The sequence below is a fragment of the Heptranchias perlo genome, chromosome 10 (genome assembly GCF_035084215.1).
Source record: "Heptranchias perlo isolate sHepPer1 chromosome 10, sHepPer1.hap1, whole genome shotgun sequence".
Classification (NCBI taxonomy): Eukaryota; Metazoa; Chordata; class Chondrichthyes; order Hexanchiformes; family Hexanchidae; genus Heptranchias; species Heptranchias perlo.
This window is the reverse complement of record NC_090334.1, coordinates 43,850,701-44,121,865: the sequence shown is the minus strand read 5'-3', so window position 1 is coordinate 44,121,865 and position 271,165 is coordinate 43,850,701. Positions and strand designations below refer to the sequence as shown.

The following is a 271,165-nucleotide window of genomic DNA, read 5'->3' as shown; positions in this document are numbered from 1 at the left end:
AAGTAACTAACTCACCCACAAACATTTTGCGGGCTTCTGGGCACCAACTTGCTTCAATGGAGACCTGCAAGCAGTGCAGCGGTCATTCCCGAGCTTCTCTGAGCTGTGGGAATGGGGAAAGCATCTTTCCCCTCAATCAATCAGCTTGAAGCATCCTTGACCAGCCACACAGTGAGAACCAAGAAGTGTCAGGTAGATTAGTAAATTCTCTATAAAATTAGTTAGAGAAAGCAAAATAAAGATAGGGTAAGATTAAAAGGCAGAGGTAAAAGAGACAGAAAGAATAAGTAAAGAAATAATCATTTTAAATTTTAAAATTTTCTTTTAAATGTCCCAACAACAATTAATGGTGGGAGGAATAAGACTCCACATTTTTAAAAGTTAATTTTCAATACCAGAGAGGTTGTTTGGCAGTCATTAATACTTATCATGCTGCAAAAAGTTAGTTTAGACCTAAAAAACCCAGTATACATTTTTTATGGAGCGATTAGTTCGTTTCCAGCTGGGCAGTGCAATGAGTTCGCGCTGGTCCGTTCATTCTGCCAGCGAGATCTCTTTAACACAAAGCTTTCAAACGAGCATCGTGGAGCATTTTCCGCATTTCCGCATTTGACTGCGCATGTGTGCTCTCTGGAACTTGCTCTTCCATTTGTCCTGAAATAACGGTGAGCCCTGTTAGCCTTGTCGTTTTTTCATGAGCAATTTCTGGGCCATTGTGTTTGGGCTGGCTCTTGGTTCTTTGCTAGAGCATTCCAAAACTAATCCCACTGTCCTGCTCTGTCCCTACTCTGTATCTTTCTCTGATTCAAATGTTTATCTACTGTTCTCTTAAAAGAGGCATTGGCCTCTGCTTCAACTACTCCCTGTGGCAAAGCATTCCATGATCTAACAACTCTCTGCATAAAGATATTTCTTCTTACCCCTGTCTTTTATTGACCATTTTGAATTGATGACCCCTTATCAGTGACTCCCCAACCACTTTTAAAAGTCTTCATAATTTTAAAAACCTCTATTAAGTTTCTTCTTAGCCTTCTCTGCTCCAGTGGAAATAGTCCCACTATCTCAAGTCTTTCCTCATAACTTATCCCTAGTTGACTGCTTTTCAAACCCTACCCATGAGAAGTATTGTTGACTTGGATATTTCCTGATATTCTCCCATACAAGTTGTGAAAAAAATGTTTTAAAAAAAAATAAAACGAAATACTCAATAAGTAGCATTTCAACATTAAAAATAAGGGGATTGTCGCATTGATTGTCATTAATAATTAACCTATTACCCTTGGGAACTATAGACAAATGGTAAAAGTCATAAAATCAGTTCTCATTGTTAGGAAATATTTCGGCATATACAAACCATGTAGTGAATTATTTTGGCATTAAATACATTTAATGGTTTTATAGTAACAGGATTGAGGGAAAATGTTATGTGTCTTTGGAGTTTTTCATGAAATCTAGTTGTTAAATATACAGTGCTTGTGGTTTTGCATGCTTAATTTAGCAAAACTAATCAAAAATTAACCTTGTATGCACTTAAAACACAATATGTGGAAGCTGCAGTATTGGTGCTTTATTTTCTCATTTCTAATGTTGAATATATTTGTGTTGCAGCATTTACTGCACACTAGGGATTTCAGTAAGCTCACAGTAATCATTGCAGTGAAATGCCTATTTGTTACAGTGAAGCTGTGTTACAGCTGTTCCCTCACGAGTGTGAATGATCTGTACTGTAAAGGTTTGACTTTGTGCTGTGGCTTGGCTCGTCACTGGTCAGTGAAAATAACAGCAGCTGTAAATCAGATTGGAATACATCACTGCTGTCATTTTCCTTATTTCTGTATTGGTCACACTTGTTTATATTATAGCTCCTTTTATATACTTGGGAGTTTAATAAGATGCAATTTAGGGATGTCAGAATACACAAACAGGCTGCAAATAATACGTTGGCATAAGTAGACAGAAAAAAACATTTATAATGTAAATAAATTTATAAGGAGCTTTGACACTCTCTTTGGGAGTTGATGGTTTATGCTTTGTTCCAAACTGCGAGGTACGGTTCTTTTTACTTCTGAAAGGGAAATGCCTCATTGCTCCTCAAATCTTCTCCTTTCAGTGACTCTTTTTACCTGGCTCTGGCTCATGCATCAATAAGCAGATCGGTGAGCTGATCTCAATGCTGCTCTGAACTGGCCATTAGGAGGAGGATGTGTTGCTACCTCCAATATTTCCTTCCTCCGGGAAAGCATCTGCCTTCCATAGTGATAATACATATTGCTTCCAAATGTAGTAAATATAATAAACATGATTACAAATTCAATGGTATATGATAAAATAAAGTGTAAAGAAAAAAATCCACGGTGTGACCAAACACTGGAAGTCCTACAGTGCAGACTAGCTGTTGGAAAGTTATATTGTGTTTAATCTAAATCTGACTCTTCTACTAATCCTATTATTACTGCCTAAGATATGTGGAACTCTGCAGCATCACTGATGTGAAGACCTAGGTTCAAATTCATCTCATGGAAAGGAAATTAAATTTCTGCTTTTTATTGGGAATCCCACTTGAGCTGATTGTTGCTGGTTTTACTTGGGTCCATCTGACACTGTCATTCAGAACTTCCTGCATTTTACACCTAAGTCAACTACATTAGCTCCAGCAGAATAAAACGGGGATATTTCTGCAGCTGTTGTAAAGGGAAAAGCAAAGGATATCAAGTCCAGTGTTACCGTTGACTTGCACTGTACCTACTCTAGAAGGGCTCAAGACTTGCTGTCCTGATGTTCAAAGCAAGGAAAATATCTCCAGTGTTATGTTGGGTGCAATGCACACCATCAGCAATGCTGAATCTTTTCCTAACCCTCCATTATACTAACCAGATATCCTTATGGTTTACTGTACTGAGTTTTAATAGTTCTGCTTCATCTCATGGGTAGAACAAGCTTTATTATTGCTATTGGCAGTACTGTTAACAATTCTATTCATAATAGAAAAATACTGAAAAACATTTTATTCAGAAGTATGATGAAGAATTTTGCACTGCTAGATGAATATTAAATCTATTTTGCACATATAAAGTGTCTACACAGACTTTGATATAGATACAAAACAATCTTTTTTTGAAAAAAGAGCAAGAAAACCTGTCATTATTTTGGAACCTGAAATTTACTGACGGATAATTGACCAGATCGGTTTAAAAGAAGCTAGATTACCTGGATTCTCACAAGGAGTATATAAGTAGTGGCTTAACTGGGAGAGGCCAGGTTAGCAGCTGAGTATCACAACAGTGTCCTGGACTCCAGACTGACGGCTTGTGAGCCACATAACAGTTACGCTAATTTTACTTATTTTTCTTTCCCTCTTCAGGTCTGCTGTTGTCATATGTTATTTGTCTGACCAGGCTCCCTAACTTCCATCTATGCTGCTGTATAACTGAGCACAAAGAGAAGTACAAGGTTGATTTTTCCATTGATGTTCCTCACCTTGCACTGAAGAAGCTCTTTGCTCAGCGTTCCCATGACAGCCTGGTTAAAGCAGAAACTCAGTGGGGATCATTTTGACTCCGGGCGATAGTATAAAGTGGGTGATATCAAATCAGCCGCCCGTTATACATCTCTCCTGATTTTCATTTCCATTGACTTCAATTATTCTAGTGTGTCAGGAATCACAGAAAATTTATTACTTTTAATGACAGCAACAAGAATTTTGTGGGAACACATCCATAACATTTTCCATGCCCTCTCTTGCAGCTGCAGTCAATTGTTAAAGCTGCCTTGTTCTCAACAGCAGAACAGCCAGATTTATTTATGCTATGATCTGCTAAAATAAGCAGCCACATGTGATCTGAACTTTGTTTGGAGGAAAAGATCCTACATACCTAAATCAGATCTTAAATTTATATTTTAAAAGCTATTTTTGAAGAAGTTAGTATCTTATTCTAACGCTGCATAGCTTAAAATGGGTTAGATTTTATTTGTGGAAGCAATTTAGTTTGCAAATTAAATGCCCAAAGAGATTTTAAGGGAAGTGACAGTTAATAGTAGGTGAGGAACAATGTGGGTCGGCTGGGGGAAAAGTTAGAATAAAAAGCAATATAAAGGAAATAATACATTAATGAGATAAAAAATTGAAGAACTGCAGAATACTGAAAATAAAGCAGAAAGTGTTGAAAATACACAATAGATGCACCAATATCTGAAATAGGAAAAAACAGATTAATGATTCAGCTGGAGACCCTTCATCAGGACTAAGCTAAAGGTACCAAGAATTGAGTAAGCATAAGATTTGATGACTGGTAGAGATTGAAACACAATTCACAATGATCTTTTATATATGATCATTTAGCATATATATATATATATATATATATTACCCAATAAGGGTCTGCAGAGTTTCCCACACAATATATTTTCTTTGAATTTTAAGATAATATTGCCTGGTCTTTAACAACTGCCATTCTTGTTTCCTTCAAACTTTCAAACTCTATTCATGTTTCATTTTTTAAAATGCCACCTAATATCTAGGAGCACTTTTAGTCAGTAGCTGCTTGATTTGAAAATACAGATTTGTTTTGATTATTGTTATATTTCAGTTATATGTAGAAATACAGGGTGGGAAGAAAATATACAATGATAGCACATTTTAGATTAATTGGCCCAGAATACATTGTTCTGCATTAGCATATATCTTGATTACAAATAATCCAAAAAATACACAACCTGATATCACTTACTAAATATGTCCTGTCAGAATAATTGATCTGTTTGTTTTGCTCTAATAACTGAAGAGGAAAAAAAAACAATTGAAAAATGGAAAAAGAAAGTAGAAGAAAAAGAACAAGAATAACAAAGGCAGGCTGAGAATCCTCAGATGACAAATTCTTTGTTACCTAGATTCAGACTGTCAACCACTGGAACCCTGAACCAATCTATGGCAGAAAAGTACAGCCTGGTCAGTAAAGCAGAGGAAAATCCTTCTGTATTCTGGGAAGCTTGAAGAACGCTTATCGCAATCCAGATATTTTAAGAAGAAATTTTAGGAAAGGATCATTCGAGTGAGGAATATGCTTTTATTTGTTTCACTAATAACCTAGTCCTGTGTAGTGACTTCATCTAACCATTTCTGAATGCTTGGTAAAGCAGGGCAAGCTTGGCCGTGGACTTGGTGCACAGTGATCAGTGCTGCTCCAAGGCATCGTTGAAATGAAGCAAGCCAGACAATGTCAATTTTTCAGCTTCCTGGAGGTGTACCTCACTTCTGCCTGGTATTTTTGGGCTGATTGTATGGTTGGAAGCTTTGCCCACCAGCTGCACATATCAGAAAACCGTTGGCAGCACACCCATACTTTCCTGATTTGTGTGCCTGAGACTGTCTGTTGGTAGAATTCATTCATAAAATCAACTCTATATATCTTCATCTAAAAAGGTGACAAAATTCACCTAGTTGAAGCAAACTAAGAACTTTTAGAAAAAGAGGTAGTTATTTGAGGACAGTAGTATTGAGGTTGTTTAAATAGTTGAAAGTTTCTCACTGTGAGTATAACTCAAGAAATGTAAACATTTGACTTGTGTAACTTAGGGAGAAATTTGCAAAATAAAACTCTTCAATAGAGACTGCGATGGATATCTTATGTATAATATGTTCTAAAACATGCTCTAAACATGTTTATTATTTTACCAGAAGTAGCAAACATAGAAAATCTTCAAAAACACATTTCCAATGTTGTTAAACAGGGCAACAAGAGCAATTCTTACCATCTATTGGTTTAATTCTTCTATGTTCAGTAATCAGTGGGAAAGAGATCTTTGATCCACTAAGTACTTTGTGCTGACTCATGTAATTACTTTTTCATCTGTTTCAGGTTTCAGAATAGAATTTGTATTGTTATAGCCAGGTTTTGTGGGGAAAGCCTCAGGGTCTTGTTTCCTGGTGGGATTAAAAGAATACTTTAAATATTTTTTAATGAAATAATTCAAATTACTGGCAATGGAAATCAGATAGTTTCTCCTTTCCTTTCAATCAATGTCATCCATCATTTTTATTACCCATTTTAGATAAATGGAACATAGAGCATTATGTACATATAACAGACCAGTTAAAGAAAGTTGTTATATTTATAAAAGGTCTTCATGTGTAAGGTGCTTCATATTTAAAAACTTGTAAGTACTCCTCCTTGTTTTTGCAAATAAACTCAATGAATTGGATTCTCCTCCATGGCACTTCTGCTGTTGTACTGGCCTTCGTGTTGCAGCACCGCTGGGAATTTTTGCCCTTGCAGTGGTGGGCCCCCTCTTGTATATGATAATTGAGTTAATTGGGTACTTTACACAGCAATTAGAACAAGTTTTCTGAGAAGCTAGTAGAATTTAGAAATGGCACAAGAAAGGTGAGCAGGCAACCTGTGCCTGATCTTTGTGCAAGAAAAGGATCAGTTGAATGTTGCCTGCTCACCTTTCTGGCTGCAGCTCTTACAGTTGATGTAATGGGTTCTGGTCGCCCTGCCCTGAAAGTAACACAAACATTAATAGTGTGTCTTTCTGGTTCTGTTCATGTCTTTATAATTATAGTGCCTACAGGATGATAATACATAAAATATGGAGCAAGAAAAGGCTTTTGGCCTATCAAGCCAGTCCCCTCCACAGACCACGTACCATTTTGTCCTATCGAGGACTCTACCCAACTCACTCAATCTGCTGAAAGAGGTACATATGGGAGGGGGGTGGGGGGGAAGGAAACCAACCATATGAGCCCCTCCAAAAGCATAAAGCCCTGTGACATTTCTTCTTCTTCCTCCAGAGTGTGACTCTGTGGAGAGTTCCAGTGATGGGTCTCTATAAACAGTTCCTTATAAAATCTATATGTTGAACATATCTATATAATTTTAGAAAGAAAATTGTTTTTAAAATGTATTCAGATCTTTAGAAACACCCTTTATTGTTTAATTTCTTTACATATTTATACAATGATGATGGTTACAATTGTTTTGTTCCATTGAATTTATAAAAAAAAGTTACACCTCTGACATCTTGTATTCATTATAGTTTGAAAAGTAATATTGTGAAATTAATTAGTATTTTACTCGCAAAGTAGTTAGCTGTGAAATTTTGGGTTGTGACTAAACTGAAGAGCTCCTTTTATTGCTCCTTCGGGAAGTGCTTTTTTGTCCTCTGTTCTGAATGTTCATTAACATTTCATTTGCAAGGAAAAGATCAGCCATATGTTGCCTGCTCACCTTTCTTGTTAAGGCTCTTACAGTTCCTGGAATGTTCTGTCACGTGATGCTGTTTTTATCCTGCTTTCATTAATATATTCATCTGGAAGGTACATTGGCTAATGCCATCAGAAATAAATTTTCTCCAGAAATAACAATTCCAAATACTTTCTAAGTGTTCCTGCTGAACAATGTAATTCTGTAATGTAATGCCAATAGGTTTGTTACACAGCACTAACCTCATTTATATCTTAGAAGAGTTAATCACATCATTAAAATTTGTAAGTTTAAACCACGATTTTATACCACAAATTGTCAGAATCGTAATAAAATGTATATGACTTAAAACTGTGGGCAGTATTAAACCTGGTTAGAATGTAACTATAGCACTGGTGGTATAATGGGTTTCAAACACTGGAAAATGGAAGACTACGGTTAATGAGATCCAATCTCTAAATGAATGGTCTAATTGGTACTTTTTGTTCAGAGCAATCATTTACCACAATGTTAAGCCACATCAAAAAATATGGACTAACCATAGCATTAAAAAATAACCCAAGTATTATTTTCTGAAAGGTGTTAAGTGGGTCATAAAATGATCAACAACCTAAAAATCCCTCTTAGTGCTTTGAGTGAATTTATAAATTAGTTATAGTACATCGATCCTCCAACCCTTCTCCCGCCATGTATTATACATGTACAGTTAAAATCTAATGGTTTTTAGGACCACTTTTCAGGATGGAGTTTGATTGCTCTTGACTAACTTATTTGCAATCAGTGTCATCACTTTGTCACTCCATCATGATTATGGATCATTTATTTAAATTAAACAATGTAAATTTACTTCAAGTGTAACCCAAAGCATCCATTACAAAAAGCATTAAATCTTAATGATGGACAAAAATAAAACAGCTAGCAAACTCTTTAATAATGCACAACATCTCATTAGATTAAATAAGCAACCACAAAGGTTTAAAACAACATGCAGAATTGATAATCCTTGATAAACAACTTAAATAAGCAAAATGCTTGGCAGATGATCCTTTTTGAATCACCTCTAGAAAACTAAATCAAATCGGACTACATTTGACCAGTGATGGTTTGCAAAGCAACATGTGACCATTGAACATTACATTGGCCTAGAATTTCCTGGAATAGCACATTTGGCTCGGAACGCCATAACAAAAACTTACATTTATATAGCGCCTTTAACGTAATAAAATGTCCCAAGGTGCTCAGACAAAATTTGACACTGAGTCACATAAGGAGATAATAGGACAGGTGACCAAAAGCTTGGTCAAAGAGATAGGTTTTAAGGATTGTCTTAAAGGAGCAGAGAGAGTTAGAGAAGTGGAGAGGTTTAGGGAAGGAATTCCAGAGCTTAGGGCCTAGGCAGCTGAAGGCACGGCCGCCAATGGTAAAGCGATTAAAATCGGGGATGTGCAAGAGGCCAGAATTGGAGGAGCGCAGAGATCTCAGAGGATTGTAGGGCCGGAGGAGGTTACAGAGATAGGGAGGGGGCGAGACCTTGGAGGGATTTGAAAACAAGGATGAGAATTTTAAAATCAAGGTGTTCCTGGACTGTGAGTCAATGAAGGTCGGTGAGCACAGGGGTGATGGGTGAACGGGACTTGGTGCGAGTTAGGATACGGGTAGCAGAGTTTTAGATGAGCTCAAGTTTACGGAGGTTGTAAGGTGGGTAGCCGGCCAGGAGAGCATTGGAATAGTCGAGTCTAGAGGTAACAAAGGCATGGATGAGGGTTTCAGCAGCATTATTTAGACCATTGTGCTCCCCTATCCTCCAGTAACAAATTTATGCCAAAACTTGCTGGAGAGCTCATTAGAATATGCCGCAGCAACCGTCACGGTGAATCAGAAGTGGTGCAGTCAATGTCTAATACACATCCAAACTAGCATTTCACGTCAGTTTCACAAAATACACAATATTTCATGTTTAAAAACTCTTTACACCTTTACCTAAGTAGATTATAAAAAGAATTTGTTTTTTCTTACTTTGTAATTAATTCTCGTTGCTTATACTAATGCAGGGGCTCCAGTCTGCTAAATCAAGGGCCAATCGTTATTGTAGCAAATTCTGGTGTCTGGTCTGTTTCACTTTTGATGGTCTGTCTTGTCAGTAAGTGAGCCCGGCTGAGATCAATTTATTTTCTACGTTCAGAACCAATTCTGTGCAATTCTAATTCCAGTGAATGCGCTCAGCGAAATTGACGATCAGGCTTCCTTTTCCATGACCCATTTTTGATTAATTTTGATAATTACTGATGAAAGCTCATCAACCTGAAACATTAACTCTGTTTCTCTCTCCACAGATGCTGCCTAAACTGCGGAGTGTTTCCAACATTTTCTGTTTTTATTTCAGATTTCCAGCATCCGCAGTATTTTGCTTTTGTTTGATTAATTTTCCCTCAGTTTTCTTTTTAAAAACTATTATTGGCCTGTAGATTGTCAGTATGTAGAATGGGTTGAATGCCTTGAGCCGATGCACAGTTTGATTTCATTATTCTCACGGGGCTGACTCTGGATTTTGTGAAACTGACACGAAACGCTCATTTTAAAAGTGATGCCGCCAATTAAAAGTTTCTTAAATAATGAGACACATCAAATTGAACCACAGAGTTCGTAATTCAGAAAAATTCACTCTACAGAATTAAATCAGTACTTTTGAAAGTGGAAAAGTTGGAAATCACTGACTTTTGACCCAATAAATAATCATTAATCTGATCATTCCATTTTTTGAGCATTTTGCTGCAGTGTCTGGCTGTGCTCATTCCTCATCTATTTCTAAATCCTGCAGGATACTAACACATGCACCGCCCAATAGTATTCAGGCAACGCCACAAACCACGTTTGAGAAATTGAATTCTGAACCCACCATGGCCATTGTGTAACCCACCGTGACCATTGTGTAACCCACCGTGGCCATTGTGTAACCCACCGTGACCATTGTGTAACCCACCGTGGCCATTGTGTAACCCACCGTGGCCATTGTGTAACCCACCGTGACCATTGTGTAACCCACCGTGGCCATTGTGTAACCCACCGTGGCCATTGTGTAACCCACTGTAACCATTCTGTAACCCACATGTGGCCATTGTGTAACCCACCGTGGCCATTGTGTAACCCACCGTGACCATTGTGTAACCCACCGTGACCATTGTGTAACCCACCGTAGCCATTCTGTATCCCACCGTGACCGTTCTGTGACCCACCGTGGCCATTGTGTAACCCACCGTGACCATTGTGTAACCCACTGTGACCATTGTGTAACCCACCGTGACCATTGTGTAACCCACTGTGGCCATTCTGTAACCCACCGTGACCATTGTGTAACCCACCGTGGCCATTCTGTAACCCACCGTAGCCATTCTGTAACCCACCGTGGCCATTCTGTAACCCACCGTGGCCATTCTGTGACCCACCGTGACCATTGTGTAACCCACCGTGGCCATTGTGTAACCCACTGTAACCCACCGTGGCCATTCTGTAACCTACTATAGCCATTCTGTAACCCACCATGACCATTTTGTAACCCACCATGACCTTTGTGTAACCCACCGTGGCCATTCTGTAACCCACCGTAGCCATTCTGTAACCCACCGTGACCATTGTGTAACCCACCGTGGCCATTCTGTAACCCACCGTGGCCATTCTGTAACCCACCGTAGCCATTCTGTAACCCACCGTGACCATTCTGTGACCCACCGTGGCCATTGTGTAACCCACTGTGGCCATTGTGTAACCCACCGTGGCCATTGTGTAACCCACTGTAACCCACCGCGGCCATTCTGTAACCCACCATGACCATTTTGTAACCCACCGTGACCATTGTGTGACCCACCGTGGCCATTCTGTAACCCACCGTGGCCATTGTGTAACCCACCGTGGCCGTTCTGTGACCCACCGTGGCCATTCTGTGACCCACCGTGGCCATTGTGTGACCCACCGTGGCCATTCTGTGACCCACCGTGGCCATTGTGTGACCCACCGTGGCCATTGTGTAACCCACCGTGACCATTGTGTGACCCACCGTGGCCATTCTGTAATCCACCGTGGCCATTGTGTAACCCACTGTAACCCACCGCGGCCATTCTGTAACCCACCGTGGCCATTCTGTAACCCACCGTGGCCATTGTGTGACCCACCGTGGCCATTGTGTGACCCACCGTGGCCATTGTGTGACCCACCGTGGCCATTGTGTGACCCACCGTGGCCATTGTGTAACCCACTTTCGCCAATCTGTAACGGTCTAAGTGACAGCGGTTATCAAAGTAACATTATTTCAGTAAATTTGCGATCACCATGATTTTGATGGGGTAGGAGCTATTATAATTAACTTTTAACTGTTTCAGCGGAGCGACACAAAAGTCCTAGAAAATTATAGCATTGCGTCAGTAATAGATCAACTCACGCCATCATTTCCTGGAATTTATGCATGATGTACCCCATAGATGCGCCATTACTATGGTGCAAGTTTTCAGGAAATTCCGTGGGCCTATTAACTTGAATAATTACACTATTTAGTCCAGAATTTTCTCTCTTTCACTGGTAAATTACATGGGAGGGAAGCAGGTGGGAAGCTCACACAAGACATCTTCTGAAACCAATTATGACAAATGAAGCACTAATGAAAAGTAATCAGCTGCAATACTGAAGATATTATACAACCAGAAAATGAAAATATAGTAAAGAATAGTCAACACAGTTTTCAGAAGGCAAAGTCATGCCTGACCAACCTTATTGAATTCTTAGAAGAAATAACAGAAAGTGTAGACGAGGGTAATGCCGTAGATGTAATATATTTGGATTTTCAAAAGGCCTTTGATAAGGTACCACATAGTAGTCAGGGGACAGGTAGCAGAATGGATAGCAAGTTGGCTACAAAACAGATAAAAGGTAGGGGTTAAAGCTAAAGGTGGGAAGTGGTGTATCACAGGGATCGATACTGAGACCATTGTTGATCATAATTTACATTAACAATTTGGATTTGGGAATCGGAAGTACAATTTCAAAATTTGTGGACGAAATCAAATTGGGATTGTAGTTAATACAAAGGAAGAATACCTCAAAATGCAAGAGGACATTAATAAACTTGCAGAATGGGCGTGTAATTGGCAAATAAATTTAAATATAGATAAGTGTGAGGTGGTGCATTTTTGTAGGAAGAATAAGGAGGCCACATACTGCTTGGATAATAAGAGTTGGAATGAGATAGAGGAGCAAAGGGATCTGGGGGTACAGATACACAAATCACTAAAAGTAGCGACGCAGGTTAATAAGGCCATAAAAAAGGCAAACCAAGCATTAGGGTTCATTTCTAGAGGGACAGAATTGAAAAGCAGACTAGTTATGTTAAACTTGTACGGAACCTTGGTTAGACCACACTTGGAGCATATGCACAGTTCTAGTCTCCATACTATAGAAAAGATATAGATGCATTGAAGAGGGTGCAAAAAAGATTCACAAGGATGATACCAGAACTGAGAGGATAGACTTATCAGGAAAGGCTGAACAGGCTGGGTTTCTTTTCTCTAGGAAAGAGAAGGCTGAGGAGTGGCCTGATGGAGGTCTTTAAGATAATGAAAGGGTTAGATAGGGTAGACGTAGAGAAAATGTCGCCACTTGTGGGGGAATCCAAAACTAGAGGTCATTAATATAAAATAGTCACTAATAAATCCAATAGGGAATTCAAGATAAACTTCTTTACCCAAAAAGTGGAATGTGCTACCTCAAGGAGTAGTTGAAGCAAATAACATAGATACATTTAAGGGGAAGCTAGATAAACACATGAGGGAGAAAGGAATACAAAGGTATGCTGATAGGGTTAGATGAAGTAGAGGAGGCTTGTGTGAAGCATAAACGCGCGGTATAGACCAATTAGACCGAATGGCCTGTTCCTGTGCTGTAGTTTCGAAGTAACTGTTTATGAATGAGATAATGAAAAATAGAAGTGTTAAAGGGTTGATTTTGATGGCCCATCTAGAATTTACTGACAAGCTAAGAAAACTTTTTAAATTAATTTGACATTTTCATTAGGAAAAATGCGGTGCTATCTGGTGACATATATGCAGATAATACGAAAGGAGAGCTGGGGAGTACACTACTAGTATTGCTGATAATGTCCCCAAGCACAGCTTAAGAAATGCAAACTCTGGTGGAGAAGGGTGTAGGGATAGGGAGCGAGGGTCAGAAATACTTCCTTTACATTGAAAAATCAGAAGCTAGTTCTCTGGTTCCCAAGAATCCCTTCTGTTTCATAAAAATGGTAAAACCTTATTTCTTGTATGCATGTTTCTATCATTGATAATCTGTTAGTTGCAACTTTCACAGACTATATCATTGATATTTTCACACATGTAATATTTTTACTTTTACTGCTGTGAAGTTTCACTCTCTGTCCCTATCTTCCGTGTCGTATTTTGCAAATGCTGTTAAAGTGACCATGCAACAGCTTAAATATTCACAACTTGGTACAGGGATGAAGCCACCTTTACCTTAAAAACAATCCACAGCACAAATCACTAAACCTTTCAGAACCTCCAAAGAGCATGAACTTCCATTCTGTAGAATATTAAGAACTAGACTCAAAAGTGGAAAATAGGAAGGGGAAGGAGAACAATATTTTTTTAAATATAGGATATTGAGTTGGTATGGATATGTTACTGTGCTTATTTCACTCATAAGACCCTCATCTATCATTTAGTCTTTGTTTCACCCAGTGAAGATGGGGCTGATGGTATCAGAACTCAGTGCATGCACCCCTCCCCCTAGTTTATCCCTTCCTTGGTCCAAAAAACCCCAGCTTTTAACCAATCAGATCTTCATTTCAATTCACTAGGTTGGATACAAATTGTCATCTCTGGAGAGGAAGAATAAAAACTGAGGATGACGTCTTAGCCATCTGTGCTGTTCACACTCGCTTTGCTCTTCGATGCTGAATAGTATAAAAATGAATCATTGTGATGTGCATCGTATCTGACTTTTTAAATGTGGGCGATCTGAATAAATAATAACTATGACCTTGTCATACTGCAGTGTCAAAACTTTGAAGGCTGCCAAAGGGGATGATTTGTCCACATGCAATATGCATAATGACACACATGGTCACTAGCCAAGGTTAGATTAAAATAACAGACACGCCAGGAAATTGCAGTTGATTTCCCTTAACACTAAGTTTCAATCATAATGCAAGTGAGTTCAGTTCTGGTAAAAGACTGAAAAATGCTGCAAAAAAAATCTGACAAGTCTACAGTAAGAAAACAATCCATAAAAAATCTGTTGAATATATATTAATCTCTGCCTTATTCCAATCATTTGTAAAACTTAATCCCTCTTGACTTAACATACGTCCACATTGCATATACTTTCAATCTGTGTTTGTTTGTTTGGCTATTAAGCTAAATTGAAGAGATGCCCTGAAGCCACCACTCATTATGCTTCGGCATATGCCATCCTTTTGTTTGAGATTGCTTTCACCCAGCAACACAATCAATCTGCTGTTTTAATGTCATGGCCAGCAGGTTAAGATACTAAAGCCTACCTCAGTCCTTGACTTCACCGCAGATGGGAGGATAAGGGGCTCAAAATTATACTTCAAGACTATTTTCTATTCTGATGCTGTCAAATGTCATTGATTTTGGTGATGAATTATGTTTTGATAACCTGAAAATGTTTAAAATATTGTTTTCCTGTCTCTTAAGATTGCAAAAGATCTTGCTTCACTTCAATGGATCATAAACCATGAAAATTAGCAATGCTGCTCTTCCTATGTTACGTAATCCAGAATGAAATGAAAGTGCAGTCTTTGAAACAAACATGTGAATGACTTAAATTTCATTGCTTGTCTTCATCACAATGTGTTTCCTTTCCTCAGTACCACAGGGTAGATTTTAACGATCGGGCAATCGACTGGCAGAGCGTGTCACCCAGCCGCCCGATATTGCTGACGTGGGTCCCATATTGGGCTTCGTTTCCATTCGGTCAGTGAGCTGCAGGTGCCAAATGGGCACCCCGCTGCAGCTTGCCGGCTCCAGGCTGGCGCAGTGTCAGGCGGCCCAGAGGCTGACCTGGCAAGCATCAAGGTTGGTCCATGCCAGGGGGAGGGGTTGGAAGCGGGGGGAGGCGGAGGGAAGGGGGCTGTTCGCAAAAAGGGGGAACTGGGTGCAGCAGCCGGCCACATTGTATTTGTGGAGCCCCACGAAAATAATTAGAAATGTTCTTTTTTGACTTCCCTTTTGCTGGACTGCCAGTTGAAACTGGGCAGAATGTGGATCATAGGAACTTTGGAACAGGAGTAGGCCATTCAGCCTCACGAGCTTGTGTGCATAGAACATTTTATAAACCAAAAACAATTTTCATTTGTTTAAAAATGATCTGAATTTTTTCCTTCATTTTGATTGCCGCTGTTATTTTTCTGTGCAGTTATCTTGTTAAATATGAATTTGATTTCTCTACTCTGTGTCCAGTCTTGATTTTACAAGGTGATGCGTGTGCCTTGGCGTCGCTCAATCCCCTTTACGTAAAGTGATTATAGATGATGGTATTAGAAAGGTCCCTTATGGCCACATGATCTTGTTGCTGAGCACCCCCTCAGTTATCCATCTGCATTGTCCATCTGTCAACGTTGCCATCTGATAAATCGACAGTAACACCATGAAACATTGTCATGTGGCGCAGAATGAACAAGCAACAAAGTCTCTACAAACCTTCCTAAGGGCTGTATTATGGTCTATCCTGGCGAAATCTAAACATCTAAATTTTGTTTTCAAAATCCTAAACAGCAGAGTAGTGTGAGGCCGTTGTTCCTCTCTTGTATGGGGTTTTAAGTACCTAGTACCACTTTAGCTTATAGGCTCTATCACCAGGAAAAGAAAGAATAGCATTCATTAAATAGAGCAACATGGAACACAAACATTGCTGCTGCTCTTTAGTTCTAGCAGCAGCATTACAGTGCCAGCACCAGACTTGTGAAGCAGTGTTAAACAATACTGCCTCACTGGCACCTGCCAAGTTAGTACTTACCTGACACTCTGAGATCCTGACATTCTGAGGTTATGATAAAGTGAGAACGCTTATTGTGTGCAGCTCACGCACCCAATAGCATACATGATCAACTTAGTTACTGATGTAAATCTTCTGGCCCAAAGGGAGGTAGGTTGGATTTGTGCCGGTAGCTGGATTAACCTGAGTTTGTTCATTCATATTACGTCAAATCTAAGAGATATTCTGGAACCAACTCAAGATGTGTGCACAGATAGGCCCTGTTTTTTGAGTATCTGACAAGAAACTCAATATAGCTACTGGTTCATCTGAAAGTGGCACAATCTCATATTATATTGACAGTGTGGTGTTGCAGTTAAGCATAATAAGTCCAGCTCCAAATTGGTAGAATAACAACAGTTTTAGGAATTCCAATTAAAAAAGAACAGTATGAGAATTGTAGGTTGATTATTTACCCATTGGCTATGCATCACTCAATTTTCCTTCTTTAAATCTCTTGCCTAGCCTCAAATTGGCAAGTATTAAAGAACTGTGGGTATTGCAAGGGAAGCTGACACATACTTTTGTGATAATATTCTTGTCATCACCTGCAAATTGACAGAATGGAAACTTTTCTTGTTATGGCAGATATATGGGGATTCTCCAGAGGTGCTGGAGGGATACGTTGGTACAGTTCATGGGTACTAAACAGTGGGGATATCACAATAGCAAAGAATGTTTCCTTGGTTTTATGTTGCTATTGCAAGGCTGTTAAGAATCTAATATTCTGAGGTGCAGAGAAGAAGTGTTTGCTTAAGAAATAATGCGCTATTGGAAACTGACTGATGTCCGTGGTTGCTCTGGTAGTGGTCTGAAATGTGCCAACATGATAGTGGGTGACAAAAGTGGTACTGGTAGAGTTTGAGTGGTGTGAGCCTGACATTCAGATCCTCTTTTAACGCACTGTACAGTGCTCACTATTTATAGTGTTCACTATTTAAATCTCTAAAAACAATGGGCAAAAGGCCTATCAATAAAACAAATGCGATGCTTTCAAACCCTGAGGGGTGTTTCTCTTTCTGCACTTCCAGTATGAATGTCCTGCCAATAGCTATTAACTGTATTGAAACTAGCACAAAAAAAAAGTTAGCAATTGCAAAATGGAACCAATACTGATCCAGGATTTGGACATTTTTTTGTGGTTTGTCTTGTGCCAAAATGCTTGATTTCTGTTTGGATCATTAGATGTCCTGGATTGGCAGAACAATCACAAGTTTGATATATTGATTTCCTGACAAACTACTTTGGGCTGCCTAGTGTCCCGGTTGATAAAAAAGCGCGAGTATAATTATTTTCTTTTTACACCTTTTAAGCTTAAATCACCGAAATGGGCATGGGGCAATGAGTAATGAAGTTCTACGGGGTGTCGCTCTGAGATCCTTGCCGTTTACACTGTTATATAAACAATGTGGCAGAGAATACTTCCAGTAATATTGTGAAATCTAATGACACTAAACTCAGTTAATAAATGTGAGGGAAGTGTTTGCTAAAGTCCATGATAGTGCAAATTATACGTGGCCTGTTGAGAATAGCAGATGTGATGAATCGAATGGACTTTTCTCATTCAGTGCATTCTTTTGTCTTCCTTCAGGTATGTTTACCTGTTTCATCTGATTTTGTTTTGTTCTGGCAGGCTGTAGTATTCATTAACCAATTGTAAGTGTTTCCCAGTGACCTCTTTAACCACTTGCAAGCATATTGTGATTTTGCAGATTTCAAATCTGTTCACCTTAATTTACAACATGCACAAAAATGCTTAGAACCTCCAATGAAATACAGAGCATGGTGTACAACTGAAAATATAATGGCATCTGTTATTCACATCACATTTAATGCATTATTTACTACTTGGTGTCTCTATTTCTGCTCAAAACACAGTGGGGTCCATTTTAACTTGTCTTGTCTGCCGTTAACGTGGCACTTATGGCCTCAAAATGGGGTCAGTAGCCTTACCGCCTGTTTAACACCAACGATGCAACTAGCGACATTTTGAAATAGGCCTACCGTCGGGTGCCCAAAGTGCCCACCTGTCTCAGGTGGTAAGCCCCTTTTAATATGCAAATCGGCGACCTCGGACCCTGTTTGCCATTTTATATTGGAAGTGGTCGGAGCATGCGTTGTGCACGATCCGATCAGTTCCAAGGTCGATGGAACGGAAGAGACACAGTAAAGGTAAGTTTGAAAATATTTTTGTGGGGCCTGGAGAAATCGGAATGCTTCTCCGGGCCCCACAGAAATAATCTGGGTCACTGCCCCACCCCAGAGCATCCCCCTTTATGATCGCGTCCAACCCCACCCTCCCCCCCCCGCAGTTACTTTGCTAGGTTGTCCCAATGTTGGCCAGCCCTAATTCGCCCAGGTGCATTGGGATGCCCGTTTGGTGTCCTGAAGCTCACTAGCCCAATGTAAATGAGGCCGGGGCTTCAAAATCGTGGCTGCCCCATCACAACCGGCCAGTGGTCGTCCAAAAGTCAAAATCAACCCCTGTGACTCAGCACTGGTTCAAACCAGATAAGTAATTAAATAGTACATGGCTGACTTTTATTTTACAGTCAAACGACTTAGCTACAGCAGCTACTCAATATTATTTAATAGTTCCAGGTACGTGTCAGTCTATCTGTCTGTCAAATATAGCAACGTCATTATGTAAATATGTCCAAATACAATGCACAATGTAAACCCTGTTGAAGCACATAGCATAGTATTGAGCCTACAATATACATTATCTCTTTACAAGATATGTTTGCTGATGCTCATTTTCCAAGCCAAATCAAATATTTACTTGGCAAATGATTCTTCCTTTCCCCTCCCAGCCAGTTGATAAATACTAAGTCACATTCTATTTTTTGCTGGTTTTGTCTGTTCTCTGTGACCTTTAATTTTAGCCATTGTTTATCATTTTTCAGTGCTTTATGATCAGAAATAAATAAAGCTTTGTATGGTGTAAGTTACAAAGAAATTGTTAGCGCATACAGGGCCGTGCTTTCACGGTTAAAATTTTCCATTTCTTTATCTGTAATCTCTGAGTAACCCATGAATCAAATTCTATATAGTGCTGGAGTGAAACTACACACTGATCTCAGACACTGAGCCTAATGTGCAGTCTAACTGGAATGTGGCTTGGAAAATCATCTCAGCCAAAGTAAAGAAGGCAATGAAAGTACACTAATGCTCCAGTACTGATACCATGCACTCCTAAGATTATATGAGACATATTACAGGGACTTAGTCAAATAAATCAATGGGAAAATATAATTTTGCAGGTATTTCTTGGAAGACAATGCAACAAGCATGTTAGTTCTTTTTAAAGAAAGAGAGAGAGAGCCCTCCAGGATAAGAAGTTTGAACTCTGATGGTTAATCAGATATCAATTACAATAACTGCCAGTTACACTTCCTATTGGCTGAAAGCCTTAAAAAGGGTTAAGATATGCCTGAAAAGATTCCCTCTGTAAGTCTGGAATGTCCTCCCTGTTATAACCGCAGAATTTTACCTCTAAACATAGTCCAAAACTCAAAAATTAATCTTGTATTTGTGTATTAATGCACATGCTGCACACTTTAATCACTATAATTAATATTCACTACATACAGGTCTGTTATCCCTGTTGTAATTACTGTTGTATTGTGGGATTTGGTACTAATTTAATTAATTCTAGAGGGACCTCCTTTTAACATGTTGTGTATTAAAACAGCAGATACTTATCTCAATATATTTTGTGTGTAATGTCTAAATAGTTACACAGATATTTGAATTATTTTGTATTAAAACAACCTGTGCAGATAATGGCCACACTATTAGAAGCACTATCCTTTTAAATGATATGTTTGGTACTGATTCATTCCCCATATTTAATAGTGTTTGTTTAATGTAAGCAACTGGATAAAGCCATTTGATCATATCTCAAGTCATCCTATTAGGGGCCTGTATTGTACAGCTAAATGCAATATAATATACCCAAATTCCTGTTACATATTTTTAAACTAAATTCCAGCTTGCTCTTGACTTTTAGGGCTTTACTGATATTCCTGTTATAGCAAGCATTTTCTGCCCATCCCAGCCTATTACATAGATAAGGGGGAGGCACTGGATAATTATAGAATGTCTATTCCTTTCTGCTGCTGAAAATGATATCATAACTCATGGAATCTTTCATGTCCATCTCAGAGAGCCTCACTTTACCATTTCATCTGAAAGACAGTACCCCCCTCAGTACTGCACTGAAGTGTCGGCCTGGATTATGTGTTCAAGTCAGTGGAGCTGGGCTTGAACCCATGACCTGCTAACTCAGAGGTGAGGGTACCACCCACTGAGCCAAGGCTGACACATAGAAAGCAGGATGGAAGTTAGTTTAATACTTTCTTAAGTTTTGTTTTTTTGGGCTTGTACTATAAAAAACTTACTCTCTAGTCTGATGGAACTGTCTGTTTATTTAATAATTGTAGGTAAGACCCCTGGATAAATTTCTCTTTGAAATGTTTTATAAATTCTATTAATTTTGTTCAGAACATCATATTTTGTACCTCTAACCATGTAGCAATCATAGAAGAAATTGTACTGCAGATTTTTTAATAGCTGTGACTTTTAGTTTCCTGAGAAAATGACTATTTTTCTAACAGTCTGTTTATTCAATATTTGTAGTGTAATCTGACGTTGATGAACCTACTTTTGTGGCAAGTAAAAGTTGTTGTTTTCAAATGTTTCCAACTCTCATGCGTAATTGAGATTGTGAGAGAGAGAGAGACATTTTAACAATCAGTTATAGCAACAGAGCACCAATTATACATCCACAATAGCCCGCAGTGTTTGCCACAACCATCTGTATACAGCTGATGGAATACTAGGTACATCCACAGCTTAAGTTATGACAACCCTGTGCCCCACTGAATTTTCAGTGTAATGAATGTCTAAGACCTGTATTTAGGGCTATTTATGAACTGTCAGCTTTTTGCAGGCTGTGATTTTTTTTGAAGCTATTGGTCAGCTTTTGTTAGTTTTCCAGATTTACACGTATATACAGATACAGATGGGCGAGTATTTCTCTTCTCCTTTAAGCTGCTTTTGATTTGAGAAATTTGTTGTCACAACAGAGCAATTATTATGACTGTTACATTTTCAGGGCTTCACCAAATACTTTTCTTGTGCTCGGAATGAAAAGCCACTCCCATAAGCGAGCCTTCCTCCCTAATAACTGAAGTGTGGCTTTATCTGTACAATATTACTATTGTAACATTGCTCTGGGACAAACAGAAACCCAGTTACTGCAATTAGCTCATGGAATTGACATATTCTTTTAGTCCTTGGATAGTGGTAGGATAATCACACTATCAGACCATGCAGTTCAGGTTATAAAGCACTAAATAGGTTTATTAAAAATAAAAGTTAAACAGTAGTAGAAAATAATACAGCAAGTTTCATTTAATTATAAAACTTACAGATCTTTCCTGAATAAGAAAAAAATAAGTCACAACAACTCGCTAGCTCTCCTAATACCAAACCTGGACCAGTGTCCATACTACAAACTAATATGTGAGGTTTAATCCATCCCCATCTAGTCTCCAGGCATAGTCCTCTATCTCAATGTGCGGAGAATAATGGATGGGCTGGAAGGAGACTGTCACATTGATCCTCACAATAGGCAGCTCCTGGTTACCTGAGCTGTCTGTCAAGTAGACTTCAAATGGTCAGGGCCCTATCCCCTCAGCAACCTGCTTGCAGTCCTCCACCACCATTTACTGTGAAGATTGGACTGAGACAAAGGAAATAAAAATGTGTGTTACACAAATTAATACAGCTGTCACTCACAGTCGGTTCAAAGACATAGGGATGGTCTCCCAGAACATATCTCCAGCCAAACATGGTGCCATGTTGACAATCTGCCAGATTCAATGGATTGAAAACTATACAGATACTTATTGAGATAGACTTCTGGTGAGATTGATGCTAATGGCTTTATAATTTAAAAGTACTAACATATTAAGGTAATTTGGTATTATTGTAATAATCTAGTCACTTCACCTATGGAACCAGCTTTCCCCACATTGCAATTTCTAGTCACACATAAATAATGTTGATTCTACCCTAACCCAGTGACACCAAGCCTGCAGTAAAACAAATTTAAAATGACAAGTCATATCTCATACATAGATATTAAAAATCATGTACAACAACAACTTGCCTTTATATATCGCCTTTTATGTGGTAAAGCATTCCAAAGCTCTTCACAAAGGTGTAATCAGACAAAAATGTCGAGACAAAGAAGGAGCTATTAGGGAGGATGACCAAAAGCTTGAGGATAGTTTTATGGAGGGTCTAATAGGAGGAGAGAGAGGTAGAGAGATGGAGGGTTTTAGAGAGGTAATTCTAGAGCTTGGGGCCCAGACCACTGAAGGCACGGCCGCCAATGGTGGGGTGAAGGGAGGGGGCAATGCATAAAAGGCTGCAGGAAGTTGTAGAAATAGGGAAGTCAAAGCCACAAAGGGATTTAAACATAAGAATGAGTATTTTAAATTTGATGCATTGGGAGACCGGGAGCTAATGTAGGTCAGCAAGGACAGCAGTGATGGGTGAGCAGGACCTAGTGTGGGATAGGATACGGTCAGCAGAGTTTTGGATGAATTGAAGTTTATGGAGGGTGGTAAATGGGAAGCCGGCAAAGAGAGCAATGAAATTGTCGAGTCTGGAGGTGTGAGGGTTTCTGTGGCAGATGTGTTGAGGCTGGGGCAGAGGTGGGTGATGATACGAGGTTGGGTTAGGCAGTCTTTGTGATGGAGAGGATATGGGGTTGGAAGCTCAGCTCAGGGTCAAGTAGGATGCCAAGGTTACGAAGAGTCTGATTCAGCCTGAGGCAATGGCCAGGGATGGCAATGGAATCGGTGGCAAGGGTACGGAGTTTGCAATGGGAGCCGAAGTCGATGGCTTCAGTCTTCCCAATGTTTACCTGGAACAAATTGCTGCTTATCCAGGACTGGATATTAGACAAGCAGTCTGACAACACAGAGATAGTGGAGAGAGGTGGGGGAGAGGTAGAGCTGGGTGTCATCAGCATTCAGCCGGACCCAGATGCTGAACCCAGGGGGCCACCAGTGAAAAGGAGAGTCGTCGAGGGCCACCAGCTAATTGCTGAGGTACTGGCAGAGGTGCCGCGCGCATTGTTCAAGTCCTGGAGTGGGTTTCTATAGATGATGTCGCCAAGGGGCAGCATGTAGATAAGGAAGAGGAGATTTGAAATGCGACAGATCTCCCTGTCTGTTCACAGTAGTGTCATAGTATGGTACAGCACAAGAGGAGGCCATTTGGCCCAACTTGCCTGTGCTAGCTCTTTGAAAGAGCCATGCAATTAGTCCCAATCCCCATAGCCCTATAAATTTTTTCCCTTCAAGTATTCATTCAATTCCCTTTTGAAAGTTACTTTTGAATCTGCTTCCACCACCCTTTCAAGTAGTACATTCCAGATCATTACAACTCGTTGCGTAAAAAAATGTTTCCTCATGTCGCCTCTGGGTTCTTTTACCCACCACCTTAAAAGTGCCCTTTGGTTACCGACCCTTCTGTCACTGGAAACAGTTTCTCCTTATTTACTCTGCCAAAACCATTTTGAACACCTCTATCAAATCTCCCATTAACCTCTCTGCTCTAAGGAGAACAACCCTAGCTTCTCTAGTCTCTGCACATAACTGAAGTCCCTCATCCCTGGTACCATTCTAGTAAATCTCTTCTGCACCTTGTTATAGTGACATCGTAAAGAAAGCAATGTTTCATTTCACAGGTGAGGCTGATTGGAAAGCTCACAACCACAAAGCCAGTACTTAGCTCGTGAGTGAAGTGGACAGCCTTGCAAATGTAATAATAATATTCAATAATTTCTCATCAAAAATTAGATTGTGGCATATTTGAAATCAGGAAACACTATGTGGCCCAGCAAAGTCATTTGCCCAGATTTTGCTGAAAAAATAACGGCATCTGAACGACGCATGCCATTATTATGCAAATCGGCCAGCAACTTGTAGCGAGGAAGAAATACCCCGTGAATGGTGAATTGTCACAAGTTGTTGGCTGATTTGTGCCTCTCCGTTGTTTGCTTCACGAAAACAGCTTCTCGTGCTTAACCTCCACATGAAGTTGCTGCATTTGCACATTAATTACCCATTAAATTCGCCACAGAAATTTAAGTCTAGTAATTAATAGTGTGAGTACCCTTTTAACGACGTGATAATTGTTCATGACTGCCAATCAACTTCTCTTGCCCAGAAAGTAAACAATTATAAGTGTGGAGTCTCATTCCTTCAGGATGTGAATTGCTTTAGGAAATTTTAAAAATATCAAATTTTCAATTTAAAAAAATGTTTCTCTTACTTTTCCTTTCTGTCTCTTTTTTCTCTCTCTTTTAATCCAATCTTTCTTTCCCTCTGTTTATTTCTCTTTCTGTACCTGATTTGATCTTCAATTCACCCACTTTAATTCACCCTTCTCAGTCCTTCCTTGGTTTATTTCTCAATCCTTAAATCTCATTGAGTAAGGAGATACATTGCTTGTCCTGCTGTTCACCAAGGTCCCTGTTGCCCTGTTTCCATCACTGCGCTTTTATCAGCTCACACTTCCAGCAATTTTGTAGGCAAAAAATGTAAAAACCTAATGGTGCACGAATAAGTCTAACTCACGGGGCACGTTGTGAGATGCCCCACTCCAGCAAAATCTGGGCCGTTATATTCAGTGGACTGGTGCTACGGTCTTACCCCATCTTTGAATAAATGAACAAATAATTTATTCTGTTTATATAATAAAAAGTTTTGAGAATTTCTTAGAAGATTCTAAAATGTTTGAAAACAGGTGGTATTTTTTTCAAAGGTTTCAATAGCGACACGCTAACTTTTGCATCAGATGGGGGAAGATCCTAATTGTAATGGAGAGTCTCACCCCAGAATGCTGTGACACTGATATCTTCATTTGTGTTTTGGATATCCTCTGTGCAGATCATAGCACATGGTGGGAGCAGAGTGGAAACAGCACAGCAGAAGGGGGAGAGACCTTGCAGTGAAGAACATACGTCAGCAACTTCAGTAGAGCCAGATTCCCTTCAAGGACGCCAAATTAATTTGGCAGCACAGTAGGTAGAATTTAGGCAGTCCTTATAATGGCTTTTCCAAGTAGGCCGACAGAGCAATTTAATTATTTTTTGCTTGTTTTCTTCTTCTGTGGAAAAATACAGGGCCATGGGGAAAGAGCAGAGGAGTGGGACTAATTAGATAGCTCTTTCAAAGAGCTGGCACAGGCACGATGGGACGAAAGGCTGCCTCTGGTGCGGTACCATACTATGATACTAAAAAATTGAACATAGAAAGAAAAACAACATATTTGTAGAGTTTGAGGAATCTTTACATCTTTAAGTTTGATTCACCACTGTATTTCTCAATGATATTTTACTATGGGTAGTTAGTGTTGCCATTGCCACAATAACATTTCTTTATGTTCGATTTAGGATTTGTCATAGATTTTGTTCTTTAAGTTGCTTATGCAGCTCTTAATTTGTTTTTTTTAATTGTAGATTGGGGGAAGGGAGGGATATGAGTATCTAGACATTTTCTCTTGTCTGCATGGAGACAGTATGCTCCCAGGAGGCTCAGTAGTAGCCAAGCAGCTGATTTTAAATTGATTTGTCTGTTGCAGGTGCCACAAGGAAATATAGCCCCAGCTGAAGTGTTCGCTCATGTAAAAAGAATATATTTTATATTTCAATTCGAGGAGGTCGCTGCTATTCCACTAATGTAGTGGTCACATTTATGTAAAATAAGATTTGCTGATTTTAGACATGTTTGTTCCTCAATTAGTTTTATGTTGTGATTCTTTATTGATCTTAATAATCAATATCCTCCTGATGAGGAATAACTTTTATCAGTGCACACCATATTTTTATCTTTCCTTTTCCTCTTATTTTTCTTGCTTTTCTTCACAATGATGTTATTGGAGAGAGAGTGGGAGGATCCAGCTGTTGTGGTCCATGTTGGGACCAACAACATAGGAAAGAGTAGGCAAGAGGTCCTGTTCAGAGTGTAGCATGCTATACTCTTTTTGGGCTTGCAATTCATTCAGTTTGTTCCTTATACTCCGTGCGTTTGTATAAAGAACGCTTATTTGGGCCGTACACCTTAACCTGTCCTTCTGCTCTAATGTTGTTTTTCTCACGCATTTCTTATTTCTCTCTCCTGATTTAGTTACTTTACATCTTTTAGTTTTCCCTTTACCCGTAATGCCTAAAGCATAATTTCTGACCATCACTCTATTCTCTTCCTTTTCGTTTGTTTTAGAATTATTATTTATACTACCTTTTCCAACTGAACCCTCCCCCCATTTACTAGTTTAAAGTCCTTGTGACCGCCTTATTTATCCTTTCTGCTAGGACTCTGGTCCCAGCCTGGTTCAGGTCCCAATGGTACAGTTCCTTCCTGTCCCAGTACCAGTGCCAGTGTCCCATGAAATGGAACCCCTCTTTCCCACACCACTCCTTCAGCCACGTGTTCACCTCCCTAATCTGCTTATCCCTACGCCAATTTGCACACGGCTCGGGTAATAATCCAGAGGTTATAACCCTTGAGGTCTGGTTTTTTAAATTTAGTTCCTAGTTCCTGGCACACTCTAAATAGAAACGGTTTATATTCCAAAGGGGCAAGAGGACTACTTGCCAAAAAAAAAACAACTATGGGTGACAAAAGAGGGAAGGGACAACATAAAACGAAAAGAAAAAGTATACAAAAATGCAAAAAATAGCACAGATCCTAGTGACTGGGAGAGATACAAAGAACAGGAAAGGGTGACAAAACAGATTGTAAGAGCTATAAAAAGGGAGTATGAAAAGAAACTTGCAAGGGATATCAAAATCAACACAAAATTATTTTTACAATTATATTCGGAAAAAGAGGATGGCCAAGAGCAATGTGGGCCCCTTACAACTGATAATGGTGATATTGTAAATGAAAATTAGGAAATGGCAGACATGTTAAATAATTACTTAGTGTTAGTATTTACAGAAGAGGAACGCCCCAAGGAAACTAATTTTGAGTCAAGGACGGGGACTCACCATAATTAACGTAATGAAGAAAATAATGGCACTAAAGACCAGATGATTTCCATCCCAGGGGTTTATAGGAAATAGGTGAGAACATTGCAGATGCCCTAACTGTAATGTTCCAAAGTTCTCTTGATTCAGGAACCGTTCCTTTAGATTGGAAAATTCCACATGTCACTCTGTTATTTAAGAAAGGTGAGAGAGGGAAACCAGGGAACTATAGACCAGTTAGCCTAACATCTGTTATCAGGAAATTACTAGAGTCTACAATTAGGTATAGTGTGACTGAACACTTTGTAAATTTTCAGCTGATCAGAGAGAACCAGCGTGGATTTGTGAAGAGTAGGTTATGCCTGACGAACCTGATTGAAATTTTTTGACGAGGTGACTAAAGTAGTGAACAGGGGAATGTCCATGGATGTTGTTTATATGGACTTCCAGACGGCATTCGATAAAGTCTCTCATAAGAGATTGTTAGCTTAAGTTGAAGCTCATGGAATTGAGGACAAATTATTGACTTGGTTAGGAAATTGGCTGAGCGGCAGAAGACAGAGAGTAGGGGTAATGGGCAGGTACTCAAATTGGCAGGATGTGACTAATGGTGTCCCACAGGAATCTGTGTTGGGGCCTCAACTATTCACTGTATTTATTAACGACTTAGATGACGGGATAGAGAGCCACATATCCAAGTTTGCGGATGACACAAAGATAGGCAGCATTGTAAGCCGTGAAGATGGAAGCATAAAATTACAGAGAGATATTAATAGATTAAATGAATGGGCAAAACTGTGGCAAATGGATTTCAATGTAGGCAAGTGTGAGGTCATCCACTTTGGACCTAAAAAAGGATAGATTAGTGTACTTTCCAAAGGTGAATAGCTCAAAACAGTGGAGGTCCAAAGAGACTTAAGTGTCCATGTACACAAATCATTAAAATGTCATGGACAGCTCCAGAAACTAATCAAAAAGGCTAATGGAATGCTGGCCTTCATATCTAGGAAACATAGGAACATAGGAATAGGAGTAGGCCGTTCAGCCCCTTGTGCCTGCTCCGCCATTTGATAAGATCATGGCTGATCTGTGATCTAATTCCATATACCTGCCTTTGGCCCATATCCCTTAATATCTTTGGTTGCCAAAAAGCTATCTATCTCACATTTAAATTCAACAATTGAGCTAGTATCAATTGCCGTTTGCGGAAGAGAGTTCCAAACTTCTACCACCCTTTGTGTGGAGAAATGTTTTCTAATCTCATTCCTGAAAGGTCTGACTCTAATTTTTAGACTGTGCCCCCTACTCCTAGAGTCCCCAACCAGTGGAAATAGTTTCTCTCTATCCACCCTATCCATTCCCCTTAATATCTTATAAACTTCGATCAGATCACCCCTTAACCTTCTAAACTCTAGAGAATACAATCCCAATTTGTGTAATCTCTCCTCGTAACATAATCCTTGAAGTCCAGGTATCATTCTAGTAAACCTACGCTGCACTCCCTCCAAGGCCAATATGTCCTTCCGAAGGTGCGGTGCCCAGAACTGCTCACAGTACTCCAGGTGCGGTCTAATCAGGGTTTTGTATAGCTGCAGCATAACTTCTGCCCCCTTGCACTCCAATCCTCTAGATATAAAAGCCAGCATTCCATTAGCCTTATTGATTATTTTCTGCACCTGTTCATGACACTTCAATGATCTATGTACCTGAACCCCTAAGTCCCTTTGGACATCCACTGTTTTTAACTTTTTACCATTTAGAAAGTCCCCTGTTCTATCCTTTTTTGATCCAAAGTGGATGACCTCACATTTGTCTACATTGAATTCCATTTGCCACAGTTTTGCCCACTCACCTATTCTATCAATATCCCTTTGTAATTTTATGTTTCCATCTACACTGCTTACAATGCCACCAATCTTTGTGTCATCGGCAAACTTAGATATGAGACTTTCTATGCCTTCATCTAAGCCGTTAATAAATATTGTGAATAATTGAGGCCCCAAGACAGATCCCTGCGGGACTCCATTAGTCACATCCTGCCAATGTGAGTACTTACCCATTATCCCTACTTCTGTCGCCTTTCGCTCAGCCAATTTCCTAACCAAGTCTGTACTTTTCCCTCGATTCCATGGGCTTCTAACTTAGCTAACAGTCTCTTATGTGGGACCTTATCAAATGCCTTCTGGAAGTCCATATAAATAACATTCGCCTGACCACTACTTTAGTCACCTCCTCAAAAAATTCAATCAGGTTTGTCAGGCACGACCTACCTTTCACAAATCCATGCTGGCTCATCCTGATTAATTGAAAATTCTCGAGGTGTTCAGTCACCCTATCCTTAATTATAGACTCCAGCAATTTCCCCACAACAGATGTTAGGCTAACTGGTCTATAATTCCCCGGTTTCCCTCTCTCTCCTTTCTTAAAAAGTGGAGTGACATGTGCAATTTTCCAATCTAGAGGGACAGTTCCTGAATCTAGAGAACTTTGAAAGATTATCGTTAGGGCATCCGCAATGTGCTCACCTACTTCCTTTAAAACCCTGGGATGGAAACCATCTGGTCCTGGGGATTTGTCACTCTTTAGTGCTATTATTTTCTTCATTACTGTTGCTTTACTTATGTTAATTTTATCGAGTCCCTGTCCCCGATTCAATATTAGTTTTCTTGGGATTTCTGGCATGCTATCCTCTTTTTCTATTGTAAATACTGATGCAAAGTAATTGTTCAACATGTCCACCATTTCCCCATTGTCAATGACAATATCCCCACTTTTAGTTTTTAAGGGGCCAACACTGCTCCTGACCACCCTCTTTTTCCTAATATAACTATAAAAGTTCTTCGTATTGGTTTTGATATCCCTTGCAAGTTTCTTTTCATACTCTCTTTTTGTAGCTCTTGCTATCTGTTTTGTGACCCTTTGTTGATCTTTGTATCTTTTCCATTCGCCAGGATCTGTGCCATTTTTTGCCTTTTTGTATGCCCTTTCCTTATGTCTTATACTGTCCCTTCCCTCTTTAGTTGTCCATGGCTTTTTTTTTGGCAAGTAGAGTTCTTACCCCTCTGGGGTATAAACCGGTTCTGTATCTCGTTAAATGTTTCTTTAAACATTTCCCACTGATCATCAGTCGTTTTACCCATTAACAGATTTGCCCAGTTTACTGTGGACAGTCTCTGTCTCATCCCATTGAAGTCGGCCTTACCCAAGTCTAGAATCTTAGCAGCTGATTCACTTTTTTCCCTTTCAAACACTACCTTGAACTCGATCATGTTATGATCACTATTGGATAGAAGTTCACGCACAGTTAAGCTGTTAACTAAATCTGGTTCATTACTCATTACTAAATCTAGTATGGCTTGCCCCCTTGTTGCCTTTAGGACATACTGCTGTAGAAAACTATCCCGGACACACTCAAGAGGACTAGAATACAAGGAGGTAAATGTTATGCTACAGCTATACAAATCCCTGGTTAGACCACACCTGGAGTGCTATGTTTAGTTCTGGGCCTCGCACCTTAGGTAGGATATATTGGCCTTGGAGGGAGTGCAGCGTAGATTTACTAGAATGATATCTGGACTTCAAGGGTTAAATTATGAGGAGCGATTACACAAACTAGGGTTGTATTCCCTGGAATTTAAAAGATTAAAGGGTGATTTGATCGAAATTTTTAAGATATTAAGGGGAACTGATAGGGTAGATAGAGAGAAACTATTTCCGCTGGTTGGGGAGTCTAGGACTAGAGAACATAGCCTAAAAATTAGAGCCAGGACTTTCAGGAGTGAAGTTAGGAAACACTTCTACACGCAAAGGGTGGTAGATGTTTGGAACTCTCTTCCGCAAAAGGCAGTTGATGCCAGCTCAATTGTTAATTTTAAATCTGAGATTGATAGATTTTTGTTAACCAAAGGTATTAAGGGATATGGGGCTAAGGCAGGTAAATGGAGTTAGGTCACAAATCAGCCATGATCTTACTGAATGGCGGAATAGGTTCGAGGGGCTAAATGGCCTACTCCTGTTCCTATGTACTTTGATTAATACTCTAACCCGGGGTAGAGAAGGTCTGGGGATATTGCCCCTTTGGGGAAAAAAAATGCATTATCTGAGGAAATCTTATTTGAAGAAAGTTAGATAGGCAGCATAAGCAACAACTTTGTCAAATCCTCTGGGGGCACGAGGTTCTCTTTGCAAATTGTTCTAACCATAATTAGCATATTTATTTGCATGTTTTGAGAGTGTGGAAAGATCTATAAACACAGATACTTTCATGAAGCATGTATCAAAGCATCACTGTTACTTTTCCATGCTTTGTCGTTCTATAGAAAATATCAGCAGAACTTCACTTGACCACAGCAGACAGATTAGTTACTTCTCACTTGTGGTAACTGAGAATTGCTTATTTTTTTTAGACATGGTTCTTTTGAGTCTCAAGTTTCAGGTGTTAACATAGTTCTGCATATTCAGTATAATTGCTCTAAGCTTGCTCATGAAATCTATCTTCCGTTAATGATAACCCATGACATTTTGGAATGAAAGACACAAGACCATAGGTCCTGCTCCCTTTCTTATGTAATCTTATATATCGGAGACATTCACAGCATATCTACTAGTTAACAGAACTAGTGTTCAATAATGAAGTCTGCTTTACACACCCGCTCGTGTACTAGTGAAGACAGCTTTACACACCCTCTCATTTACCAGTGACGACAGCCCTATACACCTTCTAGCTCATGGATTTCTTCATAACAAAAATGAAGAGCCATCTGCCTCCATCGCTTCCTCCTTCCCCCACCAGCCTAACACAATGGGCTGAACGGCCTCCTTCTGTGCTGTAAATTGCTATACAATTATATGAAATAACAAATGGTCACATTATGAATTAGAGACAAATGAAAGATCTTTAATTAGATTTGAGTTTTGTGCTTGAATGGAAAATTGTTGCTATTTAAAAGGATTTGATCCTATTTGATCTTCGGTGAAGTTGACATCCTTCACATCAGAGTATAAACAGTGCGAGCTGGTGACACAGCTAAAGTCTGGTTCACACTAACAGTCCCATCAAACTGAAACTAACCTTTGGGGAATAAGAGAAGCATTAATATTAAGAACAGAAGTAATCACTGATAATGAACCTTCTGATATGCCTCCTGGTTATGAGTGTGTGAGAGGATAGGTGGCAGAGAAGCCCTTTTTGGCACTGTTTTGAAATAGTTCTCCAATAGTGCCTCCCTTTTGATCAAATAAATCGCAGTGTGAATACAGCCTCACATTGCAGAAAAAGCTGAAAACCCATAAAAGAGATGAGAATTACAATTAGATCAGAGAAATCAAAGTCACGACAATCCTCGACATGTCTGGTTTAACCAGTATCGATTAACCCGTACTTCAACAATGTGGTATTAAGTGGGAGACACGGCACAAAATGCTTCAATTGGTGATCAGAAAACGAAGCTGCCCCAATATCAAACCCGACCGATTCAAACATGGGCTGACCAATCAGTGCTGCACAGGCAGCCTGACGTGCTTGTGTTGGGTTGAGGGGCTCTTTCTCCAGCAGGATTTCCTGCTTTGTCACTGACATGTTGGTTTCAGGGCGACTCGCCTCAGCTGCTCCCGTTCTCTGATCGTCGTTTCCCAGAAGCTGCAAACTTTCACCACGGGCTCCAACTGAAAGTTACCCACGTCCTTTTGCAGCTGAACTCAACCTCGCAGAACTTTCCCCGAGTCAGACAGGCCTTACAGTAAGTACAGTTTCTATCAAGAAAATACTGGGGTAGAGCTCGATCAGATGTTTAGCAAAAAAAAATCCTTGGCGTAACAGTCGGCTCGATCTGTTTTACTTCCGTTGTTTGTTCAGTGTCACATCATTCCCTTCGTAATGCATCTTAATTTACAGAACGAACAATAATTTCAATCGGTTATCTTGGCTTATTTTTGTGTAAAATTATCAAAGAATGCAATCGCACTTTGATCATTTTAGTTGGGTATTTGCTATTACAATTACAGCGCGGATAGTTTCGAGTTTTTATCCGTGCATTTGGAAACTAAACCAACTGTAGCGCTGAGTAGTTACAGGATACAATGAAAAGGTCTATTAAATGTCGACATCTGTCAGTATATTATTATTAAATACACGTAAGATGGATCAAGTCAATAACTATTTTACGGAAGAGAATGAAGCACTTTTAAAAAAAAAGATACCTAATCGGGTTGACATGGATTCACTACAAAATATTACATTTCAGCATTTCACACATGACACAATAATTGGATTTGAACGATACGGGTAGTGTACAAACAGCTGAACATATCGGGAAACCCAACTCAGGGAACAGGGTAGAATCCGACATGTTACTCAATTTCCTCCACACTATTGAAAGGAAGCTGTGCATTTCCTTGGCTATTACCTTTTTTTTCACACAAATTTCCTTTCTCCCTTCCCTGAAGCCTCTGCCTCTTGTCCATAGGCACCGTGCAACGAAGGTTCACTAGATTGATTCCTGGGATGAGAGTGTTGTCCTATGAGGACAGATTGAGTGGAATGGACCTATATTCTCTGGAGTTTAGAAGACTGAGAAGTGATCTCATTGAAACAGGGTAGATGCTGAGAGGATGTTTCCTCTGGCTGGAGAGTCTAGAACTAGGGGACGTAGCCTCAGGATAAGGGGTCGGACATTTAGGACTGAGATGAGGAGGAATTTCTTCACTCAGTGGGTCATAAATATTTGAATTCTCTATCCCAGAGGACAGTGGATGCTCAGTTGTTGAGTATATTCAAGACTGAGATCAATAGATTTTTGGACTCTAAGGGAATCAAGGGATATGGGGATTGGGTGGGAAAGTGGAGTTGAGGTTGAAGATCAGCCATGATCTTAATGAATGGCGAAGCAGGTTCAAGGGGCTGTATGGCCTACTCCTGCTCCTATTATGTTTCTTATGTGAGCCTAGATGGAAAGTGTTCTCAAGCTACTCAACAATGGAGTGCACCGCAAAAGAGTTTCTCTGCAGCTCTCGCTCAATATTCACACATATATACTTTCCAGCAGGGGTCAATTAGTACTGGGAATCCTGACTGATTTTTCTGCTCCCTGGCCAAGGGGAGCTGAGGACAATTGTAGCACTCCAATTGCTGCTCTGTCTGAGATCTGTTAGTTCAGCACAGACTGACATTACGTGTATTCCTAAGTGATAATTTCAAAGTTTCTTGTAAATTCCACACCTGATCTTTGAGAATTGAGATGTGTATTTCCAGTTGCCTGTAGACAGTTACATTACACAACATATACACGTAATAATGCAAGGAGGAAGTGTGCAAAGTCCTCATCTCCCAGTCATGGCTCATCCTCATGACATTATTTCTAGAAGGATAAAAATATTCTGCTCTTACTCACCATCTGGTCTTGCAGAGGCACATTTGGACCAGTATCAACTTTTAGTTCAAGTGGCACATCTCACTGGCCACCAACCATCACTCTCATTGCCCACAGTCATCCGACAATATAGGTGTTTAGTATCAAACTCTTTTGACTATATAGGAGTGAAGTGATAGCATCTTAGATGAGGTTATCACTTTATGGGGGGTTCTGGGTAGCTTTGGCCTGCTCTGAAAATTCAGCTCCATTGCTGTCCATTGACTGAAGAGGGTTTGTGTTGCATTGTTAACTTTTGCAATATGTTTTTTGGGTAACTTTTGTTTAAGCAACAGATCCAGTTGATCATGTGGCTAACTGCCTTATGAGAAATTATTCTTAGTGGACAAATTATCGGATGACAATATCCCTTTTAAGAATGTTAAACAGATTGAGCATCTTTTGTGACCCTTTTCCCAAGTTTGCGAACATTGGATGCGTATGAGGACCCCATCCCATTACCCCATATTCATAGAAATATAGAAAATAGGGGCAAGAGTAGGCCATTCGGCCCTTCGGGCCTGCTCTGCCATTCAAAATGATCATGGCTGATCGTCTAACTCAGTACCCTGTTCCCGCTTTTTCCCCATATCCCTTGATCCCTTTAGCATTAAGAAATATATCTTTCTCCTTCTTGAATACATCTAATGACTTGGCCTCCACTGCCTTCTGTGGTAGAGAATTCCACAGGTTCACCACCCTTTGAGTGAAGAAATTTCTCCTCATCTCGGTTCTAAATGGCATACCCCATATCCTGAGACTGTGACCCCTCATTATGGACTCCCCAGCCTTCAGGAACATCCTCCCTGCATCTAGTCTGTCTAGTCCTGTTAGAATTTTATATGTTTCGATGAGATCACCTCTCATTCTTCTAAACTCTAGTAAATATAGGCCTAGTCGACCCAATCTCTCCTCATTCGTCAGTCCTGCCATCCCAGGAATCAGTCTGATAAACCTTCGTTGCACTCCCTCCATGGCAAGGACATCCTTCCTCAGATAAGGAGACCAAAACTGCACACAATACTCCAGATGTGGTTTCACCAAGGCCCTGTATAACTGCAGTAAGACATCCCTGCTCCTGTACTCAAATCCTCTTGCAATGAAGACTAACATACCATTCGCCTTCTTAACTGCTTGCTGCACCTGAATGCTCGCTTTCAGCGACTGGTGTACATGGACACCCAGATCTCATTGCACCTCCCTTTTTGCCAATCTATCACCATTCAGATAATAATCTGCCTTTCTGTTTTTACAATCAAAGTGGACAACCTCACATTTATCCACGTTATACTGCATCTGCCATGTTTTTGCCCACTCACCCAACTTGTCTAAATTATATTGGAGCCTCTTTGCATCCTCCTCACAGCTCACATTCCACCCCAGCTTTGTGTCATCTGCAAACTTGGAAATGTTACATTTAGTTCCCTCATCCAAATCATTGATATATCTTGTGAATAGCTGGGGCCCAAGCACTGATCCCTGCGGTACCCCACTAGTCACTGCCTGCCACCCGGAAAAAGACCCGTTTATTCCTACTCTCTGTTTCCTGCCTGTCAACCAATTCTCAATCCATGCCAGTATATTCCCCCCAATCCCATGTGCTTTAATTTTGCACACTAACCTCTTGTGTGGGACCTTATCAAAAGCCTTCTGAAAATCCAAATTCACCACATACACTGGTTCTCCCCTATCTATTCTACTAGTTACATCCTCAAAAAACTCCAGTAGATTTGTTAAGCATGATTTCCCTCTCATAAACCCATGCTGACTTTGTCCAATCCCGTTAATGCCCTCCAAGTGTTCTGTTATCACATCTTTTGTAATAGACTCTAGCATTTTCCCTACCACTCATGTTAGGCTAACTGGTCTGTAATTCCCTGTTTTTTCTCTCCCTCCTTTTTTAAATAGTGGGGTTACATTTGCCACCCTCCAATGTGTAGGAACTGTTCCAGAGTCTATAGAGTTTTGGAAGATGATCACCAATGCATCCACTATTTCCAGGGCCACTTCCTTCTTGAATACAGGAATTCTATCATGTTATGGTTGCTCTTCCCTAAGGGACCCCTTAACAACAAGATTGTTAATTAATCCTTTCTCATTGCGCAATACCCAGTCTAGGATCGCCTGTTCTCTAGTTGGTTCCTCAACGTATTGGTCTAGAAAACCATCACGTATGCACTCCAGGAATTCCTCCCCCACAGTATTATTGCTAATTTGGTTTGATCAATCTATGTGTAGATTAAGGTCACCCATGATTATAGTTGTACCCTTCTTGCATGCGTCTCTAATTTCCTGTTTAATCCCCTCCCCTACATCTCCACTACTGTTTGGGGGCCTATAGACAACCCCCACCAACGTTTTCTGCCCCTTGGTGTTTCTTAGCTCCACCCATACAGATTCTACATCGTGATTTTCCGAGCCAATATCCTTCCTCACTATTGCATTGATTTCCTCCTTTACTAACAATGCTACCCCATCTCCTTTCCCTTTTTGCCTGTCCTTCCTAAATATTGAATACCCCTGGGTGTTTAGTTCCCATCCTTGGTCACCCTGCAGCCATGTCTCCGTAATCGCAACGATATGATAGCCGTTAATATCTATCTGCACTGTTAATTCATCTAGCTTATTGCGAATGCTCCGCGCATTAAGACACAATGCCTTTAGACTTGTCTTTTTAAGATTGCTAGTCATCTTAGTTTTATTTTGCACGATGACCCTATTTGTTTTTTGACCTTGTTTTCTCTGCCTTCCACTATTGCTTCTTCCCTTTCTGTCTTTTGTTTCTATCCTTGTTTCCCCCTCCTCTGTCTCCCTGCTCAGGTTCCCATCCCCCTGCCATTCTAGTTTAGAATGTATCATGCTCTGATACATGAAATTAAATGAAATGAATGAAAATAATTCTTGGAATAGCACTTGAGAAGTTTGAACTGCTGATTCATTAATTTTTCCCAAATGGCTAAAGTGGTGGTGTTTCAGTGCACACTTTTCTTTGATTTAGTTTGACTGCAGAATTCCTGCATGATTGTGGGTTTAAGCTTGTGTGAAATTTCACCACACTTGCAAATTCCAAATACGGATTACTTTTGTGATCATCAGGACATTAAGTTATGGCAACACTGCTGAAGTAACATAAATTCCAGCTTCACAGGAACATTATAGATGTCATTGGGAAAAATCCAGCGTTTGACAAATATGTCACTGATATACCAGTTTGATACATTCATTTCTGGAAGTGTACCATCCACATTTTTAGTTTTAGTTCCTCCTTTCTTGTGCCACTCACCATTGGAGAATGGGCAGTCAGTCTGCACCAAGGCCTCTGCTAATGCCATTCTGTAACTCGCTGACAAGAATTGTGCAAAGGTGCACAGTGGGTTGGTTCTTTTACGCATTTTCCATTTTAAAGCATTCTTTAATTCTTGCATCCTGACAGACCAGATGGCATTGGAAATCTTCTGCATGGACAATGGTGGGCATGAGTCCATATTTTACGACTGACATAGCTGTTTAGTTCACCAATATCCTGTTCTCCAAGTACAACACTTCCATTCTGCAGTTCTTGATTTAGTGAACAATTACAGGCACAAGTTCTGTAGGAATCAATGGACTTTGTGGCTCCTGTTGATGAAAATTTTGTGCACCTCATTTGAGACAGTTTAAATGTATGATCACATCCTTCAGAGTACATAACCACGGCTAGAAATCATTTCTCTGCTGATCAATGATCTTTTACCCCTTCTCTTCTACTTTTCATTTACAAAAGGTTTCCAGTATAAGTTCTGACTGATGCTATGTTATCCGCAGGTATGTTTGGCCCTTAAGCTTAAGGAGTTGATCTCAATGCCATATGATGCTGATGAGCACCTACAGTGATAAATCTCACTTCATGAAAGAAAAGCCTTGTGGCAGTATTTTCTGTTGAAAGCACTCCATCTCTGAGAAACAAAATGTTAATAGAACAATATACACTTTGTACTACATATCTTGTTATTACATGCCATTCCTACCCTGCTTGAAGACAACCTTTCATGTATCCACTTCTCTGCAGAGCTGTTCCAGTGATGCACATTACAGTGGCTGTCCATCTATGTTTCAAAGTGGCTCCATTAACCTGAATGTGCTCAGTGCTGATCTGAGACCACACAGCTCCAGAAACCCCTGCAGTGGCTGAATATAAACCCCTCCAGTGGTTGACTATAAACCCCTCCAGTGGTTGACTATAAACCCCTCCAGTGGTTGACTATAAACCCCTCCAGTGGTTGACTATAAACCCCTCCAGTGGTTGACTATAAACCCCTCCAGTGGTTGAATATAAACCCCTCCAGTGGTTGAATATAAACCCCTCCAGTGGTTGAACATAAACCCCTCCAGTGGTTGAACATAAACCCCTCCAGTGGTTGAACATAAACCCCTCCAGTGGTTGAACATAAACCCCTCCAGTGGTTGAACATAAACCCCTCCAGTGGTTGAACATAAACCCCTCCAGTGGTTGAACATAAACCCCTCCAGTGGTTGAACATAAACCCCTCCAGTGATTTGAACATAAACCCCTCCAGTGATCGAACATAAACCCCTCCAGTGGTTGAACATAAACCCCTCCAGTGGTTGAACATAAACCCCTCCAGTGGTTGAATGTGCCAGAAACCAACCTGGAAGTGCTTTTTGCCTGTATTAGTATTTGCATTTTTGCCTTCAAAAGGCCGGATGTCCCAAAGGCAGCGAAGGTGCTGCAGGATGTGTGTGCACAGTCCCCATAGCCACCTTTACAGGAGAGACTCGGGAGTAAGCAGAGTCCCAGTGTTGCTCTCCATGAGCTAAACGTAAATAACATGAAGAAAAGTACTGTAGGGCATATTGAAATGCTGACATTTGTCTTGAGAAACAGAGGGGAGTATTTTGACCAGAAAGTACCCCCTAAGGCTTTCCTTCTGCTTTAATTCTAATTTGCTTATTTCATTACAGTTTATGTTTTAGAAATATGTAGAAAAATAATGGAATTATTATCAATCTTTCTGCTTTAGTTTCACAATGCTGATAACAAAGATGAGTCCATCTGGCCCTGTGATATAGAGTACTGACCTTGCAACCCAGTGAAAACGGCTCTTCACAGCTTTCAGTATTTTTATTTGGTTGCGTGCGTGTTGTCTCAATCTATAAAAATACAGAAAACGGGAAAGAGCAACATTAGTACATTGTTAAAACCATAATGAGGGGGTCATCAAATTAAAATTGCCACTGAGAGTGAGGAGAGAGGTTAGCAGTAACTTCTTCGCACAACGTTGCTAGAGTATGGAATGCTTTGGCACAGGGAGTTAAGGTGGAGCCAGTTGCATCTTTTAGAGGAAGAATAGATAAACATTTAAAGGAGAGGAAATTGCAGGAATCTGGGGAGAGAGCAGGGCAGTGGGATTAGTTTTGGATTGCACCAGCAAAGCACCAATGCAGATACAATGGCTGAATAGAACCCTTCTGTGCCATGAACTTCTATGGTTCTACATTGATGCTGATATTTGCTTTAAGGGTGTCATAAGAAAATAATAAAAACTTTACATTTGGTGCCCTTCTTGTCCGTCAGACTTGAGACATCTCACGTCCTCTGTAGTACCTCGGATATGTACACATGGAAGACGTCACACTTTGCAATTGATTGGCTCAAAGTTTGTGTTCATAAATCAGCAGCAAACCAAATTGAATAGGTCTGCACCAATCGAATGTAAAAAAATCTAAATGTCCATGAAAAACAGGACATTAAGGACTTTGAAAACAATCAATCTTCAATAACCAGTCAGGAGAATCTACCAATGAATGAAAGCAATTGAACCAATCAAATTCCTCAAACTGCCTTTTGAAATTTTTTTCCTGCAGCCAGTTACACATGGGTAAAAAATACAACTGTACAAAACCTCAAAAAAAATCAATTTACCCATGGAATTATCCAACTCCTGTCAGGAACAAATCTATTATGTTTTGTCTACCAAGGCCTAATCTGTGTTAGAGGCCAACATCTGTGCTTCTTGTGTGGCTGAGTCCTTCCTGGCCAGCCCATCCTCCTAAACTGATTTCATGACCCCGGCATACCCCTGACGTATTCTTTCCTGGTCACACCTGCCAACAACCCCCGGACTGTAACTTAGCTCTTACAGTATAAAGTGTTTTAGCACTAAAAATGGGCCTGAAAGATCAGGAAAATTCCAAGTTGGGTTTGACTGCTTTGGAGTCAGACTATAGTCCAGGGACAGGTTTGTGCCAGATTTCTCAGATCTCCCCCCCCCCACTCCCCTGCTCCCAAACACTAGCCCCTCTCCAGTGCTCCCAGACTCTGCAAAGCCTCTCCTGTGCTATGAGACAATGTAGCCATAACAAGGACTCTTGTCCCACGTTCCCAGACCCTGTGACCCCTCTTACATTGTTGCCATTATACATCCCCACTGATGACAAATGCTGGGAACCCCCAAATGCACCCAAAAGCTGAGACCACATCCCCCCTCCCGCCTCGTGCTCCTAGACCGGAGGAGTGTGCACTGCCAGTGCTTCCAGATCAAGGGAAACTCCTATTATAGTGTCCAGATGTGGAACCCATCCTATACTTTCTTATACCCAGGTACCACCATTCCTAGTGCTCCCAGATTCCTGTCCCCTTTGGTACTACCAATCCATGGGACTTCCCTCCCCAGGGCTACAAAACTCTTGGACACTCCATCCCAGTTTTGTTACACCCTAGGACCCAGCTCAGTATTCTAGACCTTAGTTTTGCCACATTCTGGGACCCTTGACTCCCACTGCTGAAAGATTCTGACACATTCCCAGCCCCTAGATGTTCCCAGATCCTGGAACCCACCCTCCTCTAATGTTACCAAACTTCTAGGCCCCCACCCCAACACTGACAAACTTTAAGACTGTCACCTTAGTGCTACCAAACTCCAGGACCAGCCCTAAACCTTGGGAACCTTCTGAATGTTGCTAGACTCAAGGAGCCTTCCCTTCCCTTCTCCCCCCTGTACTTCTAAACCCCAGACCCCCAATGCTGCAAAACATCAGAACTCTGACCATAGTTCTACCACACCTCAGGACCCTTTCCTCCTGTGCTGCTGAACCTCAGGTCCACCCTATTGGTACTATCTGTTATGTTTTAGGGTCTCTTATTATTTCAGCTCTCATATCTTAAATCACTTTCATTGGCACGTCTCAACTCCACAGGCCTTCAAGAATGTCCATCCCAATGTTGAGGTGTGGGTAAGCTTTCAGTAATGAGTCCAGGATAATTAACTGCAAATCCTGCCTGGAAATTATTTTTAAGTTATTGGAATTTATCCTATGCCTCCACAGAATCTCCTTTCAATCTCTAAAAACGTGAGCAGTAACTATAGGAAGAATATTGAGGCTTTAAGAGAGGGTACAATGCAGATTCATTAGAATGCTGCCTGGTATGAGGAAATACAAATATGAAGACTTAAAAAATTGGGGCTTTTTTCATTAGAATAACACAGATAATGGAGCGATGTGATAAAAGTGTTTAAAATTATGGAAGTATGGGACTGAGTAGATAGAAGCAAACTGTTTTCAATAGTTGAGGGTCTATAATGAGGGTCCATAGATAAAGATTGAATTTAAGAGATTTAGAACAGGGAGCAAGAGAAACTTCTTTACACAGAGTTGTGAGGCTATGGAATTTACTTCCAGGATTAGTGGTTGAGGCAGAAACTATGTAAACATGGGTAAGTAGATGAGGAAAAGGGGGGTAAAGGGATATGGGAACAGGGCTGGTAAATAGGATTAGAACTATTTTCTTTGTGGAGGGTAAGTGCCGACATCGACTGGTTGGGCCGAATGGGCTGCTTGTAATTTCTATGACCGAGGAATTGTGCTGGGATCCATTTTTAGTTGACACATGTAGACATTTCCAAGGCTTGTGAAAAGTAACTTGCAACAGAAAACACTCTTGTGTTTTCCAATGTTTTTCCAAACCGTATTATGGTTTTAAAAAAAGAAAGCCAAACACATCAGAGTTGCATGAAAATAGCTTGTTAGATGTGAGAACTTAGATTGTTTCAAGATTTGTATGACTGACCTTGGTTACTTTAGATTTCTCATTATTCAAACTTAGTAGTTTGAAAGCTGAACTAATTGAGAAAACCTTATTTGGATTTGGTTTACAGTTTGGCTTCTGATCTTCCAAAGCTGAATCTGAACTTTGCCCACACAACATATAAATGAGAAAAAAAATACAGGAGGTATCACTGAGGCCTTTATAATTTGATGTCTGTAGATGCCTGCACTTTTTAATGGAATGTGCATATCACATAGCTGAAATATGTATACTGTGTAGTGAATTAATACAAAATCATCATATAGCAAAAGACAAATGCCATTTCCTGAAAATGTATGGATATTACATAGTGACATTGCACGTGCATGAGAGTAGTTCTCCTGGTCTCAAAGCTGGTTGTGGGGAATTTAGCATGGTAAGAATTTTCTGAGTAGAATGTCTGTGAGCGACTGGTGCTCCTATAAATGTTCTTTCAATCCTAAAAGCCCAAAGTGTGCATGATTTAAATATGAAATACTGGCTTCCCAACACTGTGCTTTAGCATGATAGTTGCCAGGATATTGCAGTAGCTTTTTATGTTCCTGCAAACTGGGTTATGGATTCATTTTCTGCAAGCGTGTTAGCTGTGGCTCAGTTGGTAGCACCCTTGTCTCTAACTCAGAAAGTTCTGGGTTCAAATCCTCACTCCAGAGTCTTAAGCACAAAATCTAGGCTGACATTTTAGTGCACATCTGAGGGAGTGCTGCATTATCGGGATGAGGTGTTAAATCGAGGCCCTGTTTGCCCTCTCAGTTGGATGTTAAAGATCCCATGGTACTATTTCGAAGAAGAGCAGGGGAGTTCTTCCTGGTGTCCTGGCTAATATTTATCCCTCAACCAACATTACTAAAACAGATCATCTGGTCATTATCACATTGCTGTTTGTGGGAGTTTGCTATGTGCAAATTGGATGCCGTGTTTCCTACTTTATGACAGTGACTACACTTCAAAAGTACTTATTTAGCTGTAAAGGGCTTTGGGGTGTAAAAGGTGCTATATAAATGCAAGTCTTTTTTCTTTTGTGAAGCATACACTCCAAATTGGGCAATTTCCCGAGTTTAACAGGAAGCAGAGTATATCGGGAAATATCTGTCAATGGATGGATCATCATGGGCAGTGTGCCCATGATCTCCTGATATACGCTGCTGATGGGCATGGCTCCCTGCTGGCAGCGCAAACTCTGAAAATCTGCCCTTAAATCAGTTGTTTTCACTAAATAGAGAATGTACAAACAATTTTTTTATTATTATTTAAAGTGTGATTTGCTTTTTAAGATTTAAGCAGTTTCTGTGGCATTGCTCACAAGTCAGAGGATGTGTGGTTTTATAAGGAGAGGAACAATATATCCTGATTTATTGCTGCTAAATTGTAGCTGTTTGTATCTTTAAAGTCACAAAGTCAAATTGCTGATAAATAAACATTCAGTGGGTTCATATAGAGGTCACTTAAGAGGATGTTACACTTAAGCAAAGATTGGGTGAGTCAAAGCATTAAAAAAGCTGCAGACATCCAGGCTTTGACATTTTGTGTTCCTGGAAATATATTTTGTTTCTTTATACTTTTCTTTGAAATGTGACTTAGAATTTTGAATGTGATATTTAAAGAGTGACAGAGAAGTGGCACAGACAGGAAATGCGTGTTAAGTGTACCATTGTTACAATAAAGAACTAGCAAATATCCTCAGGATGTCCCAAAGCATTTGACAACCAATAAATTACTTTTTGAGTGCGGTCACTGTGTTTCCACAAACAACAAATCAATGATTGACCTGTTGATTTGTTTTTGGTGATATTGGTTGAAGAGGGAACACTCTGCTCTACTTCCAGTAGTTCCATGGGATCTTTTACATATACCTATGTGCTGGAAGAGGCTGATGAAGGTGCTGATTTAAGACCTCATTCCAATGATAACACCTCTGACAATGCAGCACTGCTTTAGTATTGGACTGAAATGTCAGCCAAGATTGTGTGCTTAAATCCTTGAGTGGGAGTTGAAGTCTCAACTTTCTGGCTCACAGATGAGAGTGGTATCAACTTAGCCAAGCTGACCCTCCAAGATATTCTCTCAAGAATAGGTACAGCAATAAATGTTGCAGTGGAGTGGTTTTTCTAACTGTGATTTGATAGCATGTGATGTATAGTTTAAAAATATGGGACATGGGATGAATAACTGTCATAAATATTAATATATTTTAAATAAAAAATGGAAAAAACTGCAAATGCACAGCGAATTAGTCAATAACTGAAAGAGAAGGATAGGTTATTGTTTTGGATGTGACCATTCACAGAACAATAGGAGTTCTCACGGTTCCCACCTGAAATGTTAGCCTGTCTTTCTTATCAGGCTAACCTGTTGTGCATTTTCTGTTTTATTTCAGTTTTTTAGCATTCATGGTTTTAATTTTTATTTCATAAGGGGTATTGTATTGTGTATGGATATATAGTAACACATTTTTGCCCGTCAAAATTGTTGCTAATACTACAGTTAAGGCCACTTCCACACAAACAATTCTCTAGAAATAATTCTTCCTTAAATTTTTTATGTAGGTGTGCTTTTCTTTTCATCTCCTGGCTCAAGTCCCATTCTTCCAGCTTCAGCTCTACATGATACTGTGATCAAAATGAAGATGTTGGCAGTACCCACGATTCTCGTTGCAGGTTCCATAGCGCTCTCAATGAGGAGCTTCGATCACCCTGGAGCACGTATCAGGAGCTCGAGCACCTGCTGCGTACAGTTTTCCAACAGTTATTTTAAATGGTTAGAAACTCATGAGCAGCGTGTACTGGAATTTCTGATATGTGCTCCCAGTGAGTGAGGCTCTCCGCCAAGAGCGCTAAGTTGGAAAATGACCTTTCGTTTAATTAACCTGGATGAGTACTGTCAACATTTTGGTTAATCAAATTGTTTTTCTGATCTCTGTCTCCCTTTGCCCAGCGCTTGGTTTTCTCCTTGCTATCCAATGAGGTAAGCTAGTCAAATTGGCTGCAGGGTTTACCCACCACCCTTAATATAAATAACACTTCTCTACACTAAGGATTATGGCAAGTGTCACCATCATTTTGGTTAGTTTTAGAATAGTACACAATTTGAGAATGAAGCTGCAAGTAAATTTCTAAGCCTGAAACAGATCCTATGTTGGTGTGTTTTGGGAAAGTAGCTCAAAATTGTGCTTTTGAATGGTGGTAAAGTCCAATGTTTAATGAATCTGACCTGGTTTATTTATACATTGAATGGTAAATTGTAAAATTTGTTTTACACAAAAGAAAGTTTATATATGAAAACCAAAATATAGGTTAATGCAATCCTACAGAACAAAAGCAAAATTCTGTGGATGCCGGAAATCTGCAATAAAAACAGAAAATGTCGGAAGCACTCAGCAGGTTAGGCAGCATCTGGGAAGGGAGAAACAGAGTTAACATTTCAAGTTGATAACCTTTCATCAGATCTGGAAGATGTTAAAGATGAACAGCTATTAAGCAATTGCAGAGCCAGGGGAAAGGGGGGTCAGGGAATGAACAAAAGGTCTGTGATAGGGTGGAGGGCAGGAGTAATTAAATGACTAAAGGGATGATGGTGCAAGGCAAAAGGCAGTGATAATGAGACATGTAAGGAAATAAAAGATTCATCCATGGGAGGTGTAAACGGTTACAGAAGGGGAGGGGAGTATGCAAAACAGAGAGGGAATGTTGCCTGGGAATGTGGTGGAAGATAGGCAGGTAGACCCCAGGGGTGCGGTCCACCCCGTTGGCCATGTACCGAGAGGGGGCCTTCACCCCGAGTACCAGCCCACACCTCCTCTGCTCCAAGTTACTCTGTACAGAAATTTAGTTCAAATCTTTTTACACAGGCATATTGCCAATGACGTGCTGACTAGTCATCAGTGATGATGTGGAGATGCCGGTGATGGACTGGGGTGGACAAATGTAAGGAGTCGTACAACACCAGGTTATAGTCCAACAGCTTTATTTGAAAGCACAAGCTTTCAGAGCTTTCCTCCTTCGTCAGGTGAGTCACTCACCTGACGAAGGAGGAAAGCTCCGAAAGCTTGTGATTTCAAATAAAGCTGTTGGACTATAACCTGGTGTTGTAAGACTCCTTACATTAGTCATCCGTGAGCAGGGATGTTTATCTTCTTTCATCTCCTTTATTTGGTGTGTTTCTCTCTCTGTGAGTGAACAGCAATGCTTCCATTAAGCATACTGCATTATCCAGTTTCCAATCTGCTGAATTTAACACTTTGCCTTTTAGGCATTAGTTGTCATCTTCCAAAATTCTATAGATTATGGAACAGTTCCTGCAGATTGGAGGGTGGCAAATGTAACCCCACTATTTAAAAAAGGAGGGAGAGAAAAAACAGGGAATTACAGACCGGTTAGCCTAACATCAGTAGTAGGGAAAATGTTAGCGTCTATTATAAAGAATGTGATAACAGGACTTTTAGAAAATATCAACGGGATTAGACAAAGTCAGCATAGATTTATGAATGGGAAATTATGTTTGACAAACCTACTGGAGTTTTTTGAGGATGTAATTGGTAGAATAGATAAGGGAGAACCAGTGGATGTGGTTTATTTGGACTTTCAGAAGGCCTTTGATAAAGTCCCGCATAAGAGGTTAGTGTGCAAAATTAAAGCTCATGGGATTGGGGGTAATATACTGGCATGGATTGAGAATTGGTTAACAGACAAGAAACAGAGAGTAGGAATAAATGGGTCTTTTTCGGGGTGGCAGGCGGTGACTAGTGGGTACAGCAGGGATCAGTGCTTGGGCCCCAGCTATTTACGATATATATCAATGATTTGGATGAGGGAACCAAATGTAATATTTCCAAGTTTGCTGATGACACAAAACTAGTTGAGATTGTGAGTTGTGAGGAGGATGCAAAGAGGCTTCAAGGCGATTTAGACAAGTTGAGTGAGTGGGCAAATACATGGCAGATGCAGTATAATGTGGATAAATGTGAAGTTATCCACTTCAGAAGGAAAAAAAGAAAGGCAGAGTATTATTTAAATGGTGATAGATTGAGGAATGTTGATGTACAAAGGGACCTGGGTGTCCTTGTACACCAGTCACTGATAGCAAATATGCAGGTGCAGCAAGCAGTTAGGAAGGCAAATGGTATGTTGGCCTTCATTGCAAGAGGATTTGAGTACAGGAGCAAGGATGTCTTACTGCAGTTATACAGGGCATTGGTGAGACCACACCTGGAGTATTGTGTGCAGTTTTGGTCTCCTTATCTAAGAAAGGATATACTTGCCATAGAGGGAGTCCAGTGAAGGTTCACCAGACTGATCCCTGGGATGGCAGGACTGTCGTATGAGGAGAGATGCAGGGAGGATGTTTCCCCTGGTTGGGGGGTCCCAGAACGAGGGGTCACAGTCTCAGGATATGGGGTAGGACATTTAGGACTGAGATGAGGAGAAATTTCTTCACTCAGAGGGTGGTGAACCTGTGGAATTCTCTACCACCGAAGGCTGTGGAGGCCAAGTCACTGAATATATTTAAGATGGAGCTAGATAGATTTCTAGACACAAAAGGCATCAAGGGGTATGGGGAGAGAGCGGGAATATGGTATTGAGATAGAGGATCAGCCATGATCATATTGAATGGCGGAGCAGGCTCGAAGGGCCAAATGGCCTACTCCTGCTCCTATTTTCTGTGTTTCTATGTTTCTATGCAGAGACAGAGCCGCGGGAACAGTTGGGAAATGCTCTTGCTTACAAACTTAAATTCCAGCTGTTGGAGATCTCGCAACCTGAAAATCTGCTTTTGCTTATGACAATATGAATAAGCAATAAAATGTATTTTTTCTTTTCCTGCTTTCAAGACTGCTGTATGTCAATGCAAATAATTTGTTTTGGTTTGTTGATGGTTATTGTGGTGAAGGATATTGGGGAATGGAACACTTTCCCCATTTTGAGTATGCAATGTTAGTATCAAACACCCACTGTTAGATACAGAGTAAGGCTTCCTTTCGTCCATAACAACAACATCCCTTGATCCCAACCTCAGAAGAGACCATCCTGCATCAGTGTGAGTTTTCCATTTCCTGCTCCAGCTATTCTCATGACCTGACTGAATGAGAATGCCTGTTCAATACCATGATGTGGAGATGCCGGTGATGGACTGGGGTTGACAATTGTAAACAATTTTACAACACCAAGTTATAGTCCAGCAATTTTATTTTAAATTCACAAGCTTTCGGAGATTTTCTCCTTCCTCAGGCAAATGTTTCAAGATCTCCTTGAAGCCTACGCATTTATACGCATGTATAAATGCGTAGGCTTCAAGGAGATCTTGAAACATTTGCCTGAGGAAGGAGAAAATCTCCGAAAGCTTGTGAATTTAAAATAAAATTGCTGGACTATAACTTGGTGTTGTAAAATTGTTTACAATTGTTCAATACCAATTTGAGGTAATTTGTAGGTAGTTTTGTCTTTAGGGCACGTGCCCTCTGGGAGTTTGACTGTGTCTGCCCAAATTCACTTCATGCAGCACCCTTACAGCCAACAGAGAACCAAGGCTCTGAGCCCATCAGTCTGGGTTAGAATCAAAGCAGGTCCTAGAGGTGAAAAGGCTGAGCCACTTAGCTACCCCTTATCCTAAGAATATTATTTAACAGCAAAAAAAAATGTTCACAGTAAAATCAGTATAGAAGAATGATAAATTTCTGCCGGGAATTCTTGACCCTTCTAATATATTAGTAGAGAAGAAAGACTGGGAATCTGGGATCACCTTGGGTGTGCTCAATAAAGCTAGAATTAAAAGTAAAAGACACCGTAATGCATTAAACATTAATTCTTAAATAGTGAACATGCTAACTAAGATAACAACACAATAGATGTTATTTCACACAGAAGTGATTTTTCGTCAGGTACTTTGTGTTGACAGGTCAATCAGTTGATATCATGTTACGCTATACTGACCTTTTTGTGTGGCAGCTGGGGACCACTGGGTAGTTGAAAGAACCACTTAAGTGGTGGTGATCTGTAAATGGAGAAAGCAAAGATTACCCTCTGTTCTCACTTTAGTCTGTGATTGATTCTGTATCTTACAAGGCAAAGGGGAATGACTCTAAATACAGACTAGCCTGATAAAGAGGTGCAGCTAAAAGGCAAAAAAAAACCTTTTCTCCTCCCCTTTAAATCATGGCTAATTCTATCTCTTGCCCTCATCAAATACACTCACACACACACTCATACTCAGATTATCTTAATCCTTGGGCTTATTGAAGAGGCACTGTCTTTATGTGGGGGGAGGGAAAAACATTGAACCATGATGGTGTCAGATTCAAATGATTTAGTGATGTTTTTCCAATTTTTGATGTGAATTGTGTCAGTACTTCCCAGTCCTCTGAACTCAAAATAAAATGGGTTTGACAAATACGTTTTGCTCAAACACTGTATCTGAGTCTCTTTTTATGAGCCTTCTAAAGTGTGTCTTTTTGCCTCCCCACCTCTCATTTGTAGAATCTTGGATTTGTTTCTATGTAGAAATAAATGTGAACAATTTATCAGTTGATGCCGCAAAGACAGTAATTTGGTGGGAAGGTTTAGTTGTTTGATTTGGCCAGCACTGTAATAGCACTGTTTAAATAGTTACATAGTTTAAGAAGGATTTACACAGTCAAAGAATGAAAGCATCAAGCACAAAGTAGTTTTGCCAAATGGTAAGTAAAATGTGCATTGTATTCCAACATGTTGAGACCATCATGGAATAATTTTTTTCTGCACATCGGGATGTAGATGATTCATTGCACCTATTATGGAGCCTAAAGCTCTATTATTCAGTCAGGCTCAGTGAAAGATCAAATCATTCCTTAATTATCTGAGCACGGCAGACGCCTTTTGCACTGTATAAATAAAACATAGATTAAAGGAGCTATAAACCATAATTAAAATCAGTATAGAGTCTCTGCATCAACAATTTGTGTCTTCGTTTTTTGAGAGTATATAACCATTATATCTTTTCCCTATTGTGGTCTTCACAGGTTGTACCTGACCACTCCCTTTAGCCGAAAGGGCAGGTTGATGACCTGCTCTCAGGCCTCTGTTACTGCTACTCTTCATATCATTGATGGGATGTCAACAGGAATGGCTCAGTGATGACTCTTGCAATTTATCTCTCCTTTGTAGCAAGGCACTTGTCATCAATCGACAGTGTGGAAAATCAAATTTACATCTCACTGCTTTGTGGCTTGTTGTGTTGGAGGTCCAATTCAATGTATCATAGAGTTCCATTTTACAGCTCTTCATTTTCAAAAATTTACCAACCAGAATGATTCTTAACATTGCCAGGACCATTTTAATTCTGGACTCCAATTAAGCTGCGCAATCCTATTATATGCTTTGTAAATTTCTGTAAAATGTTAAGAGTGAGCACTTCAGCAATTCCTTCAATTGATGCCATATGCTGCAATTTGTGGTACACAGCCCCTCTCAATTATAGATTTTTCTTAATCTACACTTTAAATGCAGAAGTCTATTCTGTGATATAAAATGTTGACGTACAAATACACTGCACCAACAATCTTTAGATCATATGTACTTCTCACTGGTCTAAAATGTTTCATGGATTTTTTTATCCAGTTCCACTCTTTACATGTCCCCACACCTTTTCTTTGCTGAAAAGGCTGGTAGCCAATGCTGTTCTTCCTCCAGCAGCAAGGGGGTTCACGAGAGCAGAATACGTTGACTATCTTTATGTTCTCTTTCCTCCTGCTTCCTCAATGGAACACAGCTAAAACCGAGTACACCTTGCAGGCAATTGTTTGGGTAGAACCTGCCTTGTACCAATCAGTCGACCTTTTGCCACAGAATATAACTAGTGAACAAAAATGGGGTTGAAATTGAGGATGTAGGACAGCTGGTAAGATGTAACCAAAGTCACTGGTTGAGACAGTGCTTGGCACAATAGGTTGGAGCCATACACAGAAGTGGACACAGGTTTGCATCTTCTGCTGAGTTCCTTATCTGAGCCTCAATGTTAAGAGAATCAGCGAACAGAAGCAGGCAGGAAGTCAAACAAAATTAGAGGATAAATCACTGTAAGCTGCTCTTGCACATTTAGTAGCAGCCACTTAGAGAACAGCATTGGCAGGGACATGGGAGCCAAAGAATAGCACATAAGCTGGGGAGAGGGAAAGGAAATAAAATAGGTTACAAAAATGGAGACAAAAAAGCTACATCCATAATAAAACAAACTGTTCCAGAGTCTCATAAGAAACAAAATATATATTTACCTCTTTATACAAAGGATGGTGGAGGATTGATGGCTGTCTGTGTGCAGTGAAGTCAATGTTTTGTCATCAGAACACCGAGGTCCTGTGAACCAGTTAGACTCCCACTGTCACTAACCATTGCTAAACATACAAGGCTTGGTCCACTGATCATTTCAAATGCTGCTAAAAAGGCACTTGAATATTGAAATAGTTATATTAAACATTTTTAACGTTAACTGTGATATGAATCAGTAGGTCTTGATGTATAAAATTTGAAATTCATTTTTAAAATACAGCTTGTGTGTGTAATTTGGTTCTTGTCCTTACGTTTTAAATTTGTTTAGGAATACTTTTCTAATGGAGTTGCTAAAATTGACCGAATTCCTAAAGATATCAGGATAGTTGTTTTTAAATCTGTAACACATTGACTAGGATGTTCACACTGACAAAATGATACTGCTCCTTTTAAAAGTAAAGGAATATCCCTAACCGATAATGATTTCAGTCCAGCTCTAAAGCTGTAGTTTGATGGTTATTTTAGTGCAGCTGGTATGAGGTAGATGGGTCGGGATTATTGTAAGTAGAAACTACATGCAAGTTTCCATGTCATTTTAAATTAGTTCAGCTGCATTAGTGCACCTGTAAACTGCTGGACACATTGCAGTACATGTTGAAACCTATATAATTAAATGGTTCCTTTATTGGAAAGATTTACAAGAAGACTAAATGAAACACGAGCTCAATTTTTTTCTAATGAACTTGAGCACATACATGTTCACTCATTTGATGGCGTGCTTCTCTGTTTTTAATTAGATTTTTTAATGTATTTGTGTGTTACATTGGTATGTTTTGGTAGATGCATAAAAGGGGTTTTTAGCTTTAAACTTCCAGTGCAGAGGTGTCAAGTTGTAGCAATTTCACTGTGGGAGTTGAGGGGTGGGTTTGAGAATGCAGAGAATTTGACAGGAATCCTAATAAAAATGGCCCTTTGATTAGATCAGAATGGCTTTTGTTTTGTCTCCCTGCTTGAGCTTTGGATCTGTCATACAAAAAGTCTGACATGGAGAAAGTTGCACACTTGGCAGTCCTCCATTTTATTGAACTGTATCCTGCTTTCATGTAGATAATAGGCAAGGACTATATGACTCTCAAATGCAGATTATTAAAATGTTGTAGGTGGATCATATCATGTATCACATTACTGACGTTCCACACTTGACACACTTTGGTCTCAAATTTGATTTTTTGATCGCTGTGTGGGGAATTGGGACAAAGGGTCATAGCAGTAGTACTGTGCCTTAAAGCATGGGCATCCAACTAAAGGAAAGCATTGCAAACCATCTAACTGGATATAGTTTCCTCACAGAGTTATGCATGATTCAACATATCACCTCAGGCACATATTGACATAAGATTAAAAATAAAAATTGCAGCAAAACCCACTGGGGAAAAGTTCTCACTACAGGCATTGGAGTGAATGTTGTGGTGACAAATGTTTTTGTAGCTGATTTGGGAACTGAGGTCATCTGCAAAATTCATCAGCTCATTGATCAGAAGCCTTTGACATTATCCAATATTTCAAAAATATTCATGTAGCTTCTATTAAAATATATTAACTGAAGTAGTGTTGCACTGTAAGTCTCAGCATGGCTTAGTTGGTAGCACTTTTGCCCCTAAATCAGAAAATGAAACCTCCACTTGAGGACTCGAGAACATAACCTAGACATGACATTCTAGTACAGTATTAAAGGAGTGCTGTATTATCGGCAGGCTGTCAATCAGACGAGATGTCCTGTTCAGTTGACTGTTATTTGAACTATTTCAAGAAGAGCTGTTTGCTGAACCTGGTTTGGGAAAAATGACTATTATGTTTGTCTATATAAGAATAGTCACAGAATTTATTTTATGTGAAGTGCTTTGGGATGTTTCTGATAGATATGGTAAGGTGCTATATAAATGCAATTTTGGAAAAAAAAAATTGCAAATGTGTGCCGTGAAGTAAATGTATCGCAAAATGTAGTAAATATATGACAAAATTACAAATAAGTATTGTTGCTTTGCTTCTTGTGTATTTTTCTTAAATTCCTTGGAGAATTTTGATGGGATTTTTATATCATGATAAAGTAAGATTAATTTTCATTTTTTGTCATCTCATTGGTTTAGGCCTGCAGAATTTTTTTGCGTGAAGTAGTAGACTCTTGAGATCTTTGCTACAACTGCTTTCTGCTTCTTTGTTAGCTATGGCTTCTTCTACTGCCAACTCTGGATCTAGTCACAGCCAACAGTGTGGTCTCAGTGTTCGGACGGTTTTAGAAAGTGAACTAAGAGAAACCGAATAACGTTGAAAACCAAAAAAGGCAGGAGGAATGGAAATCAAAATGAAATAGGGTATTCAGGATAGAAGGGGAATAAAGGAAAGTATTGCAATTCTTTTTTAGGTTTTGAAAAACTCAGAAGAATATTCAGGATTGGTAAAAGTAGTAGATACTCTGTTTTCCAATTAAAATACACAACAGCAATAGAATCTTGTCTTGACTTTTGTTGTGCATGGATCTCTAAATCTGTTATCACAGTACACATGCTCATTCTTTTTGGGAACACTGCGCTGTTTTAAAGAAAGCCTATAGGCAGTGCAAGAAGGCAAAAGACTTTACTATTCAGTGAAGTTTGAAGCAGGAGTTGGCTTATTAATTATACATGCACAATGGAGGTCTGACCTTTACGATTCACAGAATGTTTTATTCTTGCATATCTCCAGAGAAAGAAGTAAATGTTGTATCCTAGATGTAAGCTGTTTTGATATTTGCAGGAAGATGCAAACAGTATCTGTCCCATGCTATAGGTGACTAAAGAGTACTTGGTGATGAAATTGTTTGCAGATACTAAAATATTCCATTCACCTACATTTTAATGAGCAATGATTACTCAGGTGGGATTAGCATTTGAGTCGGTTCAGTTCATTAGACCCAATTCAGTGTCTCATTACTTCTCGGATGGGCAGCTAGACTAAGAGTTCGGCAAAGGCCAGCTATTCCATCTTGGGAGACCTGACTAGACACAGAACAACACTGACAGTGACAATGGAGATATCATACTAGTAAAGAAATTCCAAATGCAAAGAAGAAATGCTGGAGGCATAATTACATAAGGTAGAAATATGTAAGTGCCATATACAGGATCCACCCAGACCATTTTAATCTCCCTTCTATCTTGGTGCCAAACCCAGATTCCTCTCTTTCTGAATCAGGAATCTGTCCTCATTCATTGCTATGTGACAGTCTCTTCCACAAGTTAACTAAATCTGTGTGTGAGCTACTTGCTCATTCAGTTACATGTTGGCAGATAGTTTATAGTCCTCTAGATATTATAAAGTGTGCCTGTTGATGAAGATTTATTTAACAAATATAGCTGTTGCATTTGATCAAAATGGTATTGCCAGTAAATGTGGAAAATTCAGAAATTTTTATTCATCATTAAGAAGTTTTCTCCAGAGACATTTGCAAGTTAAGACTCACCCGTTTTCATTATTGCTTATTTGTGTTTACTGATCTTGTTAGCCCCAATAATTCTGGACGCTAAGCTAGTGGAAGTAATGTGTTTTTCTACGAATATGGTGAATCCTGCCTGAGTTGTGAAATATCTCATACAGCACACAACAAGAACTGTTCCCCTTATGCTGCATTTGTACCAGTTTGGGGCCAGTACTAGTCTGTGTATTGAATTGCATTGAAATGATAATATTGATTCTTTACAAAGGTCAGTAGCAAATTTGGTTGTGTATTTAATTTGTTAGAGGATTGATGGAGTTTAATAGAGTGGGGGTAATTTTGACTTTGAGCGATTAGTATAAAATGGGTGAAAGTGAGTCAGCAGCCCGGTTTACAATTCTCCTGATTTTTATTTCCATTTCCATTGACTTCAATTGAGAGTGACGTAAAACAGGCTGCCAACTCACAATCACGGGTTTTACATTATCGCACAAAGTCAAAATCTATCCCAGTATGTTTTGTTCTGGCTCTGTAGAATACCCAACTTATTTTAAATGGAATTGAAAGGAAATGAATAAAGTCAGTGTTGCACCATGTTTTTCATTGTGTATTTTTGACACCGTTCACTGTGTTGAAGGAAAGGTATCCTTATGAATCAGACCTGTGAATAGTAAATATTACCTATGCTAACTACCAGCTACTTTGAAGAAAATTCTTTATTTCTGCCTTTTATGTTTATTGGCATTCAATGAGAACACGACCTTCTTGTTGCCTTGCATGATGTTCAATTCAGCAGCTGAACATTGGAGTAGACAAATTTGAGTAATTTAAACCAAGGGAATGCCCTTTAGAGTGCATTTGCTTCTTAACACATGGTTATCATTATGATCAAAGGCTTCTTTTTGCAGTCTCTGGTGATTATTTCCTACATTGTCAATACTTGATGGTGACTGAAAAAACAATGGGCTGTGATCAGTCTGAAAATAGATCAATCACACTGACCCCTGTAGTACTTTCCCCTAGAGTTACCTTCCCCTTTAAAGAGCTCTATTTACTAAGTCATGTGAACTTTCGTTCACCCTGTGATTTCAATTTGGTGAACAGATTAGGTTTTGGTTTAGAGAAATGGGATTTCCCTTTAGAGATCCCATAGGTTTTCAGATTCTCGATTGAAGAAGCTGCTTCTTTTATTCTAAACTTTTGTTATATATTTATTTGTGAACAATGTTGTAGCTGTTTGGAAGCAGGCTCTGTGAACATAGGAAATGAATACAGTGCTGCCCTCACAATAATCAGGCGTTTTACAGTCTAACATGAACATGTCGTAAACCAATAGAATTTATGAGGAAGGATTCCTTCTCTGTGCTAGGTGTAATGAAATCATAAACCAGAATGGGTTTATGATTTGAAAAACTTAGGGATCTCAAAGATTTCGCCCCCCCACCGCAATGTTCTTCGGACTACAGATGTACTGCCACTTTTGTGTCGACATGAAATGGTTTTGGGTGCGCAGCAGCACAAAAGTTGGAGTATATCTCCAGGAGATTATGGAATGTTTTAAAATTGAGGTGTGAAACCCCCTTCAAGAAGTCATTTAAACCCGGTTTGAGTTCCCAAAACATACAGTATATCTCCAGCCTCAGACAATAGTAACATTAGATCTAATTGTGGCTTTTTTTTTTAAACCTCACTGTTTCCAAATTGGAGGATAATTTTAGATCTAATTTCAGTAGTTTTCTCGCCAGAAAGCAGAGTCAATTGAAAAATTTAAATTGCCAAAAACTAACCTGAATTTCTCAGAAAATTGATGGAAAAAAATGGTGTCTAAAATAAGTACTTGTGATCGGATTTGGGCTGATTTTAACTGCGCCGCCTTGCGTAAGTGGGGCGGTAGCGGCATGTAACTGGTTTCTGTTCACTTAATGCCTCATATGCACTGGCTCTCGAGCCACCGCCATCTTGGTAGCAGCCTGTTTTAGACGGTGGGGCATTTTTAACATGCAAATTGGGATCCTATGACTGAAAAAACAGCGGGCAACCTTTTATTATCATTTATTTTTGTGGGGCCAGGAGGAGCAGGAAGGCAACTCCCCGCCCCATAAAAATACTCTGCCCTACTGCTGGCCTTTGCATGCTCCCCCTCCCCCAGGGATCACTGCTTGTTCCCCCCCAGGCCTGGACTGCCGGCCTTCTCTGCGTTGAAGTTGGCCAATTTTTAAAAAAAATTTAGTATACTATATAATCCAACTAGCCCTTTAAAAATGTTTCACACTTTGTGACCACTTGTCAGAGCTCATATAATGGTACTGTTCATGGGCAACTTAAGCAGCATGTTTTATTAATGTGGGCTTTAGTCATTTCAAACTACATATGTCACTTCCTCATTTGAAACTTGAAGGATAGATTCTGACAAAAAATTGTTTTTGCAATAGATTGGTGTATTGCACAATCGGCCGTAAAATCATCAGTGTCTAATTTTGTTGTTCAGTTCTTCACATGTTTTTTTTGTCTCTATTCAAGAAAGGAATTTTCTGCAAAAGATATAATTTTGTTATAAGGTTGAAATAGTGTTTTTTAGCGGAGTGTTCCCCAATATGCAGATGTGAATAACCAGTTGTCATTAGATTAGACAGGGGGCTCTGCTATCAGAATACTTGGTTACTCAAATTATCTAATGATTTTATTACAACAAATACCCAATTGTTCTAAAAGAGAAATCCCATTTCTCCAAAGCAAAATCTAATAATGCACAGGAAATTCCTCTCTCCCCTTCCCCTCTATCAGCGTTCTTAAAGGTACAATTGAATTGTCACCTCTCTTCGATACGTGTAAACTCATCATAAAAATTGTACAGTTTTCATTTTAAACATTAATATAGTGCCTTTACACAGAACAGCTCTCTAGTTTGTTCAGGTAAGATTTTTTTAAACATGCATGTGAGTTTCCCAGATAGAAAAACATTGGCCAAAGCTTCACATAACTGTTCTTTGGTACAACAATGTGACCAGCGTTCCATAGAGAAGGATGTGAATGAACAAATCAAATTTGTGTACAGTCTGTACCATGCCCATTATGTAGGCTTTACGACCAGGCAATTTAATCAATGGCTTGCATTTTGGTTGATTTAAAGTGTGCAGTCAGTCAGAAGCAGGGCCCAAAAATTCCAGCTAAGTGCAGCTTTAAATTGTGTATGCTTTCGTGATAGGGGTTATTGGGTAGCATAACAGGATACAGCTGGAAGTAATCATGACTATTCCGTGAAATTACCCCATGATGGTTGGTGAGGGCAAAATATGGTGTTGGAGTGCCTTGATCTATCCTCCAGTAACTTTCGTCCACGTTGCTTTTGTGTGATGTTGCCATCGTTATTTTCTGGGCTTTTTCCTTTCCTCAAAATGAGCTTCTTTAACCTCCACCAACTCTTGAGATCAATTTTACAACACCAAGTTATAGTCCAGCAATTTTATTTTAAATTCACAAGCTTTCGGAGGCTTCCTCCTTCGTCAGGTGAACGATGTGATCTCACATCGTTCACCTGACGAAGGAGGAAGCCTCCGAAAGCTTGTGAATTTAAAATAAAATTGCTGGACTATAACTTGGTGTTGTAAAATTGTTTACAATTGTCAACCCCAGTCCATCACCGGCATCTCCACATCACAACTCTTGAGATTGTCAGGTTCTTGTAAAGAACTAATAGCCCAAACATACCTCTTCAATACTATAGTCAGGAATTTACCATAAATGGCCATTCACATGGTTACTGGTTTTGGATTGTATCCAAAAGTACATTTTACCAGCCTTGTGGGCTACATTCAACTGGCGGTGCATTTGAGAACTCTCAATATTCCTCGACAGTTCACTAATACACTAGGCTGTTGTCCTTAACCCTGGCAGTAATAATTGCAGCAATTAATTTTCTGCAGTCTGTTTTTCAATTTTTTCCACAGTTCAGGGTCCCCAACTCTTCCCCCTCACCAAGACTCCAGCTCTTAATGTTTCTCCCCACTCCTCCCCCCACCCCAGTGCTCTACCAAGGCTTCTCGCTGTATCCTGGCAGCCATCTGCAGGCTGGCTATGGTTTGACTGGCTGTGGGTGGTGAATGGGTTGCTTCCAGTGGCTGGTTGGTTTATGTTGTGTTAATTTAGACTAAAGTTTTGGCAACAGACTGCGGGTTTGGGGGCTGACTGCGGGGTGCCAGGTTGACCAATCTTCCGTGTCTGAATGGCTCAGCTACTTATTAGAGAAAAATCATTGAGTATTAATTGTATAGTGTGTCTTTATCCAGTACAAAATAGTACACACCTCAGAAAGTATTTACATATATATATATACATATATATATTATATGAAATGAAAAAGTGTACTTCAAAATTCAGGGAAAATGTTACCAAATGAGGTGTCAAAAATCCAAATGCTCTTAGATCAGGGGATACCTCCTCCACCCCCCCCACCCCCATCTAGAAAGAAATTAACATACAGGATACCCACTTCTAAAATTGCCACTATACCACTATACACAGACTAATAATTTTATGTTGTGAGAAATATAGTTTTCATCTTCATTGCATGCACTTAAGTACAGTGGAGTGACCAAACTAGTACAAATAGGGGAATGAATTTTAATCTGGATGATTAATCTGGAATAAGTATTTTTTAAATTCAGTCTCTCTCTTATCTGCATTTGTTGTAGTCTATTTTCCTGGTCCTCTATGTGAGATTTTGATCCGTTTGGTGGTTTTGATTCCTAGGAACCTTTTTCCTTTGTGCACTTTATTTCATGATTCACTTACTGGTGGTGGTTTTTCCCTTTAATTGTCTATGCCACCATTAAAAAAGTCTTCATCTCTGAAGAACATTGGGATATAGTGGATGGATTAATTGCTTTCTAACTAATGAAGTACTGAACTCATGTGACTCATTCAGATTGATTGAGAAATTAAGTAGAATTATCTGGATTAACTCTGGAGTGAGTCTGCATTCATCACTCCAGAACAAAATAGTCTCATCGAATAATTCCAGTGACTATTTATTCATAAATTGTTGAGAATTACTGTGTATATTTACAGAAAATCCCTGCAATGGCTTCTCTTCCCGCTCCCGCACTGTTACCTCTGGAGTTCCCCAAGGATCTATCCTCGGCCTGCTCCTATTTCTCATCCACATGCTACCCCTCGGAGACATCATCCGAAAACAGGTCAGGTTCCACCTGTATGCTTACGACACCCAGCTCTACCTCACCACCACCTCACTCGACCCCTCCACTGTCTCTGATTTGTCACACTGTTGTCTGACATCTAGTATGGGATGAGTAGAAATTTCCTCCAATTAAATATAGGGAGAACCGAAGCCATTGTCTTCGGTCCCCACCATAAACTTCGTTCCCTAGCCACCGACTCCATCCCTCTCCTTGGCCACTGACTGAGGCTGAACCAGACTGTTTGCAACCCTGGCATTCTATTTGACCCTGAGATGAGCTTCTGACTACTTATCCGCTCCATCACCAAAATCGCCTACTTCCAGCTCTACAACATCGCCCGTCTCCGCCCCTGCCTCAGCTCATCTGCTGCTGAAACCCTCATCCATGCCTTTGTTACCTCTAGACTTGAATATTCCAATGCTCTCCTCGCCGGCCTCCCATTTTCCACTCTCCATAAACTTCAGCATATCCAAAACCCTGCTGCCCGTATGATAACCCACCCCAAGTCCTGTTCACCCATCTCCCCTGTTCTCTCTGACCTACATTGGCTCCCGTTCTGGCAATGCCTCGATTTTAAAATTCTATACCTTGTTTTCAAATTCCTCCATGGCCTCACCCCTCTCTATCTCTGTAACCTCCTCCAGCTCTACAGCCCTCTGAGATCTCTACACTTCTCCATTTCTGGCCTCTTACACATCCTCGATTTTAATCGCTGCACCCTTGGCGGCTGTGCCTTCAGCTGCCTAGGCTCTAAGCTCTGGAATCCCCTCCCTAAATCTCTCTGCCTCTTCCTCCTCCTTTAAGATGCACTTTAAAACCTGAATCTTTGACTGAGCTTTTGGTCACTTGTCCTAATATTCCCATACGTAGCTTGGTGTCAAATTTTGTTTGATAACGCTCCTGTGATGTGCCTTGGGACGTTTTACTATGTTAAAGGCGCTATATAAATGCAAGTTATTATTGTTTACAAACACCAGGTACGTTAATATACAGAAACCACAGAGTTGAACTGATGCTTGAGGTCACTTTTTAAGGTCAGTAGTACAACAGATAAAACAGGCTATTATGTGCTTTTTGTCTTTGGTTTCCCATCCAATAGTTTAGCTGTGGGATTAATCTTTAATCACATTGAACACAGTTTTTGTTCAGAGAGAAAGCTGTTTTGGTTAGAGGGATCTGTTACATTTTAGGCTCAATATTAGAACTAGCATTTCTTATTTTGAGTATATTATGTGCTTGGGTTACAAGGAAACTGCTGAAAAGGAATACTGAATTAAAGCTTTTTAAATGATTTTTTAGGAGGGCTGCTGTTCAGTGGGTACAGGGTTGAAGCTAAGCAGTTCTTACATTGGTGGGGGATGGGGGAGAGGGGAGGAGGGAAGGGGAATATAAGTGCAAATCACCCTGGGATACTTGAACATTTCTAAAAATGGAATTCTCCCTGGATCAGTGTGTAGCATATGGGGGAGGTGAAAAATAAAAGCCAAGGTGAGAAATCTGATCACTGTTTTGAGAGCAAGTACAATCCATTGAAAGCTTTTTGGCAATTCCTGTTCTTTAGTAAAATGGAGCTGCAGATCAGATAAAGATTAGGGAATCTTTGTTTTTGATCCTGGAGGAGCAATTTGTGCAGGGCCGTTACAAGTTACATCAGTAAAATAAGCAAATCCGTCTTAAATTGTGATCCCTGCTGCTTTCTCCCCAGTTTAGATTGGTTAACGCATACAAGATGTGGATTTTTTTTTCCCCTGTAAAGTCTAATTATGTTTGTGGAGTATTGAGGTATCTGATTTCAATCACATAGTTCCATCTGTCAGGCATCAAAGTTCAGCTTGATGTACGGGAACCTTTAAAAATCTTCCAAAAAAAAATTCTCCAAACAAAATGGAAAAATTTAGTTGAATCTATTACCCACACGTTGGAATTCTCCCCCTAAACATCTCCGCATCTCCACCTCTGTCACCTTCTGTAAGAACCGCCTTAAAACCCAACTGTTTGACAAGCTTTCAGTCACCTCTCTTAATATCTCCTGCTTTGGCTCGCCGTCCATTTTTGTCTGATTACGCTTCTGTGAAGAGCCTTGGTATGTTTTTCTACATAGAAATGCAAGTTGTTGTAGTTGTTGATGATGATAATCAAGAAGAAGGGTCTTTCCAATTAAGTGTATCCTGCTGAAGTAATGGCCCGGAATTTCCTGAAAACCTCTGCTGAAACAATGGCGTAAAAGATCAAGAAAATTTGGGCGTAAGTGATTTATGCCCGTTTTTATGCTACGCACGAGTTTCCTCAGTCTTTTCTGTGAAACCTCCGCCAAAACCCTCTGCTGTAAATTAACGTGGCACCTCCCTCAATGAACAAATGAGCTCACCTGAATTTTCTAAATTTATACCAATTCTGAATGGGCTGTTAATTTACACCTAAAATTTTAGACACAGCAGGATCCAAAGTCATATTTCTGGTATTTTATGGTGCTTTCTTTTCAACAATTTGAAAAAACAATTCTCACACCGAGACCTATGGTATATTTTCTGAATCTTTGAATGTATCTTTATGACATCAGAATGATTTGCATTGAAAATCAAAAAACTTCCATTTTCTTAAACTTGCAGGGGGTAATTTTGACTTTGCGCGATAGTGATAGGGTGATAGCGAGTCGACAGCCTGTTTTACATCTCTCCTGATTTTTATTTCTTTTGACTTCAAAGACAAAATCTACATAAATTTGCATAAATGATGGTTTCATGGGTTGAAACTTTAATTTTCATGCATAAGGAGGGACATGAAGAAGGAAGTTCAGCACTTTGCTTGAGGGCCCAATTTTTTACACTGATTTCCACTTGTCTTAAGTTGGTTTTTACATTCCAGATTATGCTAGTGAGATTCTCAGGAAATTTCAATGGAACTCGTCGATGGGAAGATCGGTACAAATTTCAGTGTAACTTGCCATTCGTGCCATTTCAGGAGATTCCGGACTAATACTTTCTGATTACATTTTTGCAGATCGGTTAGTTCTGTTAAGTATTTCAAGTAAAAAGGAACAGCTGATCCCTGTTAACCCAAACTATGATATTGTCTAACATGTACAGGGCTATCCAATTTTGATAACGGACAAGAAATTCAGTTTCCAGAGATTGGTGTTATAATTCTGAAAAAATTACCTGTTCAGGAGTGGATACATGTACAAACTGTACCAGCCTGACAATCTTGTGTGATGACAGATTGGCAATTTAACTTTTACTTTCAATGAACTGTGATTCTCCTCATTGTTTCATTCAGTGGGAGAGCCTTCCCGCTGCACATTGGAAGATGACAATAGATGATGATAATTTCCACCCAAGTGTATCGGTGCTTTTTACCTTGGTAATCATGTTCCAGGAGAGTGATACTCTAAACAGAGACCTGTGACCTCTGTGTACTATACCCTCCAACGTATATTGTGATCTGCTGCCACTTCAGGGCAGATTCAGAGCACTGGCAATAGCAGTGGAATAAAAGTTGCATTCACAACTTTACATTTCTGGCCATTTTGAGGGCCATCTTTATGGAAACGACAGCCTGCCCATTGCTAGAACAGAATGGTGGCTCCAGCATCCAATGCTAATTCTACAGACTACCTTTGGGGGTAGCATTTTAATATCAATGGATTTGTCAGGGAGTGTCCTGAATGACTCTCCTTACCTTTGTATAAGTGCCTAGTCCCCAGTTAATGTCTCCTGCTGCTAACACGGTGGAGATAGAGATTGTTGTTCGGGGGAACTGTCTTGTTTCTATATTGTTCCCTGGTGAATTTAAATCTGCCTTAATGACAAACTAGTTGGTTTAAAATTATTACAAAACTTGTTATGAAAAGAAAGTTGAGTTGAATTTTTTTTCAAAGTAGATTATGCAAAAGCCCATTTCAATTATGGTAAGGCTGTAAAAATGTCCCGAGGGTTTTAATGGATGATAGTGAACTAAATATGTATTTATTATTTATAAACAATGTAATACAGCTTTTGTATCTCAGTAATGGAATGTTGTTCTCATTGATGGCTACAGACAATGGCCGGAATTTTCCGCTTCTGCATTTGCCATCCCACGATTTTCCTGTCCATGAAATGAATGGGGGGGAAAGTTGAGGGCTGGTGAGCACACATGCAGAAAATCCTGACCAGTGATGTTATGGGGGGACAGGGAAGAGATGAGGAGGAATCAGCCATCATGAAATGAACGTCACAGCACTATCACAGATCATTAATAAACTACTGAAGAGAATAATTTTCTACATATCAAGGTAATGCATATGTTTATTTTGATAAAAATCATTATTGCATTTGTCACTTTAAGGAAATTGATTTCTCATGGATTTGGCTGCTTTGATTCCAGCTCTGAATTAGACAACCTGAGATGCCATCACAATGTTGCCTCCGAACATCGGCAGTTTTCAATCAAGATTTTTTATTGTTGCCATTCTTTGGCTTGGTTTCTGGATCACAGCTTTGAGTTTCTGTGTGTCAGGCACGGGAAGGCAGTCCGCCCCAGAGTAACAGGGGCCTAATTTAAATGGCAAAGTTGTGTCCCAATGATATCAGGACATACACGCCATTTTAACTGCAGGGCTGACTAAGGGCCGCAGTCTCCAACCCACCAGCAAAAGCTGGCAGCAGGCAGCAGTTCCAGGTCAATTCATTCTTTTTTACTTTTTAAAGGTTCCCTGTAGGCCAGGAAGAGCAGGAGTGCTCCTACTAGCCCCACAAAGATACCCTGGACCTCCCCTCCCCTCCCCAGCCTGACTCCCATGAATTCTGCCTGCCACGCTGTCTTCAGTTGGGAGTCAGTATTGGAGCATGCTAATAAGGCCTGGGAATCAAAATCTCCCAGGTATCACATTCCGGGGTAGGGGAATTGCTTCTCGCTATGCCCTGCACCTCCGATTCCCGTCCTGAGCTTAAGTGTTTGTAGAAGCTAACAGAACATGACTTGCTTTCTGTTACCATCTGTATTATTGTCTGTGGGCTCACTGAATTAGACATTGCCAGATTCTATACATGATCTATTATGTATTTCATGTCACCTCCCTCACTTTGACTCATCTGAGTTAAATAACAGGAGAAATGGGCTGAAAATAGTTTGAAAATACATTTGAAGTTATGAGGGTCTTGGATTAATTGACAAGGAGGCAGTTTGAACATCTAAAATCGACAAGCACTTTGTAATTAATTTCAGATCAGTGATCTGGGTCACTTGTGTATTTGGTTGGAACTCGTGGTTTCAATGTGACTAGTAAAACACGTTGTCCATCTTACTTGATTAACACAACATTCAATGGGCAGTTTGGATAAAGAACTTTGTACACAACCATTATTAATTTACTTCCTTGGAAAAAAAAATTGGAAAACAATTGTGAAAGTTTATAAATCTCAATAAACGCATTGTTCTGTAAATAAAAATAGTGATTTGCAAACCTCTACTTTTGTATAAACTGTTAAGAAAAAATAATTTCTCAGATGTTGGTGCCTGTGAAACTGTTCAATTGAAACCAGTTCCAATTCTCTTAATTCAAAGATACTGAACTCAAATTATCTGTAATTCAAATAGAAATCATGCAAAATAACATCACTTATTAAAAATGTGAAAGTTTGTTGCCTAATCTGAATTTAATTTGAATTGGTTAATTTGTATTTGAATTCCTACTCTACCACTGACCAGTGAAATCTGCTGCTTTGAATTCAACCTGGTACAAACAGGCCAGAGCAGCTAGTCTAACTGGAAAAGGTGAATGAATTCATTAAAGAATTTTGGAACCAACCCCGTTTCTGTATTGTTGATCAGCTGCTTCAAAAACTGCCATGCAACCAAGTCCAGGTTCTTGTGCGATTGCCACAGAAAGCATTGAAAGCCAGGCGTGTGATTAAAAATCCAGAAATCTTTAATGCTGAAGAAGCTGGCCTTTTTTTTTACAAGCTGCACCCAAGCAGAAAAATGGCTTTCATCAATGAAAAAAGCTGAGGTGCAAAAAAAGCTAAGCAGTAAATCACCGTCCTGGTCAGTGCTAACATGTCTGGAGGGTGAGGGGAGGAATAGAAAGCTGCTGGTAATTGGGAATTCCAACCCCTTCCCCCGATGTTTTTATAGTGTTGCTCTGCTAGTGACTTACAGAACCATCAAAAAGACATGGATGACTGTTGCTCTTTTTGAGGAATGGCTGCAACACTTTGACCAAAGCATAGCGTTGAAAGGCAGACAAGTTGCCTTGATAGTTGGCAACTTTGTAGTTCATTTTACCTGCATCTAAAAGCAGATTCTGTTGCCAACTACTTTTGGCTCTCGAAGTTCATCCCACCAGCAGAGAGAGGAAGCAATTGCATCTGACATAGCTGAGGATCCCACATGGACACCAATGGCTGACTCTGAAGCAGCAATCTTTTTTGAACACATGATTTTTCTCTGTTGCGACTGTCAGCAGACACGAGGTTTAAACCCGTTGTCAGTGTACGTAAGGAAATCTTGGCATCCGGATTGCTGACCAACACAGGAAATTGTTGGTGCTGTGTGGGAGGATGCTCTGTGGGAGTGAAATTGTGATTGAACACCCAAGCGAATGATCCAGTGAGCAGTCAGAGGTAGAGGAATCACTCCCACTGCGGTATTCGCTTCCAGTTCTGTGCCATTCCTAAGGAAGTGGCTGACAACTATCCAAATGTCCCAATGAAACTTTTCTGTGCGTTAAATACTTTGTAGACAAATGTGCTGTCAGCAGGAAGCAGATTACAATCAATAAGTATTTTGTAAAATGACTGAACTTTGCATTGTGCAGCTTGTACAGTGCTCATGTTTTGATCACATGTATTTCAGTAGTTACTTTACTATCTTAGTATTTTTTGTGTTCTGTAGTGTTTTGCTGTGCTGTTTCATTAAAATTGCTTAACTTGGATAATTCAATGTTTTATTTGAGCAAGAAACAGCTTTGAATTAACAGAAGTAGATTGCAGTAGCCTTAAAATGTTCTTAAATTACTTACTAAGCTTGAGGTATTTTCATCAACTTTTAAATAGCAACTCCCTTTCATAAAATCAGAAAAATTCAGCATGCAAGACAACAATTTGGCTTACGTGCCTGTGTATGATGCTAGCTCCTCAACTGGAACTAAATGCTGGAATCCTCTTTTCCTGCCTTTCTCTGTATTCTTTTATATTCTTCCTTTTCAAATACTTATCCCATTCCCTTTTTAAATGATGTTAGATTCTCTGCCTCAATAACCATTTACGACAAAGCATTCCAGGTACCAATAACCTTTTTGTTTAGAAAGAAAATTCCTATCATCCTCCTTTGTTCTTCCAGTGATAATCCTGAGTCTATGTCCCTGTTTTACCGATTTTCAAATGACTAGAAACAATCTTTCACTATTTAACCTCTCAAAACCTTTACTAATTTTGAAAACCTCTATTAGATCCCCCATCTTAACCTTGTCTGCTCCTGTGAAAAAAGGCCCCAGTATTTTTTGTTGAGACTTTCTTCATACCTATAATCTCTCATTCCTGGTATTATTCTAGTGAATCTTTATTGTACCTTTTCCGTGACTAACATTCTTCCCACAGTGGAGTGCCCAGAAATGCATGCAATACACAGACTGTGGCCAGACCAATGTCTTGTATAAGTTCAACATCACTTACTTGTTTTTGGTGAACTCTTAAGGTCTGATTCTACCCACCCCCGCTCCACGGGAACAGTGGGTGTTGGGGGCTGGGGGGCTTGAGGCTTGAGGTGGCGGGGGGGGTGGTTTGTACCATGTTTTCAATGCAATCCTGCCCTGTCCTCTTAGCTTGCCTGAATTCAGGCACGGGAAGGCAGTCCGCCCCAGAGTAACAGGGGCCTAATTTAAATGGCAAAGTTGTGTCCCAATGATATCAGGACATACACGCCATTTTAACTGCAGAGCCGACTAAGGGCCGCAGTCTCCAACCCACCAGCAAAAGCTGGCAGCAGGCAGCAGTTCCAGGTCAATTCATTCTTTTTTACTTTTTAAAGGTTCCCTGTAGGCCAGGAAGAGCAGGAGTGCTCCTACTAGCCCCACAAAGATACCCTGGACCTCCCCTCCCCTCCCCAGCCTGACTCCCATGAATTCTGCCTGCCACGCTGTCTTCAGTTGGGAGTCAGTATTGGAGCATGCTAATAAGGCCTGGGAATCAAAATCTCCCAGGTATCACATTCCGGGGTAGGGGAATTGCTTCTCGCTATGCCCTGCACCTCCGATTCCCGTCCTGAGATAAAATCGGGGCTTAAGTGTTTGTAGAAGCCTTCAGAACATGACTTGCTTTCTGTTACCATCTGTATTATTGTCTGTGGGCTCACTGAATTAGACATTGCCAGATTCTATACATGATCTATTATGTATTTCATGTCCACAAATGATTTTCTGTAAATATTTAATGCTGAATGTTCTGAAGTCAAACTAAAGAAACTCTATCTTACAATAGTGAAAGTAAATTCTTGTTACCATTTGGATATTCTCCAGATACTTTTTCTTTTGTCTGGCACAAAACACCACTACTACAGGCAAGCACTTGAAACTTATGAACTGAAGCATGACTTTATGGAGCAAGAACTTACATTTATATAACACCTTTCACGACCTCAGGACATCCCAAAGTGCTTCACCGCCAATGAAGTACTTTTCTGAAGTGTAGTCACTGTTGTAATATGGGGAAATGCAGCTGCCTATTTGCAGACAGCAAGGTCCCACAAACAGCAATGAGATAAATGACCAGATGATCTACTTTAGTGCTGATAGTTGAAGCATAAATGTTGGCCAGGCCACCGGGAGAATGTCCTTGTTTTTCTTTAAGAATTGCCATTTTGGAATCTTTTCAGTCCACCTTGGAGGGCAGACGTCTTATCTGAAAGACTGCATCTCCAAAAATGCAGCACTCCCTCAGTACTGCACTGAAGCATTAGCTTAAATTGTATGCTCAAATCTTTGGAGTGGAGCTTGAATCCATGTCTTTTTGACTCAGGTGGGAGTGCTACCACTGAGACAAGACTGACACCTGTGCAAAATATCTGTGCAATATATTCCTGGGGTGAACATTGAACCCATTACGCTGCTGATAAGCTCACTGGAAATAGTGCAAAATACTTGGTCTCCCCAACTGGACAAATAACCTATAACCCAGGCATTAAACTATGAATCAGAAATTAAAGAGAAGCAAGACCAAACATGGCAGATTTCACCAGATTACAAATAACTTTACTTAAAGATCCCCCCGCCACAAACTTTGTACCCTCGCCACTGATTCCATCCTCCTCCCCAGCCACTGTCTCAAGTTGAACCAGACTGTTCACAACCTCAGTATCCTATTTAACCCAGAGCTGAGCTCTATTCATATCCTCTCCAACACAAAGACTGACTACTTCCACCTCTGTAATATTGCCCGCCTCTACCCCTGCATCAGCCCATCTGCTGAAATCCTCATTCATGCCTTTTGTCACCTCCAGACTTGCCTATTCCAATGCCTTCATGACCAGCCTCCCATCCTCCAAAAACTTCAGCTGATCCAAAACTCTTTTGCCCGTATCCTAACCTGCACCAAGTCCCACTTGCCTATTACTCCTGTGCTGGCTGACCTAGATTGGTTCTCGATCCCCCAATGCCTTAAATTTAAAATTCACATCCTTGTGTTTAAACCCCTTCATGACCTCATCCTTCCTATCTCTGTATCCTACAAACAGCTAAAAACACCCCAAAATTCAGCCTCAGTGTCCCCAGGCTAAGGAGAAGATTGGCCAGGATTCCTTCTCTTGACTGCTCTCCCGTGGTTGCTGCTGGAAATATGTGTGAGAATGTGGGGGTGAGGTCATATACAGACTGAAATGTTCTGGTCTCACGAGTCAAACAGCCTGCCAATATTGTCCTGGCTTGTGGAAAATGCTAAACACCAATGAAAACTCAAGAATTGATGATGCATAGTAGAACTTTCCATTTTTGTCCCTCTGCCCCTTGGTTTAAAAAAAAATGTATTTTTAAAAAAAAACTTTATTCATTTGGTTATTGTCAACTAAGACATTAAATATAGTTCTCTGTTAGAAGGAAAGAAAAATACTCATCTGTTCCTATGCTATTGATGTGGGTTTGTTAAAAATTTCTTTTTATAAAACTTAGCTGAATGATGTTTTGCTTAATTTTGATGAACTTCCTGATAAATCAAATGTTGAAAAACCATTGAGAAACATGACAACTGCATACAAAGCTTGATGCTTAATGGAATCAGTGCTGGTTGTAGAAATTAAAGGAGCACTGTCATCTGGTAAAGGGTTCCTAAACTGGACAATGCACAAATATGTGATGTCATCATTTTACTATTCATCATGACTGCTGCTAACATTTTCAACTTTAAATTAGTGGTAATAAAAATGATTTGCAAAATTTTTGTGCTGTGAGGTTATGGTGGCGGAGTGGGAGTTCAATATTGATAGCACCTGCACCAAATAGAAATAACAAGCAATTATTCCGACTTAGAGAAAGTCTATGAACGGAAGCAAAGATGTAGCAATCTGTTTGCATTGCCAGCTTACAAGGATGTGCACGCTTCGGTGTTTTCACAAAATAAAGCTGCTTTTCTCTGCCATTTTCTCCCTTCTATTTCTTGTTTTTTGGAGGCATTGACCTTTTCCTGGGGTATATCTCCATGGGTGATCTCTGGTACCTTATACAAATGGCCATTCTTTTTATGTGAACCCAAACACTGAGTGTCAGTGGGTTATTTAATTGTGGAGAACAATCACAGCCAAGACTGATTGGGGTTAGATCTTGACTTTTTGTGATAGGGAATTTTCATGGAAATTAAAATCGGATGAGATGTAAAACGGGATACCCTCTCGCTAGCACCTGTTTTACACTATCGCACAAAGTCAAGATCTACCTCATTATGCCCTCGTCCAGAGGCCATGCACATGCACTACAGCAGGGGTCACTGGATAGCATCTCAGAAGCAGGAACTATTGTCAATCTCTTTCCCCCGCCCAGCCCCAGCTCCCCCATCACCACCCTGCCACCTTAATCCAAGTTTATTGATACCAATTGTCGTACCACTACAACCTCCCTGGCTGACAACTGACTCAGGATCAAACTGGCATCATCCTGATTTGTTTGGCCACTGGGGAGCAGAGTCTTCACTAGCTAATTAAAATGTCAATTACATTACTGTTTACTTGCAAGAACATAATTTCCTACTAATGTTAATACATTTCTACTAGCAAGCCCTTCCATGCAATCTGCTCAGCACTCAACTAGTCAGGATAACGATTAGGGATGGGGACCTTGATGGATTTTCCTCTCTCCAAGCTATGCCCCTACAGCTCCCCTGCGGAGATGAACTAAGTCAGTGCAAAATGGGGATCAAACCGTGGACTCTACTAGTCTGTATAGAGTTACTGGTAATATAAGGTCACAGGAGAGTGGTGCTTAAATGGAGACCTGCAATGTCTATAATTGAAAACTAAAGTTAAAGTAATGAAAAAATGTTTGTCCTCATTTTTGTAATATACAGTTAATATTACATTAGTATTAACTGAATAGCCTTAACTGTATTTTAGGGTTTGTTTCAGTGTTGCAGTTTGCAAACTAAAATTTAAAAAAAATAGCTGCCCAGGAAGAATAGGATTTCCATGGTTGTACCTGTAGTTAAAACTACTGTACCACTTATTTTCTGACAAGGAATTTGCAAATAATTATTTTTTTGCAGTGACACAAAGTAAGGAGTGGGGTAAAACATGTTGGCACTTTTGGCTGATGCTTATACAGTATCCAAAAATGAATATGCTGCTAGCTACCTGAGTTGTGCCATATTAAAGGGAGTTTGTTAGTTTCTGTTGCATTGTAGCATTGAAATCCTAGATCACTGCTAATGATGGGATTGAAACATAGGGATTTGCTGATCACTGAGCAGCATTACCGCCACACATAACAATGCTAATCTTATTTAGAGTGTCACTGAATAAATACAATTCTGTCCCCCTGGAGTCAGGGGACATGTAACAGAATAGGTAGCAAGTTGGCTACAAAACAGAAAGTAGGGGTTAAGACTGGCAAAAGGTGGGAAGTGGTATTCCACAGGGATCAGTGCCGGGATCACTGTTGTTCACAATTTTCATTAACGATTTGGATTTGGGAATCTGAAGTACAATTTCAAAATTTGCAGACGCCACTAAATTGGGGAGTGTAGTTAATACAAATGAAGAATACCTGAAAATTCAAGAGGACATTAATAAACTTGCAGAATGGGTATGTAATTGGCAAATGAATTTCAATATAGATAAGTGTGAGGTGGTGCATTTTGGTCGGAAGAATAAGGGGGCCACATACTGCTTGAATAATAAGAGTCTAAATGGGATAGGGGAGCCAAGGGATCTCAGGGTACAGATACACAAATCACAAAGTAGCGACGCAGGTTAATAAGGCCATAAAAAAGGCAAATCATGCACTGAGGTTCATTTCTTGAGGGATAGAATTGAAAAGCAGAGCAGTTATGTTAAACTTGTATAGAACCTTGGTTAGGCCACACTTGGAGTACTGTTCACAGTTCTTGTCCCCATAATGTAGAAAGGATATCTGTGTTATAAGTTGGATAGCCTGGTCTTCAATTACTTCCAATATCCTAGAGAGCTCCACATTACACACACCTCATGCTGGATAAGCTCTCTTATATATAGATACAAGAGAGCTCCAATTGATGCACACACCTGAATACAATTAACACTAATTGATATAAATCACATGCATACAAATGACAGATTCCCTTCTCTCAATCAAAAAAATAAACTTTATGTATACAATCGGAGATTTTATAATTAATTCCAATTAATCATGAGGCATGAACCTTAAAGGTTTGATTGCCATGTTGGACAATTACTGTCTTACCATCACGACCTATTACCTTACCAGGGCCTTTCCATTCCTTATGACCTTCTCTTTTACAGTATGCCAAATCTCCTGAATTGAACTTTGTCTCAGATGGTCTAATACGATGCCTCAGTGCTCTACGAATTTTCTCTGATACCTCAGCCTTGATAAAAAGCCTGTCTCCCTGCATGCATAACATTTAAATACTCAGAAAAAAATGGCACTAATCGTAGTACCTTCTAGAGCAGGAGGATTATCACTAAGAACAGAAGGTAATTTGGGATTGCGCCCATAGACTAGTTGGTAAGGACTATATCCTCCAACCATCTGAAGAGAATTCTTTGCATGAACTGCCTATGCTAGGGCAGTTGACAATTTACACCCTGTTCGATCAGCCAAAATTTTATGCACCGTGCTATCAATCACAGCATGATTCATTTCACAAAGACCATTGCTCCATTGCTAAAAGGGCTCTCAGCTGCTGTATTCATGACAATTGTATTCACATTCTCACACATATCTCTGAACTCCACGTTAGTGAATTCACCTCCATTATCAGCCAAAAACTTTGCTGGTGTCCCAAGTCCATTCCCTATCCATTTTTCCATAATTGTATCTAGAATAACCACCTTCCCCTTACTATATAGAAGTGTAGAAATACTAAACCTTGTAGCCAGGTCAATAAAATATGAACGATGAAAACATTTCTGTCTTTGTCCCATACCTTTAGATCCATGGCAACTACCTCGTTAAAGTCACGTGCTAATGGAACACTTATAATAGGATGTGGGGGCGTCCGTCTATACATCTTACAGATTTCACAGTTCACACGAATCTCTTCTATGAGCTTTGTATATGCTAATCAACTACACCTGCATCTTTTAGCAGGACCTTTAAACGTTGACAAGGAGGGCGGGCAAATTGTCTACGTAACTTTAAGGCAATTTGTTTTTTTTTTCCTCTTATTCTTATCGCCTGATGCCATTAATACTTGCCTAACACACTGATGAAAAACATCAGGTTTAATTAAGGGGATACAATAATGCCCTGACTAGGTAAACTGTAAATCAACTGATTTTCCAAAAATGATTGCCTCATCATGTTCCACGTCAAGTTTTACTTTTGCCTTTTTCATGGAAGGTTCACCCAAAAGAATAGGTATCTCACTGGAGACTACATCCATACTTATAAAATGGCTTACTCCAGCTATCTTACATGGAATTACCAGTCTCTTGAGTGACCTCAAGGTGTTGTCATCTCCCAACCTAAAACATGTGGAACTTTTACATACCTTAACCTTGCATCGATCCTCACTACTTAGAGAATCAAGATAACATTTTAACCAATCTACCCCGCATACAGTTGAAGTACATGCACGATCTAACATTGCACAATTAAAAGAATCCGCAACTAATACATTCATCACAGGATTAAAACTCCTTGTGACCAGTACACCATTATCTTCATCCTCATTATCTTTATCCTCTTCCTCAACTACTTTTTTCATGAGTCATTTCAAAGACCCTGCAACTTCGCTCTGGGCAATTCACCTCATAATGATACATAGAGGCACATCTAAAGCATCTACTGATTTTTCCTTGGGCGTTCCTGGAATTCATTCACCTGTTATTACTGTCCCAATTTTGTCTTCTGTTGATATGACAGGATTTGCTGTACCTGCTTTCATTACCAATCTGGCTGTCTTTAATCCTTCCGTCATATCGGCGCCTATGTCCGGTCTCTTGAAAATTCTGAAACTTGGACTGGTGCCTGCATTTAGTATCTGGAACATTTCAAAACCTGGTAATCATAGAATCTTCAATTCTTTGTGTCACAGCGGAAGACCCCATTTGTTCCATGAAGGCTGAAGGGAATGATTGTTTCCTTAGGAATTTCTTTAAGGCAGCAGACATTTGATCCAAAGGAGTCTCCTTTCCAAGAACTGCCAGTTAGGACCAGTTGCCTATCAAATAATTTAAATGCTAGTACTGATCCAGGGATTCCCAATTGGAACTTTGTCAACCTTTTATACAATTTGTTAAAGTTCATGATGTACTCTTCCATTGAATGACCATCTGTTTTCCAAAATCTATCAAATGCTGACCAGGCCTCTTAGGCACTTAACATGTCATCTTTCTTGTAGATTTGATCCAGAAAGTTAAAACTTTAGAAAGTTAAAACCTTAATCATTATTCAAAAGATCTGCATCCATCTCAGAAAATATCTTACTTCTGATTTTACTTTGTTCAGGAAGTGACAACACCAAGGCTATGCCTTGTTTTCTCTTTGGAAGAGTAATAACCCATGTCCACATATCAACCTCACTCTTTCACTGGTCATATGGTTCAAACTCTGAGAACATGGGTAGGAATTCATACCTTGATGATTTAAACTTGCTTTCTGCCATTTTCCACAATGGCCACTAGGCTTTCAAGTTTTGTTTTAAGTCCAAAAAAACCCCATAGTTTCCATACTCTACCTTTAGGCAACCATTCTCTGCTACCATGTTATAAGTTGAATAGCCCAGTGGTGAAGGATAAAATAATAGAGCCTTGTCTTCAGTTGCTTCCAAGCCTTTATTCACAGAGCTCCACATTACACACACCACACCCTAGATACGCTCTCTTATATATGGATACAAGAGAGCCCCAATTAATACACACCACCTGAATACAATTAATATTAATTGATATAAATCACATGGGTACAATTAACAATAGAGGCATTGGAGAAGATGCAAAAATGATTCACAAGGTTGATACCAGAACAGAGAGGATATCCATATCAGGGAAGGCTGAACAGGCTGGGTCTCTCTTCACTATCAGTCTTTAAAATAATGAAAGAGTTTGATAGGATAGACGTAGAGAAAATGTTGTCACTTGTGGGGGAGTCTGAAACTAGGGGTCATAAATATAAAATAGTCGCTAATAAATCCAATAGGGATTTCAGGAGAAACTTCTCTACCCAAAGAGTGGTAAGAATGTGGAACGTGCTACTACAAGGAGTAGTTGAAGTAAATAGCATAGATACATTTATAGGGAAGCTAGATAATCACATGAGGGAGAAAGGAATAGAAGGATATGCTGATAGTGATAGATGAAGTAGGGAGGGAGGAAGCTTGTGTGTAGCATAAACCCCAGAATAGACCAGTTGGACCGAATGGCCTGTTTCTGTGCTGTAGTTTTGGTGTGACCCGATGTAAAAGTGCAATTACAAAACAAAAACTAGTTTGCATTTAATATTTTTCATTCCATCTTTTAAATCAAAGAATCCAAATCTTATTGATCATGAAAGTAAGATAATATTGCAGTTTTAAAAAATACTTTATCTATAATCTGAGTTAATTAACAAGTTATAAAGAGCAGAGAGGAAATGTCAGATGTGTCATACAGGCTGGCTTCAGTCCAGCACCAGTCTACAATCTAAATACTATTTCATAGAATATATGTGACAAAGCTTTGCTACCCCATTTGCATAGCAGAATCAGAAAAAGCTTTGTATATTCAAACATGCACGATAGTGAACTAACGGGGCTTTTGCTTAGTCCTCAAACTTGGTGGCTAGCTGTGCTTGACACCAGCTGTATTCATTTTCAGTGTTAATAATTGTTCAGCCTGGAATGAATGGTACATCATTGAACAGAGAGACACAAAAGATCCAAAACCGTAATGTATTCCCATAATGGTGGGTTTTGAGAAACTATAGTATGGTTGGTTTGAAATCAAAAGATCACATTGTGAAAATGGAAATGATAGAAACCCCCCTCTGTACATCTTACACATGTTTAGTGAAAAAGCCCTGTTTAAGTGGATGGCTTTCAATATGTAGCATTGTGTTTCAAGAGGTACTGGGCCACTCATGGCAGTTGTTCAACCCTGGTGAGTGGAGAAATCTCCTCTTCCTATTAGATTCAAGGGGCATGATTTTTATCTAGAGTCGGAAAGGGGGTGGGTGGGTATAGATTTTCACCTGGGAAAGCCGGAAGTGAAGTGAACATGTTGGAATCTGTGATTACGACCCAATTGAAGGCAATTACTTTTGCTTCTGGGTTTCACGTCTCCAAGCTGCGCAGCGGGTGTAGTGCGCACCCGCATGATATGACCTAATCTCCACTATTTAAAGGGCCAATGCAAAAATGGATTTTGGAGGAGAAAAGAGGAAGTGAAGCTATAGACTCAATAGATTAAAGGCAGCACCCAGGTTCTCGGATGTTTCACTTGAAGTACTGCTGGGTGCAGCGAGAATCAGGAGGGAGGTAATTTACCCAAGTGTTGGGAGGAAGAAACCTGGTTCTGCCACCAAGAAGGCATGACTGGAGGTGGCAGAAGAGATGAGAAGAAGGAGCACGGTGCCCAGGTCTTGGCTGCAGTCCAAGAAGCGGTTTAATGACCTAAGCAGGTCAGGAAAAGTGAGTATAGTTGCTGATTCATCCACATCCTGTGGTGTACAACATTCCCTCCCCCCCCCACCTCACTCTGTCTTGGCAAGCTTACTCCCTCACATCACTCCTCACACTCACTGAAGTTTCAGCAGCAACCATCCTACACTTTCTATGCACTTGCTCACCTCCCCATTTATGCACCCACCACTGCCACTCACTCAGTGATGCATCTGTCTGATAGCCACCTTCACCCAATGCACTGCATCCATCGGGTGAATAGGTGAACTTCACTCACTCACAGCTCTGTTTTTTTAACCCCTTGTAGCAGAAGAGAGTGCAAAACGCAAGGGAGAGGGTTTGGACTGGAGATGGCCCTCCACAAATAGTCCAGCTGACAAATGCAGAGGAGGAGGCCATGGAGATAAGTGGGATAGTTGCATCCCTGTCCACCGGAGATGGAGAGACTGGGAATCCGCAGATGTCTGGGTGACAGAACTTAAACATCTTTCACACACATGATGACTTTATTTCATCAATGACTGAACTATGAGAAACCTGAGTATGGTGATTGGCAAGATTATTACTTTGCCATGACTAATTCATATCGCTTTCTGTTGTCTTCCCAGGGTTTTCATGCATAGAAGAAGAATGTGGCAAGATGGATGACATTGATTCCTCAGAGGATTTCATTCCTTCTGAGGGTGCACCGTCACAGGACATATGCACCAGCTCAGATACTCGCACTTCAGTTGGTCCAGGTAGACAGTTAGTTGGGTTTTCACCTGATGATTCACAACTCACATGCGAGCACGAGCAGACACTGTGGAGAGTCCGCGCGGAGGGCGCACTCCTCTCCAAGCTTTGCTCAAGTGGACACAGATGCTGAATCCTGGGGGCCATCGTTGAGAATGAGAATGATTGAGGTACTGCTACACCTTTGTGAGGTTCTGGAAAATGTGCCATGCACACTCTCCACAATAGTGGAGAGGATGGAGGAGTCTAACTCCAGCATTAGTGGAGTGCTGTCTCAGGTAATTGCGAGAATTTCTGCCATGGGGAGAGTGGCCGCCTCCATGGAGCTTCAAACACGGCTCTCAAATAGTCTATGCAGGCCATGACCATAGCCTTGCATACTTTGGAAGCCAGTGTGTCTGTCGCCTTAAACAGGATGACAGATACCTTATCCATGCCTTGCAACGTGGCACATATGTTGACCAAGCTGCTGTCCAGCAGAGCGGCCCGGGAGAGGGACGATGGTGAAAGGGGACATGGAAGTGGGAACTCCATGCAAAGTGCTCCCATGTTTCACCCATTGCCCACCCCTCAACCAGTACCCGAAATGTTGCCTGCTCTAACAATGATTGAGATTGCCCCTGCACAGGTGCAGGTGGAGCATTCTTTGGCGGAGCCCTCATGGGCTTCAAAACCCAGAGGCTGTGGGCTAAAAGCATCTCAGCAGTCAGGGCAGGGATCTGAGCAGCCTGCCTTTACTTCTGCTGAAGCCACAGGAAATACACCATGTAGAAGCGGTAGGGAGCATAAATTCAAGCAATTGTAGTTCACCAAGGGAATGCACAAGGGTGTTTGAAGAAATGTTATGTTGTTAAGTTTCCTTTTTTTTATATTGGTACATTAAATGTATTGATTAGCACCACTTCCACATCTTGGCATCTCGAGTGTTAAGTCATCCTTTCATTTGCTTCATGATGAATGTCAATATATGACAGTACCCATTGGGCGGATGTGAAATGGGTGTATGTGTGATTGAAGGACTGTTTTGTGCAAGGTGGGGTCGGGGGGTGGGGGTTGATGGTGGTTGTGCCAGCCGGCTTGAGTATCTCAATGTCTCTCTTTTGCCACTGTTATTAAGAGAACCTGTGAGAGATGAAGGCATCCTGGGCAGCAATGTGCGTGACTGGTCTGGCGATGGATGCACCATCATCATATTCCTCCTCCTCCTCCTCCTCATCCTCCTCTTCTTCAGTGTTGTCACCAACAGATGATGATGGATGAGCGCCTTCATCCTCCTCCATCTGTAAACCTCTTTGCTGCACTATGTTGTGTAGGACGCAACACATCATGGTTATTCTGGACACCCTTGCTGGCGATTACTGAAGGGTGCTTGCAGATTTATCCAGGCACCTAAAGTGCATCTTCAACATGACTTGTTCACTGACACACCTGGTGGTCATGTGGCTCTGGTTGTAACGCTCTTGTGCCTCATTGATGGGGTTCCTCCCAGGTGCCGTGAGTCACGTTTGCAGGGGGTATCCCTTGTCTCCAACGAGCCAGCCCATAAGTCTGTCTCCTGTTTGGAAGAGGTCTGGAATGTTGGACTGGCGCAAAATGAATGAATCATGACAGGGAATCTGGCACACACCTGCATGTTCCTCTTCTTGTGGTTGCACACCAGCTGAGCATTGATGGAGTATAACCCCTTTCGGTTTATGAAAACCCCTGGTTCATGTGGTGGTCCTCGGATTGCCACGTGTGCGCAATCGATTGCGCCCTGCACCTGTGGGAAGCCAGCCAGAGGGGGCGAAACCCACTAGCCGCTCATTCAGGCTGTTATTGTCGTGGGGGAAATACACGTAATTGGACGCCTGGCAAACAGCCCATCCATCATCAGTCATACACTTATGTGCAGATGAGACTGACACACCCTTGAGCTGACACCAGTGGCACCTTGGAAGGACCTAGAGGCAAAGAAATTGCGGGCAATGGTGCTTTTAACTGCGACGGGCATTGCATGGCCACCAGGTCCAGTAGGGAGCAGTTCTTCTTGAAGGAGGCTGCAGATGTCTGCGACCACCTGCCAAGTCAATCTGAGCCTTTGTAGGCACTGCTTCTCAGATAGGCCCAGGAGGCTCAGCCTCTGCCTTTGTACCCTCTCACGTGGGTAGTGCGTCCTGCAACCTTGGCCCCACTGTTGCTTCCCTCTCTGCTGTTCTCCAGATCTTTGTTGTGCACCTCTCTCTTGTGCACCTGCAGATCCCAACTGAGCACGACGTGGCTGCTGTGGATGGTCATTTTCCTCCTTCTCTGACGTCCTCTGGAATACATCCATTGCGCCCCCATCCTGATCTTGTCAGTTTGAGAGGCTCCAAAGTTTTGTTAAAGATGTCTCAACACAAGAACTCTCAGTCTCAATACAAGAACCCTCAGCCAAACGTTTGCCTGAAAGAACTGAGAGACCAGCTGAGATGTGTCAATCACAGATTTAAAAGCCCATATTAACTTTGGCTGAATCTCGCCTCTGTTTCACTGGTGAGATTCAGAAGCCCCAGGAAACCCATGCAGGAGAAGTTAAATTTGTTTCTGTTTAAGAATCAATTAAAAAATACCTACCTGAACTACCTCAACGATCATAATTGAAGTGCTAAGTACCTGCCTGCCAACAGTAATTGGGGCTTCAACTTCCAAGTTTCAGCTGCGCGCATTCAAATGCGCCCATGTTAAACCCGGAAATTGGAGCCGGGTTGCAGTCACGTTACAAAAACCAATGATTTTCACTACCCACCTGCCCCAAACACACCTATTTTTTAAGGTTAAAATTACCCCCAAGATATCTAATTGTACAATTGGATTTTTTTTTGCTGACAGTTGGGGCTGTGAGTCCCGGTGGCTGACCAGGAACCCAACTATTATGGGCCCTATCATTTAGTTTTTTGCACTTGGGTTTATTTTTTAAATTTGAAAATATAAACTTTATGAAGAAACCGCAAACAAGATAAAAATGAAGATCTCTAATTAAAGTGGAACCCTATCATAGTACATTTTTCTAACTGTATTGAGTTCCTGGTTCTTAGGGACTGAGAAGCAAGGGTTAAACCATGACGTGTTAGTCACATTTATTGTGGTGAATATAGAATTCCTGCTTTCTTCAGCAACAAAGGAGTAAAAGTGGAAAGACCAATTAATTTTATACTTTTAGCATACTATGAGTTTGTACTGAATTCACGCTGATGTTGATGTTTATTTAGTGCAAATTCTCTGTACATCATTGAATTGCAGATTGATATTCCTAGACAGTTGCCAACCACCCCTGGAAATAGTGGTCTGACCGCAGATTTACACTGTACCAGTTTCAGTGTAACAGCTGGAGCTCCAAGAATGAGGGTGAATTTCTGCGGGGGTTCTCTTGGTCGTCTGCCAGAACTTCGACACGAGCCATGGAAACTGCGGAAAAATGCAGTAAATGGTGTTTATGCCATTTTGCCGGGGTTTCCACGGCTTTCCCCCAAAGTTACAGCGGACGAGCGTGAGAACCTCTGTGGAAATTCACACTCACGCACGGCCACACTCACACGCCCGCACTCACACTCTCACATACACACTCTCACACAAACTCTCATGTACAGTCACTCACACACTCTCTCACACACACACACACACACACACACACACACAGTCAAATACACACACACTCACACACACTCACGCTCACACACACAATCACACTCACACTCTCAAACACACACACAGCCTGCAGTAATTTCTCTGAAACTCACTACACATGTGTGTGCTTTGCCTGTGTATGCAATCTGGCACATATCCAGGCCCATGTTCTACTCTGGATTCGTGCAGCTTTTAGTTTAATTAGAATTCTTTCATTATGGGGGTTTGTCAAAAGCTTTCCAAAAGCCCAAATAAACAGAGAATTATGTTATCTACTTTATCTTTGATGGCCTCAAAAATATTATAGAATCATAGAATGGTTATAGCACAGAAGAAGGCCATTCAGCCCATTGAGCCTGTGCCGACTCTTTGTAAGAGCAATCCAGTTAGTCCCATTGCCCTGCTCTTTCCTCATAGCCTTGCAAATTTTTTGCCTTCAAGTATTTATCCAATTCCTTTTTGAAAGCAATGATTGAATCTGCATCCACCACCATTTCAGGCAGTGCATTCCAGATCATAAGTACTCACTGCGTAAAAAGGTTTTTCCTCACGTCGCCTTTGGTTCTTTTGCCAATCAACTTAAATCTGTGTCCTCTGGTTCTCGACCCTTCCGCCAATGGGAACAGTTTCTTTTTATTTACTTTATCTAAACCCTTCATGATTTTGAATGCTGCTATCAAGTCTCCTCTCAACCTTCCCTGCTCTAAGGAGAAAAACCCCAGCTTCTCCAGTCAATCCACATAATTGAAGTCCCTCATCCCTGGAATCATTCTAATCTTTTCTGCACCCTCTGTAAGGCCTTCACATCCTTCCTAACATGCGGTGCCCGGAATTGGACACAATACTCCAGTTGTGGCTGAACCAATGTTTTATAAAGGTTCAATATAACTTCCTTGCTCTTGTACTCTATGCCTCTACTTATAAAGCCCAGGATCCCGTATGTTTTTTTAACCGCTTTCTCAACCTGTCCTGCCACCTTCAGCGATTTCTGCACGTATACCTCCAGATCTCTCTGTTCCTGTTACCCTTTTAGAATTGTACCATTTTGTTTATATTGCCTTTCCTCATTCTTCCTGCCAAAATATATCACTTCACACTTCTCTGCATTAAATTTAATCTGCCATGTGTCCACCCATTCACCAGCCCGTCTTTGTCCTCTTGATGTCCATTACTATCCTCCTCACTACACTTTCAAATTTTGTGTCATCTGCAAATGTTGAAATTGTGCCCTGTACACCCAAGTCCAAGTCCAAGTCATTAATATATATTAAAAAAAGCAGTGGTCCTAGTACTGACCCCTGGGGAACACCACTGCATACCTTCCTCCAGTCCGAAAAACAACTGTTTACCACTATTCTCTGTTTCCTGTCATTTAGCCAATATCGTTACCAAGCTGCCACTGCCCTTTTTATTCCATGGGCTCCAATTTTGCTGACAAGCCTATAACGTGGCACTTTATCAAATGCCTTTTGAAAGTCCATATACACAACATCAACCGCATTGCTCTCATCCACCCTCTGTTACCTCATCAAAAAACTCAATCAAGTTAGTTAAACATGATTTGCTTTTAACAAATCAGTGCTGGCTTTCCTTAATTAATCCACACTTGTCCAAGTGACTATTAATTTTGTCCCGGATTATCATTTCTAAAAGCTTTCCCACCACCAAGCTTAAACTGACTGGCCTGTAGTTGCTGGGTTTATCCTTGCACCTTTTTTTGAACAGGAGTCTAACATTTGCAATTCTCCAGTCCTCTGACACCACCCTCATATCTAAGGAGGATTGGAAGATAATGGCCGGCAGCTCTACAATTTCCACCCTTACTTCCCTCAGCAACCTATGGTGCATCCCATCCCTACTGGGTGACTTATTTACTTTAAGTACAGTCAGCCTTTCTAGTACCTCTATCAATTTTCAGCCCGTCCAGTATCTCAACTACCTTCTCTTTTACTGTGACTTCTTCCTTGGTAAAGACAGATCCAAGTACTCATTTAGTACCTCAGCCATGTCCTCTGCCTCCAAGCGTAGATCTCCTTTTTGGACCCTAATCGGCCCCACCCCTCCTCTTACCACCCGTTTACTATTTATATGCCTATAGAAGACTTTTGGATTCCCTTTTATGTTAGCCCTGCCAGTCTATTCTCATACTATCTCGTTGCCGCTCATTTCCTTTTTCATTTCTCCGCTGTACTTTCCATATTCAGCCTGGTTCTCACTAGTATTATCAACTTGACATCTGTCATACGCCCCCTTTTTCTGCTTCATCTTACTCTCTCTCTCTTTTGTCATCCAGGGAGCTCTAGCTTTGGTTGCCCTACCTTTCCCCCTGTGGGAATGTACCCAGACTGTACTTGAACCATCTCCTCTTTAAAGGCCGCCCATTGTTCGAGTATAGTTTTGCCTGCCAATTTTTGATTCCAATTTACCCGGGCCAGATCCGTTCTCATCTCACTGAAATTGGCTGTCCTCCAATTAAGTATTTTTGCTCTAGATTGCCCCTTGTCCTTTTCCATAACTAATCTAAAGCTTCTAATACTATGATCACTGTTCCCTAAATCTTCCTCCACTGACACTTGCTCCACTTGACCCATCTCATTCCCCAAAACCAGATCCAGTAATGCCTCCTTCCTCGTTGGGGCGGAAACATACTGATGAAGAAAGTTCTCCTGAAAACACAGCAGAAATTCTTCCCTCCCTTTGTCCTTTACACTATTACTATCCCAGTCTATATTAGGATATTTGAAGTCCCCCATTATTGCTACTCTATAGTTCTTGCACCACTCATAATTTCCCTGCAAATTTGCTCCTCTATATCCTTTCCACTAGTTGGTGGCCTTTAGAATACACCCAGTAGTTTTATGGCACCTCTATTGTTTCTTAACTCTAACCAAATAGATTCTGTCCTTGACCCCTCCAGGACACCCTCTCTGTCCAGCACTGCAATATTCTCCTTAATCAATACTGCCACTGCACCCCCCCCCCCACCCCCGCTCTATTTCCTTCCCAATCTTTCCTGAACACCTTGTATCCACGAATATTTAGTACCCAATCCTGCCCTTTTTTGAGCCAGGCTCAGTTATCACCACTACATCGTATTTCCATGTGGCTATTTACGGCTGCAGCTCACCAACCTTATTTACCACGCTTCGTGTGTTTACACACATGCACTCTAAACCAATCTTAGACCTTCTCGTATTCTCTCTTAGTCTGATCCCACCTAATACTGTACTATTTCTTACTCTAATGCTATCTGTCCCAATCCTTTGTGCACCTTGTTTCTCCTTTCTAATGCTACATCCTGGTGCCCATCCCCCGGCCAAATTAGTTTAAACCCTCCCCACAGCACTAGCGAACCTTCCCGCGAGGACATATAATAGGGCTGACTTTGTGATCCTAGCTAGGAATGCAGGAGCAGCTGTAATATGTTGTCATTACCTTTATCCTACACAGGGAATCTGTAGCGGGTGATGTTTTATGCATTACAGAAATCTGGCTCACTTCAGAAGATGGGAGTGTATTCAGTAACAATGATATACATTGATCACAATGGACGGACAAGTATAAGTACTGCACATAAAGAAACATGCAACTTATGTACTTCATGAATGCTGCTGGAACAAATCAAGTGGACTTAGTAGACTTGAAGTTCAACATGTCCCACCATTGGAAAGTAGCAACCAACAATCAGCAGAATGATACTGGGGCTAAAAGGGTTAAATCATGAGGACAGGTTGCACAGACTAGGCTTGTATTCTCTGAGTATAGAAGATTAAGGGGTGATCTAATTGAGGTGTTTAAGATGATTAAAGGATTTGAAAAGGTAGATAAGGAGAAACTATTGCCCCTGGTGGAAGTCCAGAACAAAGGGGCAAAGGGATTGTGAATCTTTGGAATTCTCTACCCCAGAGGGCTGTGGATGCTCAGTCATTGAGTATATTCAAGACTGAGATCGATGGATGTTCTCCTTATTTACTCTATCAAACCGTTCATGATTTTGAACACCTCTATCGAAACTCCCCTTAACCTTCTATGTTCTAAGGAGAACAACCCCAGCTTCTCCAATCTCTCATAACTGAAGTCCCTCATCCCTGGTACCATTCTAGTAAATCTCTTCTGCACCTTCTCGAAGGCCTTAACATCCTTCCTAAAGTGTGATGCCGAGAATTGAACACAATACTCCAGCTGAGGCCTAACCAGTGTTTTATAAAGGTTTAGCATTTGTACTCTATGCCTCTATTAATAAAGCCCAGGATCACATATGCTTTTTTAACATCCTTCTCAACTTGTCCTGCCACCTTCAAAGATTTGTGTATGTGGACCCCCAGATCTCTCTGTTCCTGCACCCCCTTTAAAACTTTCTCATTTAGTTTATATTGCCTCTCCTCATTCTTCCTACCAAAATATATCAGTTCACACTTCTCTGCGTTAAATTTCATTCCTCCTGAAGTCTGTTGCTATCCTCCACTTGGTTTACTACATTTCTGAGTTTCATGTCATCTGCAAACTTTGAAATTATACCCTCTATACCCAACTCCAGGTTATTAATATATATCAAAAAGAGCAGTGGTCCTAATACCAATCCCTGGGGAACACCACTGTATACTTCCCTCCAGAAAAACAACCATTCACCACTACTCTCTGCTTTCTGTCCCTTGTCAATTTTGTATCTACGCTGTCACTGTCCCTTTAATCCCATGGGCTTTAATTTTGCCAACAAGTCTATTATGTGGTACTTTATCAAATGCCTTTTGAAAGTCGATATACACATCAACCGCACAGCCCTTACCAACCCTCTCTGTTACTTCATCAAAGAACTCAACCAAGTTAGTCAAACACGATTTGCCTTTAACAGATCTGTGCTGACTTTCATTTATTAGCCCATACTTTTCCAAGTGCCAATTAATTTTGTCCCAGATTATTGTTTCTAAAAGTTTCCCCATCACCGACTTTAGGCAGACAGGCCTGTAATTGCTGGGTTTATCCCTCTCTCCTTTTTTGAACAGGGTTGTGACAGTTGCTATCCTCCAGTCCGCCGGCACCATCCCCATATCTAAGGAGGATTGGGAGATGTCAGAAAGCATTTCTTCACACAAAGGATAGTGGAAGTTTGGAACTCACTTCCCCCAAAAAGCTGTTCAGGCTGGGTCAATTGAAAATTTCAAAACTGAGATTGATAGATTTTTGTTAGGTAAGGGTATTAAAGGCTATGGAACTGAGGCAGGTAAATGGAGTTGCGATACAGATCAGCCATGATCTAATTGAATGGCGGAACAGGCTCAAGGGGCTGAATGGCCTAGTCCTTTTCCTAACCACAGAGATAGGGAATCAAATGTGGGGGAACTGAAAGGGAGATTGGGAGCAGGAGGGGATAGTGCAGAGTCAGCTCCGTGGATGACCTTCTTCTTAGAGACAAATAAATCCATAAGCTGTTTGCACTTGGTTACGGTGGCAGGGCAAAGGGATTTGATTGACGTTCTGTCGTGGAGAAAAGGAGCCGTGGCTTGTTTTTGCCCGACAGGATGATCTTGGAGTGGTAGGAGGAGTTGACTAACGAGTATGAGACATGCTAGTGTTTAAGCTGGTCCAGCCAGGTGTGCAAATGAAGGCCTGGACGAAAATCCAGAGTCATGAGTTCAAATCCCGCCACGGCAGCTGGCGAATTTAAATTCAATTAATTAATTAAATTCAATTAATTAATTAAATAAAAATCTGGAATTAAAATACTAGTATCAGTAATGATGGCCATGAAACGACCGGATTGTCGTAAAAACCCATCTGGTTCACTAATGTCCTTTAGGGAAGGAAACCTGCCGTCCTTACCCGGTCTGGCCTATATGTGACTCCAGACCCACAGCAATGTGGTTGATTCTGAATTGGCCTCTGAAATGGCCTAGCAAGCCACTCAGTTGTAAAATCTCGCTACGAAAAGTCACAATAAGAATAAAACTGGACGGACCACCCGGCATCGGACCACTAGGCACCGGACACGACAACGGCAAAACACCAAGCCCAGTCGACCATGCAAGGTCCTCCTTACTAACATCTGGGGACTTGTGCCAAAATTGGGAGAGCTGTCCCACAGACTAGTCAAGCAACAGCCTGACATAGCCATACTCACAGAATCATATCTTTCAGCCAACGTCCCAGACTCTTCCATCACCATCCCTGGGTATGTCCTGTCCCACCGGCAGGACAGACCCACCAGAGGTGGCGGTACAGTGATATACAGTCAGGAGGGAGTGGCCCTGGGAGTCCTCAACATTGACTCTGGACCCCATGAAATCTCATGGCATCAGGTCAAACATGGGCAAGGAAACCTCCTGCTGATTACCACCTACAGTCCTCCCTCAGCTGATGAATCAGTCCTCCTCCATGTTGAGCACCACTTGGAGGAAGCACTGAGGGTAGCAAGGGCACAAAATGTACTCTGGGTGGGGGACTTCAATGTCCATCACCAAGAGTGGCTCGGCAGCACCACTACTGACCGAGCTGGCCGAGTCCTGAAGGACATAGCTACTAGACTGGGCCTGCGGCAGGTGGTGAGCGAACCAACACGAGGGAAAAACTTACTCAACCTCATCCTCACCAATCTACCTGTCGCAAATGCATCTGTCCATGACAGTATTGGTAGGAGTGACCACCGCACAGTCCTCGTGGAGATGAAGTCCCGTCTTCGCACTGAGGACACCATCCAACGTGTTGTGTGGCACTACCACCGTGCTAAATGGGATAGATTCAGAATGGATCTAGCAGCTCAAAACTGGGCATCCATGAGGCGCTGTGGGCCATCAGCAGCAGCAGAATTGTATTCCAGCACAATCTGTAACCTCATGGCCCGGCATATTCCTCACTCTACCATTACCAACAAGCCAGGGGATCAACCCTGGTTCAATGAGGAGTGTAGAAGAGCATGCCAGGAGCAGCACCAGGTGTACCTAAAAATGAGGTGCCAACCTGGTGAAGCTACAACTCAGGACTACATGCATGCTAAACAGCGGAAGCAACATGCTATAGACAGAGCTAAGCGATTCCACAACCAACGGATCAGATCAAAGCTCTGCAGTTCTGCCACATCCAGTCGTGAATGGTGGTGGACAATTAAACAACTAACGGGAGGAGGAGGCTCTGCAAACATCCCCATCCTCAATGATGGCGGAGTCCAGCACGTGAGTGCAAAAGACAAGGCTGAAGCGTTTGCAACCATCTTCAGCCAGAAGTGCCGAGTGGATGATCCATCTCAGCCTCCTCCCGATATCCCCACCACCACGGAAGCCAGTCTTCGGCCAATTCGATTCACTCCACGTGATATCAAGAAACGGCTGAGTGCACTGGATACAGCAAAGGCTATGGGCCCCGACAACATCCCAGCTGTAGTGCTGAAGACTTGTGCTCCAGAACTAGCTGCGCCTCTAGCCAAGCTGTTCCAGTATAGCTACAATTCTACCCGACAATGTGGAAAATTGCCCAGGTATGTCCTGTCCACAAAAAGCAGGACAAATCCAATCCGGCCAACTACCGCCCCATCAGTCTACTCTCAATCATCAGCAAAGTGATGGAAGGTGTCGTCGACAGTGCTATCAAGCGGCACTTACTCACCAATAACCTGCTCACCGATGCTCAGTTTGGGTTCCGCCAGGACCACTCAGCTCCAGACCTCATTGCAGCCTTGGTCCAAACATGGACAAAAGAGCTGAATTCCAGAGGTGAGGTGAGAGTGACTGCCCTTGACATCAAGGCAGCATTTGACCGAGTGTGGCACCAAGGAGCCCTAGTAAAATTGAAGTCAATGGGAATCAGGGGAAAAACTCTCCAGTGGCTGGAGTCATACCTAGCACAAAGGAAGATGGTAGTGGTTGTTGGAGGCCAATCATCTCAGCCCCAGGACATTGCTGCAGGGGTTCCTCAGGGCAGTGTCCTAGGCCCAACCATCTTCAGCTGCTTCATCAATGACCTTCCCTCCATCATAAGGTCAGAAATGGGGATGTTCGCTGATGACTGCACAGTGTTCAGTTCCATTCGCAACCCCTAAAATAATGAAGCAGTCCGAGCCCGCATGCAGCAAGACCTGGACAACATCCAGGCTTGGGCTCACAAGTGGCAAGTAACATTCGTGCCAGATAAGTGCCAGGCAATGACCATCTCCAACAAGAGAGAGTCTAACCACCTCCCCCTGACATTCAACGGCATTACCATCGCCGAATCCCCCACCATCAACATCCTGGGGGTCACCATTGACCAGAAACTTAACTGGACCAGCCATATAAATACTGTGGCTACGAGAGCAGGTCAGAGGCTGGGTATTCTGCGGCGAGTGACTCACCTCCTGACTCCCCAAAGCCTTTCCACCATCTACAAGGCACAAGTCAGGAGTGTGATGGAATACTCTCCACTTGCCTGGATGAGTGCAGCTCCAACAACACTCAAGAAGCTCGACACCATCCAAGATAAAGCAGCCCGCTTGATTGGCACCCCATCCACCACCCTGAACATTCACCCCCTTCACCACCGGCGCACCGTGGCTGCAGTGTGCACTATCCACAGGATGCACTGCAGCAACTCGCCAAGGCTTCTTCGACAGCACCTCCCAAACCCGCGACCTCTACCACCTAGAAGGACAAGGGCAGCAGGCACATGGGAACAACACCACCTGCACGTTCCCCTTCAAGTCACACACCATCCCGACTTGGAAATATATTGCCGTTCCTTCATTGTCGCTGGGTCAAAATCCTGGAACTCCCTTCCTAACAGCACTGTGGGAGAACCTTCACCACACGGACTGCAGCGGTTCAAGAAGGCGGCTCACCACTACCTTCTCAAGGGCAATTAGGGATGGGCAATAAATGCTGGCCTTGCCAGCGACGCCCACATCCCGTGAACGAATAAAAAAAAAGTTGTATGCTAGATGTTAGGTTCACAGCCCTCGGACTTAAAGGAGTGAATGTGGGGACTTTATTGGGGGAAACAGCAGGCGTGGGAGACGGTGAATCATTTGATGACAACAGGCGTATTGAAAGTAGAAGTGAGGGAGCATTTGAGCAGTTTGACAACAGCAGAGGTATTGTGGCCAGAAGAAAGAGTTGGGAATTTGAGAGTGAATTCGTGAGGGAGCTGGGGAGAGTTTTTTTCCAGATTTACCATCAAAACAGCCTGAAGTATTTATTGAACCAACACCCTTTGACGGGTACAGTCCAGCTAGCTACTCATTTACTTCTATTTGCTGGCTGGATATTGGGAAGACTTAGTAGAAAATGGGTCTTTCCGGCCACTTGTCTTAACAAATCGAGTAAATTTACTTTGGGTTGTCGTCGGGTGTATGGGCTCTGTGCAATGAGGCCCAGTGGCTAAAGTAACCCTTTAGGGCCTATATAAAAGCAGTTGAAGGAAAAGTGTGGATTTCTCAGATTGTCCTGGCCAACATTCCTCCCTCAATCAACAAAACAGACCAGCTGGATCTTCATCTCATTGCTATTTCTAGGACTTTGATGTGCAATAAATGGCTACCTGCATAACACTATAAAGTAATTCACTGTCTGTGAAGCACTTTGGAACATTTCTGAGAAATATGATAAAGCACTGTGAAGATGCAAATCTTCTTTTCTTTTACTTAAGTTAAAATGATCTTTTCTTGCTTGGTTCTCTCCTGTATCCAGTCCTCTTCAGTTCTGGCCTAGCTTCATTCCCAAACTATTCTTGCTCAAACAAATTCCCCCCTCCCCCATTTCTGCCAATGAACTGCCACCTTTAAATTGAGGCTCAGCTCATGAACTCTCAAGTAATGATTGTGATTTTTAATGTATTCACTTTTGTTTTACCGCAGAAATCTATGCTTGTATTCAGAGGGTGTACAAAAATGTCTTTGTATAACTTCTTTGTCACATGAATTTATAAAAAGACCTTTGTAAATTCAGTAGCTTCTGAATACTGACACTGATTTAATAAATAATGAGCGGGGGGGGGAATTCTTTGCAAGATGTTTGCATTAATAATCTCATAGCTGCTTAACTGCTCAATGCAGATTAAGGCACTATAAAATGTAGCCTAATGCTTGCTGAGACTGAAGCAGAAGAAATTCTCCTAAATCTGGTTACCATTCTTAATCTATTGCCAATAACTATGCAGCATCCCAGCACATTGATCAGGCACTGTGCAAGAGGAACGTGCATCAATCTACCTGTCTGTAGAACTTCAATAAGTGGCAATGGCACAGCCAAAATGATCAAGTGGACGTTAACATCACTGCAACTAGCAGTTATGGTAATAAAAAACAATACCTCTCGCCAGAACCACCTCTTGCCATAACCATTCCTCGGGTCATCCATAAGCTGCTCTCCCATTATTAATTTATTACAGGGCAGAATTGCTCACGAAATAACAGAGAGCTCAACAGCCCTCACCATTGTTAGTGGCGAAATGGAGGTGCAAGTTCTGGCGTTCGCACATGTGTAGTGAAATGCAGAAATCTGGAACTTGCTCCTACTGGTTCGCTGGCGATATAACAGCTTTGAATTAAAGGTATATCGCACGCTGCAATCAGAGAAACCATTGAAAAAGTGCAAATTTGCTTTTCTGCCCATCTAGAAAGTAATTAATTACGCCATAAAACAGGTACGCTTAAAAATACCAGGTCTAAACTAAGTTTTAACAGGGCTGTAAGTCTTAATGACTGCCAAAAAACTAAAAATTAACTTTTAAAAATGAGGATTCTCATTACTCTTTTTATTTTAATAGTTTTTGGTCATTAAAAACATTTTTTTTAAATTAAGAAATTAATCTTTTTTTACTTTTCCCTTCTGTCTTTTTTATTTAATTCAATTATTTCTTACCCTCTTTTTCGCTATCTATCACTGTTTTCACAAAGATTTCAATGTTGTACCTTTCACTTCCTTGAGCGTTGCAAGCCTGCAGAGAGAGTTACGCAGCTTGTCAAAAATGCAGTGATCTGATTGGTCAAGGGAAGAGATCGATCCTTTCACTTCTCCCAATGTCCTAGCTTTGCTCTTCTCCGCTTCCTATTCGAGGAAGTGCCTGAAGAAAAGACCGCGGTAAGTTAGTGGGTTAGTATAAATCTATGGAGTGACTAAGAGTGCTGGTTCGCCGCGCTGAGCAATTTCTACCCCATTATATACGCTGTATCATGCATACTGTACATTCAGTTTTATATCTGAGAACAATACCATTTTTTAAAAATCTGAGCTTGAAAACTAACCAGCTTGACTGTAATTATTTACCAAGTTGTTTTAACCGCTAACAGCTTTGCTGCCAATCCTTTTAAGCTACAGTCTTTTTTCTCCTGGTTAATGTACCATCCTGAAATAGCATGCACTCTTTACTCTTCGCCCCCTCCATTCCATTGTAGATCCCCTGTACCACACACCTCTCGCAGCCAAAGGGACAGGATAGGTTACTGTTGGCTAACTGCCAGAAGACAAGTACATGAGAGACACCCCATCTGATTTTCCTCCTTTCTTGGCATTTCTCTTGAAGATTGGCTGAGAAATGGAACTCAGGAAGTAAAATTATTCTGTGGCACCAGACACTGGTGATCCTATCTACAGCACCATATTGTTGCTCAAAAGCTGCATGGTTATCTCCATTTTTATATACACTGCTGGTAATGTTTTTTCTTGGTAACATGGGAACAGGAATAGGCCACTGAGGTCCCTCAAGCCTGCTCAGTCATTCAGTAGATCATGGCTGATCTGTACCTCAACTCAATTTACCTGCCTTTGTTCCATATCCCTCAATATCCTTGCCCAACAAGGGTCAGGTGGCTCTGAGTCATCTCTCAAGATCATTCAAATTTGTGGCCCCCATTCCAATCAGTGAAACCCCTCCAGGACACAGTTCTTGTCAGTAACAACACCAGAGCAACCTAGGGAAAGGAGATGCATCGTTGTGGGTCTCCATTAAGGTAATAAACGTCAAATGTCATTTTTATCGTTGTGGTCTATTTTTTAATATACGGGGGTGTAATTGAACAACTTGCCTTCCCCATTAAGAATTGAGAGAAACAACTTGCACTTTTTCTCTTGCTCTCTCTATATTGAATTAAAAAAGCTAACATAGAGGCTCATTTTGGGAGATACACCAGTAGAATGGAAAAACAGCAACCTCTCTGGTGATTTAAAAGATAATAAAGAGAAAGCTAAGATAAAGTCGGCCTACTCCACAGTTAAACAGAGATGGAAAAGGAGGAGCAAAGTAATAACGATTGTCAGGCATGAGGCCAGCTGGGAAGAAGAGTGTGTAAGTGAACATCTGGTCACCCGGGGGAGATGGAAGTCAGTTTCTATTAGCAGAGCTGCATAAAAATATCCACCCTATTTGGCAGCACTGTTACCTTTTTAAAAAAAATATTTCCCAATACCTTCATTTTAGTAATATGTACTTTTTTAGGTGCTCCCACACATTTCCCTGACAGAGGATGCGGACACCATCTTCTCTCAGAACTCTATCAATCCTGCTCTGGAACTGCCTACCAGGAAGAATGTCAGAGCAGTGTAGGCTGATGCTCTCCAATTTATTTATTTTCTTTCTTTTCTCTTTCTGAATAAGTGTCTTACCCCTGCTCGGCACCTCACCAATGATCCTGCTTAGATGGTGAACGTAACATATGTAGAATCACTGGATTGAAATTTGACTAGTCAGTGCTGCAGCATGTCAGAACAACATTGCACTGTGCTACTTGACCACATCACATCACCTAACTTATAAAAAACAATCTAACAGCCTTATTTTGAAGTGTGGAATGTAAAACATCATGCATGAGAATAATAGGGAATGAATGAAACTACAGGTCTCAGATCAAATTTATGAGCCGGAAATGCAAAGACCAATTAAGAAAGCAGTGTAAGTAAAAGTAACAGCAAGCAAAAGGACTGCTGTCTTGTGAAGACAGCAGTACACTAATGTAATTTATTTTTACAATCTAAAAATGTATGTAAATTTATTAAAGAAAGACTTACATTTATTTATATAGGGCTTTTCACAACCTCAGGATGTCCCAAAGCGCTTTACAACCAATGAAGTACTTTTGAAGTGTCACTGTTGTAATGTAGGAAATGCAGCAGGCAAAACCAAAGTAGAAAACTCCTCTCATGTGAAAAAATTTGTGCATTTTCAGATTGTGAACATTAAAGAAAATTCCATTTTGCATGGGATGTTAAAATCCAGCCCTTGTTGAATGGCAAAGTTGAGAAGGGCATGGCAGGCTACAACTATTCATGATACATGATCTGGAGCCTACTGCAGAATCGCACCCGACTTGTGCAGACAGCAAAAGCGTGCCATTAAGACCCCAATGGTCCTCTTGATGACCAATCTAGTAGAGGTTTATGCCTTGTTGTAATGTGCTCCTCCTTGGACCACTCTTAGTGGAGCCATTATCAATGGAAGCAGGAGGTAGAATTTGTCACCCAGAAGTCATCAGTTAACCTAATTTTATTCACTGAGAATTTCAAAGGATTAATGCATCATGACAACTTCCAGCATATCTTGTGATGACATGTGGGATCCTCTTCATGTTGTCACACGCCATCTGTACATTGAGGGAATGGACGCCCTTCTTATTGATGTAGTTGAGGGATTGTTCTGTAGGAACTCGCAAAACAACATGGGGGAAAAGATTGCATCTTGGATCGTTGGGAAGCCAGCAACCCTGTAAAAGTGGACAGTCCTATCTACCGGCTGCCTTGCTGTGATGTCAAAGGTGATGGATTTGCCAGCTTTTAAAAAATTTGTTCATGGGATGTGGGCGTCGCTGGCGAGGCCAGAATATATTGCCCATCCCTAAGTGCTCTTGAGAAGGTGGTGGTGAGCCGTCTTCTTGAACCGCTGCAGTCCGTGTGGTGAAGGTTCTTCCACAGTGCTGTTAGGAAGGGAGTTCCAGGATTTTGGCCCAGCGACGATGAAGGAACGGCGATATATTTCCAATTCGGGATGGTGTGTGACTTGGAGGGGAACATGCAGGTGGTGTTGTTCCCATGTACCTGCTCCTCTTGTCCTTCTAGGTGGTAGAGGTCGCGGGTTTGGGAGGTGCTGTCGAAGAAGCCTTGGCGAGTTGCTGCAGTGCATCCTGTGGATGGTACACACTGCAGCCACTGTGCACCGGTGGTGAAGGGAGTGAATGTTTAGGGAGGTGGATGGGGTGCCAATCAAGCGGGCTGCTTTGTCCTGGATGGTGTCGAGCTTCTTGAGTGTTGTTGGAGCTGCACTCATCCAGGCAAGTGGAGAATATTCCATCACACTCCTGACTTGTGCCTTGTAGATGGTGGAAAGGCTTCGGGGAGTCAGGAGGTGAGTCACTCGCCGCAGGGTACCCAGCCTCTGACCTGCTCTTGTAGCCACAGTATTTATATGGCTGGTCCAGTTAAGTTTCTAGTCAATGGTGACCCCCAGGATGTTGATGGTGGGGGATTTGGCGATAGTAATGCCGTTGAATGTCAAGGGAAGGTGGTTAGACTCTCTCTTGTTGGAGATGGTTATTGTCTGGCACTTTTCTGGCGCGAATGTTACTTGCCACTTATGAGCCTGAGTCTGGATGTTGTCTAGGTCTTGCTGCATGCGGGCTCGGACTGCTTCATTATTTGAGGGAGCTTTCCTGTAAATTGTACCAATGACCTGACGAATGTACACTGGAGTCTGGCTGATATTAGAGATTATCCACTGCTACCTGATATAACCCAGTGCCATAGAATTTGAGAGCGATGGTCACCTTCAAAGTCACAGAGAGAGCAGCGCAGGCAGATGCGCGTGGCTGCTGGTCATCGTGCAGTAGGTGACAAGGCTGTCCTATTGCCTCTTAGGTGAAGTGCACACTTCTTATACACATCTCCTCAGTAAGGTTCTCATATGACCTGTGCTGCTTGTATATTCTGTGTGTGTGTGTGTGTGTGTGTGTGTGTGGTGGTGGGGGGGGTGGTGGTTGCGGAATATCTAATAGGCTCCATCCTCAAATGCTGCCTGACTCTCCTTTGCTCCAACTGAGCTGCTCGTCCTCCATTATAATAATAATGATGGCATTCATGGGTATGTCTATAGGGAATGTCATACCTGTTGCTTAGAATAAGGAGTAGCTGAATATTTGCCAGCAGTGAGATCTTGTCAGAAGCAGTCAAAGCAAGTCCAGGGCAGAATGGCAAAACAATTGCTGTAAAAAGTATTTACCCAACTGCAGATATTGCTAATGAAACTCTTTACATTCTTTAGGTTTAGAAACTCCTCACTTCCGCCTGTCTTAGCTGATCTTGTAACCCTGAGTGCTTTGCAAGTGTAAAAGCAGGAAACACGGAGCATCAGCACTATTGGTCCTCATTATATATTTAAATACGGGCATTTGGGACTTGGTGGGCAGTTTGCAAGAAGGGCCAAAAAGCACGAGGGAATGTACGAGAGCGATTTAAGGGTGGAAAACTGGCAGAAAGGGCTTCTGCCTGATTTTCCTGCTACGAAAATGTACTTGTGCAGATTTTGTACTGGAAATACATCAAAAATGATGAAGGAATTCATCCCCAAAAAGTGCATGATTACCTGGTACTGAAGTTATCAAAAATAGTGCAAACAAACTTTGTGAAGTTACTACCTGTGGGCCTAGAAATTGGCGCAAACTGGATGCAGGGAACAATTGCTGCATCGGAACAGATAGGCCCAACGCCCACCCGATATTGGGCTTGGGGCCTCATCTGCAGCAGACCGGTGACCTGTAGATGCCTGCTGGGTATTCCCAAGCAGCTCGCCAGTGAAGACAACTTGAATTTCGGGCAGCTTTGTCGTCAGCAGCGGTCTTCGGGTCGGTCTTGGGAGAAGGGGGGCATCAAACGGGAGGGGGGAGGTAGCGACCGGCAAGGTGGGGGGGGTGTGGCAGGCAGTGATTGGGGGAAGGGACGAGCGTTGCCTGGCAACAGCCCATGATTTTAAAGTGGAGCCGGGAGAAGCACTCCTGCACCTCCCGTCTCCACATTCAGGTAAGCATTTTTTAAAAACATACCTTTTTGGTAGCGGCCTGCAGCGGTCCCTTTAAGCGCCACTGGTTAGGCTGCATGTAGACCTAGTTTTCCTGAATGTAGTGCTGGCTGCATTCAGGGCAGCCCAATTTTACAAAACCATCTTCAAACAGACACTGGGCCCTTATTTGCATATGCAAAGGGCCTAACGCCTGTTACAGGCTCGGGCCGCGATGACTCTTTTGACGACTACACCAATATGACGAGCAGCGCACTTCAGGCACAGAATGTGCGTGTGTACGCCTGACATACTGGATGCTTTGGGGCCGTTTTTACACCTGTAAAATGGGTGCAGTGCCATTCCATTTCTATGCCATGAACTTTTAAAATGTCACTTTTAACTCTTTCAATGTTAGCTCAGAAATGATGAGTAGAGCTTGATTTTCCATGGCTGGAAAATGTTGCGAAGCTCATAGTGTGACTTGAGTGTGTTGGCCCAAGTTGCTCTTAGCAGGTATGTGTAGCGGAAGAGTGCTCTTAGCAAGGCAATGTAGCAATTGTGCATTATTGTTACATTGACCTATCATTTGGGATGTATATTGCTTCAATCTTACATTTTCTTGTTTTTGTTAAGATGAAGGGTGATAGCAAAATTTTTCATCCAGTTGAAGTATTAGTGCTCTTCTAGGTGAAGTGTGGCTTGTCATCACCTTACATTGTCATCAGTACACTCAGAGGCCTGACCTTGCTGCATTGGTGTTTGCATTCTTCACACTTCAAACCTGTGATCTCTGAAGTTTCTGTACTACGTGTGTCCTTTATAGTCTATATGAACATCTATCACATCTTCTGATGTTTTAGAATATGTTTTATACAGTAGATTCCATATCTTTACCATGGCAGAAAGGTTAAAAACACCAAGAAATGTATAATAATAAAATGGCATTAATTCTGTCCAGTACATTTCCATCTGCCAAGGACCAGACTGACTGTCAGAATTGCATTTGATTATGACCTTTAAAACCTGCCAAAGAACTCCAAAATAAAATCTCTCCTATCAAAATCTTGCAAACATTGCTCTTCCTAATGTTTGCCTAGTAGCAAAGCATATTAAAGCTAATGGAGTGTAGTGAAAAATTATCACTTTTGTGAAATGCTGAACCAGCAGTTAAGGAGCATACTGTGCTTTTCTTTTGAAGAGAGGTCATTCATTTCTGCATGTTATCTTTAGTGCAAATTGAATGCAACTTAGCAAGGTTTGGTTTTGTCAGTACAGCTGATTGTAATTACATGATTATCACTTTTTGGCAAGGATAGTATTAACTGTATTAAGTAAATTTAAGGTAAGGAATGGTGCTGTGATGGGAAATGTTTTGTTGTGTTGTTTGCATTTGCCTAATAGATATTGTGCCGTTATATTATTAAGACTTATTGAAATGTTTGTTCCCCATGCGCATCCCCGATTTTAATCGCTCCACCATTGGCAGCCATGCCTTTAGCTGCCCACGCCCAAAGCTCTGGAATTCCCTCCCTAAACCTCTCTGCCACTCTCTCCTCCTTTAAGACGCTCTTTAAAACCTACCTCTTTGACCAAGCTTTTGGTCACCTGTCTTAATATCTTATGTGGCTCGATGTCAAATTTTGTTTGATAACACTCCTATGAAGTGCCTTGGGACATTTTACTACATTAAAGGCGCTATATAAGTGCAAGTTGTTGTTTTTCTACTTATAAGTTTTAAGGATTTTGTCCATCATCTGACTAGATACATGATACCGTTCAATAAAAGTAGCCTTAGACAAGTCAAACTATGGGTCTTTCAAGCAGGACAAAAATATTAATGCAAGCTGTTTTTTTTGTGACTGCATGTCTTCTCTTCCAAGTTTTATTGAGAGAATGACTTCCAATAAACCCTATTGTTTATTATAGTGTAACATCTCTTTAAAATGATCTGTCTGTGACCATTGATAGTTGACTTTTTTTAGACATTATAACCCAATAAATCGTGATGGGATCTAATAGCAAAGATGCTCACAAAAGTAGTCTATTTACCTGATTCATTGACAAATAGTATTACTTAAAAATACTCAGTTGTTTTTTTACCTGTTTAGTTAAATATATGACAACATCTGTACATGCATGGTTAAAACAAAAGCAGCTTAAGAGTGTAAACTTTCCCTTTTGAATGATAGCATTGGGTGAAGATGAACTGGTTGGTATACTGAGTTAGCATGCTGACCTTTCACCCCAGAGTTTAGTTCAAATCCAGTTTAGAGAGGTAACACGACTCTAAAGATCGTTAAAGGTCACAAATCAAATTTAATTTGTTTCATCTCAGTCCACCTCCCAGCAGACATAGATACAAGACATAAACAGCTGAAAACGGTTGTTTTCCCTGAAACTGGGGTCCCGCCTCTCACCTGCTGGAGTTATGGTGGGAGACCAGTAGAACCCCTGCAGGATATTTTATCTCTATCTGCAGATGTGGGTGTGTGGGTATGGGCAGGTGGACAGATCTAGTGTAGCCTGACCTGTCTGGCATCCATCCATAGGTTGTCCTTTGCCAGACATGTCTGATAGGAGGATTCCGATTGGGAAAATTACTGATGCCAGTCATGGTAAAAAGAAAGAACTTGCATTTATATAGCACCTTTCGTGATCTCAGGATGTCCAAAAGCACTTTACAGCCAATTAAGTACTTTTGAAGTGTAGTCCCTGTTGTAACGTAGGAAATGATACTGGGGGATAAGTAATGTGTATGAATTGTACAAAAGGATGTGAGAACCTAAGTGCCAACATGAAAAAACAAAAAAAGAAAATTGGTGAAGAAATTCTAAAATGCACTAACCTTTATATTACTGTGAACTTTCCACGACCGCTAGAATATATCCTGTCACCTAGCAACCTTGGATACCTTTTCAAAATAAATGTAATTAATATCTGAAGTTGTGCACGTTAGAACTGCAGGAAATGGCGTGCAAGACTGAAATTACCCCAGCTTCATATTAAATTGAAGCGCCCACCATTTGAAGGGAGTGCTCCTACTGCCATCAGTTCTGTGGTTGGGAAGCAAACATGGTGCTTTTCCAGTGGGGTGAGAGTTTACCAATTTTACTCATCCAGCTGTCATGATAATGCATGAGAAAAATTCAGGCTTTAATGTCCTGGAAAGAATACATTAGAGTTGAAAACTGTAATGATTTCCATACTGTTGGGATTGCAGGGAAGAGCATGTAGGATGGACTATTTAGAGCTTAGAAAGAGCAAAGAGGCACTGATCATAGTTGTATCAAATAGAGGAAGTAAAGGTAGGTTGCACCAAAAACAGAGATTGAAAGCTATAGGTGAGAAAGAGATCACCCATCAAGGGATAAGCTTTTTTCTTGTATCATGTCCTTGAGTCCAAAAGAAGTGAAGGAATAGCCTACCCAGATTTGGGAACAAATGAGTTTGGGATTTAAGAGAGTTAAGAGTTGTTTATGGGAAAATAGTGTTTGGCATGAAAGAGGAAACTAAGGTTCTTGGAGGAGATGTTGGAGTTCAACTTGAGGTAAAAGACGATAGTGAGGCCAAGAAATTGAATAGATGAATGACTAAAGGAGACAACTACGTTATAGCAGAGACTTTGAGCCACTTACTTTAAACATGATGTGGAGATGCCGGTGATGGACTGGGGTTGACAATTGTAAACAATTTTACAACACCAAGTTATAGTCCAGCAATTTTATTTTAAATTCACAAGCTTTCGGAGGCTTCCTCCTTCGTCAGGTGAACGATGTGAAAGATCGTTCACCTGACGAAGGAGGAAGCCTCCGAAAGCTTGTGAATTTAAAATAAAATTGCTGGACTATAACTTGGTGTTGTAAAATTGTTTACAATTACTTTAAACAGGTTAACTGTTTGGCTGAAATAGTAAAGAGAAATTTCAGTCATGTATTAAGCATTCAAGCATTAGTATCCCACATGTAATTTTGAATCTCATAACATTAGAAAGTCCTGTTGCAAGAACAGTGGGGTCACCACTTTTTTTAAGTGACATTTGTGCAATTGAATAAGTCTATATAGTCTTTCCTCCAAATATAATCCAAATGTCATTTCAGTTTATCTTGCAAAATTATCACATGATTGTGAAGGAAAACTACTGGACTTTACAATAAGAAGATTGGTTTGAAAAGGCTGAGCTTCTGATATTCTGTAAATAATTCTGCATTAATAACTTTTGCCATGAACAAGATATACAAAAACAAAGTTTTGTCTTCGTATCATAAAGATGACAGGGTCAATTTTCGGATGGCCGAGCGGGTGCATTCGTGGCGAGGGGGCTCCTAAAATTGGGGATTCCCAGGGCGGGTTCAGAGCCCGGCTCCAACCCGCCCAGTTCCGGGTTCCCCAATGACGCGCATCGGCGCGTTCGCAGCCCCTGCATGTAGGACTCCCACTGGCAATCAAAGTCGGCGGGATCCCACTTAAGATCATTATCTGGGTACTTGAGGTCATTGACAGACCTCATTAGTTGGAGATTTTAGGAGGATTCGGATTTTGGACTACCCAGAGCGTGTTTCCCATGCTGGGGTAAACACTCCCTGTTTAAACAGACGTGTTGCAGCCTGCAGCCAGCAGCCAGTGGCAGCTGCAAAGGTCCATTTAACAGGTGCGGGGTAAACCCTCATTCATTGCATAGGACACTCTGTCACCTCAGACAAAGTTTTACCTGCCACACCGTTGTCTCCACACTCCAAATTATTAAATCATACCCTAAACTCTGCTGTCCAAACACATTTACCTACTTTGTGGACCCCCTCACACTCACACCGTCAGGATGTGGGGGGAGGGGGGGTCCATTGCTGCATTCATCACTCCATTGGAGGACGAGCAACATCACCAGCCTCGCCAGGCACGCCGTCCACCTCCACCATGTGGAGCTACACAACACAATGTTGCGCAACAGGCACCTGCACAAAGTAGTCGTGCAACTACACATACACCCACTGTAGGGTGACCCAATGGGTGGCATCAAGGGTGTTCGTGGAGAACCTCATGAAAGGGCATTATTGCACAAGCCAGTCAAGAATGGCCAAGACGTGACAGTAGTGGTGACGATATACTATGTAATGTGACTTGATCAGAAATCAAATATAAGTAAAAACCTTGACAAACCCTCAAACACCCTTGTGCATCCCCTTCATGCTCACAACATGTTTGCCTTATGCTTCCTACTACACATACGTGATGCATGCCCTGTGGCTGCAGCACAGGTAGTGGCAGGTGGGCTGAGGCTGACTGTGAAAGAGTTGCTTGAGAGGGTGAGTATGAGACAGAGCCATGAGATTGTATGAGGATTGGGTTGAGTGGTAGTGGTGGAATGAGTACTGGCGAGGTGAGTAAGTGCAGGTAAGATGAGGATGAGCTTTGAGTGGGTGTGAGGAGTGATGTGATAAAGTAGTGTTGGCAGTGCAGAAGGAGATGTGGGGTGGGGGCGGTGATGTGGCAGACGGAGTGTAGGGGAATGAGTAAGTGTACTCACTTCGGCTGACCTACTTAGGTCATTGAAGCGCCTCCTGCACTGTGTGCAGGTGCGTGATATGTTGGTGGTGCTGGTGGCCTCCTCTGTCACCTCAAGCCAGGCCTTCGTGGTGGCAGAGGCAGGCCACTTCCTCCCGTCCGCCAGGGAGAAGATCTCTGTCCTCCCCCTCCTCCTCACCCCATCCAGTAGGACCTAGAGTGAGGCATCATTAAACCTGGGAGCAGCCTTCCTCCTGGGTTGCTCCATGCTGTAATTTTGGCTCCTTTCTGCAGCACCAATCAGTGGAGGACTGCCCCTTTAAATAGGGCTCCTCCAGCTGACAGCCTATGATGCGGATGCGCAGTCAGCCTGCTGCGCAGCTTTCCAGCGCGAAACCCAGAAGCCAAGGTAAGTGGCTTCAATTTACTTACGATCGCGTGCGGAACCCATCGATTTTACTGGGTGGGTTAGCCACAGTCGACCCCCCCCGCTGGCAACTGGCCTCCCTCCTAATATCAGGCCCAATGTAAATACTATCATTTGTGCAGTTAAAATGAAAACACGGTGAAATTTTAGAATAATTGCAACACCAGGATAATTGCCTTTTCTCAGTCCCACCTTTTACCTGATGTTTCTTCAGTTTCCTGCAAAAATGGTCCAAAGTTAAGCAGATGTGCCCATTCCTCTTTGTGGCTAGGTACAGCATTCAGCAGTCCCAAGTCAGATGCACCAATGGACTGCTTTTATGTACCCAAACATTATACCTTCACCACAAGTTTATAAGACTGTACTCCTGCTGTACTTGAGTGACAGTTCAATGTTCTACTTTAATAGAGAAAGAAATTCCTTGGAAGCACCCCAATTACAACATGTTACTCTTTCAATGGCATTGCATGAAAGAAGGCATGGCAAGATGATCAAGAGACAACGTTTCCTGATTGACTGCATCTGCCAAGATGTCACCATTCTTCAGGTCCAGGCACATCTATCTGGCAATGACCATGGGAAACGCTTCTTGAGTTCTGGCTCAGGAAAGAGGCAAATTCAGAGGTGTACTGTCTGCTACAAATATACCTGCAGCTAGCATGCAACGTAGGACTTTCATATGCAATGACAATAACAGTCAACTGTGCCTCCTTGCACCTCCTAATGTTGAACTATGGGGATAGTACTATGGAATGGCACAGAAAACCACCTTCCTTGCACCCACCTCTTCATGCAGCATCACCACCTCCACTTCAACAACCATGAAACAGCAGATTGTGTGCTGGGCTGCTTTGCCATTTGGGCTTTTGAATTTTTTTCTTCCTATTCTGATGCTCTCCAATAATTTGATTTAAATGTAATTTTCCTCACACCACTTGGATCCTCTTCAGATCCATCCAAATTAACACCCGAAGTTATGCTAATAACCCAACCCGAGAAATCTGGGTGCAAACAGCCATTTGAGTCTGTGTAAAACTCACCAATAGTCATTTGGCAATAATCATGCCATAAAAGAAAATTTTAGGCTAGGAACTTTGGAACTCCCTACTTCCCACAGTCTTTCTTTCCTCCGACAACATTTTATAACCCAGTAGGTGGATGTCACTTAATCACTACTTCCTAATTTATCTTGTCTTCCCTTTTAATATTACATTGTTGCATAATTTGGTAATTTTTTCTGAAATTCACCCATAAAATGCTTTACATTAAAAAGACCATTTAGTATACTTGATGGGTATTAGAGGATTTACAGTTCCAGTGTCAGGCTCATATGACTGACGAATTGAGCGTATTTCTTGTAGCTTGGCAACAGCCGAACCTCATGCTTCCGTTTAGAATACAAAATTTGTACATTACATAATATTAATAGTTTCTTTCATCGCTCGTATTTTTGAATGTATGGTTTAAAATGTAGTTTTGCAATTCCTTTTGTAAAGATAATGCCATGACGTTTTTTAATGTGGACTGTTATATCACATACAATCATGCTAAACCTATTAATCGGTATTGTGTATGGAGGATGTGTTTAACAAGTGCTAAATAACCCTAATATAAAAGTTAAATAACGATGAATAGAGTTTCATGTGCCACAGCTGTTACATTGTGCTTTCTGTGGCTTTACTGACGTGCCCTTTTGGGGGGAGGAGGGGAGAGAGACACTTTGAAACAGCGAGGTCATTGTTTGCGCTGATCTGGCAGTGCCAGCCTAGCTCCGGGACGGGGGATTAATAGAGTCGAGAGCCCTCAATCGTTTCCGTTAACATATAAAACTATGCTTCCTTTGACCATCAGTAACAGCAGCAGGCGACAGTCAGTGGTAGGGTAGGGCGCCGACATCTGCCACGGCAATCGGCCACCAACGAGTTAGCAGGGGCTGCATGAAAAGGAGCCTTTCTCAACAGCTCGGAACGGATGGAGTCGACAGCTGCAGCCGCGCCCCTTGGAAGGCTCTTCCTAATGACCTGGGGGAGACTTTCGCTGATGCCGAGCACTGACCACATTAACACTTGGGCCGTTACTGCTGTTCGTTATTTTAATTGTCTGGTTCTGCCGCTCGCGCTCCAATCCCGGCCCCGTCCAGGCGCTCGCGCTTCACGCAGCGGCTCCGTCTGTTCTGTTTACATAACACCCTCAGACTGGGAAGCCAGCAAAAATAAAAGGGGAAGGGGGTGGGCATTGACATATTGAATGACCTGCTTTTCAAATTTTACATCTCCAAACAATGCATTTCTGAAGGGAAAAATCTCAATATACTGTGGTATTGAACATTACGTGCATGTAATTGACCTGAATGGTGATGTGAAAGCTCTTTGTGTCGTGCTAGTGGTCGTGGGATGCCCCCGCCGGGTGTGCAGTTGTTGGTAGACTCCTCCTCCCCCTCCAACCCAGCTGACTAATCTGATTGTTGACGTTTTTGTTTCTTGGTTCTTTCTCGATGCAGGAAACACTCGGCCGGTCGGCAGTGACGGGGTCTGTGGATCGGAACCTGGGGGAGACGTAGGAAGAGAAGGGGGGGAAAAAACCCCCAGAACCAAAGCAATACAAATAAAACAGCGAAACTCATGGTCTGCTTGTGGATACAGTCAACCAGTGCTGAACGGTGAACGTCGGCGAGGAGACGGAAATCGAGCGCCACTCATGTTTTCATCAAGTCAAGAAGATCACAGCGCGCCCACCAAGGATCCCGTGAAGTACGGAGAACTCATCGTCCTGGGGTGAGTGAGGGGGCTCGGGAGCAGAGCGTCAGCTGGAGGCGGTGTTTTCCTATGCAGATCACTGTATCTTGCTCGGTCTCTGCGTCTTTCTGTCTGCGCTCTCTCTGCGCCGCTCTCGCGCTGCCTTTGCTTTCTGCACCCCTCTACTTTTGTGAATGTGGATATTCTTGCTCCTCTTTGATTGCAGGTATCCTCTTAACATTCTGTATGTACACCCCCCCCCCCATTTTATCTGCTTGTGTGCCCCTCTCACTCCATGCAAGTGTTCACTCGCCATGTCTGTCTATGCTCTTGTGTCCACTGTGTGCCCTTACTGTCTGCGTGTGTGAGTGCTCTTTCTCTCTCTCTCTCTCTCTGTGTGCCCTCTTTTTCTGTTCGTGCCCTTTCTTGGTCTCTTTAATTTTCTCTATATGTCTGTGAGTGTTCTCTCTTTTCTGTCTCTAGGTGTGTGTTGTGTCTCTCCCTCACACTCTCTGCACGTGCCCTCTTTCACTACGTGAGTATTCTCCCCATTCGTGTGCCCTCTTCTCTCAACCCCCCCCCCCCAACTCTGCGTGAGTGTCCTTTTTCTTTGTGCGAATTGCCTGTCTCTCCAAATGACTGACCTCTCCGTCTGGGCAAGGGACCCCATTCTTTTTTTCTCTGTGCAGGTGGACTCTTTTTGTGATGCTGCTTGTGACTGCCTGCCTTTCTTTCTATCTACCTGACTACTGCTTTTTCTCTTGTGCTCTGTGAGACAGTCTGTTTCTCTTTCCTCTGTCTCTTGCTCTTTCCCTCTCTTCCGACCCCCCCCCCCCCCCGTTCCCTCTCCACTCCTCTCTTTTCCCTTCTTCACTCCTCTCCCTTCTTTCTCTTCCCCCCCCCTTCTTTCTCTTCCCCCCCCTTCTTTCTCTTCCCCCCCCTTCTTTCTCTTCCCCCCCCCTTCTTTCTCTTCCCCCCCCCTTCTTTCTCTTTCCCCCCCCCCCTTCTTTCTCTTCCCCCCCCCCCCTTCTTTCTCTTCCCCCCCCCCCCCTTCTTTCTCTTCCCCCCCCCCTTCTTTCTCTTCCCCCCCCCCTTCTTTCTCTTCCCCCCCCCCCTTCTTTCTCTTCCCCCCCCCCTCTTTCTCTTCCCCCCCCCCTCTTTCTCTTCCCCCCCCCTTCTTTCTCTTCCCCCCCCCCTTCTTTCTCTTCCCCCCCCCCTTCTTTCTCTTCCCCCCCCCCTTCTTTCTCTTCCCCCCCCCCCTTCTTTCTCTTCCCCCCCCCCCTTCTTTCTCTTCCCCCCCCCCCTTCTTTCTCTTCCCCCCCCCCTTCTTTCTCTTCCCCCCCCCCTTCTTTCTCTTCCCCCCCCCCTTCTTTCTCTTCCCCCCCCCCCCTTCTTTCTCTTCCCCCCCCCCCCTTCTTTCTCTTCCCCCCCCCCCTTCTTTCTCTTCCCCCCCCCCCTTCTTTCTCTTCCCCCCCCCCTCTTTCTCTTCCCCCCCCCCCCCCCTTTCTCTTTCCCCCCCCCCCCAGCCGTTTCCAGTTAACAGACCGTCATATTTCTGCAGTATTCTTTTATGCACAACTGCAGAAGAGTTACCACTGGCTGTTTGCACTGATGGAAGAAGGTTAGTTACAAGTAGATTAAGCAGTAATTTGCTTTGATGCCCTTTAATCATTTTGAGCAAGGCCACAGTTGAAATTGGATCCACTGAATATGATTTAGATTTGTAAATTAATATAGTACAATTTCTGAAAAAGTATCTTTGAATAAAAGTTATCTGCAGCTATATTGTGACAGTATCTACATATTTTGTGAAACAAAACTCTTTGAAAGGACACCTTTTAATAGACTTTAATATTTATTTTAAATATTGAAACTCTAGTGATAAGGGCCCCATGAATTGCAGAGATTATTCATCACTTTTGAAAAATGTGCTGTGGGTTGCATAGATTACATTTGAACTTGTTTTAACCTTTTGTTTGTAGTAGACAATAGTAATGAATTATCACATTAGCGCAGAGATCTATTTGAATATATTGCAAGCCCATGGGTTTTGTCATTAACATTTTCAACGACATTCTGTGCTCAGGAACAAAGACATTTGTTTCCTGATATTGTAGTTAATCAAATTATAATCTTGCAACACGGTATTTACTATAAATACTTGGTGCAGAAATGAAATAAAGGGTAATTGCATCAATAACTGACAAAACTTCTGAATTTGTTAATATTGTTGGCATAGCTTATTTGGAACAAAGTTGGAAAGCTGGTATTGATCAATTATGTATTTATAGGTAAATGGGAGGTCAGTTTTAATGGTGAACACATTCATCCTCTCCAACTACCATTCTATCTCTAACCTCCTCTACCTCTCTAAGGTCCTTAAATGAGTTGTCATGACCAGGTTCTGTGCCCATCTTTACTAAAACTCCCAGTTCAAATCCCATCAGTCTGGCTTTTGCCTTGCTTATAACATTGAGACTATTTTGGCAAAGTCATGAATGGCATCCTATGCTCCTGTAACCATGGTGCATTACAATTCCTTGACCTCTCTGCTGTGTTTAATATTGTTGACCAAGTCATCCTCCTCCAATGTTGCTCCTATACTGTCCAGCTCTGTGGAATGGCCTTTGCATGGTTCCATTCCTACTTGTCTGAATGCAGCCAGCACATTTCCAGCAAAGGTTTCTGATCTGCCCTCTTGTGTGCCTCAAGGATTCACCCTTGGCCCCTTCCATTCCTTCATCTTCATACTGTCCCTTGGCTACATCTTCCAAGGCAGCTTCCATTATTTATGATGACAATACCCTCCATCAATTCCCTTGATCCAGTGGCCACCTCTGTGATGTCAGATTGCCTGTCGATAGCAAGTCTTAGATGAGTTAAAATGTTGTCCGATTAAATGTTGGGAAGAGCAAAGTCATGATTTTCAGTCCTGCCATAAACTCTGCTTCCTTGGCACTGACTGTATCTCCCTCTCTGGTCTTCACTTAGGCTGAACAAGAATATGTGTCCTTTTTCATCTAGTGTTGAGTTCAAACCTCGCATATATCGATCATCAAGACCGCTTCTACTTTTGCAGTATTGCTTGTATTTACCCCTATCTGAGCCCCATCGTCACTGAAACCCTTATCTAACTTTTGTCACCTTTATTTCTCTAATGCCTTCCTTACTTGCCACCCATCCTCCATAAACTCCAGTTTATCCAGCTCAGTTGCCTATATTCTATGCTGTACCAAGTCCTGCTCACCTATTCCCTCCATCATTGCTGACCTACATTGGCTCCCTGTCCCCCAGTGCATTGAATTTAAAATTCTCATCCTGGTCTTCAAATCACTCCATAGCATTGCTCACTGCACCCCACGTCTAACCTTCTCTGCCATGTATTTCCCACCACCATACCTTTAGTCTCTGACTGTTTCTTTTATGCATCTGACCCTCCCTTCACCCACCATTGGTGGCAGAGTCTTCAGCCGTATCAGCCGTGTTCTCTGGAACCTCCTCTCTCCAACTTTACAAACTTTCTCAAACTCCCATCTTTTTGACCAAATGTTAAGTTATGTGACTCACTTCTCCCAATATGGCTCAGCATCCATTCTTTTATTTGTTTCCTTGAAAACCACCCGCCAACCTAAAGCATCATGGGACTTTTTGTATGCTAAATGCAAGTTGTTTTAATATTTTGATTTTCATAAAAGCCTTTGAAGAGGTGCTGCACAAAAAAGCTACTAAATGAGGTCAAGTTGTGTGGGATTAGTTGGCATATTTTGGGTTGAATAAGGAACTGGTTGTGTTCTTATAGACAGAAAGTAGTTATTACTGGTGATGGTTCTGCATGGCCACTAGTGGAATCCTGCAGGGATTGGTGTGAGGATTGTTGCTCGCCACCATCTTTGTCAATGATCTGGATGAAGGCGCAGTGTAAGTGTCTGCAAGTTTGTGGATGTTACAAAGATGTGTAAGGACCTTCTTAGATGAAAATAATAGATTGAATGTAAATCTAGATGAGATGGGGGAATAGGTTCGTTTCTGGTAGATGTCTTTTAACATAGATAAATGTGGCATAATGCACTTGTGTAACGGTAGCTCCAAGCAAGTGTACACTATGCAGGATTATGTGCTTAAGGCTACTGAGTAGCAGAAGGACCTGAGTGTTATAGTGAGTGAGATGGTCGAAGGTCCATGACCAGTGTCTCAAGGCTATTGGAAAAGCGAATAGGGTATCTCCAGAACAATTAACTATAAAACAAGAAACACTACTCTGTCTCTGTACAAGGCCTTGGTCAAGCTTAATTAAAATACATGCCTAGTTTTGACCCCCTCGCATGGTGGGTGGTACAGAATTTGGACAAAGCTCAGAGGAGGGCCTCTAGAGTCATACCTAGTTTAAGGGTCCACGGTTACCATGGCAGACTTAGTCGGCTGGGGCTTTTTACTCTACAAATGCATAGACTTTGTGAAGATTTGATTGAGATCTTCAAGATAATAAGAGAATTAGGTTAGGGAGGATCAGGGACATGACAATCAGTTACGCAAGCATAGAACTAGGTTAGATGCTGGGAGGTACTGTTCACAGAGTCATTGGAACAAGTTACTGGTATGTGCAGAGAGTGCCAATTTGCTGTGCGCATTGAAAAGGGAGTTAGATGAGTTTCTGAAAGTTGCCAACATATCTGAATATAGAAGATAGGTGGGTCATTGGAAGATGTGTTGCAGTCACTGTCGTCTTCTGGAGCTTGAGTGTTTGCTTTGCGAAACAGAGAGGAATTTCCCAGTGTTTTTTCCTAAACTGGTTTACATTTTTTTTCTGTTTTGCCTCTCCCAGCAGATTACAGCGCTGCATGGGTGGGACAGAGAAATGGGGGTGATGGTGTGCAGCAGTTACATTATGTTAGTGTAGGATAGGCTTGATGGACCAGCTGGCGTTTACCTGCTCCCTTTGTATATTTGTATGTTGAAGTTGTAGTACAGTATGAGTGCGCAAAGCACAGCCTGTGTGGCCCATGTTGTGCTAATCTGCCTCATTAGCCTAGACAATTTTATTTCTGTTGTGCTTATATTTCTTAATATTTATTAATTGCTTGAATTTTTAAGGCCTGGAGGCCTGTTACAGATGAAAGTGTGAAACCACCTTAGCAACTGGTATGTCCGAGGGCACTTCCTGTAATTAATGGGAAGGCAGATGTCCTGGTTGACCAGTTAAGAGGTTTAAAAAGGGCTTTTTTTTTTACTACTGTTGCCACATTGGTGGATAAATTTTATGTCTATTAGTATCTGCAGCCTGAGATAATGTGAATTAATGGAAACATATTCCAGTGCTCCCCTGGCCAGCCTCCCACCTTGCACCCTCTGTAAACTTAAGCACATCCAAAACTCTGCTGCCGGTTTCCTAACTCACACCAAGTCCTGTTCAATCATCACCTTTGTGCTTGCTGACCTACATTGGCTCCCGATTCCCGAAGGCCTTGATTTTAAAATTCTCATCCTTGTGTTCAAATCCCTTCATGGTCTCACCTCTCCCTATCTCTGTTGCCTCCTCCAGCCCTACAACCCCCCAAGAACTCTGTGTTCCTCCAATTCTGGCCCTTCGTCCATCCCCCACTTCCTTCGCCATGCTTTCCGCTGTCTAGGCCCTAAGCTCTGGAATTCCCCCTAAACCTCTCTGCCTTTCTACCTCTCTCTATCCTTCTTTAATATGCTCCATAAAAGCTACCTCTTTGACCAAAATTTTGGTCCCCTGTCCTCAGGTCTCCTCCTTTAGCTCGGTGTAAATTTTTGTCTGATAACGCTCCTTTGAAGTGCCTTGGGATGTTTTACTACGTTAAAGGCGATATATAAATTCAAGTTGTTGTTCAATGCGGCCCTCAAGATGTACTGTATGCACCTAAGCAGCCCACTAAGGCAAAATGTTTTAACACTCCAGTCCTAAAGGAACATTGTGCATGAATATACTCTGATTCTCAAAGGTACTGAAGCAAATTTCCAGAATATTCACTTATCCTTTTACAACTCCCTATATTTATTGCCCTGCAAGCCTTCACAGACCTCTTCCCTCTCCGCCCCAAGTGTCATGTCCAAAGGTCTATGTGAACATCTCAGTCTATACCTATCTCAATTACCTCCAGCCCCATTCCCAATCAGCTATTTATCCAGCAACATTTGGAATCTGTTGACACAGAACTATCTGCTTTCATTGGGACAAAAAAATAAACTACTGCAGATGCTGGAAAGCTGAAACAAAAACAGAAAACTGCTGGAAACATTCAGCAGGTCAGGCAGCATCTGTGGAAAAAGGAAAATAGTTAATGCTTCAAGTATTATAACCCTTTGTCAGAAGGTTACTGACGAAGGGTTATATACCTGAAGTATTAGTTTTTTTTTCCACAGGTACTGCTGAGAGTCCGGTCCACGTAGCCAGTACTTGTGGGGTGGGGGCTGCGGGGAAGGAGATTTCTTCAGATTGTGTGAGGCTTTACATTTTAAACCAGCGTTCTCTAATTCTGCACTCACAGTGCAATGCAAATAGTTTTCTTTCATCTGTATCATCTATGTCTTTCAGCATTTAGCTCGTACCTTCTCCCGCACTCTTGTCAAATTAAAAACAAGCTCAAATTTGCAAATCTTACCCTGTAACTTAGAGATCTGAATCTCTGAGCCATTCCTTTTGGCTTTGAGTCCTCTTCAACGCATCAATGTACTTTTGAAGGTAGGGTGCTCTAAATGGCACACACTATAACATGTTTTGAATTGTAGTCAATTGCTCCTGAAATGTCTCCCAATATTTGATTAGTTTTATTGTTAACAGTTTCACACAGACTTTGTGAACAATTAATAATTATATTGAAATTATTTTCCTTTTCTAAATTTGCTTATGGACATCCCTTCATGATATATGTGTTTATTATTTCTACTATTGATGAATTATTTTATCCTTGAGACTAAGTGTAGACAAAAGTAGATTGATAAAGTCACTATCACTTTTCAAAGTCACGTCAGTATTGCATTGGGACTTCACTGATATTAAGTTAATATAGTTTCATAAGGGATCCACTCTGGGGTGAACTTTTTTTAAATTCTTACCATTAAGATAAAATTAAATAAGGAAAGTGGTTATTGATTTATCAATATGATCACTTTATGATCAGTTAAAATTCTCAAATTGTGTTACAAATTTTGGGCCTGCTCTAGATATGCTCTTGAGTTCAGCATTACTGGTCACTTGTGAGCAGATCCTGTGTCCCTTAAGTTCAGTTTAACTTTACTGCCCAATATCTAATATTAAAATTGTATGACCTGGTGCTGTATTTTCTTGTATAATGCTTCGTGTAATATATGAAGCAACAAAGCACCTCCCATTATCCCTGTTAGTGGGCTAACTTAACTTTTCCTGGTCAGCGTTATTGCTAAATCAGACCACCTCTCTTAATGGAGGCTTGCCCACCACCTGTCCCTCAGCAGCATTTCTGGGTCAGACCCAGAACACGTATTTACCTGTCCCCTTTGTCCTCTCCCTGGACTGGAGATTTGACCTTAGCAGTCCTTGGACAGGAAAGGATTCAAAGAAAAAGAAAAAGTCTCACATTGGCCCAAAGCACTTTACAGCCAATCAAGTACTTCTGAAGTATAGTCGCTGTTGTAGGAAAAGCGGAAGCCGATTTGCGCACAGCAAGGTTCCACAACAGCAAAGTGATAATGACCAGATAATTTTTTTTTAGTTGTTGGTTGAGGGATAAATTTGGCCAGGACACTGCTGTGCTTCTTTGAAATAGTGCCATGGGATGTTTTACGTCCACCTGAGAGCGCAGACGGGGCTTCGGTTTAACGTCTCACCTGAAAGACGGCACCTCTGACAGTGCAGCACTTCTTCAGTACTGCACTGCAGTCTAGATCGAGTCTCTAGAATGGGACAAACCCATAACTTTCTAACTCCAAGGCGAGAGTGCTACCACTTAGCCATGGAAGAGTTGCCAGTTATACCCCTATTGCCTCCCTGAGTATCCCCCTTGAAACTATCTCCTACTGTTTTCAAAATGAATAGGGCTATTCCAGCACAATGGTTCACAGGAAAGATTCTGTGACCTTTTGTTTCAAACTAGAGCGATATGTGAGAAACAACATTCTACAAGCCAGCCTGTTTGACTTTAATATACATATCCCCCCCCCCCCACACCATCCTAATCCCCAGACTCCACAGGGAAATTTGAGATAATTTAAGTCCTGTTGTGTTCGACTAAGGGATATACTGCCGTTTGCATCGATAGTGATGTTGTGATTATGTACTCCTGTGACAGCTCTCCATTGTTACAATATACCAACTAATTGCTGCATTAATTAGGTTGATATATTGTTCATTTTAGTTAGATTACCTGAGGTGGAGGGAAAACTGAGGAGCAATTCTATTTCTCACTCCTTGAAAAAAAGGAAGAACTTGCATTTATATAGCGCCTTTCTCATCCTCAGGATGTCCCAAGTACTTTACAGCCAATGAATTACTTTCTTGTGGTGTAGTCACTGTTGTAATGTAGGCAATTGAGAGAGCCTCCTGGTGGATACCAATTTTTCTGATTTTTTTTATATCTATATGTGGGCTGAACTTGACTGAGGAGGAATGTGTGGAGTGGGTAGAATGTGATCATCTAGAATTACAAAGTTGTCTCTTTGTGATTTTTTTTTTGTTTGTTTCCGCCCCCCCCCCTCAATATTGCCCTAAAAAGACTCAAAGTTGAAGTACAGCAATTTCTATATATACTAACATTTATTTTGGGTATGGAATGCAAAACAATAGTTCTTTACTGAGGAGTGTGCTTGGTTCTAAAACGTTGGCAGTGTTTAAACTTACAATGGAGTTAAAGTATCTTTCCATCATGTGTCTGTGGGAGGGAGAGAGAAGACCCCTCCCTTCAACCTTTTTGTGGAATTGGGCTGAACGTATTGAATGAAGTACTACCTGGCTGTTTAGATGTGGTAGAGAAACCATTTGATCACAATGGCATGAAATGTTTAAGTTTATACATGACAACCCTTATTGTCTTATAATTAATATTCTAGATTAATATGCAATGAGTCTGGAATCCATGTCTGGATTCCATGTCTGCCTTAAGTGTTGTCAAAAAATGCTGCATTTATCTGGGAGTTATTAAACTGAATTTAACATTATAGCAATATAACATAAATCAGTTTTTAAAAAAAATGGTATACAGGCTATACAGATAAATACAAAATGCTGCAGCATCCTACAATCTTGCTGGAGCTGTGCTGCATTTCAGATACTTCAGGCATGCTGTAAATGGAAATAAGTGGTGGTGGGAGGGATAGAGAATGAGCTAATGGGGGGTGGAGAAGAACGCTAGGATAAAAAAACATATTTCTTTCCATTCTGTAACTGATTAACATAAAATAGAATGAACAAACTTAATATTTAAAATCTAATATAGAAGAAAATAATGGAGAGATATATTCTCACCATTCCCAAGAAATGGCTGTTGCAGGATTGTCTGGAGCAGAGGCAAACCTGCATTATAAATGAGCAAAGGTGGTGGTGACAAAGTTAAATAGCTCCCATTGACAGCGTTTGTGTTAGGTCAGTCATCTTGGATCTAGCTGTGGCTGTGCTTTTGCTATTGGTGATCTAAATCAACCGTTACTCTGACATTGGGGATAAGCTCTGCCAGAGCAAGTCAAAGCACCGTGGGACATTAAAGATGTTTTATAAATGCAAGTTTCTGTTGTATCGAGGCTTGTGTGTAGAATTTATTTTTTGCTAGCATTTGGATGTGGTGGTGAGTGGGGAGCTGAAATGGTAAACACAAAGGTTGCTTTACAGGTTGAGTTCTGTTGGCGCTTATCTGTGTCTAAATTTGCTCTGATGCAAGACTGTACCTGAAACTGATTTGTAGTATTCTTACCTCCTTAGAAGATTTTGGGTTTGAGCATCATACCAGGAATGTGAGCTGAAAACTTAACACATCACTCCAGTGCAGTAATAGGGAGTGATGCAGTGTTTGAAGTGTTGATTTTTAGTTCAGACATCAAACCAAAGCTCTTTCTGCATGTTTCAGTGGTTCAGGTGTATCTTAAAAATCCCATGGCATGATTTGGACAGCAGAAATTCTCCCAGTATTCTGCCCATCGTTCCTCTCTTAACCTGTTTTTTTGGTGGTACGAGTTAACTTTTTTTCATCTTGTTGCCGTTTGGCTGTGTACAGAATGTCTGCTGCCCTTTTACTTTCATAACTGTCACTGTACTTCTAAGTAATTCATTCTTTGAGATGTTTGGAGAGAGGTAATGAGGTGTTATATAAATACAAGACTGTCTTTTGAAACCATATGCAGTTAATTTTCCTAATTGTGAGGGCTGATAAGTGCCAACTGTGGTCCAAATTTAGTTTGAAATTGACTTCTGGCACCATAAATGTGCCAAAATTTGCAATGAGCCACAGCAGTGTAACTGGTCTTTGCATAAAACCTTCATGTTTTTCAGATCTTGGTATGAATGCTAATTGCAGTGCTGCTATTCAGTATAATTTTGATTTTCTTCTCTTACTAGCTGTCCAACTTTTAATTTAGGATTTGTATTTTCTTCTATCATGGTTATCTACTAAAAGGCAAAGTGTAACAGCATCTGTTAGATCTTGATAATGGAGTTTTGTATGCATGGGAGTTTGTTTTTGTCTGTGGAGTGTAGATTATTGAGCTGGTACATCCATTCTCTTACCAAGATTACTTTCTACCTCCAGTGTTGCCCACCTCAAGCCATACTGCTCTATTGCTCTTATAGCTGTCCTCCATCCTCCACAAATCATAACTCATTCAGAATGCTGTGGCCCATATCCTGCTTTGTACTTCTGTCACACATGCACCACATGTTCTTCTAAAACTGGGATACTCCAGATTCTGTGCAACTGCCACTTCTCCATTCATAGTAGGTACAGCACAGGAGGAGGCTATTCAGCCCATTGTGCCTGTGCCAGCTCTTTGAAAGAGCTATCCAATTAGTCTCATTCTACTGCTCTTTCCGCATAGCCCTGTAAATTTTTTCTCTTCAAGTATTTATCTAATTCCCTTTTGAAAGTTACTATTGAATCTGCTTCCTCCACCCTTTCAGGTAGTTCATTCCAACTTGCTGCATTAAAAAAAAAGCTTCCTCATGCCGCCTCTGGTTCTTTTGCCGATCACCTTAAATCTGTCTCCTCTGGTTACTGACCATCTGCCACTAGAAACTGTTTCTCCTTATTTACTGTGTCAAAACCGTTCATGGTTTTGAATACCTATCAAATCTCCCCTTAACCTTCCCTGTTCTAAAGGAGAACAGCCCCAGCTTCTCCAGTCTCTCCACATAACTGAAGTCCCTCATCCCAGGCACCATTTTAGTAAATCTCTTCTGCACCCTCTCTTAGGCCTTGACATCCTTCCTAAAGTGTGGTGCCCAGAATTGAACACAATACTCCAGCTGAGGCCTAACCAATGTTTTATAAAGGTTTAGCATAACTTCCTTGCTTTTGTACTCTATGCCTCTATTAATAAAGCCCAGGATCTCATGTGCTTTTTTAACAGCCTTCTCAACTTGTCCTGCCACCTTCAAAGATTTATGTATGTGCACCCCCAGGTTTCTCTGTTTCTGCATCCCTTTTAAAATTATTATTTTTTTTATTCGTTCATGGGATGTGGGCGTCGCTAGTGAGGCCAGCATTTATTGCCCATCCCTAATTGCCCTTGAGAAGGTGGTGGTGAGCCGCCTTCTTGAACCGCTGCAGTCCGTCTGGTGAAGGTTCTTCCACAGTGCTGTTAGGAAGGGAGTTCCAGGATTTTGACCCAGCGACGATGAAGGAACGGCGATATATTTCCAAGTCGGGATGGTGTGTGACTTGGAGGGGAACGTGCAGGTGGTGTTGTTCCCATGTACCTGCTGCTCTTGTCCTTCTAGGTGGTAGAGGTCGCGGGTTTGGGAGGTGCTGTCAAAGAAGCCGTGGCTAGTTGCTGCAGTGCATCCTGTGGATGGTATACACTGCAGCCACAGTGAAGGGAGTGAATGTTTAGGGTGGTGGATGGTGTGCCAATCAAGCGGGCTGCTTTGTGCTGGATGGTGTCGAGCTTCTTGAGTGTTGTTGGAGCTGCACTCATCCAGACAGGTGGAGAGTATTCCATCACACTCCTGACTTGTGCCTTGTAGATGGTGGAAAGGCTTTGGGGAGTCAGGAAGTGAGTCACTCGCCACAGAATCCCCAGCCTCTGACCTGCTCTTGTAGCCACAGTTTTTATATGGCTGGTCCAGTTAAGTTTCTGGTCAATGGTGACCCCCAGGATGTTGATGGTGGGGGATTCGGCGATGGTAATGCCGTTGAATGTCAGGGGGAGCTGGTTAGACACTCTCTTGTTGGAGATGGTCATTGCCTGGCACTTGTCTGGCACGAATGTTACTTGCCACTTATGAGCCCAAGCCTGGATGCTGTTTCTCCTCATTCTTCCTACCAAAATGTATCACTTCACACTTCTGTGTTAATTTTCATCTGGCAATTTCACCAGTTTGTCTATGTCCTCCTGAAGTCTGATATTATCCTCCACATTGTTTACTACATTTTCGAGTTTCATGTTGTCTGCAAACTTTAAAATTATACCAACTCCAGATCATTAATATATATCAACAAGAGTAGTGGTCCTAATTCTGACCCCTGGGGAACATCACTGTATACTTCCCTTCAGTCTGAAAAACAACCGTTCACCGCTACGCTCTGCTTTCTGTTCCCTAGCCAATTCTGTATCCACGCATGCATTGACCTTCTAATCCCATGGGCTTTACTTTTGCTAACAAGTCTATTATGTGGTACTTTATCAAATGCCTTTTGAAAGTCCATATATACAACATCAACTGCACTACCCTCATCAACCCTCTCTGTTACTTAATCAAAGAACTCAATCAAGTTAGTCAAACGCAAGTTTTCTTTAACAAATCCGTGCTGACATTTCATTTATTAGCCCATACTTTTCCAAGTGCTAATTTATTTTAAAAGCAAATACTGCAGATGCTGGAAATCTGAAATAAAAACAAAAAATGCTGGAAATGGTCAGCAAGTCAGGCAGCATCTGTGGAGAAAGAAACAGAGTTAAAGTTTCAAGTCGATGATCTTTTCTCAGAACTGAAAGAAGTTGAAGATTTAACAGATTTTAAACAGTTACAGAGCCAGACAAGGGGGGAGGAAAGAACAAAAGGGAAGGTTGCTGATTTATTTTGTCTCGGATTATTGTGTCTCAAAGTTTCCCACCACTGACGTTGAGCTGACTGGCCTATAATTGCTCGGTTTATCCTTCTCCCCTTTTTTGAACAGGGGTGTAATGTTTGCAGTCCTCTGCACCATTGGTGACTACTCTTTCAGCCTCTGTCCTCCAACTCCCTTCATAAATTTTTTTACCTTGCTACATCCCTGTTCTCAAAAGCCTTCTAAAAATTCTGTTATGGACTTGTCTTTGCATCCTCAACTTTTCCATTAAACCTTTTTTCTCTTTTTGGTGTTTTGAGAAGTATTCCAGGATGCTCCTCGATATGCAATGAACTCTTGAGACATGTAAGTCATAGTTGGACATGTGGTGACAGTTTGAGAAAACAGGATGGAGAAAGGGACAAATAATTTTAAGACTGTTAAGAGAATTTACAAATTATGTTTTACTATAAAGAAAGTTGACATTTAATAGGTGAAGCAGAATTTTGAAGGGGTAAAAAAAAAATTAGTTCTGTAAGTAGAATTCATAGGGAAACCACTCATTCTCCCATTTGAGTACGAGTACATTGAGTTTTGGACTTCTACGATGGTTTATGGAGAGAAGGATGTTTAGTGGAAGCTATTGGCACAGCATTGTAGATATATTTAATTAAATATATCATTTGTGCACGGGGATTGCACTTTCAAACAAAAGAATAACATACCTCTCATTCAGTTGAAAAAATCTTTACATTACGATTGGGAGTATCATGTACTAATTCAGTTCACAAATCTGTGTACAGTACATTACATTTCAAAGGCTGCTTTCCTCACCAAAATAATTAATGTTAAGATGACAACATCATTGTTTGGTAATGTTCAAAATATAATTTTATTCTTCAAAAAATTCTGTTTCATCTCTTGGGGAATGCATCACTCCTACACTGCTTTTTCACAACAATTGAAAACTTACTAAATAGAAGTCAAAATATCTAGAATTATGAATCAGAATATTTGCTTTGTGTTGCTGTGCAGGAGTGGTAGATATTGAAGTTGCAACAAAGCCTGCCATGGAGTGGAAGGGCATGGTTTCATGCTCTCACAGTATCTGCTGAATATATAAGATCCATGTATAGTTAGCACAACAAATTTTGTGATGAGTGCTTTAAAGATTGAAGTGCCTATCATCAGAGGGTGAAGAAAATGCATTGTAACACTAAAGAAGCTGCAGTTTGTTTTGCCACGTAATTGCTACAGTCCAACTAGAACAATTGAAGGTCATAATTGCAGCTAGAGGAGCAGCGAAATGCAGCAAAAATGACCTGTCAGTATACTGTCCCTGAAGTCCACTGCAATCGAGTTATAAAGCTGATTCCATAATTTCCTAATTCCTCTGGATCTGTTTTGCAAATTCATTCTGGGCTGTGAATCTGCTTTTGGGGTTTGTCCTTAGCCTGCTCTGGGCTTCCTTTCCCAGTGTTCTGTGTATTGCATTTATTTCTCTTAGCTTCTTATCCAGGGATCAAATTGAATAATTCAGATTGGGATGCATGAACTATGTATTGTGCATACTGGCAATGAAATAGTTTGAAGTAAAAGCAGAAATTCCTGGAAACACTCAGCAGGCCAGACAGTATCTGTGAAGAAACAGAGTTAACATTTTAGGTCACTGACCTTTCTTACATTAACGCTGTTTCTCTCTCCAGAGAGTTGTTGAGTGTTTCCAGAATTTTATGTTTCTCTTTCAGATTTCTAGTTTCTGCAGTATTTTGCTTTTGAAGTACTTTGAAGTGTAGTCACTGTTGTAATGTAGGCAATCAGAGCAGCCAATTTGTGCACAGCAAGGGCCCACAAACAGCATGAGGTAAATGACTAATTTAGTGTTGGTTGAGGGATAAATGTTGGCCAGGACATCATGAGCTCCCCTGTTCCTCTTTGAATAGCGTTGTGGGATCTTTTACAGTACTGTGCATATATAGTTAAATAAATTTAAATAAAAATGACATCCATTTTTCCTCACGTTTATCTTAATTTAACTTTTTTAAAAAGTATTTTCTTTTTTTCAAAATTATTTTAATTACTTTTCCATAACTTTGTTTTTCCAAGGTCTGCCATGAAGGTAGCACCCAAATTAAAAATATTTGCATTTGGCTGACACTCAGTTATAGCAATGCCAATATACAGGATTTACTCGCTTCCACAATTCGTAGAAATCTTTTTGAATGCTTGCGATTCATGCTGAAAAATTAAATTTCTCATGTGAATCATGAATTAATTTTTTTTCTCACAAATTGCTGGGTGAATTATTGAAATGCTGCAGCTCCAAAGGCTGTTTCTTCCCCCCCCCCCCCCCCCACCCCCGTAGCCATTTGAGGTGAAGTTTGACATAGTTACGTAACAGGCACGACCATCTAAATCTGAGATGTATTTTAAAATGTCTAACTGACACTTGTTAAAACTTTATTCTTAAAAGAAAATTCTTATTTTAGCCCTTCCAATGTTGAATTTTTCTGTTGTACATCACCATTTGTCTTTCTGATAAACTGATTTATTCAAAAACTTTTCCCATCATTCTGTGGTATGCAATATCATTTTGAATTCAATCCTTTTGACAGTTGACATAATCTTGAATGGTACTCAGAGTACCTTACTTAACTGCCACAAACCACAACCTCCATGTTTTTCCTCTGTTTTTCACAGCAGAAAATAGACCTCAATACATTAACTCTGAAATTCAGCAAATAAGTTATTATAATTTGTAATTGCAGATCTGCATAAAACTGCTCACTGCACTCTTAGCATTTATTTGGTCTTAAATGACACATACACTTGGGCATTTTAATATGTGTCATTGGTGCCTCTTATTTCAATTTAAATGACAAGTTCTTTTTGAAGCATTGTTTAGGTTTTGAGGGATGTGGCATGAGAGAGAGAAACCTCAACTTCTGAGTTTATTGTCAGTGTTCAAAAGATGACTTTGTTAGACCTTGTTCACCACTCGCCCACTAAGCAGTACACTGTTAAGTTAATTACAAAAGTAAGGATAACTGTTAGACAAAAGCAAAAGACTTTTAAAGTGGTACTTGAATCCTCTTCAAAGCAATCAAGAGCTGCTGGAAAGGTGGTTATTGTGCGATAAAGGGCAGTGAGAGATCAGGAGCGTGATTAGGGAGATGCAACAGGACCAGTGGCTTGTGCTCATCCACGAGGGCATGCAATTACAAAAATATTCCTACGTTTGTTAGTCATTGGCTAAAGTTTATTATTTGTGATCAGAAGAGTTCCTCCACGTTATGTGCTAATAACTAGCAAGTTGTTGTTTGACCCAATAGGCTGTAACAAGGACCCCATCTACACGAGATCAAAAAAATTGATGGAATGTGCTGCACGGATAGAAAGCATAGTGAACCAATTTGATGGGATAGGAAAGAGAGTGGATGTGGCACCTTGTTACTTAGTTAATGGTAGGGGAGCATGCATGACTCTTCATGGTGTCGAAACTTAATACCATACCAATGCATTAACACCCAAACCAGTAGTACAAAGAGAAACTTTATTGAACCCAACTTGTATACAAGTGGAAGAGCACCTCAAACAAAGGTTGAGGGTACAACTTCTCCGAGTCAATGAAACAGCTCATGTTTATACAATTCAGTAAACAACGCCCATCTGTTACAGAATATGGGCGTACACATACATTCTTTATTGGCTCAGGTAGTTGGTCAATCAAGTAGTGAGCCTGCCCCCCCGAACACCCATAGCCATCTTATTACTTTGCACATAGGCCTGAGCAGATGTTTGTCATCCCCTTCCTCCCTACATTTCTGTCTCTTGTTATCAGTAGGGCTGGAGCCAGTTTCAAGGCTATATGGCATTCACTAACTCTATTCTTCTTATATTCTGTAGTCAGCTACACCCTTATCTTAAGGGAGGCCAGGCTGTACTAAGCACCTGCTCAACTAACTTAATTATCAACATACCAAGGCTTAAACATAATTACACAATTGTGCTTCTATGTGTGCTGTAGCTAAACCTATTATGTGAGTTAAGTGAGTTAATAAAGAGTTAATATGGTCAAGCATCCCTTCATGCACTTCCACAATGGTGAATTCTTAAAAGTTGCTCTAAAAATTCTGAGGGACAGTATTAATCGTCATTTAGAAAGGCACGGGTTAATCAAGGACATTTAGCATGGATTTGTTAAGGGAAGGTCATGTCTGACTAACTTGATTGAATTTTTTGAGGAGGCAACAAGGAGGGTCGATGAGGGTAGCATGTTTAATGTAGTGTTCATGGATTTTAGCAAGGCTTTTGACAAGGTCCCACATGGCATTCTGGTCAGAAAAGTAAAAGCCCATGGGATCTCAGGGAAAGTGGCAAGTTGGATCCAAAATTGGCTCAGTGGCAGGAAGCAAAGGGTAATGGTTGACGGGTGTTTTTGCGACTGGAAGGCTGTTTCTAGTGGGGTTCCGCAGGGCTCAGTACTAGGTCCCTTATTAAGAAGTTTGCAGATGATACAAAAATTGGCCATGTGGTTGATGGTGAGGAAGAAAGCTGTAGACCGTAGGAAGATATCAATGGACTGGTCAGTAGGGTAGAAAAGTGGCAAATAGAATTCAATCCGGAGAAGTGTGATGTAATGCTTTTGGGACGGGCAAACAAGGCAAGGGAATACACAATATAGGGTAGGATACTGGGAAGTGTAGAGGAACAGGGGGACCTTGGACTGCATGTCCACAGATCCCTGAATGTAGCAGGACAGGTAGATAAGGTGTTTAAGAAAGCATATGGGATACTTTCCTTTATTAGCTGAGGCATAGAATATAAGAGCAGGGAATTTATGCTAGAGCTGTATAAAACACCAGTTAGGCCCCAGCTAGAGTACTGCGTATATTTCTGGTCACCACATTACAGGAAAGATGTGATCGCACTGGAACGGGTACAGAGGAGATTTGAGGATGTTGCCAGAACTGGAGAATTTTAGCTATGAGGAGAGATTGGATAGGCCTGGGTTGTTTTCTTTGGAACAGAGGAGACTGAGGGGAGATTTAATTGAGGTGTGTAAAATTATGAGGGGCCTAGATAGAGTGGATAGGAAGGACCTATTTCTCCTAGCAGAGAGGTCAATATCCAGGGGGCATAGATTTAAAGTAATTGGTAGAAGGATTAGAGGGGAGTTGAGGAGAATTTTTTCATGCAGAGGGTGGTGGAGATCTGGAACTCATTGCCTGAAAGGGTGGTATAGGCAGAAACCCTCATTGCATTTAAAAAGTACTTAGATATGGACTTGAAGTGCCGTAACCTACAAGGCTACGGACCAAGAGCTGGAAAGTGGGATTAGGCTGGATAGCTCTTTTTCGGCCCGCACAGACATGATTGGCTGAATGGCCTCCTGTGCCCTACATTTCTATGATTCGATGATCCTAACCGGGGGTGAGGGGTGGTTCAGAGACCAGCAGTGCAAGGAACCACAACCTGTCTTGGTACTGCCCTTCTGAGACTTTGAATAGAATTCTGTTTGAAGCATGTATACCCCTGGTGTTCAAAGCACAATTATTGGCTCTATCCACAAGAAAAAGGTTCATAGTTAGCCCAAAAGTTAGAGGAACTGCACTGATAACATAGGTTCTACAGGTTGTCGTAGCATATACACCGCATGCTGTGGAGGCATGCAGAGGAAAAGGAACAGGCTGCATTTTATTTTTGTGAGTCATGTGGAGGACGGTTTGTGGCTTTACTTGAGCTTGCGGAGTGCTTAAGGGCTTGGGAGAAACTCACTTTTAGTGCTTTCATTGATTTTTGATAGGCTTTCGACCTGGTGCCTCATACAGCGCTATAAAGAAGCTGGAACCTATGGGTGTACATGGCCAAATTTTGACTTTTTAATCAGGGAAATATACTCTGGCTTCAAGATCTGTGTAACGGTGGAAAGGAATGCAACCCATTGCCCCCGCTTGATCTCTTAATCATCCATCTGGCCCAATGATGCATAGCCTCATGATCTATCTTTGCAGTAGATCTTGATTGTTCCAAAGAGATTTAAAGTACTGCCGTAAAAGTCCTTTGCTTTCATCTAATTTTAACAGCTCCCCTTCCCTTTGCAGTTAAAAGATCACTGATTAGTGAATAGGTTGCTTCTAGGCTTTAGCTTCATTTTGTTTATGACTTCAGCTACATATATGCTTCTTGTGGCTGAACTCCTTGGCCTGATCACCCATAATGTAGGCCATTAGCCATTCTGGCTTGTACAAAGTCAACATCTTGCTCAAGATCATGATGAGCTGTCTTTTTGATGGAGGTAACTGGCCATGTCCAAAATTTCCCAGTGAGTGACATTGAACAATGCAATTGGAAAGCAAAGGACATGTCAAGCTATTCACATTTACATGATCAATTATTGTGCCACTCTGAACCCCATGTCAACGCCATAAAATTTTATACTATGGATAGGAAGTAGAATGCACTACCAGAAATATTTGCATCACCATTGAACCTCCAGGCTTGATATGATCTAATCGTTTAAGAAGCAATGGCAATCAAGAAACAGTTCTGCAAGATCTTCTAGATATGTACCTGCAGTCACAAAAGGTTCATCTGACATTCAGCACTATGCAGCTTCTGAGGAATATTCATTGATCCCACAAAATAAGGTCTCAAAGACTACTTTTGCCCAGATTAGGCTAGTTGAGCACTGCAGGTAGGTCCTAGTCAAAGATCAGAGCCATGCTCTGGTCCTGTTCATGAGTCTATAGAGCCTTCAGCTTCTTAGCACATCTGGATTCTTAGATATTTATTGACCATTCCATTCCACATATTTCTGTGGGGCAAGATCATAAATCTGTGACTGGAAAAGAAAACTCCAATCCTGGACTCATTACCACCCATGGTTTTAGTATTCTAAATGACGAGAGGCCAGACCCCTCAGAGGAATTCTTACCCCTCCACAGTAGAATGAACTCTGAGGCAGATCAAGGATATTGAATTGATAGTGCTCAGATGATGCCGATGACGACATAGAAAAATATCCCAGAGAGCTTCACAGATACATAATCAGACAAAAGTGGATGTCAAATCAAAGATAAGAGGTGTGACCAAAACCTTAGAGGGAGGTGGCAAGATAGGGGTTTAGGGGGCAAATTCCAGGGGCCTATCTGGATGAAGGTACGGCCGGCAATTGTGGTGCGAAGGGAGGGGGATGCACAAGAGTCCAGAGTTGGCGGAATGGAGAGTTCTGAAGGGCGGGGTTGTAAGGCTGGGGGAGATTAGCGATAGGGATGGGCAAGGAAGGGATTTAAGCAAAAAGATAAAAAATTTGGAGGCGTTAGGGGATGGGGAGCAAATGTGGGACAGTGAGAACAGTAGTGATGAGTGAGTAGGACTTGGTGTGGGATAGGATAGAGGCAGCAGAGTTTTGGATGAACTGGTTTATGGAGGATGGGAGGCTGGCCAGGAGAGCATTTTAGTAGTTGAGTCTGGAGGGGATAAAGGCATAGATCATATTGCCACCTGCACTTGTGACTAACAGCCTTAAGTACTAATGCCCTAAATTTCCGTTGCCTCTTCAACCCAGATGTCAAACTGAATCCTTTTGAGGTCTTGGTGTTATAGAATTTTTAATGTTGTTTTCTGAGATCAGATCAAAAAATCAGATTTTGAGGAGCCTGTAATATATCTGAATTTTATGACTGAATACCATTATAAGGGGAAAAACTGAGTTCTTCATCAGGGCGCTTCTCATCCACATTTAGTTCCTTCACCATTGAACTAGTTGCAGGCATGTGCCACTCAGAAGATTAGAACTGCTATTGAACTCAGCTGCTTGCCAAGAGGCTTGCCCTGTCTGGAAAAAAAAGTGCAGCTTATCCAAATTGGTGCATTCATCAGTGGAGTGACTGATGAGGATAGGGCCAGCTTATTTTCCCCAGGCTGGGGGTGCACCTTTTGTTAGGCGAGGCTGCCTGTGACCAGTTTACTCCCGGCATATGGCTGGTTGTTAGAGATCAGGCTATTTTAGCAGCAGCCTTGCTTTAACTCCTGAACCCCACCTTTTGTGGGATTGATGCATTAATTGTTTTTTCTTTAAAAAATTAAAACAACAGTATTTTCCTACATTTTAAATCTACATTAGTATTAACATCACAGCCTAAAACTTTTGGAAGGAAAAATGATACTAAATTTTAACTCCTGTATTTGGCTGCTTATCCTGGCTAAATGAATACGAGTCTGATTGCCATAATGTTTTGATGCCTGCTGTACTGAATCCTTTATCTGTTGGTTGGAGGCATGTGTGAAAGTGAGTGGGGTTGTTCTCCTTTCCTCAAAGTATTCTAAATTTTATTGCTTGACTAAGATCTAACTTAAACCCACTGAATCATTTGGACATGAACTGGTTTTCTTGTTACAAATAGGACACAGAGGTGAGCACACCAAATAATGCTCAGTATCAATAGAACATGAAATAATTTAAATTTGTTAATACTTTAGCCCTGATTTCGTCCTCCTGCTCCCAACAAGAATGGGGTGTGCGGGGGCTTAAATTGGAGGCAGAAAACTTACCTCTCCATTCATACTGCACTCCTGTCAGCTGATATTTTAACTCCTGGATTTTGGGAGCTTTGAGGCCCTTACTGCAGGTAGGTGAGCGTCCCGTAAATATTTGAAAGTTTGGGTTCTATTGGCATCATTCAGACCCTGATGCGAAGTTAATCTCTGGCCAAGCGAGTTGCACACATTGCTGACCATGCTCGGGAAAGCTCGCATTAGATGCATCCAGAGCCTGAAGGGGCCCAGGAAGGCAAGTATTTTTAAAGTTTTAGTGGTTTCCTTGTGCACCAGGAGGAGCAGAAGTTCTCCTCTTTGCCCCAGAAGGGAACCTTGGTCCTCCCTTGCCCCAGGCTCCGCTAACGTCCCCTTCCCCCCCCTCTCCGACCACAATCGGCTCCCGACCCCCCAACCTTGGCCGACTTACCTAAGTGTCCAGGACTGTTCCCTTAGATACCCAGCAATGGCTTTCTGCCTCCCTCAATCCCAATGCTGGCCTCCTTGTCGTTCCCACTGGGTTTGAGCGGGATTCCTTCTTGGGATATGTTAATGCGGCCTGTGGGTTAAATTGATCCAGGCCTCTTGAGAGCCTGGCAGTGTGAATTTGTCAAGAGTTGTGTTTTAAAGGGGGTGGCGAGGCAAGGGGGTTTATGGAAGGAATTGGAGGGTGGGTTCTAGGCAGCTGAAGCCATAGCCACCTGTGGTGGGGTGATGGGGATGCACAAAAGGCTGGAGCATGGAGAGTTTGGGGGAGGGCTGTGGGTCAGTGGTTGTTGCACTGGGGAGGTTAGAGAATAGGAGAGGTAAGGCCATGGAGCGATTTAAACACAAGAATGAAGTGTTGGGAGACTCTGAGCCAATTTAGACCAGTGAGGACAGGAGTGGTTGGGTGAGCAGGACATGATGCAGGATAGGATACAGGAAGCTGAGTTTTGATGAGCTGAAGTTTACAATGAGTGGAGAATGGAAGACCAGCCAGGAGACCTTGGGAGTAGTTGATGAGACAATGGCATGGGTGATGTTTTCAGCAGCAGGTGGGTATAGTTGGGCAATGTTAAGGAAGTGGAAGTAGGTAGTCTTTGTGATGGAGAGGATATAGGGTTGGAATCTCAGGTCAGGTTTGAAAAGGACGGCAAGGTTGCTAATAGTCAGCTTGAGACAGTGGCTGGGGAGAAGGATGGAGTCAGTGATGAAGTTAGAGTTTGGGGTGGGCAAAGATGATATTGTAATGTATGCTTAATCCATTCCACAATAAAGAAACCTGTTGTGTCAAAATTCTACATCAGACATTACCTTTTAAATGCTAGGGAGGCAGAATAAAACTCTCCTCTACCTCAAAAGTGTTCCTCCATTCCAATCTCAAAGAGCACCTGCTCCTGTGCCAGCATAATATTTTCCACTTGTACTGATCTTTCTAAGTGAGATTGTCAATTTTGTGCTCATGTCCATCAGGAACTAGGATTGCGATTGCCCATGTTCATTTAACATAGAAAGAAGTCAGTAAGGAGATTGCAGAGGCTCTAGCCACAATTTTTCAATCCTCAAATATGCAAATTGTGTCCTGGAACTGGAGAGTAGCCAATGTAACACTGTTGTTCAGGAAGGGAGTGCAGGATAAACCGGGTAACCATAGACCCATCAGTTGAGATTTTTTTTAGAATTGATAATCTGAGGTCAAATTAATAAGCATTTAGAAATCTGTGGTTTAATCAAGGTCAACTAGCATGGATTTATTAAATGAGAATTTTGTTTTACAAATTTAATAGATTTTTTTTGATTGTGATTAATTGGATAGATAAAGGAAATGCAGTCGATGTTGTCTATTTGGATTTTCAGAAAACATTTGATAAAGTAGCTCACAAGTGGCTTGTTTGAAAAATTCAGTCATATGGCCACAGTTGAGTAGCTTGATTAGAAGGTTGGTTGATGGGCAGGAAACAGGGTTAGAGTTAATGGTTGTTGCTCAGACTGGAGAGGGTTGGAAGTGGTGTACCCATGATCTCACAGTTCTTGACACAAAAGTAAGAGTTTTGGCAAACCATGAGAAAACATAGGCAGGTTATTGGAATGTGCAGACAGGTGTCAGATGCAATGTAACATGGTAAATATGAGTTTTTTTATTTGTTCATGGGATGTGGGCGTCGCTGGCAAGGCCAGCATTTATTGCCCATCCCTAATTGCCCTTGAGAACCGCTGCAGTCCATGTGGTGAAGGTTCTCCCACAGTGCTGTTAGGGAGTTCCATGATTTTGACCCAATGACAATGAAAGAACGGCAATATATTTCAAAGTCGGAATGGTGTGTGGCTTGGAGGGGAACATGCAGGTGGTGTTGTTCCCATGTGCCTGCTGCCTTGTCCTTCTAGGTGGTAGAGGTCGTGGGTTTGGGAGGTGCTGTCAAAGAAGCCTTGGCGAGTTGCTGCAGTGCATCCTGTGGATGGTACACACTGCAGCCACTGTGCGCCGGTGGTGGAGGGAGTGAATGTTTAGGGTGGTGGATGGGGTGCCAATCAAGTGGGCTGCTTTGTCCTGGATGGTGTTGAGCTTCTTGAGTGTTGTTGGAGCTGCACTCATCCAGACAAGTGGAGAGTATTCCATCACATTCCTGACTTGTGCCTTGTAGATGGTGGAATGGCTTTGGGGAGTCAGGAGGTGAGACACCCTCTGCAGAATACTCAGCCTCTGACCCGCCCTTGTAGCCACCGTATTTATGTGGCTGTTAAGTTTCTAGTCAATGGTGACTCCCAGGATGTTGATGGTGGGGGATTTGGCGATGGTAATGCCGTTGAATGTCAAGGGGAGGTGGTTAGACTCTCTCTTGTTGGCGATGGTCATTGCCTGGCACTTGTCTGGCACGAATGTTACTTGCCACTTATCGGCTCAAACTTGGTTGTTGTCCAGGTCTTGCTGCATGTGGGCACGGACTGCTTCATTATTTGAGGGGTTGCGAATGGAACTGAACACTGTGCAATCATCAGCGAACATCCCCATTTCTGGCCCTGTGATGGAGGGAAGGTCATTGATGAAGCAGCTGAAGATGGTTGGGCCTAGGACACTGCCCTGAGGAAAAAACGAATGGGACTGTACTTAATGGAAAGACAGCGAAGGGCGTGAATGAATGGAGATATCTAGGGGTTCAAATATGTACATTCCTTAAGGTGAGTGCAGGTAGATTAAGCCATAAAAAGGTCAACAGCATTTTGGTTTTATAAATAGTGGCATAGAGTACAAGAGTAAAGAAGTAATGATAAATTTGTGCAAAACATTGGTTAGGTCACAGTTTTGGGCATCCTGTTATGGAAAGGACATTAAGGCCATAAGACAGTGCACAACATAGATTTACCAGGATGATACCAGGGAAGGGACAGATTAGTTACGAGGAAAGACTTTAGATACTGGGACTACTTCCACTGCGGCAGAGAAGTCGCGGAGATTTAAGAGAGGTTTTTTAAAATTGATGACTTTTAATAGTGATTAGGGAAAGACTATTACTTCTGGTTGGGAAGTTAGTGACATGGGGTCATCAATTGAAGATTATTACTGTGAATGAGGCTAGGAGAAATTTCTTTACATGCATGGTTGTTGGAGCATGCAGTGCAATTTTCCACAGAGTGGTTGAAGCAGAGATCATTACATCTTTCAAAGGGAAAATAAGATAAATATTTGAAGCAGGGGAAGATATAAGGCTACAAGGGAGAGAGGTGGCAGTGGGATTGGTTTTGGATTGCACTTGCAAAGAACTGGCACAGAAACAATGGACTGCATAGCTTCCTTCTGTGCTGTAAATGTCAATGGTTCTATGGACCAGCAGACAGGGGACTTTCATCCATCAGTCTGGGCTGAATTTGAACCAGAGTCACAAAAGTGAGATGATAACATGTATCCCACTGCATCATCCAGCCTTACAGATTACTTTACTTTTCTTATAAACAGTATTACTTAAAATTCCCTTTGTGGCCATCATTTCAATTTGTTCTGGTGGATTAACTTAAGGATGTTAGAGATTGCCGTTTTACGTTGTACATCTAATGTCCCCTTTTATTGAAACAAAACCTAAATAGTTTGTATTACTGGAAAAAAATCTAAGGATTCTTTGGTTCCATAAACATTTAGTGTACTCTGAATTCACAATAAATATTTTAGCTTTAACATCAGACCATACAAATTGATGTGTGCAAGCCAATCTCTTTGAATGTGCTTTTTGCCACCATGCAATTTAGATGCAGGACTACACAGAAATGTCCTTCTTATTTTGTGATTGCTGTGTTATTGGTACTGTTTGTTTGTAGTTTTATAGATTTTGCAGGATTTGCTTAGCAGATGAAAAGGAGCTTATTTGAAGCAGTCTGTTGCTACATTTAAAATGCAACCATTTTACTTTTCAATAAATATTTGGGTAATTCAGCTTTAGATATTATAGCATGTCAGTGTGAAGAAATTATTCTTTAGAGACGTCCCATGTGCATTTCAGTGCCAGAAATTGCTCCTGGCCCTTTGAAGCCAGCTTATTGAATAGAAAACTTTAAACTGATTGTAATTGATAAAACATTAGAAATTTAGATTACGTTACTTGATGCCTGTAGAAATGGACAAATAGTTGCATAATTTGATAATGGAAATTTATATGCAACTTCTGTTTCATTCACAGATACAACGGTTCTCTTCCAAATGGAGACAGAGGGCGCAGGAAAAGCAGATTTGCTCTTTACAAACGACTCAAACCTAATGGAGTCAAGCCCAGTACAGTGCATGTTATTTCCACTCCCCAAGCTTCCAAGGTATGTAGTTAGGTGGATTGGTTGGAACGTGATGATTTATAATCATGGTAGAGTTTGTGCCGCTTGAGTGGTGCATTTTCCTTGTTGACCTAATATCTTCCTCAATTATATTCCCTTTCAGCTGACATAAGCATTTCAGGGACATTTTAAAATGATATTGTCTTGTGCTTGGTACTGCATAAGTGAAATAAAAATGTAATGGTTTACCATATTGTGATAAGTTGGTATGTTTGCTAGACTCAGAGCAAAGATTAGTGCTTTAATTTGGTTTACTGGCATGGTCATAAGGATTTTGAATATAAAATTCTATTGTTATGTTTTTAGAAAGGGCCATTAACCTCAATTATGTTCTCATGCATCGTCCATAGCTGAGAGTGCATGTGGGTGGCCAACTTGTTCCAGACCTTTACCTATCCTGCACCGATTCAGGCCCCAGGATAGGTGAAGGTCTGGAACCTTTAGTGAAGCCTAGGAGCAGCTTTTCCACTATCTTTCTGTTCATTCTTGTGGGGAGGTGCCGAGCCTTTGCTCAGTGCCTTGCTACATGCGTGGCTGAGATTGCAAGCTAATGTGTCAGCTCTACTGCAGGTTCTGTCTGATGTAATGTAATTTTTGCATCACTAAGTTCAATATATCTGTAGTTTGAAGTTGTCAGTCTGAGTGATTTGAATTTTGGCAGATAATCTCTAACTATTTGATCTTCACACTAGCTGCCTATAACTGCACCAATGTGAAGCAATCTTTTTAAACTTTATGAAAATATTTTTTTAAAGTTCCCAAGAGACTGCCTTTATGCTTTTGATGTTAAAGAACTGACAGGACATTGGGCTGTTTCTTAACATCAAACACCATAGATAGAGCTCAGCTTTGCCCGAGTGCAACAAGTTGATGCTGCACTCTGCCTCAGTATGACTTCAAGAATTAGTTTCACCTTTATAGTAGTTTTCTTGCAGCAAGCAGCTTTACAGTGCTTACATTGTTTTTTAAAATTAATATGCAGGGATGTCTGTTTGTGAACTTCTTTTGTACTTCAGCATCCAACACCCTAGATCAAGTATAGCGCACAATAGATGCAGAGTAAAGTTTCTTATACACTGAGTAGAAAGAGTTCCACTGGTCATCATGTGATAGCGATATCGTAAATGCAGCAGGAATATTTTCTCTAATCACTATTCATAGCAAAATTGTAAACTTATTCTTTTAGAATGTGTTTTGGATTTTGCTAGAAATACAGGACATGCTTTGCGTTAATTGGAATTTGTGAAAGGTGGAGGCGGAGAGACCAATGAGGAGGAGGGCATTAGAGAAGTTGATCCTTGGTGTAATGATGGCATGAGTTTGGGTTTTGGCAGTGAGGAAGAGATGGAGGCATAAATGGGCAATATATTTCAGGTGTCAAAATGCAGTCTTAGCAATTGACAAGATATGAAATATGAAGTCTGTTTTAGCATGAGCTCAACACTGGATGAGGACCATTGTCATCCTGTCTGAGTGAGCAGCTTGAGACATTGATAGAAGTGGTGCAAGAGACCCACAGGTACATAATGACCGGAGGACATCTTCCTGCACCGCCCCCCCCCCCCCCCCAGCACAATTTGTATCACCCCATCTCACAGGATTATTCCTCCCTCCCCCACATGGTTTTTTTTAAATTAACGCAAGGTACATGATGAAAACAAACTTTTTAGATAGAAGAATGTGTTGATTTCTGAAATTTTTTAAATTGGAATGTTGTTGCATGTAATGATTTTGCTTCACGTGCATGTTGAAAAGTTAATCTGAAACGAAGCCTGAAAACGTAAATTGAGTATAATATTTTTCCGATTGACTGTGAACATTCACTCTAAACCTGTTTGATGTTATGTTTGAAAGTGATTAAATCACGATCAGTGCCACTAGGATTTCGGCATTTTTAGCTAAAACATTATGGCGAAGTTCTGGTGGTTATTATTGATCTGTCACTCTTTATGGTAATTGAGGGAGCAATTTTGGGGTAATGAATGGGGCATGAACCAAGATGAATATTGTACATTGTTAAAGCAGATTGGCTCAAGTGTCTAAATTTCTTGCCGTCTATTAGTACCAATTGAATAACTAAGCCTAATGACAGCACTGTTACGTTGCGTACTGTACACGCTTTTCCTATATTTGATCTGTGGTCAGCAAAACTTGCAACTACAATTAAGGTCAAACACACAGGTTTTTCAAACTCATCATCTGTATGTAAGTTTGTCATTACTAAAGCCATTACTTGTGTCTGCAATCAAACAACAAATAGAGTACTTTAAAAAAAATTTAACGATTTTAGTTTTGAAATGTTGGGCAAAAAGATAAGGATCCCGTTCATTTTTCTGAATGTTGACAATTTCTAACTTCTGGGTATGAGTGCATTGCAGTTTTGCCAGTTTATTTTGTACTTCCTCTGTAAAGCAGCAGTTTCCTCAAACTAATCCTTGAAATTAACCAAAGTATTAGATTACTGAGATTGCTGGATTGAGGCACAAGGTTCCTTTCTATTTATATGTAAGAAAAAATGAATAACCTATCGATTCAAACACTCAAATACTTTTCCTAACTGTCAAACATTTTACCAATTTGTATGACACAAAATCACTGTACAGTACATTGTTACTTATGCTACACTTTTTTAAATGATTGGTCCTAGTATCTATCTAACTAGCTAAGGAGAGGAGCTCAAGTTCAACATAGGCAAGATTTCCAGCAGTGACTAGTATTTCCAAAGCACGACAAATGCCTTTTTGTTTCTGGCAGTGACTGTTGTGTTTAAATCCTTCCACTACCCACTAACTGCTGTTGTTAAAACCATAGCTTTGTACTATTTCAGTGAGAAAGCATGATATCTTCTGGGAAAGCTCTTGCTCATGCAGTCCTTCCTTTTAATGAAAGACATTGGTCCAGAATTTGCTGGAGCGGGGTATCTCACGACGTTCCCTGTTCGTTAAATTTTTTTTGTCATCACCCTTCAGCTCAAAATTATTTTGCGTGGCAATTGGCTGGAATTATCAACAATTGACTTGTCAATGGGGCCTCTGGGACCTCCTGAACGTCTGGTCCAATGGTCTATCTCCTCAACCAATGAGTTTTAAGGATAGAGAAAGAAACAGGAATGACGGAGAAGGAAATAGGGTGAACTAGAGTCAAATTAGATACAGAAAGAGAAATGGAGAGGGTAAGAAAGAATGGATTAAAAGAGACAAAGGAAAAGTAAGAAAAAAAGTAAAAAATTTTAAAGTTTAAAAACCCTAGGGACAATTCCCTGCAGGAATGAGACTCCACAGTTTCAATTGTTCCCTTTCTGGGCCGGAGAGGTTGAGTCGCATTGCAGGAACGTAAATCTCATCATTAAAAGTATCCTCTTATGTCTTAAAATATTAGCCTTATCTCTTCGCAGCAAGTTTAATTTGTTTTAACAATGCAAATGCAGCAATTTCTTGAAACTTGTGGGAAGTTGACAGCGAGCTCTCGTTTTCGTGAGGCTAACAGTGGAGCGGCGCAATTCGTCCAGCAGTTTGTGGCAATTCGTAACTCACTGCATATCTCTTCCTTACCACAAATTGCTGGGTTATTTACATACTAATAACAGCGTGAGCGTTAAACTTGCTGTTATTTCCCAGCACCTGCTGGTAGTGAAACTACACTGTGCCACTTGATTGCATTTTTAAAAAATATCTGCATAAATTGTGACTTGAGTCCTGTTTCTTTTGAGATAAGAAAGGATTTAATTTATTTATTTTGTAGATTAGGGCAGTCCTTATTCAGTTTTTTTTAACAAGACAGTACTAAATATATTTTTAATTCCAGACCTCCTTTCTTGTGAGTCTGCAGTAAGCAAACTGATTTCCACTTGCATGTTGATTGCTCATCATGGTAGAATTGTATAGAAGAACAAATTTTCTATCGTGGGTGGGACTATTGGAATCAAGGCAGAAACCGTCCAATTATTGAAGTAAAAGACAACTGTATCCATTTCTTTCTGACATATTCAACTACCAAAGCAGTTGACTAAAAAGCAACCAAATAAAGCAATACTTTGTATTATAAAATGCATAATAGAGATGGAAAGTACCCTGATTATCATTCAATAACATTATGGAGCTTACAAATATTTTATCATGACACTTAAATATTGCAATTCAAGATCATTACTACTTAAATTGAATGTACAGTAGTATCTATATGCACAGTAATTAAAACTAAAAGCACAAGAGTAGAATGCTTTCCATTTCAAAATTTTTCCCAAGAGTGTTTTTTAAGGTAGGTTCTGTGCAATAAAAATGCAGGTTTCAGTGTGTGTTACCTAGGCCCACTATTCGATATTTTTCTTTTCAAAGTGGGTGGCATATGCAAATCTGCACGTTCAAGAGTACAGTATTTATAAAAAAAATTTTAATGTAAAAATATCTTTCAAAAAAGAATGAAATAATTATTTGCATATAGAAATGAACAGATTTACAGCTGATGTCAACTGCAAGGTCATTCATTTCAGCGTGGATGTTTTATGTATATCCTTATTGTTTAAAAGTAACAGATTACAGTCCTTTATTATGTTAAGTACATGAGTTCATATTAACATTGCTATAACTACATATTGTTTTACTTCTCTAGAAGTACTTTTAATTTTAGTTTTAGTCTCATTTCTGGAGTTTTAGTTTGTAAGTTTCATAAGAAATCAATTACTGGTTTTATGTTCCTAAAATATAGTCGTATCTTAGGTTGCCTTGGAAGAACTTTTTAGCCAAAAATGTAATTATTGCTTTCCATATTTCAGCATTTGGTTCCCAAATTTGCATTTTACATTTCATATGACTGTGTTAATATTGAGAAACTGGTGCTTCAACACTAACTCAAACATTATTTAACTGTTTTAATTTCTAATTGTAAATGTTCCAAAGGTGGTGCATTTTCAAAAAAAATACAAAAATGTTGCATTTACTTAAGAAAGCTCTATTTCAAAAGTTGTGAACTGACTGACAGTTTGACAGTGACATAGGAAGAAAAAGCTTTCACAAAAGCTTTGCACTTAGTTTCAAGAAAGTCCTAAGTTCCAAGGACCTCTTCATGTGATTTCATTTGCTTATAGAAAAGTCCCCAAAACATTGACTCTTCTTTCAGCACTTGTGATGCAGAGCCAAGAGAGAGAAATTGGGAAACTTCATGAAGCCTTCTTCACACAGATAGCAGTGCAGAGCCTCATATGTTTTCCACTGCAAACAATTTTCCCATCTGTTAAGCCACTTATGTAACCCTAAGTTTCATTTAGTACATTGTATGAAATAAATTGACCTGGAACTGGCTGAATTGCTGTAACATTCTCAATACTCTTAACCAGGAACTTTAATTTATTGAAGATCTGATTTTGATGAACAGTTCACACCATCTTCATTCTCTTCAGAAGCTTTGGTGATAGTGCACTCAGGTGTTCCTCCTGATGACTGCTGCCTCTGGGCACTACATAATGCAGTTAAATTTAAAATACTTCTGCACCTGTGAATCTATCAGTCCACCAGCCATCTGTCTCCTTCACATTTTGTTGCTCCTTATCAGACACCAGCTGTAGTGTAGCCTTTGCTCGTCCTTCACAGCAACATTACTGTAAGTTTTCCCCTTCTTGCTCCTTACATGCTCTTTCACATTAACTCTTCCCTTCCCCCAAAGAATGCTCGTCGTACTATACTCTTGTGCTCCTCTTTCATATCAACACTCGCTTCTTCAGACCAAATTATTCTTCCTTGATCCGCCAAAGTATACATTAAGTATGTCATCAGTGCTACTTTCTTGTCACTGCCCTCGCTCCCTTTTAATTCCTTCTGGTCTCTTTCAGCCTTGCTGTGTACAGTGCTCCTTGAGACCAAGTCTGTTGCTCAAAGCTGGTGCTATGCAAAGAATTTACATTAGACCAGATTATCATGTGACAATTACAAAGTTGTGATCAGTAATGCAAACACATGCTTGTGTTTAAATTTTGTTGAGAAATAAATAGTTTTGATCAAACTTCATACATAACTCTAATAATTTTTTTCTACTTTGTTTTGAGAAATTTTTCTTTTCATGAAATATAATAAATACTATTTTAGGCCTCATTTCAGTTGCTGGAAACATGCTGAAGTATGTAACATTTATTTGAATCTGATGGCTGTCATAATGGGTTGGCTAACGTTTGGTGAAGAATATTTTATTAAATTTCTGCCACTTTTTTTCTTCTGCCTCCTCCCCAACCCAGCCCCTGGTTGCTGCGCTGTACTGCACTAAGGAGTTTGCTGGTGGCAAAATACCCTAAAATCCGTCACTTTTTTCCCCCCTCTTCCTCCCACCCCCCCAAAAGGGTAAAGCTTGGAAAACTGATTTTGACTAAGACAGTACCAAAAAATTACACACATTCATATTACATCATTGGCTCAGGGTGCTTTGGTTCATTTTTTTCAACTATACATGTCCAGCTTTCTATTATCTCCATCTGGACCATTCTTCTTCCTGCCTTCCTTAATGACATAAGCAGTCACTGTTTCTTTTTAACCGTTTAGTTTGAAACATACTTTTTGAAGAAAGATCAATAGCATTACTAGGCTTGTATATGAAAACACAAAAAATGATGGACATGAAAAGGCTTGCTGATCCATCCAGCTTGCCCATACAGTTGTGATGCCGTGTACCTGGAAGCCATGTAATCTCATGGGAGAGGCAAAAAACCCAGGTCAATTAGGGGAAATAAATCTGGAAAATTCCTCTCCAACCGGCTTCGGCGATGGAAAACTAGTCCAGGAGATCACTGGCCCTAGTTAACGTTACAACGTACCTACCTTTTGTATGGGGAGATCTTTGCCCCAGTCAGAAACTGGTCCAGCTCTCGCTTGAAAGCTCAGTTTAGTAAAATATATTTACTGGGCTACTGTTGAGGAAACCTTGGAGACCAGAATAGTATTTTACAAATGAATTACTGAAACATTACTGTGGTGATGCAGTTGCTAACCAATAACAAATTACTGTAAAGGATTAAGCAAACTATTGAGAATTGCATAATTTAGGACATCAAGTTAAATAAGGGCAAATAAAATAATGCATTTCATTATAATTTCAAAGTAAAACATTTGAATTTGAAGCTTTTTGGCCTGATAATATAATTTTCCTCACCCAACTGCACTTTAAATTCCATGCTGGTCATCATATTTAATAGGGTGTACTGATGTGTGCTGTCTAGGTACTATAGGTTTTTGCTGACATTTTTCATTATTTTTTGAAATTTCACAGGTTATTTTTCTAGTAGCTTCAAAAGAATTAGGATAGTTATAAGGCTTCAGTGCAGCAGATCCTAGGATGCTGAGGATATGAACAGTCTTGTTGAGCCTGAATCAGAGGTCTGGGAGGGAGATTGAATTGGTGGCAAGGGTATGGAATTTGTGGTGGGGTCAAATTGCAGCTCATCCAAGATTGGTGTCTGACAACACAGAGGCAGTGGAGGGATGGAGACAGGTGGTGGAGACAGGTGGTGGAGACAGGTGGTGGAGACAGGTGGTGGAGACAGGTGGTGGAGACAGGTGGTGGAGACAGGTGGTGGAGACAGGTGGTGGAGACAGGTGGTGGAGACAGGTGGTGGAGACAGGTGGTGGCTGGGTGTTGTCAGCATGCATATGGAAGCTGACGCCATGGCTGTGGATGGTGTCACCATGGGGCAGCATGTAGATGTGGAAGAGGAGGATGCCAAGGATAGAACCTTGGAAGACTCTGGAGGTAACAGAGTGGGAAGAGATGCTCTGGCTACTAAAACAAAAAAGCTGGTGGCTATTTTTGCTCTCCAGGATGATCCTGGAGTAGTGAGTGATTTTGGCAGTGGAACGTTTGACCTTCCTAAGTGCTTCATGGCCAATTAATTAGTCTTGAAGTATAGTCACTTATTATGTAGGCATTTAAACAGCCAATTTGCACTCTGCAAGGTCCCACAAACAGCAAAGAGATAAATGACTGGTTAATTTGTTGTTTTGGTGGTATTTGAGGGCTAAATATTGTTCGGGACATTGGGAGAACTGCTCCTTCTCTTTGAAAAGTGTCATGGAATCCTTTAGGTCCACCTGACAGGCAGATGTGGCCTTGGTTTAACATTACATCTGAAAGACGGCGCCTTTGACAATGCATCCGTGCTCTCCGTACTGTGCTGAAATGTCAGCCTAGATTATGTGCTCAAGTGCAGATGTGGGCTGTGAGCTCACAATCACCTGACTTGTATCATCGAGTTCCATTGAGTCTGTTGCACAGAAACAGGCCATTCATTTATGCTGGCGTTTATGCTCCACGTGAGCCTCCTTCCTCTCTACTTCATCTAATCATACCAGCATACCCTTGTATTCCTTTCTCCCTCATTTGCTTATATCTAGCATCCACTTAAATGCATCTATACTACTTGCCTCAACTAATCTTTGTGGCAGTGCGTTCCACATTCTTGCCACACTTTGGGTAAAGAAGTTTCTCCTGAATTCCCTATTGGATTTCTTATATGGCTATCTTATATTTATGACCTCTAGTTTTGGACTCTCCCACAAGTGGAAACATTTTCTCTACGTCTACCTTATTAAACCCTTTCATTATCTTAAAGACCTCTATCAGGTCACCTATGTGTTCTCTTACCTAGAGAAAAGAGCCCCAGCCTTATCAACCTTTCCTGATAAGTTTTTCCTCTCAGTTCTGGTATCATCCTTGTGAATCTTTTTTGCACCTTCTCAAATTACTCTGTCCTTTTCATAATATGGAGACCAGAACTGTGCACAATACTCCCAAGTGTGATCTAACCAAGATTCTATACAAGTTCAACCTAACTTCTCTGCTTTTCAATTCTATTCCTCTAGAAATGATCCCTAATGATTGGTTCGCCTTTTATATGCCTTATTAACCTACATTGCTACTTTTAGTGATTTGTATATCTGTACCTCTAGATCCCTTTTGCTACTCTACCCCATTTAGACTTATATTATCCAAGCAGTATGTGGCCTCCTTATTCTCCCTATCAAAATGCACCATCTCACACTTATCTATATTGAAATTCATTTGCCAATTACACACCCATTCTGCAAGTTTATTAATATCGTCTTGCATTTTGATGCCTTCTTCCATTGAATTAACTACACCCCCCAATTTGGTGTTGTTCGCAAGTTTTGAAATTGTATTTCCGATTCCCGAGTCCAAATCATTAATGTAAATTGTGAACAACAGTAACCCCAGCACTGATCCGTGTGGAACACACTTCCCACCTTTTGCCAGTCTGAGTAGCTACCCTTAACCCCTACTCTGTTTTCTGTTTTTTTTTTAGCCAGTTTGCTATCCAATCTGCTACCTGTCCCCTGACTCTACGTGCTCTGACTATAGCCATGAGTTTACAATGTGGTACCTTTTATTGAAGGCCTTTTGAAAAATCCAAATATATTACATCTACTGCATTACCCTTGTCTACTCTTTCTGTTACTTCAATAAGGTTGGTCAAGCATGACTTTCCCTTCTGAAATCCGTGCTGACTGCTCGTTATTATATTTTCGTTCGTTAGATGTTTTTCTGTTCCATCTTTGAGTAAAGATTCCATTATCTTTCCTACCACCGATGTTAAGCTAACTGGCCTATAGTTCCCTGGACTTCTTCTTTCTCCCTTTTTAAATGTAGCAGTCCATCAGTCCTCTTACACTATTCCCATTTCTAATGAATTTTTATATGTATGTAATAGTGCTTCTGCTATCTCTTCCCTAACTTTTTTTTAATATTCGTGGATGCAATCCATCTGGACCAGGGGTTTTATCCTTTAAGTTTGATTAGTTTATCAACTATCTTTCCCCCCTTCTATCTTAAATGTCTTTTATATCTTTTTTGATCTCCTCTTCTAATGTTTCCCTGGTAAATACTGAGGCAAAGTAACTATTCAATATTTCTGCCATTTCACTGTCATTACCCGTGAGTTGATCTCGTGCACCCCTTAGTGGCCCTATCCCTATTCTGATTTTTCTTTTGTTATTTATTTGTCTGGAGAATACTTTACTATTTTTATATTCCTTGATAATTTAATTTCATAATTGTTTTTTGGCTTCTTTCCTAACCTGCCTTTTTCTTTAGTTTCAATTTTTCCCTTATCTCTTTATTCATCCATGGTGTTTCATTATTGGCTAGTTTTTTTTCTTGCTTTTTAGTGGAATATATTTCTCCTGTACTCGATCACCGTTTTAAATATTTCTCTCTGCTGTTCTATCTCTTTGTCAATTTTTTTTCCATGATGTGGAGATGCCGGTGATGGACTGGGGTGTACAAATGTAAGGAATCTTACAACACCAGGTTATAGTCCAACAGTTTTATTTGAAAATCACAAGCTTTCGGAGGCTTTCTCCTTCGTCAGGTGAGTGTCGGATTCCTTGAAAATTACCACATATATAGTCAGAGAACAATGCCTGGTGATTACATATAATCTTTCCAACTGCCCGTTATCAAGGCAATCAAAGGAATTGAATAGTGTTCAGACAGAAAAACATTAGATACCAGATTACTGAATATACAAATGGCCAGAACCAAAGACAGGGAGGGAGAGAGAGAGAAACATCCGAAAGAAAGAGAAAGAGAGAGAATGACCAGTTGTATTAAAAACAGCTAACTTTTTTTTCGCTGGTGGGGTTACGTGTAGCGCGACATGAACCCAAGATCCCGGTTGAGGCTGTCCTAATGGGTGCGGAACTTGGCTATCAATTTCTGCTCGACGATTTTGCGTTGTCTTGTGACTCGAAGGCCGCCTTGGAGAATGCTTACCCGAAGATCAGTGGCTGAATGTCCTTGACTGCTGAAGTGTTCCCCGACTGGGAGGGAACCCTCCTGTCTGGCGATTGTTGCGCGGTGTCCGTTCATCCGTTGTCGCAGTGTCTGCATGGTCTCGCCAATGTACCATGCTCCGGGGCATCCTTTCCTGCAACGTATGAGGTAGACAACGTTGGCCGAGTCACAGGAGTATGAACCATGTACCTGGTGGGTGGTGTCCTCTCGTGTGATGGTGGTATTTGTGTTGATGATCTGGCATGTCTTGCAGAGGTTGCCGTTGCAGGGTTGTGTGGTGTCGTGGATGCTGTTCTCCTGAAAGCTGGATAATTTGCTGCGAACGATGGTCTGTTTGAGGTTGGGTGGCTGTTTGAAGGCGAGTAGTGGAGGCGTGGGGGTGGCCTTAGCGAGGTGTTCGACGTCATCGATGACATGTTGAAGGCTGCGGAGAACATGGCGTAGTTCCTCCGCTCTGGGGAAGTACTGGACGACGAAGGGTACTCTGTTGGTTGCGTCCCGTGTTTGTCTTCTGAGGAGGTCTATGCGATTTTTCGCTGTGGCCCATCGGAACTGTCGATCGACGAGTCGAGCGTCATATCCCGTTCTTACAAGGGAGTCTTTCAGCGTCTGTAGGTGTCCATCGCGTTCCTCCTCGTCTGAGCAGATCCTGTGTATTCGCAGGGCCTGTCCATAGGGGATGGCCTCTTTGGCGTGGTTAGGGTGAAGGAGAAAGCCTCCGAAAGCTTGTGATTTTCAAATAAAACTGTTGGACTATAACCTGGTGTTGTAAGATTCCTTAAATTTTTTTTCCAGTTTACCTTCCCTAGTTCCATTCGCATCCCCTCAAAATTAGTTTTTTTCCAATCTATTACTTTGGTCTTTGTCTTATTTATGCTTTTCTCAATCATTATTTTAAACCTTAATATGTTATCGCTATTGCCTAGATGTTCCTCTACCCTTCTCTTGACTTAGAGGCAAGAGTGCTACCATTAAGCCAAGTTGACACACAAAGATTTCCCTGCCTCCTCCTGACAGTTTTCTCAGTTTCTCTCCTTATCTGCTGACCACTATTCAAGCTAGGGAGAGAGAAGTTCCATAGGTACTGACAATCCCAAGGCACCTCACCCAAGCAGCCACTTTTCAAGTGCTTGTGTAGTTGGTAAGCATTTACATCCAAACCTAGTTCTGTCTGCATATATACACTTTCCAACATGGATCCTGGATAGTGATCGGGAATGGGAAGCTGGTTACTTTTTCTCTTTTTTTTTCCCCCCCTTTTTCCTTCTAACCTGGGGACACAGGCCAATTTGTAATATTTCCACTGTTACTGTTCCTACTCCATGTTCTTCAGGAGAGTTGAATCTGACCTTTTCACTTTTCCTCATGGCACATAAAATTTTGTTTAGTTTGGTGATGAAGTCTCATTTTTGCTGTATTTGTTCTAAAGACTGTAGTTTATTGTGCCTTGATTTTAAAGTTGTAAATTAATAGGATGGTTATACCTGCAAGTTTTCCATCACTGTGAAATGATTTTGGCTTTACAGGAATGCAAAATATGCAGAACAATTGGAGTATTCTGAGCACAGATTTAGTTTAACTGAAGCAGTGTGAGGTGTTTTTAGACTGTTTGATTTGCAGTGGGTGCATTATAGCAGCAATGATTACTGAATGGACTTTTTAAGCTTCGCTCTTAAACTTCTTATTGCTAACTGTCAGCTCTTTAACATTAAATTTAACCAGCATTTAGATAGTGCTGAGCAGAGCTCTGCACGTGCATGCAAGCATACATGACTGATCTCTGCTTTGCCTGACTAGAGAGCAGTGTTGAACTAGCACTATAACTGGTCACTTCTGGCTTTGCATCATTGTAATGCTAAATTAAGGATAATAGCTTACAACAGTGAGCTCAAAACTGCACCGAATTGGTTATGTTGCTCTAACTTGTCTACTTCCAGAGATAAAATTCTCCTCCACTTTATTGAAGGTGGCCATTATTTTCTGGACTTTATTATGATTTATGTGTAGTCTTTCTCTAATAATCATTCATCGTATTTTTTTAAATGAACTCATAGCTGGACACAATTTGACTCACCGAACAATGCCACAGAAGATCTGCTAATATTTTAAAAATGCGATTCGACTCATTGAGCATTCTCCAGCATTTTGTTAACCATAGCAGCTTTCACTTTTGTCCCAATTCCCTGCCTTTTCTGCAATTCTTGATACTCTTACTTCCCAAATAAGTATTTATCTCTGTTTTAAGTATATCAATTAAATTTACATTTATGGCCTTTTAGGGCAGTACTTCCACATTCTCATATCCTTTACATGAATTCTTTTTGGGTTTTCTTTTAACTCATTTAGTTTGAATCCTAAGTTATCTGGATTTCCCCTATTAGAGGGAATATTTACTTACAGGGTAAACTATCTACTGTCCATTTCCTTCATTATTTCAAATACCTCAATTAGATCACCCTTAAACTAATCTTCATTTTCAAAGAATATAATCAAGTTTACACAGCCTCTCATCATAACTCAGTATTTTAATCCAGTTATAATTGTGATGAATATTTGTTGTGAGTTTCTTCAAAGCCAGTGTACCCTTCCTATGATAGGACATCCAAAAGTTAATACACTCTTCCAATTGCAGTTTGACTAGCATTCTTTATAATTGCAGTAGTATATTCTTGTTTTTATATATTATGTCTATCAATCTATAATTTGACTTATTCAACCACATAGATAAGTGGCCATGATAATATGCATTACATACAAATAACATATCTTCCCACTCACCATGAATATTGCCATGGGAGATCAATTAGTAACATAATAAAAATGTTGTATTTGGAAGCACCCATCACACACTTCCTGTAACACTTTTAATGCTTCACTGTAATACATTTGTCAAATCAGTTAAGTTTCATTTTTAACTGGGCAAATTGATTTTACCGCACCTGATTGCATTATGACTGACTGGCAGCCCTGACTTCTACTCTCTCGACGTTTACAGCAGGCCATGGACAAGCAAGTTAAAGCAATTGAACATCTCCAAGCTAGGTGCAAGCGCAAGAAAGTTTCAATTTTTTAAGTAATGGTTTTTACATTTTTTACCTTCTGCACATGGCTGAGTGACACACTGGGGTTGATTTTTATCTCGCTGCTGGGCAGGAAACAACCGCTCATTTTACATCCCGCCCAATTTTCCTATCCTTTTGTGGACAGTAAAATCAACTGGGGTATAAAATGCACGTTCGATCTACTGCTGCCCATTTGACGCCCGGCAAGAACTGTTAAAATCGACTCTAGGATGTGTGTCGCTCTCGCTCTCGCTCCCGTGAAAAGCTTTGTGCTTCAGGTCCGTCTCTAAGAATATATTGGTTGCACAATGCACACACATTCTTAATCGACCTGTCAATCAAACAATTCAGAGTTCTGATTTGCAGTATGATTACAACTGACCTCAGCATTCATTTCAAGAATCTGAAGCAATTTTGCCTCCTTGCCTTAAAGGATGTATAGCTCGTGTGTGTGTGGGTAAAAGTGAGAACTTTGTATTCACATTTTAATCATGTGCAAAATTAATCACAGCTAGCTCATGTGGGTTGGTACCCCTTGCGATCTAAATGAGCTTAAATTCTTTAATATCTAATTGGAGATAATGCTCATAAGCAAGGGGACTTTGGTTTTATTCCAATTCATTTTATATCTTGTAAGCCAGTTTACCAAGGTGGATTGGGATCAAAAATTGGAAGGCAAAATAGTAATTGAACAATGGGAGGCCTTCAAGGAGGAGATTGTTCGGGTACAGAGCAGACACATTCCCACGAGGGGAAAAGAAGGGCAAAGCTATAGCTCCCTGAATGACTAAAGATATATAGATTAAAATGAAACAAAAAAGGAGGCTTATGACAAATGTAAGGTTCATAATACAGTAGAGAACCAAGCTCGATACAGAAAGTACAGAGGAGATCTAGAGGGGCAAAGAGAGAGTATGAGAATAGATTAGTGCCTTTTTTTAAAATTAGTTCATGGGATGTGGGCGTCACTGGCAAGGCCAGCATTTATTGCCCATCCCTAATTGCCCTTGAGAAGGTGATGGTGAGCCGCCTTCTTGAACCACTGCAGTCCGTGTGGTGAAGGTTCTCTCACAGTGCTGTTAGGAAGGGAGTTCCAGGATTTTGACCCAGCGACGATGAAGGAACAGTGATATATTTCCAAGTTGGGATGGTGTGTGACTTGGAAGGGAACATGCAGGTGGTGTTGTTCCCATGTGCCTGCTGCCCTTGTCCTTCTAGGTGGTCGAGGTCGTGGGTTGGGAGGTGCTGTCGAAGAAGCTTTGGCGAGTTGCTGCAGTGCATCCTGTGGATGATACACACTGCAGCCACAGTGCGCCGGTGGTGATGGGAGTGAATGTTTAGGGTGGTGGATGGTGTGCCAATCAAGCGGGCTGCTTTGTCCTGGATGGTGTTGAGCTTCTTGAGTGTTGTTGGAGCTGCAGTCATCCAGGCAAGTGGAGAGTATTCCATCACACTCCTGACTTGTGCCTTGTAGATGGTGGAAAGGCTTTGGGGAGTCAGGAGGTGAGACACTCTCTGCAGAATACCCAGCCTCTGACCTGCTCTTGTAGCCACAGCATTTATGTGGCTGGTCCAGTTAAGTTTCTGGTCAATGGTGGCCTCCAGGCTAACATAAAAAGGAACCCAAAAGTCTTTTATAAACATATAAATAGTAAAAGGATAGTCAAAGGAAGGGTGGGGCCAATTAGGGATAAAAAAGGCGATCTCCTTGTGGAGGCAGAAGGCATGGCTGAGGTACTAAATGAATACTTTGTATCGGCCTTCATTAGAGGAAAGGATGCTGCCATTGTAGCAGTAAAGGAGGAGGTAGTAGCGATATTGGATAGGATTAAAAATAAAGAGGAGGTACTTAAAAGATTAGCAGTAAAATAGAAAAGTCACCTGGTCCAGATGGGATGCATCCTCAGTTACTGAGGGAAGTAAGGGTGGAATTTGCGGAGGCTCTGGCCACAATCATCCAATCCTCTTTAAATATGGGGATGGTGCCAAAGGACTGGAGGATTGCAACTGTTACATCCCTGTTCAAAAAAGGGGAGAGTGATAAACCCGGCAATTACAGGCCAGTTAGTCTAACATCGGTGTTTGGGAAACTTTTAAAGACAATAATCTGGGACAAAATTAATTGGCATTTGGAAAAGTATGGGTTAATAAATGAAAGTCAGCACGGGTTTGTTAAAGGCAAATCGTGTTTGACTAACTTGATTGAGTTCTTTGATGAAGTAACGGAGAGGGTTGGTGAGGGTAGTGCGGTTGATGTGTATGTGGTCTTTCAAAAGGCATTTTGATAAAGTACCACATAATAGACTTGTTGGAAAAATTAAAGCCTACGGGATTAAAGGGACAGTGCATGCGAGGATACAAAATTGGCTAAGGGACAGAAAGCAGAGAGTAGTGGTGAATGGTTGTTTTTGAGTGGAGGGAAGTATGCAGTGGTGGTCCCCAGGGGTTAGTATTTGGACCACTGCTTTTTTTGATATATTAATGACCTGGACTTGGATATAGAGGATCTAACTTCAACGTTTGCAGATGACACGAAACTCGGAAATGTAGTAAACAATGTGGAGGATAGTAACAGACTTCAGGAGGTCATAGACTAGTAAAATGGGCAGATGAAATTTAATGCAGAGAAGTGTGAAGTGATACATTTTGGTAGAAAGAATGAGGAGAGGCAATATAAATTAAATGGTACAATTTTAAGGGAGTGCAGGAACAGAGACACCTGGGGGTGTATGTACACAAATCTTTGAATGTGGCAGATCAAGTTGAGAAGGCTATAAAAAACATATGGGATTCTGAGCTTTATTAATACAGGCATAGAGCACAAAAGCAAGGAAGTTATGCTAAACCTTCATAAAACACTGGTTAAGCTGCAGATGGAGCATTGTGTTCAATTCTGGGCATCACACTTTAGGAAGGATGTCAAGTCCTTAGAGAGAGTGCAGAAGAGATTTACTAGAATGGTACTAGGGATGAGGGACTTCAGTTATGTGGAGAGACTGGAGAAGCTAGGGTTGTTCTCCTTAGAACAGAGAAGGTTAGGGGGAGATTTGTTAGAGGTGTTCAAAATCATGACCAGTTTTGATAAAGCAAATAAGGAGAAACTGTTTCCACTGGCAGTAGGCGCTGGCCTCATGTTGGGACACGGTTCCACTGGTGCCTATCGCCCAAGCTATTATCAGCCATGGCTCAATGGGTAGCGCTGTCGCCTCTGAGGCTAAAAAGTTGTGGGGTCAAGTCCCACTCTGGTGACTGTGAGCACAAAATCCAAGCTGACACTTCAGTGTGGCGCTGGCGCAGCGCTGCACTGTCGGAGGTGGTATCTTTTGGATGAGACATTGGACCGAGGCCCCGTCTGCCCCCTCAGGTGGACGTTGGGGATCCCATGGCCACTATTTCGAGGACGAGCGGGGGCTTTCCCCGGTGTCCTGGCCAGCATCACTAAAGCAGATTGACTGGTCGTTTGTCTTACTGGTGTTTGTGGGATCTTGCTGTGCGTAGGTTGGTTGCTGCGATTCCTGCAGTGCAGCGGCGACTACACTTCAAAAGTGCTTGGTTGACTGTGGGGCACTTTGGGATGTCCTCTGGTTGTGAAAGGTGCTGTGGAAATGCAAGTTCTTTCTCTTTAGTGGCCATCCTTCATGTGATCACTTTTAAGGTGATTGGCAAAAGAACCAAAGGCGACATGAGAAAAAACTTTTTTACCCAGCGAGTGGTTGTGATCTGGAATGCACTGCCTGAGGGGGGTGGTGGAGGCAGATTCAATCTTTCATAAGGGAATTGGATAAGTACTTGAAGGGAGAAAATTTGCAGGGACACGGGGATAGGGCGGGGGAGTGGGACTAGCTGGATTGCTCTTGCAGAGAGCCGGCACAGACTCGATGGGCCGAATGGCCTCCTTCCATGCTGTAACCATTCTATGATCCTAAAGGTCAGTAACCCGAGGACACAAATTTAAGGTGAGGCGACATGAGGAAATATTTTTTTGCGCAGCGAGTTGTAATGATCTGGAATGCACTGCCTGAAAGGGTAGTGGAAGCAGATTCAACAATAGTAACTTTCAAAAGGGAATTGGATAAAGACATGAAGGGAACTAATTCACAGGGCTCTGGAGAAAGAGCAGGGGAGTGGGACTTATTGGATAGCTCTTTCAAAGAGCCGGCACAGGCACAATGGGCCAAATGGCTTCTTCTGTGCTGTATCTACTATGAAGTAGTAGCCACAGTAAAGGAGGGACTAATTTGTGGCTTTTGCAATATTAATAACTTTCTAGTTACCTGAGCATTGTTTGCTTTTCTTTTTGGATCCCAAACATCTTCGACTGATCAAAATTACAATTGTGTGAATGGTATATAGCACTAGATTCATTGTGATACCACCTTTTTTGTTTTTTACGACACTGAATCATATTTCCAAAATGCACTCACAACTTTTACCGACATACTGGATAGTCCGATTCTGTTGTTGTGAGAATGGGTCACCAAAGTGAAATCAGTACTGTTACATTGATTTGTAATTGAAATACCAGCTAAGTATACATTTAACAGATACGGTAAATTCTTGAGTAGTTAGGAAGTTCTTTACATATACAAGATTACTTTTGGTGCAATTTATTCTTGATGTATTTTGATTTGACTTTGTTTAGCTTTAAGTTTTTGCATCAATTTAGCTTAATGAGTCATTTGTGGAGGATTTAGAAAATTCTCAGTTTAGATTTGCACCACATGTTTGACAGTTGGCTCACAGCCAGGCAAATTCCTGTTCTTTTAAGAAATCACAACTGTCAAATATGGTACAGATCTTAAAGGAGGGGATTAAGTAGAGAAAGCAATTTACAGTTAAACTTAATTTAAAATATATAGTAAGGTTTTAAATGGAAATTTTTTATTAATGATTGGATTTCCTTTAGTAAAACTGAGTTTGAACAATTGATGCTGCATATTTTTTTTTAATTCTTGGGTGTTGCTAGCAAGGCTAGCATTTATTGCCCATCCCTAATCGCCCTTGAGAAGGTGGTGGTGGGCCGCTGTCTTGAACCGCTGCAGTCCGTGTGGTGAAGGTTCTCTGACAGTGCTGTTAGGTAGGGAGTTCCAGGATTTTGACCCAGCGACGATGAAGGAACAGCAATATATTTCCAAGTCGGGATGGCGTGTAACTTGGAGGGGAATGTGCAGGTGGTGGTGTTCCCACGTGCCTGCAGCTCTTGTCCTTCTAGGTGGTAGAGGTCGTGGGTTTGGGAGGTGCTGTCGAAGAAGTCTTGGCGAGTTGCTGCAGTGCAACCTGTAGATGGTACACACTGCAGCCACGGTGTGCCGGTGGTGAAGGGAGTGAATGTTTAGGGTGGTGGATGGGGTGCCAATCAAGTGGGCTGCTTTGTCCTGGATGGTGTTGAGCTTCTTGAGTGTTGTTGGAGCTGCACTCATCCAGGCAAGTGGAGGGTGTTCCATCACACTCCTGACTTGTGCCTTGTAGATGGTGGAAAGGCTTTGGGGAGTCAGGAGTGAGTCACTCGCCGCATAATACCCAGCCTCTGACCTGCTCTTGTAGCCACAGTATTTACGTGGCTGGTCCAGTTAAGTTTCTGGTCAATGGTGACCCCCAGGATGTTGATGGGAGTTTCATTGATGGTAATACAGTTGAATGTCAAGGGGAAGTGGTTAGACACTCTCTTGTTGGCGATGGTCATTGCTGGCACTTGTCAGGCACGAATGTTACTTGCCACTTATCAGCCCAAGCCTGGATGTTGTCCAGGTCTTGAAGCAGTCCATGCCCGCATGCAGCATTATCTGAGGAGTTGTGAATGCAACTGAACACTGTGCAATCATCAGTGAACATCCCCATTTCTGACCTCATGGAGGCAAGGTTCTTCTTGTGCCTCTAACAACTTGTGTATTTACAAAAAGGAGAACACTAATTATGACACGCTTTCCCCCAAGACTTTTCCCCTCCATTTCTCATCTTCCTTCCTCTCTGTAAGGCAGGACAAATGTTGAATTCTGGTTCCAGCCACTTTCTGGTATCTTGCCTAAATAGCGATTCTTCACATTTGAGACTCGATAGTGTGTGTCAGTGCACTTTTTTCAGCTGCAGAGAGCATCAGAGCCGAACCAAATACTGTCCTGATTCAACATCCATACATGTGTTTTCTAGTACAACTCACTGTACAGTGATCGGGAGCTGGAGCCTTGGCTTATTTGTACCCCCCCAATGTAGTGATACTAAGACCAATTGTCGTGCTTCCATTGTCCGTTTGACTACAGACCAGGGATCAAACCTGGGATTTCCTGATCTGTGTGGCTGTGTTGTGGCTTCAGTGCATTTACTGAGCTGTCAGAGACCCATTGATTTTTATTGAAGAACCCATTTTAAAAATGGCTAGGGTGGCTCCCCCTCAGCCAAGTCAGTCCATCTACATCTGTGTTGCCAGATACAATGACTGAGGCAGCAAGGAATTCTTACGTTTAGAATAGCAGCTGTGGTGAGCTGTGCTGTTTCCTCCACATACTTTTTTTAAAGCAAATTGATACTGATAGAATTGCATTATAGTGATTTCACTGCCAACAATGGCATGTTAAGACACGAATGAGACTCCTTAATTAATAGGTTCAAAGATCTGTGCTGGGAGCTTTCTGCTAGTTCACATGCGTTCTCTTGCATTGAATTCTAGCATGCTTCAGGGCAAGTATTTTTTCTCTGTTTATTCTGTTAGACTATGTAAAGGATAAAATCTTAAAACCCTGTACTTTTATCCACTGCATTTGGTTCCCCATACTATTATTGTTGGAAAATCTGGGGTTTAATGAAATTTATAAATTAGTCTGGCAATGTTAAGTAGCTAGCTATTTTGTGGTTTGGTTGAAATGGATTTAATATTTTTCTGTGCTGAAGGACAGCAATATAGCACTGAAAAAGCCATAAAGACATTCTGAAAAATAAATATATCAGAGGGTCTAGCAGTTATTTTGGAAGGAAATTAGACATCCAATATTTGAGTGCATGAATGCAATTTTTCAAGCAGAATTAATCTGGCCAGATAGTCATAAGGTCTTTATCCAAAGGGAGCCATCTGGATTAGTGTTATCTTGTTTTGCTTTCTTGTGTTTAGCAGCTGTGCAGAAGTCAACATGACTCCCTTGGGTATGGAGTGACCTGTTATTCAACCAGGGCCAGTGTATTGGTGCTAGCAGTTGCTGCTTCCCTTAGGGAAGATCAGCAGGCTTTGTTCTGAGGTGGGCACTGAAACACAAAATTAATGTGTTAGAATAAGGCACTTTCTTTGAATGCTTTTAAAAATAGGAACATGTGAGGTAGCTTGGAGGTTTTGCTTTGTACTAAATTGTAATCTTAGCAACAAATTGCAGGACTGCACAATAAATTACCTGGTCTGTTTGCAGGATTATGTACAATTATTTTAAATGATGTGTTGTAAAAAGCACTATTTAAAAAAAAAAGTATTACAGCAAATGGAATTTTTCTAAGGGGTCTAGTTATCTCAATTTTTGACCTTGCAATAAAATTCAGAATGGCTTAGTGGAAACAATAGGAGGTTTGTATTGTAGTTTTCCACCTCGTTGTTAAGATTTGTTGCAACCATTTCTTCCAAGTTTTATTTATACTTTTAAGTCAGATTTTCTTTACTCATTTAATCATGGCAATCCAACATTGCCAATGAGGTAACAGTTGTGCCACTGAAGGCAGTGTGCACCAGCAAAGAAAATGGTTTTGGCCTGTGCCTCTGAAGACCAAATAAATCAAAATCAGCTCGCTGCTGGCAGTGGCAATCTTTTTGGAAGCCAGAAAGCACAGTGCCTGAAGTGTTCTTGCAGGCTAATTAAGTCATTTTCTTACCGCTGCCTTGTGTAGATGCTCTCCAACTCTTGGAGAAGGTAGTGCAATTTTGGAAATAATCACAAATGGCAACTTTAAAACAAGATTAAAAACACAGTTCTTCTAATTTAGATCTGCCTGTTATAGAAACAGCCCTGAAAAATGAAGCAAAAACAGAAAATGCTAGGATGGGTGTAGGCCATGATAACAATTATGAAGCTCAACGCCATCTAGGACCGACCACATTATGGTGCCCCAGTACTGGACTCAATATCCATCCCTTCCATGACTGGCACACTGTGGCTGCAGTACATATACGATCTACAGGATGCACGGCAGCAACTCATCAAGGTTACCTTCCCTGTGACTTCTACCACTGGGAAGGACAAGAACAGAAATATCATGGGAACACTTAACTCCAAGTTCCCCACCATCCTTACTTGGGCATATGTCACCGTGCTTTCATTGTCATTCTGGGTCAAAAATCCTCAAAATTCCCTACCTAATACCATTATTGGAGTACCATCACTTCAAGGACTGCAGTGGTTGAAGGAGAAGTTTGACCAACACCTTCTCATGGCAAATACAGATGGGCAATAAATGCAGCCTGCCAGTGTTGCCCACATCCTGAGAATTTTTTTTTTAGAAAAAGAAACATCTGGTAGGTCAGTCAGTATCTGTGGAGAGAATAGACAAGTTAATATTTGGGGTGTAATCCTTCATCAGAACTGGAAAAATGAAAAATGAATAGCATTTAAACAGGATCAGAACAAATGGAAGGGGTTGGAAACACAGCCAAGAGAGAAAATATGGCTGAAATAACCTATAGTGTGCTTAAAAGAAAAACAAAAGTTGATCAGATTGCAGTCATGATATTTATCTCAAGTGATGGTGAGAATTAAAAACAACATTGACATGAGATGGAGACAAAGGACATATGAGTAGTTAATGCGATTGGGGGAACGGTCTAAGTCAGCAATAAAATGTAAATTAGAAGCTAGCAAAACAGGACGGGATCTAGCAGTCCAAGGAGAAGAAAATCAGGCTGAAAACGTTGGGCACAGATTCCACCACCAGTTTTTTTTTCTCCTTTTTTGCCATCGTACTCTCCTAAAGGCATCTGCTTCTACAAGGATATCATTCCATGGGTGCTGGGCATCTCTTGTATCATTCTACTTGTTTAATCCTGGACACCAATTGTTGGCAGATTGCTTGAGCGTGGGGGAAGAGGGGGTGGGTGTCACGCATGGTCCTGTCTTCACCTGACTCCCACCCATGATATGCACTTTTCACTGAATCACAAGTGAGAACCCTGGCCAATTTCCCCTTTCCCAGCTCAGAGACGCTTAGGCCAACTTTGTTGCCACTCCGGCTGACATTACCTAACTCAGCACACAGCAGGAATCAAACCTGGCATCTTCTAGCCTCTGTGGGTAAACTACATGGTGTCTTTACTAAACAAGCCATTGGGGAGCTCAGTGTTTGCTTCTAAAGGAATGCCCCTGCAAAATCCGGTGTTCTGTTTTCATCTATGTTTAAGTAGCAGCTTATGAAATGAACATTCCAAATGTCATATTGTACAGTGAAGACCAGAATGCACTGTATGTATGTGTATGAAAATATTTGTCTTTGAAGAGATTTTAACTGCAAACAGATTAAATTAATTGTCTTTTATAAGCCTTAACATGCCATATGATTTGTTGCTACTGAATTTAAAAAAAATAAGTGATGGTGTTAATGTTTTACTGTGAAGGTTGCCATTTTGCATTGCAATACCAATATAAGTCATTTTTCAAATATTTAACTTTTTTCCTAAATAGAATCTTTAATTGAGAAAATCCATACCTTATTTTATCTTTTGTAAACAATTTTACAACACCAAGTTATAGTCCAGCAATTTTATTTTAAATTCACAAGCTTTCGGAGGCTACCTCCTTCCTCAGGTTCACCTGAGGAAGGAGGTAGCCTCCGAAAGCTTGTGAATTTAAAATAAAATTGCTGGACTATAACTTGGTGTTGTAAAATTGTTTACAATTGTCAACCCCAGTTCATCACCGGCATCTCCACATCATTATTTTATCTTCTGCATGGTGTGATATATTTTGTTTAAAGAGATAATTATACCACAAAAGAGGGTGATGTACTACATGTATAAAATAATGTGACTGGCTCAAAAAGGTAAAGAAGCTATCAATCTCCAAAAGGTTGAACAGAATTGAACAGTACTGATTGGCATTTTGTGGCTGTGTGTTATAGAATATAGGATACTGTATTGTCAAACTATTGCACATATTTTGTTCTTTGGTTGCATTGGATGATGTGTCGTAGTTAAATTATTTGTACTTATTCTATAAATGTTGAAAGCAGGTGAGCTTGCAAGGTGAACAGCAAACAGCTGTTGCACTAATTATTAGTATCACGCTTAAAAAAAACCCTCAAAGTCTGCACAAATGTAATATCTGCTCAAAAATACATTTGCCAGTTCATTTTCTTGGCTTGTACGCTTTTAAGTTTGCATAGAAATGTTAACAAGATCTCTGTTTCATGTTCAGAAAAAGTCACTTTGAATTAGTAGTCATACAGTTTTATTTTTTTGGTCAGTCTGTTTAGTTAACTTGTTTCAGAATGTTGTCCATCTAATTCTCAACATGACACCAAGATGTTAAATGATATTTCTTCACGTGTAGTTTCCTATTTTCAGCTTATAGCAAATTATTAGCTCACTATTTCATATGGTCATCTTGTTTTGTCCTTGTTCCGTGACCCTTAGTTTTTTCTCACTCCATGCAGCTTTATGCTTCATACTGTGATTGGGAGTCATGTCCTTTGCTGCAATGGGCTTGTGGCTCTGGTAAATGAATATGTTGCAAGGCACACTTAATTGGTCCTGTAGTTATTCACCAGTTGAGTTAGTAGAGTGTTGTAAATAAATGCCATTTAACTTGAGGTTATAACATTGAGTTGCATCGAAACTACAGCACAGAGACCAGCCATTCGACCCAACTGGTCTATGCCGGTGTTTATGCTCCACACGAGCCTTTTCCCTCCCTACTTCATCTAACCCTATCAGCTTACCCTTCTAACCCTTTCTCCCTCCTGTGCTTATCTAGTATCCCCTTAAATGCTAGTCGCCTCAACTATTCCTCCTGGTAGTGTGTTCTACATTCCTACCACTCTTTGGGTAAAGAAGTTTCTCCTGAATTCCCTATTGGATTTATTAGTGACTATTTTATATTTATGACCTCTAGTTTTGGACTCCCCCACAAGTGGAAACATTTTCTCTACGTCTACCCTATCAAACCCTTTCATTATCTTAAAGACCTCTATCAGGTCATCCCCTCAGCCTTTTTTCTAGAGCGAAGAGCCCCAGCCTGTTCAGCCTTTCCTGATAAGTATATCCTCTCCGTTCTGGTGTCATTCTTGTGAATCTTTTTTGCACCGTCTCAAATGCATCTATATCCTTTCTATAAATTGGAGACCAGAACTGTGCACAATACTCCAAGTGGTCTAACCAAGGTTGTATACAAGTTTAACAGAACTACCCTGCTTTTCAATTCTATCCCTCTAGAAATGAACCCCAATGCTTGATCTGCCTTTTTATGGCCTTAATAACCTGTGTCGCTACTTCTAGTGATTTGTGTATCTGTACCCCTAGATCCATTTGCTCCTCTATCCCATTTAGACTCTTATTATCTAAGCAATATGTGGCCTCCTTATTCTTCCTACCAAATGCACTACCTCACACTTACCTATATTGAAATTTATTTGCCAATTACATGCCCATTTTGCAAGTTTATTAATGTCTTCTTGCATTTTGACGTATTCTTCCTTTGTATTAACTACACCCCCCAATTTGGTGTCGTTCGCAAATCTTGAAATTGTACTTCCAATTCCTGAATCCAAATTGTTAATGTAAATTGTGAACAGTAGTCCTAGCACCGATCCCTGTGGCTCTCACTTCCCTCCTTTTGCTAGCCTGAGTATGTACCCTTAACCCCTGCTCTCTATTTTCTGTTATGCAGCCAACTTGTTATCTGTTCTGCTACCTGTCCCCTGAATCCACATATTGTGACCTTAGTCATGAGTCTACAATGCTGTAACTTAACTTTGAAAATCCAAATATATTACATCTACTGCATCTTGTCTACTTTTTCTGTTACTTCTTCAAAGAATTCAGTAAGGTTGATCAAGCATGACTTTTCCTTCTGAAATCTGTGCTGACTATTCTTTATTATATTTTCATTCTCTAGATGTTTTTCTATTACATCTTTGAGTAAAGATTCCATTATATTTCCTATCACCGATGTTAAGCTAACTGGTCTATAGTTCCCTGGATGAATTGACTAGTGGTGGTTAGTAAAACTTTTTGTGATCAATAAGGTTGCAGGTTTATTATGCTTCAGAGAAGGTACATAAAACACCACAAAACATGAATTGGTAGCACCCTCACCTGAGTCAGAATACTCTGAACACGTGACACACCAGTGCAGGGAGTGCTGCATTGGTCAAGGTGCCATCCTTCAGATGAGATGTTAAACTGAGGCTGTACTTGCCTATTCAGGTGGACATTAACGATCCTGTGGCACTTCAAAGACGACCCCAATATCCTTGCCTGTCCGCCCCTTTATGTTTGTCTACTGTTTCCTGAAATGTGCTTGTTCGGAGCGCTGGATTATGCCTAGTGTCTCTACTAATCTGAACTGTGCTGTTACAGTAGTTTATAAACTCAAATAACACAAAGTAGCAAATGCTTTTTTAAATTGGGGCGAGCTCCCTTTGTGTTCAAAGTGCTGGCCTATCATTTTACTGCTTCCTATATCTCTCAATTCATTAATGTTTGGATTGGGAGTTGTTTTAGACTGCAACAATATAATTTTGGTTCTTCAGAACAGCAGTGAACCTGAGAGCAGTTTGCTATTGGTTCACTTTGAGCAGTGTAATTGAACTGTAACTATTATCAACTATTTTTGTGATGTATGTTTAGACAACCATTGTAATTTAATACTGCATTTACTGAGCTGCCACTGATGATAGCTCTGACTTCTTCACAGTAAAGCACACAGCATTGTGCTCTTGCCTCTGGGGGGATTCAAGATCCTCTAAAGGGTAGTTTCCACAGCAGCCTCCATCAATAGAGGCAGCCATATTTTCTGGCCACTGGATGGTCATGCAGTTCAGCTTGCCCATAAAGGCCAGCAAAGAGTTTTTGTGCTCTCTATCGTGCATGTGCCCTCTCTAACATAATGCAGCCAGAAAATAATTGTGAACTGTCTTAAAAATAACTTGTATGCAAACAGCTTCTTTTATCTGGTTGCTGTAGAAACTACCTTGCAATATAAACTGAACAGTTTCTAAAGCATGAGACTCTGAGGATTTATATCAATATGACATTAGTCTGGAAGCCCATGAGCCAGCCTCAGCTGTCTGTTTTATTTAATTGTAAACAATTTTACAACACCAAGTTATAGTCCAACGATTTTATTTTTAATCCCACAAGCTTTCGGGGGCTTTCCCCTTCCTCAGGCGGTGTGGAAGTGACAATTTGTTTACAATTGTTAACCCCAGTCCATCACCGGCATCTCCACATCATGTTTTATTTAACACATCAGACTCTGTTCCCATTACTTGCATTTCTGAAGTTAATACACTTCTGTTGCTTTTCTGACTATCATTTATAGCAATTATTGTTGCAGTCTTTGGGCTGCCTTGGTAATGCATGAGTGTTGCCTTGGTTCCCAATGTCCACGACTTATCAAGGGGTTGTACAGTACTTTATCATTACCTCTTCCTCAGTCTCCTAACACACAAAACAAACTCCTGTTTTCCCTTCCAATACATAACTGTATGTACATGAAACATTAATGGAATTTTGTCTGAAAATAGTTTTAATATTTTTAAAAATTCAAAATATTTTGAGCTGCATGGGAAAATCTATTCATTTTCTGAAAAGTACGTTGTCATTTAAATGTGCATTCTTCCACATTTGTGTGTCAACCACGTATATTAAGGTAAGTCCATCATCAAATTGGGAGGGGGGCAAAACACAAGATCAGCCAATTTAAGTGCCATATGCATGGTAGCTTCAGAAAACCCTTGTGAGCCCTTTCCCTTACCACAGAAGTAATGCAGCTGAAGACCGTTTCTCAGTTCTTTATATCTCATTGTAGGTAGATCATTCTTTTTGTGTTCAGTCTCTGGTTCTTAACTTAAGCAGTCAGCTATTGGGTCAGATTTTGCTGTAAAAATAACGGGGAGGCTAACAGCGCTGGCCGTTATTTATGTGCAAATCGGAAAGCAACTTCTGGTGACTGCACATGCGCAGTTAAACGCAGAAATCCGGAGGTTGCTCTCTCAGATGCTCCTCCAAAAACTACATGAAAACGGCATCTCGCTGACTGGCTCTCCATTCACATGTATTGAATGGCGTGAAGTTCCTGCACTGGTGTCGCAGATATGAACTAAACTCGCCAACAAAAGTTAAGTTAAATCATTTCAAGTCTAAGTACCATTTTAATAGCGTGGTAAGTCTTAATTGCTGCCAAACAACCTCTCTGGCACTGAAAATTATGTTTTACAAGTGTGGAGTCTCATTTCTTCAGATTTAAATAATTGTTGGACACTTTCTTTCTGTCTTTTATCTCTCTGCCTCTTAATTCAGTCTTTCTTACCCTCTCTTTATTTTGCTTTCTGCACCTGATTTGACATTGAATTCACTATTCTAACACTCCCTGGTTCTGACTCTGCTGTTATTAACGATGTTTCGATCTGATTGGTTAAGGAGGTACACAACTGCTTGCCCTATTCACACAGGTCTCCGATGCCCCGTAGAGGCCGCCATGCTTTTTGGATCTCTAATTTCCAGAAACCTGCTGTGCAAAAGCTCATAGACTTGCACTTGCCATAGACTTTCTAACAAATGGCGTTCGCTGCTCACAGCAAAATCCGGCCCATTATGTTTTATGTTGGAACTTGTCCAGATTGAAATTTTATATGTAATATATGTACTTACTGTTGGATGCATTAAAACATGGAGAATGTTGTACAATTGCGGTAGTCCTTCTGGGTTTGGACACATTTTTAAAATTTGATGAAATGCAACCATATCATCAGTATTAGGAATTTGGAATTTTGGCTGGGAAACCAGCCTTGAAATGTGGTTTTCAGCCAAGAAACATCTTTCAAGGTGGGGAGAAAACTTCCCCTTCCCACCTTCAAAATAGAATGTGGGAACAGGGAGGCAGAAGGATAAAGGTAGGTGAAAACTTTGACACTTAAAAATAGGGAAAAGATTATAGAATAGACATTGTTTAGAAAAAGGTGATAAAATTGAGAAAGGACTGGGAGAACAGGGATGAGAGATTTGGAGGAGAAAAGGATATGTTTTATGTAAAATTGTGTTCCAGATTTTAGTAGTTTGACATTTTACTGTAGTATTTTGATTGTCCCAAGACTAATTCAGATAGAGCGCTTTTAAGTCCCAGTCTTTCCTTCTAAGCAAGAACTCTGAATCATTAAACAGTCCATCTGCATGATATCATGTTTGTTTTCTTGCATGTATTGCAGTGTGCATGAGCTGTGGATGACATTTAGACCCACGGTATTGATACTGAAAATTTCCTGGCCTGTTCTAACGTTGCATGTCCACTTAAAACAGCTGGCACACTTATAGTCTTTCAAGTTTGATAATACTGTCGCACCTATTGCATCGCATTCTCTTTCCTCCAGCCTAACAATTGCTATGCCTACACTTAAAAGTAGAAGGGTACATTGGCTGCAACTGTTAGAGCTTATCATTTCATGTACATTTTAATTTAAACATAAACTAGGAAGGCCAAGAGTCATTAGTTTGAATCTTAACCTTAACTGTCTTTAATACTCATCAGTCCTCATTTGTGTTGTTATTTGGCAGGGTTGGAGGAAATTCCAAATTTTCATTTATAGTAGCTGAAAGTATATCAGATTTAATAATGTGTGGTCAAAGTATTCTAGAGAATTGAGTTTGGCACTTAATCATATCATTGGTAATTTATCACAAACACGTCTCTACAAATATACCCACTGTGTAAGTACGGTAAGATCTGGTGCATTTGTCTGACTTTTCTTTTCGTTCATGGGATGTGGATGTCACTGGCAAGGCCAACATTTATTGCCCATCTCTAATTGCCCTTGAGAAGATGGTGTTGAGTCACTTCTTGAACCGCTGCAGTCCATGTGGTGAAGGTTCTCCCATAGGTAGGGAGTTCCAGGATTTTGATCCAGCGACGATGAAGCAAGGGTGATATATTTCCAAGTCGGGATGTTGTGAGACTTGGAGGGGAACGTGCAGGTGTTGTTCCTATATGCCTGCTGCACTTATCCTTCTAGGTGGTAGAGGTTGCGGGTTTGGGAGGTGCTGTCGAAGAAGCCTTAGCGAGTTGCTGCAGTGCATTCTGCAGATTGTACACACTGCAGCCACTGTGCGCCGGTGGCGAAGGTGGTGGATGGGATGCCAATCGAGCGGGCTGCTTTGTCCTGGATGGTGTTGAGCTTCTTGAGTGTTGTTGGAGCTGCACTCATCCAGGCAAGTGGAGAGTATTCCATCGCACTTCTGACTTGTGCCTTGTAGATGGTGGAAAGGCTTTGGGGAGTCAGGAGGTGAGTCACTTGCCGCAGATGACCCAGCCTCTGACCTGCTCTTGTAGCCACAGTATTTATATGGCTGGTCCAGGTAAGTTTCTGGTCAATGGTGACCAGAAAAACATTGTGTATACATGTTTTTATGGCTTATATACATGAGGGATCTAAGTTATGCACCAACATAATTTAATTGTTAAAAAGACAATCATAAAAATGAGATGCAACTTATGCACTGGGTTTTAATTGTAAGTCTTGATGCATACTGTAAAATTTATTTTTTGTGTGTGAGGGACAGTTATTGCAACAAAACTATTATAGCAGTAATTGCAGCCAAGGTTCTTTTTATTTTGCAAGTACAGAGAAACCTACTTAGCTTTCAAAATGTTGGACTAGGCTGTAGAGCTTGCACTGATCAATTTTGTGCTGAAATCCCCATTGCCATCTTCGAATATTGTTTATAGCACCAGAGAGCTTTATTATTGAATAGTTAAGCAGCCCTAGTTAGTGCTCATTACCATTCAGTTATTTGAAGTGGCAAACAGTTGATTAATCAGATGCTCAACATCATTTATCTGCCTAGTTTTCCTTTCAGAGTCATTGTACTCATGTTTTTTAATGAACACTTGTATTACATACTAATGTTTTAATCTTTGTTATTTGTGAGTTTGCTGCACTTTGCATATTTAACATATCTCTGCTGACTGACACATCCTTAATCTATAAATTGACAAGCAATGATGTATATTTTAAGTGTCATATTTTCATTTCAGCAGCCCAAAGTAACTGATCAGCACTATCTAATGGGCACCAATGTCAATCAAATGTCCATTTTTTTAAATGAAGCCTCTTTTTTTTCCATCTCACTGACCGTAACACATTCATTGGGCCAGAAATCCCTCCTGAAATAATAGAGGAGCTCAACAGTGCTCTCAGTTTTTAGTGGTGAATTGAAGGAGCAAGTTCCTGTATTTGCACATGTGCAGTGAAATGTGGAAACCATGAACTTGCTCCTAGTGGTTTGCTGGCAATATGACAGCTTTGAATTACAGGGATATCGCACACTGCAATCAGAGAAATCATTGAAAAAGCACCAACTTGCTTATTTGTCCAGCTGGAAAGTAACTAATTACGCCATAGGCACTCTTTAAAAATACCAGGTCTAAACTATGTTTTAAAAGCATGGTTAGTCTTAATGATTGCCAAACAACTAAAAATTAACTTCTAAAAATGTGGAGTCTCATATTACTCCTTATTTTAATAGTTTTTGGTAATTTAAAAACATTTAAAAAAATTTTTTTTACTCTTCCCTTCTGTCTCTTTTAATTCAATTATTCCTTTGGCTTATATATAAAAAACTTATTTACAATGACATCCAGAATACGAACTTTAAATGAAAGAAGTCTGCTTGAGCAACGCAGCCTGAATCTGTGGCCCTGACCTCTTTTCCTGATAGATTTTATGGGCTTGCCTTCTCAGACGTTTTCAGCTGTGCAGCAACTCAGAGTTGCGCAGAGACAGGGTTGATAACGCACGTTTTGTTTAAAATTCAAATTCAAGCAATTTGATACCACAGAGCCCACAGTAAGTATTTTCCTTAATTACATTTGAAGGAACTGTGGTGAGCGTTGCCTCGCTGCTCTGCATAATTTCTGGCCCATTGTGTATAAATTGTTGAGTAATGATGTATCTACGCCCAAGATTATTAATACTTGATTGATTAGAAATCTTTAACATTAGTTGTGAATGCTTAATGCAGTGTCCGTCATAACTAAAATGTAGTTACTTACAGCCCAAGTGCTTGCCTGGCATTGAATATGTATATATGTATATATGTATGTATGTATGTATGTGAATATTTGTAGTTTTTCAAAATTTTTTTTTGCTTTGCTATCTGAATACAAAAAGTATATTCAACCATAAAAATGCTATGTAATGTAATTTTCATAGTCAAACTAACGTGTAATAATGGGTGCAAAGGCTACCAAATGGGTAGAAAAAACACAGATTTGCTACAAGACTAGAAAGTAGAATGTTAATTCAATCTAGGAGAGAGTAGCACTGTCTCTGTTCCAACTTTTTCTGGTGGCCCACTATGTCTTACCTTTTCAAATTTTTGTTGCTGTCCTTTTATAATCCATGCCAACTCTAAAATAAATATTTTTAAAATCCTGTCAGTTTACAGGATACTTCTAAAGTCTATTGTGCACTATAAATATTTGTGCTGTCTTGCGGAGTTTTAATTTTTTTCCAATGAATTTACCATTAGGATAAAACTGCTGGAGACTTAGGTTAATCTTCCATTCCAGGTGTGGGCTGGGAGAGAAGTGGGCGAGATAGGCTTCACAACTGCCGATTTAGTTGGAGGCAAGCGATATTCAGACTACCATGACCCACTTCGTTAACGTTAATCATTTGAGCTCCTGTAACATGTATTGGGAGTTCATGACTTTGTGGGCGGGAGGTCCCTCCACTCCAGGCTTTAAAAGCAGAGTCTTAAAAGGGGAAGAGTTTGTGGAGATGTAATTTATATTGGAATAATACAGGTGATTCAACAGACCTGAAGGAGCAACATTAAGCACACAACAGTTCCCATATGCCAGCATTGAGATGCTGTTGGAACTTGCACTTCAGGAAGACAGCTATCTTTGGTACTTAAAGACGTAAACCCCATAGAAGTGTGGTTCAAAGTACAAAGGAGGAGATGGCAACACACACAGTTAACACACAAAGGACATAGGTTCAAGTATGGAAGAAGTTTGGAGTCCTCAATCAGTTAACAAAGATTTCTCCAAGCATCACAGCATTCTGTTAAGTAGGACACCAAAGTATGCATGGCACATACTGTTAGCTACCTCGCATTATCTTTCACTTGTTTGAATGCTTACTATACATGACCGTTTTGCTATAGAACATTATTAACATCTCAGTAGCTATCGCCAATGCTGCCTTGCTAGGAAGCTGCACTCTACTTTCCGTCCTTACTAATGGATGGATGTCCTTCTAATCACATCTATTATTGCTTGCACAGTGGCCCTTACTTATTACTTTATATCCTCCTGACAATATGAACTTCTTACCTCTACTTGCGGGACAAGGTGGCATATATGGTAGTAATCTCAGGATTACTCCCAGTGCCACGTGCTAGCGAGAGCAGAAATAGGAGAATAGACCAGATGAATGAGAGATGGTGTAGGGGGGAGGGGTTTAAATTCCTGAGGTGGCGGGACCTGTACAAGCTGGACGGGTTGCACCCAAGCAGAACCGGGACCAATATCCTCGGGGGGGCATTTGCTGGTACTGTTGGGGAGGGTTTAAGCTAGTATGGCAGGGGGATGGGAACCAAACGGCAGGTACAGATAGGACAAATTCAGACCAGGAAATGGGATGTAGAAAAGCAGTTAGTGACGTAGTTAGCGACTCAAAGGTAAAAGAAGCAAAGGTTAAATAGTGTTCAGCACAGGAATTTGATGGGGTTAAAGGGTATATACTTAATTGCAAGAAGTATTACAAACAAAGCAGATGAGCGAAGGGCACAGATAGACACATGGCAGCATGATATCATTGCTATAGCAGAAACCTGGCTTAAAGATGGATAATTGGCAGCTCAATATCCCTGGATATAGTGTTTTCAGGCAGGATAGAGTGGGTGATAAAAAAGGAGGAGGGGGTAGCATTATTGTTTAAAGAATCAATGACAGTCGTGGGAAGGGATGATATCTAAATGGATCATCAATCGAGGCCATTTGGGTTGAGCTAAGAAATAAACAAAGGGGCAGTCACACTATAGGAGTGTACCATAGACCCCCGAATAGCAAAAGGGAGATAGAAGAACAAATATGTAGGCAAATTTCTGAGTGCACAAATAAGAGGGCAATAATAGTAGGGGACTTCAACTAGCCTAACATCAACTGGGATTCAAACAGTGTGAGGGGCACAGAGGGCTCAAAATTCTTGATCGGTGACCAGGAGAACTTTTTTAGCCAGTACGTGACGAGGCCAACAAGAGGGGATACAATTCTCGATTTCGTCCTGGGAAATGAAGATGGGCAAGTGACAATGGGTGACCATATTGGGGATAGTGACCACAATTCAGTTAGTTTTAGCATTATTATGGAAAAGGACAGAGTTAAATCAGGAGTAAATGTTTTAAATTGGGGGAAGGCAAATTTTACAGAACTAAAAGGTGATTTGGCAGAAGTGAACTGGACACAACTACTTGAGGAGAAATCAGTGGCAAGCCAGTGGGAGGCACTAAAAAGTGAAATTCTATGGGTACAATGCAGACACGTCCCCTCAAAGAAAAAGGGTGGCACTGTCGAATCTGGAGCCTCCTGGTCCTCTAGAAGTATACGGGGCAAGATAAAGCAGAAAAAGAAAGCTTATGACTGTCTCAGAAAACTAAATACTGCAGAAAGCCTAGAGAAGTATAGAAAGTACAGGGATGACGTAAAAAAGGAAATAAGGAGAGCAATGAGAGGGCATGAAAAAGTATTAGCTAGTAAGATTAAAGAAAACCCAAAGATGTTTTATCAGTACATTAAGAACACGAAGATAGCTAAGGAAAAGGTGGGACCTATCAGGGATGATGAGGGTAATTTGTGTGTAGATGCAGAGGATGTGGGTAGGGTTTTAAATGAATATTTTGCCTCCGTATTCACAAAGGAAAGGGATGATCTGGATGTAGTAGTTAAACAGGAGAGGTGTGAAATATTGGATAAGGTAAACATTACGAGAGAGAAAGTGCTAGAGGGACTGGAATCCTTGGAAGTTGATAAGCCACCAGGGCCGGATGGATTGTTTCCTAGGCTATTGAAGGAAGCCAGGGAGGAAATAGCGAATGCTCTGAGGATCATTTTCCAATCCTCACTAGATACAGGGGAGATATTGTCGAAACTTAATGCATTTGTATAGTAATAAGTAATATTAACACTCAAGTAGTACAAAGAGAAACTTTATTGAACCTTAACTTGTATACAAGTGGAAGTACACCTCAAACAATGGTTGAGGGTGTAGCTTCACCGAGTTACAGAAACAGCTCATGTTTATACAATTTAGTAAACAACGGCCACCTGTTACAGAATATGGGCGTACACATACATTCTTTATTGGCTCAGGTAGTTGGTCAATCAAAATAGGGAGCCCACCCTCGAGTTCCCACAGCCATCTTGATACCTTGCATGCAGGCCTGGGAAAGTGCTTTTCCCAACATTTCTGTCTTTCATTATCAGTAGAGCTGTAGCTAGTCTCAAGGCTATATGGCCATTTATTCCTGTAGTCAGCTACCTCCCTATCGAAAGGGAGGACAGCTATCAACGTGAGAAACTCAAAGTAATTACACAATTGTGCTTCTATATGTTCTTGTGAGAAACTTTATTATGTGAGTTAAGTGAATTAATAGAGAGTTAATATGGTCAAGTATCCCTTCATGCACTTCCACAATACCGGAGGACTGGAAGATCGCAAACGTAATACCATTGTTTAAAAAGGGTACGAGGGAAAGACCGAACAATTATAGGCCGATCAGTCTTACCTCGGTGGTGGGCAAATTATTAGAATCAATACTGAGAGATAGGATAAACTGTCACTTGGAAAGGCATGGTTTAATCAGGGATAATCAGTGTGGATTTGTTCAGGGAAGGTCATGCCTTACAAATCTGATTAAATTCTGTGAGGAAGTGACGAGGAGGATTGATGAGGGTGGTGCAGTGGATGTTGGCTACATGGATTTTAGTAAGGCATTTAACAAGGTCCCACATGGCAGACTGGTCAGAAAGGTAAAAGGCCATGGGATACAGGGAAATGTGGCGAATTGGATCCAAAATTGGCTCAGTAACGGGAAACAAAGGGTAAAAGTCGATGGATGTCTTTGCGAATGGAAATCCATTTCCTGTGGTTTGCCACAGGGCTCAGTGTTGGGTCCCTTGTTGTTTGCGGTATATATTAATGATTTGGACTGGAATGTAGGGGGCATGATTGGCAAATTTGCAGACAACACAAAAATTGGCTGTGTAGTTGATAGTGAAGAGGATAGCTGTAGACTCCAAGATGTCGTCACTGGGTTGGTGGAGTGGATGGAAAAGTGGCAAATGGCGTTCAACCCGGAGAAGTGTGAGGTAATGCACTTAGGGAGGGCAAACAGGAAAAGGGAATACACAGTAAACGGGAATATATTGAGAGGGGTAGAGGAAGTGAGAGACCTTGGAGTGCATGTGCACAGGTCCCTGAAGATGGCAGTACAGGTAGATAAGGTTGTGAAGGAAGCATGCAGAACGCTGTCCGTTATTAGCCGATGTATAGAATACAAAAGCAGGGATGTAATGATGGAACTGTATAAAACGCTGGTAAGGCCACAGCTGGAGTATTGTGCGATGTTCTGGTCATCACATTACAGGAAGGAGGTAATTGCTCTGGAGAGAGTGCAGAGAAGATTTACAAGAATGTTGCCAGGGCTTGAAAATTGCCGCTACAAGGAGAGATTGGATAGGCTGGGGTTGTTTTCCTTGGAGCAGAGGAGGCTGAGGGGTGACTTGATTGAGGTGTATAAAATTATGAGGGGCCCAGATGGAGTAGACAGGAAGTACCTGTTTCCCCTAGCGGAGAGTTCAAGAACTAGAGGACATAGATTTGAGCTGATTGGCGGAAGAGAGGACATGAGGAAAAACTTTTTTACCCAGAGGGTGGTGGGTGTACAGAATTCGCTGCCTGAATTGGTGGTAGAGGCAAGGACCCTCAACTCTTTTTAAAAAGTACCTGGACCTGCACCTAAAGTGCTGTAAGCTGCAGGGCTACGGACCGGGTGCTGGAAGGTGGGATTAGAATGGACACCTGGTTGTTCTTTGAGCCGGCGCGGACACGATGGGCCGAAGGGTACCCTTCTGTGCTGTATCTTTTCTATGGTTCTATAAATATTGAACAGATCCGTACAGGAGGAGCCACTCTGTTCTTTTGAAAGGTGGTACCCTGGTTGGAGAGGTTGGAAGCTCCCCCAAGCTGAGGACTAGTACCACTTTTATCATCCTCTTTATTCTCACTCTACCGACCCACTTACTTATTTACTGCTCCAATTCATGTGCTCAAACACAAGAACCTGAAACAAACTCTCGTGGAACTTATTTTGCCTGTGACTCGACCATATCAACATCTTATTTCCTTTTTCTAGGGGTAGAACAGGAGCAACTTCACTAGGCCACTACCCTGGACCTAATAAGGAATACACAGTATCCAGCTCCCACTCGTTCCTATCTAATCAAGCACCAGCACAGATACACCCAATGGGATTTTTATACTGATAGTGGCAAAAGTGTATTGAGTGACTCACAGCACATGTGAGCTGGAAGAGGTGGTAGTGGAGTCAGAGGAAAAGCAGGAACTTACTGTCTGAAGGTCAGCTTGTGCCCTCCCTCAGCTATAGACCATACACTACGGGCTTTGCTCTTAAAAGGTTTCTTTTAGAGCACTTAAGCATAATACAGCCAGTGGATGTTTGAAGTTCACTGTGGAGGAGTCTGCAGATTTCATCATCTGTACAGGGATGAAGAATACATTCAGTGCACTGCAGTTCACTATGTTGGGTGTGGCAACTCCAGGTACAGTGGCAGCACAACCTCCACATGCTCTGTTGCCTTGGGTTCCAATACAGAGAATGTGTTCTCTCCTTTGGTTTCCAGATGCTGGTAATCAAATAGAGTGAAGCATTATCAAGGACTTCACAGATTTCATTGGGTCATTTGACCCTGAATTCCAGGAAATCAAGAAATAGAAATTCACAGTGCAGTCATGCTGTTGCTGATTGCCATGGAGAAGGAAATCAATTGGCTGGCTCTAGCAAACAGAGCATCAGTCCCGTGGTGTATGCAGATGTGGGTTACATCCCCTGTGGTTGATCCCCTGAGAGGATGCTGATGTATATATATTGCTAAAGGCAGTGCTACATGTCTGTGGTGGAGCATGGCTTGAGGTTTGCTTTATGCATATGATACAACATGATCCCATCTGTCACAGGCTCAACATTGAAGTGCAGACTCCTGCACTTAAAACAAATTGAGGTACAATCACCTTAGTATTTGTGGGTTGGAAGGTAGTTGATGGTGAGACAGATGTGCCTGTGGTGTAATCTGACCTGCCAGGATCCCTCCTTTGATTACTTCCTCTTCCTCCAGGAAACAAATATAGTGCGATTCCTATGACAAACCCCATGCTGGCACATCAAAGGTAATTAAATAGGTCACAAGACATACAAGCCCCTAACAGTGTTTATTGGACAAACAAATGAAGAATAAACCTGTCCAAAAACCCTTTAAAAATTAGGGAGTTCAGATCTGTCATGGTTGGGATTGTAGCTTAAATGAAAATCCACACTCCATTTAAACTTTCTAGAATGTTAGATGCTTGTTGTCAATGGAGATTTCTTGCACTTAGTTTCACTTTCACTGCAAAATTGCAATTATGTTTGCTACCCTCAGGAGCTCATAATGCTGCTCATTATATTATAATGAGCATCTTGGTAGTTTTTGGTGAATGCTGATCACTGACTTTGTGCTTGACCGAAAGTGGATAGGCAGCGCAAAATGAGCAAATTGGCTTTGCTGATCTATGCCCATATTGCTGGTTCCCACTGCGGACTTTACTCCGCTAATGCCACTATAAAACAGTGGAAGATTTTTGCTGGATATAAACATCACCAAAAAAAAAGTAAAATCTGAAATGAAAAGAGATTAAAAATACTTAATTGTGAAAATGAAGAGAAACAGTTAATAAAACTTAGATTCAAAGAAGACTAAATTATAATAGAAAAAAAATCAAGGATGAATAAATGTTATGATGTCTATCGAACCTGCTTTCCAGTATTTCAACTCACCCAGTCTCGCATCCAATTATGCCTTGAATTCCTCTTTTTAACTTCATACTTTAACTGGTAGATTATTTTGAACATTTATCACCCTTTGAGTGAAGATATTTTTCTTCAGTTTTAAATTTATTTTTCACTAATTTATGTCCACCTGTCCTAGTAGTCTGACTAACCCTAAAGCCATACTCTAGGTTCAGCTTTGCTAGGCCATTTAAAACTTCATATACCTCCAATGAGATCCATACCTAAACAACTTTTCTCTAGACTATAGAGCTTAAACTTTTCTAATCTTTCCTTCCAGCTCATTCCCATTTCACTTAGGATCATTCTTGTTACTCTTTGTACCCTTTTCATTGCACGTGTCCCTTTTTGAAATATGACGACTCAAATTGTACATGGTATTCATCCTGTGTAGTCTGACCAGTGCATTATAAGGCTCAGCAAAAACAACCTGTGTAGATTTATACTACAGCATTCTGACCATGTGCTTTTTAAAAAAAATTATTTCTCCACATTATCTCAACTTTGAAAGTGTTGAGTCTTATGCCACTTCCAAATCACTTTTCAAGCTTCTCTGTGCTAATTGTGTCCCCTTCATCGTATACCTATACCTATATTGCTAATTTTTTCTTCCAATATGCAGTACTTTGTGTTTGCCCATATCAAATTTAACTTGACATTTGTTTGCCCAAACACTTAACAGATCTTGAACCTTCTGCAAAACCTTAACTGCAGTCTCCATCCCTACTACAACTCCCTGTTTTAGAATTGTCGGCAAACTTACAATTGGTTTCTGCATCCATGTCATTTATGCAGATAAGAAACATGAAGGGCCAAAGCATTGACCCCTGTGTAACATCACTGAGTTCCCCCACCCCCCCCCCCCATTGTGACACGCTTCTCACAAGCACTCTGTTTCCTAGTTTTTAACCAATTTGCTTCTAGTCCCACATTTAACCCTGGATTACCGTGGATTTTATTTCTATTGGTAGCCTTTCATTTGGGAATTTTTCAGTCTGGAAGTTAAAATAAAATATTTTACAGGATTTCCACTATTTTTTACTTGTAAAAACATCCACAAAGATCAAGGGTTCTTGAGCTGGGCTTTCACCCTCCCCCATAATCTGCAGGAATTGTAAAGAAAAAAGTGGAATTAATAGAAAAAGGGTAACAGTGTTGTGTTGGCTGTAATACCTTCATTTAAATAAATGTTAAACATTTTTTATAAATTGTACCAAATCTTAACAAAGGGAAAAGTAAAAATATTTTTATCCCCTATAGTTGACTTTATGTACGCTCTTATGAAGCGCCATGGGACAATTTGCTACGTTAAAGGTGCTATATAAATGTAAGTTATGTTTATCCAGCATTTCTGAATCAGTCGTCCTTTAATGTTGCTCTTCAAAACAGCATAGGCTGGATTTTTCTTGCAATCCTGCCTGAAATGTAAATTTCAGTGGGGAAGATGGTGTAATGGTGGTAAAGGCCTGAATTTGTAAATAGTGAGAGAACTGAGTATATTGCTCCTTTCCCTCCATCTTGGCCCAATCTCCTACCTGCCAAGTGCCTTGGTCTGGGCTGAGCCCTTCAGTAAAAATGTGGTTGACATCTTCGGGGCTCCTCTGCCACTTTAATCTGGCCTCCTGCCTCACTTGTTAGGAATCTTACTTGGGGCCCACCCTGCAAGGTGAATTAATCCTGATCCTGGAATTTATTTATTTATTTTATTATTCGTTCATGGGATGTGGCGTCGCTGGCAAGGCCAGCATTTATTGCCCATCCCTAATTGCCATTGAGAAGGTGGTGGTGAGCCGCCTTCTTGAACCGCTGCAGTCCGTTTGGTGAAGTTTCTTCCACAGTGCCGTTAGGTAGGGAGTTCCAGGATTTTGACCCAGCGACAATGAAGGAACGGTGATATATTTCCAAGTCGGGATGGTGTGTGATTTGGAGGGGAACGTGCAGGTGGTGGTGTTCCCATGTGCCTGCTGCCCTTGTCCTTCCAGGTGGTAGAGGTCGTGTGTTTGGGAGGTGCTGTCGAAGAAGCCTTGACGAATTGCTGCAGTGCATCCTGTGGATGGTACACACTGCAACCACGGTGCACCGATGGTGAAGCGAGTGAATGTTTAGGGTGGTGGATGGGGTGCCAATCAAGTGGGCTGCTTTGTCCTGGATGGTGTCGAGCTTCGACAGTGTTGTTGGAGATGCACTCACTCAACCAGGCAAGTGGAGGATATTCCATCATACTCCTGACTTGTGACTTGTAAATGGTGGAAAGGCTTTGGGGAGTCAGGAGGTGAGTCACTCACTGCAGTGTACCCAGCCTCTGACCTGCTCTTGTAGCCACTGTATTTATGTGGCTGGTCCAGTTAAGTTTCTGGTCAATGGTGACCCCCAGGATGTTGATGGTGGAGGATTTGGCGATGGTAATGCGTAGAATGTCAAGGGGAGGTGATTAGATACACTCTTGTTGGAGATGGTCATTGCCTGGCACAATCTGCGCGAATGTTACTTGCCACTTATCAGCCCAAGCCTGGATGTTGTCCAGGTCTTGCTGCATGCAGGCACGGACTGCTTCGTTATCTGTGGGATTGTGAATGGAACTGAACACTGTACAATTATCAGCGAACATACCCGTTTCTGACCTTATGATGGAGGGAAGGTCATTGATGAAGCAGCTGAAGATGGTTGGACCTCGGTTACTGCCCTGAGGAACTCCTGCAGCAATGTTCTGGGGCTGAGATAATTGGCCTCCAACAATCACTACCATCTTCCTTTGTACTTGGTATGACTCCAGCCACTGGAGAGTTTTCCCCGATTCCCGTTGACTTTAATTTTACTAGGGCTCCTTGGTGCCACATTCGGTCAAATGCTGCCTTGATGTCAAGGGCTGGCAGTCTCACCTCACCTCTGGAATTCAGCTCTTTTGTCCATGTTTGGACCAAGGCTGCAATGAAGTCTGGAGCTGAGTGGTCCTGGCGGAACCCAAACTGAGCATCGGTGAGCAGGTTATTGGTGAGTAAGTGCCACTTGATAGCACTGTCGATGACACCTTCCATCACTTTGCTGATGATTGAGAGTAGACTGATGGGATGGTGATTGTCCGGATTGGATTTGTCCTGCTTTTTGTGGACAGGACATACCTGGGCAATTTTCCACATTGTTGGGTAGATGCTAGTGTTGTAGTTGTACTGGAACAGTTTGGCTGGAGGCGCAGCTAGTTCTGGAGCACAAGCCTTCAGCACTACAGCCGGGTTAGTGTCTGGGCCCATAGCCTTTGTTGTATGCAGTGCACTCAGTCGTTTCTTGATATCACATGGAGTGAATTGAATTGGCTGAAGACTGGCTTCTGTGATGGTAGGGATATCGGGAGGAGGCAGAGATGGATCATCCACTCGGCACTTCTGGCTGAAGATGGTTGCAAACACTTTAACCTTGTCTTTTGCCCTACCATGCTGGACTCTGCTGTCATTGAGGATGGGGATGTTTACAGTGCCCCCTCCTCCCGTTAGTTGTTTAATTGTCCACCACCATTCACAACTGGATGTGGCAGGACTACAGAGCTTTGATCTGATCCGTTGGTTGTGGAATCTCTTAGCTCTGTCGATAGCATGTTGCTTCCACTGTTTAGCATACATGTAGTCCTGTGTTATAGCTTCACCAGGTTGGCACCTTATTTTTAGGTATGCCTGGTGCTGCTCTTGGCATGCTCTTCTACACTCCTCATTGAACCAGGGTTGATCCCGTGGCTTGTTGGTAATGGTAGAGTGAGGAATATGCCAGGCCATGAGGTTACAGATTGTGCTGGAATACAGTTCTGCTGATGGCCCACAGTGCCTCATGGATGCCCAGTTTTGAGCTGCTCGATCTGTTCTGAATCTTTCTCATTTAGCACAGTGGTAGTTGCACACAACACGTTGGATGGTGTCCTCAGTGTGAAGACATGATTTAGTCTCCACAAGGATGGTCACTCCTACCAATACTGTCATGGACAGATGCATCTGCGACAGGTAGATTGGTGAGGATGAGGTCAAGTAGGTTTTTCCCTCGTGTTGGTTCGCTCACCACCTGCCGAAGGCCCAGTCTGGCAGCTATGTCCTTCAGGACTCGGCCAGCTCTGTCAGTGGTGGTGCTACCGAGCCACTCTTGGTGATGGACATTGAAGTCCCCCATCCAGAGTACATTCTATGTCCTTGCTTGCCTCGGTGCTTCCTCCAAATGGTGCTCAGCATGGAGGAGGACTGATTCATCAGCTGAGGGAGGACGGTGGGTGGTAATCAGCAGGAGGTTTCCTTGCCCATGTTTGACCTAATGCCATGAGATTTCATGGGGTCTGGAGTCAATGTTGAGGACTCCCAGGGCCACTGCCTCCTGACTGTATAATCACTGTACCGCCACCTCTGGTGGGTCTGTCCTGCTCGTGGGACAGGATGTACCCAGGGATGGTGATGGAAGAGCCTGAGACGTTGGCTGAAAGGTATGATTTTGTGAGTATGGCTATGTCAGGGTGTTGCTTGACTAGTCTGCGGGACAGTACTCCTGATTTTGGCACAAGTCCCCAGAAGTTAGTGAGGAGGACTTTGCAGGGTCGACTGGGCTTGGTTTGCCTTTGTCTGGGCCTGTTAACATTTCTAAAGAAGACAGGCAAAGGACACTTGGGGTAAACCTGGTGTTTATAAATAGGATCAGAAATTGACATGCTAGAACAAAAAAATCAGTAAGTTATTGCACAGAGGAAGTTGGAAAGGGATCTGGAAGTGACAGTCGAAGCAACACTTTCAATGTTGAGAAACAATTAAATTGAATTTGAGATACAAGTGAAAATGTTTATAATTAATTTGCTTTTTTAATGCTATATACAACAATTTTGCACCTCTAACTGATAATCATTAGATATCGCAGTACTACATTTGACTATGTGACATAAGCTGTATCAAACACATTTTTACAATCATTCTTCAAAAGGCTTCATTATTTTTGGCAACATTACCTAAGACTAACATCCTGGTTACATTACTTCTTTGGAAATTTAATTTTCTTGTGGTTTACACCATTACGAAATAAGATTTTTCACAATATTAACTACTTAGTAGGTACCCTTGACAAAGCTTTTCTGTTGTTAACTTACTGTTTAGCCCCAAAGTTCCTCCCTGCCCTAGCCCTGAACTCACATTTTCTCTTGCGTCTCAACCATCTTCCCCTCATGCCCTCTCTGAACTCATCTTATTCATGAGACTCATCTCTTGCTTTCTCAACCCTATTCCCACTAAACTGCTGACCACCCAACTTCCCTTCCTGGCATCCATGATTGCTGATATTGTTAACGGTTCCCTCTCTTCTGGTACTGTTCTCCTCCCTTTCAATCTTCCCTCATCACCCTCCCTCCCCCTTCAAAAATCCCACCCTTACCCCTCTGTCCTTGCAAACTGCGGCCTCATCTCCAACCTTTTTTTTCTCTCAAGTCCTTGAACATATTGCTGCCTCCCAAATCGGTGCCTACCTTTCCCACAACTCCATGTTTGAACCTCTCCCATCAAGTTTCCTCTCCTGCCACAGCACTGAAACGGCCCTTATCAAAGTCACAAATAACATTCTGTATGACTTTGACCATGGTGCACTATTTCCATTCCTCCTTTCAACCTGACTGCAGCCTTTGACACGGTTGGCCACATCATCCATCTCCCAACATTTCTCCTTTTGTCCAGCTGAGTGGGACTGTCCTCACCTGGTTCTATTCTTATCTATCCAGCAATATCCAGAGAATCTCCTGCAGTGGCTTTCTATAGATTATGGAACAGTTCCTGCAGATTGGAGGGTGGCAAATGTAACCCCACTATTTAAAAAAGGAGGGAGAGAGAATACAAGGAACTACAGATTGGTTAGCCTAACATCAGTAGTAGGGAAAATGCTAGAATCTATTATAAAGGATGTGATGACAGGACATTTAGAAAATATCAACGGGATTAGATAAAGTCAACATGGATTTATGAAAGGGAAATCATGCTTGACAAACCTACTGGAGTTTATTGAGGATGCAACTGGTAGAATAGATGAGGGAGAACCCGTGGATGTGGTTTATTTGGATTTTCAGAAGGCCTTTGATAAAGTCCCACATAAGAGGTTAGTGTGCAAAATTAAAGCACATGGGATTGGGGGTAATATATGAGCATGGATTGAATAAATGGGTCTTTTTCGGGGTGGCAGGCAGTGACTAGTGGGGTACCGCAGGGATCAGTGTGGAGGCCAAGTCACTGAATATATTTAAGATGGAGCTAGATAGATTTCTAGACACAAAAGGCATCAAGGGGTATGGGGAGAGCGGGAATATGGTATTGAGATAGAGGATCAGCCATGATCATATTGAATGGCGGAGCAGGCTCAAAGGGCCGAATGGCCTACTCCTGCTCCTATTTTCTATGTTTCTTCCTGCTCCCACACCGTTATCTTTGGAGTCTCTCAAAAATCTATCCTTGGCCCCCTATTTCTCATATACATGCTGCCTCTTGGTGACATCATCTGAAAACACGACGTCAGATTTCACATGTACCCTGATAATACTCAGCTGTACTTCACCACCACCTCTGTCGGCCCCTCCACTGCATCTGATTTGTCACGCTGCTTGTCCGACATCTTGTATTGGATGAGCAGAAATTTACTCCACTTAAGTATTGGGAAGACAGTAGCTATTGTCTTCAGCCCCCACCATAAACTCCATCCCCCACCCTGGCCACGGTCTGATGCTGAACTCGACTGTTCGCACTCTTGGCATCCTATTTGGAGCTGAGCTTCCGACCCTACATCTTCTCAATCACTGAGACCGTCTACTTCTACCTCCATAATTATGCCCATCTCTGCCCCTGCCTCAGCCTATATGCTGCTGAAACCCTTAATCATGCTTTTGTTACCTCCAGACTTGACACTTCCAATGATCTCCTGGCTGGCCTCCCACCTTCCACCCTCTGTAAACATCAGCTGATCTGAAACTCTCCTCGTATCCTAACTTGCACCAAGTCCCGTTCACCTAACACCCCATCCGAGAACTCTTCACTCCTCCAATTCTGGCCTCTTGTACATCCCTGGTTTCCTTTGCCCCTCCATTGGCGGCCGTGTCCGGAGCTATCTAGACCATACACTTTGGAATTCCCCCCCACTTAACCTCTCTACCTCCCATGCAGAGTTTACCATTTAATGAGGATCCAATTGTCACACCTGTTTCCACACAGAGAACTGCCCAGCAAAACAGAACTTATTTTCTAACTTCTTTTGCAGTAATAGAATACAAGTTTCTGATACACCTCAATTTTTCTCTCCCCTCTAATTTTGATGTCATTGTTATGAAAAATAGGTCACATAGTGGCTTTTCCTGTCTCGCCAAGCACCTTTTTTCATGAAGAAAATTGTTTTATGAAAAGATTTGTTTTTGTTTTATAACCTGCCATGAAATATTCCCTCTCTTTATGTCTTTTCCTCCCAGCTTATTTTCTTCAGGACTTTGAAAACCCCCTTGAGCTACTTAAATCCTTGTGCTACTAGCTCGCCTTCTCCCTCTTTCCCCTATACGATAATTTGCACTGTTTCTTTTCTCTCTAAGTTGTTAACTTACAGTTTAGCCCCAAGGTTCCTCCCTGCCCTGAACTTACGTTTTCCCTCTTTTTTAAAAAAAAAATCCGGAGCCAAATGTTTGTAATCAGTACATTTTCAGTATTCTGTTGTAGATTTCAACTTAAACTTTGTCTCATTGTTCTGTATTTGATTATATCCACTCCCTTTTCCCCTTTAAAAAAAAACTTCTTGCATGCATAATCACTGTGTATGCTGCATGTATACTGGAATATAAAGCAAACAAATTGAGAACCAAATGACTATGTGGTTGAAATGCACAGTATTATATTACCATTATGAAACATTAAACATTTATAGCTAGAGGTATTCATTACCAATGTGTGATGGGAATTCTGCAGCTACTTTGAGAAAAATGATCATCTGTTAGGATGCATAGTACATGTGGACTTGTTAGAGATAAGACGTTTAAAAAAATGACAAGATGAAGGCAAACACAGTGTGTAAGCAGTGATAGCTATAAGCTCTAATAAGAAAATGTTTTAGTTCAGTTAAATAACACAGTTCCTTGAATTTATGTACAAAATTCAAGTAGGCAACTTTAAAAGCCCAGCAATAGCATTTCGTTAAACTTGGTACTAGTTGGGCAGCATTGTATATGCTTCTTCACTTTTACACAACAAGCCCAATACACTTCTGGCAGTTGAGAGTTTTACTGGACAGTTAGAATCAATGTGTTCATTTTTATACAAGAATGCTCCAAATAAACTTTTGTCCATCATTTTTTAAATAAAAACATATAAAATCTCCTCCAAAAGATCTGGTTAGTTCTGACAACCTCCAATTCTGCCTTTCAACCTATACGTGGACTTGTGTCAAGACTGCATTTTGAAACTGATTTTCAACAAAAAAAATCAATTGGGACTAAGTATGAATTTTTGAGGGTATTTATCCTCTAAATTGTCTTCTCGCCCCCCCAAACCTTTTCCTCTCCTCACGTCTCTTGGATCGTGCAACATATATAGGCAAGCAATCTATACCTAGGCCTCCAACAACGCAGCTCTAAATCAGCACCAGGAGCTACATAACGTTCCCCAATTTGCGCACTCTTCTGTTGAGAAGCACCTGGTCCTTCCCCATACCAAAACTGCTGAGATTGAGAACTCTACAAAGTGAGAAGAAATCAAGCCTGCATCGCATCACTTCCTGGCACTGCACATTGGAGTTCTGATGCCTCTTCATTACCAAAGTTTATAATCTCAAGTTTGGAATAGAACATAATGGGGGTGATTTTAAACCCCAAGAACGGGCGGGTTGGGGGCAAGTGGGAGTTGAAAATAGTTTTTTTTTTGGGTTGCAACCGCAAAATTTTTGGACTTTGCATGCCCGGTGGAAAGCTTGTACTTTTACGCGCCGACATTAAACCCGGAAATAAAGCCGGGTTGCAGTTGCAACCCAAGAAACAACTATTTTCAACTCCCATCCGCCCCCAACCCACTTGTTCTTGGGCTTTAAAATCACCCCCAATGTTCAAACAATTGCATTTTGAAATTTAGAAAGTAGCAGTTCTAAACAACTAGGTTTATTTTGTTTAGGTTTACCACTTTGTTACTTAATTTACACATTTAATCATTATCAACCCTAAACGTCTCCAATTATATTTTAAAGGATTAGCACTTCTGTCATGGTGTCTTATTTCAGAAAGTGACACCAATATTCTTTGAGGTGGAAAATTTTGTCAGAAGAGTAATCTGAAGAGTACTAGTGACAATCTAATGTTCCATCAAAGTTACTAAGAAAAATAAGAAATTTCTAAAGAATGCAATAATTATGTATTTTCAATTTCCACCTCTCCCAAAGTGTTAGAAAAAAATCTATAGGGTTTCATAACTGGCCACCTCACTTGTGGAAAGAAAGGTAATTTAGACTAGTTCCAATAGATTAGTTTGTACATTGTAATAAGTTGTGTGACCAAATGTAATTCCTGTTAGTTTCACCTTCAGTCTCTCTGGAGTTGCAGCTTGTACCTTTTTTTAAAATAAAATATCTTTTTCAAAGCTACCCGGGTTCCTGGTTAAAACGTTTGTAAGTGCAACTTTTGGTGACAGCTCCAATAATGTAACCACTCCGTTTCAAGTATTTGCATATAAGATGAGACATTTATGTCATTGAAGGCATTCAGCTCTTCGAGCCTTTTCCACTATTCAATTAAATCATCGCTGATCTGTACCCAAACACTGCCTTTGATTCATATGCTTTGATACCCTTACCTAACAAAAATCTGTTGATCTCAGTCTTAAAAATTTCAATTCACCCAGCATCTGCAGCCTTTTTTGGGGGAGGGGGGTGGGGGGAAAAAATCCACATTTCCACTACCCTTTGTGAAAACGTGCTTTCTGATTTCACCCCTGAATGGCCTACTTCTAATTTTAAGATTGTGGCTCCTTGTTTTGGATTCCCCCCACTAGAGGAAGTAGCTTACTCTATTGAATCCTTTTTATCATTTTAAACACCTCAATTAGTTCATCTCTCAACGTTTTAAACTTTAGGGCATACAACCCAAGTTTATGCAGCTGTCCTCATAATTTAACCCTCCAAGCCCCAGTATCGTTCTGGTGAATCTGCACTGCTCCCCCTCCAAGGCCAATATATGCACGTCCATGTCGTCTTTTTGGACTACAACCAGGGGAACCAGGTTTAGCGGCTGGGAATCCTGGAAATACGGGTTTCCCGGAGGTCCTGCAGACCTGATTTAAATTTTTTGAATCTGTTTCCCAGCCACAGCCAACCAGATTAAGAGGCTGGCTGGCTGTCAGGCGGGTCGGCCTGCGGCACACGGCCACAGCTGGAGAACGGAGGGAAGTGAGTTGGACATCGCGGGGGGGGGGAGGCAGTCCAATTGCAGGGTGGTTTACAGGTAAGCTTGGTGGGCTGGGGGTGGGTGGGGGGGGAGTACTCCTGCTTCTGATTCACAGGAGGACTGGATTGACACTTAAGGTTGTTTTCATTCTTTGAATAATACCTTCCACTCTGCCATATTCTCAGTCCTTTTTTTGGACATTTCTTATTTTTGTTTTTTTAATGTCATTGCTTCCATTAAGCAAAATTAACTATAAGTGCCACTTTTGGCAGGTGGACTCTTTATGGTGCATGAGGGGCATTGGGCATGTGGACAGCATTACAGATATCATAAAACCATGAAGAGATGTCATTACTTGTGATCCCCCTTCCTTATGACCTGTGTTCACTTCTGCATATATGGAGGGTACATGTTTTGAAGACAGAATGAAGATGACCCTACCTATCACACCAGGAAATTCTTACTTCCTTGGAAGATCTTTATTACACCAGCTTGGCTCAGTTGGTAGCACCCTTTGCCTCCGACTCGGAAGGTTGTGGGTTTGAGTTCCACAATGGGAATTGAGCACATAATCTAGGCTGATGCTTTGGTACAGTACTGAAAGAGTGCTGCTTTGTTGGAGTTGCTGTCCTGGGATGAAATGTTAAACCAAAATGCGATATTGTTGTCCAGGTGGATGTTTAAAAAAAATCCCATGGCACTATTTGAGGAAGAACAAGGACTGCTGTGTGTCCTCCTACAATTAATACCATCAAAAACATGTTAACTGATGATTAATATTGTGGCTATTTGCGGAATTTTGTTGTGCACAAAATAAGTCGCTCAACAGCAGGTCCTGTAGGTGAAATCCTTTGGGATGTTTGTGAGTGATGTGAAGAGGCACTATATAAATGCAAGTTCTTTCTTTCCAGGCATGTCTTTCTTACACATGATATTGCCTTTAAGTGAGCCTACTGAATGGTGGTCAGTTTTGTCTATGGCCTTGTGACAACAAGAACTAGATTGAGCCTGTCCAAACTAATTTCATATGGAATTCTTATAGTTGGCGGATGAGACAGTAACTTCATCAGTCTAGAATGATTCAAGCCTTAATCCCAGAAATGAAAAAACAGTGTGCTCACGCTAGTCTGGAGTTTCCTGTTTATCACCTGATTTTCAAGTAACATTCCAGTGAGTAGAGGTGGGAAATGGAGTGGGAGGTCTTTTATGCTGGAACTCCACCCATGTTTTTCACCTGCCTAATTTGCTGCCATTGTTTCTGGTTGAGCAGACGTGCGTAAATGACTTGGTAATGACATGGTGACATCGTGCTTCCAACTTTCTGTGATTAACACTGAGCACATGGCACAGCTATATAAAACATGCATCCAGTGTTGCTAAATAATGGATTTAAAGATTCATGAGATTATTACTCGACTGATCTTGATCCAGCTGCTGATAACTGCTTCACCATCCCATTGTAGGGGCCCTGTTTCTTTCCTTTTTGGAGGTTGGAGGAGGAACAACAGTGGAAGGGCAGAATGGTCAGGCACACAGCAAAATATACAGATCAAGGTGCTCTTACCTCAACTGACTTGTGCCAAGCAGTGTTGCAGACTGCATTTTATAAAGGAAGCTTTCAGTGAGTTATGGCATGTGTTTCAACCTGATCAAGGAAGTTGATTAGGCAAATGGAATGTTGTCATTTATTGCAAGGGGAATGGAATATAAAAGTAGAGATGTATTTCTACATTTGTACAGGGTATTGGTGAGACCACATCTAGAATACTGTGTGCAGTTTTGGTCGTCTTATTTAAGAAAGGACATAATTGCTTTGGAGGCGGTTCAGAGAAGGTTCACTTGACTGATTCCTGGGATGAGGGGGGTTATCTTATGAGGAAAGGTTGGACAAGTTGGGCCTGTATACATTGGAGTTTAGAAGAATGAGAGGTGATTTTATTGAAACATATAAGAACCTGAGGGGACTTGAAGGGGTAGATGCTGAGAGGATGTTTCCCCTTATGGGAAAGACTAGAACTAGGGGCCACAGTTTAAAAATAAGTGGTCTCCCATTTAACATGGACATGAGGAGAAATTCTTTTTCTGAGGGTCATGAGTCTGTGGATCTCCCTTCCCCAGAGAGCGGTGGAGGCAGGGTCATTGAATATTTTTAAAGCTGAGTTACATAGATTCCTGATTAACAAGGGAGTCAAAGGTTATAGTAGGTAGACTGGAAAGTTAGGGTTGAGGTCGCAATCAGATCAGCCATGATCTTATCAAATGGCAGAGCAGGCTCGAGGGGCCGAATGGCCACCTGCTGCTCTTAACTCGTATGTTCATATGCTTCAGCCTGAGACCTGCTCATGTCTCAGTGCACTCGAGACTTCACTCCCAACTGAATTGCCACTTCATTCTAGAGTAGTTAGGGATAAGAAATCTGGATGAGAACCGAGCCAACAGTCTTGAGGTGTGAATGTGTTGATCTGATATGATTGGTGCATTCTTATTGGTCAAAGAGGCTCCAACAGACTACTGTACATGCAAATATACTTCCTGTGGCAGTTCCTGGACTGCTGATTCTAGAATATGTGGTGAATACAATCACACTCAGTGGACTATTTTATTGCTTCATTTTAAAATTGATCTGTCAGATTAAATTAATAATTTCCAAAGACTGCAGACTGTTGTGTGAATTCCCATCTCATTAGAATGCTCATGTTACTTGCCAGTGGACACATTACATGACTGGAGTCTGTTGCTGATTTAAGAAAATGATTTGCTGCTCTATTACACATGCAGTTATTGTAACTTTTGAAATCTGATGGCATCTAAACAGATGTTTATCTCCCCTACCCCACAACCCTCTAGATGGGGAGGAAATATGTGGCTGATGTTTTTCATTGCTCTTTACTCTGCTTCTGAAACAAATCAAATAAAATGACTGAATAGTTTATTATAAACCATACTGTTGTGATAGACACATGGGGTTGCATCTGAATTTTACAGCTGTATATATACTAAAAGTTTTCAAGTGTAGTAACATTGTGCAAAAATAAAGTATTACATGCAAATCTCTAATCTTTTATCATCTTACTAGGAACATGCTCACTGAGCATGTTTGTAATAATGCTATCTGTATTTATGTTTGTGTGCAAACCTGTAATTGAGGGTGAAAAGATGTACCACTCATCAACATGAAATCTGGAGAAATTTTAGATTAATGGATATAATTGCATTTGAAATTCATAGAATCTTGTTCAGCGCCAGGCAGAAATTCCATGTCTCGGCCCTCCATTCCATTCCCTTTCGTAGTTGCGCACTCAGATTGCACCCATTGATATGAAGCCTTGGGGTCTTGCTTGATCCTGAGCTGAACATCAAACCACATTCCAGTCCCTCACCAAGACTGTGTATTTCCACCCACAATATATCAATTCCCCAGCTCCTGTTACTACTTCAGCCACAGTGCTGCTCAAACCCTCATTCATGCCATTCCGAAGCTCTCCAATGCTCTCTCCTCACCATCTTCCCAACACGTTCAGAACTCTATTGCCCAGGTCCTATACTCCACAAAGTCCCACTCACTGATCACACCTGTCCTTGCTGACCTTGACTTGCTCCTGACTCCCAGCTGTTTGATTTCAAAACCCACATCCTTCTATAGTTTCCTTACCTCTTCAGCCCTATGTCCCAGCTCTTCTGACTCTACTATCTATTCCCTCTCGCCTCTTCAGCAGTGATAGATCCTTTAGGCAGCATGCCTCCATACTCTAAAATTCTCTTCCTAAACCTTCATACATCTCTCATCACTTTCAAAAGCCTCAAAGCTTGATTTATTTGGAAATGGCTTCTGTTACTTTCCTTAACTGTTCTCCCAACTGCTGCTCAATGTAAATTCCTCTTTAAATGAATTGGCATGTTCTGCTGTGTTGAATGTGCTATACAAGTGCCAGCTGAATTGGTGGTATTTACAGGGAATTCTGTGCTGATTGTCTCCATGGGTCTAATAGCCAAGTAGGTTAAAAAAGAGACCTATATGACATTAATTTTACACCACGCATGCACTAATAGGATGTCAGCTTATCAACAGGCCTCACTTTAGAAAGGCAATACTGTTGATGACAAACTGTTGATGAAATCATTATTGGCCGACTATTGTTGGAGCTCATGTAACTATCCTCCAAACCTCTTTATTCTTCATGTATGATGGTAATTATTATATGGCAATTTCTGTATCCTGTACAAGTTGAGAATTGTACTAATTATAGACCGACTTCTCTTTGTTTCCATGTTTTGGTTCCCAGAATAATAGTTCTGAAATCGGTTCTTCTTTTGCCTGAAGGAATGGAACAATGAAAATGTGGCATAAAAATTGCAAAATGGCTGAATAGTACTCCAATTTGGCTTTGCCACTTCCACCGAGACCTGTTGGAGAAGGTAGATTGGCAGTGAACTAAATGTGTTGCTTCCAGTTTGACAATGCTTCAAAATCCAATATTTATCATTATAAAGAAATAAACTAACATTTATATAGTATCTTTTTGTGTCTTCGGAATGTCCTAGAGCGCTTTATAGTCGATGGATTACTTTGAAGTGCAGTCACTTTTGTTATATAGGCAAATGCAGCAGCCAGTTTGCACATAGCAAGTTCCCACAAATAGCAAATCAATAAATGACCAGAGAATCTGATTTTGATGGTGTTGGTTGAGGGAAGAACATGGCCAGGACACTTTGAACTCAAATAATGCCATGGGATCTTTTGCATTCATTGTTTAATATCTCATTCAAAACGTGGCTCTTCTGACAATGCTGCACTCCCTCAGTACAGCACTGAAGTGTCAGCCTTGATTATGTATTCAAGATCATAGTGGGGCTCAAACCCATAACCTTCTGACTCAGAGAAAAGAGAGCTGCCACTGAACCAAGCTGACACTTATGTCATAATACTGTCTTACACCTACTTGCATTATGGCTGTGATCCTATTCTCTAGGCTAGGAGATTCGAAGTGTGCAGTAGGATTATCCTTGCCACAGATGCTAGGACTGCTGCTTCCTCCAAAACTGGGAACGCCATAATGCATACACAAGCATGTAAATAATGTGCTTCACACGTGCATGCAGGTGTGCGGTACTACACTAAGTTTGTGATGAAACTGGAACACCCAACATGTATGTAATAATGTAGCTGATGTGAGTAAGGGAACATTATTTAGTATACTATATAGTGCCTATATGTGTCTTTTGACACAATGTAGTGCCCCTTAACACACTCTCAAGTGAAGAACAGTTAATCGATCCTTTTTTTGTTAAGACATTTAGTCAGAAAGAAATTCTCTCTACAAAGATATCAGACTTTGTGTCTATTTAATGATGTGGAGATGCCGGTGATGGACTGGGGTTGACAATTGTAAACAATTGTAAACTATTTAATGAGATTAAAAAGAATTGCTCCAAGGGCTTTATTCTCAAGTATTTGTCAAAGTATAAGCTGTGTATTTTTTTAATAACTTGCCATAAGCAGCAAAGGGTGCTGGAAGAAAAGGCAAAGGACAAAGACATCCTGTTTCAACAACTAGTGTGGGAAGTGTGGTGAAGGTGGCTTTCCTGACTGAGAGCCCAGCCAGCATATGGTGAGATTTTTCAAAAATAATTATTTTGGGGGTAGAATCATATTTTATATAAATACTTCGGGTGAGGTTAATGCACAAGCTCGTTTTGGAGTATTTAATTTTTTTCCACAAAATTTTGAGATACCAGTATCTGAATTGATGGGTCAGAATTTCACGTCAAAATAACAGTAAGGTTAATGGTGCTCGACATTATTTTCTTTATTCGTTCATGGGATGTGGGCGTCGCTGACAAGGCCAGCATTTACTGCCCATCCCTAATTGCCTTGAGAAGGTGGTGGTGAGCCGCCTTCTTGAACCGCTGCAGTTCGTGTGGCGAAGGTTCTCCCATTTATTATTCCTGCGCAAAAGCTACAGCAACTTTAGGCGAGGGGTAGATGCGTGATTAAATGCAGATATCCAAAAGTTACTGTCCGAGATGCAGCTGCTCCGCCATTAGCTTCATGAAAACCACATCTTGCTTTGAATGGCGTAAAGTTGCTGTATTTGCGCAGTAGATATGAACTAAACGCGCCATAGAAAGTTAAGTCTTGTCCATTTCAGTCTAAGTACTCTTTTACCGACGTGATAAGTGTTAATTACTGCCAGTCAACCTCCCTGGCACTGAGAATTAACTATTACAAGTGTGGAGTCTCATTCCTTCAGGTTTCAATTGTTGTTGGAGATTTTGAAAAATGTAAATTTTTAATTTTCAAAAAAAAATTTACTTTTTCTGTTTTTTTTCTCTCTCAATCTGTTGACCGGAGGTCACCGGTTACGGTTACTGGCTTAGTACACAGAGGAGAAGTGTCAATTCTCTCTTAACTCTCAATTCACGCCGTTAGATTATATACATATAGCTTATACGTCGTTCCTGCCTCTGTGTATCAGCAGCCGACGTCTCAGGTTACTGCAGCCCCTGGCCAACAAATCCAATCTTTCTTTCCCTCAGAAGCAAAATACTGTGGATGCTGGAAATTTGAAATAAAAGCAGAGAATGCTGGAAATACTCCAAGTCAGGCAGCACCTGTGGGGAAAGAAACAGTTAACGTATCAGGTCGAAGTCCTTTCGTCCGAACTGGAAGAAGTTAAAGTTAGCAGTTTTTAAGCAGGTACAGAGCCGGGGAGGAAAGAACAAAAGGGAGAGTCTGTGATAGGGTGGGGGGGCATGAGTGGTTAAATGACAAAAGGGATGATGGTGTAAGGCAAGGAGCGTGGTAATGGGACAAGTAAAGAAACAAAAGATGGATCTAGAGGAGCTGTAAATGGCAACAGCAGAACCATTACCAGCATCTGCAATCCCTCAAAAAAAAAATGCGAGCAGTGATTATGGTCTAAAGTTATTGAAATTGTTGTCGGGAAGGTTGTAAAGTGCCTAATTGGAAGATGAGGTGCTGTTCCTCGAGCCTTCGTTGAGCTTCATTGGAACAGTATGGGAGGCTGAGGATAGAGAAGTCAGAGTGGGAGCGGGATGGAGAATTAAAATGGCAAGTGACCGGAAGGTCAGGGTCACACTTGTGGACTGAGCGGAGGTGTTCAGCAAAGCGATCACCCAATCTGCGTTTGGTTTCCCCGATGTAGAGGAGACCATATCGTGAGCAGCAAATACAATAAATATACTAAATTGAAAGAAGTACAAGTAAATTGCTGATTCACTTGGAAGGATTGTTTGGGGCGCTGGAAGGTGGAAAGGGAGGAGGTGAAAGGGCAGGTGTTGCATCTTCTGCGCTCATACAGGATGGTGCGTGGAGAGGAGAGCGGGTGTTGGGGGTGATGGAAGAGTGGACCAAGATGTCATGGAGGGAATGGTCCCTGCGGAATTCTAAAAGGGGAGGGGAAGATGTGTTTGATGATGGCATTGCGTTGGAGATGGCGGAGGATGATACGTTGAATGTGGAGGCTGGTGGGGTGGAAGGTGAGGACAAACGCGACCCTATCTTGGTTCTGGGAAGGAGGGGAAGGGGTGAGGGCGGAGATGCGGGAAATGGGATGGACACGTTTGAGGGCCCTGTCAACTAGTGGAGGTGAATCCTTGGTTGAGGAAAAAGGAAGATATGTCTGAAGCACTGTTGTGGAAGGTGACGTCGTCAGAATAGATGCGATGGGAACGGAGAAACTGGGAGAATGGAATAGAGTTCTTACAGGAAGTGGGGTGGGAGGAAGCGTAATCAAGGTAGCTGTGGGAGTCAGTGGACTTATAGTAGATATTGGTTGACAGCCTAGCCCCAAAAATGAAGATAGAAAAGTCAAGGAAGGGAAGGGAAGAGTCGGAGATGGACCATGTGAAGGCGAGGGAAGGGTGGAAATTGGAAGCAGATTTGATAAAAAATTTCCAGTTCGGGGCGAGAGCAGGAAGCAGCACCAATACAATCATCAATGTACTGGAAGAAGAGGTGAGGGAGGGCACCTGAGTAGACTGGAACAAAGAATGTTCCATGTATCCCACAAAAAGGCAGGCATAGTTAGGACCCATACGGGTTCACGTAGTGACACCTTTCATTTGGAGGAAGTGAGTGGAGTCAAAGGAGAAATTCTTCAATGTAAGAACAAGCTCAGCCAGGCGGAGGAGGGTGGTGGAGGATTAGGACTGATCAGGCCTCCGTTCAAGGAAGAAGCGAAGGGCCCGCAGGCTGTCCTGGTGGGGGATGGAGGTGTAGAGGGACTGGATGTCCATGGTGAAAAGGAGATGGTTAGGGCTGGGAAACTGGAAACTGTTAAAGTGGCGGAGGGCATCGGAATAGTCACAGAGTTGGATCGGAAGAGTCTGGACAAGGGGAGAAAAAATAGTCGATATAGAGAGAAATAAGTTATGTGGGGCAAGAACAGGCCGAAACTATGTGGATCTTGGGAAGGAGGTAGAAGTGGGCAGTGTGGAACTGGTGGACTATGAGGTTGGAGGCCGTGGGAGGAGAATCTCCAGAGATGAGGTCAGTGACGGTATGGGAAACAATGGCTTGATGTTTGGCGGTGGGGTCATGGAGGTAGGAGGAGGTGTTGGTGAGTTGCCGTTTCACCTCCGCAAGACAGAGGTCTTTTAGCCAAACAACAACAGCTCCGCCCTTGTCAGCAGGTTTAATGACAATGTCAGGGTTGGATCTGAGAGAACGGAGTGCTGTAAATTCAGAAGGAGGTAGATTAGTGAGTGAGGGGAGTAGAGAAATTTAGACGGCCGATGTCATGCTGGCAGTTCAAAATGAAAAGATCGAGAGGGTAAGAGGGTATAGGGGAGGGGTCCACGTGGAAGAAGAGTTTTGAAGACAGGAGAAAGTATGTGCTGTGCGGGAAGGAGTGGTCCTTGTCCTTTTCCATAGCTATTCTAAACCTTATGATACTATGATCACCGTTCCCTAAATGTTCCCCCATTGTCATTTGCTCCACTCGGTCCACCTCATTGCCCAGAACCAGATATGTTGGGCTGGATACGTACTGATCAAGAAAGTTCTCCTGAACACACTTCAAAAATTCCTCCCCCCTCTTTGCCCCTTACACTATTACTATCCCAGTCTATATTAGGATAGTTGAAGTCCCCCATGATCACTATTCGATGGCTCTTGCACATCTCTGTAATTTCATAGAGGGGAAGGTCAGAGGGGTTAGTGAAAACATGACAAAGGGTGAGATTGGAAGGAGGGATTGGGTCAGAGGAAGGGGAAGAAGGATCAGGAGGGGCATTGGTATCTAAGAATTATTGAAGCTTGCGGTCCTTGACACCTGAAAGGAAGAAAAAAAGATTTTTGTTAAAGCGCAAGATGAAATGGAACTGAGGACCAGGACAACTCTGAAGTAGTGAGTGTCAATGATGCTGGAGAGAGAGGGCGAGAACGTGCATGTGACAGCGCATGGCATTGAGCGTAGATCTCGGGAAGCAGTAAGAGCAGTGGTTTGAGGAATGCTGAATATCATGGAGATATCTGTAATCACGGGTAGATCTGAAACACACAGGATGGAATTTAGGTTGGAATCCACATGGTATAAGTTGGAGCCGGAGACAGTTGCTGAGGAAAGAGATGTGGCTGTGAAAGTGAGTTTTAGTAGATACCCAATAAAACATGAGAAGGGAAACGAAAAGCAATGAAGGTGAACAAGATAAAAGGGACAAACGGAAATCCCGTCTGAGAGAAGAGCAGCATTTCTTCAAGGTGGGCATTCCAGGAAGAGAAGTGGCCGTGAATTGAACACTAAATCAGAAGCAAAATACTGCAGGTGCTGGAAATCTGAAATAAAAGCAGAAAATGCTGGAAATACTCAGCAAGTCAGGCAGCATCTGTGGGGAAAGAAACAGAGTTAACATTTCACATCGTAGACCTTTCTTCAGAATTCAACATCAGAACCTTCTCTTTCTTTCCCTTTCCTTATTTCTCTTTCTGATTTGACATTGAATTCACCCACTCGAATTTACACTTGCTTCTGTCATTGCGCTGTTAATTTCATAATCCTTCAATCTGATTACTTAAGGAGATACACAGTTGCTTGCGCTGTTCACTCAAGTCACAGGTGTCTTGTTTCCTCACTGTGATGTTATCAGCTCGCGTTTTCAGCAAATTGCCATGCAAAAAAATGTAAAAACCTAAACGGACAAGGGCAAGTTTAACTAACGGCAGATGCCCTTAGATGCCCTGCCATAGCAAATTATGATGTGGAGATGCCGGTGATGGACTGGGGTTGACAATTGTAAACAATTTTACAACACCAAGTTATAGTCCAGCAATTTTATTTTAAAGTCACAAGCTTTCGGAGACTTCCTCCTTCCTCAGGTAAATGTTTACCTGAGGAAGGAGGAAGTCTCCGAAAGCTTGTGAATTTAAAATAAAATTGCTGGACTATAACTTGGTGTTGTAAAATTGTTTACAATAGCAAATTATGGCTCGATTGTTTTTACTCTATTGATCAAAGCTGGTTAACACTATAAATGTCAAATGTATTAGAGTTTGGCCTGAACTGAATGCAATCAGTTGCTTCTTATTATTTCTAGTGGCACTGCTGGTCGCTCTAGCACTGTTGTATAATGCTGGACATTAGCTTGCAAACCGATAATTTTAGTATTTCAGAGACTATTCATGAAATCATGCTAGTTTTAAAAATACACTATTCAGGGAGTGTTTTTCTAAGTCTAAAATTTTATCAACAGTAGACCATTTGTGACCGAGCCAGAACATACATACATCTTTATATCATGCATGAAAACTATTTTATTTAAATCATCTTTGAGCTCAGAGTTTATTTTACTTAGTTGTGATTTGAAAAGTTGTTAAAACAGATATAAAGATGAAAATGTAGATTTTTTTTTTTGTGCTGTTTCCTTTTGGTCTCAAGATCTTTGGATGAATTCAAATGCCAAGAATGTTTTCAACATTCAGTAAGCAATACACCTGCCGCTGCAGTTTATTACTGAAGGTTTCTCTATTAGTAGCAAAGTCATTCTGTGCTCTGGTGCATAATTCTGTTCATTTCTGTCAAGGATCTACCATCAGTCAATCTCTTGTGGTCTGTGTCTAAAATATGACGACTAGGCACATCCTAGAAAGAAGTCTGATTTTCAACCTTTAGGATTACTTTTCGATCGTATGCATATCACTTTCTTAAGTATTTGATTTTCCAATTTCAATTTCCATTATGATATTTTATTAGCTGGCTTCCCATTTTTACTGATTTTAGGGCAACACAAATACAATTGGAGACTGAGGCTGTTTGTTTACTGACAGTGGGTCATCATGAAAGTGCGCAAGCGAAAGCTGTGATCTCTGAGTATCGTTCACCCCTTTTTACTTTACCAGTGTGTTTCTGTAGGTTGAAAGGAAAGGACCCCTGTGTTTGCATTTACCCCCCCACTCACCCCCATGATGTTCTTGACAATAAGAGTCAGGTCCCAGATGTCTGAAGATGTGGAATTGGTCTGCTGCTGACAGCACACTGTCAATATAAGAAGTGCCCAAGGACTTGTTTCTCAAATAGTCCATCAATTTTGTATTGGTTAGATCTGTGCTTGATACCTCTAGTTTGCAACCATCCCAATCCATTGATGATCTTTAACACTAAATAAATTAATGTAATATGGAAGCCTTTCAGTTCTCTGCTTTCTTGGGTGTATTACTTCTGACCATGCCTGCATTGCATATATCATCCATTCTATCAGCTGTGTTGATTTGAGTGTATCTGCTTGTTTTCTGCCTCATGTTAAAATGTGAACAAATATTTTCTTAAACTCATTTGTCTTTTTTAACCTCAAGATTAATAAAACATTTTCAACTTGTGTACATAGAATTATGCATGTTAAGATTTATGGGAAAATAAAACTGTCCAATGGCACTGGCTATGTAACACACAAACTGTGAAATTGTGTGTAAATTATGTCAGCTACAACACAAGTGGTATATTTTCCATAAATCAATCCGTGGTATTTGTTCGATATGTGAAGTGCATACAATGCACTGACCATCTCCAAACATTGCTGAATCCCCCACCATTAACATCCTGGGGGTCACCATTGACCAGAAACTTAACTGGACCAGCCATATAAATACTGTGGCTACAAGAGCAGGTCAGAGGCTGGGGATTCTGCGGCGAGTGACTCACCTCCTGACTTCCCCAAAGCCTTTCCACCATCTACAAGGCACAAGTCAGGAGTGTGATGGAATACTCTCCACTTGCCTGGATGAGTGCAGCTCCAACAACACTCGAGAAGCTCGACACTATCTAGGACAAAGCAGCCCACTTGATTGGCACCCCATCCACCACCCTAAACATTCACTTCCTTCACCAGTGGCTGCAGTGTGTACCATTCACAGGATGCACTGCAGCAACTCAAGGCTTCTTCGACAGCACCTCCCAAACCCGTGACCTCGACCACCTAGAAGGACAAGAGCAGCAGGTACATGGGAACAACACCACCTGCACGTTCCCCTCCAAGTCACACACCATCCTGACTTGGAAATATATAGCCGTTCCTTCATCGTCGCTGGGTCAAAATCCTGGAACTCCCTTCCTAATAGCACTGTGGGAGAACCTTCACCACACGGACTGCAGCGGCTCAAGAGGGTGGCTCACCACCACCTTCTCAAGGGCAATTAGGGATGGGCAGTAAATGCTGGCCTTGCCAGCGACACCTAAATCCCATGAACGAATTTTTAAAAATTGAAAAATTTTCACAGTGGTTTAGCACTTCTATTTGTATTACTTTTTTTGGAAGCACTTCTTTTGACTGTGGAGTAGTAATATGGTCCTGCGTATTTTTCCAAGTGACGGTTTGAGGTTGGTCAGTGAGATTACGAAATGTCTCTATCTGTTTATGGAGAGTTATTTGAATTTAAATATGTTCTCAATTAACCAGAGCTCTGGTGATAGGCCCTGCTTAAATGGGTGTCCCATTTAAAATTAAGTCTGGATGGAGGCAAAAGGGAATAACTTTTTTATTTCAAAGTTTCAAAATGATCTCCAGCACAATGACAACTTAACCGTTAATCCTTGCATTTCAAATATAGTTTTCACCTATTCATAATCTCCTTTCTTCTCCCTTCCTCCATTAGCAGCAGATTTAATTTTTTTTTTAAAAAAGCACTGGCTGCTGAACATCCATGGTTTTGAGTTTCAGTCTGTTCCTTTTTTAATTGTTGCTGAGAGAGGATTGAACCATCTGGAATTAACTAACCACAACAATGCTATAGAAATATAATTTAGGATGTATTCAAGAAAACAAAACAAAACACATTGTGAATACTTCCACAGACTTGGCAGCAATGCTGTACAAGATCTGGCTTTCTATCCAACCATGATCAGGGATCAGCTGATTTAATCTAATTTGATATTAGTGCTTCCCAGCAGGTCTGGATTAGAATTTCTGAACTGAAAATAGGATTTCAAAAACAATTAATTTAACTTTTTAAAAAAAAAAGTTAGATTGCACAGCTTTTCATACTCTTATTTGGGTGTAGTGATTTGGGCAAAGAAAAGCAGAGTGTGACAGGAAGGGACGGAGAGTTTAACAGTAATAGTGCATCAGTGAATAAAGTCAAATCAGGTAAAAATATTAAAAAGTTAGATTAAAGGTGCTTTATCTGAATGCACAAAGCATTCGTAACAAGATAGATGAATTAATGGCACAGGGATAAATGGGTTTGATCTAATAGCCATTACTGAGATGTGGTTGCAAAGTGACCAAAGTTGGAAACTAAATATTCCAGGGTACTTAACTTCTCAAAGACAGACAAATTAGAAAAGGGAGTAGCCCTGATAATAAAGGATGACATAAGGACAGTAGTGAGAAAGGATCTTGGCTCGGAAGATCAGGAAGTAGAATCAGTATGGGTAGAGATAAGAAATAACAAGGGGCAATAAACACAGGTGGGAGTAGTTTATAGGCCTCCTAACAATAGTTATGCTGTTGGACAGTGTATTAATCAAGAAATAAGAGGAGCTTGTAACAACGGTAGTGCAATAATCGTGTGGGACTTTAATCTTCATATAGCCTGGGCAAATCAAATTGGCAAAAGTAGTTTGGAGGATGAGTTCATGGAATGCATTCAAGACAGTTTTCTAGAACAGTGCGCTGTGGAACCAACTAGGGAACAGGTTATTTTAGATCTTGTGTAATGAGACAGGGTTAATTAGTAATCTCATGGTAAGGGATCTGGGAAAGAGTAATCATTATATGATAGAATTTCACATTGAGTTCGGGAGTGATGTACTTACGTCTGAAACTAGAGTCTTCTGTACCATGGTGGGAGTAGTATATAAACTACTCCTACATGGTACAGGAAGCCATTCAAGTGGGGGGAGTTAGTAGGAATGCAGTGGTAGTAGGGGACAGTATAGCCAGGGGATAGACACAGTTCTCTGCAGCCGAGAACGAGAGTCCAGAAGGCTGTGTTGCCTGCCTGTTGCAACGGTTCAGGACATCTGCTCTGGGCTGGAGAGGAACTTGCAGTGGGGAGGGGGAGAATCCAGTTGTTGCGGTCCACGTAGGTAGCAATGACATTGAAAGAATGAAGGAAGTGGTTCTTCTAAGGCAGTATGAGCAGCTAGGGGCTAAATTAAAAAGCACAACCTCAAAGGTAATAATTTCTGGATTATTACCTGAGCCACGAGCAAATTGGCATAGGGTAAATAAGATTAGAGAGTTAAATTTGTGGCTCAAAGACTGGTGTGGGAGAAATGGGTTTCAATTCATGGGGCACTGGCACCAGTACTGGGGAAAGTAGGAGCTGTACCGTTGGGACGGCCTTTATCTGAACCATGCTGGGGCCAGTGTTCTGGCGAATCGTATAACTAGGGTGGTAGAGAGGGCTTTAAGCTATATAGTGAGGGATCAAGTAAGGGAAGATGTGATAAATTTAAGAAGGAAGACAAGGCAAGAGAGCAAGGTAGCAAAAAGGGAAATGAAAATCAGAGAGTGGCAGGAAGGGACAGAGCATGCAAACTTAGTGCGCCAGCAGATAAGGCTAGAGGTTGCAAAAATAGTAAAAAGACAGCACTAAAGGCTTTGTATCTGAGTGTGCTTAGCATTCGTGACAAAATGGATGAATTGACAGCTCAAATAGAAATAAATATGTGCGATCTGATAGCTGCAAGATGACAAAGGCTGGAATCTGAATATTCAAGGGTACTTGACATTTTGGAAGGACAGGAAGCTAGGAGAAGGTAGAGGGGTAGCTCTGTTAATTAAGGATGACATGAGTTCTAAAGACCAAGATGTAGAATCAGTTTGGGTAAAGATAAGAAATAGTAAAGGCAGTAGTTTATAGGCCCCCGAATAGTAACCACACTGTAGGTTAGGGTATATAGGAAGAAATAATGGGGGCTTGTGAGAAAGGAACAGCGATAATCATGGGTGATGGTAAGAATTTCTACAGGTATTTAAAAAGGAAAAGAGTAAGCTCTGCAGTCCTGCCACATCCAGTCGTGAATGGTGGTGGACAATTAAACAACTAACTGGAGGAGGAGGCTCTGCAAACATCCCCATCCTCAATGATGGCGGAGACCAGCACGTTTAGTGCAAAAGACCAGGCTGAAGCATTTGCAACCATCTTCAGCCAAAAGTGCCGAGTGGACGATCCATCTCTGCCTCCTCCCGATATCCCCACCATCACAGAAGCCAGTCTTCAGCCAATTCGACTCACTCCACTTGATATCAAGAAACGGCTGAGTGCACTGGATACAGCAAAGGCTATGGGCCCCGACAACATCCCGGCTGTAGTGCTGAAGACTTGTGCTCCAGAACTAGCTGCGCCTCTAGCCAAGCTGTTCCAGTACAGCTACAACACTGGCATCCACCCGACAATGTGGAAAATTGCCCAGGTATGTCCTGTCCACAAAAAAAAGCAGGACAAATCCAATCCAGCCAATTACCGCCCCATCAGTCTACTCTCAATCATCAGCAAAGTGATGGAAAATGTTGTCGACAGTGCTATCAAGCGGCACTTACTCACCAATAACCTGCTCACCGATGCTCAGTTTGGGTTCCGGCAGGACCACTCGGCTCCAGACCTCATTACAGCCTTGGTCCAAACATGGACAAAAGAGCTGAATTCCAGAGGTAAGGTGAGAGTGACTGTGCTTGACATTAAGGCAGCATTTGACCGAGTGTGGCACCAAGGAGCCCTAGTAAAATTGAAGTCAATGGGAATCAGGGGGAAATCTCTCCAGTGGCTGGATTCATATCTAGCACAAATGAAGATGGTAGTGGTTGTTGGAGGCCAATCATCTCAGCCCCAGGACATTGCTGCAGGAGTTCCTCAGGGCAGTGTCTTAGGCCCAACCATCTTCAACTGCTTCATCAATGACCTTCCCTCCATCATAAGGTCAGAAATAGGGATGTTCGCTGATGATTGCACAGTGTTCGGTTCCATTCGCAACCCCTCAAATAACGAAGCAGTCCGAGCCCACATGCAGCAAGACCTGGACAACATCCAGGCTTGGGCTGATAAGTGGCAAGTAACATTCACGCCAGGCAATGACCATCTCCAACAAGAGAGAGTCTAACCACCTCCCCTTGACATTCAACGGCATTATCATCGCCGAATTCCCCACCATCAACATCCTGGGGGGTCACCATTGACCAGAAACTTAATTGGACCAGCCATATAAATACTGTGGCTACAAAAGCAGGTCAGAGGCTGGGTATTCTGCGGCGAGTGACTCACCTCCTGAATCCCCAAGGCCTTTCCACCATCTACAAGGCACAAGTCAGGAGTGTGATGGAATACTCTCCACTTGCCTGGATGAGTGCAGCTCCAACAACACTCAAGAAGCTCGACACCATCCAGGTCAAAGCAGCCCGCTTGATCGGCACCCCATCCACCACCCTAAACATTCACTCCCTTCATCACCGGCGCACAGTGGCTGCAGTGTGTGCCATCCACAGGATGCACTGCAGCAACTCGCCAAGGCTTCTTCGACAGCACCTCCCAAACCCGCAACCTCTACCACCTAGAAGGACAAGAGCAGCAGGTACATGGGAACAACACCACCTGCACGTTCCCCTCCAAGTCATACACTATCCAGACTTGGAAATATATCGCTGTTCCTTCATCGTCGCTGGTTCAAAATCCTGGAACTCCCTTCCTAACAGCACTGTGGGAGAACCTTCACCAGACGGACTGCAGCGGTTCAAGAAGGCGGCTCACCACCACCTTCTCAAGGGCAATTAGGGATGGGCAATAAATGCTGGCCTCGCCAGCGATGCCCACATCCCATAAACAAATAAAAAAAAAAGTAAAGTGAGCGTTTGTCCTCGAGAGAGTGAGTCTGGGGAATTAATAATGGAGAATAAGGAAATGGCGGATGAATTGAACAGATATTTTGCGTCCATCTTCACTGTAGAGGATACAAATAACAATATGCCAGAAATAATTGTGAATCAAGAGGTGAAAGGGAGGGAGGAACTTAAAATATTTACAATCACCATGGAAAAGGTTCTGAAAATAATATTAGAATTAAAAGCTGACAAGTCCCAAGGCCCTGACTGACTTCATCCTAGGGTCTTAAAAGAAGTGGCTGCAGAGATAATAGATGCGTTGGTATTAAATTTCCAAAATTCCCTAGATTCTGGAAGGGTCCCGTCAGATTGGAAAATAGCGAATGTAACTCCTCTCCAAGAAAGGAGGGAGACAGAAAGCAGGAAACCACAGGCCAGTTAGCTTAACATCTGTCATAGGGAAAATGTTAGGATCTATTATTAAGGAGGTTATAGCAGGGCACTTAGAAAATCTCCATGCAATCAGGCAGTGTCAACACGGCGTTGTGAAAAGGAAATCGTGTTTGACTAATTTATTAGAGTTCTTTGAAGAAGTAACAAGCAACGTGGATAAAGGGGATCCTGTGGATGTGGAGTACTTGGATTTCCAGAAGGCTTTTGACAAGGTGCCACATCAAAGGCTGCTACACAAAATAAGAGCTCATGGTGTAGGGGGTAACATATTAGCATGGATAAAGGACTGGTTAGCTAACAGGAAACAGAGAGTGGGCATAAATGGGTCATTTTCAGGTTGGTAAGATGTAACGAGTGGAGTGCCATAGGGATCAGTGCTGGGGCCTCAACTATTTACAATCTATATCAATGACTTGGATGAAGGGACCGAATGTATAGTTGCTAAATTTGCTGATGACACAAAGATAGGTAGGAAAGTAAGTTATGAAGAGGACATAAGGAGTCTGCAAAGGGATATAGATAGGTTTAGTGAGTGGGCAAAAATTTGACAGATGGAGTATAATGTGGGAAAATGTGAACTTATCCAGTATATTGTTTAAATGGAGAGAGATTGCAGAACTCTGAGGTACAGATGGATCTGGGTTTCCTAGTACATGAATTACAAAAAGTTAGTATGCAGCAAGTGATTAGGAAGGCAAATGGCATGTTGTCATTTATTGCAAGGGGAATGGAATATAAAAGTAGAGATGTTTTTCTGCGGTTGTACATGGAATTGGTAGACCACATCTAGAATACTGTGTGCAGTTTAGGTCTCCTTATTTAAGGAAGGACATAATTGCTTTAGAGGCGGTTCAGAGAAAGTTCACTTGACTGATTCCTGGGATGAGGGGGGTTATCTTATGAGGAAAGGTTGGACAAGTTGGGCCTGTATACGCTGGAGTTTAGAAGAATGAGAAGTGATCTTATTGAAACATATAAGAACTTGAAGGGGTAGATGCTGAGAGGATGTTTCCACTTGTGGGAGAGACTAGAACTAGGGGCCACAAGTTAAATATAAGGTGTTTCCCATTTAAGAAGGAGATGAGGGGAAATTTTATCTGAGGGTTGAGTCTGTGGAACTCCTTTCCCCAAGAGTGGTGGGGGCAGGGTTATTGAATATTTTTAAGGCTGAGTTAGATAAATTCCTGATTAACAAGGGAGTCAAAGGTTATAGTAGGTAGACTGGAAAGTAGGGTTGAGGTCACAATCAGATCAGCCATGATCTTATCAAATGGCAGAGCAGGCTCGACAGGCCGAATGGCCTACTCCTGCTCTTAATTTGTATGTTCGTAAACGTAAAGCCAATTACATAGGTCTGAGGGGCGAGTTGGCTGAGGCAGATTGGAATATTAGATTAAAAGATATGACGGTAGATAGTCAATGGTGAACATTTAAAGAAATATTTCATAATTCTCTACGAATATGCATTCCATTTGAGAAATAAAAACTCCACGCGAAAAGTGAACCATCTATGGCTAACTAAAGAAGTTAAGGATGGCATTAGATTAAAAGAAGAGGCTTATAAGAGCTGATAAATCCCCTGGACCTGACGACCTACATCCTAGGGTTCTAAAAGAGGTGGCTGCAGAGATAGTGGATGCATTCGTTGTGATCTTCCAAAATTCTACAATGGTACCAGTGGATTGGAAGGTAGCAAATGTAACACTGCTATTCAAGAAAGGAGGGAGAGAGAAAACGGGGAACTACAGGCCAGTTAGTCTGACAGCAGTTGTTGGGAAAAATGTTGGAATCCATTATTAAGGAAGTGGTAACAGGGCACTTCGAAAATCATAATATGATTAGGCAGAGTCAACATAGTTTGATGAAAGGGAAATCTTGTTTGACAAATCTCCTAGAGTTTTTTAAGGATGTAACTAGCAGGGTAGATAAAGGGGAATCAGTGGATGCAGTATATTTGGATTTTCAAAAGGCATTCGATAAGGTGCCACGTGAAAGGTTGTTATGCAAGATAAGGGCTCATGGGGTTAGAAGCATAGAAAGTTACGGCACAGAAGGAGGCCATGCAGCTCATCATGTCTGTGCTGTCCAAGAAAGAGCTATCCAGCTTAATCCCACTTTCCAGCACTTGGTCCGAAGCCCTGTAGGTTACGGCACTTCATGTGCACATCCAAGTACTTTTTAAATGAGTTGAGGGTTTCTGCCTCTACCACCCTTTCAGGCAGTGAGTTCCAGACCCCCACCACCCTCTGGGTGAAAAGATTTCTCCTCAGCTCCCCTCTAATCCTTATATCAATTACTTTAAATCTATGCCCCCTGGTCACTGACCCCACTGCTGAGGGAAATAGGTCCTTCCTATCCTCTCTAACTAGTCCAGTCATAATTTTATATACCTCAAAAAAATTTCCCCTCAGCCTCCTTTGTTCCAAACAAGACAACCCCAGCCTATCCAATCTTTTCTCATAGCTAAAATTCTCCAGCCCTGGCAACACCCTCGTAAATCTCCTTTGTACTCTCTCTAGCGAAATCACATCTTTCCTGTAATGTGGTGACCAGAACTGTACAAAGTACTCGAGTTGTGGCCTAACAAATGTTTTATACAGCTCTAGCATAACCTTCCTGCTCTTATATTCTATGCCTTGGGTTAGGGGTAATATATTGGCATGGATAGAGGATTGGTAAACTGACAGAAAACAAAGAGTAGGGATAAATGGGTAATTTTCAGGTTGGCAGGCTGTAACTAGTGGGGTGCCACAATGATCGGTGCTTGGGCCTCAGCTATTTACAATCTATATTAATGACTTAATGACTTTGATGAAGGGACCGAGTGTAATGTTTCCAAGTTTGTTCACTATACAAAGCTAGGTGGGAAAGTAATCTGTGAGGATGACAGAGTCTGCAAAGGGATATAGACAGGTTAAGTCAGTGGGCAAGAAGGTGATAGATAGAGTATGATGTGGGGAAATGTGAGGTTATTCACTTTGGTAGGAAGAATAGAAAAAAATAATTTTTAAACGGTGAGAAACTATTAAATGTTGGTGTTCAGAGTGATTTCAATGTCCTCGTATAAGAAACACAAAAAGTTAGCATGCAGGTACAGCAAGCAATTAGGAAGGCAAATGACATGTTTGCCTTCATTGCAAGCGAGTTAGGAGTGCAAGATAAGGAAGTCTTACTACAATTGTTCAGGGTTTTGGTGAGACCATACCTGGAGTACTGAGTACAATTTTGGTCTCCTTATCTAAGGAAGGATACACTTGCCTTAGAGGAGGTGCAAAGAAGGTTCACTAGATTGATTCCTGGGATGAGAGGGTTGTCCCATGAGGAGAGAATGTGTAGAATGGGCCTATATCCTCAAATTTAGAAGAATAAGTGGTGATCTCAATGAAACATAAGATTCTGAGAGGACTTGACAGGATAGCTTCTGAGAAATTGTTTCCCCTTGCTGTAGAGTCTAGAACTAGGAGGCATAGTTTCAGGATAAGGAATCGGCCATTTTAGACTGAGATGAGGAGGAATTTCTTCACTGAGGGTTGTGAATCTTTGGAATTCTCTACCCCAGAGGGTTATGGATGCTAAGTCATTGAGTATATTCAAGGCTGAGATAGATTTTTGGACGCTAGGGGAATCAACGGATATGGGAATCGGGTGGGAAAATGGAGTTGAGGTCTACAAACAGCCATGATTTTTATTGAATGGCGGAGCAAGCTCGAGGGGCCATATGGCCTACTCCTGCTCCTATTTCTTATGTTCTTAGCTTCTTATAATGTTGCCAAGAAGAGTAGTAAGCCTGAAGATTGGGAGAGTTTTGGAAACCAACAAAGAATGACCAAAAAATTGATAGAGGGAGAAAATAGAATGAGAGCAAACTAGCAAGAAATATTAAAACAGATTGTAAGAGCTTCTACAAATGTGTAAAAAGGAAGAGAGAAGCAAAAGTAAACGTGGGTCCCTTAGAGGCTGAGCCAGGAGAAATTTAAATGGGGAACAAGGAAGTGGCAGAGATGTTAAACAAATATTTCGTATCTATCTTCACAGGAGAAGTCACAAAAAACATACCAGAAATAGTGGGGAACCAAGGGTCTAATGAGAATGAGGAACTTAAAGTAATTAACATTAGTAAAGAAAAAGTACTGGAGAAATTAATGGGACTAAAAATCGACAAATCCCTTATGCCTTAGGGTTCTAAAAGAGGTGGCTGCACAGATAGTAGATGCATTGGTTGTGGTCTTCCAAAATTCCCTAGATTTTAGAACTGTCCCAGTGGATTGGAAGGTAGCAAATGTAACACCGCTATTGAAGAAAGGAAGGAGAGAGAAAACAGGGAACTTACAGGCCTGTTAGCCTGACATAAGTCGTCGGGAAAACGCTGGAATCAATTATTAAGGACGTGGTATCGGCACTTAGAAAATCGTAATATGATTAGGCAGAGTCAACATGGTTTTATGAAAGGGAAATCATGTTTGACAAATTTATTAGAGATTTTTGAGGATGCAGCTAGCAGCGTAGATAAAAGGGAACCAGTGGATATAGTGTATTTGGATTTTCAAAAGGCATTCGATAAAATGCCACATGAAAGGTTGTTACACAAGATAAGGGCTCATGGGATTGGGGGTAAAATAATAGCATGGATAGGGGATTGGTTAACGGACAGAAAACAGAGCAGGAATGAACAGGTCATTTTCAGGTTTGCGGGTTGTTACTAGTGGGGTGCGGCAAGGATCAGTACTTGGGCCTCAGCTATTTACAATCTAAATGACTTAGACGAAGGGACCAAGTGTAATGTATCCAAGTTTGCTGATGATACAAAACTAGGTGGGAAAGTAAGCTGTGAGCAGGACACAAAGGGCACGATTTTAAAATACCAGCGGGATGGCAGTGGAGGGGCTGTGGTCAATGGGCGTGTGGGTAACCCAAAAAATATCTTACCGTTCCCCACGCAATTACGTCTTAATTGATTGCCTTTAACGTTGGTTCCGGGTTTGCCATCCGAAAGCTGCGCAGCGGGCGGACTGCGCACCAGCGTGACCTGCTGTCAGCTGGAGTGTCTGGATTTAAAGGGCCATTGCACCAATGGCTTTTGCTGGAGTAAGGATCGAGCAGCAGAGGGGCAAGCCAGCTCCAAGATTCAGTGAAGCCACACTTGAGGTGCTGCTGGCCGGGGTGTGGAGGGGGAGGGAACTATTTTACCCGGCCAACAGGAGGAAGCGCCGTGCCTCTGCCACCAAGAAGGCCTGGCTCGAGGTGGCAGAGGAGGTCACTAGCAGGAGCAACATCTGCTGCACTTGGGTCCAGTACAGGAAGTGTTTCAATGACCTAACTAGGTCAGCAAAAGTGAGTACACTTATTAATTTTCCTGCATTCCGTGTTGCACATCACCACCGCCATCCCCCCACCCCTCCAAACATCATTCTGCACTATTCCATCACATCACTCCTCACACCCACTTAAGGCTCATCGTCAACTTACCTTCACTTCCTGAGCACTTCCTCACCTCCCCATTTGTGATCCCACCACTACCATTCACCTCAATCCTGATCCAATGTGATGTCTCTGCCTGATAGTCGTCCTCTGATGCACTAGCCTCGCTTTGCAGATGTCCTTATGAGAATCTTTCAAATATTAGTGACTCCCAGGCCTCACGAGCAGACTGGTGAGCTGCTGCTCTGATGGGTTCCTCCTCCTCGTCGTCTTCCTCAATGTTGATAGCAGATGTGGATGCTGGATGAGGGCATGGGGCCTCATCAACCGGTAACCCCCTCTGTTGCGCCATGTTGTGCGGGTCACAACAGACGACGATAATTCTACACTATCTTGCGTATTGAAGTGCTCCTCCAGACTGATCCAGGCACCGAAATCGCATCTTCAGCAGTCCTATCGCATGTTCAATGACAGACCTGGTAGCGATGTGACTGTTGTTGTATTGACACTGTGCCTCGTTGATGGGGTTTCTCACAGGTGTTATGAGCCACGTGTGTAGAGAGTATCCCTTGTCTCCGAGGAGCCATCCCTTAAGGCTGTTTAGTGTGTGGAAGTGGACTGGGATATTGGATTCCCTCAGCATGAATGACTCATGGCAGTTGCCAGGGAATCTGGCACACGTGAAGAAATCTTTTCCCATGTCTCAAATGAGCTGCACATTGATGGAGTAATACCCTTTTCTGTTGACTAATAGTCCTGGCTGGTGTGGAGGTGCTCGGATTGCTATGCGCGTGCAATCAATTGCACCCTGTACCCATGGGAAGCCAGACACAGAGTGGAAACCCACTGCCCTCTGTCTGGCTGAAGTCGTCCATGGGGAAGTTGACGTAGTGGGACGCCCTGCGAAACAAACCATCGGTGTGTGACCTGTCTTATGCAGTTTTGTGCAGATGACTGAGAGACCCCGGCGATGTCATCGGAGCGCCTGGAATGATCCGGAGGAGAAGTTGTTAAGGGCAGTGGTCACTTTAACTGCCACGGGCAATGCAATGCCACCAGGCTCGGCCAGGAGCAGCTCAGCATGAAGGAGGCTCACCATCAACATCCTGGGGGTCACCATTGACCAGAAACTTAACTGGACCAGCCATATAAATACTGTGGCTACGAGAGCAGGTCAGAGGCTGGGTATTCTGCGGCGAGTGACTCACCTCCTGACTCCCCAAAGCCTTTCCACCATCTACAAGACACTAGTCAGGAGTGTGATGGAATACTCTCCACTTGCCTGGATGAGTGCAGCTCCAACAACACTCAAGAAGCTCGACACCATCCAAGATAAAGCAGCCCGCTTGATTGGCACCCCATCCACCACCCTAAACATTCACTCCCTTCACCACCGGCGCACTGTGGCTGCAGTGTGCACCATCCACAGGATGCACTGCAGCAACTCGCCAAGGCTTCTTCGACAGCACCTCCCAAACCCGCGACCTCTACCACCTAGAAGGACAAGGGCAGCAGGCGCATGGGAACAACACCACCTGCACGTTCCCCTCCAAGTCACACACCATCCCGACTTGGAAATATATCGCCGTTCTTTTATTGTCGCTGGGTCAAAATCCTGGAACTCCCTTCCTAACAGCACTGTGGGAGAACCGTCACCACACGGACTGCAGCGGTTCAAGAAGGCGGCTCACCACCACCTTCTCAAGGGCAATTAGGGATGGGCAATAAATGCCGGCCTTGCCAGCGACGCCCACATCCCGTGAACGAATTTTAAAAAAGGCTGCCGATGTCTGTGACCACCTGGCGACTCACTCTGAGCCTTCGTAGGCACTGCTACTCAAAAAGATCCAGGAAGTTCAGCCTCGGTCTGTTGACCTTCTGATGAGGGTAGTGCCTCCTACGACGTCGGTCCCTCTGTTGTTCCCCTCCCTGCTCTTGTGCAGGTCCCTGTGGCGCACCTCTGTGTTGTGGAGCTGCAAGTGGCGGAAGTGCACGCTGTGTCTGGCGAGGATGGTGATGTTCATCCTCCTTGGATATACTGGTCAATGCAGCCATTGCGCCCCCCCCCCCACCCCACATCCATCCTGATGTCAGTTTGAGGGGGTCCAAAAACTAGGTAAATATGTGTAAACAGAATAATTCTGAGTGTGAACCAAGAATTTTCAGTCTAAACACAAAGAACTCTGCCAAAAGTTTGTCTGAGAGAACTGAGTGCCCTGCTGCAATTACTCACCTTTTATCCCCATCTGTCAAACAGGGATTTAAATGGCCAAATGGCTGCCAGCTGCAACCATGGCGTGCTTCACACAGCATGGGAAAGACATTGAGGCAGTGTTGAAATCACTTCCCAGCATGATTAACCACACAAATGAAGATTTCAAGTACTTGAAGTAGTTTAATTCCTGGTTTAAATATCATCCCGCCGGCCTTAATTGCCGGTGGGACTTCCAGGTTCGTGAACCGTGTGCAAACTCAGATGGGTCTGGACCGTGCGCGTTTTTCGGCGGGTTGGAGCCGGGATTCCTTCCCTTTCTAGAAATGCCTGATTTTGTTTGCCCCTTTGCACCCAGACTTAAAAGTTAAAATCGTGCCCAAAGAGTCTGCAAAGGGATATAGATAGGTTAAGTGAGTGGGCAAGAAGGTGGCAGATGGAGTATAATGTGGGGAAATGTGAGGTTATTCATTTGGTAGAAAGAATAGAAAAAGATAAGATTTTTTTAAATGGTGATAAACTATTAAATGTTGGTGTTCAGAAGGATTTGGGTGTCCTTGTACACAAATCACAAAGTTAATATGCAGATACAGCAAGCAATTAGGAAGGCAAATGGTACGTTGGCCTTTATTGCAAGGAGGTTAGAGTACAAGAGTAAGGAAGTCTTGCTGCAATTGTACAGGCCTTTGGTGAGACCACTGGAGTACTGTGTACAGTTTTGGTCTTCTCACCTAAGGAAGGATATACTTGCCTTAGGCGGTGCATCAAAGGTTCACTAGATTGTTTTAATTGTATGATTTATATCAATGAGTGTTAATTGTATTCAGGTGGTGGGTATCAATTGGGGACTCTCTTGTGTCCTTTATATGGGAGAGCTTATCTAGGGTGGTGTGTGTGTGTAAGGGGAATCTCTGTGATTAAAGACTTGGAAATAATGAAAGAACAGGCTCTTGTATTCTATCCTTTACCACATGACTATCCAATTTTAACAGATTGATTCCTGGGATGTGAGGGTTGTCCTATGAGGAAAGATTGAGTAGAATGGGCCTATACTCCCTGGAATTTAGAAGAATGAGCGGTGATTTCAATGAAACATATAAGATTCTAGGAAGGCTTGACAGGATAGATGCTGAGAGGCTGTTTCCCCTTGCTGGAGAGTCTAGAATTGGGGGCATAATCTCAGGATTAAGGGGTCGGCCATTTGGAACTGAGATGGAGAAATTTCTTCACTCAGAGGGTTGTGAATCTTTGAAATTCTCCACCCCACAGGGCTGTGGATGGATGCTCAGTCATTGAATATACTTAAGGCTCAGATCAATGAATTTTTGGACTCTAAGGGAATCAAGGGATATGGGGATTGGGCGGGAAAGTGGATTTGAGGTCGAAGATCAGCCATGATCTTATTGAATGGTGGAGCAGGCTTGAGGGGCCGTATAGCCTTCTACTGCTCCTATTTCTTATGTTCTTACATTCTTTTAAACTAAAGTTAGTTGAAGTTAGTGATTTAAATTTAACATTTTGAAAAAAATCATATTTTGACTTTTGTGACTTGGTTAACATTTGGTGGCCCCTGATTTACTAGTGTGGCACTAATATGTCAGCAAATTTCTGTGATCACTTGGCCAAAATCACAGCGTTACTCCCCACACATGATGGTACATGATACTAGCTCCACAATCAATTTCAGTATGAATTGGAATGTAGAGCATAACTGCCAAATGCCATTCTTATCCCTGTGTATTAGGGACAATTCTAATCAATCCACGTGATATCAAGAAACGGCTGAGTGCACTGGATGCAGCAAAGGCTATGGGCCCCGTCAACATCCCAGCTGTAGTGCTGAAGACTTGTGCTCCAGAACTAGCTGCGCTTCTAGCCAAACTGTTCCAGTACAGCTACAACATTGGCATCTATCCGACAATGTGGAAAATTGCCCAGGTATGTCCTGTCCACGAAAAGCAGGTCATGTTCAATCCGGCCAATTACGGCCCCATCAGTCTACTCTCAATCATCAGCAAAGTGATGGAAGGTGTCGTCGACAGTGCTATCAAGTGGCACTTACCAATAACCTGCTCACCGATGCTCAGTTTGGGTTCCGCCAGGACCACTCAGCTCCAGATCTCATTATAGCCTTGATCCAAACATGGACAAAAGAGCTGAATTCCAAAGATGAGGTGAGAGTGACTGCCCTTGACATCAAAGCAGCATTTGACTGAGTGTGGCACCAAGGAGCCCTAGTAAAGTTGAAGTCAATGGTAATCAGGGGGAAAACTCTCCAGTGGCTGGAGTCATACCTAGCACAAAGGAAGATGGTAGTGGTTGTTGGAGGCCAATCATCTCAGCCCCAGGACATTGCTGCTCATCGCTGAGTTCCACAGGGCAATGTCTTAGGCCCAACCATCTTCAGCTGCTTCATCAATTACCTTTCCTCCATCATAAGGTCAGAAATGGGGATGTTCGCTGATGATTGCACAGTGTTCAGTTCCATTCGCAACCCCCCTCAGATAATGAAGCAGGTCGTGCCCACATGCAGCAAGACCTGGACAACATCCAGGCTTGGGCTGATAAGTGGCAAGTAACATTCGCGCCAGACAAGTGCCAGGCAATGACCATCTCCAACAAGAGAGTCTAACCACCTCCCCTTGACATTCAACGCCATTACCATTGCCAAATCCTCCACCATCAACATCCTGGGGGTCACCATTGACCCGAAACTTAACTGGACCAGCCACATAAATACTGTGGCTACAAGAGCAGGTCAGAGGCTGGGTATTCTGCGGCGAGTGACTCCCCAAAACCTTTCCACCATCTACAAGGCACAAGTCAGTAGTGTGATGGAATACTTTCCACTTGCCTGGATGAATGCAGCTCCAACACACTGTAGAAGCTCGACACCATCCACGACAAAGCAGCCCACTTGATTGGCAGCCCATCCACCACCCTAAACATTCACTCCCTTCACCACCGGTGCACCGTGGCTGCAGTGTGTACCATCTACAGGATGCACTGCAGCAACTCGCCAAGGCTTCTTCGACAGCACCTCCCAAACCCACGACCTCTACCACTTAGAAGAACAAGGGCAGCAGGCACAACACCACCTGCACCTTCCCCGTAATGCTTGGCTCACTGGAAGTGGCCTAAAGGTGATACCGAGGGGTGAGGGGGGGGTGGAGTGTCAACCGATGAGGGGCCAATCGCAAGTGCTGTGGAGTCGGGAGTTTTCCTGCTCCTTCTGGCTCCATAGCAACGTTGATTGATAGATTAAAACATTTTTTTACTTACATTCCATTGGCGGTTGCAAAGGCCACTTAAGAATCCTAAGTGGAGCAGGCCCGACACCTGCTCTGCTGTTACCATCCAATTTTGGTGAGGGCGACCTGAAACAGGTATTAGGCCTCTCATTTACATATGTAAGGGGCGTAATGCCTGTTATTGGTTGTCACCTGGAACACCTGAAAGACCTCCTTTACCAATATGATTGCGCTCGTAACCCAGGAGCAGATCGGGAGCAGACATTGTGGCCCGAAATTGGTCGTCTTTGCCCTAGCTTTCCTCCCAGAAAACCGGCACAATGAGAACCAACTTCTACCTCAGTATCCTTCATTTGAAGAATCCTTGTTTTCTAAATAAAAATTCAGGGATTGATCAATTTTCTAACTTTTTTGTTTTGGCATTCTAGCCAATTAATACATTTAGTAGCAGTTTGCAGTATGTTGGTCAACACCAAACAGTCGTGAACGATAGTTCCTAAACCAATGTTCAGTGCTGTGCTCGTTCCAGAAGTGAGCAATACAATAATTTTGAATGAAACACGAATCGATTTAATTAATGGAATACTCTGCTTGGATTTTGGAGTCTGCTTTATAGATTTATATTTTGCTCTCCCCAGGCCTATATACAGTCTCAGTAGAAATATTTTTCATTAATGTACTTACATTATTTGGAGATATTCCAATTGGTAAGTTACAAATTTGTTGAAACAAAATGCTGCAAAATGGTTTGTTGTGTACCTCTGAATATTGCACAGGAAAAGACCTTGTGATTCTGGTACAGTAAGCTACTTGAGATTTTCCATGTAATGACCTCATGTCAACTGAGCTGTTTGGAAAGGCGCTGAGTGAAGACAAAGTACTTGTGTAAAAGAAGAGGGTGGTGGAAATTGAAAGTATTCGAAATGTTGTTATTCACCTTCTTGATTGATTTTGAGTAGCACTGGTGAGACCTGATAGTGAGTTGCTCACTTTTGGTCAGAGTAGGCATTTTCTGTGATTTTAAAAAGTGAAGGAAACAGTTTTTATTCCTTCATGTTCCAAAAGGGCAAAGTAGAATAATAAAACAGAAATTACCTCAGGCCAGCAAGTCATTTGGTCTGCAAATATGTTGAAAGTTTCAACCAGTAAAATCATAGAATCATAGAATCATAGAAGTTACAACATGGAAACAGGCCCTTCGGCCCAACATGTCCATGTCGCCCAGTTTATACCACTAAGCTAGTCCCAATTGCCTGCACTTGGACCATTTCCCTCTCTACCCATCTTACCCATGTAACTGTCCAAATGCTTTTTAAAAGACAAAATTGTACCCGCCTCTACTACTGCCTCTGGCAGCTCGTTCCAGACACTCACCACCCTTTGAGTGAAAAAATTGCCCCTCTGGACCCTTTTGTATCTCTCCCCTCTCACCTTAAATCTATGCCCCCTCGTTATAGACTCCCCTACCTTTGGGAAAAGATTTTGACTATCGACCTCATCTATGCCCCTCATTATTTTATAGACTTCTATAAGATCACCCCTTAACCTCCTACTCTCCAGGGAAAAAAGTCCCAGTCTGTCTAACCATCAAGTCCCGGTAGCATCCTAGTAAATCTTTTCTGCACTCTTTCTAGTTTAATAATATCCTTTCTATAATAGGGTGACCAGAACTGTACACAGTACTCCAAGTGTGGCCTCACCAATGCCCTGTACAACTTCAACAAGACATCCCAACTCCTGCATTCAATGTTCTGACCAATGAAACCAAGCATGCTGAATGCCTTCTTCACCACCCTATCCACCTGTGAGTCCACTTTCAAGGAGCTATGAATCTGTACTCCCAGATCTCTTTGTTCTATAACTCTCCCCAACGCCCTACCATTAACGGAGTAGGTCCTGGCCCGATTCGATCTACCAAAATGCATCACCTCACATTTATCTAAATTAAACTCCATCTGCCATTCATCGGCCCACTGGCCCAATTTATCAAGATCCCGTTGCAATCCTAGATAACCTTCTTCACTGTCCACAATGCCACCAATCTTGGTGTCATCTGCAAACTTACTAACCATGCCTCCTAAATTCTCATCCAAATCATTAATATAAATAACAAATAACAGCGGACCCAGCACCGATCCCTGAGGCACACCGCTGGACACAGGCATCCAGTTTGAAAAACAACCCTCTACAACCACCTTCTGTCGTCAAGCCAATTTTGTATCCAATTGGCTACCTCACCTTGGATCCCATGAGATTTAACCTTATGTAACAACCTACCATGCGGTACCTTGTCAAATGCTTTGCTGAAGTCCATGTAGACCACGTCTACTGCACAGCCCTCATCTATCTTCTTGGTTACCCCTTCAAAAAACTCAATCAAATTCGTGAGACATGATTTTCCTCTCACAAAACCATGCTGACTGTTCCTAATTAGTCCCTGCCACTCCAAATGCCTGTAGATCCTGTCCCTCAGAATACCCTCTAACAACTTACCCACTACAGATGTCAGGCTCACTGGTCTGTAGTTCCCAGGCTTTTCCCTGCCGCCCTTCTTAAACAAAGGCACAACATTTGCTACCCTCCAATCTTCAGGCACCTCACCTGTAGCGGTGGATGATTCAAATATCTCTGCTAGGGGACCCGCAATTTCCTCCCTAACCTCCCATAACGTCCTGGGATACATTTCATCAGGTCCCGGAGATTTATCTACCTTGATGCGCGTTAAGACTTCCAGCACCTCCCTCTCTGTAATATGTGCACTCCTCAAGACATCACTATTTATTTCCCCAAGTTCCCTAACATCCATGCCTTTCTCAACCGTAAATACCGATGTGAAATATTCATTCAGGATCTCACCCATCTCTTGTGGTTCCGCACATAGATGAGCTTGTTGATCCTTAAGAGGCCCTACTCTCTCCCTAGTTACCCTTTTGCCCTTTATGTATTTGTAGAAGCTCTTTGGATTCACCTTTGCCTGATCTGCCAAAGCAATCTCATATCCCCTTTTTGCCCTCCTGATTTCTCTCTTAACTCTACTCCGGCAATCTCTATACTCTTCAAGGGATCCACTTGATCCCAGCTGCCTATGCATGTCATATGCCTCCTTCTTCTTTTTGACTAGTGCCTCAATCTCCCGAGTCATCCAAGGTTCCCTACTTCTACCAGCCTTGCCCTTCACTTTATAAGGAATGTGCTTACCCTGAACCCTGGTTAACACACTTTTGAAAGCCTCCCACTTACCAGACGTCCCTTTGCCTGCCAACAGACTCTCCCAATCAACTTCTGAAAGTTCCTGTCTAATACCATCAAAATTGGCCTTTCCCCAATTTAGAATTTTAACTTTTGGGCCAGACCTATCCTTCTCCATAGCTATCTTAAAACTAATGGAATTATGATCACTGGTCCCAAAGTTATCCCTCACCAACACTTCTGTCACCTGCCCTTCCTTATTTCCCAAGAGGAGGTCAAGTTTTGCCCCCTCTCTAGTCGGGCCATCCACATACTGAATGAGAAATTCCTCCTGAATACACTCAACAAATTTCTCTCCATCCAAGCCCCTAATGCTATGGCTGTCCCCGTCAATGTTGGGAAAGTTAAAGTCCCCTACTATTACCACCCTATTTTTCTTGCAGCTGTCTGTAATCTCCTTACATATTTGCTTCTCAATTTCCCGTTGACTATTTGGGGGTCTGTAGTACAATCCTATCAAAGTGATCTCTCCCTTCTTATTTTTCAGTTCTACCCATATAGACTCAGTGGGCGAACCCTCGGATATATCCCCTCTCACTACTGCCGTGATGTTCTCCCTGTTCAAAGTTTTGCTTAATGGCAAATAACCCTCCTTGCTGCATTGATATTTGCTTGACTATTTAAAAAAACACTCAGCATGCTGACAAATATATACAGCATTAGTAAGCTAGCGACCTGCGGATTTCATAAGTAGTGCATAGTGCCCGAAGGCTGAGGCTGTTATTTCATGCTGAAGATCTCTTTAATCCCATAAGGTAATAATTTACCATAAAGCCTGAAAACTAAAGTCTAATAATTTTATTATACTATTTGACTTTAAATGTATTTATATTAAGGTAAAAACAACCTGGGGTGAAATTCCTATCTGCTAATTTTAACAAGAAGCGTACTTAAAATTCATGCTAGCCTCTTAAGCAAAATTAGTAAAGGCAGAAATTTTAACCATCTCGCTCTCCACATTTTGTCATTACACAGAGCTGGGATATTGGAAAATAGGTTGAATAATTCTGAGTTTGCAATATGCATCTGATGGCTGCTATAATCACATGCACAACCTAGAATTAAAAAGACTGTAATTAAATGCATTTTCCAGTACTTTCTTTGTTAATCATTCTGTTTTTCTATTATTCTCATTTTGTGTTAATATTTTCCCCAATGGGAAAACTGAGGCATCTTGGTTTGTGTGTGGGGGGGATGGGGTAGGTGGGGGGGGTGGTTGGGGAGGTGTAAAGATGGGTGTAGGGAAAAGACTGAATAAATGATTGAAAATAATGAATCTGAAAATCAGAGAACTCAACAGAGGTAATAACAAATAGAATAAAGAGAAACAGAAAATACGATTCCAAACAAAACAAAGGCAAAAAATGAACACAAACCACAGAATGAAGGATTAGCAAATATTAAAGAGTTAGAGATATGGTGACCATGTGTCACTTTGTGAATTTAATTAATGTGTAGCTGAGGCACACTGACCAGGAAGGTCGAAGGTTTCATCTCCAGTCCATGCTAAGTTAGCTGGTTTTAGCTATTGCAGTGATGGGGATTTAACAGTTGGCCTCACTGTCCCCATGTTAGGTGGGCTGGTTGGGGAGTTAGGCTTCCCACTCCTTCTACTATCCTGCAACTTCTGCTGGAAGTGTGCGTATGCACTTTGGATGAGAATACATTCAGTCTCTGCTGTGATCCCTTCCCTTTCCCCTTGATTGAATAGCCTGGCATTCTTTTTTGTCTAGGCTCAGACAGGATTAACTGTCACTTAGTGAGGTGCTGGAGATGCTTTTAGAACAGGAGAAAATTGGCATGAAGAAAAATATTTTTGACACAGCTACTTCTATGTGGAGCATAGATGTGATTGTTACTGATTCCAGGATTTATAACTGTGTAGTAAGGATCTTTTAAACTGTTTGGAATTGGTGTTTCTTTGCAAAATTTGTACATTGCCAGCACTCATTTTGTAATAAATTTTAAGCAATCTGCATTTACAGGCGATATTTAATTGCAGCCTAAAATTGCGAAAGATTTGGTACCTTCATGAACATATATTTTATTATAAAATACAGGTTCAAATATATATTTTTCATCAAACACGACACTTATCTGTGTATAATGTATTTATTATTTATCCTGCAAGTAACTTGTCCTGTTTGCTATAAGATGTTGACCTTGATATTGCAATCAGGTGATTCAGTACCTATTTTAGGGACTAAACGGATGCACTTGGATTAACTAAGAGTTCAAACTCCTTTGTGAATGATGAATCTTCTCATCAAGTTGAACATTTTTGGTTTAAGAACTTGATAAAACAAAAAAAAATTGCCAATTGGCATAAATTTTTTAATGTATCATTAAAAGATTTCAGAATACATTGTTTTTGTTTTCATAGTCAAGTCTGAGGTGCATAAGAGTGTAAGAAAATCCAGAGCCCAATCAGACCATCAATCCTGCGCCACCTCCGTAACATCACCTACCTTCGCTCCTGCCTCTGCACATCTGCCGAAACTCTCATCCATGCCTTTGTCACCTCTGGACTCGACTGCTCCATGGCTCTCCTGTCCAATCTCCCATTCTCCACCTCTGTAAACTCCAAGTTCTGCTTACCCATCACCTCTGTGCTCGCTGACCCAGATTGGCTCCTAGTCCCTCAAAGCGTTACATTTTAAATTCTCATCCTCGTGCTAAACTTCATTCATGGCCTCACCCTCCCTATCTCTAACATTCTCCAGCCCTACAACAATCTGTGAACTCTACGTTCCTCCAACTCTGGCCTCCTGTGCATCCCCCACCTTCTTCGTCCAACCATTGATGAGCATGTGTAACAGATTCGGATGTGACACAATTAGTAATCAATGTCTCATTTATTAATAATCAAATCAAACATGTAAAGATATCAAATATTTAGACAATAAAGATCAAAACAATATAACCCCGTTTGATCTCTGGGCAGAGGTCGCAATTAGGTTGGCGAAGTGGTCATTTCAAGTTTTCCGATGGTGAGGTGCTCTTCTGACACTGGTGACGTCTTCAGACAGTTAGGTATTCTTTCGACAGTTGGGTGGACTTCGCTGATTCCTCTGCCCTGAGTTCAAAAGACGTTGAGTTTTTATGTACCCCATTGCAGGAAACTCACACCTTATATGGAACAACACTCATAGATTAACCGTTGTTTTTCAAAGAATTCAAGATGGTCAGCTTGTTTTTAACATTACTCATCTAAACCACAAGACCCTTTTCAAGGTAGTTTTTCAAGGAGGCCAGTTTGAGTGACTGCATTGTCTAGCTATCTTGTCACGATCCTGGTCTTATTGCTATCTTTGGATTGTTGTTCCGCTTTATGGGTCATTGTTCCTCTTTTATCACTGAGCCGCCTTGTCTAGCAATGAGGGTGATAAGGGTCAGTCAATAGTCAAAGGTTAACAGTTTACAACTCGGCAAAATAAGCCACGCACTCCGCAAAATACGCAGCACAGCCTGCAGAGCATGTTGGTTTGTAGCATTTAAGAAAAATGTCACATTTTTCCCTATTTCCAATATTCTTACTGATTCCACACCTTGAGGGGAAGAAGACTAAGTCTTCGACCCTTCACTTATTTCATCAATCTAGTCCAATAGGGGAATGGTTTGGAATGATGCACATTCTGTTTTAACTTGGAGTCCCACCTGTGGATCCAGCAGGTCGACACTATTAGGGATATGATAACCAGGACTTGTGTGATCAAGAAAGCATATGACGCTAAACGTGCCCATGGGGATTCACCAGCATTATAGACATTCTCCTACTATGATTTAGCCCAAGGATTTGTCTACCTTTCTCTATTTCCTTGTTATACTGCTGCATTTTGACCATATGTTTGAGAGGTATCACTTCTATCCAAGATGCTTTTAAGACACAATGATAAAGGGATTTGGAGTGCCTGAATTGAATTACTGCCCGTAATGCTTCCTTAATCAAGTGCATTTTTGTATCATTGTGGCCATAACAGGCATCAATATCTTAGCCCCAGTTTAGTAATTCTGGTTGGTGTAAAGCAAGATGTTAATCACCAAACCGGACATATGGTGTTGCCTTATGTGTAGTGCTTCTTGTTAGTTGTAACGCAATACCTTCCTCTCTCCGAATAAACAACATTGGTCCTTCTCAAATTCAGTGGTACAATTAGGGGGATTCTTCATCCAGGGTGAAACCACAAGCTGGCAGTGCACTTTGTAAAACATCACATCTACACAGCCAGGAACAGCATGAAGTGTCTGGTGCAATCCAGAACCTTTCTTTTCCCCTTTACTGATATCGTCGATCTTCGGATAATTTACAACTTCGTCATGTATATCATCCTCCATCAAGCCCATCTATTCCACTTTAAATACTTTCATCAGTTTTACATCAGATTGCAATGGTATTGCCACTACCACAGGAATCAGCTGCGATCAATGTCACTTTGCTTGCAAGGCTTCCTAGCATAATACACCAATCCAAGTCTTCGCACCGTACACCAATCCATATTTCCATCTGATTTCCAGATTATCATTTGTTTGTCCAATATAAAATTTGGGATCCAATTGTTTTCTATAGCATTTAACCCTCTTTTGAATCTGAACATTGTAAAAACTCTCCATACAATATTGCCTTTAAGATCAGTTGTTCCTTAGTCGTTATTCTGAATGATTGCCAATATCCCTAATCTGTGTGTCTGCCAATCGTTTTATTAAAACCAGTGACACCCCTTGTTCTGATATAACATCCTCCATCTGCCTATTCATTCCTTTAAGTAATCACTCTATTTGCTTGTGCATTGTTTTATAGTGTTCCCATTGTCTCCATGTGAGTTCACCTAAATCTCTTCCCGATTGCGCTTAGTAAAACTGTGTACCATTTCTCTTAGCATGATTAAAAAATATACATATATTCAGTTACATAAATCAGAAGATAAAAGATGCAGAAGGATAAGTTTAACAGAGCAGGAATAATCTCTAACTGCAAATTATAATGAGCTTCTTGTGTTTGCATCACCACAAGTTTGTTCACGCATCTTTTCCTGTACCTCCTATTTTAAAGTTTTAGTCTCAATTTTAGATCACGTCTACATGGTCTCCACTCAGGCATACATGCAGTGAAACATCCACCTCGGCCTAGGTATCGGTTCCCCTGCTTGACACAACAATTGAAATTGGGCACCTTCTATGATGCAGTTTTCCTGTCATACACCGTTAACTTAGGCAAGTTTACTCTTTGCTTATACACTTCTCCCTCTAAATATCCCACAGAATGTGGTTCTGCCTATTCGCTAAATCTATGTCGTAATATCTATGTTAGAGAAGGATAGGGTAAAAATCGAGGTTTATTCTTATCCCTAACTTGGCACATTGGGTGAATAGGAACGTACCCTAGTTTGTGGATTGTTGATACAGGTGGAACTTTAACTCTCGCATTTGTTTCACTGTCTCCCTTAGAATACCAACGGACAAGGTCGTAGTTCCATAACATATCCCGGAATTCACCTCGCATCAAAAATCTGCGTTTGATCAATAAATGGAAGCACATATGCTCCACGTGCTGTACAAATGGTTGCCCGTCCTATTCCCTATGCTTGCTTGTTTCCCTTGTATATCATCTCATTTATTTTCCCCTGCACCTGAATGAAAAACTTGGCAATATCGTGCATGTTATAGATGGTATAATGTTCTTCCAATGTTAACTCATTGTGTTTTGGATTGGTGCATTGACCAGTTTGGCTTGTGCATGTTCATAATGACATGCATGCTTCTTTATAGTCTCAACATCTACCCGATTCCAAATTGACATCCCTGTTCCGAATATCCCCATTATCGCACCTACGTATTCCACAGCATCTGACTTGTCCTGTCTTGTCCTGAAGATGCCCTTCTCTGGCCTATTTTCTACCCCCGTTATGTTATTTATCACTCTCTACCTCTCATTCCCTTTTTATCTGCATGTCTCCTGTGGACATTTACCACTGTCGAAACTTAATGCATTTGTATAGTAATAAGTAATATTAACACCCAAACAAGTAGTACATAGAGAAACTTTATTGAACCTTAACTTGTATACAAGTGGACGAGCACCTCAAACAATGGTTGAGGGTACAACTTCGCCGAGTTAAAGAAACAGCTCACGTTTATACAATTCAGTAAACAACGCCCACCTGTTACAGAATATGGGCGTACACGTACATTCTTTATTGGCTCAGGTAGTTGGTCAATCAAATAGTGAGCCCGCCCTCGAACACCCATAGCCATCTTGTTACCTTGCACGTAGGCCTGAGAAAGTGTTAGTCATCTGCTTTCTCCCTACATTCCTGTCTCTCATTATCAGTAGGGCTGTAGCTAGTCTCAAGGCTATATGGCCATTTATTCCTGTAGTTAGCTACATCCCTATCTCGGGGGAGGACAGGCTGTGCTAGGCGACTTGCTCAACTAAATTAATTATCAACATGAGAAACTCAAAAGTAATTACACAATTGTGCTTCTATGTGTGCTTGTGGCTAAGTCTATTATGTGAGTTAAGTGAATTAATAAAGAGTTAATATGGTCAAGTATCCCTTCATGCACTTCCACATCACAATACCATAAATTAAACGTTATTCACTTATGGCATATTTTACAGTTTCTAAGTCCCTGTCACATTGTACTCCCCAATAATAAATGTAATTAATATCACTTTGTCCATTTCACTTCATCTGTGGAGAACGCATAAAGAATTATTTCTTCTGCCTCCAGTTTCTTCGGACACTTGGGGTAGAACACCCTACACAATCTTGACCTGATGTCTCAACTGTCCGTTGTCTTCGACGCTCTATACTTTGCTACCGACTAATTTCCTCCGTTGGACGGCTGTAGACCCACAGGGTCAAAGTCGTTCCAAATGTGGAACTAACTCTGTGTAAGGCAACATAATTTTAAAACTTCTTTGCAGTACTGACTGAAAAGAAGTCTGGGCCAGCTTCATCACAGCAGCTCCATAATCAGGCAGATTGCAACTAAATTTAAAGAAACTTTGCCGAATTGAAAAGAAAATAATCGATTTAGATCTCAAATCTCACAGACATAAAATAGGACATGGTCCCGTGACTGTATAATAATTTTCCAAACCCTTTTGACTTATTGTATATTTAACAATGGTACTATGCTTAGAAAATACAATGAATTGAAATGCTTATATTAAACAACCAGGACTACAAAGGGTGAACGCTGCTTCAGTTTTGTGAAAAAAGAGGAAATGGAGCCAGTTGCACCCTGCAGATTGCAACACTATTGAGGAGACAACACACTTAAACGAAGAAAAATCCAGTAGCTTGTATCCAGTAGGAGAGACGGAATCTTCCCTTTTCACCTTTTCCCCCTGTTTTAAATCACTAGCCTTTCTCCTCTGAATTTTCAAACTCTGATGTTTCCTACTTAACTCAATTTTGTTATGATTTAAAATCTCATGTAGAAAAGACCATTTATCATTTATGTATTGGCTCTCCTGTTTAAATGTTTTCTCCTTCATTGCTGGAAGGATGGGGTATATTGAATGGAAAGGGGATACTGGGAAACCAGCTTGGAGTTCTAGTCTCTTTCGTGGTTCACTTTCTGCCTCTCCCTTCTGGTCTTTTACTCTCTAACACGTTTTGAGTTTGATTAAATGATTCTTTGACTTCTGCGATTTCCATTTTGCAATCCTCATCTAAGCCTTCACAATCTAGTTTATTCTCATCACTGGCTCTTTGTGTCATTGTGTTGCCTGGGGAGCGATAGTTCGCAATCTCCTCTGGCAACCCTTCCCCATCTACCTAGTTTCCATCACCACCCACTTGGGTCATTGTACAAAAACTATCTCTCTTAACTCTCAACTGTTCTTGGAGCTGTTGTTGGGTAGTCAGGAGGGTTATTAATTTATCTAATTTTTGCTCCACCTCTCCCGGTTTTTGGGGAGTCATGGTATGATTTCCTTCATTGTTTCTCTGTCAGGAGGCGCTACATTACTACAGCAGTCTATGACGCGATGACCCATTTTCTGACATCGGAAACACTTGTTGTTACAACCTTCTGTACCTCCCATGATTCCTCACGTTACAGCAGCCACCACAGTCCCTTGTTGGCTCAATTTGCCCCATAACTCTTGAATCATTAACTTACATCATATGTGGTCTACCGAATTTATGGGTCAACACATAATCTCCCTTAAAGCCCCTCTACAGTTGATGAGTTCCTACAATAGTCTCCCAGTTTTCTCTAAGTCTATCTCTCTCTTGTAATATTTTCTAACTCTGTAGCCCCTGTGCTGTCGCAGTTTTAGCCACCAACTGCGAGCTCTCCAGCATAATCAAGACATCAGTCAGACATTCTTTCAACCTTTCATTTTCATCTGACCATCACTTAATTTCCCTGTCTCTTTCATCTGACTTTCTTAATTTCCCTGTTTCTTTCACCTGACTGTCTCTTAATTTCCTCTAACTGATTCCTATAATCCTCTTTTAATTGTTTAATATGTTCCCCACTCTTAAGTGCACACAAGTTTGCTGCCCTTTCGCCAACTCTCTCCTTCATCTTATTTTGAACTTGCTCCTCGACCCATTCGATGGCCATCTCGTAAGCCTCTCCTTCTCCACTATTTTGGAGATTAATTCTACAGGATGCTCGGACCCCTTTAGTTTATTTTTTAGTTTCTTTTCTAACATTTCATGGACATTTGCCATGATAATTTGTACTAAAACGAAACCTCACTTCCAGAATTTGAACAATTTGTGTCTTTTGTGATTTTTTTTTTTAAGAACAGTTTTTCCTTTTAGGTGTTTGATTTTATGTCAACATGAAACATTGATTTGTCACCTCCTGGCTGGCTCGCCAATTTATAACAGATTCGGACATGACATCAATTGGTAATTAATCATGTAAAGGTATCAAATATTTAGACAACACACATCAAACAGTGACCACTGGGCAGTTAAGTTGGCGATGTGGTCGTTTCAAGTTTTCCGACAGTGAGTTGTTCTTCTGAAAGTGGTGACATCTTCAGACAGCTAGGTGTTCTTTTGACAGTTGGATGATCTTCATTGATTCCTCTGCCCTGAGCTCAAAAGATGTTGGATTTTTATGTCCCCCATCGTAGGAAACTCACACCATATATGGAACAACACTCATAAGACCCTTACAGATTTAACAGTTGTTTTTCAAAGAATTCAAAATGGTCAGTTTGTTTTTAACATTACTCATTTAACCACAAGATCCTTTTCAAGGTAGTTTTTCAAGGAGGCCAGTTTGCGTGACTGCATTGTCTAGCTGTCTAGTCGTGATCCTGGGGCACGATTTTAAAAGTAAAAAATGAGTAGGTTGGGGTGGGGGAGGCATTGAAAATTGCCACCATTTCAGACCCGCCTCCAGCCCGCCCATTTCTGGTTTTCACTAGGGTGGGACGAGGGGCGGGCGACCAACCTGCTCCCAGGAGGCGGGCCGGGCCTTAAAACCTTTCAAGGAGGCTTCAGGCCTCCATTTTTTACTAATTGCCCATTTCAACTCCAGGGGGCCAGGATTCCTGGACCTTCTCTTTTATGCCTCGTGAAAGGGGGCAAGAAGGCCTGAGACTGCAGGTAAGTACCTAGAAAGGCACAGCTTGTGGGCCCGGAGGAGCAGGAATAAGGAGTGCTTCCCCCATGCCCAACAAGTCTACCTGCACCGAGCCCCCCTGACCCCGACCCCGATCCTCCGACCCTGATCCCTTGACCCCCGACCCTGATTCTCCGACACTCCCCCTCAATGATCGGTGACCCCTGATTCCGTCCCCCTGTGACTGACCCCCAATTCCATGCCCCATAACTTGCGACCCCCTTGCCCATCAATGCCCCCTGTCCCGTTTCTCCGCCCCCCACCCCCCCATGCAAACAAAAACTTACCTGGAGGTGTCATCTCCCTGGCTGGTCTCCCGTCGGACTGCGATCAGCCGGTCAGTCAGACAGGAAACCAACAAAAAAAAAGTCGTCCTTATGTCAAAATCGTAGGGACGTCCGGGAAACCTGTACTGATGGGTTATCTTTGGATTATTGTTCTGCTTTTTGAGTCATTGTTCCTGTTTTATCATGCAGCTGCCTTGTCTAGCAATGAGGGGATAAGGGTCAGTCACTCGTCAAAGGTTAACAGCTTACAGCTCAGCAAAATATGCAGCACAGCCTGCAGAGCATGATGACGAGTAGCATTTAAGAAAAAGGTGCCAAATTTTTCCCTATTTCCTATATTCTTTCACGTGCCTTCAGCCATCTAGGTCCTAAGCTCTAGGAATTCTTCCCTAAATCTCTGCACCTCCCATTCCTCCTTTAAGACCCTCCTTAAAACCCACCTCTTGACCAAACTTTTAGTCACCCCTCCTAATATCAATCTCTTTGTCTCAGTGTTTTTTGTCTGATTACGGTTCTGTGAAATGCCGTGGGACATTTTTCCTATATTAAAGGCACTGTATAAATGTAAGTTCTTGGAGGCCATGTTTGGTACGGTCAGAGGCTCTGCCTCCAACAGGCTAATCAGGAACTCAAATTTACGGTCAGGACCCCAATGCATCCAGGTCTTAACCAAATTTGGTGGGCTACAGGCATGGTGCTGGAGGACTGCTAACGTGGTTTTTTTTTACTCGTTCATGGGATGTGGGCGTCGCTGGCGAGGCCAGCATTTATTGCCCATCCCTAATTGCCCTCGAGAAGGTGGTGGTGAGCCGCCGCCTTGAACTGCTGCAGTCCGTGTGGTGACGGTTCTCCCACAGTGCTGTTAGGAAGGGAGTTCCAGAATTTTGACCCAGCGACAATGAAGGAACGGCGATATATTTCCAAGTCGGGATGGTGTGTGACTTGGAGGAGAACGTGCAGGTGGTGTTGTTCCTACGTGCCTGCTGCTCTTGTCCTTCTAGCAGGTAGAGGTCGCGGGTTTGGGAGGTGCTGTCGAAGCAGCCTTGGCGAGTTGCTGCAGTGCATCCTGTGGATGGTACACACTGCAGCCACAGTGCGCCGGTGGTGAAGGGAGTGAATGTTTAGGGTGGTGGATGGGGTGCCAATCAAGCGGGCTGCTTTATCTTGGATGGTGTCGAGCTTCTTGAGTGTTGTTGGAGCTGCACTCATCCAAGCAGGTGGAGAGTATTCCATCACACTCCTGACTTGTGCCTTGTAGATGGTGGAAAGGCTTTGTGGAGTCAGGAGGTGAGTCACTCGCCGCAGAATACCCAGCCTCTGACCTGCTCTCGTAGCCACAGTATTTATATGGCTGGTCCAGTTAAGTTTCTGGTCAATGGTGACCCCCAGGATGTTGATGGTGGGGGATTTGGCGATGGTAATGCCGTTGAATGTCAAGGGGAGGCGGTTAGACTCTCTCTTGTTGGAGATGGTCATTGCCTGGCACTTATCTGGCGCGAATGTTACTTGCCACTTATGAGCCCAAGCCTGGATGTTGTCCAGGTCTTGCTGCATGCGGGCTCGGACTGCTTCATTATTTGAGGGGTTGCGAATGGAACTGAACACTGTGCAGTCATCAGCAAACATCCCCATTTCTGACCTTATGATGGAGGGAAGGTCATTGATGAAGCAGCTGAAGATGGTTGGGCCTAAGACACTGCCCTGAGGAACTCCTGCAGCAATGTCCTGGGGCTGTGATGATTGGCCTCCATCAACCACTACCATCTTCCTTTGTGCTAGGTATGACTCCAGCCACTGGAGAGTTTTCCCCCTGATTCCCATTGACTTCAATTTTACTAGGGCTCCTTGGTGCCACACTCGGTCAAATGCTGCCTTGATGTCAAGGGCAATCACTCTCACCTCACCTCTGGAATTCAGCTCTTTTGTCCATGTTTGGACCAAGGCTGTAATGAGGTCTGGAGCAGAGTGGTCCTGGCGGAACCCAAACTGAGCATCGGTGAGCAGGTTATTGGTGAGTAAGTGCCGCTTGATAGCACTGTCGACGACACCTTCCATCACTTTGCTGATGATTGAGAGTAGACTGATGGGGCGGTAATTGGCCGGATTGGATTTGTCCTGCTTTTTGTGGACAGGACATACCTGGGCAATTTTCCACATTGTCGGGTAGATGCCAGTGTTGTAGCTGTACTGGAACAGCTTGGCTAGAGGCGCAGCTAGTTCTGGAGCACAAGTCTTCAGCACTACAGCTGGGATGTTGTCGGGGCCCATAGCCTTTGCTGTATCCAGTGCACTCAGCCGTTTCTTGATATCACGTGGAGTGAATCGAATTGGCCGAAGACCGGCTTCCGTGATGGTGGGGATATCGGGAGGAGGCAGAGATGGATCATCCACTCGGCACTTCGGGCTGAAGATGGTTGCAAATGCTTCAGCCTTGTCTTTTACACTCACGTGCTGGACTCCGCCATCATTGAGGATGGGGATGTTTGCAGAGTCTCCTCCTCCCGTTAGTTGTTTAATTATCCACCACCATTCACGACTGGATGTGGCAGGACTGCAGAGCTTTGATCTGATCCGTTGGTTGTGGAATCGCTTAGCTCCGTCTATAGCTTGTTGCTTCCGCTGTTTAGCATGCATGTAGTCCTGAGTTGTAGCTTCTCCAGGTTGGCACCTCATTTTTAGGTACACCTGGTGCTGCTCCTGGCATGCTCTTCTACACTCCTCATTGAACCAAGGTTGATCTCCTGGCTTGTTGGTAATGGTAGAGTGAGGAATATGCCGGGCCATGAGGTTACAGATTGTGCTGGAATACAATTCTGCTGCTGCTGATGGCCCACAGTGCCTCATGGATGCCCAGTTTTGAGCTGCTAGATCTGTTCTGAATCTATCCCATTTAGCACGGTGGTAGTGCCACACAACATGTTGGATGGTGTCCTCAGTGCGAAGACGGGACTTCATCTCCACGAGGACTGTGTGGTGGTCACTCCTACCAATACTGTCGTGGACAGATGCATTTGCGACAGGTAGATTGGTGAGGACGAGGTCAAGTAAGTTTTTCCCTCGTGTTGGTTCGCTCACCACCTGCCGCAGGCCCAGTCTAGCAGCTATGTCCTTCAGGACTCGGTCAGCAGTGGTGCTACCGAGCCACTCTTGGTGATGGATATTGAAGTCCCCCACCCAGAGTACATTTTGTGCCCTTGCTACCCTCAGTGCTTCCTCCAAGTGGTGCTCAACATGGAGGAGGACTGATTCATCAGCTGAGGGAGGACGGTAGGTGGTAATCAGCAGGAGGTTTCCTTGCCCATGTTTGACCTGATGCCATGAGATTTCATGGGGTCCAGAGTCAATGTTGAGGACTCCCAGAGCCACTCCTTCCTGACTGTATATCACTGTACCGCCACCTCTGGTGGGCCTGTCCTGCCGGTGGGACAGAACATACCCATGGATGGTGATGGAAGAGTCTGGGATGTTGGCTGAAAGGTATGATTCTGTGAGTATGGCTATGTCAGGCTGTTGCTTGACTAGTCTGTGGGACAGCTCTCCCAATTTTGGCACAAGTCCCCAGATGTTAGTAAGGAGGACCTTGTAGGGTCGACTGGGCTTGGTTTGCCGTTGCCGTTGTCGTGTCCGGTGCTTAGTGGTCCGATGCCGGGTGGTCCGTCCGGTTTTATTCTTATTATGACTTTTCGTAGCGAGATTTTACAACTGAGGGCAATTAAGAATCAACCACATTGCTGTGGGTCTGGAGTCACGTATAGGCCAGACCGGGTAAGGACGGCAGGTTTCCTTCCCTAAAGGACATTAGTGAACCATTGTTTAAAAAGGGAGAAAGGGATAGACTGAGTAATTACAGGCCAATCAGCTTAACCTCGGTGGTGTGCAAATTATTCAAAAAAATCCTGAAGGACAGTATTAATCATCATTTAGAAAGGCACGGATTAATCAAGGACAGTCAGTATGGATTTGTTATGGGAAGGTAGTGTCTGTCTAATCTGATTGAATTTTTGAGGCGGTAACAAGGAGGGTTGATGTCGTTTACATGGATTTTAGCAAGGCTTTTGACAAGGTTCCACATGGCAGACTGGTCAGAAAAGTAAAAGCCCATGGAATCCAAGGGAAAGTGGTCAGTTGGATTCAAAATTGGCTCAGTGGCAGGAACAAAGGGTAATGGTCGACGGTGGGGGGGGGGGGGGTGGGTTTTGTGACTGGAAGGCTGTTTCCAGTGGGATCCTGCGAGGCTCAGTACTAGGTCCCTTGCTTTTTGTGGTATATATATCAATGATTTAGACTTAAATGTAGGGGGCATGATTAAGAAGTTTGCAGATGATACAAAAATTGGCCGTAGGGCTGATGGTGAGGAAGAAAGCTGTAGACTGCAGGAAGATATCAATGGACTGGTCAGGTGGAAAGAAAAGTGGCAAATGGAATTCAATCCGGAGAAGTGTGAGGTAATGCATTTGGGGAGAGCCAACAAGGCAAGGGAATACACAATACAGGGTAGGATAGTGAGAAGCGTAGAGGAAAAGAGGGACCTTGGAGTGCATGTCCATAGATCCCTGAAGGTAGCGAGACAGGTAGATTAGGTGGTTAAGGAAGCATAGGGATACTTTTTTAGCTGAGGCATAGGATATAAGAGCAGGGAGTACTTTGTATCACAGTTGCTTTTTAAAAATATGATTACATATCAGACTGTAAGCTTTCTTTTATACGCCTGGACCGGATAAATATACTTTTTATAAGCAATTTCTTTTGCTGTATGACATGTCCCTCAACCAAAACAGTAAGAGGTCTCCAGCAGTGTTGTGCTCTTACTTGCTACTAGGATTTGCCTGGAAGACTAATTCCCATATTTCTCCTGTAATTTTTGTTCAGCATTGACGTTACTATGACAGTTGAAATTATGAACATGGGTTGTGTGGGATTGTGGATACAAAGCCATAGTCCACCACTCTGTGGCACAGATTATTGAAGCAATAAGCTTCACAACCACTATGAGAGAATGCTATAGAAATATTTTGCTGAGGATAAACCAGCAATATTAGAAGCACTGTGCACAATAAGAGTATGCTAAGTGACGAGCTGATTGTGAGAAAAAGGCCCAGTTTCAAATACCAGCTTGAATGAATATTCACACTGAATTACCTCCATGTTGAAGGCGTGCAAATGGGCAAGAGTCCATCTTGATTTGTGTAAAATGCATCACTTCCCACATGACTATATTGGCCCTATTAAAACCTGCAAAGATGTCCATGGACTTTTCCACACTCTCAACTGGAGGTTAATGGATGCAGTGGTAAAGTTGTTGAAACAGAATAGCAAAAAATGTACAAGAATACAATTTGGAACCTGTAGATCGACATAGGTTGAAAATTTTAGTCTTGCTTGGGCTGTTGTATTTCAACCCTGTAAATGGCTTTGAAACTTAATTATTTATGGGAGATTTTTATACATTAGTCTATTTTTGCAGCACATTTTATTTAACATGCTTTCTATGTTTTTAAAATTGCAACTTCTTGCGCAGTTGATTTAAAAAAGAAAAATTCTTACTGTTAGTGCCCACACTACTGCAAGCCAGTTGTAAATTCCAAGAAAAATATTAATGTCACTTTTTTTTACTACTTCATAGGCAGTTAATTGTAAAGGGCAACATAGCATCTCATATACGCTATCCAGGAACCAGACTGTGGTGGTAGAGTATACGCATGACAAGGACACAGATATGTTTCAGGTAAGACCTATCTACTTGCTGTATTTAAATAGTCTATATACTTGCTATATTCTTAAAAGATACTACATTTATGCAAAATGTTTTCTGCAGCCCAGCAGGAGGTAACTCCTGTTCAGTCCAGTTTGGTGAGTTTTATTTGGACTTGGGTTGACGTGTGTAAATTCTGACATGCAGTTAAAGGATTCCATTTCAGAAGCACATAAATTCATACACTTTCCAAATAGATTTAAGTAAATCAGTGTTTCAGCTCCTCTGTTCAAACAAAATATTATTTCAAATAGGAATTGTGAGTATTTGATGATGTAACTTCCCCACATGGTGTGGTACAAATCAGAAAGGCTCGAGATTAAAATTTTTTATTCGTTCATGGGATGTGGGTGTCGCTGGCGAGGCCAGCATTTATTGCCCATCCCTAATTGGCCTTGAGAAGGTGGTGGTGAGCCGCCTTCTTGAACCGCTGCAGTCCGTGTGGTGAAGGTTCTCCCACAGTGCTGTTAGGAAGGGAGTTCCAGGATTTTGACCCAGCGACGATGAAGGAACGGCGATATATTTCCAAGTCGGGATGGTGTGTGACTTGGAGGGGAACGTGCAGGTGGTGTTGTTCCCATGTGCCTGCTGCCCTTGTCCTTCTAGGTGATAGAGGTCGCGGGTTTGGGAGGCGCTGTCGAAGAAGCCTTGGCGAGTTGCTACAGTGCATCCTGTGGATGGTACACACTGCAGCCACAGTGCGCCGGTGGTGAAGGGAGTGAATGTTTAGGGTGGTGGATGGGATGCCAATCAAGCGGGCTGATTTGTCCTGGATGTTATTGGAGCTGCACTCATCCAGGCAAGTGGAGAGTACTCCATCACACTCCTGACTTGTGCCTTGTAGATGGTGGAAAGGCTTTGGGGAGTCAGGAAGTGAATCACTCGCCACAGAATCCCCAGCCTCTGACCTGCTCTCGTAGCCACAGTATTTATATGGCTGGTCCAGTTAAGTTCCTGGTCAATGGTGACCCCCAGGATGTTGATGGTGGGGGATTCGGCGATAGTAATGCCGTTGAATGTCAAGGGGAGGTGGTTAGACACTCTCTTGTTGGAGATGGTCATTGCCTGGAACTTGTCTGGCGTGAATGTTACTTGCCACTTATCAGCCCAAACCTGGATGTTGTCCAGGTCTTGCTGCATGCGGGCACGGACTGCTTCATTATTTGAGCGGTTGCGAATGCAACTGAACACTGTGCAATCATCAGCGAACATCCCCATTTCTGACCTTATGATGGAGGAAAGGTCATTGATGAAGCAGCTGAAGATGGTTGGGCCAAGGACACTGCCCTGAGGAACTCCTGCAGCAATGTCCTGGGGCTGAGGTGATTGGCCTCCAACACCCACTACCATCTTCCTTTGTGCTAGGTATGACTCCAGCCACTGGAGAGTTTTCCCCCTAATTCCCTTTGACTTCAATTTTACTAGGACTCCTTGGTGCCACACTCTGTCAAATGCTGCCTTGATGTCAAGGGCAGTCACTCTCACCTTACCTCTGGAATTCAGCTCTTTTGTCCATGTTTGGACCAAGGCTGTAATGAGGTCTGGAGCCGAATAGCCCTGGCGGAACCCAAACTGAGCATCGGTGAGCAGGTTATTGGTGAGTAAGTGCCGCTTGATAGCACTGTCGACGACACCTTCCATCACTTTGCTGATGATTGAGAGTATACTGATGGGTCGGTAATTGGCCGGATTGGAATTGTCCTGCTTTTTGTGGACAGGACTTACCTGGGCAATTTTCCACATTGTCGGGTAGATGCCAGTGTTGAGCTGTACTGTCACAGTTTGGCTAGCGGTGCAGCTAGTTCTGGAGCACGAGTCTTCGCACTACAGCCAGGATGCTGTTGGGGCCCATAGCCTTTGCTGTATCCAGTGCACTCGGACGTTCCTTGATATCACGTGGAGTGAATCGAATTGGCTGAAGACTGGCTTCTGTGATGGTGCGGATATCAGGTGGAGGCCGAGGTGGATCATCCACTCGGCACTTCTGGCTGAAGATAGTTGCAAACACTTCAGCCTTGTCTTTTGTGCTCACGTGCTGGACTCTGCCTTCATTGAGGATGGGGATGTTTACAGAGCCTCCTCCTCCCGTTAGTTGTTCAATTGTCCACCACCATTCACAACTGGATGTGGCAGGACTGCAGAGCTTTGATCTGATCCGTTGGTTGTGGAATCGCTTAGCTCTGTCTATAGCATGTTGCTTCCACTGTTTAGCATGCATGTAGTCCTGAGTTGTAGCTTCACCAGGTTGGCACCTCATTTTTAGGTACGCCTGGTGCTGCTCCTGGCATGCTCTTCTACACTCCTCATTGAACCAGGGTTGATCCCCTGGCTTGTTGGTAATGGTAGAGTAAGGAATATGCCGGGCATGAGGTTACAGATTGTGCTGGAATACAATTCTGCTGCTGCTGATGGCCCACAGCGCCTCAAGGATGCCCAGTCTTGAGCTGCGAGATCTGTTCTAAATCTATCCCATTTAGCACGGTGATAGTGCCACACAACACGTTGGATGGTGTCCTCAGTGCGAAGACGGGACTTCATCTCCACGAGGGCTGTGCGGTGGTCACTCCTACCAATACTGTCATGGACAGATGCATCTGCGACAGGTAGATTGGTGAGGACGAGGTCAAGTAGGTTTTTCCCTCGTGTTGGTTCACTCACCACCTGCTGCAGGCCCAGTCTGGCAGCTATGTCCTTCAGGACTTGGCCAGCTCGGTCAGTGGTGGTGCAACCGAGCCACTCTTGGTGATGGACATTGAAGTCCCCCACGCAGAGTACATTCTGTGCTCTTGCTAGCCTCAGTGCTTCCTTTAAGTGGTGTTCAACATGGAGGAGGACTGATTCATCAGCTGAGGGAGGACGGTAGGTGGTAATCAGCAGGAGATTTCCTTGCCCATGTTTGACCTGATGCCATGTGATTTCATGGGGTCCGGAGTCCGTGTTGAGGACTCTGAGGGCCACTCCCTTCTGACTGTATGTCACTGTACCGCCACCTCTGGTGGGTCTCTCCTGCTGGTGGGACAGGACATACCCAGGGATGGTGATGGAAGAGTCTGGGACGTTGGCTGAAAGGTATGATTCTGTGAGTATGGCTATGTCAGGCTGTTGCTTGACTAGTCTGTGGGACAGCTCTCCCAATTTTGGCACAAGTCCCCAGATGTTTGTGAGGAGCACTTGCAGGGTCGACTGGGCTTGGTTTGCCTTTGTCGTGTCCGATGCCGGGTGGTCCATCCGGTTTTATTTTTATGACTTTTTTTCGCGAGATTTTACAACTGAGTGGCTTGCTAGGCCATTTCAGAGGGCAATTGAGAATCAACCACATTGCTGTGGGTCTGGAGTCATGTTTAGGCCAGACCGGGTAAGGACGGTTTCCTTCCCTAAAGGACATTAGTGAACCAGATGGGTTTTTACGACAATCCGGTAGTGTCATGGCCACCGTTACTGGTACTATTTTTTTTAATTCCAGATTTTATTTAATTAATTGAATTTAAATTCCCCAACTGCCGTGGTGGGATTTGAACTGATGGCTCTGGATTATTAGTCCAGTAACATAACCACTATGCTACTGTACCCTGAATTACAGTACCTTGATTTATTGATCTCACATGGGGTATCAGTGGGGATGCTACAGTTGGGATCAACATCCCTGGGCTTCAGAGGAAAAATTAGTTGGAATTTATACTCCTCCAGATTGCTATCTGATGATGCCTACTGGGAAGTGCATGGCCATGGATCGGCTGTGATGTCCCTCACAGTTGAACAGCCTGCCACCCTCACTGTCGAGTACCTCTTTCCTGAGCCTAGAGAGTTGCCAACAACTGTATCACAGTAGCTAGCACACTCCACTGCCTTCATGAGAGGATGGGCTGAGAGAAAAAAGTGGAGAAGGAAGAAAAGTAGGTATTATGTATACATTAACTTCACTGTGAACTGTTTGTTTTCAAGCACGTATTCCCATTTAGTATAATGGTTCCTGTACGAGGAAGATCTTTCAACTGATATATGCCTTTTCTCTGGAACTTCCTTCCAAAATCACTTTGCCTCAATCCCTCTCTACCTGTATTCTAAAGCCTTCAAAAAATACTATCTCCTCAATCGTACCATTTATCTTTCTCTCCTCCCCAACCCCCCTAAATTTTCATTATTTCCTACTCTGTGTCCATCTCTCCCATTGTAAAGTACTCTGAGATATTCTTTTACATTGTTTGTGTTCTTTTTGATTGTTGGAAAGCTGATGTTTAAAACCAAAACAGCTGTGAGACTTTCAGAAGTTGAAGATTATCAAATGTTTAGACTTTAATTGTTAATTGCATTGTAAGGCATAAAGTACAATAGCTAAAATAGGTTATAATTGCTGTAATGCAACACATTCATATGTCATTCCTAAAAGTGTGTATATGGTGCGCTAATTGACAATCAAGTATCCACATAGCAGAACGCCATTTACTAGAGCCATATGAATCCAAGCTGTCATCTACATAAGCCTTTACAAGGCTAACTGAATTTTAATGTCCCGTTATATGTTGCTCAGTTGGTATTTAATGATCCTTTTGAAGAATTTAGAAAATGCATTGTAGCAAGAAGATAGAAAAAGAGAGTACTGATATAATTCTATGAAAAAAATAGATTCAATTTCTTGCTAATACAAATATTTGTGAGTGACATGGAAATATTATTCAAATCACTAAAAATAGCAGGTTAAAACGCAAGTTAATAAGGCCATTTTTTTTAAAAAAGCAAACCAAGCACTGGGGTTCATTTCTAGAGGGATGGAATTGAAAAGCAGAGAAATTATGTTAAATGTGTGCAGAACCTTGGTTAGGCCACATTTGGAGTACTGTGAACAGTTCTGATCGTCTTATTATAAAAAGGCTATACGGGCACTGGAGAAGGTGCAAAAAAGATTTACTAGGATGATAGCAGAACTGAGAGGTGATACCTAGCAGGAAAAATTGAGCAGGCTGGGGCTCTTTTCTCTAGAAAAGAGAAGACTGAGGGGTGACCTGATATAGGTCTTTATCGTTATGAAAGGGTTTGAGAGGGTAGATGTCGAGAAGATATTTCCACTTTCAGGGGGAGACCCGAATTAGGGGCCATAAATATAAGATAGTCACTAATAAATCCAATAGGGAATTCAGGAGAAACTTCTTTGCCCAGAGTGGTTAGAATGTGGAACTTGCTACCACAAGGAGTAGTTGAGGTGACTAGCATAGATGCATTTAAGGGGAAGCCAGATAAACACCTGAGGGAGAAAGGAATAGAAGGATATGCTGATAGGGTTAGATGAAGTAGGGAGGGAGGAAGCTTGTGTGGAGCATAAACACTGGCATGGACCTGTTGGGCCGAATGGCCTGTTTCTTTGCTGTACTTTCCATGTAATTCTATATTGCAGTGTTCTGCAATGCCATATTGCAATATTTGTTTTTCCTTTTATCACAGATTGGAAGATCCACAGAGAATCCTATTGACTTTGTGGTGACGGACACAGTGTCTGGGAGCCAGAGTAATGATGAGACGCAAATCACGCAAAGCACCATCTCTAGATTTGCATGTAGGATAGTTTGTGACAGAAATGCACCATATACTGCACGGATTTATGCTGCAGGATTCGATTCATCAAAAAACATATTTCTTGGAGTAAGTATTTATGGTGCAGGATTTGATTCATCTAAAAACACATATCTTTGAGCAAGTACAATGTGCAATATAGGTTGTAAGTGTTAATAAAAATATTATGCTAACCTGTCAACTAATTGAAAAAACGTTAATAGTGAAGCCAATTTCTGAGAATATCCTGTATTTGAACTTTTTCTGTTTTATTTCTACATACATAATAATAAAAATAACCTTGAGTTTATTAAAGCCCTGCAAACACATCTATGCACCAGATGTTGTTTTACTTCAATTAATTCCCCGAAAAGATTACATCAAGTCTACAGCACAGAAACAAGCCGTTCGGCCCAACTGGTCTATGCCAGCATTTATGCTCCACACGAGCCTCCTCCCTCCCTACTTCATCCAACCCTATCAGCATACTCTTCTATTCCTTTCTCCCTCATGTGCTTATCTAGCTTCCCTTTAAATGCATCTATGCTATTTGCCTCAACTACTCCTTGTAGTAGCGCGTTCCACATTCTTACCACTCTTTGGGTAAAGAAGTTTCTCCTGAATTCCTCATTGGATTTATTAGTGACTATTTTATATTTATGACCTAGTTGTGGACTGCCCCACAAGTTGAAACATTTTCTGTACGTCTACCCTATCAAACCCTTTCATTATCTTAAAGACCTCTATCGGCTATTCCTAAGCTTGTAAATGCTTCACCTGTACTAATGGACACTCTTTGTTAGCATTATCATTTTTCAACCCCCGACTCCTCCTTTTGTTCTGTGACAGTATGTATTAAAGGCTTCTTTTTACACTTTATGCACCTTTAGCTCAGATTTAGCTCTGAAGTCTTCCTGGAAAGCTTTCAACAGTACTTGTAATATTTGATTTATTAACTATATTCTGTATATCAAAAAGTCAGTCAGCCTCACCTGTTTTCAGAATTCTTATGTTTCAGCTTTTTGGTTCTATATAGTTTAAAAAGAGGTTTTAATTAAGTAAAAATGGTTTTGTCTTTTGAAATGACATTTTTTCATTGTAGCAGGTAAATTTACCTTTCTTGCTAAATTAAAGCTTGTATTAAAAGAAAGTGCATATTGTAATTCTATGCTCTTTTTGTATCTTAATAGGAGAAAGCTGCAAAATGGAAAAATCCCGATGGCCACATGGATGGGCTAACAACTAATGGAGTATTAGTAATGCATCCAAGGGGAGGCTTTACAGAAGAATCTAAGCCTGGAGTATGGCGGGAAATTTCTGTTTGTGGAGATGTGTATACTCTAAGGGAAACAAGATCAGCGCAACAAAGAGGAAAACTGGTAGGTGAATAAACTCTTTCGGTTGAAATAAACATGCTGGTTTACTATTCAGCAGTTAATCTGTGACAAATCCATTAGAAATGGATTGTTCAACATTACCTATGTGAAAACTGTAAAGTTCGAAGATCTGGGAATTAATGTATGTTTTTTTGGTTATTAAAACCAAGGTGAAGCGATAAGGCACATAATGCAGAAAGCTGAAAGGGAACTTATGTACAGATTAGGAAGAATTAGGGAAGAAAATTCAGAGAAGTATTAACCGTAGCAGTATTGCTAAAATAGGGAAACACAGGGACAAAGGTTGCAAAAGAGAGAGAGGAAGGGTTGATGAAGGCTTAAGGTGAAAGAGGGATTACATAGCAGACAATAAGCTTTCTCTTATACTCTTGAACTGGGTACAAGGGAAGTGTTAGCAAAGCGTTCCCAGATAGAGGAGCAGCATTCGAGTTTTGGGCTTGGTAGACAGTGAAGAGTTGTTGAGGGGAAAATAAGTATTTGGCATATATTTAAAAAAAACAAAAATTTCTTCATTCAGAATCCTGCACAGACCATTGGAGTTGAGTCAAGCGTGGCTTATGTTTGGGGAAACCACTACCAAAAATGGAAATCCATTTTTGACTTCCTTCAAACCGCTCTATACCGAGCATACCATGTCAATCTCAAGAATCATAGTAGGTCCAGCACAGGAGGAAGCCATTCGGCCCATCATGCCTGTGCCGGCTCTTTGAAAGAGCTATTCAATTAGTCCCATTCCCCTGCTCTTTCCCCATACCCTGTAAGTTTTTTCCCTTTAAGTATTTATCCAATTCCCTTTTGAAAGTTACTATTGAATCTGCTTCCAGCACCCTTTCAAGCAGTGCATTCCAGATCATTACAACTCGATATGTAAAAAAAAAATGTTTCCTCATGTCGCCTCTGGCTCTTTTGCCGATCACCTTAAATCTGTGTCCTCGGGTTACCGACCTTCTGCCACTGGAAATAGTTTCTCCTTATTTACTCTGTCAAAACCGTTCATGATTTTGAACACCTCTATCAAATCTCCCCTTAATCTTCTCTGTTCTGAGAACAACCCCAGCTTCTCCAGTTTCTCCAAATAAGTGAAGTCCCACATCCCTGGCACCATTCTAATAAATCGCTTCTGCACCCTCTCTAAGGCCTCGACATCCTTCCTAAAGTGTGGTGCCCAGAATTAAACACAATACTCCAGCTGAGGCCTAACCAGTATTGTATAAAGGTTTAGCATTACTTCCTTGCTTTTGTACTCTATGCCTCTATTAATTAAACCCAAGATCCCATATGCTTTTCTAACATCCTTCTCAACTTGTCCTGCCAAATGAAATGAAATGGGTTCAAATGAAACGAAATGTGTTCAGGTGTCTTGGGCTTTTTGTGGAGTTCAGAGTTGTTGAGTGGAAAAGAAGTGTTTGACATAAAAGAAAAAAATACTAGTTCTTCATTCAGTATCGTGCAGACACCGTTGGAGTTGTTTTGTTTGATAACCGATTGGGATGAGCTAACTGAGACCTTTGTTGATCCCATCTGCACTGATGTGTAGGACAACAGCATCAATCTGCACTGATGTGTAGGACAACAGCTACTGTTACAGACTGAAAAAAGTGATTGCGCAGTGTCATTGACATGCTAATCAAGGTAGCTCCCCCAAGGGGCCTTGTCTGCTGTCATTCAGACCCTTATAATGTTGCAGTATCACTTCAGGTGCTACCATATAAAGCTTGGCACTGGTACCCTTCAGCATCTTGCAGCCTATGGCATCTCTATCTGAAGGCTTGGAACCTGTTGAATTCTGTTAATTCTTTCTTTTATGGTGAGCACTGTAGCCACTGCTCCAGATTGCATAAACGTCCCAAATTTCAACCGTTGCAGGATTTCCACATCTCTCTGGACCATTACCAAGAGAATTTGAGCTAACTTTCAAAGGCAACACTCCATTCTGGCCAGATTAGATAAGAAGAAACTCACATTTATATAACACTGTTCACGTCGTAAAGACACCCCGAAGTACTTCACAGCCAATTCATTCTTTTTGAAGTGTAGTCATTGTTATATAGGCAAATTCAGCAGCCAATTTGCACACAGTAAGGTCCCACAAGCAGCTGGGGATCTCATTGAAACACACAAAATTCTGACAGGGCTAGACAGACTGGATGCAGGGAGGATGTTTCCCCTTGGTGGTATGTTTCATCCAAAAGATGGTACCACTGACAATGAAGCACTTCCTCAGTATACCGCTGAAGTATCAGCCTTAATTTGTGTGCTTAAGTCCTGGAGTGAGACTTGAACCCGCAACCATCTGACTCTGGGATAAGAATATTAGCGCTGAGCCAAGCTGACACTTTGAAATTTCCTGTACATCATTAAAGATCTTTTTGAAGAGTAATACCATTCTTCGATCACTTTTCTGCAGGAGCATCGTCCCATATCCACATTCATTATGTCCATTTTATTGACTTCTAGGAAGTTCAGAACATACTGTTGAGCCCATGATGCCTCTGACCACGTCACTGAATCTGGTCTTACATCAGATGTTACATCATACAGTGTCTATTGCCCAGAACTATATCCTTTGCCACTCAGCAGAATCTAAATACCTTGTTGCCACTTTTCGGCTGGTATTTCCTCTGCGATCCCACCCAAAAAGTAGCAGAAAATGGGGCAAAATTGAGTAGTGAGGCCTACTGCTGCCTCCCCCACCAGAACCACCTCATGTATTTGTTGGTGGGGGAGCGGGATCTAGGTTCTCAGCACATTTCCCTCCTGTCAGGGTAGCATTGGTAATGGTCCCGAATTTGGTAAGTAGAGTGCCGTGCCTAGAAAAGGCCTCCTTTTTCTCCATTTTGGCCTAATCTTTGACCTTCTGATGGCCTTGATCTGGGTTGAGGTCTAAAGTAAAAATTAGGCTGACATCTTCTGTCCCTTATTATTCTGGCCTCCCCCTTCTTCGGATGCTGCAGCAGCCTAGCCCCAGTCCATTTTCGTGGATCACAGTGCTTCCCTGCTCACTTTCCCTTGCAAGACCTTGGGCTGAATTTTCCCCTGGGGTCAGTTTACCAGAGGTGGGTCAGGGTGTCAATTCAGGGTATTACAGCAGAGGAAAATCCAGCTCTTTCTCAACTGTCTGGTTGAATTTTCTGGTATGGTCTGTTGAGACCAAGGTTTACAACCATCTTTAGTGGGAATTTGTTTGTTTTCTAGAGGCTGAATTAGATAGATTCCTGATTAACAAGGGAGTCAAAAGTTATAGTAGGTAGACAGGAAAGTAGGGTTGAGGTCACAATCAGATCAGCCATGATCTTATCAAATGGCAGAGCGGGCTTGAGGGGCTGAATGGCCTACTCCTGCTCTTAATTCATATATTCGTATGTAAGACAGTTCTGAATTGAGCCTAGAATACAGAATGAAAGTAAGTTGCTCACTTCATCCCCTCTCTCCTGTGCAATTTCCTTTCTCCTTGAATATATCGGCAACATCTTAATATGATTGAAACTCCGTTCCATCTCTGTTTACCTTGCAGCAGTTTTTGTCTGTATTCCCCTTGCAACAGATTTATTAGGAGAGCATCTTTTTGAGTTTAGTTTCATGAAGGTTATCTGGAAATTAAATCCTCAGAGGCCACCTCTTGGTGAATTGCTCAGGGGCTTCACCAACTTGTTTGGCTGCGCTGCATTGGCTTTCCTGTGGAATTGCAATAGCAAATTCTACAGAATTCGGAACTTAATCTTGTCCTCTATCAGCTGATTTATCCTCCTATCGAACTTTTCTGTCATGTGTGAACTTAAGTAATTGATATCAAAGACTTACGCTTAGATGCTGTGCTTTTAGCTCACAGAGTCAAAGATATGGGCATTGGTTGTCGAGAGTGCTGTTCCACTGCTATCATCTCTCTGGCAGAAACCCTAATAGCTCTGTAATAGGCCACTGCTTATTACACAGCTGCTTCCTAGCCATTCTTAAAATATATATTGATAAATTATGCTTGCAAAGCTATTGCAACCTACTGACCTTCATCTAGCACTACTGTTTAGACTTGGCAGTATGCAGTGTTTGGCCAATTTGTCTGGCAGCTGAGGCCTCTTCACATGCAAGGGCATCCCTCCTCTTCGTCTTGAGTACCACTGGGTTAGTCTCTAGCATTGTGTGGATGATGAGGATTGAAGAAGAAAGATTACAAGTCTTGTAGAGTTTTCATCCTTTGAAGATATACATGCATCTATGATGAGCAAAATAAAATGAATTTTAAAAATGTAATGACATGAAATTTACAATATTTATGAGAAGTCTAAAGGGCTGCTAAAATTGTTAATATGTTGAACAGTGCACATGCAAGACTGGGAAAAAAAAAACAAATTGAATTGAGATAAAAAGGGTTCCTGCCCAGTTAAATGGAAGGCAAATTGACAAAACTTTAGGCCAGCAATGGGAAATATCTAAACAGGAGAGGGGCAGGGTGCAAATCAAGTATATTTCAGTAAGGAAAAAGTAAGTGTATCGAAGGCTGGAGTTACACAGATGAATAGGGGGGTTAGATCAAACTTAAAACTAAAAAAAACTTTTAGTGCTACTGTGTATATAATGTAAAAGTCAAAAAAGAAAGGAAAACTACAAAATTAGAAAGGCTAAGAAGGAGTATGAGAAACAAAATTAGCAAAAAACGTAACGATCAGTAAAAAAGCTTTGTATGGATTCATTAGTAAAAGGATAGTCAAGGTCCAGTCAGAGATGAAGGAGGTATACTTACAGTGGAGAGTGTGGCAATGGCAGAGATACTAAATAATTACTGCCTCAGTTTTCATAAAGGAGGTAGATGTTAGAAATGTTTAAGCAGCAGAAGTATGTATGGAACAGTTAGTGGAGGTTATTATTCAAATATAGATGGTACTAAAGAAGTTACTGAAAACTCAGGTAGACAAATCACTAGGACCAGATGGTTTACATCTGCGTATCCTGAAGGAAACTAGGAAGCAAATAGAGCCACTGACTATAATTTTCCAATTGTTTGTAGAACAAAAAATTGTGTCAGAGGACTGGAGGGTGGCAAATGTGACTCCCCTCCAACAAATTAGACTGGGATAAGTCAGGAAATTATAGCCTCGTTATTCTTGCTTCAGTTGTTGGTAAACTTCTAGGGCTGTATTTCCCTCCATTAAACCACCTAAAATCGGGCGGTATAGTGATGGTGGAACAGTAAAAATGGGGCAGGGAGTCCTACTGCCAGATCCGTGCCTCTGAAAGATTTTCCTTTCTGCTGCATTTTCCTGATTGGCAGTGGCAGACTCCTTCTGCCAGGAACCTACCCTGCATTTTTAATGAGGCCATATACAGGAAACTAGGTTGGGGGCAGTGTGGTGGTCAGAAAACCTGCCTGACCCACTTCTGGCAGTGAAACTGCTCCAGAGGAAAATCGAGCCCCTGGGGTCTATAATTACTAAGTACTTGGAGAAATGTGAATTAATCTGTGCTCATTAGCATACATTTCCAAAAGGCAGGTTGCGCTTGACCAACCTTACAGAAATCTTTGAAGAAATAGAGAGAAGAATAAAAGTAAATGCAGTGGATGTGATTTATATGAATTTTCAAAAAGCATTTGATAAGGTACCACGAAAGATAGCAAGGACATTGACATATGGAATTAAGGAGGATGCGACAACATGGACAGAGATGATTGTAGCGTACAAAGGAAAGGGTAGAAGTAAAAAGAAACTTTTCAGATTGGAAAGATGAGGTGAGTGAAATCTTACAGGGGTTTATGTTGGTCAATCTTATTTACTATGTACATAAATGAACTGGATTTATTAAAATTTGCTGATGCCACAAAATTTGGAGTGGGGCGGTAACAGGGCCAATTACTCCTACTCCACTGCTCTTTCCCTGCAAATGTTTTCTATTCAAGTATATATCCAATTCCCTTTTGAACCTCATTATTGAATCTGCTTCCACCACCCTTTTAGGCAATGCATACCAGATCATAACAACTCGCTAACCAAATTTCCCCTCATCTCCTCTCTGGTTTTTTTTGCCAATTATCTTAAATCTGTGTCATCTGGTTACCAACCCACCCAACCAGAGGAAACAGTTTCTCTTTATTTACTCCATCAAAACCCTTCAAAATTTTGAACACCTCTATTAACTCTCCCTTTAACTTTCTCTGCTGCAAGGAGAACAATTCCAGCATCTCTTCTCTCGCCACATAACTGAAGTCACTTATCCCTGATAACATTCTGGTAAATCTGCTCTGAAATCTCTCCAAGGCCTTGACATCCTTCCTGAAATGTTGTGCCCAGAATTTGATTTAGTACTCTTGCTGAGGCCTAACCAGTGATTTATAAAGGTATAACATAACTTCCTTGCTTTAGTGCTTCATGCCTCCATTTATAAATTGTAAACAATTTTACAACACCAAGTTATAGTCCAACAATTTTATTTTTAATCCCACAAGCTTTCGGGGGCTTTCCCCTTCCTCAGGCGGTGTGGAAATGACATTTTCGAATCCTTCGCATTTTAAGATCACATAACAATGCCTGGTGATTACTGCCCGTTGCCAAGGCAATCACAGTGAGCAGACAGAAAGGTGTCACCTAAAAAGGCCACCGAATATACAAACCCCCAAAAAAGAGAGAGAGAGAGAGAGAGAGAGAGAGATAAGGAAGACAGTCAATGACCCGTTATATTAAAAACAGATAACATTTGTTTGCTGGTGGGGTTACGTGTAGTGTGACATGAACCCAAGATCCCGGTTGAGGCCGTCCTCATGGGTGCGGAACTTGGCTATCACTTTCTGCTCAACGATTTTGCGTTTTCGTGTGTCTCGAAGGCCGCCTTGGAGTATGCTTACCCGAAGGTCGGTGGCTGAATGTCCATGACTGCTGAAGTGTTCCCCGACAGGGAGAGAACCCTCCTGTTTGGCGATTGTTGCGCGGTGTCCGTTCATCCGTTGTCGCAGCGTCTGCATGGTCTCGCCAATGTACCATGCTCTGGGGCATCCTTTCCTGCAACGTATGAGGTAGACAACGTTGGCCGAGTCACAGGAGTATGAACCGTGCACCTGGTGGGTGGTGTCCTCTCGTGTGATGGTGGTATCTGTGTCGATGATCTGGCATGTCTTGCAGAGGTTACCGTGGCAGGGTTGTGTGGTGTTGTGGACGCTGTTCTCCTGAAGGCTGGGTAATTTGCTGCGAACGATGGTTTGTTTGAGGTTGGATGGCTGTTTAAAGGCGAGTAGTGGAGGTGTGGGGATGGCCATAGCGAGGTGTTCGCCATCATTGATGACATGTTGAAGGCTGCGGAGAACATGGCGTAGTTTCTCCGCTCCGGGGAAGTACTGGACGACGAAGGGTACTCTGTTGGTTGCGTCCCGTGTTTGTCTTCTGAGGAGGTCTACACGATTTTTCGCTGTGGCCCGTCGGAACTGTCGATCGATGAGTCGAGCATCATATCCCGTTCTTACTAGGGCATCTTTCAGCGTCTGTAGGTGTCCATCGTGTTCCTCCTCGTCTGAGCAGACCCTGTGTATTCGCAGGGCCTGTCCATAGGGGATGGCCTCTTTGACGTGGTTGGGGTGGAAGCTGGAAAAGTGGAGCATTTTGAGATTGTCCGTGGGCTTGCGGTAGAGTGAGGTGCTGAGGTGCCTGTCTTTGATGGAGATTCGTGTGTCCAAGAAAGAAACTGATTCTGAGGAGTAGTCCATGGTGAGCTTGATGGTGGGATGGAACTTGTTGATGTTATCGTGTAGTCTCTTTAGTGATTCCTCACCGTGGGTCCATAGAAAGAAAATGTCGTCGATGTATCTGGTGTGTCGTGTTGGTTGGAGGTCCTGTGCAGTGAAGAAGTCCTGCTCAAACTTGTGCATGAAAATGTTGGCTTATTGGGGTGCGAATTTGGTCCCCATGGCTGTTCCGTGTGTTTGGGTAAAGAACTGGTTATCAAAGGTGAAGACATTGTGATCCAGGATGAAGCGGATGAGTTGTAGGATGGCGTCTGGAGATTGGCTGTTGTTGGTGTTGAGTACTGAGGCTGTTGCAGCGATGCCGTCATCGTGGGGGATACAGGTGTAGAGTGCCGAGACGTCCATCGTGGTGAGAAGTGTTCCTGGTTCAACAGGTCCGTGGGTACTGAGTCACCTTTCTATAATATGGAGACCAGAACTGTGCACAATACTCCAAGTATGTTCTACCATAGGTTCTATACAAATTTAACATAACTTCTTTGCATTTCAATTCTACCTCTCTAGAAATGAACCTTGTGCTTGATTTGTCTTTTCTATGGCCTTATTAACCTGTGTTGCTACTTTTAGAGATTTGTGCATCTGTACTCCTAGATCCCTTTGCTCCTCTATCCTGTTTAGATTCTTATTATCCAAGCAGTATGTGGCCTCCTTATTCTTCCTACCAAAATGCACCACCTCACACTTATCTGTATTGAAATTCTTTTGCCAATTCCATGCCCATTTTGCAAGTTTATTAATGTCCTCTTGCATTTTGACGCGTTCTTCCTTTGTTTCCCAATTTGGTGTTGTCCACCAATTTTGAAATTGTACTTCTGATTCCCGAATCCAAATAATTAATGTAAATTGTGAACAACAATGGTCCCAGCACCATTGCCTGTGGTACTCCACTTCCCATCTTCTGCCAATCTGAGTAGCTACCCTTAACCCCTACTCTCTCTTCTGTTTTGTAGCCAGCTTTCTATCCATTCTGCTACCTGTCCCCTAACTCCACATGCTCTGACCTTAGCCATGAGTCTACAGTGCAATATCTTATCAAAGGCCTTTTGAAAATCCAATTATATTACATCTACTGCATTACCCTTGTCTACTCTTTCTGTTACTTATTCAGAGAATTCAATAAGGTTGGTCAAGCATGACTTTCCCTTCTGAAATGTGTGCTGACTATTCTTTATTATATTTTTGTTCTCTAGATGTCTTTCTATTACATCTTTGAGTAAAGATTCCATTACCTTTCTTACCACTCAGAATAATGGACAGTTGTGGAATTCAATCACTAAAACACCATAAAAATCCCAGTAGACTAGTTATCAAAAATTGAATTTGATCTATTCAGACAATGTAAGCCAGTGTGATCTCCTCTGACCCAGTTTGAGCAATGGCACAGGAGATTTGCTAGTCTATTTAGTATATATTTTTTCCATTCTAAAAATGTTCCTTTTTCATTTTGCATAGGAAAGTTACTATGTATAAGGTTCAGTGTTTTGGTATTTATACGTACATAGAGGTGACATATGAATTCACTCACCTATTAATAAATTCATTTGTTGAAGTATGATTTTACAGTGTGTGTGTAAATTGATTATTATACGTAGCACGCTGTAAATTAGCATATTTGTAATTAAAACAATGGACCAAACATGTTGGATGAAAGTGTTATTCTATTCATCAAAATTGCAAGTATATTTTTGATACAGAAATATTTAATATGTTTTGCCTAGGAATATCTCAGTTATTACAGTATTTTTTATTTTTTATTTTTTTTATAGCTATTGCAATTTTTCTGTCCAGTAGTGTGGGTCTTGTCAAATGTGGTTTGATCAAGTCTCCTTGATTTGATTTTATGATAGTATATACTTTAAACTCTGTAGGTGCTAGCTATACAAGATAAAAAAGGAAACATTTCAGTTGGCAGCAAACCAGCTTGCATTTTTCCCTGAACTTGATAAATTTGGCAGCGAGGAGGAGGAAGGAAACACCAGATATTGCAAAAGATTCATTAGATTTTGTACATGATCTGTGTAGTTTTAGTAAAACCTGAAGTGACAGCTACCATTCATTATTGAATGCAATTTGTGTTGCCAGCATAGCCATAGCCTTCAGGGGCAATTGAGACAACATCCTTTCCTAAATCTCACCGAAGAATTGTTTCTGTTTGAAGACTTATTATAGGAATTGATTATAATTAGATTGAGGCTAATTTGAGTGATCTAATTTTATAGTGGATTATCGGTTTTTAGGACATACCTCATGAAGATTGAAATTAATTCACAAAACTCTCAGGTTTAGTGTGAAATGATTATGTATTACTACTCGTACCTTTGTCCATTTCATTTTCTTAATAGACTTATTAAGGCTGTTAGAAACTATTGCAATATTCTGTCGTGCTTCCCGTTATCTTCTAAGTATCTGTATAGTTTCTAAATCATTGATGATGAACTTTTAAGTTTTTTAAACAATGAAGTGACAAAATGTAGAATTACCAGGCTGTTTGGTGCCAACATCTTTCTGCTCCAAATGCTGTGTTTCTCTGCTGAAGTCATTTTCTCCAACCCCGCCCTACTGTCATCCTGTTCAGTAAATTCCTCTAACCCACCCTACTTCAGTAAATCTCTTCAATGCTGTTCTGTTTCAGTAGATCTTCTAGAAATTCATTTAGGCCCATTTCGTACCTGAAATAGTTGGCATACTAGAATCGTGCCAGAAGCTGGAGGCCGATGACTTGCCTGAAATTGGGCCTGGGGCCTCATCAACAGTCCAGTGAGCTGCAGGCTACCCTGACGCACTGGCCCTTGGGCAAGTCCTGGGGTTGGTGGTGGGGGTGGGGGGGGGGGGGTGGTGAGGGAGCTAGTGCTGGACTGCAGCAGCCTACAATAGTGTTGTGGAGCTGGGAGGAGCACTCCTGTTCCTCCCGGCTCATGTGAAGGTAAGTATATATATTTTTTAAAAAAGGTACCTTTTTTTAGTGGCTGTTGGTTAGGCCGCAGAAAATATAGGAAAACCAGCCTGGCGCATGCTCCTCTCAGCACTGTCCAATTTAGGAGCGGGATGCTGAAACAGGATGATTTTTAATGAGGGCCCTAATGCCTGTTTTAGGCAACCGCCAGTGATGCCTGAATATTACCCGATCCAATATGGGGTCAGAAGTATTTCAAGTGTCCTGCAAATTCTCCCCCCCCCCCCCCCCCCCCCCCCCCTTGTTTTACACCCGATAAAAGGGGCCCAATTTCTCTGCTATTGGGTCCTACCACATTATACGGACTCCAGCTGTTGGAACTGGACTGTTGCAGTGGTATGCTAGTGTCAAAACACTCGCTTAAGCGATTTTACACGAGGCAAAGCAGATGAATTAGAGTGCAATTTGACTGCTGTATAGAATGATTTTTGCACTGAATATACTCTCTCAGCATAAATTTAGTGCAAAAATCCTTGTATAAATGATTGTCTTTTTTAAAACTTTCCACCTGCTTGTTTCCTTTCCAAAAGTAATGACTGATGTTCAATATGTTCCACAAGCTAAGTTAATTGAGCTCAACCCAGCAGCAGCAAAGTTGCCTTACCCAAGTGCTCATTCTTCACATGTTAGTACGCTGTTCAACTGAAGGGAGCATCCAATGTGTTCTCATCAATGTATTTTCCAAGAGGGATAGTAATTATAGTCCCCTTGCTGCTGCTGGGTTGAGATCAATTTACCTAGCAGAGACCAGAAAGTATCTAAAGACCTTTTGAGCATCAGTTGTACAAAAAAAATAAAATATCAAGTTATGTGCAAGTCTTCATTTTGTTCAAATGTGCATTTCTGAATTAAAACATCTCACCAATTTATTACTTCAAATTTGACAATTTTATACATTACCTGGACATCATAAATAATTATTAAAACTTGCAGTTGCCAAAATATTAAGTGCATTTCCCAAATACGGGCATGAGTCATGTACACCAGTATTAGTTCAAATTTTATATGTAGCTACATGCTAATAGTTGATATAGTTTAATGACTTCAAAAAAGAAAGACTCTACTTTCAGTGCCGCGTGCTCATCTACACTTTTTAAAAGGTATATTTTACTTGGTGAGCAATATTTTTTTTTTAGAAGCTTCTTTCTGTTCCCATGAAGACGTGTTTCAGGTCTCCTTTTCCACCCTGATGATGTTTGCCACTGTTGGCTCTATGCAGTATCTTACAAGTTGCCTCTTTGGCCTAGCCTGGAGCACCTTGAGCTGGAAAAAGCTATTATCATCTGGGTACTGTGTATCAGTCTGAAGTGCTAATTTTCACATTAGTCTTATCGGCACTCCAAAGCATACATAGGCCAGCCTACAATGGATTGTTGGAAAAGAAGCCAAAATGGTAGGTCACCATGAGAGGAGAAATATACAGCTTTAAAATCTACTAAGGAAGAGATACTTTACTTTGAAGTAATTTGTACTGAAACTTCTTCCCTTTGAGAGCCTTCTTTGTCTTTTGAAGTTCATCCACATTTTATTTGCTCATTTACAAATATATAACATTGCAAAATTCTGTTTAAGAACAAAATTCACAAGAAGGATGTGCAAGAAATACAGAAAAGGGTGTTTATTGACCAGTTTGCTTCTCAATTTGTTTTGTGAAAGGTGTTCCTTCAGTAGCAAAGTGCCAGATTCTGAAGTGTGGATTTGTTTTAAAAAATGTTCCAATGTGAAATTTAATACAAGAATATACTTTTTAAAAATTGATTCTTGAGATGTGGGTGACGCCAACAAGGCAGCATTTATTATCCATCTCTAGTAGCACTGAGAAAGTGGAAGTGGGCTTTCTGCACAAGAACTGCAGTGGTTCATAATAATGGTTCTCCCTCAATGGTGTTAGGTAGGGAATTCTAGGATTTTGAACCAGTGACGACGACGAAGAAATAGCAGTATACATCCAAGTCAGGATGGTATGGAACTTGGAGGGGAAATTAACAGGTGATGGTGTTCCCATGATATTGCTATTCTTGCTGCTCTTGGTGGTAGAGGACTGTATGTATATGTTAGCAGCTTAAGATGAGTCATAACATCATAGAATTATTTCAAAGTACAGTAACCTAAAATGGTATGTTTCATGCTTCACTGTCCAGATTATCTTGCAGGGTTTGTCCAAAGATTGAAAGTGCATAATTGTAAATTTTAATTTTTGTTTTTCTATTTCTGTTTATTTTAAATTGTTGAAGTGTTGAGAGCTGATAATCTCATTTACAGAATTCACTGTAAGAAGTTATTGAGTTGAAGGGTGTGCCCCTATTGTTACTCAGGCTAAGATCCCCAAACTCATTCCAGACCACGGATTGAAACGGAGTCACCTTGGTGTATGGCTCAGCTACTCATTTGTCTTAACCAGCTGAGCCATCAGGGAGCAACAGTTTTTAAACTACAATATTGTTTTAAAAAGCAATAAAAAATTTGTTTAATCTTAATTCTTACTTATATTTTTATAATAATATTTTGATAGAATAGATCCTTTTTGCAATGAGATGGAAGACTTTCTCCCAGATCTGTGCCGGTGTTGCTGAAGCTGATTTGCTGGGAAGTGTGTGCCAACAAAAAGGGATGAAGCTCCACCTCCTTTTCCTTCCCCATTTCAAACTGTTTGCATTGAGTGCAATAATATAGTTCTCCACAATAAGATCAACAGTGAGCTAGTGTGAGAGTTGAATCTGTGTCCCATCACTGCTGTGGTGCAGCATATTACTGGGCTACTGTGTTAAAATCTGATTTATAATAGTGTAGTAGTAATAAAGATCATATTTTCTAAAATCAGTTTTTTTTCCCCCACCCAATTGGCAGTTCTTCTAGTGTGAGCCCAGTTAGTGCTGACATGCTATTCAGTCATGGGAGCATCAAAGGCTACTTAAATCCTTTCATTCTGTGATGTTCACATATATTTTCTGTCAGGATGTCACTTCATAGTAATGAGGAATGACATCACTGCCTGATTTCCCCTCCCCCTTCACTGGAGTGCTGCAGCCAATTGTAACATCCTCGTCATCATAATAACTGAGGTAGGCTAACTCAGCTCAAATTGGCCATTGAACCGTGGACCTTCCTGGTCTGCATGGTTCAGTTCTACACTCGGTGTTAAATTAATCATTGGGGAGGGTTAAAGCAAGACCATGGGTTTATATTTGTGTTATTTTTTCACTGCTGATGCTGTGACTACAAGGTGTTTGTGAAATATTTATGGGAGGAATTTCTTACATGTATGTTGCATTTTAATCCATTTTCTTAGGTGGAGACTGAAACTAATGTTCTTCAGGACGGCTCACTTGTTGATCTTTGTGGAGCAACACTTCTGTGGAGAACAGCAGATGGCTTGTTCCATACTCCTACCCAAAAGCACATTGAGGCTCTTCGACAGGAGATAAATGCTGCTCGACCTCAGTGCCCTGTTGGGCTTAACACCTTAGCATTTCCCAGCATCAATCGCAAGGACATTGTGGAAGAGAAACAGCCCTGGGCTTACCTCAGCTGTGGTCATGTCCATGGTTACCACAACTGGGGACATCGTAGTGACACAGAAGCCAATGAGCGAGAATGTCCCATGTGTAGAACTGTTGGCCCATATGTGCCCCTTTGGCTAGGTTGTGAAGCAGGATTTTATGTGGATGCAGGCCCTCCAACACATACATTTAGCCCATGTGGACATGTGTGCTCCGAGAAAACAGCAAAATACTGGTCACAAATTCCATTACCACATGGTACTCATGCATTCCATGCAGCGTGTCCTTTCTGTGCTATACAACTAAATGGAGAGCAAGGCATCATTAAACTAATTTTCCAGGGACCAATTGACTGATGAAGAGTTGAAGGAGGACAAAAAGAAAATAAACTATTTTTGGAAATACTGTGAAAATAATCAGCCACTGTAGCTGGATGTCCACTGTTGCTGGATGATTAACCTCATCATTTTTGGAAGAGTTGGGAGGGCAAGCAGATTGGTGTGGGACACAGGTACTTGTGATAAGGATGGTAATGATTAATAAATGTTTTATGGGTGCAGAATTTGGTGGAGCCATTCATAAAAGCTACAACTAAAAATAAAAAAAAGCTATCCTATTGTTCTAACCTATTTTGCTACACTGTACCCTTTGTATAGTTTTATAATTTATATGATTTTAATATATTGTGTATATACTTGAATGGCCTGTCCAGATAAAGCTGTAAATTGTTTTATGGCTATTGTGTAACCTTAGCATTAAAGTATTTACTTATTTAGACATACTCTCTTTTAGTAAGAGTGTATAGCGATGATCAGCTCATTCACTGTAATTTGGCTTCATTTCTCAGGAGTGCAGGTAAATGTTGAGAAGCTAAATTCTGCACCAGAGATCAATGGCAAGGCAGATGTTTTTCTAAATACTGAAGTATTCTTTAAAAGCTTTACAAATCTTTTGCAAAAGTGTTGCTGAAATTCAATGCAATATTGTATTTTGAAATTATTCTAATTTTTGAATGATGAGATTAGCTGTGATGCCCTACCCCCTCTTATAGTACGCAAAGAAAAAATGTTACAATTTAACTGAAACTGAATTAAGAATATTGGTTTTAGTGTTGTGTAACAATTATTTTTTCCATTTGCTGTTGCATCTTCAGTGTGACATTAAATACTATTTATAGTACCAATAATTGCTGCAGGATTCCAATCTATTAGCTCTAACTTTCAGTGTACTGCTCAGTTCTGCTGTACAGTATGTTACCTAAATCACCCATCTTCTATCTCTTTCAGGTCCATTTAAAATGTAGTGAATTATAAGTATTTACATAAATGTCAGTAACAACTCTAGAATGGAGTTTTTATTGATCATTATACATTGTATAACCGAGCAGTATGAATATCAGCAGTAATAGACCTGTGGCATACCTTATGGCAAGTTGTGGTAAACTGGAATGTTTGCAAAGTTTAAAAGTGGAAAGATTATCCAGAATTTAATAGTTTAACAGCTGACCTATAATTAAGTATTTATTTATTACGCAAATGTAACATTTTTAGACCACTCATTTTTGAAATGTTTCCTAATAATTTTCCAGGGGTTTTTGTAATTTTTTGGAGAGGACATGTAGTTTGGTATATATGAAAATTGAGATGTAACTTCCTTTTAATTGTGTCTCCTTTAAAATTGGGATGAAAATAATCTTGGTAAACAGCCAAGATTTTTGATTCAGGATTCAAAATATCTGCATTACTCATTCTCTCACCATTTAATTTGACATGGCTTTTGGTGAATCCATACAAAAGTACTGTCATCCTCACAAAACTGTTGCCTGAAATGAAACTTTTTTTAAACAAACTGTCTCCTAGCAGAATGTATGCCTATTTTAATTTATAAAACATTGTTTTAGGAACACAGTAACAGGAGTAGGCCATTTAGCTCCTCAAGCCTGTTCCGCCATTCAGTGAGATCATGGCTGATCTATGACCTAACTGCATATACCCGCCTTAGCCCCATATCCCTTAATACCTTTGGTTAACGAAAATTTATCAATCTTAGATTTAAAATTAACAATTGAGCTGGCATCAACTGCCGATTGAGGAAGAGAATTCCAAACTTCTACCACCCTTTGTGTGTAGAAGTGTTTCCCATCTTCACTCCTGAAAGTCCTGGCTCTAATTTTTAGGCTATGTTCCCTAGTCCGAGACTTCCCAACCAACAGAAATAGTTTCTCTCTATCTACCCTATCATTTCCCCTTAATATCTTGAAAACTTCGATCAAATCACCACTTAATCGTCTAACTTCCAGGGAATACAACCCTAGTTTGTGTAATCTCTCCTTGTAATTTAACCCTTGGAGTCCAGGTATCATTCTAGTAAATCTACGCTGCACTCCCTCCAAGGCCATTATATCCTTCCTACGGTCTGTTACCCAGAACTGAACACAATCCTCCAGATGCAGTCTAACCAGGGATTTGGATAGCTGCAGCATAACTTCTACCCCTTGTATTCTGGTCCTCTAGATATAAAGGCCAGCATTCCATTAGCCTTTTTGATTATTTTCTGTCCCTGTCCATGACATTTTAATGATCTATGTACATGGACCCCTAAATCACTTTGGACCTCCACTGTTTCGAGCTTTTCACCATTTAGAAAGTACTCTGATCTATCCTTTTTTAGGTCCAAAGTGGATGACCTCACACTTACCTACATTGAAATCCATTTGCCACAATTTTGCCCATTCACTTAATCTGTTAATATCTCTGTAATTTTATGCTTCCATCTACACGGCTTACAGTGCTGCCGAAATTTGTGTCATCCGCAAACTTGGATATGTGGCTCTCTATCCTGTCATCTAAGTCGTTAATAAATGCAGTGAATAGTTGAGGCCCCAACACTGATTCCTGTGGGACACCACTAGTCACATCCTGCCAATTTGAGTACCTGCCCATTATCCCTACTCTCTGTCTTCTGCCACTCAGCCATTTCCTAACCAGGTCAGTAATTTGCTCTCAATTTCATGAGCTTCAACTTCAGCTAACAGTCTCTTATGAGGGACTTTATTGAATGCCTTCTGGAAGTCCATATGAACAAAATCCGTGGACATTCCCCTGTCCACTACTTTAGTCACCTCTTCAAAAAATTCAATCAGGTTCATCAGGCATGACCTACTCTTTACAAATCCACGCTGGTTCTCTCTGATCAGCTGAAAATTCTCAAGGTGTTCAGTCACTCTATCCTTAATTATAGATTCTAATAATTTCCTGACAACAGATGTTGGGCTAACTGGTCTATAATTCCCTAGTTTCCTCCTCTCACCTTTCTTAAATAACAGAGTGATGTGCAATTTTCCAATCTAAAGGAATGGTTCCTGAATCGAGAGAACTTTGGAAGATTACAGTTAGGGCATCTGCAATGTGCTCACCTATTTCCTTTAAACTCCTGGGATGGAAATCATCTGGTCCTGGGGATTTCTCACTCTTTAGTGCCATTATTTTCTTCATTACTGTTAATTTGCTTACGTTAATTATGGTGAGTCCCCATCATTGATTCAAAATTAGCTTCCTTGGGGTGCTATTCTCTTGCTCTACTGTAAATACTGATGCAAAATAATTACTTAACAAGTCTGCCATTTCCTTATTTTCATTTACAGTATCACCATTATCAGTTTTTAAGGGGCCCACATTGCCCTTGGCCACCGTCTTTTTCCTAATATTGTAAAAAATGTTTGTGTTGATTTTGATATCCCTTGCAAGTTTCTTTTCATATTTACTTTTAGTAACTCTTACTATCTGTTTTGTCACCCTTTCCTGTTCTTTGTATCTCTCCCAGTCACCAGGATCTGTGCTATTTTTTGCATTTTTGTATACTTTTTCTTTTAGTTTTATGTTGTCCCTTACTTCTTTTGTTGTCCATGGCTGTTTTTTTGGCAAGTCAAGCTCTTGCCCTTTAGGGTTATAAACTGTTTCTGTATCATGTTAAATTCTTTTTTGAACACCTCCTACTGATCGCCTATCATTTTACCCATTAACAGATTTGCCCAGTTTACTGTGGACAGTCTCTGTCTCATTCCGTTGGAGCCGCCCTTACCTAAATTTACAATCTTAGTAGCTGATGCAGGTTTCTCCCTTTTCAAAAACAACGTTGAACTCGATCATATTATAATCGCTATTAGATAAATGTTCACACACGGTTAAGCTGTTAACTAAATCTGGCTCATTACTCATTATTAAATCTAATATGGCCTGTCCCCTTGTTGGTTCTAGGACATATTGTTGCAGAAAGCTGTCCAGAACACACTCAAAAAATTTGTTACCTTTCTGACATGTGCTCAGCTGCATATCCCAATCTATATGAAAGTTAAAATCGCCCATTAAAACCACTCTGCCTTTGCTACATGCTTGTCTAATCTCTGCATTTTTACATTCTGCCACTTGTCAGCTGCTACTAGGGTGCATATGCACAACTCCCACTACAGTCTTAAATCCTTTTGTATTTCTTAATTCTGCCCATAAAGACTGTACTGCCTGCTTACTTCTCGTTATATCCTCTCTTATCATTGAAGTAATTTCATCCTTAATCACTAAGGCGATCCCTTCCCCTCTACCAGTTTCCCTATCCTTCCTGTAGACCTTATAACCTGGTACATTCAGTTCCCTGACCATCTTACAGCCATGTCTCAGTAATGGCTACCATGTCGTACCCTTTAAGTTAAATTTGCGCCTGTAATTAATTCGATTTGTTCCTTATACTCCGTGCGTTTGTATAAAGGACACTTATTTGGGCCGTACACCCTAACCTGTCCTTCTGCTCTAATGTTGTTTTTCTCACTCATTTCTTATTTCTCCTGATTTAATTACTTTACATCTTTTAGTTTTCCCTGTACCCGTAGTGCCTAATGCATAATTTCTGACTATTGCTCTACCCTCTTCCTTTTTATTTGTTTTAGAATTATTATTTATACTACCTTTTCCACCTGAACCCTTTGATATGTATGATGCTTGCAGCTATTTCATTGAGGTCTAGATACAAATTTGCATATCTGGCTGGTATTGATTCCTTGTTAATATAATATGATTGTACTGTTTTATTTGCTTATTGTGTACAGAATAATTTTGAGGCTTAAGTATTACCACATGCTTCTGATCATGGCAATATCCATATTTTTATTGCATTTCCTTGATTTTAGTGTGGATTAAAAGTCAAGTGACAAGATTTTCCCTTTAGAATCATGTATTTTAATCTTTTACCACCACTGGTACTTTTCACTACAGTGAAAACATGTTCATGAAAATTCAGTTAAGATTAATATATTTACTCTCCTTGTTATATTTTATAACTGTTGACTGTATATAATTTAGCTGTTACACTTGTTAAAAGGAAATACACAAGATAATAAAAGGCTTGACCTGTATTTATTTCCAATTTGCATATAGAAAGATTAACCCCACTATTTTTAATGAAGTATTATAGTGAAGTGTTGAACACTCAACAATGTCATGATAAATCCTGCTGGCAAAATGACAGCAAATGAAATATTACACAATAGTCAAGATTCTTACAAAATGGAGAAAAAGTCCAAGTTAATGTTTTCATCAATATCATGCACAAATGTCAACCTTGTCACATGACTTGCAGCTAACTCCATCTGTTGTAACCTCTTTGCTAGTTTAAAAAATGCAATTAACGAGTCAGTGAAAAGATGGCCTTTTTGATTATTTTCATCAGTTGTCACACCAGTGTTAATTTCTATACATACAGAATGAAGGGCTTTCTGATTACGTTTTCAGGATTTTGCCGCTCAAGGTGTGTGTGCCATTGAGATTTCTCTAGTTAAAATTTAGTAGCTTTACTTAAGTTTGGTTTGGAAAGAATTTTGCTGGTGCCTAAGATACTAACTGATCTCTTGTGATGTATTATCACATGCTAATAAAGGCATTTCCAGAAATAGTTATGTATTGGATATATTTTAGTTTGTATGTTGGACTATTGTGTTGCATCTGTTCTATATAATTTTGGTATTTTGCAATAAATATGGAACATGATGCAGAGGTACAGAGATTAGAAGAACTTGCTTCGTGTTACTCATGAGACAAATCCTTGGTAATAATCCCTCAATTTGGTAGACAAAGGGAATCACTTACTTTGAAAATGTCACTTCTGCACACACTGGCTACATTGATGCATCCTTGCTACATCTTTGACCTTCAAAAATAAAACATGTGGTAGTAATTTTAACTTTCAACCATTGCATAAAGCAGGCGATATCCAACTGCCCGTTATACAACTTGCCCAATTTTCCTTTTCATTGACATCAGTGGAAAGGAATAATGGGCGACTGATCTGATAACACCCATTTTACGCCATTACCGAAAGTTACCCCCTTTAAAATCTCTGCTTTGGATTACGCATCCTTAAAAATAAAAACCGGTCCATAGCTACCTTATCTTAAAAATGTTCCTTATGGCCATGGACTTGAACCAAAGAATATCTGTGTTGTATGTCCCACTGAATTTCTTCCATTCATTATTAATGCTGTAAAATTCACTACCACGATCCAATATTTTGCACTTCTGTGATGAGATTTCTTGACACTGGTTGATCTCGGTGAGCATTCTCCTCTGCGCAGCAGCACCTTCATTTTGTTTAAATGAAAATGTTCATCTGATTCCAAAAACGTACTGTGATTCTTGAAAGTGGACTCTCTTCCTTTGAGCAGTTTAAAGGTATTATGGTTTGGTTCTTGCTGGCTTTGTTTTGATGCATAAAAGTAATCTATCCAATGAAGACAAATTTATTACTGTTGTGTACATACAAACATCCACGAGCTTGATAGAAAATTGCTAGTCAGGAATCACTTAAACACTTAGATTTTGGCAGCAATTTTAAAAAAAATCTGCATAAGCAAATTTAGTCAACATAAAATGAAATGAGAGTATGTGGCCAGTTTACTGAATCTTCATCTGTATATGTAATCAAATATACTTAGATGTTATCACCCACTGTTAGTGAAATGTGAATGTTTGCTTGAATTGAAGACATTCTTGCATAAGGCTGTTACCACATTTCATAGGTGGCCAGATTCCAAATTCCCAGTAAGTCACTACATTATATATGGGGCTTCTGATTGATCTAATCTACTGTATCCAGACTGGAAATTATATAATACAGTATGGTAATTGTTCATTCCAGCACCCTCCATCAACTGAAGTCATAAGCCCAAGTCATCAATGGTGAATGTCAAAACGGACATTATTTTCTGGATCTTCCACTTGGCTGCTATGCCAGTAGAAGTACGGCAAAGTGGGACCTATGCCCTTAGGATCTGCCCTTAACCGTGACGACCTATTTTATTTTGGCTTGAATTTTCCAGGCAGGCTTCTCGGTCTCCACTGGGAGTTGGTTTGAAGAGAGGCAAAGTTTGACTGCAAGTTTCAGAGCCCTGCTGGAATGTAGGTTGGCTAGTGGCCTCTGCTTCTGGATAAAGTGTTAAGAAAATTGAAATTTTGAATAGTGACACCTTTGTCTATGCAATGGATTACTCTGCGATCCATTGCATTAGCTTTTTGGCTGTTTAAATTTTAAAGGGCCACTCCTCCGCCCACAGCTGTGCTGCACATCAGGGATGAACAAGTATCCTTGTGTCCAATGTTGTTATGGCACAAATGTTGGAAAATAAATCAATTATATATTTCCCTCAAATGAACAAACATATTGCTTCCCTCCCCACCCTCCATCACTTCCAACGGGGAATCCCTAAAGTCGCAGGCGCAAACAGGAAGCGAGGGAATCTGTTTCTGATGTATCTTGCTCTGCATTCCACTGGAGTTACACTGGTTCTTCAGCATAACTCCAGATGAAAATCTAGGCCCATTTCTTTAATTTTTTTTTTGATTTGGGGACACTATTTTTGTGATCTTCCCTTCTGTAGAGGTGCGCCCAGGGATGTAGGACAGTCGATGCTAGGAACGTTGATATCCTGCATCAAAACAGTACCATTGTTTGAGATCCAGCCCCTTGTCTCAATAGCAGCGATAGTCAGACAACTGTTTCACCAAGTGGAATAGAATTTTACTGAGATGAATCCAGCTGGTGCCACTCAATGAATAGCTGGTTCTAGTTGGTACCAAGTGCGATGCATCAGATGGCTGCTGTGTATCCAGTTAACACTGGAAGAAAGTCTAATTACAGGTTAGCTGCTGCATTTGCCTACAAAGCTACAGTGACTACATTTCAAAAATAATTCTTTGACAATGAAATACTTTGGAATGTCCTGAGGATGTGAAAGGCACAATGCAAGAATATACAGGTTTGCTGTAAGGATTGAATGATCAATATAATGGAAAATGTCCAGAACATTATGTTTAAACCTGCACGTGTGCCTAGGTGCAGAGCCGAAACAATGTAGCTTTTGCTTGATACAGTTGTGAGAGAGTTCTCGGGGTCATGGCCACTCAATGAATAGCTGGTGCTAGTTGGTACCAAGTGCGGTGCATCAGATGGCTGCTGTGTATCCAGTTTACACTTATTTTAGGGTCTTCCTGGGCATATCTTGTATTACAAATAATTGTGAATGTTTGATACGCATATTGGGTACCAAAAGTTGGAAATGATTTCACTCCCAAAGCTGATACTGCTTTTTTTGATGAGAATGGAAATTCACCACATTCTTTTTCAATAAAATTCCTCTTGACACATAATACAAAATGACACAACAGACTAATCCATAATAGAAGTGGTGATATCAAATACGAATCCAAACTCAAAAAAAGAGATCTGTAAATTGTTTTAACTCATCATGGTGTTCCTGACCTGTTCAGAATGTCATTTTCTAGTGATAGAAGCAGGACTGAGATTGCTGAGTAGTTATATGGTGCAACAATCTTCTAAAGGGTTGTGCAATACATTATTGGTGTTTAGTTGCTCTGCAACTGTCAAGATAGCATTTGTGGCTACAAATTCACAAGTTTCTATTTGTTTTTTAGCATCCTCAACATTTATGCCTCTGGGACCTTCCAGGCTTACTCTGAACAATTTTCTGAATATGTGTTGGCAGTGGGAAATCTTGCCTGCCAGTAGTGTGTGTTGGAAAATCATAGGCACACTGCATGTGGTGTTCCATCTGTTGAAGTCAATAAACCAAAAATCACAACAAAATATGTGCTGCTGGTGGGCAAGGTTTCCCATTGCCAACACATACTCAGACAATTACCCCTTCATTTTCTGCACAATAAAAGATTGATGGATTGCAGGACATAATAAATGTGAGTTCATTTTATTAATTTGTGGAGTGTAATAGGTGCATGCATTTATTGTGTTTTGTCCCTTGTTAGTTGTGGATGTGCCTTATTACTAAATGCACCCCTGGTTAAGGAATTATTATTGGTGGATGATTGCACCGTGTTGGCTCAGTAGGGAGCATTCTCACTTCTGAATACGAAATTGTGAGTTCAAGTCCCACTCTAGGACTTGAGTGCATAATCTATATTACAATCCTAGTGCCGTACTGAAGGAGCACTACATTACCAGTGGTACCATCCTTCAGTTGAGACATAAACTGAGGCCCCATCTGTCTCTTCCTGTGGTTCAGGTGGATGTTAAAAATCTCATGGCACTATTTTGAAGAAGAGCAGGGAGTTCTCCTAGTATAACACCACCAAAACTAGATCAACAGGTGATTCATCTCATTGCTATTTGTTAGATGTGTATAAAATGACGGCCATATTCAACTACATGATAGTTCCTGTGCTAGTGCCAGTTTCAAAATAGGGGTGGGAATGCTTCTGAGGTGTGTGGTGCTCTTTGGAAGTTGGTGGTCCACTGGGTTCTCCTTGCTCTCTGAAAAGAAAGATGGTGCGTAATAGCGGATTCCTTGATTGGACGCTCCTGGAGAGGAGTGGTGCTCGCAGGGAGCACTGATCAGGAAATCATGGGCCCACAGGCCTTTATTTTCCATCCACTTAAATTGATGTAAAATCAGGGGCTGCCGCCCCCACTTTCTTGACTAGTGCTCCCTGTGTGCGACAGTCCACACTAAGAGCTTCCAATCGGGAAATAAGCCCTATAACAAGTTCATAAGTGCATATTTCCATTTAGATAGTGTATTGCCAGTACATGGGGTATTATTTGCTTGCCCATAATCAATATGCATGGGCAAATTGATGTAACATATTAGGCAAATCGCACAATATATGATTAATATGGTACATACCCTGAGTTAGGTACTCTGCTCAATCTCCACGTTCCCAACACCCTACAAATTCTGGAGAAAGTACCGGAGAAATTAATGGGACTAAAAGCCGACAAATCCCCTGGACCTGATGGCCTACATCCTAAGGTTCTAAAATAAGTGGCTGCAGAGATAGTGGATACATTGGTTGTGATCTTCCAAAATTCCCTAGATTCTAGAACTGTCCCAATGGATTGGAAGGTAGCAAATGTAACACCGCTATTCAAGAAAGGAGGGAGAGAGAAAACAGGGAACTACAGGCGAGTTAGCCTGACATTCGTAGTCGGGAAAATGCAGGAATCCATTATTAAGGACGTGGTGATGTGGATGAAATGTATCCTAGGCTGTTAAAAGAAGCAAGGGATGAAATAGCGGAGGCTCTGACCATCAATTTCCAATCCTCACTGGATACAGGCGTGTTGCCGGAGGATTGGAGGATTGCTAATGTTGTACCATTGTTTAAAAAGGGAGCGAGGGATAGACCGAGTAATTACAGGCCAGTCAGTCTAACCTCGGTGGTGGGTAAATTATTGGAATCAATTCTGAGGGACAGGATAAACTGTCACTTAGAAAGGCATGGAATAATCAAGGACAGTCAGCATGCATTTGTGCAGGGAAGGTTGTGTCTGACTAACTTGATTGAATTTTTTAAAGAGGTAACAAGGAAGGTCGATGAGGGTAGTGCATTTGATGTAGTCTACATGGATTTTAGCAAGGCTTTTGACAAGGTCCCGTATGGCAGACTGGTCAAAAAAGTACAAGCCCGTGGGATCCAGGGGAAAGTGGCAATTTGGATCCAAAATTGGCTCAGTGGCAGGAAGCAAAGGGTAATGGTTGACGGGGGGTTTTTGTGACTGGAAGGCTGTTTCCAGTGGGGTTCCGCAGGGCTCAGTACTAGGTCCCTTGCTTTTTGTGATATATATTAATGATTTGGACTTTAATGTAGGGGGCATGATTAAGAAGTTTGCAGATGATACAAAAATTGGCTGTGTGGTTGATAGGAGGAAAGCTGTAGACTGCAGGAAGATATCAATGGACTGGTCAGGTGGGCAGAAAAGTGGCAAATGGAATTCCATCCAGAGAAGTGTGAAGTAATGCTTTTAGGGAGGGCAAACAAGGCAAGGAGTACACAATAAATGGGAGGATACTGAGAGGTGTAGAGGAAGTGAGGGATCTTGGAGTGCATATCCACAGATCCCTGAATGTAGCAGCACAGGTAGATACGGTGGTTAAGAAGGCATATGGAATACTTTCCTTTATTAGCCGAGGCATAGAATATAAGAGCAGGGAGGTTATGCTGTAACTGAGTAAAACACTGGTTAGACAATAGCTTGAGTGCTGTGTACAGTTCTGGTCACCACATTACAGGAAGGATGTAATTGCACTAGAGAGGGTACAGAGCAGATTTACGAGGATGTTGCCAGGACTGGAGAATTTTAGCTATGAGGAAAGATTGGATAGGCTGGGGTTGTTCTCTTTGGAACAGAGGAGGCTGAGAGGTGATTTAATTGAGGTGTACAAAATTATGAGGGGCCTAGATAGAGTGGATAGGAAGGACCTATTTCCCTTAGCAGAGAGGTCAATAACCAGGGGGTATAGATTTAGTGATTGGTAGAAGGATTAGAGGGGAGCTGAGGAAAAACTTTTCCACCCAAAGGTTGGTTGGGGTCTGGAACTCACTGCCTGAAAGGATGGTCGAGGCAGAAATCCTCAACTCATTTAAAAAGTACCTGGATGTGCATCTGAAGTGCCATGACCTACAAGGCTACAGACCAAATGCTGGAAAGTGGGATTAGGCTGGGTGGCTCATTATCGGCCGGCACCGACATGATGGGCCGAATGGCCTCCTTCTGTGCTGTAAATTTTCTGTGGTAACGGGGCACTTAGAAAATCATATGATTAGGCTGAGTCAACATGATTTTATGGAAGGTAAATAGTGTTTGACAAATCTATTAAGAGTTTTTTGAGGATGTAACTAGCAGGGTGGATAAAGGGGAACCAGTGGATGTAGTATATTTGGATTTTCAAAAGGCATTCGATAAGGTGCCACACAAAAGGATATTACACAAGGTAAGAGCTCATGGGGTTGGGGGTAAGATATTAGCATGAATAGAGGATTGGTTAAAGGACAGAAAACAGAGTAGGAATAAATGGGATATTTTCAGGTTGGCAGGCTGTAACTAGTGGGGTGCCGCAAGGATCAGTACTCGGGCCTCAGCTATTTACAATCTATATTAATGACTTAGATGAAGGGACTGAGTGTAATGTATCCAAGTTTTGCTGACGATACAAAGCTAGGTGGGAAAGTAAGCTGTGAGAAGGACACCAAGAGTCTGCAAAGGGATATAGACGGGTTAAGTGAGTGGGCAAGAAGGTGGTAGGAATACAAGAGTAAGGAAGTCTTGCTACAATTGCTCAGGGCTTTGGTGAGACCACACCTGGAGTACTGTGTACAGTTTTGGTCTCCTTAAGGAAGGATATGCTTGCCTTAGAGGCAGTGCAACGAAGGTTCATTAGATTGATTCCTGGGATGAGAGGGTTGTCCTATGAGGAGAGATTGAGTATAATGGGCCTTTTTTCTCTGGAGTTTAGAAGAATGGGAGGTGATCTCATTGAAATATATAAGATTCTGAGAGGACTTGACAGGGTAGATGCTGAGAGGCTGTCTCCCCTGGCTGGAGAGTCTCGAACTAGGGGGCATTGTCTCAGGATAAGGGGCGGCCATTTAGGACTAAGATGAGGAGGAATTTCTTCACCCAGAAGGTTGTGAATTTTTGGTATTCTCTATGCCAAAGGGCTGTGGAGGCTCAGTCGTAGAGTAAATTCAAGGCTGAAATTAATAGATTTTTGCACTCTAAGGGAATCAAAGGATATGGGGATCGGGCGGGAAAGTGGAGTTGAGGTTGAAGATCAGCTATGATCTTATTGAAGGCTCAAGGGGCCGTATGGCCTATTCCTGCTCCTATTTCTTATGTTCTCTCCCTCCCGAACAAATCAACTGTAGTTTCCTTAAGTGAAGAGCATTCCCTAATGCGCGGAAATAGAGGGGGGTGGGGGGCAGGTTTCATAGTGTTAGAAAATGCTCAGTGGTTTAGAATGGAACTCAGGCAGAATGGATACCGTTTCTATAGTAACTCAGACACAATAGTTCAATTGTTGCCTCTTTCTCTTGAGAATATCTTGTGTCTGATTATTTTTTCTGTACAATTTGTACAATAATGGTGCTTTATGTTGACTCCTTTGCAGTTCTGGAGGGAGGGAGAATACCTTAAAGGTACTATGATCATAGAGGTATGTTATGTTTCTAATTATATAATTTTCTAAGAATTCCTTGGTTGTGTTACAGTCCTATAACTTTTTATTTCCACATGGTGATGCATTTGTATGTGAGCCTAGATGCTATTCATCCAAGGGGACTATCACAGCTGAGCATAATCTTGACAACGTCCAATATCCACACACATTTATTTGTTTGGAGCCTCTGGGTCGCAATCAGCAGCAAGAACACAGGCTGATCTTCCTCTTTCCTAGGACTAAAATGCTGAGATCAATTTCAATAAATAAGATTATCTAACTCAACACAGATCAGGGATCAAAAATGCAATTCTCCGGTTAATATGGCTGAGTGGAGCACCTTGTGGTGCATTACTCGCTGAGCCATTGGCAGAACTATTTGTGTTTTTTTTCAACTACTGAAACAACCTTAATCCATTTTCATGAAACTACTTTGCAAAGAAAAAATCCTGGAAATAGTAAATGGATGATTAGATGTAGCAGGGGTTAAAAGTTGAAATTTTCTATCCCTGGCTCCAAACCTTCATGTTCCAGCCAGCCATAAGTTTTATGACGTCGAATCAGCTCAGCGAGGCTCCCACTAAGGCAGGCAGGGACCCGCTTAACATTCATGAGTCACAGCCTGATGATGTCATCAGTGTCTCAACGTAATAATAACTTCAAGCTGGGGGAGTCCTACATTACCTGCAGCCTGGCAACAGAACCACAGTGGGCGGAGCCGACTAGTCAGAAGAGGCCAAGGTAAGTTTAAGAAATTTGCTTCTGATTTTTTTTTCAAAAAATATACTTTATTCATAAAATTTGCAGCAATACATACAATACAATTGTCATATCACATTCCAAATGTACACAATACAGATCATACAATTTGCAGGTTACATCAAGTACAGTTCAATGAACACATTGGACATAATTACAGTTCATGACGGGTGCCTCATTGCATTACACTCAATACAGATTATTGATAACAGATACGTTACAGATTCATTACAGTTACATCACATCAATTAGAATTTTACATTCTGCCCGAGGGGGTTTTTCCCTGATTGCAGCCCCTCGGTATACAATGGCAGGAAGGCTCTAAACGGTTGCCTTTCCCCACAGAGCCTTTGCGGCGGCCGCACCCATCCTCAGTGCGTCCCTCAGCACGTAGTCCTGGACCTTGGAACGTGCCAGTCTGCAACACTCGGTCGAGGACAGCTCCGTGCACTGGAAGGGCGTCTTTCACCGAGTTGATGGTCAACAGTTTCACGTTCAGCTTCCATGTCCCCCTGCCCACTCTCTGATCATCCTGTAGGTGACAGTCGGGCAGGAGGAGGCAGTGGTCAGAGAAGAACACCGGTGTGACCTTGGTGTGCGTCCCCGGGAACAGCCCATAGAGCACAGAATCCTGTGTTACAGAACTGCTCGGGACGAACCTGGACAGATACCACTGCATCTCTCTCCAGACCTTCTTTGCAAAGGCACATTCCAGAAGGAGATGGGTGACGGTCTCGTCTCCACCGCAGCCTCCTCTGGGAAAGCGCGCGGTGGCACTGAGAGTCCGGGAATACATGAAGGATCTGACTGGAAGGGCCCTTCTCACCACCAGCCAAGCTAGGTCTTTGTGCTTGTTTGAAAGCTCTGGCGATGAGGCGTTCTGCCAGATGACATTGACAGTCTGCTCGGGGAACCAACCGACAGGATCCACCATCTCCTTTTCCCTCAGGGTCTCGAGGACGTTACGTGCGGACCACTTGCTGATCGCCTTGTGGTCAAAGGTGTTTTTCTGCACAAACTTTTCCACGAAGGACAGGTGGGGCGGAACGGTCCAACTGGACGGAGCGTTCCGTGGCAGCGTGGCCAGGCCCATCCTTCTCAACACCGGGGACAGGTAGAACCTCAGCACGTAGTGACACTTTGTGTTTGCGTACCGAGGGTCTATGCACAGCTTGATGCAGTCGCACACAAAGGTGGCCATCAGGATGAGGGCCACGTTGGGCGTGCCTTTCCTCACTTTCTCTGGAGACTTGTACATCGTGACCCTGCGGACACGGTCCATTTTTGATCTCCAGACAAAGCGGAAGATGGCTCAGGTGACTGTTGCAGCGCACGAGCGAGGTATGGGCCAGACCTGCCCCATGTACAGCAACACCGAGAGCACCTCGCACCTGATGACCAGGTTCTTTCCCACGATCGAGAGGGATCGTCAATCCCACAGTCCCAGTTTCTGCTTAACCTTGGAAATGCGCTCCTCCCAGTTTTTGGTGCATGCCCCGCCCCCCCCCGAACCAGATCCCCAGCACCTTCAGGTAATCCGACCTGACGGTGAAGGGGACAAAGGATCGGTCGGTCCAGTTCCCAAAGAACATGGCCTTGCTCTTGCTACGATTTACACTGGCCCCCGAGGCCAGTTCGCACTGGTCACAGATGCTCATCAATTTGCGGACCGACAGCTGATCCGAGCAAAAGACGGCGACGTCATCCATGTACAGGGAGGCCTTGACCTGAGTGCCTCTGCTGCCTGGGATCGTCACCCCTCTTATGCCCGCATCCCTCCTGATGGACTCAGCAAAGGGTTCGATGCAACACACGAACAAGACGGAGGAGAGAGGACAGCCCTGCCTGACTCCAGATTTGATTGGAAAGCTTTCTGATTCCCACCCGTTGATTGAAACTGCGCTACTGATGTTTGTGTAGAGCAGTTGGATCCAATTGCGGATTCCCTCCCCAAACCCCATTTTGGAGAGCATGTACGTGTGGGATATTCTGTCAGATGCCTTCTCCTGGTCCAGGCTGATCAGGCAGGTGTTCACCCCCCTGTCCTGTACGTAGGCGATCGTATCCCTGAGTAGCGCCAGGCTATCAGAGATCTTCCTGCCGGGTATGGCGCAGGTCTGATCGGGGTGGATCACCACCTCCAGGGCTGACTTGACCCGATTGGCAATGACCTTGGACAGAATTTTGTAGTCCACGTTAAATAGTGAGATGGGTCGCCAATTTTTGATTTCTTCCCTCTCCCCCTTCCGCTTGTAGATGAGGGTGATGATGCCTTTCCTCATGGAGTCTGACATGCTGCCTGCCAGGAGCATCCCCCCGTACACTTCCAGCAGGTCTGGGCCAATCCAGTCCCACAGAGCTGAGTACAACTCCACCGGTAAGCTGTCGCTTCCGGGATTCTTACTCTTCTCGAAGGAACGGACAGCCTTTGTCAGTTCGTCCAGAGTTAGCGGGTGATCCAGACTCTCCCGCTTGCTGTCGTCTAGAACCTCCGTGATAGATGACAAGAAGGACTGGGAGGCCTCGCTGTCTGTGGGCTTCGCGTCATACAGTCCGGCATAAAAGGATTTGCAGATCCTCAGTATGTCAGGCTGCGAGGACGTGACCGAGCCGTCCTCTTCCTTCAGGCTGCTGATCACAGAGCTTTCTCTGTGCACCTTTTGGAAGAAGAAGCGCGAGCAAGTCTCGTCCTGCTCCACGGAGCGGACTCTGGACCGGAAGATGATCTCGGAGGCAAAGAGCGAGGCTTGCTGGTCCTTCACCTCTGAGTTCCTCCCCGACATCAATCCCCATCGACTGAAGCAGGAGAAGATTCTGCATGCTTTTCTGGAGTCGGGACGTTTTCCTCTGCCTCTCTCTCGCCTTCTGAACACCTTTGAGGATGAAGAACCTCTTGATGTTCGCCTTGATGGCTTCCCACCAGTGCACTGGGAATCAAAGAGGGGCTTTACGGTTCTCCAACCTTTGTGATCCCTCGTCAGTTCCTCAATGTTTCCCGGGGTCAACAGTTTCACGTTCAGCTTCCATGTCCCCCTGCCCACTCTCTGATCATCCTGTAGGTGACAGTCGGGCAGGAGGAGGCAGTGGTCAGAGAAGAACACCGGTGTGACCTTGGTGGATATGTGATGTGGAGATGCCGGTGATGGACTGGGGTGGACAAATGTAAGGAATCTTACAACACCAGGTTATAGTCCAACAAATTTATTTTAAAATCACAAGCTTTCGGAGATTATCCCCTTCGTCAGGTGAATGAGTGAAAGGTTCTCAAATCGCATATCTTATATTAGGCTGGGACACCATCACACCAATCAAAAGGTGTCGTTGGTGTTCAGACAGATTAGCCACGGAGAACAGTACGTCCCAGTACACTGAATATACATTGTGTCAAATTGCACAGACAGAGAGAAAGAGACCCAAATGGCAGAGAGAGAATATTAAAAACAGATAACTTTTTTTTTCCCCTTGCTGGTGGGGTTACGTGTAGTGTGACATGAACCCAAGATCCCGGTTGAGGCCTTCCTCATGGGTGCGGAACTTGGCTATCAATTTCTGCTCGACGATTTTGCGTTGTCGTGTGTCTCGAAGGCCGCCTTGGAGAACGCTTACCCGAAGATCGGTGGCTGAATGTCCTTGACTGCTAAAGTGTTCCCCGACTGGGAGGGAACCCTCCTGTCTGGCGATTGTTGCGTGGTGTCCGTTCATCCGTTGTTGCAGTGTCTGCATGGTCTCGCCAATGTACCATGCTCCGGGGCATCCTTTCCTGCAACGTATGAGGTAGACAACGTTGGCCGAGTCACAGGAGTATGAACCATGTACCTGGTGGGTGGTGTCCTCTCGTGTGCTGGTGGTATCCGTGTCGATGATCTGGCATCTCTTGCAGAGGTTGCCGTGGCAGGGTTGTGTGGTGTCGTGGACGCTGTTCTCCTGAAAGCTGGGTAATTTGCTGCGAACGATGGTCTGTTTGAGGTTGGGTGGCTGTTTGAAGGCGAGTAGTGGAGGCGTGGGGATGGCCTTAGCGAGGTGTTCGTCGTCATCAATGACATGTTGAAGGCTGCGGAGAACATGGCGTAGTTTCTCCGCTCCGGGGAAGTACTGGACGACGAAGGGTACTCTGTTGGTTGCGTCCCGTGTTTGTCTTCTGAGGAGGTCTATGCGATTCTTCGCTGTGGCCCGTCGGAACTGTCGATCGACAAGTTGAGCGTCATATCCCGTTCTTACGAGGGCGTCTTTCAGCGTCTGTAGGTGTCCATCACGTTCCTCCTCGTCTGAGCAGATCCTGTGTATTCGTAGGGCCTGTCCATAGGGGATGGCCTCTTTGACGTGGTTGGGGTGGAAGCTGGAAAAGTGGAGCATCGTGAGGTTGTCCGTGGGCTTGCGGTAGAGTGAGGTGCTGAGGTGCCCGTCTTTGATGGAGATTTGTGTGTCCAAGAAAGAAACCGATTCTGAGGAGTAGTCCATGGTGAGCTTGATGGTGGGATGGAACTTGTTGATGTTATCGTGTAGTCTCTTCAGTGATTCTTCGCCATGGGTCCATAGGAAGAAAATGTTGTCGATGTATCTGGTGTATAGCGTTGGTTGGAGGACCTGTGCAGTGAAGAAGTCCTGCTCGAACTTGTGCATGAAAATGTTGGCGTATTGGGGTGCGAATTTGGTCCCCATGGCTGTTCCGTGTGTTTGGGTAAAGAACTGGTTATCAAAGGTGAAGACATTGTGATCCAGGATGAAGCGGATGAGTTGTAGGATGGCGTCTGGAGATTGGCTGTTGTTGGTGTTGAGTACTGAGGCTGTTGCAGCGATGCCGTCATCGTGGGGGATACTGGTGTAGAGTGCCGAGACGTCCATCGTGGTGAGAAGTGTTCCTGGTTCAACTGGTCCGTGGGTGCTGAGTTTTTGTAGGAAGTGTGTAGTGTCGCGACAGAAGCTGGGGGTTCCCTGTACGATGGGTTTCAGGATGCCCTCGACGTATCCAGAGAGGTTCTCACACAGGGTTCCGTTGCCTGATACGATAGGACGTCCAGGTGTGTTGGCTTTGTGTATCTTTGGGAGGCAGTAGAAGTCTCCCACGTGGGGATTACGTGGGATGAGAGCACGTAGGATGCTTTGAAGGTCTGGATCGAAGGTCTTGATCGGTTTGTTGAGCTGGTGGGTGTGTTCTTTGGTCGGATCTGCGGGTAACTGTCTGTAGTGTTCCTGGTTGTCCAGTTGTCGGTATGCTTCTTTGCAATAGT

At 41.8% G+C, this 271,165-nt stretch overlaps 1 protein-coding gene across 1 annotated transcript; it reads left to right on the top strand.

The window, feature by feature from the left end:
• Nucleotides 1–32,862: 32,862 nt before the first annotated feature.
• LOC137326458 (E3 ubiquitin-protein ligase pellino homolog 2) lies at nucleotides 32,863–257,605 on the top strand. Its single transcript, XM_067991567.1, has 7 exons — nucleotides 32,863–33,053; nucleotides 106,738–107,011; nucleotides 133,350–133,479; nucleotides 230,420–230,521; nucleotides 235,985–236,182; nucleotides 237,283–237,471; nucleotides 251,455–257,605. Exons 2-7 carry the CDS (start codon nucleotides 106,935–106,937, stop codon nucleotides 252,019–252,021), a joined length of 1,263 nt encoding a protein of 420 aa, XP_067847668.1. The 5' UTR covers nucleotides 32,863–33,053; nucleotides 106,738–106,934; the 3' UTR covers nucleotides 252,022–257,605.
• Nucleotides 257,606–271,165: the final 13,560 nt, after the last annotated feature.

What these genes read in the sequence shown, in the direction of transcription:
- LOC137326458 (XM_067991567.1), top strand. Translation starts at nt 106,935, where the DNA reads ATGTTTTCATCAAGTCAAGAAGATCACAGCGCGCCCACCAAGGATCCC. An exon ending in CCACTCCCCAAGCTTCCAAG is followed by an intron (nt 133,480 to 230,419) that starts GTATGTAGTTAG and finishes ACTACTTCATAG; the next exon opens with GCAGTTAATTGTAAAGGGCA. An exon ending in CGCAACAAAGAGGAAAACTG is followed by an intron (nt 237,472 to 251,454) that starts GTAGGTGAATAA and finishes CCATTTTCTTAG; the next exon opens with GTGGAGACTGAAACTAATGT.